The following is a 243793-nucleotide window of genomic DNA, read 5'->3' on the forward strand; positions in this document are numbered from 1 at the left end:
ATGGATATATATTTTAATCAGTGCCTCTGCGAGAAATATTTATTCGGTATTTCAAATAAAATATTAAATCACATTTTTATGGAAAAAAGGGGATTAATTAGTTTATTGAATTAAATTTTGTTGTTCATGTTTTTTCCCTTCTCAATCAAATAATATTAAATAAATATAACAAAGAAAAAACCACTGTTAAAAATTAAACTTTATTATTTCTTTCCTTGTTTCCACCGTGCTCCTAAAATCTCATAAAATTCCAATATTTTCTAGAACATACCATAATGGAAATGTATATTCAACAAAACAAATTAAAGAACCAAAATTTCAAACATGGATTTCGAATTTAATCTTCTTATGCTTGTTTCTTCTCCTACGACAAAAATTTCCCATCCTTTGGGATTATGAAAACTTTCATTCGCACGCTTGTGATAATTCATAATGAATTTCGTATCTTCACATTCCGGGCTCTTAAGCCACATTGGATATAAGCTTTAATATATACACTTTCGATACTGAATAAGACCGAAGCGAACACACGCTCACATACACAAATTATAAAGAGCTTGCTTATTATACAGAGACACGGTTCCGCCATACATGGGACCCATTTCCTCTTCATATCATTGTACTTAATTTATTTTTCGCAATTCTCGTAATTACTGAGGCGTGGGGATTACGGGCATCTCGAGTAATTCGCTCTTTTCTCGAATATCCACACGTACTTTTGGTGATTAGAATTCTAATGCCAAAAGGTATATCTACGAATTCATCTCGGGGAAGGTTAAATATGCGTGAATTGGCGTTGGCGGGAAAGTTTCTATTTAGATACGAAATTCGTTCCTCTCCAATAGGATAAATCCTGCTAAAGTTGAAATAAAGGTAGAAGAATAGATATAATTTAAGATAAACATTATTCGGCTTTTATATGACCACAACATATGTTGCTTAATTTTCTACCGTCTGGGTTGAAACAAGCCAAAGAGCATGTAATATTGGGAAACAGAAAACACGTGATATATATCTCTTATTGAAATATGGAAGGTAAAACGTAAAATTGTGTAACTAAATGTGCATTTGATGATTTCGAGTACATATATACAGGGTGGTTATAAATAAACACACTACTCAGACGCATGTAGTGCCCATTCTGATGGAGGTATTTTGATGAAACTTGGTATATAGAATATACGGACCAATGGGGGGAAAGAAAGATTCAATATAAGATAGTTAAATTTTTGTCCACCAGGTGAAAAAGTGGCCCATCCTTCATAGCAGTTATCTTTTTCCCATGGTTCAAATAACGTATATACCCACCAAGTTTCAATGAAATACATCCACCACAATGAGCGCTACATAGGTCCGAGTGGTGTCAGTATAGTTGAACTGTTATACTGATGCTACTCCGATGTAGTAGTATCAGTACCCGCGGAAGTATAGCAGTTCAACTATACTCACACTACTGGCAAGAATTTAGTTTTGATTGAATTCAACTCAATAAGTAGAAAGGGTTTCGCTTGATGGTAGGGGGGGGGGCCCTGGATAAGACAAGAAGGCCACGAGAAGAACATACGATTCAAAGGGGGCCATGGACTGAAAAAGTTTGAGAAACCCTGCTATATATGACACCCTGTTGAATAAGACGTTTTTCAATCGCATACCTTTAGTAACAATTGGAATCATCCAAGAAACTGTGGGGATATTCCAAATAACATGCGTTGAGACAGTTTAACATGTGTTACTGCGTCCTCGAAAATCATACGCAGCCTTTAACGCACTTTATCAAATGTTTTGTAGATATTCAAACATAATTTCGTTTTCTTACGTGCTGCTCTTTCAATTCTCATCCTCTCTGTACCCTAAAACATAAAAACAAAGTTTGTGGTCCTAAGTCGCTATACATGATTCCTTGTATTTACACCCCTACCCATTTAGAATTTTGTACATGTATTTCTGAAATTCCTGTGTAATTCTCCAAGAAGAAAATATGACATCCATAAAACAATGAAGTTTTCCATCGGGTACTTAGAATAAATGCCTTTAGTGTTCATCAGGAGACAAGGTTTTACTTTCATTCATTATAGCGTTCTAATACGGTATTGTGAATATAGTATTTCCCCGAAGGAAAAGGAAATAGTTATTAATTAGGAAAGTCCTCCTTCAACTTTATAAGTAATCTTTGGGCTTATCTAACTTTGTGAAATTCTATTCGCAATAATAGTGGTTACAAATCTCTCTAAAACTCCTCGTCAAAACGAGTGCTTACTCAGGGGCTTTGGATAATTGCTATGGCTGTAGTTAGTGATATTCCTTCGAGTAACTTGCATCGAGCTCTTAACAACAAACTAAACTAAATGATGCAGCATAAATACATCGGTAATAATCTCGCTTTAAACGCTGGGTTGAATTTTTATGGCCTATTTTCCTATGTTCAACGAAATATCCGAGAGCTAATCAACAGTTTTATCATCAAACACTAGGTTCAAAAGACATTATTGCACCAGAAATGGCGATGCCATGTTGAGCCTTACGGTTTAATATTTTGGTTTATGTTTCTCACTGTTTATTTTCTTATGGTCATTCCATCCAAAGTAAAATTATATCTGAGATAAACGAGGATGTTATATAATACACTGAAGTGCCACGAAATTCAAGATAGGCGAAACAGTATGCAAATCCCGCAGTGCTACTTACTCACGCCTTTTGCGTATGGGGCCCTATAATAAATATACTACACGACGAGTAAAATGGTTGCCTTAAACCAGATGGACTATTTTACGGTACAGAACCATTATTTTCCATATTATTTTTTACTCCCCAGCTCTTTCGAGGTGCCATCGCCATCTTCTGGATCCACACATGTCCTGGCTCAAGGAGCATTCTGTGAACTTCTCGGTAATAAATTGTCCGCCTATATGCCCAGACACGAATCTCATTAATTTCGTTTTGGACACTGCATCGAAAGGACTATAGTCCATCTTCTAACACCAGCGATTATGCTTGAATAATTCTCACACGCTGATTACACGGCAATCCATGCCTCGTCGTGTGGCAGCCGTTACCCAAACTAGAGTTGACCCACACTCGTTACTATACAAAGGCCACCACAGGCAAAATGCCAAATGACGTGGCAGAAAAAAGATGCTCATAAAAAATATGGATGTAAAATATAACAAAAATACAATCCAAAATGAGAGCAATTATCAAGAAAAAAACGAAATCACACTAAAATAAAATTAATAAAAACTAATGATTATGATAAAATAAAAAATACACTGCCCATAAAAATTTTGGTTGCCGTATTTCTAAGTATGAATAGCTTCTCGATTCATACCATTATAAATACCGTATTTTTTTTAAACGTATCAATTTTGGTAGAATTAATAACAGTAATAAATAATAATAATAACAGTAATAAATAATAATAATAACAGTAATAAATAATAATAATAACAGTAATAAATAATAATAATAACAGTAATAAATAATAATAATAACAGTAATAAATAATAATAATAACAGTAATAAATTCCTAAAGGTGTGGAACTTCAACATATACCAGGGCCGTAACTAGGCTGTGGCGACCGGGGCCCCGAGCCGAATAATGTACGTTTACTTTGCATATTTTTCCCCTTTTATGGAGCCCCCAAGAAAATGTCTGCCCCGGGGCCCCGAGAAGGAACGCTACGGCCCTGGCATATACTATTACAAAACAGTGAGAAACAAACCAGCAAATTTTCAGTGACAAACGAGTAGCATTAATGCTGAAGAATAATAAAAACCCAATTGTGATGCATTTTCTTGAATCATGTTTAGAAACCCCACTATTATATTGGACTGTTGATAATGTCAGTATTTTGTTCAGCGTAATTTCTGGAAGAAGTGCTACGGTGACATTTACGTATTTAAAAATTTATTTCGAGGCACGCAGCACTTTTTCGTTTCGTTAATTTAAAACTTTTAGCAGTTATTTCTTTATCTGACAATGGTTATAAACTTTTGAAAAATCGGTGCCCCATTAATTTTAGCTTTGTGGTGAGCGCAGTTCCAAGAAATTCACATCTTCAGACCGGGTTTTAATTGACTTCATTAAAAATTGAAAACCATGTCATTTGACCTGAAAGATTTATATATTGTAATATGTAGCAGCAACTTATATATGTGGCCACAAAATATTCGTAGAATTTGAATGAAAAAACATATGAAAATTTTCAGGTTTCTTTTCATGACTGCTCAAGGCCTGTTACTAGGTCACAGCCCGGAGGATGAAAAACACAGGATTAGAATATTCCCTCTATTAGAGAGATATAGATGGCTTTTTTTTCTCAGCCAGAGATATCAAGGAAACAGTTATTTTCCGGATATTATGCTGAGGTGAGCTCGGAAAGAAAAATCATCACGTCTCGGCCTGGGTTCGTGTCCCGGCGGAGACGTGATGACTTTTCTTTCCGAGCTCACCTCAGCATAATATCCGGAAAATAATTGTTTCCTTGATTCCCTCTATTGTCCACATGCAACTTTAAGGTGAAATGAAAAGATCAAAAACTTTTTCACACCAATAAATTGATCAGTTTCAGATTTTATCAGAACATCTTTCACAGAGGCGACGTTGCATGTGCTGACGTTTCTGACCAGTTTCTGGTGCTAGTAGGCAATTTTTTTTGCAAGTGCGGCGCTCACAACAATGCAACATTTTTTATCCAGAATTTTTTTTTCTCAGTTCTTATTTGCTGTATGCAGTTATATATTCTTTAATACATAAAAATTGATTGAATGGGTAGTGAGAGTTAACTTTATCCAATAATGCGTAAAATCGAGTGCTCCATCATTGAACTTTTTTTATTTTTACGTTCGAATTCTCAAAGTACCCTCTTCGTCCTCCAGTAGGAGCACTAACTTCTTCGTGACTGTATACATATATATATATGTTCGCTTCCAGCTCAACAACCAACCAACCAAAATTCTTAAAGAACACGTCAAGGAGAGAACGTTGTTGTGTAGATAGATAGAGAGAGAGAGAGCGAGATGGTTACAGCAAGAGTGAGTGGGATGCGAAGTACTGTATGTGTTGCAAGAATGGAGGGTGGCTACACCGAATGCGAAAAATCACAATCATTTCTTTCTCCCTCGCTTGATCTCGAATCTTCTTTTTCGTCCAATTTCACCCTCGGCAAATTTAATGCATGTCCTCTCGACCCATTTTCGATTTGTTAGCCCTCCAAAACAAATTTCTTCTTAGTATGGGGTGGTAAAGGGTCGAAGAAGCAGTTGGTTGGATAGTTGGTACATGTGCGCTTGCAATTCCCCTTACGAATGATGTTCTATTTCTTTCCACATTTCCAACTTGCCCACTTTGCCTTCCTTGTCATCTCATCTACCTTTCTTCTCACCCTCGGGCGCATTAAAAAAAAGAAATAGAAAATGCGAAGAACATCTAGTGTATGCATGGTTGTGCTCATTCCTCTCTTTTTTTTCACCCACTCACTCAATTCTTACCTTTTCCAAAGGATTATGCTTCTTTCCTTCATCTTTATCTGCTCTCTCAGCTTCTTTCCGTACGCTTTTCATTTTCTTCTTTCCGAAAAAAATGTTTCTGCTTCATCTTATGTTAATCATACTCAAACTGCTTCCGGGACGAGACCACGTGTACTTTTTTTCCCCCCGATGAAATATACAAAATCACTGAAATTCAAATATCGACCTGAACTACAAAAATAATTCTATTTTGGAATAATGTCTTTTGTTTCGTATTTCAAAACTGTATTGACTATTAATAAAGTTTTGTCTTGTTCTTGTCATGGGCGTACTCGGGATCGATCTCTGGAGCGGTCACAAAATATTTGGTGGCCTTAAGGAATTTTTCCAAAGAAATTTTGAGTTTTGATTTTTTTAATTACTTGCAACAATATTTAGAATTTTTATTTTTTAATTTTTGTTGTCTTGGGGGCTTCACAATGGTATCGTGCTGAACCGAAGTTACTGGTGTGTATATAGAAACTAAACTTCACTTGACGACTATATTTCAATAACTGTTACTGACATGTGAGTGTGGGCCTTTAGAGAGCATATATACATATACTCAACCCGTGGCCTTCGGAGTCACTTATGTGGACCGCGGAACATTCTTAAATAACCTCAGTGACCCGCGAAACATTCTTAGATCACTTTAGTGACCCGCAGAACATTTACAGATCACATAAATGACCCGTGGCATGTTTCCGGATCACTTAAGTGACCTGGGGCATTGTTCCAAATCACTTTAGTAGCCCGCGGTACATTTCCACTTCAATTAAGTGGTTCGCGGCACATTTTCAGATCACACTTAGATGACCCGCGGCTCATTTTCAGATCACTTAAATGAACTGTGGCACAGTTTTAGATCACCTTAGCGACCTGCGTCAAAGTTTCAAGTCACTCAAGTGGCCCGCGAAACGTTTCAAGCCAACAAAGTGGACCGAGCTCTCCAAAAAGGTGAGTACCCTTGCTTTGGAGCAAGAAAGCCGTAAGTGAACGATGGCTATAATATTACCAACCTGTCATGTCAAACTGACACTCCTTAGGTGATGCCACTCCCAGCACACGGTAGTAGCACGGACGAGAGTATGTGATGTCGATAAAGATGAGACAAGAAACAGTCAATTAATGTCCGAGCTGCGGTCCTGACACAGTGCGACAATATGTAGCTCGCTCTTAACCCTTTATTTGGCCGTGTTGCTCTCAAGCACAACACGTGAGTTTCTTATATTTTCCTAATAAAGGAATTGTATATTTTGAGCTGCTTTGGGCATTGATGCTTTTGAGCAACTCCTAAGCATTCTCAGTTTTTACTTGTGAGCTATTCATGAAGTTTCTATAATAACCACCAGAATGGCTTAAAAGTACACATGTCGCCTATTTCTTGACAAGACAAAGCAAGAACGATTTTTTACCCTTGCATTCTGGTAGAAAATAGCATGTGTGGAGAAGACATCGCTGTGCATTCTTCAATAATGATAGAGAAGTAGGTTGACAAACAATAAATGGCATTTTTATACTATTCAAATCTATGTAAATCATATGATATGAATACAGTGTGTTGTCTGGAGTGAAGTACCCCATATTTTTTCAAATGATGACAATAATTTTTTTTATTCGATGTAATAGCATTTAGCTATTACATGGATATTAAGCAAATATCATTCCCCATTTGCTTAATACAATACCTCAAGTATTTTCTCTAAATATTTCGATGCTTGTCAATTAAAGGGTTAATGAGAAATAGACATTAAAGAAATGGAAAAACAGTAATTACCTCTTTTGATTAAATAATGATCTATAACATTATAATCAACATTTTTTTTTGTCCTAATTTATTTTCAGCTACTTTTTTACCACTAGGGGCACTCACTTTTATCTTTTCTCTCAAATCGAACACAATTCTGGTCTATCGCCATGGGCAATTTGCCACCAAATGAGTTGTGCCGGAAGTGTGTGCGTGCCTAAGAGTTTGAGTGCGTATCTACTATTGTGTGTGACTGTTCAGTGCTGCCATCTATATTTCAAATTATGAGCGAAGCGTAATGGTTAACGTTTCGTACCGTTGTGTGTCTGTTGCCTCTCTAGAAGGCACTGCAATTTTTTTGAACGGATTGGTCATGTTCTTTTTTTCTTCACAAGGTGTTGAAAAGTGGCCAAAATGAATAAAAGTTATACGGTTCATTTTCAAATTCAAACAAATATGAAAAATGATCAACAAATAAAGCAAAATTGTTTTGTAATATTTCAACCCCCAAAAAATGATTATCAGAGGAAATACAAAAATTAAAATGGTTATACGGCCTTAATCAAAACAAAATTTCAATTAAGTAAATTTAAAAGAAATTTCTTTTGAGACTTGGTTATTTCCAACACTTAAAAAGTCGCAGAAATCAAGGATTTCAATTACCAATATCTCAGAAAGTTTTTATTTGATTGTAACGGGTAAATTCTCTTATAACCGAGAAAGCCGAAAATTTTGCTACTTGACATTTTCCTGATTAGTGGATTGATAGAACTTTTAATGCATGATTTTCCCTGATAATAATTTTTCTTCGGAGGGGTGGGGGGGGGGTTAAACTATCACAGAAAAATTTTCACGTTTTCTCTGATATTTTTCATATTTTCTCTGAACTTTTAAAATGAACCGTAGAGTTTATATTCCTTTCGGACACTTTTGATGAAACGCTCCGTACGCATAGAATTACGTTTATAGTCGAGGACTTCTTCCTTAACAGTAAAAGGGTCCACTTACGGACTTTACTTCTCGGATCCTGTATATATATATATTTGAGCCGGACATTCAGTTCCGTTATAACACAAGTATTATTTATTTATTTATTCCGTTTGATATTGTTTTTTCACGGTGAACTGCTTCCCGTTTCTAGGAAATCTTCTAAATCGCCTACTCTTCTTGGAATTCGATTTATGACTTCTAGGAATAAAATGTTTTTCTGTTATGCACTTTATTTCTGACGATCATTGTTTCCGAAAGAATAACAGTTAAACAGTTTATTGTCGGAGACACGGACGTTCTGTTTGCCTTTTATGTATGCCATTCGCGTAGAAAATTTCGAACCATTAACTCAAATCACGTAGATTTCCACGTAAACATTATCATTTTTCTGGGAAAATTAGTCGAGTTGTTATCTTATAAATATAAATACTTTATCAATTACAAACTTAACAAAGTAACATTTTAACTTTTATATTTCCAGGAAAAACTTACTTGGTACCGGTTGAGTTTCTTTTGTCAATTCTCTAGAATGCTATTCTATAAAACGTGTTTCATGTAAATAAGTTAGATACCATAGCTGTATGAATATTTTATCTCGTTAACTATCTTCTCGTCTAGACTGTGTAAATTATGAAAGCGATAGAAACGTCGCATGCTAATGTCGAGACTCTAAATCACGTCATTTTCACGATAATTTATTTCAGTGTTTAGTTCGCTTTTATCTCTATTTTTTTTTGGGGGGGGGGGGGAAGGTGTTAAATAATTGTCACTATGTTAAAACGGAAAACTTCAAATTGAGCTGATTAAGAGAAGGCAGCTAACATACGGAGTTGATAATTGTTAAAAGAAATTTAAATTTTTTAAGAAAGAGATATCAGCTTTGAGGAGAATCTATACAAAATATTTCATGAAATGTGTGTGTCCGAAAGCGATGAAAATTTTTCGGTAGATTCTAGAATTGAAATAAAATATGAAAAATAATTGCAAGAAAAGGGGAATTCATCTGTGATACATAAAATACATGAAGTGGTACGTCAGTAAAATTGAGGAAATATAAAAATTTAAATTTTAATATTGTTACGCTTAAAAAATGACAAATGGTATATGGAATTTGTGCTTCTCTTTAAAGAGTGAAGAAAATTCAATCTGTGGAATTTGAATAAACATGCGCAGAGATATCAGTGATTAAATTTCTTGATTTCTGTCACTTTTTATGAGCTAATCAAAAGCTTTCAAGACTTCGAAAAAATACAAAAAGTAGCGAGAATCAATAATTTCAATCACCGATATCACAGCGATTGTCACGAAGGGAATTTTTTTCGATATAACAGAAAAAGACACAAATTTTAATAATTGACACAATTGTTTCAAGTTGAATAAAGTTGAATTGAATCGAAAAAAACAATATAGCCATGTTGAAAATTAAAATTAATTTTTTCTGTATTTCTTTCCCTAGACATGAAATTCCTTTTTTTTGTTCTATTTTTATTTCTGTACCACGCACCAGCTCGGCTTTCTTACAATTATAGGGTTGAGAGTAAATATGATTTACAGGCGCATGTTGGTTTTTTTTTTTTCTCCCCTTTCTAATGAAATTGAGTAAAAATTAAAAGACTAACGAATTTTTAAAAAACGCTTGAAAATTAAATATATTTCATTGTCAGATAAAAACTAGTGTTTTTAATGATTATTTGAATGTTGAATGAGATTAAACTCGCAAAAAAACTAAATTTTGACGTTTCCTTCTCCTCATGATACATTTTACGGCAGTGAAAAATTTTTACAGGCGAATAGCTTTTCGTGTTTTCGCCGTTACACAAATACAAGCGATCCCGCTTATAACGTTTTTCTGTTTACTACGACCTATTTTCATGATCTCAACTATCTATAATTCTCATTAATATTTCCCGTTTGAAGCATTTTCCTGCTTAAAATATTTTTTCATGATTGTTTTTTGCAAAACACTGTAAGCAGGATCCACTGTGTAAGGTCGGCCGTCTCCGCAAATACAGGGTGATTCAAAAAAGATGGGAAAGACTTTAAGAGGTGATAGTACACACCAATACAAACAATTGTCATCAAAGAATGTATGGTTTAACATGAAACTCAAACGCGCTAGCGCGCTTCGAAGCGGCAGCTGCGCAAACGTTAAAACGCCATTTCTGTTGAAATTTATCGGGAGAAAAAGATCACCATGCATGCAAATGTAACCTGGGGAAGAAGAAGAAACCGTATGCTAATCTGCATCACAGTAAATAAAATGCGTGGACGCCACCCCCGTGAAGTTATTCCAGCGCGCAACCGTTCTAACAGTTGTAACGTACGGGATAATGGTGCACTTTAGTAATACTGAAAAAGCAGATATGCATGAATGAAATGCATATCTGCGTAATGAATGCGTAAATGAAATGAAAACTCATTCAAATATCTCGTCTGCCAGGTCGCTTTCTCCCTGAAGAGTCAGCTTCAGAAGCACGTCGACGAGCAACACTCAAGGAGTCACTCCATATCCACAGTCACCAGTTTCAAACAGCAGCGAGGTCATATCCACCATTTGCTCGCTTTCTGCTTACGCTTGCGGAATCTGCCAGTTCATATTTGGTTGGAAGTTGCAGACGATGAAGTCGGAAGTTTGATACGCCGAGGAAACGAAGGTGTCGTCATTGCCATCACCAGAGCCATTCATTCCATCACCAGAGTCGTGGCAGCCCATTCGCGTCCGGGTGATCGTCTGTTAATACTGTGAGATAACCTTTGAGGATGAATCCGTCTCCCAGTAGCATGTAGAGTTTCACAAGACAAAGGAAGACGAAAACTGTAGGTGCTCATCGCCGAGGCTCCAAAAGGCTGAGATTTTCCAGAAATCCCCATGTAGATATTTACAACCATATTTTTATGGGCATCTTTTTATCAGCCACCTCGTTGGGCATTTTGCCTGTTGTGGCGTTGTATTTGTATTTGTATTTGTATTTGTATTTGTATTTGGTGGCCAATACATCTCCGCCTGAAGTACCACTTCTTATGCACCGAATTGACTACGTACCGCACTTTGTACCGTACTTGTTTATGCTGAATTGTTTATGTAACGCATTTTTTGATGATTGTTTATGCTCCGAATTGTTTATGTACCTACAAGATTGTTCCTGGTTTCATACCTGGACGGTATTATGAAACCAGAGGGGAAGTCTGTAACGGTCAAAGTCGACCGTCTCCGCAAATATAGGTGGCACCTGAGGCCCACTCTCGTGGCCAGGAAAGTTCGAGATTTTTTCGAACACAGAAGATGTGATGGTGTGCATGCCGTGTGTTGTGTTGTAGGCGCGGTTTTTTTCTCAGCAATGTAAACTTTACATTATGATGTTATTTCTTTTCGTGTAAATAAATTTACGTTATCCAACAGCATATGCCTACAACTATAGTTACCCTATCAAAAATAACGAATGGTAAATCATATCTCATTAAAATGTTTAAACAAAATGTGTAAAGAAAAATTGAATCAAAATAGTTCACGATATCATTTCACAACATGTATAATGTAAAACCAGCTAGTTCAAACTAAATTAACTGTTACTTAACAGTTCGTTGTTTTAATAATAAAACTCTTTCAGTGAGAGACTATCGAGAAATATGATTAGTTAGTGGGAATATATCATTCTTTGATATAATCCACTTATTTTCGTCTTATTTATGATTTATTTTCCTTTTCTTAGTTTAGCATTTTCAAAATTCTAGGCAACGAGCGAAATAAAAAATGTTCCCATTTTGGTGAGATTAATCATACTTTTCTAATGTTATTTTGTTGCCGTCGTCTCGTTCATGTTCTTTCATTTCCATCTCTTGAGCAAAACAACGTTTTTTCATGTTGAAGACGGGAAAATCAGATGAAGAATAAATAGCTTTTGCGTTCATGTAACTAAAGAAATGAGAGAGAGTACAGACCTCTCTCAAGGAATACAAAGATAAGCCCCATAGAAAAAAAAAGGAAATATGAGAGCTACAAAAATATGCCTTCGATGAATAATTTTATTAATCTCATTTAAAACTGAAACGATGTAACATTATTGAAAAATACGAAGTAAGCATAAAATTAAGTTGACCTGTTTAGTACATTCTACAGTTGCAATAATATTCAGATCCATACCAAAATGTTTCCGCATACAATTCAAATGATATTCTATGATATACTATGCATCAACGATTCTGCATTGAAAACATTATCTGAAATAACCCGATAGATGACACTTCCATAGACACTAGCTCATATAACAGAAACAAAATACTAAAAATTACATTTGTTTCCCATTGCAGTATCACACATTTTAGCTCGACGTGTGATGTCAATATGTTATCTTTTCCAAATATGCGTCATTTGAATGTAATCAACCACAACTGATCACCAGTGAGTTTGACTCATTTAGTGTGGTAGTCTTTTAGTTCAGCTGATACTGCAATTACTCCACAATACACCACATTTCTTGAAAAATCAACACAATCAGAAATAGCATGAATTTACATATGGAGAATATCATCAACATGTCAGTAATTACTCTCGATAATTGATCAATTTTCGGTCACACAAAATTTCCCAACATTAGGAGGAGTGCCATCCTCTTCAGAATAACTATTATCAAGACCGTCTTGGTTACGGCTTGTTAATGCTTCTTCTGGAGCATTTCACAATATTCAGATATAAAAATTAAAATTTCCTTTCAATGATTTTTATTTATGGAAATCAGTAACCATTAACAGTAACTAAATTTCGATGCAATAAAAGTAATAAAATTTTCGCTATAGAATCAATTTATTAAAAATTTTAATTCTTTACTTTTATGGGAAATTAAATTAATAAATAATTACTCTGTATAATGCTTTCATGGGAACTGTATCTAAGGTTAAAGGTATCTTGAGAAATAAACTTGCTATTTCCGTAAACACGATCGATCCGATCGGAAAATTATATCGTTCAGCTTATCCATATTTCGTTCGCTTCCAGTAGGATCCGTAAGAAAACGAATGGTACAGAACAACACATGGACGCTACCTGTTCGCATCCTGACGGCACTATAAATTCCAACTCGAGCATTTGCTTGTCTTGTGCACCGTTTTCCGCATGTGAAAACATTAGCGGTGTTCCACAGGGAGAGGGGAGGAGGTTTACAATACAAACCCCGGCTGCGTCCATTGTGGAAGCACAAACACTAATTCTGGGAATCTGGATGATGGAGAACTGTCTGCGTTTGCTCAAATCATTACTCGAACCCCCCACTGTTTGGCCAAGTAATTACTGACTGCCACTGACAGGAAGGTGCCCAAAGGTTGGGGTGGTGTATAGGGAGGATTTTGATGCCTCTTCGAATCAAATGCTACTGTACACAGTCCTTTCCTCCTACACTACATACATATATATCCCCCGTCCAACATCATCATCTCTTTTTCCGTTTCATTAGCCAGGACTGATTCTGTTGGAGATGGCTGGTTGTAGGTGGTGGTCGTTCTATGTTCGGTGCTTGAGCTGTTCCCTGCGCGTTTTGCCCAAGGGTCGCTCCGAGGCTACCGAGAGTAATGATGAGGACGATCGTCATAGCAACGGATAGACTACAAAAGATGGATAAGGGCGATACACCTGCTCTTCCCCTTAAACTTTCAAGTATATTCCGTTGGCTTTCTTGTTAGAGAGAGCGTGCCTAATTGGCAGCAGTTTTCACTCGCCCGTTAAGACTCTCGCCCAGCAACACGTGCTACTACACGCAGTCTTTACTTCTTGTACGTGCTCTGCTACGAGGAATACTCCTAAACTTTCAATGCTCAGTTTCCCGCATTTCCTTTTCTATAGCAGTTTGTATCTGAAGCGGAAAACCTGAGAAAGTTCAAGTAGCATATATCATAGTCTAGCTGTTAAAAGTCTAACGGAGGAAAAACAAATGGATATGAGCAACTAGAATGAATATTTGTTTCATAAAATTTTTAAATACCCGAATTTAAAAATTAAAATTAATTCATAACCTACTTCGAAATAGTCTTTTACATTTGCTATTAGGCAAGAAATAATAATTTCACAAAATATATAAGCCTAGGAGATACAAAACAATATCAATCGCTCCAGACTGTTCTTAGTATCATCTTCTCGAGATATGCTTTGTAATTCTGATGAGATTTTCATCTGTAGAAACAAGAATCAAAGCAATGTGACGCATTGTTCTTTCTCTACGTTCATAACCAGAGCAGCATATGTATCGGCAGCATCTTGTGTGATAGAGAAGTGTCCGTCTTCAGAAAATCCCAACATTTTTAGTACCTAAAATAAATTACGCGGGACCAAATCTAAGCTGTAGGGTGGATGTTCAATAACATTTGTTCGTGATGGACAAATCTAGGATAATGCAGACTGCAAACGCTTAAATTACAGCTACTTCGACAAAACAGGTGCTCGCGTAAAAGTTGTATTGTTATCCAGAAAAAAATATGCGAAGCTACCAGTATCAGAAAAAAGTTTCTTTTTGAAAGAAATGTTTGTATGATGACGCTTTTGGGCAAATACTCACACAAAAATAGATTGATTAATTAAATTCAACATTAGGTTACACCAGAAGTTGCAGTATTATTACATTGCAAAACTTTCAGAATGACCGACGTAGAGATACGTATTGTGCCTACTGACATTCAGGTGTAAAGGATTCTGTTGCAATTTTCCTGATAATAGTGCATCAAGTTAAAGTACATGCAGAGTGTTCTTGAAAGGGACTAATTGTTTTTTTAAAGGCAGGACTAATTGATTTTGACAGTAGATTTATAGGACACGTCACAAAGTATATTTAAAAAGTTGTCATACTATTGGTGCAAAATTTCACCGGCAAGCAGTGCTAAGATACTTCTGTCAGTGAACTAGAAAATGTAAATACTAATATCAGAATATTCTTGCAATATGCCCACCGTCAGCCGAAATCATATATCGTAATCATAGAATGAAGTTGGCCGACATTTTCTGTATACTGCCAACAGAAATATTCGACGAACTGGGAAGAAAAATCAGCAGAAAGTCTCACAGTGCCATATGTGGATCGCTAAAATATATACACCTCCCTAAATTAATCTTACGGCTTGTGTCCCACAAGTTTTTTCTCAGAATTACTTTTTTTTAACACCAACCTTTTTTTTTATATACATTTCCTTAAAAAAACATAATCATTACATTTTTCATACCGCTCTGTATTTTGAGCTGGCCACCCCACTCTTGTTTGCAACATATTTACTTCCAATGATATAGAACTTCTATCTAATACTTTTCCAAATGACATTCCATGACAAACTCCTTACATCATTGTTTCAGCTACTATTTGTAGCGTTATTATTAATATCAATGGTCTTTTTTTTTTATCAATGGTCGTTTTTTTCCTATTAATGCAATCTCCTCGCTTTGTAGGCCTTTATCTCTGTCGGTGGTCACCCGTTGAGCAACATTGAGAATACATATATGTACGTTTCAGAGATATATAATAGAAAGTGGGCAAAAAAGAAGGTAAAGGAGGTGGGCAACAAAAAACACAACTCTGGTCATCTTGGAGATTTACACTGCAGGGACTCTACAGGAAGATCCTAGTTTATCCTGTGTCGTAGGGGGTTTGTTCTGTCAATAGGCGGCTGGGGGATATTCAGCAATATCTACATACATCACGTCCTGCAGAATCAGCGAACTATTCTCGTGAACGCCGATATTTTTCCTCTTCACCTACTACGACGACTACAACAACCACCGCCGGGATCACACATTTCCTCATCCATCCTTACACACGCTACGACTCTTTGTTCCTCTCGAAACTCGTTCGCCACCTCATCCTCACGTCCGCTGAGCAACGCAGCTCACTCTCTCTTGCTGTGAGGCCCACCAATTCCCCGTTTTCGATCCCTGTGCAGTCTTTTCCTATATACTCCAAGGTTCAAGGGAGGGGGGGGGGGAAGGGCTGCTCGTGAGCCTCGGCAGCTGATCTCACGGGATTACGACTTTTATTAGGTTATGTGCCTCGAATGAACACTGAGAACTTACCCGTACCCACGTAATATAATCGAAGAATAAGCAGAATACCCCGTCATGAGAGGAAGAGGCATCTTTAGTGGAAAAATAGCGTGTGTTAAAACATTTTTTTTTAATACCATAAAAAAATGATAATTGGTAACAGACAAATCAACCTTCTTAAACCAATAAGTTAATCTTATACATAAATTTAATTCACAACGTTACGTGAATTGAAATATATTCCTACTTTTGCTGTTATCGTAATATAATCGAAGAATAAGCAGAATGCCCCATCATATGAGAGAAAGAGGCATCTTTAGTGGAAAAAGAATGTGTTGAAACATTTTTTTTGTCAAAAAAAAATTCCACAAAAAAATTAATAATTGATATTTGCCAAATCAACCTTCTTAAACCAATAAGGTAATCGTACACATCGATTTAATCCACAATGGGATGCGAATTTGAAATATATTTCTACTTATATGTTATTATCAATCGAGTCTCGATATTCCATGGTGATCACGAGCAGTCAACATTATCAGCTTAATTACCCGTTCTGTTCATTAAATTCTGAAAATATATCTTATCATACGAAAAAATATTTATACCTAATTTTATTAATTATGGGCAAATAGAATATATTTGCATTTTCTTAAATCATTTATGAACAAAAAAATTGTTTGCATAGAATCCTTTTAATGCCACCGAGGACTCATTTAATTTGCCTGCTTGAATTTTTTGCCTTGGGAATTCCATTTTTTATGTATTTCAGAACCATTTATTTGACTTTCTTTATTAAATCGTATTCATTTTATTTTTTTCTCCTTTCAGATGATTTATTTTTTTTATATCAGTCACTCTTTTCTCCTTATTGCCCGAAAAAAATTGTTTTTTCATATCAATGCTATGGGTCAATCATTATTCATCAGCTTAATTCTATTTATATCTTATTTTGAATACATTCGATAAAAAAAAAAACATGCAGTATTTATTTATTTAACAGCATTCTTGGAATTTTCAATGGCTCTTTTCCCATAATAATAATATTCCAAGAAATCAGTAAGAGATGAATTCTGATTATTATTCTCCTTGAAAACTTATATGATATTTCAAAATACTATGAATATGTGATGCAAATGATTAAAACTTCTAATTGGTTTTATTACGGGATATTCTTTAATTAGAGCTCTCTCTTCTATATGCATTCATATCGCTTTGTATTTCGAATCATTCAATACAGTGCTTTCACGTCATTATTCCACGAGTGCTTCGTATTTTACTAATTATTATTAACTTGTACTGACTAAATTTTGTGAAAATTAAATAATGTTCAGAGTATTATGAGAATTCATTATGAAAGGAAAGCTTATTTCAAAATTTTCCCTATTAAACGCATATAATGGAATAGTACCAGTAGATTTTTCCAGAATCCATTCAAGCAATAATACTTATATATATATATAGTTCTTGCGAAATATCTTGAGGCATCCATTTCTTCTCCGTGATATCTCATTTAATTGAAGCACGCGTTCTATTACTCCGTGTAGTAAAGCAAAACCTAAGACAATCATCAAAGGAATGTGTATAATTAAAACAGAAACTTCTTCCGTTATCAAACATCACCGCTCCAAGCCAAAACCGTATTGAAATCTAGAACAAAAGAATAAAAATAAAATAATATAAAAAGAAACTTACCATTATCTTTTTAGTCTTAGTACAACATACCATGAGTGTCAGACAAGATTTGATGGATGACCTGACTGTTTTCATCATGCGAATCGATCACCTGTGGTTTCCCACATTCGTATCAATCATTCCTACACGCAAACCGTGACAGTATAAATTGTGTTCTTGTTTTCAATTCCTCTGCTTCTGATACTCATCTGATTCACCCTCCGTTTTGTATCTCGTTCACGACAAATAAATGTTATTTGCTTATACAGAGAACTCTAATATTCCTTTCCCCCAAAACAATTTATTCAGAATCAGAATTCCATTGTTTCAGTGAATATCACTCGCTTATGTTTGCACCTCAGATAACAATCCATCCTCAAAGAGAAACCATATATCTTGTCTATGTTTTGAGAACGATAAACCAAAATGGAAAACTATTAGTATTATACTGGGTAAAAACTCGTGTCCGTTTCAACTCATATAGCTCCTGAATCGTTGATTACAGGAACATAATTTTTAACTAGAAAAGTATTCAAATAATGTTCCCCTTTTTACTATATGTCATTTATTTCACTGGGGGGTCGTATATGTACTGAGATACACGACATTTAATATTGTATCTCTCCTGTCCTATAACATACAATTAAAAAGTTGTTGCGCTTACTCTACAGAGAGCCCAAAAAAAAAAAATTCATGTTTCCTTGTGTAATATTCGCAGAGATATTGCTCACTGAAAGTTAAGAGAATTATTTCATACTATACAGTAAGACATCAGCATTACGTCGTCACTTTGTCATCACATCGTCCAGCCTATAATGTCACTTTTTATTGGTATTTATCAGCATAATTAATGAATTGGGATTACTCATTATTTTAGATATATATATATATATTCATGTTGCAAAGGGTTGTATAGTTATTAAAATATGAAACATAACTCCCTATACGGACACACTGTCCTCAAAAACCCAATTAGAAAATTGTTGACCTGCTTTATCCTGAGGCCAACAAAAAAACTTCCACGTTTCTAAGTGATTCTAATACTATTCACTGAGACATTTTAATTCAGAAAATGTGGAGAAAAATTGGGGGAAAAAAACATAATAAACACTAACGGAAAATGGTATTTCTTCTTATTTATGCTGTTTTTTCTCCAAATTCTTCTCTATTATTTGAATTAAAATATCTCAGCGAGTATTACATTTAGGAAAGTGGAATTTTTTTGGCTTCAGGAGCGACAGGGTAGAAACTTTTTAATTAAGTTTTTGAGCACAGGGTGTTCGTATAAAAAGTTATTTTTTAATTTTAATAACTGTACAAAACCCTTTGTAATATGACTAACGTATCTGGGGTCCACACGTTATTCGGATACGTTTTCTAATTAGAAGTATGCCTCTAGGATCAATGATTCGCCAGTAATTTGCGGTTCGAAGAGTTAGCTATGCACCCTGAAAATTTTTAATTTTTTTTTAAAAAGGAAACATTGCGTTTTGAGAATTCAGAAACGATGGTTATTTGAATCTTACCCCCGACAGAAAATTTTGGATACAACAAGCAGTCGAAATGGGAAAAAAATAAATAAATAACAGTACTTTTCTTATCTATCGTTTTTCGAATGCTCGTAGATAAAAAAAGAGGGAAATATATATAGTGTACATACATATAAAGCTTACATCTATATATTCGCAAACAGTAGAAAGGATCTAGATTCTCCAGGGAGACATCAACATGTCAAACCTCCTACCCGCCTTACCCTCATAATCCTCGTAGAGCAGCGATAGGCTCTGCAAGTAATTTGGGCCTTGCAGAGGAAAGCAGTCGAATAGATAAGTCGACAGCGAAGGCCTGGAGAACCTCCCATGGGCTTGTTATCGCAAATGAGCTGGCCAAATGACAGGCCACTATTCGTGTTCCAGGGCCAGCTGCGTCATGGCTCACTCCCTGGATTTAACGAGGTTAAAGAGCCCTTGAAAAGACCAAGTATTCATGAGGAAAATTGGCAATGGCTTACTACGAATGAATTAAGGTTTTTATCAAAAATGTCTCTTTTTCCTCCCTCTTTGTTTCAGAAATATATACGTATATAGTATTGCTTTAAATTTCTAATAGTGTAACGAAAAGCTATTACAAATCGTCAAAAAGAAAAAGCTCCCGAGTTGTTTTTTATTCACTCAACGCAGAAAATTACCGATTCCTTCTTCCGTGAATGGATAATTATTGTTTGAAACGGTTATTACTGATTAATGTCACGTAATGTCCTTTATTTGTATGTAAAGTAAAAAGGAAAAACTCCGAAGCGGATCACCAGAAAGTAATTTATTGGTGTTTACAAACATTTTTAATTGGTATCAGTTCGTGGAATGAATAATTAATGAATGTTGAGCTTCTCACGTCCCTTCTTTGTTGATCCCCTTTTTTTAATAGTAAATCGATTCCTAGAATTTTTAGCAAAGAGATCCCATACACTAGTCAGAGTTTGTGATTCCACCATTACTAAAATATACAGGGTAATTCGATAATTCCCCTTACCGCTTTTTACTGGTGAACCGTTGATCCTAAAAGCATACTTCAAATTAGAAAATGTATCCAAATAATATGTAGATTTCAGATACGTCATTCATGTTGCAAGGGGTTGCATAGTTATTAAAATAAAAATGTCAACTTTTCATACGGACACCCTGTCCTGAAAAACTCAATTAGAAAGTAGTTGCCCTGTCTTTCCTTGGGCCAACAAAAAAAATTCTACGTTTTCGAGTGCAATATTCATTGAGATATTTGAATTCAAAAATTGGAGAAAAGTTGGGAAAGTACAAAATAAATGAGGGGAAGAAGTTCGTTAGTTTATGCTTTTCTCCCGCAACTTTTCTCCTATTTTTCTCTCACAGCAATATCGTGCAATATCTCAACAAATATTGCACTCGAAAACGTAGACTTTTTTGTTGGCCTAAGGAAAAACAGGGCAATTGCTTTCTAATTGAGATTTTTAGAACAGAGTATCCGTATAAAAAGTTAACATTTTTATTTTAATAACTAAGGTTTATAACTTTTTCTACTTAAATATGAAACGTTGTTCCTGATAGGTTAAAAAACCTGAATTTTAGATTTTTAAACCGACGTTTCATCGTTAGGTCACAAAAATCCTAGCCTTATTAATAACTATATAACACCTTGCAACATGAATGACGTATCTGAGGTCTACACGTTATTTGGATACTTTTTCTAATTGAAAGTATGCCTCTAGGATCAAGTTTGCCAGTAAAAAGCGACAAGGGAATTAGGAAATCACCCTGTATGAATATATTTCCCAGATGAATTTTTTTTTTTTACTTACTATATGAAAGCTTCATTTTTTTTTTTTTTTTTTCAAGATTTAGTTGAATTGCTATCATGTTATTGATACCAGTACGTCCCACCATTCAATGCCTGAAGGAAATACCAGGAGGTTTGCATACCTCCTACGATTGCGTTAGAGACTTGCGTACCATTTTGAATGCGTTGGATGCTTGTGTACTCCCTTGATATGGGGGAGGGGGGGCTTGCTTGCCCGTGATGTAGGCGTGCGTTTCCATAGAAATGCTTATGTGCGCTTACCCCCAAATATGTGTAGGAGACCATACCGCTGGAAATGCACTAGACTAGAGGTTTCGATTCCTAAAAATACGCAGGAAGTGTGCGTACTCTTAAAATGCGCAGAAGGTTGCCAGAGTCTTAGAAATGCGTAGAAGGTCGCCAAAGTCTTAGAAATGCACAGTAGGCTTTCGATCCTTCGAAATGCGGGAGAGTAAGTACGTATTCTTATGGACGCGGAGGAATCTTACATATTACTATCACATACATTATGCCATAACTGCTGTTTTGCACTATTTTATCAATTAAAAAGTTTTTCTCACCATTGCCGAGATTATTTTTCACAAAGCCCTAAATGACCATCACGTATTCCCATCGGTACACGTACCACATGTTGGAACTACTGAGAACCATACTAAAAATTTCCGTTTTTTTCTTAATTACGCATTGAGTATTGCGTATCTCAATGAATTCTCAGATCAGTGTTTCCCAAAGTAGGCAATGTTGCCCCCGAGGGATGACGGAGTAGTCCAAGGGGGAGGTAGAAACTATGAGTTTACTAAGATCCTATGGGCTGGCTTGAATTAGGAGGCGATGAGAACAAAAATTTTTTGAAGGAGACGATGGAACAAGAAGTTTGGGAAACTATGATAGTCATCTATTTCTAGTCTTAGATGAAAAAGGCTGTTAGTAGACAGCAGCGTCTTAACGGGTGGGCCAAGAGAGCCGAGGCTCCAGGCCCCGAGGCAAACAGTGGCTCCTAAATTATCGAAGATTTTTCATGCAGTCTGAATTTTCATGATTTTTTTTTTTTTCAGTGTGTGCATATTTTTGTATTTTTCAGTATTTCTGTAATCAAATTGTATTATGTTTTTTTCAAGCCGAATTTTTTCTCTCAAAATATATAAAATGGGTCTCAAAGAAAAGCGACCCAGAAAAATATTTAGTCTCCTGGCCTTCGAACTCACGAAATGGCTCTATATTTTGTTACTATCTTTTTTTATTATAAAAAATATATACGACTATATTATCCTATACCTTTTCTTTTTCACTGTGGAAACTGAAAGAAAAAGTTACTTTCGTTGTATTTTTGGATACAAATTTTTTTGTACTATTTATTCTATAGGGCTAAAAAAATGAAGAGATGTGAAAAGAATGAAACCTGCTGAAAAGGAAGGAAATTGCTCTAAAGAAACATGTATACGATAAAAATAAAAATAAACCTATCAATAACTTGTCAGGCTAACATCGAAATGTTCGGCTTAAGAGTAGTTCAGAGAGAAAGGGGAATATATATTTATCTACTTGAATATATACGTGTGTGTGTATGTGTACTGAGAGAAAAGTACTGCTATTCAGTTGCGAAGATAGTGAAACCTGGTTTATATATAAGGTATGAAAGGAACGATTTCTTTTTCTGTCGGACTTGCGAGTGGGAGTAACGCAACTTTGTTAATACACTTGCCAAAAGTGTGGAGTTGCGAGTGAAAAAGGTAAATCTTTCATTCCCACAATTGCTAAAAAGAGTTGAGGTGGCACCTGATATCTTTCTGATCTTTTCCACGGATGTTTGCCAACAAACTTTTTATCTAACAAATTGAACCACGAATAAAATGAAACGATGCCTCTCTTCAAAATGATAGTGGTTTCTTTGCATCCAGTGAATGTATGTTTTTGTATTATGTACCAGATAAGAAATTAATTTTTTTGCACCCGCGTCTAATTAAAAAATGTTACAATTACTTTTTTCTATCTTTTCCCAAACATTAGGCCTATTCGTACTGAGCGTTGATGAACTTTTATCGAAAAGCAGTGTCCGCAAATACGCATCTAGATGCGTGATTGAAGCATCAAAATTAAATTTTACTCTTCTAAATATAATTGAGGAGGGAAAATGCGCCTTCAAATTTAGGTAATTTTTTTTTTAAGTAGAGTTATTTTTCTGTTTTTCTTTAAAAAAAATACCCATCTTTTTAACAAAATCACCTGTTGAAATTTTGAGGATGAGTGAAATTACTCTTCAAAATTATTTTTTCGGATAACAATGTCAGTAGTAATCAAGACAGAAGAATGTCACCAGTTGAAGATTATAACTTCACTGATATGTTTTCGGTATGGAAACGTGTCTCGAAGTTTTTTCTGCATTTGCGGTAAAAGCAGAGGGAAATTGATCTTGTGTTTCTTGTTATTTATTGTTTGCCAACTTACTTTTCTATTATTGCTTCCACAATGATAGAATAATGCCCAACAATATGTCTCTACCACACATGGTATTTTCCTCCAAGATGCAAGAGTTAAAAATCATTCTTGCTTGGCTTGTCAATTCAATTTTTCAATTTCAATTTTATTCATAAACACAGATAATACAAAACAATACAAGTGGGAAAAAGTTACTAAGAATCCGCGACGTGGCTTTCCATACATCTAATGCCTAAAAAAAATCACTTTTTTTAAACATTAGATGTATAGATTTTGATTCAGAATTAGATAAAATAGTAATAAATGAGAGAAAAATACAAAAAAACAAGAGAAATGAAAAAGAAAATAAAACTCGAAAATGACAAAATGTAAAAATAGTTGACAGTCAAGGAGCAAGAAACGTGTACCTATGAGCCATTCTGCTGGTAATAACCGAAACTTTATAAACAGCTCACAAGTGAAAATCGAATGTTTAGGACGTGCTTTGGCCGGGATTACACTATAAAAGTTTGATAAAAATTCTTTTAAGAAACTTGAAATATCCAACCAATAAGCATATCGGTTACATTCGAGCAAATGCAACTGATGATCTTATTGGTTGTATTTTCAAGTTTTATAAAAGAACTTTTCTCAAACTTTTATAGTGTAATCCCGGCCTTGCAAGTATCAATGCCGAAACGAACTTAAAATATACAATGCCTTTATTTGAAAAAATAATAAGAAGAAGAAACTTATGTTGCTTTAGAGAATGACGTGGCCAAATAAAAGGTTAATGACCATTTATTAGTGTTATATCGAAAACTCAGTGTTAATTATTTGGATAACGGTATAAAATTAAATTGGCATTTTCTTCACCGTAAGCAAATACACATCATCATCACCATACGCTCTCTTACAAAATAGATCGGATTAAGCTCGAGGAATATCCGAACACTCATCAGTTACGTCACGCGATGAGCACTATCATCATCAACACTTCACTCTGAGAATTAACTTTGGGTGAATTCGCGGCTGTTCCTCTCGAGTAGATCAAACTACTCACACGGGCGGACACGCAGCATGCGCGTGTGTGTGTATGCAATCTTTGCCCGAGTTCAATAATAAGGTATGGGAGAAACGGGATTGCGTAGAGGGTTTGCCTAGAGAGAAAGAGAATAGCAAGGTTGTGGGGGATATAGGAAAGGAGATGTCCCTATTAATTACTGTGCCATGCCATCGCCCAATTGATAGCAATGTACAAAGCACGTCAGGATCAACCAAGACAGAAACGTCGAAATGGGGAAGGAGCACCCCTTTACCCCCCCCCCCAGCCCTTAATCTCCTCTTCTTTAGAAACTAAAATGAAGAGAGTCCCGTGAGGTGGGAGTTAGAACCCCAAAAGCGACGAGAAGGATATTCGAAACGTTGAACAAGAATTTTGATTAGGCATCAGCTTTACCAACTTAAGCTGCTAACGGCCGCGTCCCATCAAATAAATCTATAATCTTTTCTAACTTTATTTAACTTTAATAGAGATTTTCTTTTGCGATTTAACTTAGTGCACATTTAAAATGCGTGTAGCTTAAATTTATTATACTCCTTTTTAAATTTTAGCATATGGATGAGAAATAATGTAATTTGGTTTAAAACTATTAATTAAATGTAATTAAATAAAACAGTGACGAGAGCTGCAGAAAAAACACAGCACATAGTGAAAAAGTCGAATGAGATGTTTTTGCACCGTGAATTGTGGGTGATGTTATGAACGTGTATGACATTGCACGTTCGGAGAATAGAATCCTTACTAAGAAGCAGTAGGAGTAGGCTGGCCCTGCAGCTGGCCCTGCAGTTCATAGTCAAACCTTCAGCTTAGTCATCTCCTTTAATGACCAAAGAAGTCAACCAGAAGAGATCTGTCCAACAGTTAGGTTTATTATAAGGCATTGCAACACCAGCGTCGTGCCTTGAAGAACAAATGTTCTGGAATGTCGGCTGTGGATGTTGTGTTTTTGCACAAGGACGCCCACCCACGTGTGTACCAGCAAACAACAAATCTTCTCACCAAATTTCGCTCTGAAGTACTGTAACACCCTCTCCACAGAAAGGACCGTGTTACGCTGTCACTTTCACTTGTTTGCCTCCTCCTCAAAAAACATATGAAAGAACATAAATTAACTTCAAGGGCAGAAAGATCGGTTGCTGTCACAGCACAAGAGAATTTCTTTGGACATACACAACAGTATGAGAAATTATAGGACTTGTACCAAGTGGTATCTCTGGTATGTTGGGCCGTCTTAACACATAAGTCCACTCTAAACCAAAACGGGGTTCCCAGCTTCATAGTGGATGGAACAAGAACTTGAAGAAAAAAAATGTTCAATTTCAACAGCATACAAGGCTCTAAATTAGAGATGCTAGTACTTTTATAGTCTGGATGAGAGCTCAGAGCATTTCTTAGACCGGAGAGCCCATGATTTTGTTAAGATATTCCTGCTGGTACATATATTTTATCATCACGGACTGTCGTCATCTTTTCATCTGAACAATCCCAATAAAAAATGATTAACAATGAAGTTTCATCTATGCCTTGAACAAAGATTCTAATAGTATTAAAAAAAAGACATGAAATAAATCGATGTTACACTTTTCTAGAATAATCCAAGTAAGCAGTATTTTCCTCCCGGAAAGTACAACAAAATAAATAGAGGAACACAACTTGGCACAATAAATAATATGTTTTTGTCATGGAAGATGGGTGGTCGCATTCGAAGTAGCTGGACATAATTTACATTATTAAGAATATGATAAAGTTTTTTTAAGACTAAAAGTAATTTCAAACTAAATCAAATTGTATGTAAAATCTTAGTAGGTATGGCAAGGTATTATTATGTTCTCGCCGTATCCATTATAATTTGTTTTTTCAACTTGGATTGTCCTAAAATTTATGGAACGTTCTTCGTTTCCTCATCCAGCGTTGAGACTACTACTATAACAGTGCACGCAAAAACGGCTACATATTTCATATATTCGAGGCAGGTCTCATAATGAAGTAGAGACGTATACTTAGTTTTTGAAGTTGTTTTTATATAACATATCTTTTTTTCCTCTCCATAAGTCGTTAAAGTATTTCCACAAAATTTATTATTTTTTATTATTTCCTTTTTTTATAAAATCTGCAATTGTTTGAATAAATGAGTGGCCGTCTGGATATTTTCTGTCATCTCTCGAAATCTTGGCTATCCATCACAAAGAAATCACACATTCCCTGAGATCATCGATTCAGCCCACTAAATACTTATTTGCATCGGTCCATTTCATTTCTGTCATTGTTGTTCTCGAATATGACGTCCATTTCGATAAAGAACTATCTAATCAGGATAAGAAAGCGCCATCTCATTTTGACCTAACAAATGGCAGTCGAAAGAGTTTGAAAGCAACAATTACAGGGGATAGGCGGCAGTCCTCTGAGCGTGTGTGTGTCCCTATTTCATGAGAGGTGCACCAGATGGTTCTCGACGATGGAAGTTCAACTTTAATCAAGCACTACGAAACAAATCGCTATTGTCTCTCTAACAGACAATGCGAGCAAGTCGAGATAATTAGAAAGTTTACGCTGAGTATGCTATTTCTCGAACTTTTCTTCATTTCCATGTTCGAAACAGCTTGAAAACTTTGCAATGAGAGAGGGGGGGGACCGGTGACCAAAGAATAGGAAAGATTTGTTTTAGTGATAGATAGACTTTCGCGTCGTGTCACATTGTCGTTAAATCTCCAGTGTTTCAAATTCAAGGTATCCTCGTTTTCAAAAGAGAAAGTACATTAAAAGTTCTTTTAGAAAAGTTGCCGGCGATGTAAATTAAAATTTTGAATTTCAACGTTCCCATGCGTCAAATTACTATCGTGATTTCTCGAAATTACTATCTATTGGTTTCATTGCTTTCCAGTTTTACCATCGGAAATCTAATTTTACGTTCGTGAATTTCCATAAATGAAAGAAAAAACATGATATCCTTATCTACCATAGCTCGAAAAATTATTCGAATACTTTTATTTTTATTATATAAGGTATCTAATTTAAATATATCGATAGGTGAAAGAAAACGATTCGTTACATTTATCTCTCTCGACAAGAAATAAATTTCTCACGAGAAAGAGAGACAAGCAATTTTCTCGCCATTTCTAATAATTCGCTAGCGGTTCTATCTCTTAATAGTCAGAGACGTTTTTCCCACAAATTCATTGCTAGTAATTAAAATATACGAATCTACTTTTATTTAGTCTCAAATAATTACACAAATGCTGTTACTATTTTTTAAAAATAATAATAATTTAGGAAGCGAGTGAAGCGGTATTAATCGGAGATATATTTAATTAGTGCGAATTTCAATTACTGTTTAATTATTTTGATAGTGTTTGCTTAATGAAGGAATTCAAAGGAATTACTATTGGAGTTTTCATAGGCGGTTTATGTTGTACTTTCAAGATGTTTCAAAAAAATTTTACAGGATTGGAAATTAAATTTTCGATCCGTTTCAAAGTGGTGTCTATGAAAATTTTAAAACGTGATTAATTTCGAATATGATAATAATTAATCGGATATTTGATAACGATCCCCTTGTTACGTTTATAAAATTAATTCTTTGAGAGGAAATAAATTGAAAGGCTTATATACAGTAAAAGAGTACGCCTAATAACAAAAATTTGCAAATGATTGTCAAAGTGTCGATATCAAAGTTACAAAAAATATACGTTTTCATAGCGAAAGTTGAAAATTATGGAACTTTCATATAAGGTAAACAATTTTCTCTCATCAAACAAAATACGGATTAGTATCACTTACCATCGCACATGCTCCTTGTAAAAATTATTCTGAGGTACTTCTAACACAAAGCATGGACACTGAGAAATCACATTTATTTTTACCCGTCTTTTTATTCTTAGGCTTTACCAATACATACACGGAACATATGATTTTTTTAATTTTGTTGCTTCCAGTTACTGATGGACCATGGTCATTTTTCACTACCTGGGCTTATTTGATTTGAACTAGACAAACAATGGTTCCGATTAGCGACACGATATTAATGAATCCATAAAGCCATGGAATCGAGAAGTGAAATAATAATTGGGAACTTTAATTGGTCGATCATTCGGCTATAAATCGTTTTGAGTGTACGAAATTCAGTGCAAGTTTCAACGAATCAATAATTCTAAAAGACTTTTTTTTAATATAAATATTCTATTCTATTTCTAAAAATCAATTTAATAATTAGAATCCTGTTCCTCCGCTAATATCAGATCGAAACAATCTAAAAGAAATTTTTAATGAGTGTAAAGAATAGAAAATTACTAAAACTGCTTCTGGTCCTCATTTGTTTTCGTTTCTGAACTTGAACGCGAACTTTTAATCTCTCCATCCTCTCACTCTCCGACTTACTTCTCGATTAACCATACTTTATAATATGCATGCTTAACCCATGGCCAAATGTGCTGCTCCTTGGAGTCATCTGATGTGGCTTGCGACCCCAAACCTAATTTAGTAAAAATGAACTAAACAGCACATTTTCCAGATCACTCAAGGGACCATCAGCATGTTCACAAATCAATTGAGTGACCTACGGCACAGTTCCAAATCATTGAAGGGAATTGAAATACATTTTGGCATCACTTTAGTTACCCGCGACACAATTACAAAGGAATAATGCGACCCGTGGTGCAGTTCTACGTCACTCGAGTGACTCACGACCTATTTACAAATCAGTTAAGTGACCTGCGGCACAGTTTCCGAGCATTTACGACGCCCTCGGAGCAGTTCCACATTACTTATGTTGCCCGCGGCACATTTCCAGATCATTCAAGTGATCTTCGCCACATTTACAGATCACCTAAGTGACCTGCGGTACTGTTCAGGACCACTTAAGCAGCGGCCCGTTACACATTTTCAAACCAATGAAGTGGAACGCGACACGTTTCGAAATTAATGAATTGTCCAGCATTCTTTTGAAGGTTGAGCACCCTTGCTTTATATGATTCTCCGTCGCTATCTTAAACTTTGATACAGCTGGAATTCTAGCTAAGCCATCCTACTTCTCCAATAGGCTTGACCATCCCCAAAAACAATTTTTCCTTCTACGGGCTGCTTCAAATACACAGCTTCTTTCCTCATACCATTGTTGACTGAAACAAACTCCACCTCCAGTATTGTTGATTCTCCATATAATCACTGAATTTCCATACAATGCATATTTACAAAATATACAGGGTGATTACTTAATTCCCCTCACCGCATTTTATTGGTGAACCACTGGTTCTAGAGAGGAATACTTCCAGTTAGAAAAATTATACAAATAACGTGTAGAACTCAAATACGTCATTTATGTTGTAAGGGTTGTATATAGTTATTAAAATAAAAAAAATTAAATTTTCATACGGACACCCTGTATTCAAAAACGCCAATTAAAAAGTTGTTTCCCTGTCTCTCCTGAAGTTGATAAAGAAAATTCCACATTTTTAAGTGCAATATTCACTGAGATATTTATTTCAAAAACCGGAGGAAAGTTGGGACGGCCAAACACTTCTTCTCATTATTTATGCTGTTCTTTCCCAACTTTACTCCGATTTTTGAATTCAAATGTCTCAGTGAATTTCTCTTAGAAATGTGGAATTTCTTTGTTGGTCTCAGGAGAGACCGGGCAACAACTTTCTAATTGGATTTTTAAGAACGGGGTGTTCGTATAAAAATGTAATTTTTTATTTTGATAACTATACATAATCCCTTGCAACACAATGACGTATCTGAGTTGTACGCATTATTTCGATAAGTTTTTTAATTGGAAGTATGCCTCTACGATCAACGGTTCGAAAGTAAAATGCGTCAAGGGTAATTAAGTAAATACCCTTTATGTATCACAGTCGAACGCATTTTCTTGTCCTCCTCGGCAAACTATATTATTGAAATAAATGAATAAAGTTCTATTTGTTGCAGAGCAAAAGATTTAGGTCCTACATAACAACGTGTCTATATAACGACATTTTTTCCGTGATTGTAAACTCCCGTTATAACGTAATTTTATTTAATTTTGCTGGTTGGACTCTCATTCGTATCAAAGACCATTGACGCATGCTCGTAATGTTCCAGTTTTTTGGGGAGTTTTTTTTCTGATTAGAGGGAGAGGGAAAAAAATGGATGGGAGGAAATAAAAGTCCATGGCTCTCTACACGTTTTATATAATGTGTATTATGTTTCTTTTCTGTTATTATATATCGCGCGTGGCTACTACCTATGGCCAAGACTGGCTCTCTTTCGGGCGTGAATGGGTGTTTCCTACGAGAGCCCAGGTGGGATCCGTCATTCCCAGACGGATCGTTAGATCTTCTGGTACCTCACACCACCTGCGGCCTTGTTGGATCACCCTAGATTTGGACGGTAATCCCTCCTTTGCGCAACCTCCTCCCGATCTTCACGAGATGCTTCCCGGTTCATGACGGTAGTTTTTCTGCTATTGTATGCTCTTTCTTTGTATCCTTCTCTTGTTAACAATAAAAATAGTAATACTACAAAACAAAAAAAAACCATAAGGATAACATGTATTCGTGTAATGAAAGCAATAGAAGACTGAAATCGAAAGAACACATCGAGAAACAGATGAAAATAGTATCTGCATAAGATTTTTTTTTTTCATCTGTTTTATTGTTCTTTATTGGATAGTTAAGAAAATGAAACTATGTCGTGTATCATAAAAAAAACTAGTAATGACCATAATATAGGAGAAAATATATATTTTTTTAAAGTATATAAAGACAAATATATAGATTTTGATATGATTGTTTCTATTAATGTCTTATATGGGTAAAAAAAATAATAGTAGGGGATGAGTGTTATACTGATTTGCTGCCGGTAATGTGATATTGCTGATCCAATTTGTTTCATTTTCATCGCGTATCGAAAAAGCTTAACTGTTCAGAATAAATATACAAGAAATAGCTCATGAAATTTGCCTGTTTGTGTAGCAACAAGAATCGTAATTTAATCACGCGCTGGTCTGAGTACCCCTTGATAAAATCTAAGATAATCATTTAATCGCGTAATTCCATTTATTCCGTTTCAAGAGAGAAAATGATAGTTCGTCCCTTTAATTCTCAATACAGGTTTGTCCAAATGTCTTGGACAAACTTTAAGGAGTAAGTCAGTCATACAGAAGCGAGTCGTTTTTAGACAGGAGCATGGGGTGTCGCAAAAAGCGAAGGAAGATTGCTAGAGAACGTTGTTTGCCAAGATATCTGCTGTGCGTTGCCGTGTATTGCTACGCGGATGGCAAGAAAACCTTTTCTAATATGGTAGGTAACTACGGTATATTACAGTATACACAGTTATCGACTCATATTAATATGGTCGCCTTACACTTTTGAGGTCAGCATGAAATAACCAATGAAATACGGCATGTATTGGTACGGCAGCAGATTTGGTAAGTAGATTTTAGACATCCGGCAGACTTTTCTTTGTTGTTGTCCTTATTAAACGGGTCGATTTATCAGACTTGGAAAAGGAATGATTATTGGCTTTTGGGACAAGGGTAGCAGCATTTCAGAAACAGCGGATGTTGCTAACTGTTCACGTGCTGCTATGGTGAAAGTAGTGAACTAGGAATGGCAAAATGGCACTGCAAAAAATAAGCAGCGTGGAAATTGTGTGCGTGCGTGCGTGCGTGTGTGTGTGTGTCACACCACGAGCCATAGATGAAAGAAGTAAATGGTGGCTGCGGCAATACGTTCAAAGTCGATCGGCATGCTACAATATAGCAACTGACTGCCCGAGTGAACCGAGGGGTAGCCTATCGCAAGTGTTTCCAAAAACAGTTCGGCAAACCTTGCTGCATATGGGACGGATAGTGACAGCAACTATGCTAACGAAGGTTCGTCTATGACAGAGGCTGGAATTCACACGACAGTGCCAACTGTAAACAAACAGTGATTTGCAAAAGGTAGCCTGAATCATCACGTTTTTTGCTTTTCGGACGGATAAAAGTTGACGCATACTGAGAGAAACAGCCATAAAAAATTTATGGACAAAAACAAGCTGGCGCGGAGGCTGCGTTATGGTCTGAAAAATCATCCCGTGGCATTTTCTGGGCTCACTCACCAATGTGCATAGCAATATGGATATAGTTAAGCAGCATCGGTCCTTGCAGACCACGTACACCCATACGAAATAAAAAATCGAAAGGTTATGCATTGTGCACATAAGAACATGCAATTAAATTCTGACATTATAAGAAATTCCAATCTGACGTTATTAGGGACGGCATTTCAACTTTTTCCGGGGGGGACAAAGAACATGTACTGAATGTATGTATGTATGTATATATATACCATTTTTAGTGCATTTTCAAAAGCCAGGGGGGCCAACGGCTCCCCTGACCCCCCAAATGACGGGCCTGCGTGTTGTCTAAAATTGTACATCGTGAAGAAAAAAACCTCGCTCACCACTTTTACTTTTGTTATAGATTTGTGCAAAAAAATTTCCTACGATTAAAAAATTTATAATATATTTATAATATTTCTCGGAACAAAAAAAAAAAACCTTAAAAAATGTCTTTTAACTGAAGTGCTTTTAGCTACTTGCTAACAGAAGCAAAAAATAAAATAAAAAATATATAAGATGATAAAATCTATGGCAGAGATAGAGAGACGGACGTGTTTTCTGGACCGTGGGGGATTGGCATTCACATGCATAATTCACGTATGATTTGGGGTGCGTCTTGCAGAATTGCCCACTTTGCTCCTTATTGAATTTTGAAGAAGCATTTCGACGTCTTGTAACGAAGCACTGAGATCGTGATTCTTGCTATTTTTCTTTGTTTTATGTGTGTTTTCTGCCTGCGTAGTTTTTCTTTCCTTTTTCAACTGAAGGTAAAACAAATATTGCGCTTATCCAAGACTATTGAATCTGCAAACATGCGCTTTCAAAGCACGTCTTTTCCCGTTCCATTTTTTCAGCTAAAACTACGCTTTATTCTTGCTGTAGATGCCAAGTTTCCTTGTAGCTTACTGCACATAAATGTCGTAAAAAATGTATTTGTTCAGAATGTAATCACTTATACGCATAAAGATGTGAAATTGAGTGATATTCTAATTTGCGACGGTTTTTATCGTGGTAACTTATTACCCAAAAGCCTTTGTCCTCTACTGAGAGGTTTAAAAAATTCCGAAAATAAACTCCAATTCTCTAGATCTGGAATATTTATAAGGTCTAGGATATATCTAGAAAGCACATGATCTAACATAAATAAAGCAGTTATTGAAAAAAATATATGTTTTCAATAACACAGGCCTATAAAATGTAGGGTCTCTAAAAGTGATAAGACTAAATTCAGGATTTTATTTTAAAAATATACAAATACACAACAGGCAAAATGCCATATGTAAGCATATTATTTGACATATAATCACAAAATTTTATTATCACATAGATTGTAATCTGGCGCTGAGCAATTTGTAAAAATTATGGGTAAAATAAGGTGGAGCGCCATCTTGTTGGTAGATGAGGATTTCACTGTTTTACTTCAACTGCGGTATCAACCAATAGGCCAATATGCCTAGATTCACATGTTGTGTTGGTCTAATCGCAGAAAAAAAAAAAGAAAACTCTTTCTCGCTGTGTTACGCCATCTTTCCAAACTACAAGACAACCATGGTTCTCTTGTGGACACTAGCGAAAACAAAACTTTGAGGATACTTGTAACATTAAACTCGATCATCATATTTCTAATATTGCAGTCAAAAAATAACGAAACCACGCCGATCCTTTGTTGATAGGTATCCTGTATAGTGAAAAGCAAAACATAGTGGTGCGCGCACAGAGTGTTGATATTGAAAATAACGATCGTCGATAATTTTAAGTCTGGGACTGAGTGCGAATGAAATGAAAATGTTACGTTTTTCATACTTCCTTCTATGAAAGAAAAGATAAAAACTCATATTTTGGGAGACTGTATATGCAAATTACAATTTTATAGAGAAATATGTTGAAACACATTTTCATTTCATATAACATGGATATCACAATAATAATAGAAAATGTGGTTTAATACGTAGGAAATTCCATGCATACTTGCTCATACGTGATTTGTGGCTTGAAATGGATTTCAAATATTCCAAAGTATGGAATATAGATTCCTCTTAGCTAATGTTACGGCACAATTTATGAATAAATTCGGAACTTGAAGTTCTCTAGAAAACTGATGCAAGTGGTTTGTTTGGTGTGTGCCCTCGAGACTTTACAAGTAATTGCACGTACCGTGAATGTCGGTGTGGCGTGAAATACCTGAACTAGATTTAGGCTTAGCCGCTCTCCTAATTAATTGTCCCGTAACATTAGTTTCACACTCAAACTGACCGTTCGTATTTATAAATATTGAGAATTTCTCAAGTTGTTGTTTGGATACTTCGGAAGGTTGAAGGCAGTATATCGAAAATCAATTATAGAGTTAATGGAGGCCAACGGAAGATAAACCACTTCATTTAACTAACTCGCTCGAGATCTTTACGAATATCTCTCTCTGCGTGTACATCTAAAATGTTTACCAACTCATGTTCTGTGTTAATTAACGAAAGTGGAATGATAATTATGTCTGAAAACACGGAATTGCATATACATCAGCGGAATAAATTGTAAGAGAAATATTATTCATTACGTGTACTGTATATTAAACCTATTTATTGAAATATTATAACGCATATAAGATATATAATATTATAAACATGTTACATTACAAGTATGTATAAGATATTTTTTTATTACACTTTGTTCATATAGTTGTACTTCGACTTGCGAGTATCCAAGTTACGAACAAAAATACTCCGATCTGCGAGTGAATATTCAACTTACGACCACGAAACGCACAAGAAACATTCATCATTCACATACGGAAGCTCGCTGTGAACGTGTCAAAACTTTATAGGGGAGATATATAATTCCTTTATTTCTCCTCTAACGTTGAGACCGACAGTGATAAAGAATTGTCATATAAATTATATTTTGTATCAATATAGTTTTCTACCCCTATAGCAATTATACAATCTCCAATAACTTTAAAATCAAACATTTAATTATTCGAAAAATAATAAAAAAAATTTAACGGGAAGCCAAGCTCACAGCAACAAAGTTTTCAATTGATATTTTGTGTATGATTCGATTATAAAAGGTATAAAACTTTAAAATATGTACCTACTTATATTTTTCGTCTGAATGCAATTCATTGCTGATTTAAGCTAAATGGATCATATATTTTGAAAAAAAAATATGAAATTTGAAACCCAGATTTTGGCATTAAAAAGCTATGATAAAAGAAAACCAGCTGAAACCAAACCAGTAACCATTGTTGAAACAATGCTTGAGTGTTGTTAATTTGATCATTTTGTCGCGCCACTGTCATTTTCTGCACACGAGGGGTAATTAGACCGGGACCTACAATTTATCGCGATTCCGAACGACAGGCTCGTTTTTATACTCATCGAGAGGTTGGTGCACTAACCCCTTGACGTAGGACTCTGCGGTGGCAATCTTTTCTGTGGTCATGGGTCATATGTCACCGTTTCTGTTATACCCCTGTGTCAGGAAAGTTTTCTGACATGGACGAACCGAGTATCGAACTCGTGAGACCTCTAAACATCCTTTGGTACTTTAAGCGAGTATCTTATCGACCTCGGCTACCGCTCCCATGATTGAGTGTAACTTTATAATAATAATATTAAATTTGATAAGTTTTTTAATATAACCTATGCATCTCGGTTTCATTATTACCTACTCATGCCATTGGCCTGTGATTAGGGACACCTTAGGCGTAAATATAAGTGGTAAATTAGGGTGTAATACATGTGCGGCCGCTCCAGCCCATGCGCTAGGCGGGTGTTCCACTCTTACGATACGCTGATATGAATGAAAAAAATGAATAAAAGATGTAAACCTGGCAGCTGAAAGGAGTTGAGTAAGCAAAATATGAGGACCGCATTTTGTCAATTGATATAATCTCAGAAGAGCTCAAATATTAATATTCTGGATGTCGCCGGTCCATTTTATGGTCGAAATTCTTTTTTATCCCCTCCCCCTTTAGGTATCAAAGAAATCCATTGGGTACATGCTATATAGTCATTTTAAAGATTAATTTAATGACGATAGTAGTTTTTCCTGATGATAAAATTAATGATAGGTTGTTAAATGAAATAAAAATGAAAATTATTCATCAAAATATTATTATATATATAAATACATAAAAATTTAAATTATTATAGTGCAGGAGCCGAAAAAGTTGAGTATGCAAAATATGAGGACCGGCAACTATGCTCGGATTCTTAATCCTGAGACCCTAAATAATGAGGAAAATCATGTGGATTTTCCACATGAGCAGCTCGGATGGTCCATTTGAATCCCCTCTTATCCCCTCCCCCGCTTCCTATTGCGAGCATGCGCGCCTAGCCGTTCTGTGTGCTTATAGGTCAGTGGACATGTAGTGTCTCCCCAGCACATAAAAATATAATGTTTAACAAATACAGCTGTCAAATATGTCTTCAAGAGATAAGGGAAGTTAAAGAAGATAAAGATCATTCAGGTTTGGTCGGCAAATATAGCCAACATGAAAGTATAATTTCTGATTTTATGACGAATTTTTCAAATTTCTTACGCCTCATGAGCACTGAAAATCAAATGTATGAATATTTAAATAATTACTGTGAAATGTTAGAAATTCTTTTGAATTCAATTATAGTTAACAGAAGTAATGATTATGACTTACATTTAGTAACTGCTAGACAGTGTTACCTTACTTTTTCTCCTCAGTCACATTAATTTTATCCGCGGAGTGACGCTTTATTTACAAGACACGTTAAAAATACCTTCGGAAGTCATACATAAAATGAAGAGAGGGATGCTGCCCGTCAAACAAACCGAAGATAAATTCAATGCAGTGGGTTGCGACTTTGCACAAGAACAGTCGCGGAACCGATCTTCAGCAGTGACTGGAGGCTTGATTGGCATCACTAAAAACGAAGAAGCACTGCACACAAAAATGACTGCTTCTATATCCATTTAAAAACAGTGTTCACTTGACTCTCTCTTCATATCTTGGAATACAATCTGACGCTACAGGTGACATTGATTGTAATTTCCATAGTGAATGGACACAATCTGGGATTAATAAAGACGAAAAGGATATTCAAAACATAATCAAGTGTCTAAATGTTTGTAATCCATTCAAGGACAATGGGGAGTGCGTGCTTCTCAACATTTACACCGTTGCACTAGCTGAAGAATCTAGTTCCCGATGCTTACTTAATATTAAAGACAATGGGGAGTCTCTATTAAGTGCATACAAAAACGACCGATTTTTTTTTTTTTTTTGAAAAGTAAAAAGTTATCCGATCCTATAAAAAAACGATATTTCACAACTTTGAAGATACCCTGCAAAAAAAGAATCCTTCCAACAAGAAATTGCAAGATATAACACAGACGTAAATATTTTACAAAAATCATTTACGTTGGCTTCTCAACGTGGATTTGACACAAAAACATTACCATCCTATGAAATATTGGACTATTGCGAATATCTTTTTGATAAAGAATTATTTCACAGAAAATCTCCAAAATCACTAGCCCTTGACATTCAAAACAATCATGAGTATGATACGAACCTCTCAGCAAGACATTATAGCTTCAAGTACTTCAAAAATTTATATTGTTGATGGTATGGCACTCGTCCATCAAATCCAATTAAAAAAGTATATTACATTTGGTAATTTTGCTTCAAAAAGATCACGCTACTTTTCTTGCAGTCTAATGTGAAAAAAATAGATATAGTGTTTATGGATATGATGATATTTCAATAAAATTTTTGGAGTCAAACTTACGGAGTAAAAGCCAAAATATTTAAAAAATCATAATTTCAAGTCATTCGACAAAAATTCCAATAGATTATAAAGCTTTCTTTTCAAGCACTGAAAATAAATTACGACTTGTTCGATTTCTTTGCGCCACTGCTCTCGAATATGCAGAAGTAAAAGACTTCCAGATGCACATTTGTGGAGGATTCGATGATCCAACAAAATGTTTCAAACCAAAAGGTTCTTCATTTTCTGAGGTACCTGAATTAACATCGAACCACTTAGAAGCAGATTCAAGAATGTTTTCTCACATATTTCACGCAGTAAGAATTAAATCTGCCCACGTTATTATCTTCAGTGCTGATATAGATGTATTCATCTTGGCAATTTATTTCTGGCAACAACTAGCTAGTATTGGTTGTCAAGATCTATGATTCGACGGTTCTCATAAAAAAAATAAACATATTCTAGGATGTCATTTGGCTGCTCAATCCCTTGGCGAAAACATTTGTAGTATTTTGCCAGCATTACATTCCGTGAGTAGTTGCGATACAACTAATAGGTTAGGCAGTAAAAAACAGTGTTTAAAAGCTGCATCGTTGGATTTTGGTAACACAAGATGGTAACTTACGCCCACAAGAAATGACAAAGCGATATTTGCCGGAGTCTTTGATTCAGCCCTGTAAATGTACATCGAATTGTCGAACAATGTCTTGTAATTGCAAAAAATCAGGATTAACTTGTATTCCGATGTACAAGCGTGTAGGCAATGATTGTCAAAATAAAAATGATTGATTATTTGTCTTTATTTCGCATGTTTCTGTTTGAATTTGCCCTTTCTAATTGAGTTATTTTTTATTGACAATAAATATTTTTTATTAATAATTTTCATTTTTATTTCACTTTATAACCTGTTATTAATTTTATCATCAGGAAAAACTACCTATCGTCATTAAATTAATCTTTAAAATGACTCTATAGCATGTGCTCAATAGATTTCTTTGATACCTAAAGGCGGGGAATAAAAAATAAATTCGACCATAAAATGAACCGGCAACATCCATAATATTAATATTCGCGCTGTTGTGAGCTTATATCAATTGACGAAATGCGGTCCTCATATTTTGCATACTTAAGTACCTTTGGCGCATGCACTAATGGAACAGCTTTAAGAATTCAAATGCTATAATGTGATTTAGTGAAAATTATTCATCACGGGAACGTCTCCACAATTGTTTTCACACTGGGCCACTCGTCTGGTAAAAGGGCTCCTGTTGTGGTCAGAAGACATCAATTAGTCTACTGAAGCAAGATGAGACTAAAACTTCACGTATTACATGGAAAAACTATTTGCACTGAACTTTCGATTGGCCGAACCGATGCATATATATAGAGGCGATTGAAAACAGTTTATTGTATGTGGGAAGTTCGTATAAATTCTAGAGTTGTTGGCTCTGTTGCTTCGACTATTCATTGCGATGAGCATCGATAGTCTCAATAGTTGCGAAAGATAAAATAAAGGAGCGACGTGACAAGTGCATCTGGTGGAATCAGTTGAAAAATGCCGACTTCCATGTGCAAAAGATTCAGAGCATCGTCAAGAGTTGGGTAAAGGGCGTAGCCTGGTGAGCATCTTTTGCAATTTCTCCATGCGTCCAATCATATGGGAGGAATAACGCCGTCCCTCCCCCACTGCGGAAGCATATCGGCCAATTGGAAAAGGGTCTCCATAGAAACCGAGACGGAGAAAAGACATTCCTAATCAATCAGGCTCTAAGAAAACCTTTCCTTTAGAACCATTTGAAGATTTTCAATCGATACCTCGAAATCTTATCGAAAAATTTCTATCAATTACTTTTTTGCCTGCTGCTGCTGCTACTACTTTTTTTTTGTGTATCTCCCTTGAATCCAAGGCTACCTTTTGAAGGCCTTGTTTCTTTTGTCTTTTGATTGTTCACCTTCAACTATCTTCCTCATGCAAGGTTATGGGAATGTATGTATGATATGTCCGATGATGAGAAAAGCAACACTTCTTGTATCAAGATAAGAAATAACACTACTTTTCTCTCAGAACATACGTACGCAGACCTCGTCTATTATATGTTTCCTCTCAACGGTTCCTAGATATTGCACGGAATAAAATACCATCTCGTTTCTTGACTACTCTTTCAAAAGTTTCAAGAAAGCCTACTTGCATAGACCTCGGTACTTATGATATATTTTTCAAAAGAATAAAACATAGAACATAGTATCAGTGTGTATAACTAGTTTTGATACAGATCTTGCACATGCAAGAGTTGCACATGCTCAGATCTTTCTGAGCTATCGTATAGCGGAAACCTTTTGTAAGTTATGGTAATATACATCAATACTTCTTGATAAAATGCAATATCTGAAAATATATATACATGAACGAATAGTTTCGATATATATAATGCTCAATCCATCATCTCTTATCTTCTATTTTTTAAACTATGAAGACTTATCACTAAAATATTTTAGCAAAAACTGCAGTAACTGAAGAATTAATAGCAGGCCTACCCTATATGGGTTGCATTGTGTCAGTTTTGTCTCATTTCGCTATATTTTTTTTATTTCACGCTAATAAGTCTAATAAAATTAAAAAAAGGGCTCTTTCTAATAATTACTCTTTGATTGATACTTTGGCTATTTCACTTCATTTTTGTAAAAAATGATGGTCTTTAAATACGCATATTATATTGTTTTAAAACAGATATCTAAACTGTACGTTTAAATTCTTGCGAAACTTCATATACAGATACAGTCAGACCTTTCAAAGAATGCTGTTGGGGCTGCACTTCTGCTATATGATATTGCTTTATTTTGTTTATTTATTATGTATTTTATTTAGAATCTATACAAATATATAACTTTTTATGTGTAAATTTCTGCTACACACTTTCTGCACATGTTCTATGTGCAAACAGTTGGACAGGAAATTAATAGGAAAATTCAGTATCAACTCTGGAAGCGGTATTTACATTGTGCTTTTGAACCGAAAATAAGCAATCATTTGAGTGGTTTTACTCATTAAAATTTTATTCTCTTATTCGAAATTTGTTCAATTAATGTATGGAAAACTGAATGTGTGTGTGGGACTACAAAAAATTATCCGCCGTTTATCCTCTTAAGGATAATTCCACTGATAGATATACCACTATAACAAAGATCCATTTACAGATTAATCACAATATAAAAATACAAAATCTCTCAATACATAGATGATAATACATCGATCATACTTTGAGTTTTTCTTTTTCTATAATTCTAACGTACTGATAGCCTCTCCTATATAGAGCGGTTCGTTAGCGACAACGTGGCATAGAACCACAATTTCTGGTGAAGGTCTCTAAAGCTATATGCTTCGTTCTCCAGAGTCTCCTAATGAAATTTTGTGGCAGTTTGATAATGCAAACATGTCCATTTGTTGACTTTCGAGGAATGTCGCTCCTATCTGCTCATATCGAGAACTTGTAATCAAATCATCGATCGCAACAGATTCTATCGATTTCTCAAAGCTCAAATGTTGTTATTCACTGTTGGATGGTAGAAGAGGGGGATATTGTGAAACCCCCAATCGGAACTCGTGCAGACTTGCAGCACGCGGGATGAACTAACGCGTCCGCATGGGTTTTCCCACGCTCCATGTGTCGTAAATGATGCCCGAATGCCTCATAGGCACGCTACCCGAATCACGTGATTCACCACCACTCTCCTGACTGTCCAACAGCAAAATTTCTCTTATCCATTAAAGGTGAAGCAATTGTAGAAAATATTTGTAGTGAGAAAATCCATACGCAACCGATGAAAGAATATTGATTTCTATCATTATGATAGAAAAAAAGAGTGATTGCTTATTTCAAAAAAATCTTCTATTCCAAAAATAAAAAATTATTTAGGAATATCTCTAAAAACGAGTAACATCAACATTTATATGATAGTTTAGGAATGTGAATTGTGTCGTTGGAAATCCAACAAATGCCCGAAGAACTTTCGCAGTTTTACCGAAGCCGAGATGATTCAGACTCACTTTTGAATTTATTTGATATAAAATTATTTCTCTCCCCTTTCATGTAGATATTGAATATCATAGAGAGAGATATCTTATTTACTTTTAGAGAACTTTCGATGGAGGAGGGTTTATGTACCTTTAAGAGCTCGGAATTGTTTTCTCGAAACTAGGCGAAGACGCTTATACGGGAGAAATTCGACCTTGAGGAACAGAATGAGATAACTTTATAGCTTTTCATCCCGAACATCGACAGTGCGAGAGATTCCCTCGGGTCACGTAGGTAAGGAAAACTTCAATTTGTCTCACACTTAACTTGTGTGGGCGGGAGGAACTAGAGACCCTTGGATAATTGGATGGTGGGGTATCCCAAGGGTAAAGAGCGGGGAGAAGCACGGGGCGTATACGTGGCAAGAATCGCTAACGGTATGAATAATGTCGAAGGTTATTTGTTTTCTGTTGATCAATTCACTAGCCTTTGCCGTTGTTCTGAAATTCACATTTATCGCGCGAAAATTGGGCCTTCTGCTGATACGCGCTACGTACAGCTTTCCCAGCGAAATGACTCAAATATGGAAATAATCGGGTCTCCGAGTTTTTCTAACAATGAGAGAATATGGGTTTTCCCTCTCTGCTAGAGAAGAGTATTTTTATTCAATGATATAACCATAAAAATGAAACCCTTTTGCGTTTCTAGATATCGACCATCATCCTGACCTCAAAATAATTCTTTTATAACAGTTTTTTCATATATACAGGGTGATTCTATAATTTCCCTTGCCACATATTTCTGGTGAACCGTTGATCCTAGAGGCATACTTCCAATTAGAAAAAGTATCCAAGTAACCTGTAGAACTGAGATACCTCATTCACACATGTTGTATAATTATTATACAACAATAAAACATAAAAATTAATTTTTTTATACGGACACGCTGTCCTCAAAAACCAAATTACAATGGTTTTGCCATGTCTCTCCTGAGGTCATCAAAAAAATAAAATACCTCAGTGAATAATGCACTTAGAAACGTGTGTATTTTTTTTTTTTTTTTTTTTTTTGCCTCAAGAGAAACAGGTCAGTAGTGGGAAAAGGGGGTTACTGGAACAAAGGACTTAGTACAGTCAAGGCTAGGACCGGAAAAAGGCGCAAAAGGCGTTCGATGTACGCATGCGCGTCAGGTGCTTCTTGGGGGGGATTATTCATAGGGTCCTTGAACTTCGGGAATATATTCTACAGGACTTTTTTTCATACGAAAATTATAATTGATCCGTTATAAAAGAATACCCAATATGATGTTCTCAAAAAAATCGCACCTGTCCCCTACTTTCACTTTCGGAGAAGATCGTTATGCACCTGTTCACCCGGGGGACGTTCTCAAGAAGGTGCACCTTGCTCGACCTACTTTTACTTTCGATATTGAACACCTGTTAACCTGTGGGAATATGGGATATACTTTTTTTCAAGGGGGGCGTTCTCAGAAGATGCACCTTGCTCGACCTACTTTTGCTGGCCTTTCCTTTGGATATAGAACACCTGTTAACCTGTGGGAATATAGCATATACTTTTTTTCCAAGAAAACTTTCACCGCTGACAAAAAGCCACTTTTACTTTCGGTCCGAACACCTGCTAACGCACTAGCATTCTCATATTAAATCACTGCATTTTCTTCCGCAAGCGGATAACGCCAACTACCTATTTATACAGGTGCTACCCTCATTTTCAGTTGCTTCATCTGCTGCTCCTGAAGTAGTTCCACGTCTTCACGAACTCTCGTGTAAGTAAAAATTTAATATTTCTTATATTCTATTTTATTTTCGTTTTAAATAATTATAGATAGACGATAAAATATTTTTCATTATATTTTCAGTTATCTGCCATGGAAACAACATCCAGCAAGGATACTATGAACGCCGTAAAACGTGTTCAGAAGGAAGATGAGACCAACTCGATGAAACGTCCGAAAATAGCACCCAGCGAAGTGAGCATGTTTCCCGTATGTGATGGCGTACACCTATCGGTAGTCATCTTCAAAAATACTTTAAAAGTTCACTTACGAATGTTTGAATCTGGTGGAGATGGATCCCTTATCCCTACAAAGAAAGGGATATCGATGACGCCCTACGTATTTGAGACCTTACGGGAGATGATGTCGAATGAACCCCGAAAAGTATTCTTTTTTGTGGTATGCGAAGATCTGTTGGTGAAGTCAGACGGAGAAAAGGTGTTGCTTCAACCGATTTACAAAAAAGAAGACGGTACATTCAATACGGCTAAGAACTATATAACAATCTACCGCGATTGTTTCATGAAGTTAGCTGATCCGGCAGCGAAGTGCTCGTCGTATTTAAGACGTGTGAAGTGCATCGACTTCATGCAGGATTGCATGAAGAAAAACGGATCATTTTCAGAGACCGCGGATCCTGAAATTGTATATGCTGAAAAACTCAGTGACATGCTCGAGGAATGTATCAACGACATCTTCCAGTGTGATGGATGCGATCTTGATGCTCCGGGTCAGAGTTCTCATGATTGTTTAAGCCAATCTTTTGACATACGACTCGTGCGATATTTCAACCGGGCGTTCGCTAAAATTAACATGAAGAGTATTGCTAGGGATTTGAATGTTCATCCGAACTTTTTAAACAAGTTAGATTTTGAAAACTTTATTTTACGCGTGAAGGACCTCTATTCACGTAAAGATCCCCTACCCTGTTGGATGCTATGAGGGAAATAGCCCCATCAACTTTCTTCTTCCCCCCCCCCTTAGGTGAATAAAAACCCCATCCGCTTGATGAACTCTCCTCACTTGAAAGATGTCGGATCTTAACGAAGATTTTCTGGACTTTGGCATACCTCTTGACGAACTGAACGCGTTGTGCGACTTCTACGAAATCGAAGAACATTTTAGCGAAGTGCAACCAGACTTCTTCGATACACCGTCTTCTCCGAAAAAGCAGAAAGTTACTGTAAGTACTTTTGATATTATTACTTCAAATTTATTTTACAATTAATTCTAATTAGTATTACTTATTAGTATATGTTATGTTTGGGTTTGAAGAAAGACTTGATTTTGAAATGTTTAAATTTTCCGGTTCAAATACAGGGATTTTTCTCTAATACTGGATTACACGTTACCCATATGGAAGACTGGTTGAACTCTAAACATTAGATCCAACCCAGTAACATTTTAACTTTCACAAATCAGAGTTCAAATAATAGGAAGAAAAAAAAATTTTCGTAGAATTTATGAAATTCTGTCATTGTGCATTTGAATCAAAATATTTTAATAGACAATGAATTCCCAAGTTTCTAGAACATTGCAAAGCATTGACGGTTACTATATTATGTATCCAACTGAGTATAAATTCTCTTATATTTTATTGAACAATAAATATTTATCAACACCGAAAAAAGGGTTTTATAATGGGGAGGGGGCTAGTTTGATTCAAAATAATCATACTTTGGTCACATGAGATCTGAAGTATTTGGGGGGATATCATTATATATAAATTGATTTTGTGTGTGTATATATTCTCTATGGAAATCTACAATTTTAGATCGATCGTCGTCAAATTTTGCATATGTACCAAATGGGACCCGACTTAAACAATAGGCTACTTTTGTCAGACCTGGGTAAATGGGTGAAAAACTGTCTGGCAACAAATGGGTTTTGGGTCTCAACAATTACTTTCAGAACGTTTGCTTTGGTTACCGTGGTTCCCTAACAATACGTTTCAGATATGCCTTTATTAATGGTTTGTCACTTCTGTCAGTGTATGTATAATAGTTTATGCCTTTATAATGGTTTGCTACATTTTCAATACTCCCAGTAATGAGGCTTTTCGAATAGACGTTATAATCATCATCGCTTTGAGGACCTGGAAAATGGTGATCCTCATTGAAATCAGTGTTAAAATTGCTGATTTTACTATAGAAATGCAGAAATTTAGTGGGGTTTTACACCACATAATTCATTTAAAAAATTGTATTGAATTCTCAAGTTTTGAAATATTGAGTCCGTTTAGAGATACGAAGCCCAAAAAAAATTAAATACGAAGTAATTAGTCGGGACTATTTTCGAGTTGGATATTCATGCAATAACATTGCTTTCAACTTTTCATTTATATCTTCTCAAGCATGAAAATTAATGTCTCCGTTAATATTCAACTGCATAAATTCATATAGTTTAAGTTGTTTTTAAAATTAATTATGGACCCATAAAGTGCATCGAAGAAATTCCACAGCTTTAACCAAGCATTTGCGGAAGCTGAAATAGGCAGATGGATAACTTGAAGGGTCGAAATACCTAGCTCTCTTTAAGAAAGGAAAAAAAAATATATACATTTCTACGTTTCTGAGTCATCATATTGGTTAACTTAGACACGGTTTGCATGTCCCTCAAAGAAAGAGGGAGATATCAAGTGATCCAAAAAGCTTCATTGAAGAAAACCCGGGCAACGTCGGGTATTATAGCTAGTATTTTATGAAGCGCAAAACTTTTCCGGATTGACGTTTGTTAGCGTTAGATTTTTCTACTCGTTTAATCAAATCTATTAGACATATTTTCAAAATTCGTATTTACCCATTAACGGAGAATAACAAAAATAATGAGGATACCACTTCAGCCATTTATTGACAAAGGAAAAAATTAAAATTTCGAATGGCAAATTTCCATACCAACCGGCGTTAATGGGTTAAGAAACGAAGTAAAAGTTTTATAAAAAAGGACCGGTATTTTCTGGTAAACCAAGATCTGATCTTGGAGAATGAACTCCAATGTTTCCCTAAGAGTTTTCCTGTGAATATTACTTCAAAGTCGCTTATATACTCAGTGACTCAAATCGATGTGCTATATGAGAGATGTGAACAACTTAAGAGTTACATTAATTGAGAACAGGTCAGAAATATTTTTTTCCCAGAAGAGAAAAAACTTAAAAACCATAAATCAAAATTCCACATTTTTATGCATATTAAACAGATAATAATTAACCATGTCTGCACAAGGCAACTTCAGTATGGATAGTCAATGATATGTCTGACATAAGAATCGATTGAGATAAAAATCACATAACGATAAAATTAATGTCTTTCTCCCATATCGTCAACCATGACCGTTTCTTTCATTATAGTGTTTGATGTTGCCATTTAATCTTATGGGTACCTGATGTTTACGTATTTTGTTTTTCCATAAGACAACTATTTTTATTTATATGAATAGTGTATTATTTTAGATAAAATGAATAGATTTTTTGTACCCACTTCGTCAGGTATTTTATCTGTTTGTATTATTATTTCTCAGACGTTGTTGCATTTCTACTTTCAGGATGCGCAATCGAACTCTCATGAACAAGATGGTTGCTTGCCAGGCACATCGAAACAGACGGTAAGTAATCAAATTTATAGATTACTGAGGAAAAAACTTAAACACATGAAAGGATTCGAGAATTTTATTATTATTTCTCAGACGTTGTTGCATTTCTGCTTTCAGGATGCGCAACCGAACTCTTGCAAGACTTGTGGTAAGGTGTTTAAAAGGCTACATGATTTACGTCGACATACAAGAATCCACTCAAAAGAAAAAATTTTTACTTGTAGAAAATGCAGCAGACGCTTTTCCCGAGGCGATAACAGACGAAATCACGAGCGGCAATGCTTTCATGGGGCGGGTGCTCCCCCAAACCAACAGGAAGATGCGTTGAACACTTTCACAGTTATAGTGATAGAACCAACTTCCGATAACGCATATGACCCCATTCTTTTCTTTAACGAGGTTCGAGTCGAAATACAAAACATCATACTCCGGGAAGTAGGTGTGAAAAAGGCTCTTAAATTTTATATTGTGCTGAACGTTCTCTTCTCAAGAAGAACAGAATCCAATGAAATTGAATTTATACAACCTTTTTTCCGCTCGAGAGTGGAACTCATACATTCTGAGGATGAACTCGGTGATAAGATAGATTCAGCTATCAAAAAAATTCTGTCTTCGCTCGACGAGTTTACAAGAATGGGCAGCGGGTGGGTCTTTGATAAGGTTTTAAAATTAGACCTGAATATAGCTGCCTACAACCCATTAGCAGCAGCTTCTTACTTACCCATACCTCCATCAATCGTGAACAGAAAAGCGATTATAAACATCTCAAACACGGATAATAAATGTTTTATTTGGAGTGTATTAGCAGCCCTTCACCCCCAAGACGAGAATCCGCAACGAGTATCAAAATATCTACAGTTCGAGCATGAGTTGAACATGGGTGGGATAGAGCTCCCAGTCAAAATAACCCAAATAAATCGCTTTGAAGAACAGAACCCACACATTTCTGTCAATGTCTATGGGTTAGCGGATAATGAAATCTTCACGATGAGGGTGACAGAGGCAACCCAACGTCTTCACCACGTTGACTTGCTATACATATGTAACGAAAATACCAGTCATTACAGTCTAATAAAAAACATGAGTAGGTTGTTATCCCCTCTAACTAAGCATAAAGGTGCTCGGTTCTATTGTCCTTACTGTCTACACAGGTTTTCTAGAGAAAATTTGTTGGTCGAACATAAAGAGTATTGCAAACCTCACGGTCTACAACGAATATGTATGCCTAATGAAGATGAAAAATGGCTTAGATTCACTCAGCACCAGTATCAGCTACGTGTTCCTTTCACGATTTACGCTGACTTTGAGTGTATCTTAGAGAAAATTTCTTGCTGTACTCCGAACCCAACACACTCATCCACTACCCACACAGAAAAACATGTACCAAGTGGTTTCAGTTATATTATAGTAGGCCCTGACACCACACTTTATAAACCCCCAGTGGTGTATAGAGGAGAAGATTGTGTGCAGGTATTCCTTCACATGCTGGTGAAGGAGAACGCTAGCATTCAAAACATTCTTAACACCGTGAAGCCCCTTAACATATCCCAAGAAGACGAGAAAAAATTTCAGGATGCTGTTGTATGTATGACGTGTGAGAAACCGTTGGGTGGTGATAGAGTTCGACACCATGACCACATATCGGGTGAGTTCGTTGCAGCGTTGCATAACGCGTGCAATTTACAGCTGAAATATTCTAACCATGTACCTGTAATAATACATAATTTGAGAGGGTATGACAGTCATCTAGTCATGCAGGCGGCAGGGCTCTTCAAAGATCAGGATATCTCAGTCATCCCTAATAATTTGGAGAAATACATTTCTTTCTCGATTGGGGATTTACGTTTCTTAGACTCATTTCAATTCCTACCGGCTTCTTTAGATAAGTTGGTTGGCAATCTTACCCGTTCAGATTTTCGATTCACTGACAGCATTTTCGAAGATGCTGACCTACTTGTGAGGAAAGGGGTGTACCCGTACGAGTACATCGACTCGTTCTCTCGATTTTCAGAGACTGAATTACCACCCCGCGAAGCTTTCTTCAGCAGTCTAACTGGAACCGATATAAGTGTGGATGATTACACTCATGCACAACTCGTATGGGAAAAATTCGGCATTCAACATCTCGGTGATTATCATGACCTTTACGTAAAATCAGACGTGCTTTTACTAGCAGACGTGTTCGAACGTTTCAGGAACCTTAGCATGAGCTATTACAAAATTGACCCTGCGCATATGTATACAGGCCCTGGTTTGGCTTTTTCGGCATGTCTGAGGATGACCGATATTAATTTGGAACTTCTCACAGACATAGACATGCATTTGTTTTTTGAATCCGGTATTAGAGGAGGTGTTTCTATGATCACCCATCGTTACGCTGAGGCTAACAGCCGATACAGCGAACAGTTTGAACCCAATCAACCGACCAAAGAAATAGTGTATTGGGATGCAAATAACCTTTATGGTTACGCTATGTCCCAATACCTACCATATTCAGGTTTCCGATGGTTGAGCACAGAGGAAATATCTAACATAGACATCGCAAACGTTCCCGAGGACTCTCCGAAAGGATATGTCTTGGAAGTCGGGCTAGAATACCCCAAAGAACTTCACAATGACCATAACGATTATCCGCTAGCACCTGAAAACATGGTGATAACAGAAAAGTTGTTTTCAAACCATATGAAGAGCGTGTGGGGGAAAATTAACCCGGAGGGGAAACCGTCCGAATGCACAAAGCTAGTTCCCAATTTATACGACAAAGAAAACTATGTAGTACATTATCGCAACCTCCAACTCTACCTCACCCTCGGTCTCAAAATAAAATATATAAAAAGGGTTATAGAGTTCAATCAAAAACCGTGGCTGAAACCGTACATTGACTTTAATACCGAACGCCGTCAATCAGCTTCGAACGATTTCGAAAAATCGTTCTTCAAACTGATGAACAATGCAGTATTCGGGAAAACCATGGAAAACCAGCGGAAGCATGTTAACGTAAAAATTGTGCATAAGGAGAAAAAAGCTAAAAAATTAATTGCATCCCCAGCCTTTGAAGCCTTCAGAATTTTTAGCAATGGATTGGTTGCCATAAAAATGAAAAGGTTAAAACTGAAATTAGTTCGTCCTATGTATGTGGGTTTCGTAGTTCTGGACGTGAGTAAAATCAAAATTTATGATTTTCACTATCGGTGGGTTAAATCACGGTTCGGAGAAAAAGCGCAACTTCTCTTCACCGACACAGATTCGCTAACGTATGCAATCGAAACCCAAAATCTACACCGCGTGATAAAATCCAACATGGACGAATTCGACACTTCAAATTTTCCTCCAAATCACACCCTTTACAACCCTCATAACAAAGCAGTGCTCGGGTTGATGAAGGACGAATGCCCCGGTGACCCCATTCTATCGTTTGTCGGTCTTCGTTCAAAAATGTACAGCATTGTTACGGCTAAGGAAAACAAGAAAACGGCCAAGGGAGTCAGCAAAACCGTTTCCCGCAATCAACTGCATCATGAGCTGTACAAGTCTTCGCTTTTCGATCAAGTGCGGTACAGACATACGATGGTAAAAATCACGAACACTAAGCACCAACTCCACACAACCATGGTACGAAAAGTAAGTCTTTGTCCCCTTGATGACAAACGCTATATATTAGATGATGGGGTCTCAACATTAGCTTATGGACACCACGCGATTAATCCCCACGGAGAAGAAGAAAGTTGATGTAACCAACAGAAAAATAAATGCTTATTGTACATGTTTCTAAACGATTGTGTGTGTGTGTTTTTTTTTTAACAACAGGAGACACAATTCAGAGAAGAAAATCTTTATTTCCAGTACGTTTTTTACAACTCAAGCCATCTTTTCATATATTTTTTATTTCTTATGTAATAATGCGGTAAACTTATCTCGTATAAACCTTGAAGAAACTCTTTCTCACCCGGAACAGGTTTCTTTTTTTGAATGCTCACGACACTGGATAACAGTTCGGAAATATTTGTATTATCTATCTCCACCCCTTTATACACAAGCTGACCGCTCGGTGACCATTTGATAACATTTGGGTAATCTTTAAGGTGACTTATAATTTTTCCCGATATTTCACGGTGAGATTTCGGTAAATTTAACAATATATCAGATGATGCACTTTTCTTCAACGGCGGTTTACTGAGATCGCGCATTTTAGGTTCTTCTTCTTCTTCATCGAAACGGTCGAGTGGCGAATTGTTTCCTAAGGCAGTATTCCTCTTGTTCAAAATCTGTTGATAAAACTTTATTTTAACCTCGTTCGGTAATTCACTGTTCAGTATCTTCGCCATTTCAGTATCTAGTTCCGTAAGCTGCGGCTCTTTAATAACATGGCGGTTCATTCTATCTTCTGGAACAAGTACCATAACTTTTTTAGCGAATTCCATGTCCTATCAGACTTGAAATCAAACCGATTGCAGCGGGTAAAAGAACTTGAAGGAAACCACCTTTTTGTATGAGGATCTTTCTCTTTTTATAAAGAGGTGTTTTCCTCTTTGCTAACGTACGGAGCAAACCTTTATACTTTTGAAGTTTAGCTTTTTGGAGGGTGGATATTGGGATATTACCATGCAGTAAATTCAATGCACATTCACAAACGGTTTTGATGTCAGAATTTGGTAACCGCTTCAATAATTCTTTACGTTGTCTTTGAGGACATCCGCTTAACAATCTCAGCACTTGTTGCTTCCTCGCGGACATATCGTTGAATAAATAGTGTCGCTGACGTACCCAGTCTTTTAACGTCTCGGTTGATAGACATACTGCGTTTGCGTGGGTAACACGTTGGTGCGTAAACGCATTTTTTCATCCGTTTCTTGCCTAAGATCGATCGATAAATATGAATACGGAGATTTCGTTGCATCTGCGTAACTTTCTTCGAAAAAATTTAATTTCGTAGGATACAACTGTCTCCCCAAATGGGTGATTTGGTTCAAATCCCTCCGGTTTTTAAACAGGAAAATATAATGCGCGTTTAGCGTTATTTCCCGCAGTTTCTTATGAAAGAAATTCTGAGTTACAAAGATAACCGATAAATTTCGATGGTGGCTATACTTAGTAAATAGCTTAACCATTTTCTCTTCTCCCGATAACTCTGACATAAAATCATCGAAAATCAGTAAGGCATTGGAGACTCCCTCGAAATTACAATCGTCTCGGAATTCAACATCTCTAATTTCCTCGTGCAGTGGCTGAGATTCTCCGTAAAACCATATCACGCGTTTCGGTAAAGGTTTGATAAGCCTTTCACGATGTTCGAGCAGACCCTTTAAAAAATATGTTTTCCCGCTACCGCTTGCACCTGCACAGACGGCAGTGAATGGATGGTGTAACGTTAACGGTTCCATCGTGAAAAATGATGAGACATGAGTTGTGCAAATCAATTTTATTAAAAAGAAAAGTATTTTCTTACAAAGTTAAACACACGTAAATCGTTGTTCACATTGAAGCGAGATACAATAGAATTCATACTTTCACCCATACATTTACAGTACACGTAATAAATAACATAATAGCCACAAACTTGGGTATCAGCTGACTGCAGCGCCACGTCATTGTAGGTGAGTCGTTGATATCTTCTCAGGAATTTCGTGATATTACCTTTCTGAAAGTTTGAAGGATGTCTTCCGAATGAGTCAAAAAACTCCGCGGTCAAATTGTCATGAAGATATATAGCCAACCAATGTGTTCCAGACTCTGCACTGGTATCTGTGTTAACGATCAGAGCTGTAGGATAATTTCGTATTCTCGAAGGCAACGCGTCACTAGCGTAAACGTTCCTGAAAACTTTTTTCGTTTTCGGGTCTCTGCGGAGTGCTCGACGAATCTGTTCGGAATCCATCAGCCAGAGAAATCGCACAATACACTTCTCGATTTTGTTATCTCTATAAGGTTCTGAAACTCACCATATATGATTACCGAGATGGTTTTAGGTAGTGCTTTCGCAAACTTTAGTTCCACACGTAGATTACTATGTTTCACCAAGTGTAAGTGTCCGCAGTCGCTCTGGTCGGGGAGTAGGGAGAAACAAAATAGAGTGTAACCACTATGAAATTCTTCTCTGGTTATGTCTATGCCACGATCTTCCTCGACTCGAAACAGGTTATTGTAGGCTCTTACGGTGTTTCCGGTCTCAAAGTTAGGCTCTAGGGGTTTGTGGGGGACTGGTCGACCATCAACATATACGGAGACGAAGTTGAGATCGTAATGCTTGAAATCGAACGGGTTGCTTCTAAATGTACCGTTGAAAGATTCATTGTCAACTAGGCCGATGATAACTCGTTGAGGCATTGCACCCAGATACACATTGTCTTGGACGAATGACATGCTTCCCTGTGCCACAGAGTAAACCTTACAAAGTACTCTATTGATAGGGTATTTCGCAGTGGTCTTCTCCAATGCTTTAGCATGCCCGATGGCAACAGCTGGGTTAACTCTCACCTTCCTTACAAAGAGGCTGGCATGATCTATGTGCACGTTATAATCAGCTGTCGAGGATATTAGAAAAAACGATGGTTTCGAACGCACTAATCTAAGTTTAACATCTACCAAGTTGAGTAACAGTCTTTGTTGAAAAAAAAGTGAACAGTGTACTCTTCCCAATAGGTCGTAAGATCTGCTGTTTGCAATGTGTTTTGACCGCTCTTTCATACCTTCGTTATTTTCGTGGTCGGCCATGGAACCTGCAGTGTCCTTGTGAAAACCTTCCATAGTGAGGGGACCCATCTTCGCATCTCGACCATAGTTCAGCAAAGTTTCGATATAGGCTCTGTAAGGGTAGGTGTGAGACGAATTCGTGATATTCCTACCATTGAGAGAGACGTCCACTTGGGAGAAGAGGGAATGTAGCGGTAGATTCGCAGGAGAAACTAGGTCGGTATCAAGAAGTGGTTTACCGTCCTTCTTTGTGACCCTCAACTTGACGTGTAGTTGTGTGGAAGATAGGTCTATGTAATCTTCGGTGCTACCTGTAATGTTGAACTCAATCGGACCGTCTTTAATACTGGAAAGTGGGAGAAATTCAATCCATTCTCCACCTTCTATGGCGGTTTGAGTAGGGGGTAAAGCGAACAAATCTACTTCGCTTTTGAGACACTCGGGTGAGTTTGTCATGATGAGAGCCATCTTCTCATTCGAAAATATCGGGTGCTGTTGCCTTCCTAGCTTTCTTACGAATGACGTTTTTTCTCGCTAAGCGTTTCCTTTTATGTCCTCCGAGCATTGTTTTAACTTTCGTAGAAGCTTTATCACTCAGCAAGCGACCAGCCTCTTTTGCTCTTTCCACCGCAGCTGTTTTCAAATCTCTACCTTGTACGACGTCATTGGCAAAATCTACACCTGACCTGAGAACCTGACGGCCAAGAGCCTTCGCTCCTTTTTTGAACAAAGGCATAGCCGATCGGAAAAGGGAGCTGAATATTGAACCGAAACCGTAACCCCGTTGCAGTGGTATACCCTGATAATATCCAAGACCTTGACCCGCTTGGTTGACGTAATAATCAGTTACGCTGTCTATACAACAGCGATACGGGCGGTAAGACATCATAAATGTTTCAGTCGGAAGTGGAGTTTAACTATCACCTTCCCACGTTCAAATGACACGAGATGACCTGTGTGCGTCCTTATATGAATGTGAACTGTTTCAAAACTCCTTCGGGCTAGAGGGATGTAGTGACCCCTCTCGAAGGCTGCGTTGACGATGTCGCCATCGTGTCCTTCGGTTTTTACGATTCTTAATAACGGGGCAAAGGTGTTGCCGACAATCTGCGGTTCGACTATATCACAATAAACGTACAACAGATGAAAGTCTAGTTTCGGATCAGCCGTGAAAGGCCCCTCTATCATCATTCCTTTTATCTCACCGGGTTCAAAACCTAGATTCTCTGCTATTCCTGTATGTAGAATTAACTTAGCACCTTTCCTCGTAGCCACCTTCACTTTTTTCGTGGTTTTGTTGAAAATCAAATCAATATCTTCCTTTCTAAAATTTCTCGTCATCACCTTAATCAGGTCTGTGGTACTCTCGTAGAAACCACAAGGGATGACACCTTTTTTTATCACTCCATCTCCAGAATTAAATTCAAAGCTGTTAGACCGTTCCGTTATGTTGTGGAAAGAATGGGGAAATATCAGCTCTGATAGAGCTACTTCCATATCCGAATCAAACTCTAACGCGCTGGGGAGTTTTGTGACGAAGTTGGAAAGGGTGTTATCAGGAAAGAAATTCATGCTCGAATCGCTTGGGAGCGTTAAGTAGAACGAAGCCATCTTGTTGAAATGAGTAAAGATGGATTGAGTCGCTGTATTTATATCCATGATATAAACTTTTCTGGATAATGCATCCACTTTACGAGTAGCTCTGTTTTACCTTGCCTCTTCCTTTTTCTTAGAATTTTTTCTATAGGAAAGGTGTCTTCTAGTGTGGTCTTCGTCATTTCATGTTCGTAAAATGTCCCTTTAATTTTTTCACCCATCAAATCTTTTAGTCTGTAGACGGGTATCTCCCTCGGTATGTATTCATCCACCACGAAAACTTCATGTGTAAAATTAGACTCGTATCCCTTTTCAAAAGGGTGTTTCGTACGAGAAATACGAACCTGGTCACCGATAAAAAACCTTTGTTTTACTTTTTTAACCTTTTTCTTCCCATAGAGGTTGTCCCACACCCTCTTTTCGTTTTCTTTATTAACTTCGGTAGGACTCATCATTATACTCCTGTGAAACTTATTATTATACCCAAAAACCAGATCTTGTAACACGTCTATGTATCTATGCGTGTTATTTTCTGTGAAGTATCGCCACATCCTCGATTTCAGCGTTTTATTGAACCTTTCTGCTATCGCAGCCTTTGTGACGTCATCCTCTGTCGTAAAGAACTTGACCCCTTTTTCCTTCAGAAACTTTTGGAAGACCTTATTCTTGAATTCGGTGCCTTTATCCGTTTGCAGAACATGTGGTTGCCTTTCGACAAATATTTGATCAAACGCTTTCACCACGCTCCGCCCCGTTTTGTCTTTGAGCGGGATGGCCCAAGCATATTTAGACAACACATCAATACACGTTAAGATATACTGATAACCGTCGTTGTATTTTACCAGGTTTCTCATGTCAACTAAATCAGCCTGGAATTGTTGATTCATTGCACCAACTATAATACGGTTCCTGGGGAACTTTTTTCTTCTTTCACGATGGAGTGTGTAAGATTTTTCCCCTTCTAACCACTTTCTTATTTTTGTTCGAGAAAATTCCCCTTTTAGAGCTCGATATAATGGTTCGACACCACCATAACTACCCTCACTCTTCGGATTTCGGTATACATCTTCCATTTTTTTTTTTTTAATCGGAGTGAAAGTGGAACACGGGTTCATTCCTCTTTTATAATGGGGGGGGGGGGATAAAACCGGGACCTCCTGACGCGCATGCGTACATCGAACGCCTTTTGCGCCTTTTTCCGGTCCTAGCCTTGACTGTACTAAGTCCTTTGTTCCAGTAACCCCCTTTTCCCACTACTCAGGTCAACAACCTTCTAATTGGGTTTTTGACGACAGGGTGTCCGTATAAAAAGTTAATTTTTATATATCTATAGAACCCTTTGCAATATGATTGGCATATCTGAGGTCTACACATTATTTGGATGCTTCTTGTAATTGAAAGTATGCCTCTAGGATTAACGGTTCACCGAGAAATGTGGCAAGGGGAATTAAGGAATTATATATGGTTTTTTCTCGATATTACGCTTATCGCCCCATACTACAGAATAAAAAATTTAAATGGTACTGAAATTTAGATACGTCATTCTCAAATACAAATACAAAAGTCACAACAGACAAATTGCCCATGTGAACATCTCTTTTTGCACTTTTAGTCTAACAAACATGATGACCTATAATACCTAAATTATATGCTTTCTTTTTTCTTTCAAACCGAGCACAACTCAGGTCTATCACCATCTATGGGTGATTTACTACCTAGTGAGATGTACCGGAAGTGTAACTGTATGTGTACCTAACAGTCTGAGTGCGTATGTAGTGTTGTGTTTGATGTTTCAGTGCTGCCGAAGTATATTTCCGAAGTGAAGTGAGTGATGTGTTATGATTGAATTACATTTGTAGTGTTTAGGTCTGTTGCTCTCTGTGGCGAGACTTTTTAAAGGGGAGATCAGCTCTCATTCGCGCCTTGAAGTTGGGAACCACAGAAAACAAACTTCAGCTGACCACCACTGTGGTGACGGTGGACCACCACAGCGGCTTAAATTATATGCTGTGCTTGTTATGATTTTCACTGATCTGTTTAAACTTGAGTGTTAATTCATATGACAATTGCTCGTAGAAATTATTCAAAACAGACATAACCACTGACTGCTTAGAGAGGCCATCTGGTTTATGCTCTCCCCAAAGTGGGTGGGTGGCCTTGATTTCGAAAGATTCGTTGCAATTATAAATATTCATTGAAATAATTTGTATATTTTCATTTTTTTATAACTATACATGTTACAGATAATATATAGGCTGTCCCAAATTGTTTGCACAACGAATATCTCTTCAACCGTTGACTTTCGGAACATACTTTCAATCACAAAAAGTTTTCAAATGACGTGCAGTCGTGACTTAAAATCTCAAAATTCGTATTAACTTTTTATACACTCCCCGTCTGATCAAAAACCCAGTTAAAAAATTGTTGCTCTATCTTTTCTGAGGCCAACAAAAAAAAACCCCACGTTTCTAAGTGCAATACTCATTGAGATATTCGAATTCGAAAAACTAAGGATATTTGGGGGAAAAAAGCTCCAAAAATGTGAAAAAATCGTTATACCGTTTCGATTTTTTGTTGTTTTTTTTTTTTTTTTGGCTTCGGAAGGGACAGAGCAACAACTTTCTAATGGGTATCCGAGCACTGGGACTGTATAAAAAACTAATTTCTTTATCGACCCCTCAAACAAAATTTGAGATTTTAAGTAACTGCACGTCATATTTGAATATTTTTTGTAATTGAAAGTATGTTCCGAAGTCAACAGTTACAAAGATAGCTGTGCAAAACAGCTGTGTAAACAATTTGGGACAGCCTGTGTATAGCTTCTCAAACTCTAAACTTTTTCATCAGTTTTTCATTAAGAAATCATACCATAGAACTTTAATACAAGTTTCTTCGAACACTTTTGAGGTAGCATCGAAACTATTAGAAAAAAACATTTTACGGATTTCAAGCAGCAGTATCAAAGCTATTTTGGGTCTCACCATTATAATGAATAAATTTATACTTTTATAATGAATTAAATTATAAGATTATAAGAGCTTGCTTTAGCAGGTAAGTAAAACCTTACTAAGAAATAATCAACAAATAATGAAAATACAGAAATCAGGAGTTTTTGTATATTTTTTCCGTATATTTGCCTTATTCGTTGGTGATTTCTTATTATTCTTGGGCAAAGTTTTTATATGTACTCTTCCATAAGTAAAAACTTAATTTTATTTGTGGCTTTTCGTGAAGTTGAAACTAAAATCAAAATATTTCCCATAATTATTTTAAATTGACGTTTCTAAATTTATACTTTTGGTTGCGTCATAAACAATACCTGAATGTCACTTGCATTTTAAAGCAAATTTCACAATATAAAAAAATAGAAACCCCATTTATTTGTTCCACTCTTCCGAAATGACAATACAGGAATATTAACATCCTATTAGCCTTCTTTTTTAATGCGAACTTTGCAAAATGCAAGTGAGATTCAGGAATGAACTAAGCTCGTAAGTCGAGTTATCACTGTGTAAATCTACTAAGACGGTACTATGTTAAATGACGGTCCTTTCCCGCACATTTCGTGCTCGTAAATCGGAGCATTTCTATCGAATTTTTACTAATACCCTGGATTATCTGCACAAGTAGTAGTAGCAAGCAACATATGGCACAAGCAACATAGTCAAGGTTAGCACTATATATTGCGAAATCCCTAGCTTTCTTTTAATTGTAATCGTTGTTTGTTTCCAGTTCGATTTCATCATCGTGACTTCAATTTCCTTGAAGTTTCTTAAACGCTACATAAAAACTACCTTAGACGAAAGAAATGAATTTTCTCATCTGCTATTTTTCCCCCTCTTTACTTCTAGACGGAATAAAAAGTATGCCCAAGTACCACCGTTGCTGTGACAACAAGATTTTTTCATGGAAATTTCCCGAAATCAATGGATATAAAGATACGAACGTATTTTTTTATTTGTCATTTTTGTATTTTTATATGATATATTCTACCGACCGAATACTAGGAAACGAGTAGGCAGACTTATACCTTGGCACGGTTTTTTTTCAATCTTTTTTTCTCGGTCAATTTTTACCGTAAAATTTCACCAAATTCATGTTTAGTATCTTTATACCGTATGAAACATCATGTGGAATTTAGATTATTTTTCTTTCTCACTGTATTCATGAAATATGGGTTTTTGAAAAAGGAAAAAATGCTCCAAGGGGTATACAACATTGGGTCCTGTACCTTGAATCACGTAACGTTGTCCTTGAAAGAGATAAAAAATACAAATGTAACTGGAAAAATAATATAACGCGAGTATATATTTTTTAACTTTTTCATATATTGGAATAAAAGATATAAAAATCATGATACACAAATATGATTATTGATTATCGACTCAATCGTAACAATTTTGAACGATGGGATAATTGGCGTGTCCTCAAACCAGCTTTTTCATGGGCCCCAGTGTGGTTAATTTACAGTGTGAAAAATCTAAGAGATTAGAATCGTTCCGGCCCCTGTCAGCCCTGCCCTTTTGGGGGACCATGCCGAGAGGTATGTGTATGTATAATATACATATATCACCAGTGCTCTCAACACACAGGATCGGGTTACGTGGGGCATTGCACATATACCTTCACGGGGAAATTAAAAGGTTTCATTTCCAGGGGCCATTCATGGATCTCATTGTTTTCTTGCTGCTTTAACATTCAAAAATTTGCAATAGCGGAAGCTCCAGTCTGGGGCCCCATAAAAATCTGCGAATTGGGTCCCGGATCCTTGGTTGGGCGGCCCTGAGTTTTATTCGTTGTTAAAATAAATACAAATGAAAATTTTTCGTGGCGCTCACGAGGGATATGTCCGACAAACTTCCAGGTCAGGGCCCCACGGAAAAGTTGACAGGTATCATTTCGGGAGCCCCTGGATAAATCTCATTGATTTTTGTTGTTTAACATTGTAGAATTTGCAACAGCGGTAGCCTGAGATAAATCCAGTCTGGGTCCCCCACTAAAAATCTTCGTATTGGGTCCCCTCTACTGGATGTGGGGCCCTGGATTTTATTCGTTGTGAAATTAATAAAAATGAAAAATTTTCGTGGCCCTCACAGTGAGGATGCCTGACAAAAGCCTTCAGGTCGGGGCCCCATGTAAAAGTTGGCAGGTTCCATTTCGGGGGCCATCAATGAGATGAATCTCATTGATGTTTGTTGTTTAACTTTGTAAAATGTGCAACATCGGTAGCCCGAGATAAAGCCAGTCTAGAGCCAAACTAAAACTATGCGAATCGGGTCCCGGGTAACTGGTTGAGGACCCTGGATATTACTCGCTGATAAAGAAAAGTACAAATGAAAATTCGTCGTGGCCCTCACAGGGGGATGTCCAACAAGCTTCCAGCCGAGGGCCCATGTAATAGTTGACAGGTTTCATTCTGGGATCCCTAGATGAATCGCTGTGTTTTTTGGTTGACTGTAAAATTTGCAACAGTGGAAGTCCGAGATAAATCCAGTCTGGACCCCCGCCAAAATTCTGCGAATTGGGTCCCGGGTCCTTGATTGGGGCCCTGGAATTTATTTGTTGGTAAAATGAACACAAGTGAAAAATTTTCAACAGGGCTGCTCATGGGGAAGTTTTCTGGGGGTACTTGATGAATCACATTTGTTTTTTGTTGCTTTATTTTTGTAAAATTTATCAGTAAGCTATTTCTGTCACATGTCACTTTTCATAGCACTATGATGAAGTGGGACGAAATAAACAAGAATTGTTGTGCAGAGAAAATGGGCGGAGTTGGAGGGTTGACTGCCAAAGGTGGCAGGGGGCAGAGTCCCCCCCCCCCCAGTATATATGTATATAGATACACACAAAAGTAACAATAATGGTGGTGAGAACGTATTTTTAAATCTTTAGTTCTATCAGTTTCTTTCATGCTAAGTGATTGCATTTAGAAAATTCTAACATTCTACATGATTTATACATCATCCACGATATCAACACTTGCTATAATATGGCATTGATAAGCTATAAAATATTTATTTCATCAACTCTCTCCTCCTGAAGAAATTCACTTGGTAATAAAGTTTTTGTTGGACGTATCCCACACTGTAAACTTTGTTTTTATCAACAAATTTGACCAGGAAATAACTAAAGGTAGATGAAAGAGAAGAAATGGGGTATTTGACGTTTTTGAAAGCGAGATGAATGAACTAAAATTTAAAATATAATTTGTTTTAAACGCAAAAGATGTCTTAAAAATTAGTGTAAGTGGAGTATTCTAAGGTTAACTACGAAAATTTCAAGTTTTATACTGTTTCAAGGTACCCGATCTTTTTTGTTTCAAGGTACATGATGCCTCACCATTTTTGAAAAATATTAATAAATTTATTCATAATGCTTGGTAAAATCGAGCACTTGGTATGGTTCATCAGGTGATTGTATTGATTATAATTATACTAAATATAGTTCACTAAACTTGTAATATTTAGAAGAAACACTGCAAAAACAAGCACACAATTTTTTTACTAAAATGTGCCTACTTCCGAAATCTCTGTCAAGGTCACAGACAAAGATTTAAAACCACACTCAGTTTCAAGCTTATGTATTTCTAATCCTTTGCACTCTAAAACATATCGACTAGAAAATGTAATGCTATTAAAAAATTTTCAAGTGTTTCAACGTCAAACAGATCGAAAATGTGCAATTTGCATAAATTCACGTACAGTGTTTTGATAACAATAAGTAATACGTTCCTGATTCTTGCAAAAAAAATAGTAGACAAATAAACGTAAATTATATATCTTCTATATAAGAAGCTACTCTCTATTTCATTAACTTCAAATTATCCAAGTTCTGACCACTTTAAACAGAAATCAGGAAAGCGTCTGTAACAATTTAACAACGGCTTTGAATTTCTTGCAATATCCCCAGTGCCGCAACTGCTGTTGAAATCCCGAGTTGCTGACTCTACTACGGTTATTTAAGCAGATTACTTAGATGTATGTGGTTATTCCGTCTTTATTATACCAACGTGTAAAGCATATATACATACAATTATCCTTTTATGATGTTCGCGGAATAAACTCGGGATATTTCTTATTCCTCTAAGCCAAGCACTATTATGATCCAGAGAGTGACGTTTATTACCCTTTCTGAAATACTATACAGGTACGCGTAAACCTTTGTTCTGAAACTGTAAATATCAACTAATTTTCGATACATGCCCTCGGTCATAAATATTTACTCCTGGTTATACCTTTTGAAATACTTATGGTGTATGTTTCCTTTTAGCAGTGAAATAGGGTTACATCCACCCTACATGTATTTTAATAGCTCCCTAAAAATTATGAGTTCAGCTGAAATCTTCGAAAGAAAAATAACAAAACTTACTATTTTTTATGGCATGTTAGTTAAACTCATGCAACATTGAAAAGATCTATTACAGTATTAAGTTTTTTCTTCTGAATTATTTTGAAGGACTAATTTACTACAACTCATACTGTGAAGACAAAAGTAAAATTTGTGTTTTTCAAATGAGTAAATTATGTATCTAATCTGAAATCTTGGGAATTGCCATTTACTCTTATATTCAACGAAAAGCATTAGATAAATGAATGAAGTACGCATTTTTTATAATAGTTTTCTGATATCTAATACTAATAAACAATATAATTCACCTTGTATAAATACACGGTAAGCGAGAAATAAGTTCTCACTTTAGAGAGGTCTGGAGTGTGTTCTACTGCTCCAAATGAGGCGAAATTTTTACAACGTATTATTCAAATTATACGCTTGTCATTTGCTTAAAAAGTACAAAAATCTATCGATAGGTGGCACTGGATCACACATATGAATATTGAATATGCTTACACATATAAATGTTTAATATTGCGCACTCTCAATATGTCTCCCTTCATTTTGAACAATGTGCTTTAATCTCAAACCATATTTTTAACAGCTGAACGTATGAACGTAGTGAGTCTGCCAGAATATCCATAACCTGGTGCCGAATGCTGTCCTTGAGATCTGGTACAGATGCAGGTCTTCTACGGTAGACGGTGTCCTTCAGGAAACCCCATAACCAGAAGTCGCGTGGAGTGCTATCCGGTGAGCGAGGAGGCCACGCGGTAGTAAAATGCCGGCTGATCACCCATGCATCTGTGGAATGCTTTTTTAGCGATCGCTTTACAGGCCCAATTATGTAACGAGATGTGTCATCCTGAATAAAAATGATGTCCTGAAGGCATCCACGCTGTTGAAGTTGTGGGATTGCAAAATACTTCAGCATATTATGGCACCGTTACCCTGTGACGGAACAGGTTTTTAATTCCATTTGCTGTTTATTTCTTCAAAAAATACTATCCAATGATTAAAATGGCACACCCTACTGCCTTTTTTTCAGGATGCCGGAATTGTTTCTGGATAGCGTGAGAGTTTTCCGCTGCCCAAAATCAACAATTCTGGGTATTAACTTGGCCATTGAGGTAAAAGTGGGCTTCGTCATTCCACAAAATCTTCCATGACTAAGTGACGTCAACTACCATTCGAGCAAGGAACAGAAATGCAAAGATTATACGAATCTCCGAGTTCCCTTTCATACAATAGGTGCACATGCTTGATTTTGTAGCAATAAAAATGCAAAATCCATGGCATGATGGTTCTCACAGTGGGATACGGCATATCCACAGTATGGGAAATAGCTGACACACTCACACCACAGCCACCCGTAGGAGTGTGCTACAGGTACGGTCACACAGGGCCCCGCACTCACCGTAAATAATTGGACGCTTTTACCAATTCTGAAATTATTTATTCTGTAAGTATGCATTTTTATCAATTCTAAAGTGACGTGCGTATTAGTGAGAGAGATTACTGTATTTTTCTTTCGTTAATTTCTTTTTTCCTGAATTTTCATCAATTCTGAATTTCCATCAATTCTGAATTTCCATCAATTCTAAAAATTTTTCTACCGTTAGTTCTGAATTTTCGTTTACGCTGGAATTATTTTTTCAATTATTTTTAATTCATTAAGCTAAAATTTTTCATTATTTTCGAATGTTTCTCTCGTGGGTGTGGCAACACGACAACAGGGAGAACACACGCATTTTATTATGCTCCGAAATTTATTCAATTTCCCATTTATTTATTAATCATTTTTTAAAAATATGTTTTTGCATGTGTGATTGGAAAGTATTTTATTTCTAAGTATGTCGATGAATAAAATTTATTTATTCAATATATTGTTTGGCCGAGGCCTATAGAAAGGGCCATACATTCATAGAGATGTGTGATTTCTTTGCGAGTGACGTCCATCGAGTATTTGATATTTATGTCAATATATCTATTTTGATCAATCGTAACAACAGTGGATACATGTTCAATTTGTGAAGGTGAAGTATTGGAATTGAAAAGAAGGTATTTTCATGTTCTGGTTGTGAATCATTTACTCATTCAAAATGTGTTGGAACCACTGACTCAAATTTCAAAAAATGGAACAAAAATGGCTGTGTACCGACTGTAGAATGTCAGCAAATATCGAAAAACGGGACAAATTCAAGCTTGACAAAAATGCATGATATTATTCGTGAAGAATGCCAAATTATATAAGACTAAGAGATAGAAAAAAAAATTCTCTGAAGAATACGCGGTGTATTGAAATCCGAAATGATGGAATTGAGAAAATCAATCGAGTTTGATGATGAAACACTCAAGGATATGAAAGCTAAACTATCGAAGATGAAGAAAGAATTACAGACAAAGAAAAGATCGAATGAAAAGTTGTGAAATGAAAATAATGTTTTGAAGGAAAAAATCAAGAACATTTACGATGAACTGGATAAAATTGAGTTACGATTTTCGAAGTCAAGTAATATAGAGATACAGAGAATGCCGGAGGAAAAGGGGGAGGATGTGATGAAAATGGTGACTGAAATTGGTAAAACTTTAAACATGTTTAAACCGAATGATATAATGAAGCTACATAGGGTAAATTCAATACACGAAAATAAGATTAGGCCAGTTATTGTCTGATTTAGAGACTTCTGGATGCGAGATGAATGGATCGAAGCCATCCGAAGCAAGAAAGGACTAAATGCAAGTGAAATCGATGAACGTTATAGTGATTCAGTTATTCATAAATGAACATCTTACAAAGACTCTCACAGACCTATTTTATCACGTTCGGAAGTTCAAAAAAAATAACGATTTGACTTTGCGTAGGTAAGAGACAGTAAGATCTTGCTGAGGAAAAGGCAGAGTGAAAAGGCAGAGAGTCATATTCGTAATAAACTGAAGAGCTAAAAAAACTGGCACAGGCATGCGTATGCAATTAAAGAGATATGGGACCAATCAGAGTACGGCGCTGCGGTCGGCAACGCCTAAATAACACAACAAGTGTCTGGCATAGTTGTTAGATCGGTTACTGCTGCTACAATGGCAGGTTATCGAGATTTAAGTGAGTTTGAACGTGGTGTTATAGTCGGCGCACGAGAGATGGGAGATAGCGATGAAATTTGGATTTTCACGTACAACCATTTCACGAGTGTACCGTGAATATCGGGAATCCGGTAAAAAATTAAATCTACGACATCGCTGCGGCCGGAAAAAGATCATGCAAGAACGGGACTGACGAGAATCATTAAACGTGGCAGACGTGCAACCCTTCCGCAAATTGCTGCAGATTTCAATGCTGGGTCATCAACAAGTGTCAGCGTACGAACCATTCAACGAAACATCATCGATATGGGCTTTCGAAGCCGAAGGCCCACTCGTGTATCCTTGATGACTGCACGACACAAAGCTTTACGCCTCGCCTGGGCCCAACAACACCGACATTGGACTGTTGAGGACTGGAAACACGTTGCCTGGTCTGACGAGTCTCGGTTCCAATTGCTTCGACCTGATGGACGTGTACGGGTATGGAGACAACCTCATGAATCCATGGGCCCTACATGTCAACAGGGGACTGTTCAAGGTGGTGGAGGCTCTGTGATGGTATGGGACGTGTGCAGTTGGCGTGATATGGGACCCCTGATACGTCTAGATAAGACTCTGACAGGTGACAGGTACGTAAGCATCCTGTCTGATCACCTGCACCCATTCATGTCCATAGTGCATTCCGACGGACTTGGACAATTTCAGCAGAACAATGCGACACCCCACACGTCCAGAATTGCTACAAAGTGGCTCCAGGAACACTCTTCTGACTTTAGACACTTCCGCTGACCATCAAAATCCCCAAACATGAACATTATTGAACATATCTGGGATGCCTTGCAACGTGCTGTTCAGAAGAGATCTCCACCCCCTCTTACTCCTATGGATTTATGGACAGCCCTGCAGGATTCATGGTGTCAATTACCTCCAGCACTACTTCAGACATTAGTCGAGTCCATGCCACGTCGTGTTGCGGCACGTCTGCGTGCTCGCGGGGGCCCTACACGATATTAGGCAGGTGGACCAGCTTTTTTGGCTCTTCAGTGTATAAGCGACCTGGATAAAATTAATCAGCAGCAGAATTCCCAGGAATAAATAATGTAAGTATCAATTCACCTTGCTTTGAAACATTTGATGATTTAGTTAGTTTTTCAAACAGTCCTGAAACTTTCAAAATTTTGTACGTAAATATTAGAAGCGCCCACGAAAATTTTAACAATTTATTGTTGCATTTAAAAAATTTAGTAGTTGCATTTGATGTTATATCATTGTCTGTGAGATTTGGATCAAAGATCACAAAATTGATTTGTAAAATATTCTTGGTAATAACAGTTTTTTTAAATGTCAAAATAAAAATAGACTAGGAGACGTTATTGCATACGCAAATAACAAATATTCATTTTTAAGTACCACCCCTTGAATATGAATACAGCTGAAGACTTATACAGGCTGAATCCGACCTATTCTGCTAAACGAAAGGGGGGGGGGGATAGACGAGCCCAAGCCCAAGTGGATCATGAAACACCCCACCAACCCTGTCCTATTTCGAACCGTTTTCGAGTTATGGTGGGTAATCAATAATGGAAAAAAAGTGCATGAAAAAACCCGGATTTGCGAAGTTTCTGACAGATTTACACGCAAACTAAACACATATTTGGAAAGCGCAATATACATCCTATAAGGTCACGCCAATTTCATTGAAATATCTAAATTTAATGGCAAGCTACAGACGCTGAGAGATTGGCGAAGTTCAAAATCGAATTGTCGCCAACATTTATAATTGCCAATTCCGCAAACACCCTTCTAGCTACAATCGATCAAATTTGCCAAAAACGTGTCCATTCTACCAGCTTTCGAAAGAGCCTAGAATAAACCAAATTGGTCATCTAGTTTAGAATAAATTTAGTCGTTTGTTTGCAATACATCACTGAAACCTCCGTTCGTCGAAGTAATTTTGGTAAGTTTTGGCGACAATCCGATTTTTCACTTCACCGATCTCTCAGCGCTTGTAGTTCGCCATTAAATACGGATATCCGGTAGATAGAGGAAGCGTAGGGGTACCTTAGAGTGGTTCCCAACTTCAAGGCGCGAATGCGAGCTGATCTCTCCTTTAAAAAGTCTCGCCACAGTGAGCAACAGACCTACAAACAGTACAAATTGTAATTCAATCATAACACATCACTCACTTTACTTCTGAAATATAGATGGCGGCACTAAAAAATCAAACACAACACTACATACGCACTCAGACTGTTAGCTACACACAGATACACTTCCGGCACAGCTCACTAGGTAGTAAATTACCCATAGATGGTGATAACCTGAGTTGTGCTCGGTTTGAAAGCAAGAAAGAAAGAAAGAGGTACCTTAGAGTAGGCCTATCGTATAGCGGTACTTTATAGGATTTTTGTGCAAAATCAAATCATCGCCAAAATCTGTAACCGCCAATTCCGAATTTTCGTCGAATATCTACTTCGACAAACGCTAATTTCAGTGATGTGATGCAAACAAAAGATTAAATTTCTCCTGAACCAGAAAACCGATATGGTTTATTGTAAGCTTTTTCGGAAGCTGGTGGAATGGACAAGTTTTTGGCAAATTTTACCGATCGTACCCAGCGTTGTACCCAGGTATTTGTCAGCGGGGGAGCGAAATATAACTAGGCACCTATTCTGTTCCTCATTTAGGCGCAATTAAAATAAATTTTAAGTATACAAAGAAACTTCTTGCGAAAATATTAACCTCGATGGTTACTTCGTCGAGCAAAATTTCCCTTTCGATTCAACTTACTCCCCCCCCCCACACACGTTTCGAAAATGTGCTGCCATCTACCGGGGAAATACGTAGTCAAGTATTTTACAATAGAAAAGTATTGCACTACACATTTTTTTATTTTTTCAAAAAGTTCTTTTGTTTGATGAACTCTCAAAATTTCTCCCAAATGCTAAGAAATTTCCCACTTGAACAAATTTTGGCCAATTTTTCCCATGAGTTACCATCACTGCACGTGCAATGTGCGCGGATCTATATGACCTTGAATTTTCTACACGTCCTCAAAAGGGCAGCACCTTGTCCTCAGTGCCAACGCAATAACCCCGTTTACATGGGAAATTGAAAAATAAGAGAGAAAATCGTCACGAACACACCGTTGGAAAAAACCGCCAAAGCCAAAAAATTTCTCGCCGAACCTTTTTCAAACAAGCCCAATTTGGCGGGAAAACTGCCAACCTGGCAACTCCTTCACTCTACAATAGGGAAAAATCGCAAAGAATTATGGGAAACGGGTACGCACCGCAAAAATCCCCAAGAGAGAGAGAGAGAGAAGATGTAAATACAAGTATTTCTTCCTCTTTTTTTTCTTTACTCTTCTTTCCCCGTGAGGGAAAAAAGTCGTCAAGTCAGTGGCGGAACTCTCAATGTTACCGCAATATTGTACATATAAATCGGGCTAATATGAACTGAACACGAATCGCCCTTCCCTCATACTTGTCGCAATTTTTTAAGAATTCGTTAGTTATTTTTAGAAAGATAGGCGCCAATGTTGGCAGAATTTTGATTGGGGGAGCATTCGCGCTGCCCCACTCCCCCCCCCCTCCTGGGTACGCCACTGATCGTACTTAGAAGGGTGTTTACAGAATGGGATTAAAAATTTTTTGGTGACAATTCAATTTTTTACTTTGCCAATCTTTTCAGCGCTTCTAGCTCGCCATTAAAACCAGATATTTAAATGAAATTGGTGTCACCTCTAATAGAATTTCTTGTGCTCTTTCCAAATGTGTGCTTAGTTTTTGTATAGGTTTTCAGAAACTTCGCAAATTCTGGTTTTTTCAGACTTGACGCAGATTTTTCCACAATCTATTATCCACCATAACTCAAACGGTTTGAGATAGGACAGTGTTGGTGGGGTGTTTCATGATCCACTTGGGCTCGTATATCACCCCCTTTAGTTTGGCAGAATAGGTCGGATTCACCCTGTATTTGTACAGTGAAATGTTAGATCTATATATGCATAATTTTAATTTACACATCTCACACATGATTTTTCTCTAATGGATTATTAAAATGAGTTAACGACAATTATTAGTAATTTAAGGTCGAAAAATATTATCTATGCTCTCTGGAGATATTAACGTACAGTAGATATATTGAAGTCGGATATGGGCAGTGATGAGTGCATGAGTCTCATGTCTGAATTTAGTTTTTCATCATACATAAATACACCAACAAGAAAGTCGACGTGTTTAGATCACGTTTTCATTCGAAACGCGAAGCTAAATTATAGATATGAAACAGCAGTTTTAAAATTAGAGATAATGGATCATCTACCACTGGTTATTAAATGTAATTTCGTAATTAATACACATCTTTTAAATAATGATCAAAAAAATAGTAATCGTTTTTGTCAAAACGAGGATTATGACAAGTTTGAAATAGGTATAAAAAGTTGTGAATTTGATGAAAACATTGTTAATGAGACCAATGCAAATGTAAAATTTTACTAAATTTGTCAATTTCCAAATTGCCATCTCGTATTCTTATTTTCAAGAAAACCGAACCGATTTCTCGAAAAATGTGAAAATTTGGAAATTGACAAATACAGTATGACAAATTTCTTGATATTGTGTTCAGGCATTGTAATTTCTGGACAAAATAGTCTAAATGCAAAAAAGCAAATAACTTGAAAAATAAATGGATTACATATGAATTGAAATGCATAAGTCGATACTAAAGAAAGATTTTAGTCGATGAAATGAATGAAGTTTTTAAACGAAATCCTTCAGATCGTGATAAAGAAAATGATTACAAAAGCTATAATAAACAGTAAAAAAAGAAACTAAAAGCAGCAAAGGATGCTTTTTACTATAACAGATTTATAGTAACAACGTCAAAAAAATGGAAAGTTACTAATGATATCATAAATCGAAAAATAAATAAAATTGTACTTCCAGTAAACATTGACTCCAAAACATTAGTGGATGAAATGAAAATGAACTTTTTATTAATTCTGCGATGACTGAAGATTCTGAGTTAATAGATGTGAAATAGAGCTTTTAGTACCCAACCAGTATATAGTTCTTTAGTCGTTACTGAGATAGAGGAAAGGAAGGTAAAGAAAATTTAATAAATAAACTTCAAAATAATAAAGCAGTTGGTTATGATGGAATCACATCAAAAATGTTAAAAACTGTCAAAGTTCATAACCCAACACATTATAAACTCTTCAGTTCTCAGTGGAGTTTTCATTGATAAATTAAAATATGCTCTTGTCATACCAATTCATAAATCAGCTAATGTTACCGATTTCAAAAATTATCGTCCGATCCCTATTTTGAATGTTTTTTCGAAAATTTTGAAAAAAATAATGAAGCACAAATTATAAATTTTCTAAATCAATTTCATTTTTTTTTTTTGAGAAATCGGTTCAGTTTTCTTCAATATAAGAATACGAGATGGCAATTTGGAAGTTTTCAGAAAAAGTATGTGAAAGCATTAATGACAGCAATGCAGTTGCTATATTTTTAGAATTAAAAAAGCCTCTGATAGTGTCGATCATCCAATTCTTATGCATAAGCTATGTTGTTCAGGTCTAAGAGTCCACTTATCAGGTCCACTTATCACTGGTTTAAAATTATCTGTCAAATAGAACCCATGCAGTTAAAATAGATGATACAATAGGTACAAATGGGATTATTAAAAATGGCATCCCACATGGTTCTGTACTTGGACCAATTTTATTTCTAATCTTTGTTAATGATGTCAATAATCTGAATCTACATGTTGATTTGATTATCTATGTCGATGACACAGCTATTTTTTTGTTAGAACAAACATAGGCCATGCTGAAATCTGATACTGAAGATGATTCAACAAAAATTAACTCTTGGTTGAAGCATAACAAGTTAACCTTCTTGAATCTTAGCAAAACTAAATATATAAATTTTGAATTATATAATAAAAATATTAAAACACTTATATGATGCCATGAGTTGGGATGTTCTGGTGACCAATGTTTCTTCACGTTTCCGAGAATTTACATATTTGGGAGTCACTATAAACCAAAAATTTGAAATGGAACTCTCATGCAACTGCACTTAGTAACAAAATGAAATACATGAATGTTCGTTTATATTGCTTGAAAAATATATCTCCTCAATTTATTCATGCGCTTTATTTTGCTTGGTTCTACTCGCTTGTTCAATATGCTATATGTGTTTGGGGACGTGATTATGAGTCCAATTTGAATATCTTAATAAGTGCCCTGAAAAAAAACTATATCATATGTCATACAGAAGTCTAATGTTTATTTATAAAAATCCTACGTAGTTTGAAATCAGGCAATGCCCAACAAACACACGTGACCGTCGAGTTTTCAATATAATATTATACAAGGATGACGTCACTCTTCACTACCATATGAAGGTTGTTTTTTTTAAACAACTGGCTGTTGCGAAGATATATTTTGGAAAGAGAGAAGAATATATTTCCAAAATATATCTTCGCAAGAGCCAGTTGTTAAAAAAAAAAAAAAAAAAAACCCTTCGTATGGTAGCGGAGAGTGACGTTATCCTTCTATAAGTCGCCATCTGGTGGCAGCGTCAACAGTTGTGAGCTTGGCCTGAGTCTGGTCCGGCCGTCCATGTACGGAAAGTGAAAGGACGTGGGTTCGATTCCCCGCAGGGGCAGTTGAATTTTCTCTCTTTCCAAAATATATCTTCGCAACAGCCAGTTGTTAAAAAGAAAAACCTTCTTAATATTATACAACCTAAAAAAACATTAACCCAACGTTAACCCAAAAGCAGTTCATATATTTTGCTCCATTATATTTTAATAACCTGTCAAATGAAATTAAATATGAAAATGAATTAAGCGTTTACATCGAACTTAAAAAAACCTCGCACCTTCTCAGTCACGTTAATATTTTGTATAATTCAATCTACAAATTTAAGAAACAAATAGAATTAAAAACTTAAATAAAATTCGAAGGAATAATGTGATGTAACGCAAGTGAAACAATAGTTATTTCCATCAGTTGAGACACAGTAAATTAATGCGGACACCAGTACATCGCTTAAAATGAACATATTATAACCTTTTTCAGATGCAATTCAAATACCACACGTAAATATATCGATATGTATAATTGGGGCTCGGTCGATTGCGCCGAAAATGGGAGTGTTTGTATTCCCCCAACAGGTCGATTGCGCCGAGTCTGGAAATCGGGTTGTTTGGAAATCGGGGTGAGCGCAATCGACCTATAAACAGTTTACTTCGGCGCAATCGACCTACACCCGTATAATTCAAACCTTTCCATATATATATGGAGGGGTGAGAAGTGGTCTAAGTCACTGTAGCGAACTTTCTTTCCTTAAAATGATTTTTTGCTTTGTGAGACACTTTAGAGAGAGACTCTGGAGGTTCTTATATAAGGAAAAAAAACATTTCAAGAACAAAACTTATTTTTTGGGAGCTTTCAGGAAAGAACGCTTTGTTATGAAAAATTACACCCTAGTGACTTTAATCCTCAAATTCTCATATATATATGTATATAGGAGACGAGATTTCCCTAAATTGAGGCAACAATTCTATTAAAAAAAATTCGGACAATAGTAAAATCCAAAATGTTCTCATTTGCTTTTTTTTCTTAAAATAATCATAGAAAGAAAAAAATTCACATTCAAATTTTCCTCACTATTTCACAATAACAAATTAAAAGACAAATTTTTATTCAGTTCCATCTTTTATCAAAATTAAAAAACCTTTCACATATATATTTTTTGCTTTTTCAAGTGGCAATGGACGCTTAATGCTGTATATATCAACAAAAAAAAAAGGAATTACAGTATTTTTTTAATTAAAAAATAACATTAATTTCGAGACATGAATACGTAGCGCGCGTCTGTAAAAAAACTTCTGTACCCGGTATTAAATTATACTCATATAAGTATATACAAAACCCAAGTAATTGTTTGCCACTAAAACAGAGGTAGTCGTGAGTCAAATAGGCAGAAAATCTCACCATTTATTTTTTTATAAAAAAAACTAAAAAAAACTAAAAAGAATTTTTTTTTTTATGTATAAAGAAGTTAACGTCTTGTTGAAGAAAAATAAATAAAAATTGAAAGTGGAATCGGGATCATGGGAAAATTAACGAACACTGCACGTGTGTACCAAAGACGTTTTTCTCTAAAAGAATTTCTGAATCTTTCTTCAAAATACTTTTAAAAAAACGGGAAAAATACAGTACAGTCTTAAGCTCATACATTGAATCAATACGTAAAAAAAAATACATTGAAAGATTTTTTTAAATTTTCTCTTTATAAATATAAAAACAAAACTTATTCCCTTTTTATTTTCAGAAATTTTCCTATAATCCATACCGCAATGTTGCTATATGAAATGAAAAAATATATATATGAGATTGATTTTTTTCGAGGGGAAAAAGTCTATTTTGTTTTGTGCTTCTGGATCATCTATTTTATATTTCTTTAAAAGAAAATATTTAATACATTTTTTTTGTTTCCTTGAATTTGATTAATAAGGAAAAATAAGTTTTATAAGAGGGTTTTTTCCCTTTAAAGTTTTCTATATTTCATTTCAGTTTTTCATCCTGTTTAGTTAAAGTTAATCCTTGGAAACACAAAATGCCTACATGTTATATATATATATGTCTACCCTAATCTGAATATATTTTTAATAATTTATTTAAGACATTTCCAAAAAATTTCATTTAAAAAAATATTTTCAAATTATATAAAAAAATTTCAATATTAAACTGTTTTTAAACAATGAGTGACGTTATTAAAACACCGAACTTGAAAAAAAGTCGATTATTTCGTTGAGTTTTTATACAAATATTTGAAGTAAAAAAGTTTTTTTTTATTATTATATTATAAATTTCATATTTATATGCATATAGGGTGATTTAATTCAGTTGAAAATTGTGTATCAATTGAGTTTTAAAATATGAAAATTAGTATCTGATTCATATAAATGTATGTGATATTTTGGATTCCTTTAAAATTCCGAAAATTACTGAAAACATGTATTTATGGTTTTTTTTCAGTTCTGTTGCACCTCGTTGGACAAGTTCACCTGTTGGACCTTGCAATTAGCCTTTGTATTTGCATAAAGTTCATGTCTTTATTACAGTTTGAATTACAGCTTACAACTATTTTCATATTACGTATTTCCGATTCCTTTATTTAAAAAAAATTTTAAATCCCTTAATGCATCGATACATATTCAAATTGTTCACTTTTTTGTTACATTATTTTGGTAAAACTTAAATGTACGGATATTTAGTTATGTAATGTTTATATTTATCTACATACTGTATTCTTTTATGTGTGTGTATACATTATATACAAATGCTGCCATTGTATTAGCCTGTATGGAAAATCGGCGTCAAAATTTATTCAATTGGATTTGCGAAATCCTGGGATCCATTGTTAATAAATCTTTTTTCCCGTTTATATGCGTTGCAATAAATAGCTCTTCGGTTGCAAGAAGCTGGGGGGAAGGAGAGACACGTACATTTATTTCTCTTCATTTTTCAGAAGCACTTGTGTAATTCTCCATCTCTCCTTAATCCTGCTAGTATCTATTAATCTATTTGTAGGATTCGATTTTTATATTTTGTTTTCGCTGAAAATATCTAGACGTGAAATTCTCCGATATGATTAACGTTCTTTTTCAAGGAATTCAAAAGAAAAAAGAGATGTACGTATATATAAAAACCCATGCAGTTTATTTATTATTCTATCATCAACGTGCTATGTCGATAACTTCTCCATAAGCAAAAAAATAGAGGCAGAAACTTCAGCAATTACATTGCATAAAAAAAACAATACTTTCAGCCTATTAAAATTTAATATTAACCGAAATGAAAAATTCTTTAATGAGACTCTTGATGGTGGTCGATGGCAAAAAATAAAAATCAATCATTTTTGTCGGAGAAACTAATGAATCGAAAGAGAGAAAGAGATCAATATTTAATTTTCAAGTGTTGAAAAATAAATATAAATCATCATTAGATAAAAATAAAATATTAGAATTCGAAATATAGTGTTTTCATTTATTTTAAAAAATATATCTTGAGAGGAAAAGGAAAATATATATTATTTAATCAATAAGAATCCATTTTCCTTTTCGTTAGTGAGTTTTATGTTTAGTTCTTTTCTATTTTGTTTATGTTTGCTCTCTTTCGTTGTAATAGCAAATCTGACAGTTTTCTGATGAAAACTGGGAATACTTGAAATTTCCCCATAAATTCATGCTGTATATGAGAAGTCTCAGTACAATGAGACTTCTCATATACAGCAGACGCTCGACACCTACAGAAGCCGCTGTGGTGGTCGAGTGGTTATAGTGACAGACTCGCGATGCGAGGATCCGGGTTCGAACCCCACAGTGGCGGTCGGCTGAAGTTGGTTTTCTGTGGTTCCCAACTTCAAGGCGCAAATGCGAGCCGATCTCCCCGTTAAAAAGTCTCGCCACAGAGAGCAACAGTCCTACAACGATAAATCATTCAATCATAACACTTCACTCATAGTTAGAAAAACTGATGGCAGGTGGCAGCACCACACATAACAAGCATTACACAGAAACAAAAAAAACTTTATGTCAGGTTGCACTACACGTACACGCACATTCCCGCATGTACCGATTCATTGGGGGTTCCGGGGGGGGGGGGGGGGAATGGCTCGGGGATCTATGAGGGTCTTAAGTCAGCCACCTCGTTGGGCAATTTGCCTGTTGTGGCGTTGTACTTGTACTTGTAATATATGTCTTGTCCGGCTCAAAGACGCATTCATAGTTTTGCCGACTGTGAGCTACACGAATTTTGCCGCCCTTCTCCCATTCTAGTCTAATTTTCTTGACCACTCTCTCCTCGAATTCGCCACCCTATGCTATAACCCTTGGCCTGCTCCTCCCCCACTCCTGCAAGTACTGGGCCATTGTGACTCTAAAGTCACTTTTTTTTTAGTCATTCACATGCTTGCACACTCTCTAAGGCAGTGTTTCTCAACCGCTGTGCCGCGGCCCAGTACTGAGCACTGGCATCAGTCAAATCGGGCCGTGAATGATTCATTATTATATTTTCCCCATTAGTCGTGTTTATGACTGGGCCTTTCCCCTAAAAAAGAATTCTACCGGGCCGCGGGCTTCCAAAGGTTGAGAACCACTGCTCTAAGGTCTCTCAGTAACCTTGTCCCTCATGCTGTATGTCATTCGTCTGGTCACGCACGTTTGTTGACGCTCTGTAGGTCACTCGTTTGGTCATTCACATGCTTGCTCACGCTGTGTCACTCGTTTGCTCTTTCACGTGCTTGCTAACTTACTAGGTCACTCTTTTGGCCACTTCCTAACGTTGTCCTTTCTTGTCCAGGAAGAGGATTTATTGAGGGTTATACAAATTTCGCCGCCCTTTTCCCATTCTACTAATTTTTTTGGCCCCTCTTATATTGCCGCCCTGGGCTATAGCCCACTAAGTCTCCCCCCCCCCCCGTAAATACACCACTGGTCTGGTGTCCGAGGTCTGTCCAGTTCATGAAAAAAAAGCCCAGCTTTTCTATACTATTTCCAATTTAAGTGTACCATAGTCAGGAGGGTACGTTGGATAGTTCTTTGGAAGGATACAAAAGGCTTGGGGGGGCACAAAAATTTTCTTCCCAAGAAATTTTGAATTATATACCACCCTTCAAAAAGAATTTATATTACGAGAAATTGGTTAAAAAAAATAGCCTATAAAAGGTATTTTCTTTCGATATATTAATTTTTATACATAAATATTAAATTTTTACCTTATTTTTAGTCGGCTTTGGGGGGAACCGGCCCCTATGCCCTCCTCCTGCGTACACCTCTGCAAACAGTGTATTTCTGATATTGATATGCATAATGTGATATTATCCTTGAAGTACTCAATTCCTTTCTGAATTCTGGAAGAATCATTCCAATAACGTTAGATTGCATCTATTCATCCGTTGAGGTTACGGCATTTGTAACGTCCGTAACCCTAGTCTGTCACCATTGCTACTGTTTTACCCCCAAAAGATGATCTGTGTTATAACCTAGTAGTTTTTGTATCTTCAAGACCGACCATGGGCCCCGCTCTGTCGGCAAAGGAGATAAAAGCGATGTATCTTGAGACATGGGCCATGGTGGGATAGTAGTTTTTGTATGGGTAATGTGTTGTGCATATTATGGATTAAGAAAATGCTGCCATCTATTTAAAAAAAAGTAAGTGAACACTTTACGTGGTTCCGCGTATATTTGAAAATGCACGCCAAATACTTAGTCAAAAAAACTTATTATATTAATTTCTTTTCTGAACTTTTTTGGTATTTTAAAGAGTACACTAGAATCCCCCTAATCCGGACAGATTGGGACCGGTACCTCGTACCTGTTTGCATTAGCGAAAAGTTGGAATTACCAGGCTCTTCTTTTAAACATGTCCTTTTTTAAAACTGTAGCAATAGTGAGTATCCCTAAAAAATTATTCCGCTGTTGATCGTTCAGGCTAGAGCTCTTAGAAACGACTTTTTTTTGGCACCTTAGTTCTGAGGACCAAACACTCGTTCTGTTGTGAAGTGGCTCCCTAGAGCTTCGTCTAAGGCACCTATTGAAACTGGTTGTTTTTATGTAATTGCATTTTTAATTGAGTTGCTGTATTTTTGAAATATATGACATCCATATTTGTTATGGGTATCTTTTTCTCAGCCACCTCATTGTGCATTTTGCCTGTTGTGGCATTGTATTCGTATTTGTATTTGAAAAAATTAAGTATGATATGGGAAACCTATCATGGAAAGAACACCGAGCCTAGGAAGTAATGACGAGTTTGAGTTCCTAAAAATACCAAATTGCCTACAGACACCTAAGATAGAGTTTGATCTCCAAGAAATACTACCTCTCAGAATCACCTGTTTTTGTACGTTGTGTTTAATCTCAATGAACTGTTTGTTTCATGCAGTAGAGAGCAGTGAGTTAGAGAAATTATCCCTGAAATAAGTTATGGCTGATGCCTCTGTGATCTTTTTGTTATCTTGTATAGCACCTACATCCCTCTTCCCATTAATTAGTTGAAAATTTTCAAAATAATATAAACGCATTACTCATTTCTCTTTCCTCAAGCAGACTCTCAATTCAAAATGAACGCCATGGCTTACTGTCTGGTGAAATTCTGCTGTTTCAGGCCAAATGCGAAAAAAAAGCCGCCATACCATGGTCTCTACATCCTGCAGCAGGACCCCTAGGCTGGACTTTTGTTGGGCCCTATATAGCTAATTTCTAGTGTGAAAAGACAAAAACATTAAGAATTTTGTCCCGAGCCCCAAGGTCAGGGCCTTGTCAGTCCCACCCTTGTGTGGATCATGTCCCATACTGCTGCTCTAATGAAATGTTTTCTCCACCAAGAATGTGATCAAACATTTTCCCTAATACAGCTCAGAGGCAGAACCGAGAGCCTCTGTGCGATTACTGTGTCTTTTTTGCTTTTGCAAAAGTTCCTCTCCGGCAAGCGTTTCCTAACGGATAAAGAATTGAAAAAAAGAATGTCAAAGAATGGGTCTCTCTACCCACATCAGGTTACATAATACTACTTTGACACAACAATTGGGTCTTTGATTTAGCGGATCATAGATCAGATGAGATTTTCGAAATTTGACAGCCTTATTTTTGTAACATGTCCATAATGTCTGCAAGCGTTGGAATAGGAAACTGTTTCTTCCTTAGATTAGTTTTCGACCTCTTCATGAGAAAATTCAATGATGAATGACTTTTTATTCTCTACTTTTCACCAATGTCAACATCCGTAAGTTACACACAATTTTTTTAAAAATTGAACAAGCATATGAACCTCTTTTAGACATGGTGAAAAATGTTACATTGATATACCAAAATAAACAAACAATAAGGGGTCATTCAAGTAATGCGACAGCAAATTTTTCGCCATTTTTGACCCCCCCCCCCCTTCCCCCCCGTCAGCAAAAGTCAGAAAAACACTGACCACCATCCCCGCCCCCATCAGCAAAGTTTCGTCAGCAGCTTAGAATATTTCATATCTTCAAAAAAAAGGTGGTTGATGACGTAAGAAACCTTCTAACCCCCCTCCCCCTTGTCATCAAAAGTCAGCAAATCAGAAACCCATCCCCCCCTCGGTGCTGGCGCAATACTTGAATGACCCCTAATGCTAGAGAGACATGGATCTTCAACATGTTTTTCCAGAGAAGTTACTGGGATTTCAGCACTCCAGCTTTTAAAATTTATCTGAGGAGAAAATTACCCCAGACACATCTTCTTTCTTTTCTTTTACAACTCAAACATACATCCTGAGTAGTAGCATTTGCCATCTGCAATGGGCAGATGCTAATGAAGTCACCCGAAATTCGTTAAAACATCAGCTGCAACGAGAAGACAAAAGCCAGTGCGTCGAACTGATAACAAAATCATTGCTTTTTAGAACAAAAACAAAAAGTTCAGATTTCTTTTATTGCAGTTTTTTTAATGTTTGAATATTAGCTATATGTCAAGTCCTAGCAAAAATCAGTAAACCATGCCATACGGAAAAGGATAACTAAAAGTTAGCTAGGAATACTGAGAAAAGGGACATTTTACAAATGACATACCTGAATCAAACTTCAAGTTATGCAAGACATTACAGAAAAAAACCAAATTAAACAAGTGATTTCAACATTAATTAATTGAATTAGTTACTCATGGAGAGTTCTCAATATTCGAATTAACCACTTTACGATCAAGGACGTAGTATTGCGTCCAAACGAAGTGGAATTAACTCAAACAAGTGTGTTCTCTCTGTTTTTTTCCCTCTCTACTCATCATCGTGAAGCTTTGTTGTAACCCTATATTTTTTCTTCGTTTTTTTTCTATACCCCGATAGTGATTTTTTTCCTTGTATGGTACATCTTTCCACTATATGTAAGAGTGAAAGAGAACAGGTAGGGTGAGAATGAAAAGAGAAGTCTTTGTACCTACTTTTTTATCTATTATACTGTTTGACTCTTCCATTTTTTATTATTCCTTTTCCCTTCTATTTCCTTCTCCTTCTTTTCCTTTTTTCTAACGTGTTAGGACAATGTTACCCTATTTATCACCGATTCGTCATCCGAATTTGTTGCCAGTCGCTTGTAAGCGAAAAGGTTAATCATGATCGAATCCGCCAAGTTCGCCAGCATTTAGTTGTGGCCCTGTGTAAATAGACTGTTTTGGTGGAGAGACCAGCTAGGGCACTTAGTTTAACGGTTTTCGAGACCGTTATTACAAGCAAATGAAATAATATTTCGCTTTGGCCTCGGCTAAAATTGTAAAAATATAAATATTACTGTCTCTTCTAAGTAATTGATGCAATGCAATAAGATTCGGATATACGTATAAAGTTCGTGAAGTAATTATCGTGTTCTATTTAATAAAATTTGTTCAAAATTTTATCAAAACATATATTGACTGGAGAAATCGCAGTTTTAGGCAGTTAAGTACGGTAAAACCTCGGTAAGTCGTCACCCTAATAAGTCGCCACATCGGTCAAGTCGTCATTTTTGTTTGACCTCATCTGGATTCCGTAGATAGGAGTTTTATTAAACCCTCGATTACCCGTCGCTAATTTCGGAAAAGTTTGAGAGAGGAACAGATGATTTCCATGGCTTCCTTCGAAGAAAAAGCTCGATAACAACACTGCTATGTGTTCCAAAATGACCATAAAAGCCTTATATACCAAAACGGAACTGCTCAAATAAAGTGACACCCAGGAAGTTCATTTTCCGACTAAAAACACAGAAGTTCTTGAATCGTTAGAGATTGTTCGAGCTGGACCTAATTCTTGTATGGCCCCCATTAATTTGGGGCTTCAAATTTAAACAAAATATCTTTGTTGATAAACTAGACATTTTCCCCACAGATGAGAAGGCTCTCTAATGTTTGTTTTGCTCTGCCCAGGGATCCCTCAAGTCAAAATTTGGCCCCATTGTTCGAGATTACTTCATATTTTCACCATGAACTACTGATAAGAAATTCAAATCACTAAAAATTAAATTTGTCATGTACATATAAAAATTTTTTTTTTATATAAAATATTACTGCTAATCAACTGAAAAATACATGTGTGATTGTATGACCATACGTGAATTCGGTGTATGCCAACTGAGTAATTTTTTGTTTGTATTTACACACACACACATATGTACAACATATATGTGTTTCCTTTGTTCAGCTAAAAAAAAAACTGAAAATATATATACGACTTTATAAAATATTTAACCAATTAGTGCATTAACAAGGCTGTTGCATAATCCGATTAACCCTTTAATCTAATTTGTATTGATCCACTGGAAAGACTTGTAGTCCTTTGAGGTCACGAGTGTCTGTGTCATTGTAATGTCATTTTTTTGTGTTTTTTTTTTAATCTTTCTCGGTTTGTTTTGATTGTATGTTTTATGTGTTGTGCTCAGTCCAATTAAAAAAAATTGTGTTGTAGAGAAATACTAACTATGCTATATAAAATTTGCTCTGATTAGTGTAAATTAAAAAAATACTGGTATAAATCATAAGTTTACTAGTGTATTTAATCATAGGGCAGTAAGTTGAATACTAAATGCTTAAAAGTTCAAGAATTCATTTATGAATTTTCATTTATAGTTACTTATTTACTTATAGATATAATTAAATCATTTTTAATTATCTATAAATTTTATTAATACTGAGTTTTTATTCATATTTTGATAAATCTTGTATTATTTTAAATTTATAATAATATTTTAAATTTATAAACATTGAAACTGACGGCATTTCATTTAAGTCGTCACTCAACTTATGCTGTCATAATTTCTGGATAACTTGAGTGACGACTTATCGAGGTGTTACTGTATATTACAATATGCGCTTACGGAATACATCAGAAGAAAGATGGAAGATTATAATTGGAGATCTTTAAAAAAAGTACAACATGTGTATCTTGTTAAGTATTATGACAGTCCTCACAACCAATCAATCAAGAACTGAATGCTCATTACTTTGTCGCATAACGAAAAGAACGAAAAAAACCTCACCATCATCCACAATTTGTGCAACAAGTCTTGAAAATAATTACGTATTACAAAAATGGCAAAATTTGGTCGATTATAAGTTCGCCGAAACAATTGACATTTTCTTGATTGGATTTGTAATTTAATGTCTCAAGAATACGTTAGACGTCAAACCGTCAAAAAGCACCGACATTCCATGAATCATAATCTTTGATTCCCTGTTCAAAGATTATATCTAAAGTAAAGAAGTGAGTGTCGTGGAAGGAAAAACAAAGTGTTTAGTAAAACAAGGCATTATCTAGATAATTAGTGGATGGTAAAATTAAAAAAGAATAACAATCTCCAAGAAAAACAGCTCTAGTAATTGATAATTCCTACGAGACAACTAACTCTTTAGAAGTTTGGGCTTGCATGAAAATTCTTGAGACTTGCAAATTCATTATTCAAAAACGCTATTTATTCTCTAGAATAAATAAGGTTTTCTTTTTAAAAAAATAAAAATTAAAGTGGAAAGGAATTCTTAAAGAATGGCTTGTTAAAGCACGGCCTCGAGGAAGTTGCATTAACCCGCCCTAATTAGAAATAAAAAACAAGAAAAAAACCCGCTTCCGTTTCTCTTATATATGTATATATATACATAACCCGACTTCTAATTTGTATAAAAATTTTTTTACTTTCTACTGTTTGCTTTTTTCATGCAGTTTTTTGCTATTTTTTTATGTTACTTAATTGAAGCCTTGTGTATATGTGTGATTCTACCCTTCACTACCCTCCAGTTCTACGCTTAGACTTTGGGAGTCTGGTCATTACGCACCGAGAGCAACTTACAGTTACACGGAAGTCATAAGCGGTGCTGATATGCAAATTAGGAACGCCTTCAACGGTTTGTACGTAATTGGGTTTATGAAAGATACACGGATTGGGCAGGGAATGCCTCGGTTGAAATGGATAACGATGAGTGAGTGTATTGGACGTTGGTTTTGGATGAGGTTGATCACAACGTTCAACAATATTCTTAAATGCGTAACTGTCAGTTAAAGAGATTCGGATTAAATTCTAATGCTCTTGATATGCGCTGCCGCCGTGGATGTGCGTTCCATCGCATAAAATGGAATGTAATTCAAAAAATTTACTCTCTTTTTATACTAATTTAGAGCGTAAGTTACCGAGTGAATTTTTTTTTTTCACTCACTTGCTTTTTTTGCGCCGTTTTCTTTTCCTACGTGAACGAAGGTTGATTTCGTTTTTCGTATTTTCTTTTACATCATATTTGCAGCTAAATTTTTCTCAGGTTTTTTTTTATAGCATTCCCATGGAAACATCAATGCACATTTATATATTTAACTGAAATGATTTAATTATTTTGAAAAAAAAAAAATTCACTCGAAGCAGAAAACTTTATGAGATTTTTTACGTATTTAAATAATCAGAGAGAGAGTATCTTCCGCCGACATTACAATCATCTCATTTTTTTTATCTGGTAAATCGGATTATATTAATAGTTGTATGCATATTGAAATAACACTTTATCGATGGATGATTTTTTTTCTATTCTGTTGCATTTACTATGAGTTAATTTGAGTTTAGAATTACCTTCAACTCTACAGGTATGCTGTCTATCTAACATCTGCGAAACTCGAAAAGAATGCTGACATATTCAACAATGGCCAATACAGTAAGAAATTTTCTCCGATTTTTTTATTATTATTATTATCTATCAGCTAGCAGAGGAACATGCTTTTGCGCCACTCCTTTTTCCTGTTTTATGTTTTCTTATTGATTCAGAAAATCTTATTCAACTGAATCCGTGCACTTTTGATTTGGATAAGAAGATGTACTATGTATATTCTTCAGAAGCCGAGTCTTCTACTAAAAGATGTTTGCAGTGGCTACTCGATATCGTTTTCAAAGCGAGTGATATCACATAAAGTTGTTTAAAAAAGGATACACAGAGAATTAGAATATTCTCTTATACAAATTCTAGGTATTTCCAACGCTTCAATTCGTTCTGTAATCAAAGCATTCGATACTGTGGTTTGTTTCTCGTTTTTTTTTTTTTTGTTTTTTTTTTTTCGTAAAACAGGAAAAAGCAACATCCATATTCAAAAGAAAGTACTTCAAAACTTCTCTTCAAAAACGATCAAAGTAAAACAAGCCAACAATAGAATTGTTCATGCGACAAAATTATTTCGAACGATTCCTTGCATCGATCAGGATCGTCTCAAGAACATCATAGACCCCCCCCCCGGGCAAAGTGATTTTTGTGAGGCCCCCACTTCTCTAAAAATATCGGTGACTACTATTTCATAAACTTACTCTGAAAATTCAGATCTCATTATCATGAGGCCCCCTATGCAGTCGAGGCTCCCGGGCCGGGGCCGGTTTAGCCCATGCGTTAAGACCACTGGCATCGCATCGATACCTATTTCCCCAAAATATTTGTGCAAATAAATTTAAAAGAAGTTTTCTCGTGACTTTGAAGTCAGATTGCCACATTCTAAAAAGCAGGACATGTAGCAAACAAATGGGAAACATACAACCGGTTAACTCTGAAATTACGTTTTTTGTGTGAGGGTGATATTAAAAAATTAGGGCTTTTAATCGATTGAAATTTTTAACTGGTTAATCAGAAAGTTTTAATCAATTATACTCGAAATCTCGTCGGCTTTTTTTTTTTAGAAAATCGATTATTTTAGGTTAGTCACTGATTTCGAAACAACTTTCGATCTTCGTACTGTTGCTTGTTTCCTTTAGAAACTGTAGGAAATATCTAAGAAGGGTTTCGCTCCCAAATGGTACAGTAGCCACCGCTTATAAGAACCACTGGTTATAAGAATCAACCGCTTACAAGAATCAAATCACAAAACGAAAAAACAAACGCTATTTTAACGAAGGAAAATCAGCGATTATAAGAATCAAATTTCTGCTTATAAGATTTAAAAAAAGTTCTCTAACTACCGCTGTTTACCTCAATAGTGAGAACTTGTAAAATATTTTTGTTATTCACAAGATTATTTTTGACTACCGCTTATTGACACTTTTACCTTTGTAATAACCAAGGCACGGATGTGGTTGCCCTAAAAAATCTTGAAAAATGACTTTAAGAAATGCCCTAAAAATGAAAAAGTTATCATCAAAATTATAAAGCAAAGTTCGCTTGAAAATCCGGTTATGTTTGAATGTCGAAAGAAAAAGTTTTGGTAGCATCAAAATCATATGTAAATTTTTTTCTCTCTCGTTCAGATTCATCAAAAATAACAATTTTTCTAATAAACTAGTTATAATTCATGAATCGATTAGGAACACTGGTGCTACGTCCCCCACAAGTATGGGACTGACAAGGCTCCGGCTTGGGGCCTGAGACGATTCTTATCATTTCTTGTTTTTTCACAAGAAATTCACTATTGAAAGGTCCATGAAGAGTCTGACTGGAGTGCCCTGTTGCTAGATGTAGAGGTCATGACTGGAGTACTGAGGGAGGGGGAATACGGTTTTTTGCAGTAAAAAATGAACCTCCCCACCCCCGAGAAAATCCTGTGTATGCCTATGGTTAGGAAGCCAAAAAAACATCTTTTACTTTATTTTCCAAGAAATTCAAACATGTTTTCATAAGTGCTCAATGCAATTAGTATTCATATTTTTTCAATCCTTTCCATAGTCAAAAAATTTAAAAAGTGAAAAAATATTGCGAAAATGCCAAATAAATGCCTTAAAACTCAAAAAATGCCCTAACAGGGAAAAAAAGGAGAAAAATGCAAAGATGCAAGGAACTGCAAATGTCAACAACATCAGGGCCTTGGTAATAACTAGAGCCCGGACGTTTTGGCACTAAAAATGGTCGAAATAGGCAGGCAAAAAGGCACTAAAAATGCCTAAAATGGGCACTAAAAAAGCATTTATAATTTTTGGAAGGAAGAAAAAAATTTATAATTTTTGGAAGGAAGAAATTAAGTGTCCAAAAACTAGCTGAAAAATCTATTGCACTTAATCCGTCTATTGTTTTAATTACAGTGTATAATAACTGCATTGTTATCCAAGTTAAATAGATTTCAAGTCCAAAATAAAATGTTACTAGACCCTCAGGATTAGGCCAATTCCAAGGCCGCCATTACTGGACGCGGAGTCGGTAGGGATAATGATCTCTGTGGGACTCTCTCGAGTTGCGAATGATTTTCGTTTATTTGTTGTATCATTTTGAATCATCATTATCATTTCTGTAGTTGAAACATTGCTATCTTGTTCTATTTTTATAAAAAGAAAAAAATACTTTTTTTTATATTACCACGCATGCGGGACTCCTTCAAGCGTGGGGCCCTGCGTGACCGCATCTGTCACACACCCCTGAGGGGGAAATCTTGTTAATTTAATCTAATACTAAATATGTATGTTTAATAAATAGCCATGGTTGTTTGCAGTGCATTTATGGTGCAAAAAAAAAAAATTAAACTAAAACAACATGGGCCCCAGAGAGCCCTGTCTGCTCCTACTCCGACTTCTATGAGCCATGACGTCAATTCAAGACCTTGGGACAATTATCGGTCCGCTGTAAACATACAACGCAGTCCAATGTCTGAGCGAGACATATTACGTGAAGCCTGGGGAAACTATATAATTTCCAACTTTCCTCTGCTTTTCTAACACGGACTGCGTTCATCTGAAACAAAATCATTCCTGTCTAACACCATCTGGTCAAAGCAAAATTAATGCATGTCAACACCAATCTCTCAGATGACTTAGTTGCGTTTAAATGAGGCTGGACGGGTGGTTTCTGATGATAATTAATACTAAGAGTTGGAAAATTTTAAAAAGTGATTCTTTTGAAGTTTCCAATGCCCAAAATATCTAAATTTAACAGATTATGACCTCTGAAATTTACTAATAATTTTAAAACTAAGTTAAAACAGGCATTTATGGCACAAAAATTTCGTAAAGGCATTTTTACCGAAAATTTTGTAAATAGGCAAAAAAAGCATTTATGGCATTTTGCCTGAGCTTCCGGATTCTAGTGTGATAACCGTTCAATATATTGACTGCCCATCCTCTCCCCAAATAGTGAAGATTACAGCTTTGTAGTCAAGTGAGCTTCCATGAATGGCAGAATTTATCAGCAAGATGTTTACGGCAGAAAAAAAAAATAACAGACGCCCCCCCCCCCGACCATTATTACTAACTTTGGGAAACATTGATGAGCTAATAGTATAGTAGTAGTACAGTTACTGCATAACATTTTCGTGAGTCTACATTGTCAACGAACGATGTCTCTAAGGATAACGATAAGCTATGGGTATTTGAACCGATTTAAAATTTTAAGAACTAAAATTTTAAATTAGGAATTGAAGTTTTAATTCTTAAAATTTTATATTAAAAAGAAATTAATAAGGTTTTTTTTTTTACTTCAAAATCAACATAATCTTGGCTTAAAGCTCTCCCCCCTACTCCTTGCCTACTCTAGTGGTATAGAGAAGCAACAGAAAAAAAAATCGCCGGATATATAAGAATCAACCGCTTATAAAAATCAAAATGGCTAAACCAAACGTGGTTTGCAGCGGCTTCTGTACTTGGGGGACATGTTTTTCGAACGCCAAAGCCGATGTTCACAGTGGAGACTATATATTTTGAACTTGTCTTTTAAAACCCCAGTAACATTCAATTTGGAACTGAAATCCTCTCCCGTTTTCGTTGGATCGACTTGTATTTCCCAATACCAAAACATTTGATGAAATTATTGATTCAAGAATATTTAAATATGGTCACTTATCTAAAATGGTATGAAGAGGAACATCATTTAAGACATCTAATCCGTTTCGTCAGGTAAATAAAGTTAATTTACATACTTTTAATGAAAATTTTAATTGGATTTTAATCGGATTGATCGAGTCAACTAAAATTTTTAACTGCGATCAACAATTGATCGATCAATCGGACCAGCCCTAAGAAATATCTGCAATGCTCAAAAATTTAAAAGTTTTCTTGTGTCTACGCATATGCTGTATAACTCCGTTACCCATACGACGGCTTTTAACAGCTGCTGATGCGAAGATGAGTTTAGGAAAGAGAGAAAATTTAATTACCCTTGAAGGGAATATCGGGCCCACGTCCTCTCACTTGTCGGGTGAGCGCCCTAGACTACAAAGGCAACGAGTATCTCAATCTTTCCTTAGAACTCGTGTGCACTGAACGGGACCGTACATGGACGGTCGAACCTAATTCAGGCCAAAGCTCACAATTGCTGACGCTGCCATCGGATGGTGACTTATCCGAGGATGATGTCACTCTCCGCTAGGGTTACCAGCCGTTCTCCTTTTTGATGTCATTTCATGCGTCCTCCTACGTTTCAGAAAATTAACCTTTTTGTCCTCCCCTTTTCAGATTTAAAGAATTATTTTTCTGGAGAAAATTTTGTTTTCTCCACTTTGAAACATATATTTCTTCATTGACTTCATTGATATGAGTGTTTTTGTGGTTTTGTTTCCCACACGCATGCACCAATAGAAGTCGAATTTCTAAGAGTTTTTTGTGTTTCTGCTTTTTTTATCGGTTCTGTTTTAGAATTGGACAAAATATTGTTGCGGCCGGTTTTATTGGTCGGAATAGTGGTGCCATCTATTGGGTAAATTTGGATAAGTGACGTCACTAAGGGTGTGTGTAAGACGCCTTCATATACGTGTATTAAGGAGTTCTAGGTGTGTGCGCAGACGACCTCCTTTCTCGGTTTTACGATCTGGTAACCCTACTCTCCGCTATCCATGCTGAAGGTTTCTAACAGGTAGCTGATGCTAAGATGAATTTAGGAAAAAGACAAAATTGAACTGCCCTTGCGGCGAATCGAACCCACGTCAGTCTCACTTGCCAGGTGAGCGCCCTAGACCACTAGACTACAAAGCATGCCCCCCCCCAAAGGTGGGGCTGGCAGAGCTCTAGCCCTGGGTCTCGAGTGGAGTGGTGGTAAGATGCTCGTCCACCACCGTGAAGGTTGCTGTCACGGTCCCGATTCGAACCCGAGGTAGGATATAGATAAGATATTTTCCCTAACAAACTTCAGGCGACCACTAATAGACAGCGCCTTCATTTTCAACCCACCTCATTAATGGCAGTAAATTGCAATATAGCAATATGGCCAAAGTTGGTGTTTGGTGAAGTAGCCCTGTCGGGCAAGGGAAAATTATCATCATTTTTTGTTTTTCATGCTATAAATTCACTATAAAAGGGCAAGTGAAAAGTCTGTCTTGGGGGCCCGACAAAGATCCCAGCCTAAAGGCTCTGCTCCATTATGTGGGGGCCATGCTACAAAGGCAACGAATATCGCAATCTTTCCAAAGAGCTCGTGTGCATTGAACGGGACCGTACATGGACGGTCGGACCTAATTAAGGCCAAAGCTCACGATTGCTGACACTGCCACCAGATGGCGACTTATCCGAGGATGATGTTACTCCCCGCTTTCCATACGAAGGTTTTTAACAGCTGGCTGATGTAAAGATTCTATAGTCATCTTCGTATACCAAAGCCGCCTGAAAGCAACTCCTAATGCAGCTTTGTCGTATACTGTATAATGTTTGGGTTTCTTTCATTGCTTGATGCCACATGTACACTACACTGTGATCTGAGTCAAAAGGTCAAGAAGAAATAGGCTAATTGTGCAAAGATAAAATTTATATCGTTAGCTGTCACTTCGGTAAAGAAAACTTTTTTTTTTCGTTATTACGAAGAAATAATGTGGTAGAGACAGAAATATGTATATACGTAAAGTGCGTATGATTTAAAAATAAATAAAAAGTAATTAATAGGCCTATACAGAGCAACACAATCTTCACACTCTGATTCTATTGACTAATAAATTTCCCAATTATGACAGTTATAAGTGGTTGTTTGAATTTAAATATACTGTATTTTCGATCGAGACCATAGTTATTTGTTTATTATATATTCATTTTTTGTTTTTCTATTAGCACAAACCACTCCATGGTAAAGAATTTGTACAGTTATAGGACGTAAGGTCGAACTTTCGTAAATTTATTTCGTTTATTCTTTCTTCAAAATGTATACAAGAATAGGCGTCTCAATAAATTATTCAATACCCGTGACATTTTTGAAAATTATACATGAGGCATCTGGTAACCTACTATGTGGGGAAAAATTTAATATATTCTCAGTTTAAATTCTTCCATTATTTTTTTCAGTAAAGTCAAAAATATTGGGTTTCACTAAGCAATCAAATGTTAACAAGTAGAACTTGCAAGGAGAAACAAATGCTTCAAAAAACTCGTTTTCTATGAAGTACTCTCAACTCGGTACAAAGCTAACAAAATACTGGTGCAAATTCATCATTCAAACACAAATACAACGCCACAACAGGCAAAATTGTATTTTTGAAATATATGACATCCATATTTTTATGGGCATCTTTTTCTCAGCCACCTCGTTGGGCATTTTGCCTGTTGTGGCGTTGTATTTGTATAAAATGCCCAACGATCGGAACTGTGTGAAGTTCAAGGAAACATTTATTTTCTGGATATTATGCTGAGGTGAACTCGGAAAGAAAAGTCATCTTGTCTCCGCCGGGACTCGAACCCAGGCCCTCTTGCATACCGGGCACAAGTATGCTACCATCTACACCACTGGAGACACGACCCTGCCTTTCTTATTTCACGCACTGTGGCGTGAAGCACTGAAGTAGAGAGTAGTAGCCTCTCTTAACTTCAGAAAATGGCTCCCAGGTGGGACAGTTTGGAGAGAGATAGATGGCTTTTTCTCAACCCAAGATATCAAGGAAACATTTATTTTCTGGATATTATGCTGAGGTGAACTCGGAAAGAAAAGTCATCTTGTCTCCACCGGGACTCTCGAACCCAGACCCTCTTGCATACCGGGCAAAGAATGAAGTTCCTTCTTCGGTAGCAGAGAAAAATGAAAAGAAAGCGAAAAAGGAATTACTCCATATAGTGGGAGTTCTTTGTTATGAGGTTTGTCGCTGTTTTTCATTTTGGGTCTACCGAAGTTGGTTTCCCTAGTATACCTACTGTCTCACCCAAAATTTAATTTTTTCTATTTCATCATTCATTTTCATACGGTTACCCACAAGATAGAAAAAACTGAAATTTGTAGACAAAAATTTTTGAAAGTGTTTCTCATTTTCATGTCTTCTACTCTCATTCATTGCTGTTTTTAGTTATTGTGAATATTTCACAAATGTCAGTTAACTCTTTAAAGAGCCATTTTTTTAGTAATGGGGCCGTTCAAATATTACGTCAGCATCGACAGGGGGAGGGGGTTTCCGATTTGCTGACTTTTGATGAGAAGGGGGGGAGGGGGGGTTGGATAATGCTTACGTCATCAACCACCCTTTATGAAAATATGAGTTAGGGTTCAGAGGGGCAGAGCTGATGACGAAATTTTGCTGACAAGGGGGGGAGGGGGTCAAAAATGGCTAAAAATTTGCTTACGTAATACTTGAACGGCCCCAATGGTATATTGAAATATTTTTGGGATTGATTTAAGAAAGGAAATTCATTATCCGAGGAGAGAGAGAGAGATGATGTCAATCTCCTCTATCCATACGAAGATGTTTAACAGCTGGCTGATGCGAAGATATATTTTGAAAAGAGAGAAAATTCAACTGCCCTGTGGGGAATCCAACCCACATCCTTTCACTTTCCGGGTGAACGCCCTAGACTACAAAGGCAACGAATATCTCAATCTTTCCTTGGAGCTCGTGTGCTCGAAGCTCACAATTGCTGCGGCATTGTGAATTTGTGAGCTTTGGCCCGAGTTAGTTCCGACCGTCCATGTACGGTCCCGTTCAGTACACACGATTCATTTAGCTTGTTCGATGAAATTAATTTTAAGAAATTAATTAAACAATTAATTAATCAATTAGTTGTTTTTAAGTTATATAGATAAATTAATTTTTTTTCTGAAGTTATTAATAGATAGTAGTTCTAATGAGAGGTGGTAAAACAACTTACCGTGGACATTTAAAAATTGAAGAATTTCGTGGGAACTTCCCACGGCTTTAGAAAAGGTTAAGCTATTAGTCACTTTTTTCTAACTATGTTTTCATAACTACGTTCAAAATCTGTGTGAGTATACGTATAATAGTTTGGATATAGGGGAGAGCGGGGTTATACCGAACACCGTCGTTCTCGGTCACTGTTTGAATCTAGAGGGGTCTGGTTAGTGTTGCAGCCTAACGGCGTCCACCGTATACTCATTGAGTGGGCGAATGCCTTTCTAGTTATGTTATTGCGAGTGGTGTGTAAAAAAAGTTTTTTTCGGAACTTTCGTTAGTAAATTGGTGCTAATTTGGATAAGAGATAAGTAAAATACGTTCGCGTTTAGAGTAGTGAGCTTGGTATCATTTAGATTCTACGTTTCTTTAGCTATTTATTAAGTAGGAAGAAAGTTTGGTTGCTGTGTACATTTTGAGGTTAGATTGAGAAATTGCCACGAGGTGTCGTTTGGAGCAATTCCGAACACTTTGTTCGGTGGATGCACTCAGAGTGCAGTGGTGCAGAGACTGCAGAAAATTTTATTTGAGATTTTTGTAGGCAGCGTTAGGTTTTAAGCCTAAGCCAGTTTCAACTCTGCTGTTGATGTTATTTTTGCTATTTTTAAGAACATAGATGCAAATGTTACTATGTAGCGGAACAGGGGCGTAGCCAGAAATTTCGTTCGGGGGGGGGACCAAAGTGACAGAACAATGGATTTGGCCATCTTTTTCCCTTTTTTCGGTCATTTTCTCACATTTCGGGGGGGGACCAGACCCCCAAGTCCCCCCCCCCGGCTACGCCCTTGTAGCGGAAGCTACATTCCTTACTTATCTGACCCCGTTCGGTATTACCCCGACCCACGGGGTGATTCCGAACAGTGTAAGCTCTTACAAAAAAAAAAGAATTCAATGAAAACTTTAACTGTAAAGTCAAATGTTTTGTGGTTTTTTAGTAGGTGATGAAATAATGTATTTACCTATAGTAAATTTTTTCATGAACTGTTACAAATAATTGAATAATTAGAGATTTCCCCTAATTGTTCGGCATTACCCGCTTTCCCCTACGTTTATACTCTCACACCCAGTATATAATATTCATTTTATTGAAATAAAATACGGTATTCATTTGATCATTTTTGTCGCACCACGGTCATTTTCTGCACACGAGGGCTAATTAGACCGGGAACTACAATTTATCGCCGATTCCGAACCTGGCTTGTTTTTTTTACACTCTTCGAGAAGTTGGTGCACTAACCCCTCGAGGGGGAACTCCCTGCGGTAGCAATTTTTTCTGTGGTCATGTCAGCGTTTCTGTTGTACCCCTGTGTCAGGAAAGTTTTCTGACCAGGACGAACCGGGTATCGAACTCACGACACCTCTAAACATCCTTTGGAACTTTAGGCGAGTATCTTATCGACCTTTGCTACCGAGCCTAAAAATACGGTATTCCAAGTATCCACTGTTACAATTGATCTATTCTATCCGTCTCATTCTTCCAGCAATCGGTCATGCCAATACAAAAGCTGTGTCCTCTCCGGCTAGCGTAATTGCAAATTACTCTTTACGTTACACGTAATTTAGATAGAAGTGAATTTGAATAACAGGAGTGTATGTTACACACACTGAGGGAAGATGCTATCAGTATCTTAGTCGTATTCGACTTAAGTAATGATAATTGAGCAATCCTTATGAGGGAGGGATGGTCAGAACTCACATGAGTTGTTAACTCAACCCCCATTCATCTTGACTGAGGCGCAGATTGAATGTACAAGGGATCGTCAACTAATTTACTAACCCTATCGAAAATGCCTTTAATTTCTGGAAATTCAAACATTTTGTGGTTCTACTGTAGTCAAAGCTTCTTATTATCTTCACTGTCACTAGGACTGTATTCAGAATCTCGAGGAATCAATACGACATGCCCCCATCCAATTATAACGACGTACTTACTCATTCGCATTTGCCTGTTTACCGGCATGCAATTTACATGGACACAAATTTCATTACGATTCATGAAAGGTCTTGACGTGACCGATTGCCATATCGTATATTTCTCGGAGTTGTTCACTATTCAACACCTAATTAACCTGTTTAAGACAGCGTTCTGGTTCATGAGCATTGTTAGTTACATGTAAACACCATTCTGGGCGGTCAGAAATGCAGTCATTAAATGAAAGTACCATATTTCAGCGAAACAAAACGTGCACATTAGGTTTTTTCTTTTTTGTGATGCGAAATGAAAGAATTTTTATTATGGCCACTCTCACTTTTGACGTAAACGCCGTGTAGCCAATGAAATAAGGCAAATGTCACAAGTTGAATTTATGAGTGCTCGTACAATAGGGCAAAATGTAAACATTTTAATCGTTGGTTTCATGGGTAAAACCGGACTATTTACCAAATTTGGGAACAGGGTTGTTTTCGGGTTCCGTGACCACGTATGAAACAGGCCGAAATGCCTCAGTCGGTGATTATCTAATCAAATAGAAGTAAAATGGTTTCCGATCGATTCGGTGATTTCAATTAAACTAAAAATTATGGATTCTTTGGAGAAGATACTGTTCACTATGCCCACGCGAAACGCAGAAGAAAGGATTATATGAAGTTCTTCAATTCCCACAAAACTCCTTTCCTCAGGAATAAAAAACGGTGGAATATCGCTTTATATATATAGTGTCTATACATTGTCTAGCAGTCAGGTCCCCTCACCCTTCAATCTTACAGGAAACTGCCAATTACAAAAAAACGTTTCAAGCGGGGTCACACATCATGCCAGAAGCCATCACAATAAATTTCTTAAAATGTTGCAATTTAAAATTTTTGATATGGTCCCTGTCCTTCAATCGCTATAGCAAAATAATCCTAAAAAAATTATATATATATAATTTTCGGCCAATTTTTACGATCAACATTGGCCGAGTTATGGAATTGGAATTTTTTATGAATTTAAAGGCATGTTCCTCCTCAAAATATCCATTAAATAAATATAATTTTCCTAGATTTCTTTCAATGACATAACATTGGGAGTTTGTAGGTTAATCCCAATGAACAAATTAAATTAGTAAAAACTTTGTCTTAGGAGTAATTTTGTATATGATCCCCATTCTCATGAAAAAAGCTGCTTCAACTTCGATTAGCTCCGTTAAAACTCGACCAATTTCGGTAGTAAATTTATGTTGTATAGACTTTTTAAAATAAATATACCATATCGAGATGGAGACAGTGTATAACTAAAATATTAAGTTTCGTTCAGAGGTGGGTAAAGGGAGCCAAAAATAGGACCCTCACGGGTGGCGATATTGTCTCGAGCCGTTCCTGAGCAAGCACATACTCACTGTATCAATACCGCCAGCTAAGGCCGTAGTTTGCCTTCAAGGAGCCCCGGGGCAGACTTTTTCCTTGGGCCCTTCTTGAAAAGATTATGCAAAACAAATATAAACTTTTGTGGGGCCCCAGCTTACTTACGGCCCTCCTATAGCCACTGGATCTCTATTCCAATCATCTGTCAGCTATAGCTACGAAACTTGCTTTGAGGACCACTGTTCTAGAGCAATGGTTCTCAACCGGGAGAAACGAAAAAGTTTGTGAAATTAAATTTTTTTCAGTCACTCTGACTAAAAAAATTAATTTTAAACTAAATGCATAGAATATCTTTTTCCCCCATTCAAGTAACATTAACTCTGGGGTATTTTTTTATGAATTTTGAGGGCGGGGTGAATCTGTTGAAAAGAAATAAAGTCGAATCCAGTTATTACGAACTCCAAGAGGCCAAATCATAAATGAGGAAAAATACCCGTGAAATTTAATTTTTTAGAACTACATTGGTGTATCACTTAAGAAACTGTAATTGCATAAAATTACGGTTGTTTCAATTGCAATTGTTCATATGCCATTCCTTTCAATTTTACGGGAAGCAATTTTAAACGTATTTAAGACGTCTTAACGTCATTTGGCTTCCATATGCAATTCCAAGCAGATAAAGTATTGGGACTTCCTCTAAGATTGACACCACACCGTTTTTTGACAGAAACTGTAATGCTCCCTATTAACTGGCCTACTACTAGCCTACAAAATCCCAAATAATTTCAATGCACTTTTCCTATCCTGCAACAATGTTGTGGACATTTTTGTGGACATTAGAAAAAATTCTAAAAGGGCGTATATGACCACATTTAAAGCAATCTAAATCCATTGATTTGATACTCACTGCGCCTGCTTTCTCAGAAAAGTGCAATAAATTCTCACGTAAGTCTTCACTTTGAAATGTCCATAACCGACTCAATGCGTCTCTTTGTATCTGTTAACCTAACACACAATCTGCCGTTTTCACAATCTGCGTGGATTTGATAGTTGGAAATGTCTAAATTCCAGAGATTTGGAGTTATAGTCAAAATGAAAATGCCAAATAATTGAAATTGTGCTTCGTATAAATGAAATATTTTAATATTGAAAGTTATACATAGAGATTAATCGTGACCGTAGTCAAACGTCTCATAAATGTGAGTTTCTCAAAACTGAGACTTATTCACTGAGGCGCGAATTGCACATTAGTGGAATTTCGAGACATTACGTACAACCGAGCTCTTCTTGTCCATTTTTCTTTTTTTCCCACACCCTTTGTTTCTATTCTTTCCTTCCTAACTTCATAAAAGTAAAAAGGACTGTTTTCAGATCAAAAATTGCTGAAGTTCAATTACTTAGTGCAAAAATGTCAGATTTTTTTGGGGAATACAGTCAAACCCCATTATAATGAACTCCAAGAGACTGGAGCGATAACGAAATTTCGTTACAAAGGAATTCCAGATTTTTATATTGTTCCTATGTAAACTTATCCGGGAGATTAGAAAAGTTTTCGTTAAAACAAGATTTTTTTCGTTACAACGAGAGTCGACTGTATTTATTTCATCTCAAACTATTTTTTTACGTGTATATATACAGTAGGGTGGGCCACCGTTCCATGTAAAATTTTTTAAAAAAAAATTTCTATCCGGCACAGCACGAAAAAGGCGCCAAATGATGTCTTTAGCTCACATATCAATTTTTTTATGAATGGGTTATCTTCTGCCTCCGGATTGACTTTGCAGAATGCATATTTTGAAAAAAAAACCCACTTTTTTTTGATAATTTGTCAAAGTAAGGTTTTAAAATAAATTTTTAATGTGTGTGTCTATAAAACAAATACAAACCGCATGGGTAACATTTATTTATTACAAGAAAAAGGTTAAAAGTGGCATTTATATTATTATCATCATATTTCAAATAGCGCAAAAATCCTTCTTACTACTGAATTTCGGCAAAGCGTTTCGAGACTTACTAACCGAAACGGCGACCCGGTCCATATTCCGAAGAATTTCTAACCGATAGGTCACCGCCGAGGTAAAAGAGAGTATGACAGTGGATTAGATATATTCTACTTCTGCCAGTCAATGAGATCGATGCAAGATGATACATCAAATTGTACAATAGGAAGTTGAAACAGTCGGAGTCTATTTTTCTGAATGCGGCGGGCTGCTGGTTCACGGATGTGCTGTTCAGAGTCGGTCACCATTCAGGGTGTGCGAAGTACGCGTTTCTTTGAGAATTACGGGACATATTTTGCCTTTTAGTTCTGCGGGCAAATACCTAGTTGCAGCGATGAGCTTGAACAGGTGCTGTGTTCTATCTTTACAGGAAGGGTGAGTTTTCGTAGCAAACCACTAGTTGGAGCATAAAACTTGACGACATATACGTTGCTAGAATTATTAAATTTTCAAGAGATTCCATCAAAACGTATAAATGTAGAATTCGATTAGCACGAGTTAGCTATAGGGCACGAGACATTTTGTCTGACGATTTGTTGATCATTTTTGTCGCACCATGGTCATTTTTCTGCACACGATGGCTAAATAGACTGGGACCTACAATTTATTGCAGATTCCGAATGGCAGACTTGTTTTTTATACTCATCGACAGGTTGGTGCGCTAACCCCTCGATGGAGGACTCCCTGCGGTAGCAATCTTTTTCTGCGGTCATATCGCCGTTTTTGTTGTACCCGTGTCAGGAAAGTTTTCTGACAAGGACGAACCGGGTATCGAACTCGTGACACCAATAAGCATTCTTTGGTTTTTAGGCGAGTATCTTATCGACCTGGGTTACTGCGCCCCCTGGCGATTTGTTTGCTAAATCCTTAGGCCTTTTGAAACTGCTGAGACTATTCTGTACAAATATGTTTGGTCTGTGCTAATAACTTGAATAGAAAACTTGGATAACTCTGTTGAAATAATTTGAACCGAAGCACATTTTTTTTTTTTTCACATATCTCTATATCTTTGCCGATTCTCCCTGAAAATGTTTTGGGTCCCGATGTGCTGCCGTCAATATGTAGAAATAAGTGTCGGAAGGGTAATTCGTTCATATGCAGTAAACAGATAATCCACCACCTTATCTAACCTTTTTCAAACAGACGTATGACACCTCCATACTTACCAATTGTTCACATTAGTTACACGTCACACCCAACTGCCACTAAAGACTCCATAGATATTTATGATTCCAAGGAGTCGAAAATTGCTTGTTCTATGCATTCAGATGTCCCAGAAGCTGGTGCTTCGACGATGGTTCCATTATCTGTGGAATATTCTCTTCAAGAATGCTCTGTCTATACATTTTTCTGTCCTTTTCTGATATAATTAGTTTTATCCCTCCGTCTGTCGAAGTATAAAGCAGTAATTTGTAGAATTTTGGTCGCTCGTTTGTCGATTAGGAAGCTTTTCTCTCTCTCTGACAGGTACATTTTGTATTTGAAGCAAATGCACTCTTTGATGTTCTTACACTTGCAGGATGAAATAAATGCCAATCAATAATTTACAACGAAACTCTTCTAATTGCTTCTTCGGTATTTTAGGGTGTGATTTTAAAAGATTTTTGTATTTCATACATGATAGGCATTTAACATCGCTTTCACTCGTTTATGTTGGACAGAAGAAATTGACGCTCTTGACCATATTTCTTCAATTTTCGCTCCAACAATGTCCTCTAGTTCTTTATACGTGGACTCTTTATTAGTTTCCTTATCACGTTTTATCTAATGACGGTTCCACTCATAGAACTTCATAACATCTTCGTAGGTTGGTATGCAATTTATGAAATATTGCAATTTAATGTCACACTTGAATCATGAAATAACAGACATTTCCACTTTGAACTAGTATGATTCATGATGAAAATGGCTCAAGCAAGCTCAACACAACCTTGTCTTATTTCAGACAGAGTTATACTGGGAAACATAGGCGTCGCATGAGCACGCGTAGGGTCTTCCTAGACTCTCCCCCACTCTACCCATGGCCCCCACATAGGGGGGGGGCTGACAAGGCTCTAGCCGTGGGGCACGGGAATGTTATCATGTTTTTACTTTTCACGCTATAAATTAACTACAGAAGGGGCCCGCAAAAGATCCCAGCCTAGGGGCCACGCTACAGGATGTGGGGGCCATGACTCTACCCACCCATCCACCCCTCACAACTACAACGTGACGAATTGTCTATGTTTGTAGAAAGTTGGTCAAAACCCTAACTGAAACCTACTTCGAAAAAACAAATTGAAAAATATCGAAAAAAATCAATATCAATCCGGAGGTAGTTACACTAATCAAAATGTAAAAAAAATATCATGTGTTATTTTGAGACCATTTAGCACCTTTTTATCGCTGTGCCCCTTGAAAAATACGAATTTTATTTTTTTTACCCACCCTAATATACAGGCTGCATAAGTAACAGAGCGTATGACACTTTACTGGCGAGCCATCAGTCCTAGAGACACACACTTTCCAACTAGAAAAAATATCCAAATCACGTGTCCAACTCTGATATATCATTCATGTTGCAAGGGGTATAGTAATCAAAATAAAAAAAACAACTTTTTATACCTTGCCAAAGAACCCAATTAAAAAGTTGTTGCTCTGTCTTTCCCGATGCCAAATAAAATAATTTTACGTTTCTAAGTGCAATATTCACCGAGATTTTTGAATTTGAAAAATTGAGAAAATTTGGGAAAAAACAGTGTTAAATGCGGGTAAAATGGTTTTTCCGCATTTAATGCTGGTTTTTTTTTTTTCCAACTTTCTTCAATCTCAGTGTGAATACTGTACTTAGAAACATTGAATTTTTTTGTTGGAGAAAGAGAAACAACTTCTAATTGGGTATTGGGGCACAGGGTGTCCATATAAAAAGTTAACATTTTTATTTTAATAACAATGCAACCCCTGGCAACATGAATCAAATATCTGAGTACTACACATTATTCGATTACTTTTTTCAACTGGAAGTATGCCTCTAGAACCAATGGTTCGCCAGTAAAATGCCATATGCCCCATTACCTATGCACCCTGTATATTATAGTGTGGACTGTTATGTGAAATATTGCGCTGTGTTCAAGTCAACTCGCACGTTGCTTCGTTCACCTGCGAGAGAGCGGCCACATTGTGAACCAAAAAGCCACTAGAAAGTAGCTTGTCATCCAATGAAATATCAGATTTTCACCATATCGAAATTGAAGTCAACAAACTGATAATTTTCTTATTTGAGAATGAGATTTATATTTTCCGATGGGCTTGAGAAATCTTGAATAATGAATCATATGTTCACATGAACAGTTTTGTCACTGCATACATGATTTCTCTGGAATGAATGGTTCAAACAAATATTTAAATATTTTTCACACGTATTTTAGTTCATTTTTTTTCATTCATAATAGGGCTACAACATGAACCTATATCCTTGATACATGTATTATTGTTGAAATGATGTGAAAGGTTGAACTTTTCAATTGTGATTCATTTGTTTGGCTACTCACTCATAACTACTTTTATCCGCATGAAGAGAATAAAATTAATAAAACTGCTTGCTACCACTTTTTGCGATTTTTATTACTACAAGGATGCATATTTTGAAAGCTACAACTGACATTTCTCAATGAAATCATAATCATTTACGCAAAAAAAAAAACTAATTTGGAAATAATACAAATTTCATCCAGTACAGTAACTTGATTACATTGTGCCGTCTTCAAGCGCAGAGTTTACATTGATTGAAAATAGTGTATTCTATTGTTTTACCGTATTCTATGGTGTTTATTTTGCTTTTTCGTTATTTTCATAAATTAAAAATTAATCAAATTAAATTCAAACATATTTATACTTCAGACAATTTTTGAATAACTATCTTCTAATGGGAAAACGGGGGGAAGGAAGAGGGAGAGTAAAAAATCAGTCATGTTTGCAAGGGGGCCACAGGAATGAGAAATGGGCCATGGACAAAAAAGGTTGAGAACCACTTCTCTAGAGAATCCCAAACGTGTTCGAATTGAGTAGGCCATGAATTGTTTGCTGTTAAAGATACTCTTCCATGATTCATTTGCGGGTATTCAAGAGTTGCCTTGTGGGTAAGCACGGTTCCAGGAAAGTGTGACTCATACAGCTGCACAAGATGCTATGGGTGGGCGGTGGAGTGCCAAATCAGGGTTAAGGAAAAAAATTATTGTAGAAAAATTTTGTAAATCTCTTTTGTCTGTGAATGTATTGCGTGAAATATTTGCAGAGAAAGCTAATTGTTTTTGAAGTCATATTATACCTGTGAGTTTTCCATTCGTTTCACTGATGCGGCTTATCTACCAAAGGGGCACCGTAAAGATCTTTTGCTCGGGTGAAAATTTCGCTTCGAGCCAGGCCCGTCATTTGGGAGGGGTCAGGGGGCAGTTGCCTTCCCCCCAGCTTCTGAAAATACACTAAAAATGGTATATATATATATATACAAATATATATATGCATACATTGAGTACATGTTTTTTGACCCCCCCCCCCCCAGAAAAAGTTGAAATGATGGCCCTGCCTCGAGGCGCCAGTTTGTGGGATTGGAGCGAAATTTTCACCTATTGCACTAGCATGAGGGTATTGAATTATTCAATAAGCATGAATGATATCGTCTATATACAGGTTTTCCCTTAAATCCGTAAATAGTATAAAAATTGAAGGAATTGGTTTTTTTTTTTGTGAATGCGATTTTTCTGTATCTTATGAAGATTTTTTTGATACAGAAAAAAATTAAATTTTTGTCGATAGAGACTGCTGACAAAAGAAAATCAGGAGTGATTGGACCTGAACCTTTCTTCAATCTCTTTTGTGTTTGAAATGCCCGTAAAGCTTCAGCTGAATATTCATGGCTGAGGTAAAACAACTCTACCAATAGTGCTTTATCCATGAATAACATCAAATGAAAACCTTATGTGAGCGCCAGTGACAGGAAAGTTCAGAAAAAAATGAGCTGTTAATAGTACAAATTGCATTTTATAGAATTTGATTCATATAGGGTTATCAGATTCGAGAACTGAGAAAGGCGCACTCTTGGTGATGTCACTTTTTCTGATTTCAAAAATAGATGGCATCTCTATACTGACAAAAAACGCCACCACAATAATTTTCCTAACTAAAACAGAATCACGAAAAAGCAAAAAGAAAGAATTACGAGATCCATCTCCCCTCGCTTATAATTGCTTGTTCACACAGTCTGGTCAGTTTTATTGCTTTGAATGGAGCAGGACGAGAGGTTTTCTTTCTCTAGCCTCAGAAGTTTTTTTTTCTTTTGGGAGCATCGCACACCCCTCCACACAAACACTTCAGCGCACATTATCATCTGTTGGTAAGCAAACAATGGCATTCTTGAAATGGATGTTTTTTGACTTTCATATTATCCTGCAGCAAGCTGGGCCGTGATTAGAATATAGCATCTGCCCTGCTTAGATGCAACTTTGGTTCTCATATTCTGGTATTGATCAAAGAATATAAAAATGCTTGGAAAAAAAACAAGCGATATATGTCAGTGAAAAAAATTATCTCCAGGAAAAAAAATGAAAATAATTCCTGAAACCTGAAAAAGAACCTAACAAACCTGAACAAAACCTGACAAAAGGGCAAATTTTCTAAAACGTAGAACGACGCTCGAAATGGAATCAAAAAAGACGTCTGTTAGCAATAGATTTGTAGATTCCAGTGGTTTGCTTTCTTGCAGCACCCTCTTTCGACCAAAAAATTGGAACTAATTTTTTTTTTCTGTACTGAAAAAAAAATCCCCCTTAATGAGAATAACTTTTTCGCAAACCACATTCAAATCAAATTCTTTCAATTTTTAAACTATTTATGAATTTATTTATGGGACATCCTGTAACATCTGCCATTTACGGTTATATATGAAAATGAATGTTCACGTGCTTACACTGAAGATACCACCTTAAATAAACATGTTGCATCCTCAGAATGAATCTTTCCAAGTATATTTGATTTATGGTAGTGGATTCCAAGTTCTCTCCAGATGATGCTGGCTATAGATAGACATAAAGGTGCATATTGCTACTACTAAATCACACATGCATCACATGAACATTTCTCCAAGTACTTTCTAACAAATTACTGCATGGCAGAAAGTATGTATTCAATATATTTGTATCCTTATTGCACATTTTATGAGTGTTATCTTTCAAAGTGTAAAAGGTGTGCAGCAAAAAGACATTGCTAATATAAAAATATGTTCACAAAAATTAGAACATGAAAAAATATCTGCAATTACAAACTTAATTTTATTTATACTGGTTTATTTACATTATTTAGTATATCTTATTATACTGCTGACTATTCATGGCTGAGGTAAAACAACTCTACCAATAGTGCTTTATCCATGAATAACATCAAATGAAAACCTTATGTGAGCGCCAGTGACAGGAAAGTTCAGAAAAAAATGAGCTGTTAATAGTACAAATTGCATTTTATAGGGTTATCAGATTTGAGAACTGAGAAAGGCGCACTCTTAGTTATGTCACTTTTTCTGATTTCAAAAATAGATGGCATCTCTATACTGACAAAAAACGGCACCACAATAATTTTCCTAACTAAAACAGAATCACGAAAGAGCAAAAAAGAAAGAATTATGAGATCCATCTCCCCTCGCTTATAATTGCTTGTTCACACAGTCTGGTCATTTTATTGCTTTGAATGGAGCAAGGTGATGCTGTCAGCTACGTATTAAAAACACTCAAAAAAAGTTATTGATGTTCTTTCTTCAGGTGAGACAGGACTTTGACTGGCTGAAAAATATAGGGGAAAAAGATAATTACAGTTGAGCAAAATTCATTCAATTCAAACTGACTAGTGCAATACTTGGTTTTTAATCAATAAATTAACACGTTCTTGACCTTATACTGCAAAACAAACTGATTATTAGTTCCTGTACAATTTTGGTGTATGTGTGAAATACAAGCAGACCCAGACATAAACTCAATGAATTTTTCGATTTAACAAATTTTTTCTGAAATTCTGATGAAAATAAAGGTCAAACCCCTATTTAACCAATAAAAACCCTCGATATAACAAATTTTCATCTTAAACTGTCCTTATTTTTATTTTTTCTTATTTCTCATAGCCCAAAACCACAACCCGAAGATTTGATTCCCCAGAATTTGATCTTCAGCTCTTTTTAAGGGAAACAAAAAAAGAAGATGGAATCTATTCCTTTTTGAGTAAAGAAAACAATGAACATTTAGAATGTGCATGAGAAGATTTCAGTGGCCAATTGATGTACACCAATACCATAAAACATTGTGTTGTCCGCATGTTTAGATTTCAGTAAAGAAATAAAGTTACTTCATGTTTGTGCTCTGTTTTGACAAGCAAAGAATAGTGGGTTATCAAAAGAGGAAGTATTTTTCGGTTAATGAAAGAATGACAATTTCGATAGAATTTGATAAAAATGTTGGATGTACCAAACAATCAAGCAATTTTTTCATGCATCAGGATTTTATTTATACGTTTATGCATTTTTTTTTTTCAATTATTGTCAGAAATAAGTTGTAACGGCAAACTCAACGTAAATAGCTTCACAAATTTGTTGTTTCGAATGTATGTTGATACACCTGATCAATTTGACCTTGATTTAATGATTTAACGAATAAACTTAGATTTATTCCGATTCGTTAAATCGGGGTTCAACTGTATGAATGCACGTATTCAAAGCAAAGCAAATATTTTACTTAACAAAATTTATTAAAAATTATACACAAAAATCCCCTAAATAAATATACATTTTCTATGCACAAGATGTGTGAGAAAACCTACAATATGATACATGGCCATATTTCCCACTCTGAGATACTTTGCAAACCATCATCAAATGGCTTATTCACTGACAGTGTTCTTCCCCAAATGCTTTGTCACTGTTTTTAATAGCAACTTTCGCAGATTGGCCTGGTTTAATTCATAAAAGAAGATAACTATCTGGTCAAATTTTTTCTTTTTTACTTTGCAAGCTCTATACATTTGAAAAAAAAAATCATGCCTGAAACTTGAATATTTCATATTTATTGATGAGTAACAAGTATTCTAAAAAAATGCTAAACACTTACAGAGCCAAACCAGAATGTGTTAGGTGAAAAGATTATTCTAGCAACATATCCCATCTCAGTGACAGGGTAGATGATATGCATATGAAGATGGTTCACTGAATAGAATGGTGGTATATGAAACCCGGTGCTAAAAAAAAACCAAATACATTTTTTTCAATTTTCAAAAGTACTAAAGCATTATCAAACTATACAGGGTAGTAAGGAAAGTCCCTTGGCTGCATTCAACTGGCAAACTATTGATCCTAGAGGCCTACTTCCAATCAGAAAAAGTTCCAAAAACAGTAAAATCTTGATAAGGCAAATGTGTGTAGCAGCTGACAAAAAACTTCGAGTTATCATTAGTTTGACTTATTGAAAATTTTGATTTCAAAGTGGGAAAAAGAAAAATTTGTTAAATAACAGCACTATTATTGCATTAGTATAAAACATGTCATACTACTAGAGATAGAGTAACTTATGTTTTCAAATTTCTTTAATTTAATCATATATAATTGTTGAATGAAAATGTTTGGAAATAAACTAGACGTACATACTGTATTATGGAAATGGGCGCATTCATGATACTCGTATAAATGTATAACTATATAAAGAAAGTATACACAAGATTATTTTGTCAAAAAATGCAGTGACTGCCTGAGTTTGGCTAAGGACAAGTTACAGGAGTTTCTTGAGCATCATATACAAGCTAGAATTGCCAAATTAAATGACATTTTAGTCCTACAATTTAGTATTTTGATCGCTAGATATATTTCAATGTTATGCACAATAAGAGTATTGTTTTAAGTATCAGTGATTATCTAGATAATTTAATAATAACAGAAATCAACATTACATATATGATGTAATAAACTTTTTTAAACACTTTTCTGTTGTAAAAAGGGTACAGTAGGTGGTTTATATCAATGCACATATATAAGCAGTTGAAGAAATTTTGGAAGGTCAAGAATCATCTTGAATCAGAGATTGTCAAATCATTCCATAGTTTTCCTTTAGTGTTTACGCTATGCTTTATTCAAATAGTATATTTTATAAGAAAAAAAACATATATGTTGTCCAAAATAATTCTGTAGAGAGTAGAAAATTATTTTACAACCATATTAAATATTTATTTGTTGCATAACAGTCACTTTAAACATTATATGCATCTAACGTGTTTCCAATGAGAATTTTTACATTGAAAAGTGGTTGTTTAAACTGTCAAAAACTGTCATGTGTCAAAAACCTGCCAACCCTGATAACAATTATCTGAAAAAATTTAACAAGGCAATGTTAAAAACTTACCGAACCTCTACTTTGTTCATATTTTGCATACACGATATATCATCTGCAACAGCAATCATTCTCTCCACTGCAGAAAAAAGAAAAATAATGTATAATAATACAGTCGAATACCGTTATAGCAAAAATCTCATTGTAATGAAAAATTTTCCAATCCTTCAAATCAATTTACATAGGAACAATGTATTGTGCAATTCCTGTATAATGAAATGAAAAATCCATTATAACAAACTTGAAAACACGTGTCCGAAAAACAAATGAATCAATCTCCATCTACTCTTTCAATGTTTTTGAAAAAATTGGCCGAAATTGAAATTGCACGTTCAAACAGTAGTTATAGGACCTTCTAGGAAAAAGATCTAACTTTCGAATTTACAAGATGTGGATGCAGCTGTCTTTATCTGGTTACAGGACATTCGTTCCCGAAATGTGCCAGTTACCGGTCCACTTATAGGAGAAAAAGTTTTCGAATTCGCACTTGTGCTTTTTGATGCGAAAACTTTCAAGCAAATGTCAGCTGGCTGAATCCTTTCAAAGAACGGTATAGTGTGGTAGCAAAACAGATTTGCGGGGAAGCAAATTCAGTTGATATGAAAAATGTGAATGAATGGAAAGCTGGTAAAATAGCGAAAGTGAGTAAGTCATAATATCCTTCCAACACAGACAAAGCCGGAATCTTTTCTTAACTGTTGCCTAACAAAACTTTGACATTTAAAAAAGACAAGTGCATCGGTGGCAAAACTCCAAGCAACCCTTAACTGCTTTGTTTTGCTACAGCATGAACAGAATAGAAAAAAACAAAAGTTATGGTGATTGGAAAATTTGAGAATCCATGGTGCCTGAAAAATGTGAAATCACTGCCTTGTAATTACAAATCAAGTCGAAGGCCTTGGATGACTACAAGAATTTTTAATGAGGGGCTAGTTAGGTTTTATGGTAAAATGAAGTGAAAAAATAGAAAGATATCATACTTCTTATAGCCAATTGCATGGCACACATTGAATCTTCAAAAGTAGAGTGCATTCACATCAAATACATGCCTTCTAACTACATGTCTGTTTTACAACCATTTGACCGATGCATAAATAAGGTGGTGAAAGGAAAGTACCGTACACAACTGCTGAGATGTATTCAACAACTAGATAATAAAGAAATCATAGTGAGGCCTGACATCAAGCAAGCTATGGATATGATAGCTGGAGCCTGGAAGGATATCGCTCAAAAAGTCATTTGTAATGGGTAGAAGAAAGCAAATTTAATCGCAGCAGAATTCTGTGAAAAACTAAATAAAGCTGATGAAAGTGCACCCACCAATTTGCAGTCTTCGTGGGAACACATCGCAAACGAAACCATTTGTCCTGAATGGACGCTGGATGATTTCTTTTCTCTGATGAAGTCTTCACTTCCGAACCGTTAACGGACAACGATATCGTTCGTATGATACAAGAAAACAATAAACAATCGCTTGCGGACAGCAGTGATGAAAAAGAGCTTTCACTAGAGTATGCTTTGGTACCTACAACATCTGAAGCCTTAGCTAGTTTGGAACTCTAAGGCCGAACACATACTCGGGAGTCGAACAAAGAGAGCGATTTCAAAAGAGAAAATACATAAAGATCAGCATCGATGTCCCCTAACATACTGAGGAGGCGGAGGAGAGCGAAAATGACCACAGGCGTTCTGAAGGGTAAAGAAGAAAAGCCTTTGAGCAGGAAACGTGACATCTCGCCAACTAGTAACCCTACCAGCCTGTTCACGCCAAATCAATCAGTTTGGCAATATTGGAGGATTCCGATAAACCAGCAGTTCTCAACCAGTGCCCCGCAGATCCCTTAGAGCTCAATGTAAACTCCCAGGGGCTCCGCGGCCACTCGAGGAAAATAAATAAATAAAAACAGTAAATTTGAAAAAAATAATTAATATTTTTGAATAATAAAAATAAGTCAAAAACTTTGATGAATAAATAAAAAAAATAGGCGTCTGGGCTCCGCCATAGAAATTACATACCGGAAAAGGGCTCTGTGGGTCAAAAAAGGTTGAGAAGCGCTGCAATAAACGCGTTAATCCTCAAAAGACTACAAGTCCTGTTTACATATGTTTTTAATGACTTCTTGTATCAAACCGTTATACTTCAATCAAGATAGAGAGACAATACAATTAGTTATACACCGAATAAAAATACATGCCTACAATCCGCAGAAGCTAATTTCGATACTTTCAAAAGAAAATATCACAGTTAATGAGATGAAGTGAGAAGTTATCCATACACCTCGATGATGAAACCGTAATTTTTTTATGGCCAGCATATCATTATGAAAATGATTGTTATTAGCGATAAATGTATACATGGTTGTTAAATTACCAGTGTGGATCCATTATTTATGAAATCCCAGAATTACAGATTCCTCCTATATGCAGGGCCGTCTTAAGAGCATCATGGGCCCAAGGGCCAAATGATTTTTCTGAGGCCCTACCAGGCAAATTCCCAAAAATCCCAACCACATCTCACTTTTGTGAAGCCTTTTTTTATCTTGAGGTCCCACAGTCCTTGCCCATGCCTTACGACGGCACTGCTTATAACTGCCATGTTCTGTGCATAACCAATTTCAATGAACGCACTGATGCTGCAATCAACTGGTTTCGATTTTTTAAGAAATACAGAAATATGTATTGTGTGTGAGATGTTAATTATTTGCATCAGAAAAAAATCGCGTGCCTCTTTCATAACACACGGCATTCCAATTCAAATCCACGGAAATAATGGATATTCAGTACAATAAAATAAAAGAGAAAAAACAGAAACCATGTTTCGACAATGTTAGTAAGCGATGAGCAATCCTCACGGTGTTCATCCGTTTTCCTAAAAAACGGGATGTCAAACATTTTCCACCCACGCCACCCATTTCCCTTATGAAGAGCCATTGGCGTACGCAAAGGGGGATTTGGGGTTCTAACCCCCCTCCCCCTCTTAAGCCAAGATTATAGTGTTATTTTTCCGGAAAAAACGTAACCCCCTCCCCAGAAGGAAAAACAAATTTGAACCCCCCTCCCCGAGAAAATTCTGCCGTACGCCTATGTGAAGAGCAGTTAAGTAAGCAAAGCATTTCTTTGAAAAACCTTTGTCAGGACCACTGCGAAGCTGCACCTCTGACGAAGGTTGGCGCGCACAGTTTGAGAACCCCTGCTAATCCATCAACGCGTTGACAAATCCAGGGCTGTCATTCAAGGGAGGGGAGCTTTTGAAAATACACTAAAAATGGTATATATACATACAAATATATATACTAGGGGCTCTGAGCCCCTGCAGCCTTTGGCAGCCAACCCCCCCCCCTTCTCATCACAACATGTCTTGTTTATTTCGTCCCACTTCATCAGCGTTATGGAAAGGGACATGTGAAAGCATCAGCTTACTGAAGAAGCAAATTTTACAATAATAAAACAACATAAAACAAATGTGATTCATGAAGTACCCCCAGAAAACTTGCCCATGGGGTCCCCAGACTCCAATTCGCTGAATTTTAGCGGGGCCCAGGCTGGATTTATCTCGGGCTACCGATGTGCTGCAAATTTTACAATGTTAAACAACAGAAAAGAATGAGATTCATCCAGGGCCCCCCAAAAATGAAACCTGTAAACATGGGGCCCCAACTTGGAAGCTTGTTGGTCATTCCCCGCTGCAAGTGCCATGAAAAATTTTCATTTGTATTCATTTTACCAACGAATAAAGTCCAAGGCCCCCAACCAATTACCTGGGACACCAGTTCGCATACTTTTAGTGGGGCCCCCAGATTGGCTTTATCTCGGGCTTTCGCTGTTGCAAATTCTAAAATGCTAAATAACAGAAAAGAATGAGATTCATCCAGGCCCCCAAAATGAAATGGTCCTCTGACTCGGAGCTTATCATACATCCCCCCCTGTGAGTGCCACGGCAAATGTTCATTTGTATTCATTTTACCAATGAATAAATTCCAGGCCCCCTCCCCCCAGTTACCCGTGACCGAATTTGCAAATTTTATGGGGTCCCCAGACTGGATATATCTTGGGCTTCCGCTATCTCAAATTTTTCAATGTTAAAGCAGCAAGAAAACAACGAGATCCATCAAGGGCCCTGGAAATCAAACCTTTTAATTTCCCCATTAAGGTACACGTGCAATCCCCCGGGTACCCCGACCCTGTGTGTTGGGAGCACTGGTGTTATATATATATTATACCTCTCGACATGACCCCCCCCCCCCCACAAGGGCAGGGCTGACAGGGACCGGAACGATTATCACTTTTTGATTATAGAGTAGATATACATACATTGAGTTCATGTGTGTTTTCTCTCTTTGCCTTCCCCCCTACCCTGGAAAACATTGAAATGACGTTCCTAGAAAAATTTCTACAAATTTTTTTGTTGAAATTCTAAGAACATGCTCAGTATTGAGTAGAAAATTAGTGTCGACCAGCAATTCTCAACCTTTTTCTGAGTCACGGAGCCCTTTTTAGTATATAATTTCTACGACGGAGCCCTTTTTAGTATATAATTTCTACGACGGAGCCCTTTTTAATATATAATTTCTACGACGGAGCCCCGTACGCTACGTTTTTTTTTTCATTTGGTCATAAAATTTACTGATTCACTTTACTTTCATCGAGTGAATGCGGAGCTCCCTCAACCAGTGCACGCACTGGTTGAGAACCGCTGGTATAGACAGTACATAGATAGTTTTCTTTCTAAAAGATTTTTGATGTCTTTGTGGGGAAGAAATGATTTTTCCGCCCCTGCGACTGCATAATGATTTATAGTGGTATATAACTTATGATTTTTTAGTGGTTTTCCAGTTTCAGACAAAAATTTGCCACCCTCTACATTTTGCAGCCCAGGGCAAAGGCGTGGGCATGAAAAACATTGAGAGGACTGAAAGTTGCCAGTCGTTCCGTGGTGAGCCTTGAGCCCATATGTAGAAGGGTGCAGTGCCCCGCATTATTTATTCATTAATTGGGGAAGGGGGTTCTCAGCCCCCCTAACACAAAATTTATTGGGGGGGTTGAAATAGCCCCCCCCCCCCGTCATGTTCTGGTGCCTATGTCCCATGGCAGTATGTTTGTTATTACAAGCTATTCAGGGACAATTGAAAAGATGAAATTTAAGGGATGGAATTTGCGCCCATTATGATACTATGCCCGGGAAACCACACCCCCCCCCCGCTCCCTTCCTAGTTGCAGCACTGTTCGTTCGTCAGAAGGAAGTTCTCGTGCACATAGTGTAGTTTTCCATGCAAAAAGCGCAGTGGCAGGGGCGTAGCCAGAAATTTCGTTCGGGGGGGGGACCACTTTCATTTCGGGGGGGGACCAAAGTGACAGAACAATAGATTTGGCCATCTTTTTCCCTTTTTTCGGTCATTTTTTCACATTTCGGGGGGGGGGGACCAGACCCCCCAAGTCCTCCCCCCTGGCTACGCCCTTGCGCAGTGGGATGGACGGAAATTTGCGAAATGTCTATCTCGTAGTCCCAGTAAAATTTTGAAAAATATTCACGGCTAAAAAAATAATGGGGGGAATTAATCCGTAAAATGCTACCACAACAATCGTCAAACTTTTAAATTAGGATAGAATGGGTTAAGCACAATGGGAATCGAAAAGAAGAGAGAGCACCAAAAGTGGAAAAACATCCGAAGCTCTCCCTCCAAACCAAATGGGTGTGATGATGATGATCCCCCCTCAGAAGTTCTCTTTTTTTTTTCCAAGAGAGCGAGGAGAAAAAAAAAGGGGAGAAAACTGACCAATACCCAAATAGCGTCTGATTTTACCTCGCGATGAAAACAAACCGGCTTGAAAGAGTCGCATACCTCTTGGAGCTGCCTCTTTCTCCTCGTTGTCTCGCTGCCCGAGTATGTGAGGCGCAGAACAAAACAGTACATTTGTTTTCGACGCTATTTCGTACCTCTCTGCTCACATCCCCAGTATGTGTTCGGCCTAATACGATATTTATCAGATCCTTCCGGACCATTTATTTGAGCATGCATATACTTTACAGGAATTTGCTTTCCTTGACTTCCGCAATACTTGTGTAAAAAATATATAATTACAGATTATTTGCCTCTAAAATGTTAAGTAAAATGTATACAAAAAACTTCAATGTTTAATTGATTTGAGTTGCTTTGTGTTATTTTTAAAATTCAACTTCATTCTTTTTATTATCTAGAACATAAATAAGTATTTTTTTCCTTAGAATCAAATTCTGCTACAACGAATTTTTTGTTTTTGTTTGAGCATGTTAAAAATTGGAAATTCCTGTATAACAAAATTTCGTTATAATGAAGTGATTTCTTCAGTCTCTTGGAGTGCATTATAATGGGATTCGACTGCAATTCAAAATTCTAATCTCATTCCCATGGAAACTGCTAACAGGAAATTTGGGAATCATGGCATTAGTCATTACCACCAATTCTGATATCCACCCAAATTAGCAAGTTTGATCTCAGAAGAAATTATGTATTAGATTTGCATAGATACAGCAATCATCATACTATTGCAGATGTTTTGAGTGAATTTAATTACATTTCAATAAATATTCCAATGTAATAAAAGTAAGTTTGTTACCCAGGGATGCATCTATGTTGTACAAGCTTGCCTGTTCTATGTGCAATTTTGGGATGAGTAGACCATGATATGAAGCTGCCGCTTTAATATCTCGTATTACAACAAACTCCTCATCCTGAAATGAATAAAACACTGAAAATATAATTTTCAATGAAATCACACATAAGGGAGCTAACAGTAAGTACATTAAACATTCAGAAGCAAAACTAGAAAACCACGGGTGGCAATACAGGAGGAGTGTCCAATATCAAAGATATGTGCGGTAACCTAATCATATATATGTACATATTTATTGACACACACAACACATTCCCCTCCCGCCACAAATCTATGTTCACTTATGTATAGAGAACTAAAAGTTCCTCATAAATATTACACTCAAATATTGAATTACAGTTTAATAGTATGTGTTAGCGCTCAGGCTATACTAGATATAATACTGGATGAAAAGGTATGGTGACGCGAGTGCTGGTGGATGTCTCATTATTTTGGAAACATACTGAGTCATGTGACTCTTTTTTCTTAGAGTTATTTATTACATAAAAATAGAAGCAAGATTTTAGTAAATGTTCAGTCAACAGTTGGAGCCAGACAGAATTCCAGAGCAAGAAGACACGATAATGCCTAGCTAATGGGTGGCATAAAAAACAATAAAAATATAAAAATTGCACAAGACAAGCAACACCACAGTACTCCCCCCGTGAGTCTGAAGGACAACACATGGTACAATGCAAAAAAATATGGCATTATAGTTACAATGAATGAACGCCAGAACTTTGCCACTGGACTTATCCCGTTGTCGAGATCGCTTCCAGCCCAGCTTCGTGGCAGAGTCTGAAACACATTTTGTGTCAAAAAAGAAAAGGAAAAAAAACATATACAAGATTTTTACAGCATATTTTTCCCAGGCAATTGGGTACTGTCGTGATTAACAAATTTTGTGGTGATTACCGACGAGATGGGGTTGGGAGTTGGAGAAAAGTTTCGGGGTTTCGTTAAGATGGATTAATGTACACATATTAGGATGAAGGCATGTTTTAAAAGCAATTGGGGGCCATGCCATCTCATGTTATCTTACACTTGCCATATTATATACACAGGATAAAAAAAAAAAAGTGGGAATCTTATTGTGAAATATAAAATATCCATCGGAGCGAGTCATCTCATTTAACACCTTATTGGTGAGCAAATGAGTTTGATAACTTGCAGACTAGAAGCCAGCATCAGTTTTATTGGGTTGAGTTCACTCGCTCCGGTGGATTTGATGAAAAAAATACAAAATAGCAATATTGTGTGGGAGAATATATATCTGGTCATGTCTGGTCTGTCTGGGAATATATACAATTAGGGATCGCCCATGCCATATCGCTTAGCACCTTACTCAGTGAGCAACATGAGTACAACAATAGGCAATATAGTTACAGCAGCAAATATAGCATTAATGACATGTGCACAAAATATTTATTTTTCAAGAATAGCAAAGAATACGCAATACGAAAATTTTTCAAAAGTAATGAAATATTCATATACACAAATTAATATACTAGCAAAAAATAAACTGCAAATGGCAAAAATTAATAAATGTACATACAGCAAAACGTTTAACCATCACCATCCGGACCAGGACTGTGTGACGGATAACCAAATAGAGTTAACAGAAATATCTTAATACATATGTACAGTAACGTGATTTCACTGCAGGTTAGGGAAGAAAATGAAAATAAAATCCTTTTAAAGTGAATAATACATGCATATTGTATGTAATTTAACACACACACAAAACGATCAATATAAACTTCAATATAAGGCCAGTCCAGGCAGTGGTGACATTGAAAATAGTGTCTTTTATGTTGTATCTCTTCCAAGCAAGCCTTCGATAAAAGATTTTCTGTAACGTCGCTTTATATTTTCAATTATGCCCTAGTCCATAGGCTACAGCTCATGGACCAGGGCTAAGTGGAGTTGTATTTGCTGGGAGAAAGAGGCATGCTATTTTGCCATCACTTTTGAGTTCACAAGAGAGTTGTGTCAGGGCACTATCCATCAACAGCAGTGCTTCCTGCAGCAATTGCTTTTCGGCCATATGAACTTTAACTTGAGGCACAAAAAGGCTGTGGAACCATTCTGAAAAAATTGTTTGGTCCATCCAAGTACTATTTTAGGCATAATAGTTCGCAGGCAATGTGTTCATATTTAAATTTTTGAAAGCACATGTATTTTGGATTCACCAATTACAAGCAGAGGCAATCTATGATTGAAGGTGGCATTTGCACAGACCATAGCAGTGATCTGATCTGTTTGGACTTCAAAACCTGGACAGTCTCGAAAAAACATCTGCAACAATATTTTGCTCACCCTGTATGTAACGAATGTCTCTTGAAAATTGAGATACATATTCTAAATGGTGTCATTGTCTGGGAGAGCTGTTATCACTGACTTTTTGAAAGGCAAAGGTTAGAGGCCTATAATCACTCGTAAATAGATCGTAAAAGGTCTGCTTTCTAACATGCGTCTGAAACGTTTAATAGAACTATAAACAGCAAGCAACTCACAATTGTAAGTTGTAGTTAACTTTTGAGAAAAAAATGAGAGTGGTTTGAAAATACCATCGGAAGATCTGAGAGCAAAATCTGATGCATCTACTGACAATGAAAGATGAACATCATGTTTAGGATGAGCCAATAGTGTGGCGCTGATGATAACATGTTTATACGTTTCGAAAGTAGCAACTAGTTTCCCATGACCAAGTGATGAGGCATTTTTTCTTTCCTTTCTTTGCACAAATCGTGTAAGGGAGCCTGGTTAGATGCATTTTTCAAGAAACAGTGATAAAAGTTGAGCAATCGTTTTCTGTTGTGGATGATTACAAAGAATATCAACTTTCTTTTTCTGGCAAAGGAGAAATGCCATTGCCATTAACCAAAAATCCTAAGAACTATCTCAGATATCCCAAACATGCATTTATCAAAATTAAGAATTATATCAAAAACCTTTTTGTCCAACTTTTTTTGTCCCCACACACACTCATCGCCCCCTTCTCCAGAAATTTTTTTCTCCCATCACCCCCAACGCAATCTAACCCATAGGATCCTGTTATACCCATAGCTTCTACTGCTCCCTGGAACATTCCATCGCTCCCAGGGGGGGCGTTAATGCCCAAGTTAGGAATCACTGCTTTAAATGTTCAAAAACTAATTTTTTAAATCTTTAAGATGTTCTTCCTCTGTTGTTGAAGCAACAAGTCATCTAAATATGCAAAACAGTTCAAGTCTCTTAATACAATATCTATGAACTGTTGAAATGATTGTGCGACACTAGACAATCCAAAACACATGTAGAAGTACTTAAAAAGTCCAAATGAGGTAATAATGGCAGTTTTTCAACAGACTCAGGATCTAAAGTTATCTGATAAGCCTTAACCAAGTCCAATTTAGAAAAAATGCCTTTAACATAACTGAAATCATGAACATGTGGTATAGGATATCTGTCTGGACACGTTATAGAATTAAGGTTTCTGTAATCTCTGCATAAACGGTATTCTTCATTACGTTTAGGAACAATGTGTATTGAACTTGGTAAGATAGAAGAACCTTTAGTAGTAATTGTAATGTGTAATGCAATGTTTTTTAGAAGTAGCCGCAAGCATAGATAGAAGGATTCGTCAGATTAGGAAATTTAGATAAAATGTTCCAGTAAGGGGAGTCTCCACAAATGGTCTTTAAGCCTAATGTAGTACAACCGGCATTGATACATTTGATCGAAAGTGAAGTCAATCTGTCAATCAAATGAGAATTTTGTCAATTAATAGACCGTAATGTTCTAAACATTCAGCACCTAATATCGGGCAATTAACATAAGCAATAAAAGGGCCATCTAAACAGTCTACATAATTCTAAATCCATTGCCAAAGATTTGCCACCATACGTAGGAATTTTAGTATCGTTAGCTGCGTATAGCAAAAAGTTTGTATCTGCTGCTTTATGTACCCATGTATCTCGTGGAAAGACTGAAATGTTTTAATGTCACTAAAAAACCAGCACCAGATTTTCGATTACGAACAAAAAGGCAAACTAAACGCCAGCCATCACCTGCTGCCGCCAAAGCAGTTGTGCCAGTTATTTTTTCGGCCAAACATAGGGTTTTATGCATTTTGATGCTTTTCTACCAAATTTGAAATGGTGCCAACAATAAGGTTCATGTTTCGATGTCCCATCACCTCTAGACCGATAATACAAATACAACGCCACAACAGGCAAATTGCCCAACGAGGTGGCTGACTTAAGAACATCATGGATCCCCGAACCATTTTTTGGAGGCCCTACCTACTATTTGTTTGTATTATTGTATTACTGCTACACCTCACATGCACCCCGCGCCCCCCGAATGCACCGCCCCCGGAACCCCCAACGAATCGGTACATGTGGGAATGTGCGTGTACGTGTAGTGAAACCTGACGTGAAGTTTTTTTTGTTTCTCTGTAATGCTTGTTATGTGTAGTGCTGCCATCTGCCACCAGTTTTTCTAACTATGAGTGAAGTGTTATGATTGAATGATTTATCGTTGTAGGACTGTTGCTCTCTGTGGCGAGACTTTTTAACGGGGAGATCGGCTCGCATTTGCGCCTTGAAGTTGGGAACCACAGAAAACCAACTTCAGCCGACCACCACTGTGGGGTTCGAACCCGGATCCTCGCATCGCGAGTCCGTCACTATAACCACTCGACCACCACAGCGGCATTATACACAAAAAGAGCTAATGTTCTTTGGCAATCAATTTTGAACAACTAGCAATAGTGAGATTCTCATTATAAACCATGCTCGTTATAATGGGCTTTTACTGTACACAACAATAAATTAGAGCACTATTATGAATGCAGCTGACTTTCTCTATCTCTATTTTCCGATTGTAGAAGTTCAAAACTGATTTTTCACCAATATGAAGCTGCATCGGATTTCAGTGGTTTTGTATTCGATTGAGTTGTTAGATGCTATATATATAAGCTAACCTATACCAAAGATTTGCATCTACTACCACCCATTAGACATGAGATATTAATCTGTATCAGCCACAACAACGTGGGGGTTCGACCCACCATATAAAGATGCGAGGTGAGAATATTCTCCTGGATGTAAAAATTGGAGAATAATCAAGAATATTCATTTTTCTTTTAAATTAAATTTTTTTTACTAATTTTGTTTATATTATGAAATATAAATCAGTTTTCATTGCCTGAAACATTTACAACAAAACAATTTTTGACATATTCACCCCCCAATGACAACTTTTAGTTCGAGAATATTCTCTGGGTCACGATGAGAGGTTTTAAAAGTTTGGTTATGAAGATTTTAGAAACCTTCAGATTAAAATCTTAAAAAGTTATTTAAAATTAGGTAAATTTTCAGAAATAAGTTCAAGGCAAAGCATAAAAGTTGAAGTTAATTGACAAAAAGGAAGCTATTCTTTTTTTTACATTTACATAACATTTCTTTGCAAGTTATGCAATTCAGCCCCATGTTGGTTTCATTTTCTCGCTTTTAAACTTTAATATTGTGGACTACAAACTTCAATATTCCGTCTTCTTCACGGGAAGAGAGATGGGAGACAGAGAATATTCTCTCGAAGGACAACTATTATAAATTACCAGAGAATATTCTTATCATAAAATAAAAATTATTCTGAAATTATTTGTAGATTTATTATAATGCATGTTATTACAAATATTCTTGAGAATAATCTCTGGAAGGACTACACTATTATAAATAACTGAAGAATATTCTCAGAGGAGAATATTCTCTGGAGGGACTATTATTAATAATTTGAGAATAATTCTTATTATTTTCGATAAGAATATTCCCTGGTAATTTGTAAAAGTACTCCTTCCAGAGAATATTTTCAAGGATATTATATATATTTATATTATAAATAACAGGAGAATATTCTCATCATGAATAAGAATATTCTCATCATGAATAAGAATATTCTCATCATGAATAAGAATATTCTCATCATGAATAAGAATATTCTCCAGTTATTTATAATGGCCCTTCCAGAGATTATCAAGAATATTCTCCTAAAAATTATTCTCAAGAATTTTACATGTCTACACCATGTTCCTATAATTAATTCATTCACAAAAATTTCCTTCCAAAAACTCCCCTCACCCTATTTTATCCAAGCTGAATTCAACTCATTTTGCATGATTATATTATGGAACCAATTAATTGGGCCAAGCAAAAAGCATATCTATAAGTAATACAAATAAGTTTCTAAATAAATGATGAAATAAAAATTTATATCTGTACTTTGTATGGTTCTGAGGTACAAAAAAATACAGTATATAATCTTTCTTTCTTTTTAACAATTGTGCACCTACAGCTTCCAAATCCAATTCAATTTTTAATAGAGATTTTTAGTAGAAAAAATTTATTCTGTACTATTCATAAACTTGATTTTATGTATCACAGAATACAAATAAAGAATATTAAACACATTTTTTACCTCATATAAGAAATTTTCTTTTTTGGTTATTAAGCCACAGAACACACAGTCTGCAGCCATTGTTAAGCAGTTTGTCTAGCTGCAAAAGAAATAGAAAGGTCAGAAAAAAAAGAAAAACATAAAACTGAGATAGTTGTAACCAATATAGAATTTTATTTTGTTGAAAATAGCTTCCACGAACATAGGTATTATTTTTAATAAACAAAATGAAAACAAATTGTATATTATTACAACACTTTTATTGATAAACAAAAGTTTATCGCTATTTTCATTTAATGTTTTGTGTGTGTGTGATTTGCAGCTCTTATAAATCCTATTTAAGTTTCTCTAGTTTGATAAAGTTGAAGCACTTTTAACAAGTTTTGGATCTTCAATCTCAATGGAATATAATGGAAAATTATGAGGTTGCAGAATTGATGCCAACAAAAAATTCAGTGTATCCAAATGCAATATTCAATGAGATATTCAAATTCAAGAAAAAACGGAGAAAAACTCAGAAAAAACAGCTTCTGAATGCAAAAAAATATTTTACCTGCATTTAGTGGTTTCCCCTCCATTTTTTGAATTTGAATATCTTAGTGAATATTGCACTTGGAAACATGGAATTTTTTTTCGTTGGCATCAAGAGAGACAGGGCAATAACTTTCTAATTGGGTTTTCGGGCACACGGGGAGTGTATAAAAAGCTAATTTTTTCATTTTAATTACTGCACAAACCCTTGAAACATGAATGACATGTATATCTGAGTACTGCACGTTATTTGGAAACTTTTTTCTAATTGAAAGTATACCTCTAGAATCAACAATTTACCAGTAAAATGTCATACCCTCTGTTTGCTATGTACCCTGTATACATCCCTTCCTTTGCTAAAAAAGGCACACTGTCATTAAATCAAAAACTTTGTGTCATTCATAGACTTCAATTGAACAATTATATAAAGAAAATTTTAGATGTTAATGCAGATTTTCTGATGGCCTGGTGCCTAGGAGCTCTGCTTTATGGCAAGAAAATTTATAACAAAATGATAAAATAAGCATATGTGGTATTTAAAAAAGAAATGCGTAGTGTATTTATATCAAGATATAGACACGTAGACACTCAGCAGAGCAATTCCATAACATCAAGAATAATGAGAATTTATTTAAAGTGGTGAGAGCAGATGAGAGCTGCTGCCACCCTTTGCAAAAGACAAACCTCAACTGATGCGAGTACATGGGCTTCTTCTATACACTCCCACGCAGACAGCGTGACCCCCAGACAGCATGACCTATATTTACATTACCATTCTCAAGCACATTCCAAGAATCCGAAAACATGGGGGGTACACCAGCACCTAGTACATGAGGGAACGTTTCTTTCTACGTAGAAATACAACATATACTCCCCCAATAACAAGAGTGAAACTCTGCACTTAAAGGGAGGGTGGCTGGGAATACATAATAATAATATAAAAATATATAAGAGCCACATATGAGAATGGCATTGCAAAACTAAGAAAAATATCACAAAAATACAAAATCATAATTTCTAGAGTAAAATAAAAACAATACACGATTGAATGTGCTTTTGGTTATGTACAAGTCTTCTGACATGACTGGCTTGAGAGTTTATCAGCATATTCAGTAACATTGACGAAACATGATTTCACATCAATATTAATAATTGAAGATATTTTCTCGATGATTGTAACATTCTCTATATGACACAAAACCATAAATTTTACATACAGCATTACGCACATATATGAAATAGGAAGAAATAACAATAGCAATAATAAGAAATGAAATGGAATTTTCCGAATACAAAATATTAATAATTTTATGCAAGCGTTACCAATATCTGAAAATGAACATTCTGAATTACTAACAGCATAGACATGTTGATTTTCAACAGATTTGTGCTCAATCGATGAACTGCTCGAAGAATTTGACGGTATAAATTCTGGAGCGAATGGAGATAAATCAGATTGAATTTGTTCTAATTTAAGAGTTCGCTCATTATCAAAAAATGGTAATTCACTAAAATAACATGATTTTTCAACAATGCTATCATCGTTTTCATTTTGAACATCACAATAATATGGTTTTAACTTATTCACGTGTATAACTTCACTATTCCTTCGTGTGGGTTGGTTCGGTCTGTCTATTTCAACATTTTGTGGACTTAATATTGATATTATAGTGTAAGGTCCAGTGTAAGCTGGACACAACTTTCCGTTATCTGGATGAGGAAACACCTTAACCATGACCTTATCACCTGGTTGAAAATTATGTGGTGGATGTTTCTTATCGTGGAGAGCAGCGCTCTTTTCATGTTGTTTTTGAGATTTAGAATATGCTAAACGTCTAGCTTCTTCCAGAGGTGGATATGGGTTTACATGCTCTGTCAAATCGGAAGAAAGATCTCCAAATATGAGATACTGAGGTGGGAATCCTGTAATTGTATGAGGAGTTGAATTGTATTGCTCCAAGACCGTTTTTATATGCTTTATCCAAGAGTTTTTTTTATTCTCAAAATACAATATTCTCAACCTTTCAGTTAAAGTTCTATTTAACTTTTCATTTAAACCATTTGTAGATGGGTTGGCGCTTGATGTCAAAATATGTTTTATCCCTTGTTTACTTAAATACTTCCGAAATCTGGGACTCGTAAATGAAGGTGCTCTGTCTGTTAATAATAATTTTGGTTTTCCAGTTTCAAAAATCTTATTAAGGCATTGGATATACGCATTGATGGAAGTAGATTTGGAAGGAAAACCCCATGCAAATCTAGAATGATGATCCACAACCACGTGAAGATAAGATTTCGTACTTCCGTACTTGGTCAAACCTCCAATTGTATCCATAGCAAGTAAATCAAAGGGTACTTTGGCTTCCGGTAAATTTCCTAAAACCCCTAATGTTGGTCCTACAGGTTTTTTTACAGTCTGACAAGTTGTACAAGACTTAATGAAATTTTTTATGTCTCTAATTATGTAGGGCCAATAATATTGAGGAGAAAGCAATTTAATAGTTTGAGTAATACCAGTATGGCCATGTTTTGTATGCGCTCTGAGAATGAGTTCTTTTCTTAAGGATTCCGGTACGAAAACCTTTCGAATGCCTTTTCTCTGAATATAAATGACATCATCTTTATCTTTGAAATATCTTTTGTCAGACAGAATTGTATCGTCTTGTGAATTAATAATTTCTGTAGGTGACAAAAATTGAACCATGGGAAGACGTGATAACATGTCTGCTTCAACATTGGAATTTCCCTTGATATGCTTTACAGTGAAGTCGTATTGTGAAAGACGTAATGACCATCGGAATAACCTACCCGTGGGATTTTTTATGTTTTGAAGATATTGAAGAGCTGAGTGATCAGTATAGACAGTAAAATGACGTCCGTGAAGATACACATGAAATTTTTGGATTGCATCTAAAATTGCAATGCATTCTTTTTCACTAATAGTCCAATTGAGCTCATATTTTCTAAGTGCACGACTGAAATATCCAACCGGATGCATTTCACCATTTGGATATTGCTGTTTGAGAACCGCACCAATTCCTGTGGAACTCGCATCACAATACAGATAACAAGGTAATTGAGGGTTATACATCCTCAAAATGGGTTTTGACAGTATCGCATTTTTTAACTGTTCAAATGCCTGTTGACAATCATCATTCCATATAAAGGGAACCCCTTTCTTCAAAAGTTGATTTAACGGATGTCTAATATTCGCGAAATTCGGTATAAACCTTTGATATACAGTTACACTTCCTAAAAATGATTGTAAATGCTTAACATTTTTTGGGACTGACAACGATTTAATCACTTCGATGTTTGATATAGATGGAGAATAATGCCCTGGGGTTATATCAAATCCCAAATAATTGATTTTCTCCTTGAGAAATTGACATTTTGAGTATTTAATTTTGAGTCCCTCTTTTTGACAAATTTCAAAAAACTTTCGGATATGTGATATATGGTCATCAACATTGTTTGAAAAAATAATTATGTCATCAAAGTAGTGGACCAAGAAAGGAAGTTCATATTTTTGCAAGATTGTATTTAATACTCTCTCAAATATTGAGGGGGAATTTGCTAAACCAAAGGGCAACCTTTTCCATTTGTACTGCCCTTCTTGGGTGACAATAGATACTATTTCTTGATCTTTAGGATGGAGAGGGATATGCCAAAAAGCCGAAGCGATATCAATTGATGAAAATATTTTTGCACATACCAATTTATCTAATACATCGTCTATTCTAGGGATTGGATGATGTTCAGATCTCATGACGATATTAAGTTTTCTAAAATCACATACTAATCTTGTTTTAGACGTAGTTTCATCATCTTTTTTCTTTACCAGAGAAACTGGAAAAGCCCACGGGGATGCACAAGGCTCAATGATTTGATTTTTCACCAAGTCCGAAATTTGTTTCCTAATTTCTGATGAATCAGAAAAGGTCGGTCTATAAGGGTGAAGGTGAATCGGTGCTTTGTCTTTCAAAATTAATCTAGGGGGATCAATATTTAAAGGTGGAACATCATATTTTGATTTTGCAAAGATATTATGATATTGTTTAACCAATGACTCAATGTGTTGTTCCTTTGCTTCTAATTTAGAGCAGTCCTTCTTTTCAACTCTAGTAGAAATAGGAATCATAGGAGATATATAGAAACTTCTATCGATACCGATATTATGATTACTATTTGAAATAGAAATAACCTTATCAAACTGCAAAACACAGAAATTTACAAAATCAATTTTTAAGAAAAATTTCCGAAATTCCTTTAAAGATAATAACGCAAAATTTTGAGGAACGTCTAAGACAAAAAATTTCAGATACCTTGAAATAGTTCCAATTCTGATCAGCAAATTGACGGAACCGATACTATTAATGTCGCCACCGAATGTAGAAACAGTTATATTGTCCTTGCCGTTGATATCGGGACGGTTGTGAAAGTTCGCTAGTAAGTGCAGAGGAATGACATTTATGCTGGCACCTGTGTCTGGAAAAATTGGTATAGTCTCTTGATCCCTTGATATACCTTCGATCAATAGCTGTCAGAATCCTTGCTTTGGTTTCGTGCTCTCTCCACTGTCGCAGTTGCACTTATTCGGTTGGATTGGCTGACATCCATGGGTAGCTTGTGATGAGCAAGGCCATATTATTGTTATGTGGATTATTCTTGCGATACTGGTCCCTTGGAAGATGGCAATCGGACAGCCAATGATAATGACGCTGATTTTTCTGCTGGAGATGTCTTGGACAAGGTTCTTTAGGCATTTTTGATGAAATTAACATTTGCCGCTCAGGAGAAGGTACATGAAAAGGCATCTTGACTCTCGTTTGAATTCCGGGTTTTGGATCTGATGTGTGTGATGGAGACGAGTGCATCTTTTCCGCAACATTTATCAATTTGTATACAATTTGATACCACTCTTCGGTTGTATTTGGCTCATTAACTATAATTAGTCGTTGAATATTAGGAGGTAATCCATGGGTGAGTCCTTCTATGATTTGCTTATCTTCTAGTTTCGCGAGTTTTCCGTATTTGCACTTGGTAGCATAATAGTTATCAAGTCCATCAGGAAGATCAGACACTTTGGTTTCATTGAAGAGTGTGAAATACTTCAACGGTTTTGTGGGAATGATGCTCTTCAAAATTTCAGATGCTGTGGACCATGACATATGAACGTCATATTGAGTCAAGAAAGAATCCAGCACGCGGCCTCCAAGAAACTGAGGAAGAAGAATTACCAGTGCCGCATCTTCAAGTCCGATAATCTTACCCATTGATGAGTAGAGTTTCAAATAATCCTCCACTGCCATGGTCGAGTTTTCATCGAATATAGGTGGTTTGAATTTCAGCGATGGTGGTAGATTTGATACAGGAACGGATGGCATAGGGAATAAAAATGATGATGACGATGGAAGAGGTTGAGATCTTCTTCTTCTTGGCATCTTTTTCCTTGATATCTTGCCTTGACAATTCCACTGAGTTAATATCCTGCCGACTTATTTGTGGTATTTAAAAAAGAAATGCGTAGTGTATTTATATCAAGATATAGACACGTAGACACTCAGCAGAGCAATTCCATAACATCAAGAATAATGAGAATTTATTTAAAGTGGTGAGAGCAGATGAGAGCTGCTGCCACCCTTTGCAAAAGACAAACCTCAACTGATGCGAGTACATGGGCTTCTTCTATACACTCCCACGCAGACAGCGTGACCCCCAGACAGCATGACCTATATTTACATTACCATTCTCAAGCACATTCCAAGAATCCGAAAACATGGGGGGTACACCAGCACCTAGTACATGAGGGAACGTTTCTTTCTACGTAGAAATACAACACATATATTTACATGCTAATAAGAACAATAATTTTAGTGTTCTGTATTTGCACAGCATTGTATCAGAATTATGCATTTTTAAGTGAAAAAAGTAGATAATTTTTTTTAAAATAGTGGCAGAAAGTCATTTTTTTCTCTAAAGTTGGTAAAAACCATGAGTTTTTCTCTGTATGGGAAAAACCATCAACGGTAAATACCATGCCAACTCTAATCAAAATTATTTGCTTAGCGCACTAATGTTTTTGTATCTGCATAGAAATGATGAAGAGACTGAGCTCACGCTCAGTAAGGACCCTTGTACCACCATTCAAGGTTTCAAAAATTCAAATCTCCTGCGTAAAGCTGAAGGCAAGCACCCTCTGGTCGAAAATATTTTTTATGCTTGTGGTAGTGCATAGAACAGACACAAAGAAAACAAGAATTGCACAACTTTTATCTGCTTACCTTCTAAATATGAAAGTTGGCTACCACTCTGGGATCACAAACTGGTGTACTTAGTGTTGTGTGGATCGACATTTTTAGTACATACTATTTGTGCAGGCCAAAAATTGTGTACCCTCGCATATAAAATGACACAAAATGCATGATTATCCAGTTCAGGGGTTCTTAACCCGACATCCATTGACCCCCCTTGGAGAAGTTACATAAGCTTTGTGAGTTTGTGTGAGAAGACAATCAACTTGTTTTACATCATTATATGCTGAATATTTTTCTCTAACAGGATCCATGTTACTAGCAAAAAGGGGCAAAAGCCTTCATCTTACTGACATAAAGGGTCTGAACCCCTTTATATTACAAAACGTTAATAACCCTGGATCCACTACTTTCTATGATCATTAGGGTGCTGCCATCTTCTTTCCAATTGGAAGTGAGAAATTATCAATATATGTGAACGAATAATGAAAGTACAGTAAAACCTTCATAAATCGTCAACCTAATTAGTCACTCCGTTTATAAGTCATTCCTCTTCGGTCCCGTTCAGCTTTCATATACAACACAATGTTATTAAAAAATTGTTTACTTGTTGCTAATTTTGGTTCACTCGTCACTATGGAAAAGTTTGAGAGAAAAATAGATTAGGAGATTATAGAGGAATTAGAATGATTTTGATGGCTCCCTTTAAAGAAAGAGCTTGATAACAGCATCATCATATGTTCAAAAGTGACCATAAAAGCCTTGTGTATCAAAACGGAATTGCTCAAGCGACAAAAGTGACACTGAGGAAGTTCATTTGCTAACTAAAACAAAAAAGTTCTTGAAGTGTTAGGCACTGTTCAGGCTGGACCCGATTTTGTTAAGGGCAAGTGGGATATTTGCGATGAGCCCTCCAATTTGGGGCTTCAAATTTGAGCAAAATATATTTGCTGAGACACACACAAATCAGATTTTTTCTCAAAACAAGGAGGAGGCTTTATAAACTCAGCTTTGTTCTGCCCATTGCCCCTTTAAGTCAAAATTAAGCCCTGTAATCATGATTACCTTATGTTTGTACCGTGAACTACTGCTGCAGAATATAAAGCACTAAAATTAAATGTGTTGTAAAAAATTAATGTGCTGGAGAAAAAATCCACTATTTTAACAGTTTATTCCAACTCTCATCAGTCTGAATTAAAACAAAATTGGCAAAAATAGTGTACCCGTGAATTCAATCATAGCAAGTTAATGTTAATTCTGTAAAACTCAATAGAAGGTTAAAATTCTGTTTTTTTTTGTAAGTTTTTCCTCAGATTCCCCCCAATTATTAACGGGTTAAAAACATGGTTCTCAAACTTCTGTGCCCTCGCTATGACATTTACCTGTCTCCCTAGAATAGTTCAATAAGAAATAGTAATATTATAAAAAAAAACACTGCAAAGCACTGAGCAGGCACTCATCAATCACTCGCACCCCAACACCCTTGACAAAGGTTGGCAAAACCCCAAGTGGTTAACTGTTACACGTGCTGGCTTACCACAACAGTGCTAATTTCCGTCATCCGCAGCGCATGATCCTATCCCAGCGCTTGCGTTTTCTGATGCTGCTTACGTCAGATATGGTGAGCGAACCCACGAATGCATTCAGCAATTCAGAATTCAACTGACATCCACCTTTCGTCTCCTCTGGACTCGGAGCCTGCATGTGTTTTTTGAAATTTTCACCCTCTCAACATGGTTTGCGACACCATGTTCCATTGCAACTTTTGCTCCTCTTGATGCCTACTAACAACCCTGAGTTTGTCAGTCCATTAACTGAACACTCTGTATAATAGAAGAATTAATTCTGAGAAAGATACATGTGGGGTGGAATGCGATGGAGAATGAGGAAAGCTTAGGAGAACGGGGGACGGACACACACAACTTTGTTTTATAGGGTTAAAATAAAGCTTTGAGATCAAGAAAAAAAGAGGTTGAAGAAACAGTCAGCTCGATTGAATTTATTACACTGCCATTTGGACACAATATTATGTCCCTAATCGTATAAAAGAGTTAAAACACTCTAGTCTTATTTTGTACTTATTTTTAACTGTACCTGAATGTAATATGTTTCAATCTTCTACATGGTTCATACTCTTCCAACGAAAAAAAATTCAAGGACTATTCAAGCACTTTTCAAGGTAAAACTTAAAAATTCAAGGACCTTTTTTTACAAACGCATATTTTTCACATGAATAGGCGCATATTTAATTTTGATTAAAACTTTCAGAGATTACATTTCTACCTACTTTATTTCACATTATCCGTAATGAATAAAGGAGGCCACATACACATATATATCATACAAAACATATGACACATAGAATAACACAGTTCGTGCCTGTCAGTTTCCTCATTGAAACGTAGTTTAGTCTCTAAATATTGCAATTAATTTTCTTTTAAAGACTAAAAAAAAAACTCTTCTAAAGATAATGAAAGACATAATTTAATGTTTTTCTAATTCTGAATTTATTTATTCCATCAATGCTGAAAAAATTTCTTTCATTAATTCTGGAAATTTTTCCATCAATTCTGGAATTATTTCTCTCATCAATTCTGGAATTATTTCTTTCATCAATTCTGGAATTATTTCTTTCATCAATTCTGGAATTATTTCTTTCATCAATTCTGGAATTATTTCTTTCATCAATTCTGGAATTATTTCTTTCATTACTTTTGGAATAATTGCTTTCATTATTTTTGGAATAATTGCTTTCATCAATTCTGGATTTGTTTCTTTTGCTAATGCTGAAATTCTTTCTTTCATTAATGCTGAATTCTTTTATTGATTCTAAAATTATTTCATTAATTCTGGAATTATTGCTTTATTAATTTTGGAATTCTCTTTTATCAATGCTGAAATTGTCTTTCATTAAGTTTGGAATTATCTCTCATTAATTTTGGAATTATCTCTCATTAATTTTGGAATTATCTCTCATTAATTTTGGATTTATCTTTCATTAATTCTGTAATTTTTTCTTTCATTAATTCTGTAATTTTTTCTTTCATTAATTCTGTAATTTTTTCTTTCATTAATTCTGTAATTTTTTCTTTCATTAATTCTGTAATTTTTTTTCATTAATTCTGGAACTATCTCTTTCATTAATTTTGGAATTATATCATCGATACTGAAATTATTTCTTTCATTTATTGTTTTAAACTCTAACAACTATGGATGCCATTAGAAAATAACGGAGAAGCGCCAACATTCAACGCGTCACGTGATCTTCCAAGGAATGATGTAGACCATTGACGTCATACCAGCGCCGGTAATAGAGGGCGCGGGGGGGGGGCAACTGCCACGGGTGGCAATTTTTAGGTGAACACCGTTATAAAATTATCGAATTCCGAATTGGTGGGGGCGGCAAGACAATACAAAAATCCTAGTTATGGCCCTGCGTCATACTCCCTCCAGTAATATAATTTCAATTTATTTGAGCGCCGAGTCACCCATTGGAGCACAGCTTGCATTTGGCGACATTTTTGTCTGGCACACTCAGTAACCAATCTTGATAGAAGGGATTTTTTAGACACAAGTAATTAAAAGTACACACACATGCTACTCATTTTTTTTCTTTCTTTCTTTAAAGAACCTTGTACAAGCGCGGAGATACGGGGGGGAGGGGGCAGCGTGAAAGGTGAAGTTGACTGATCTAATGTATATATGCATATATGAATTGGCATCATCATCGTGCCCCCCCCCCCAGACTTCCAAGTCAATCTCCGCCTATGGTTGACAGTAATCAGAGGAAGCTTCGCTCACTTACGGACCGAAAGGCTGAAATTATTTCGGCAAAAATTATGAAACTTTTTTTTTCTAAGATATTGATTTCTCAAGTCATCCAGAAAAAATACCTAGTACAAAAGTTTAATGACTTTCAACGACTCCAAATACGTCTACATACGATCACAGGATACATGCTACCATAAAGCCAGGTTTTCCTAGAAGTGGGTTATTGCAATAGATTCTAGAGCAGAAGGACTTCTACTCTAGGAGGAGGAATTGGTTGTTGGGGGCCAGAGCGTGCCGACTGAGCTGAAAAAAAAAACAACGATCGGAAGTTCATTTTGAACTCTAGCTTTTATTCCATAAAAAGTTGCAAGGAAAAAAAAACAAGATCATTTACACGATCATAAAAAAATAAATAAAACGACAAATAACAACCCGCAATCTCAGGGAGAAAAAAAAACAATCCCGACATACAAACGCGCGGGAAAAAAAACCAGCCTACAGTATAAAGTCGAGCTCCCGTGAGGGTGAGAGCACGTCGCCAGCGATTTACATATTGCGTCGGGCCGAGCGGTTCCACGTGCACAGAGAATAAAAAGGGAAAAAACATTACAACATAGATTTTTAGCGCTGCAGGAGCCGAACTGGATCGGATCATTTCGCGTCGACAGAAACGTGTTACATAATCACACTACGCGTTTGTGTATTCCTACCGTGGTGCATCAGCTCTCTCACGGCTACTATGTACTATGACTATCAACTACTATGTCATCTGCATGCTCCGGTTTGAAGGGAAGCATCGAGCTCGATGAAGGGAAGTGAAAGAAAACCAAAATGAAGATCGGTAAAATGAGTGGCGCATAACGCATTTGACTCCTCCAGAAGCAGTCGGCCAATCACGCCCGACGTAAAACACTGTCGTGAGGCTTGTTGCACTCTCTAGGAAAACAGTCAAACTTGTTTTCTTATTATTGGTGAGTGGACGGCGTGTCACGCTGGGCGATTCACTTTGAACGCGGCACAGAAAACCTGCTCCTACGAAAACCCGGCTTAAGAATAATGGGAAAAAACGTGCTTTAAATTCAATTATCCAGGGTTAGTGGCTGCTAAGGCTTTTGCCCTATGCTTTGCACTTTTTTAAGGACGTCACTTGCGGAGTAAATAAAAAGGTGGCGAAAACTATTTCGGAAAACACAAATTTTTCAAGGACTCTCACAGAATTTTTAAAAAAAAATTCTTTTTCAAGGCCTTGAAAATGAACTTTTTTTTTTCAAGGTTTTCAAGGACCGTACGAACCATGTTCTAATACAAACTTGATTATAACATCATCAAAGATTCCACAAACATTTTTCATTATAACCGAGATGTTGTTATAACCATGGTTGATGTTTCCAAGCCCTTTTTGACGAAAAATATATTCAGGGACAATCAAATACTGTGCATAAAGTTTTAATTTCCTTGTAATTAGGGTGTTCATATTTGATCGAGAAAAATATAGGAAATTAGGATGATTAATGCGTGAGAGATATCAATTCCCACCAAGCATCTTATATATAAATGTGAAAGTATTATGTATGTTTGTTCTTTATACAAATCTACAATTTTAAACCGATTGTCCTCAAATTTTGCACATATACCAAACAGGACCGGGATTGAACCATAGGCTACTTTAAAAGTTGAGTCAGAGCAGGACAAATGCCAAAAATAGGCAAAAAACTGTCAGGCAACAATGGTTCTTGGGCACCAACAGTCACTTTCAGAATGTTTACTTTGGTTGTCATGGTTCCCTAACAATGCGTTCAGTTGTTAGGGACAAGATTTGTCACTTCTTTAATGCTGCCAGTATAACAGTTTATTCCTTTATAATGGTTTGTCACTTTTTCAATCCTCCCATTAATTGAAGAAAACCTGGGAAGCACTGGGTATTTTTGCTAGTTGCTTATAAATAACCCTTGGCGAGTAATACAGCGCTACAGCAAGTTTGCTAAAATGTATTTCACAGAAAAAAATGAACTTGGAATTGTGTGTGATAAATATTCATAGTTATATTCATTATAACACAATTTATAAATTATACAAATTACCTGCATTTCTGGTTCTCGTAAAAATTAGAAATTAAAGCAAACTTTTGCAGAAAAAACTGGATGTTTCATAAGAAAAATGTGGGAATGGCAAAATAAAGAAATTTTACATATGGTGATCATGTCAATGAGCAAGTCAGAACATCAAACATGCAATAAATCTTTGTTTTCAATGTTAAGCATGAATAGAACAGAATAGCATTCCCTGGATGCGATCAGTCACTGAAATAGAAACAAAAAATTTGTTGTTATATACAAGGTGGTTGCTTTTCATCACCTTTATAAGCAAGGTTCATTAAAGTTGTTCTCTATGGGTAAGTTGGCAGTTTGAACTGCCAATTATTGACATTATAGCTAAGGTGTGGTTACAACCAAAGTTGTTATAACTACGTTTGATTGTACTTATTCTTTGTATTGTGATTTAACAGGTAATTTTTGCTGGTGTTTCTAAATTTTTACTTCAAAGAGAGAGATGACCCCCCAAGAGATTCCAACCCCTTTTTTCCAGAATATGCACAACTGCTATCCATTTTTGTAGGATAATTTATTACAAGTCTGAGTTGCATAGAAATGTATTTGTAGCATCCCTAGCAGTAAATGTGTCTTGTGGAAGTTACATGTTTAGTTGGTGCTGTCATCTATTTTCCAAATTGACAATAAATTTAATGCTGTGGTACTACCAATTTTTATAACATGGTTTTTCAAAGGAGAAGCAGGCTGAGATAGAATTACCACCACCAGACATAGGATGGCATGATGCACAATGGCCACATGCACAACAACTTAAAGACTAGTTCAGAGAGAATCAACTCTCTGGTTTTCACTTTAGTAAATGGCAAATTTTCCACAAAATTGAAGTTTAATAGAAAGAGGGACCTATTCCAAAGTGTTGAGAAAAAATCTAAACCATTACAGCATAGAAAATATACATGTAAAACACCTTGTAATACACTGAAGAGCCAAAAAAACTGGTTACCTGCCTACTATTGTCTAGGGTCCCCGCGAGCACGCAGAAGTGTCACAACACGACGTGGCATGGACTCGACTAATGTCTGAAGTAGTGCTGGGGGTAATTGACACCATGAATCCTGCAGGGCTGTCCATAAATCCGTAGGAGTAAGAGGGGGTGGAGATCTCTTCTAAAGTCAGAAGAGTGTTCCTGGAGCCACTTTGTAGCAATTCTGGACGTGTGGGGTGTCGATTTGTCCTGCTGTAATTGTCCAAGTCCGTCGGAATGCACAATGGACATGAATGGGTGCAGGTGATCAGACAGGATGCTTACGTACCTGTCACCTGTCAGAGTCGCATCTAGACGTATCAGGGGTCCCATATCACGCCAACTGCACACGCCCCATACCATCACAGAGCCTCCACCAGCTTGAACAGTCCCCTGTTGACATGTAGGGTCCATGGATTCATGAGGTTGTCTCCATACCCGTACACATCCATCAGGTCGAAGCAATTGGAACCGAGACTCGTCAGACCAGGCAACGTGGTTCCAGTCCTCAACAGTCCAATGTTGGTGTTGTTGGGCCCAGGCGAGGCGTAAAGCTTTGTGTCATGCAGTCATCAAGGATACACGAGTGGGCCTTCGGCTCTGAAAGCCCATATCGATGATGTTTCAGTGAATGGTTCACACGCTGACACTTGTTGATGGCCCAGCATTGAAATCTGCCACAATTTGCAGAAGGGTTGCACATCTGTCACGCTTAATGATTCTCGTCAGTCGTCGTTGGTCCCGTTCTTGCATGATCTTTTTCCGGCCGCAGCGATGTCGTAGATTTAATTTTTTACCGGATTCCCGATATTCACGGTACACTCGTGAAATGGCCGTACGTGAAAATCCAAATTTCATCGCTACCTCAGAGATGCTATGTCCCATCTCTCCAACTATGCCAGACACTTGTTGTTATATAGGCGTTGTCCGACCGCAGCGCCATACTCTGATTGGTTCCATATCTCTTTATTTGCATACGCATGCCTGGACCAGTTTTTTTGGCTCTTCAGTTTACATTCACCGAATGTTTACACTAGAAAGAAATGCACACATATTGGTATTAGAACGGTTTATAAGTAAAAACTATTAATCAGGAGTTTCCTCTAACAGCTTGGTATTACTCATGTTTCCTGATTTCTTTTCAGCAAAATTATTAAAAGCTCACAATTCAATTATAGTTTATTAGATTCGTGGTCTTTATTGATCATATAACAAAGTAGGAAAAAAGGCAAGATTTAGATAATTGAACTGATCATTAGAATGAATAAATTTGGCTTTACCAACATATTAAAGGAATTTGCTAGAGCTCTTTGAGGAGACTCTCCAGCACTCACAACCATAACGAGCAAAACGAGGAGCCTACTACAGTGGAACCTTATTTATACATTGCTCAGTTATACGACTTTCACTCTTATATTCCGCTCGGCTTCTGCCACAGTTGGTTCCTATACACATTCGATTGTTTTTTAAAAATTCATTTATTCGAGGTTTTCACTTCGACTTGAACTCTGAATCTGTTGAAAAAACTAATGATATCCATCAAATGTTCACAATTTTTGTTTACAGTGAAAACGCATTGCTGCAACAGTTCTTACATATTGTCACCGCAAAAGCCATAAATTTTAAGGTGATTGCTGACATATACGAAAATAGCCTGATCACCATTTAAAGTGCACACTTAAGTAGTTTGTTCATTGTTTGCTTCTGAGAGTACGCAGATGCTGTGAACCCCAAACAAACGGATTCCAATTGTTTTGATGGTCATATGTCCTTTCAGAATTTTTTCCCCCAAATGTTTTCATCGTTATCCCCAGAGAGTGATTAAGTATATTGTAAGCATTTGGAGAGGTCTGCTGATAAGAGACACATACGGTACACATACACAGTAAGTTCTTTTGATCATTTCCTGTAGAATTTTTGTTCGTCGTAGTGCTGGCTGTGTCAAATCTGCATTCGTAATGTTAAAATAACAAAAAGCACAATCTCTAAAAAAACTAAATTGTTGAAGATTGACAATTTTAAATTAATGATGAAAGTATATCTTGCAAAAAAACTGAATATCTCTGTATCAACATCGTTAAATGATTATAAAGCAGAGAAACAAAATCAAAGACCAAACACCAGGTTGCAAATAATCTACTGCCAAAAAATGAGAGTGCAAGGTGGGCAATTTTCCCAAGTTGAGAATATTTTTTTGTAAGTTTTTACCCAATGTCATGCCCCAAAGGTAATGTTCTGATAAATTTTATTTAAGTGATTTGAAATGTGATTTTTTTCCCCTCAAGTACGATTGAAATATTTTTTATAACAGAATTAGAGATGTCATTAAAACACATTGAATTTTAGAATATTTTATGTCTGCAGGGGTCTCTTTTTTTTAATCTCAGTTATTCGACTTACACATATATATGACGTTTTGACTCGACCTCTTGAACATTGTATAAACAAGGTTCCACTGCACTAGCATGTCTAAGATGTTTGTGGAGGTGGTGAAAGGAAAAAATTAAGATCAGAAACCTTACAGCCTTGATAGCAAATAGAGGTAAAACACTTGATGAACTTAAAACGTCCCACAACCCCATCAGGTCCACTGTCAATATTACGGACCATAGGGAGACCAAAAAGGAGTGGTCTTTGTTGAGACCTTGGAGAAAGGGGAGGCAAAGATGATTCAGGATTTTGCAAAATCCTCTATTGAGAACTATGAAGCAAATTCTTGGTAGAAGTAATTTGCAGAATGGATTCCAAGGTTATTGTGTATGGTGTGGACAAAGAGGTGGAAGGAGAGTTGCTGGAAGTGATCCACTGATGTCTGAGGGACGTAGGCTGCAAATAAAGGCAAAATCTGACACAAGATCATACTGATCCCAAGTCATTCAAAGAACTTATGTAAATTGCATGAGGTACAGCATATTTACAGTTAAAATTAATACTGTAAACTGTAATTTAAATGTTTACTAACAAATTCTAAAATTTAAATAAAGATGATAGTCAAGAGAACGAATTAATAGAGAGCAAGGGTGGGAGAAACGGAACATATGCAGTAATCTCACTTTAGTGATTGTACCACCACCTTTCCAAAGTACCTTGAACACTTCCCAATCATCTGGCCATTGTGAACACAAATGAGTAGGATTTTAATGACAAATTTGGTGCACAGAAGCACTTATTAAACTTAACTAATCAACTTTTGTATGAAGAATTGGAGAGATTTGCATCTTTTATTTGGAATATGATTGATGCTAATTACATCAATTTGGAACACAATTGGAAGACTTACTATCCCAATCTAAGTCCAATCTTCAGAAATTGCTGTATACCATATGGCAGTGGTTCTCAACATGGCCCCCTAGTGGTACTGGGATACTCCAAGGGGTCCACAGAAGAAAATGGAGAAAGGGGCCATGACAGGTGGTTTGGAGGGCTGCAGAGAGCTGAGAAATAAAACTTTTATATTAGTGACTATATACTTACAGAATCCAACAAAAAACCACCCATAAAACCAGGGCCGTCTCAGACTACCACAGCATCACTTTGCCTACAGCGCCCATGATGTTCAGACGGCCCTGAATAGAACTCGGACTAGCGGGGAGCTCAATAAATTCTAGGCCAGTGGTCTGAAGGCCAATGTTATTCGCAAAATTTTTGTTCTGTATAAATTCACTGAAAAAATCATTTCAATACGTATAAAGGATCTTGCTTCTAGATGAGGGTCGAAAACTCTAGGTAAGACGGGGAGCCACGAGAAAAAAATATGGTTCAAAGGGGGCCACAGGCAAAAAAAGATAAAGAAACAATGCCCTATGGGGTAGGTTGAGGCTATTTCAAGCTTATCAACATATTTCATTTTTAGTTGAGTGACAACTTTAATTCCCAACAAATAATCCAGCAATAAGCATAATTTATAAATATATAAAAATAAGCACACAGGCCAAAAATTTCATATATGAAGAAAAAATATTGACATCAAGAAATTGTTCATGTATATTATACATGACTGCTCTAAATATCAATGGCCTACTAATGAAACTCAATGAATTGGAATTAACTAGAAACCATGTTAAACAAGAGTTATACTTTATTCATACAAAATCAGACACAAAGATTATGTATCAACTATGCCAAAATAAATATATCATCACTAAATATCAACTATACATATATTATCAAGCAGTCCATTTCAGACATCTTGTATCTCTATGTGCATTCAAGCATTTTACGGAACAATAACGGCTGCCACATTGAATACAAGTATAACTGGACAGGAAGCCACACACAGAGCAGAAGTGACGATCAGGGAACTTTGACGGAGGTACACAATTAGCTAAATATGAACCACCTTTAGAATAAGGTGGAAGTGGTTCTTCAACAAGCATCGAAATTGTCTTTCGAGACCGTTGTTTGTACAATTCTTTTTTCCCTTTTGACTTCCGTTTCTTTTTATCCAAAGTCTCTTCAAATTTAGGCACCTTTTTATGCATAGTCAGATCAGCATGAGGGTCTTCCTGAAAATTATCTTGCTCCAGTGCCTCTAAAGCCTTCCTCTTTCGTCTATTACGTACAGCTTCATCTAGAATCTTCTTTTGGTTCAATTCATGCACTCGTGCAGACTCTCTTTTCTCAGCCATAGATAATTCTTACCATGAAAAAAAATTACGGAGATGAGAATTCAAATGAAAAATGGGATTATCTATTGAAATTTATAGTTTTAAACATGTTACTTTTACATAGCTGCCAACTTTTGAAAACGAAAATTAGGGAGATTTTCGCGTGGACACGTATTTTATACTAAAACCACTACCTAATAAATACGAAAGGGATTTTCTCACATAAAATAAGGATTTTCCACACATAAAAGTTGAAGTGTAGGGAATAAAATCCCTACTTAAAAATTAAAGTCAAATAAAATAGGGATTTTACACACATGGAAGTTAAACCCTTAGGAATAAAATCCCTACACAAAAAACAAGTGAAATTGGAGGCAAAACTTCCACGGTGATCTAAAAAAAAATATAGTGTTCAATCATAAACGATGTGAACAAACATTCTGCGCAAATGACCCCAAAATTATCAGAAGATGAAGGAAAAAAGTGGCAAGTTTTGAAGAATACTGACTTTTTGTGACACTTACTTAATGTTTTTTTGATTTCACATGGGTGATGATGTCAGTCTTTCCACTATGACCGATGTTTATGTCCTTAACACAACTTGTACAAAAAGAAAAAGTTGGCGTTTTTCTGGAACATTTGATGAAAGGAAATTCATCGGGAAATAAGTATATTTAAAATTGATTTTTCTTTTTTTTTTTTTGCTCATCAGTATTCATGTTTTGTTATCGCACATATGCAACTTCAACAAAACCGGAAGTTTTGACCACATGCGCGTCACTATAATCTTCAATTATTATCCAGGCCTATTGGCTGCTAAGCTATTTTCCTGCACGATAAGACAAACAACTTTTCTTGTTACCACATCAGAGGGTTTGTAAAATTTCCTTAAAAAAAAAAAATTTCCCACTATTCCTCCCATTTACAACGTGTGACGTCATTTCGAAAGGGGAAAAAACTTTTTGCCTCACAAGAAATTACATTTTCAGAAGCAGGGATTGTGAAGTAGGAAATGTTTAGGGACAGTTAGTGATTTTTGTAAAAATTCGGGAGATTGAAGAACTTTTCGGGAGGTCGAGAAATGAAGCTAAAATTCGAAAGACTTTTGGCAGCTATGCTTTTAAAACCAACAGCTAATTAGATATATTTTTCATGCATTCTTTTTCAATCTGCATTTTTTTTTCCAATCAGGAAATTTAAATGGCAAAAGAAATAAAAACAATTCTTTTTGACAAACAAAAATAAAAGAAATGCCCATTTCTTCCCGCACCCATCAAAGGCTTCAGTAGATAGCGAATCCGATATCCAGTGGAACTTCAGTTAATGAGCATTTTACATAACAAGCAGAAATTTTAAATACATTTTGGCTCAATAACGAATGATGATTCACGGTACAAGTAAAATGTAGGATTGTGGATAATCTTCTCCTGCGCAGTCTCCAGTCAGATTGCCAGATGATAAAAATCTACGCAGTAGCCCAAACATGCCACTGCTAAATTGTGAACAATAAATCAGTCTCCCCTCGTGTATATTACTCTCCCGAAATTATCAAAGTTTTTCCAAGAAATAGGAGTATTTTCTAACAAAAGTCACAATTTCCATCATAAATGAAATGCTAGACAAGTGTTTACTAAATTTTAAATAGTAAATCCTCTTCCTCTCAAACCCAACCCCCAGGACCATTTCAGATAGATAATAAGCATTCATCGTTTTTCCAAGAAGTGAAAGAGTTCGCTTAACAAAAATGGGATCATAACGACTTAACTTTCCTCCCATCCAAAGAACAAAAACATGCTCTTGGCCAAAAGTTCTTTCCATTTTAGCAGGTGTTGTATCTACAAATAGACTAAATATGCCTTCCGTTTCCACGTTAGACAGTTTCCATCTTAAAGAAGTTTCCTATATGATTGAACAAACATTAATTATTCACAAGACTATACATTTGTTCTATTTAAGACTGGTTTCTGTCTCATATAGTGTCCGTCTTAGGCTGGGATTACACTGGAAAAGTTTGATAAAATTCTTTCATATATTTTTTTTACTTTAAAAATGCAGCCAATAAGACTATCGGTTGCATTTGCGTGAATATAGAGGTACGATTATTGGTTGCATTTTTCAAGTTGTAAAAAAGAAACTATCAAACTTTTATAGTGTAATCCTGGCCTTATAGACAGGTTTCGCTATATTTGATTCACGATTATGCCAGTGAATGATTGTGGAAGGGGGGGGGGACAATTTTTTTCAAAAGGGACCCACTTTCATTTTGCCAATAGCTTGGGTCCCCAGGGAAATTAGAGTACAGAGGCACCTATCTCGTCTGCAACCCAGCAAATCGCTTTTTTGTCTATAATACCAATGTGTTCCAGTCTATAGGCCTGGTCAAGTCAGCATAATTCTTCATCCGTCACCCAGGTGACTCATCGCTTTAGCCAAGTTTAGTTTATACGCTGCAAATGGTAAATTATCCCAAAAGGCGATACACAAGTTTTCTGAACCTGTGCCTTTGTAGAAACTCAAGCTGCCGTTCATCCTCATCAAAGTGCGCTCTTTCTAAATTGTGCAGAAAACACCATGTCATGATGGACGCTGTCACCACACTATCAATGTGTTGCGGTCACTTTATCAACATTTCTGTTGTATTTTCACATCAGGAATGATTCTGACAAGAGTAAGTTGGGTATCAAACTGGTGACACTTTTGAACATCTTACAGTGCAATATGTACTCATGTATAAATCAAATTTTTTTGTTGAAAAATGTTTTTTTATGAGGGGGGGGGGAAGAGACTCATACATGAGTATATATGGTACTTCATCTACCTGGGATACCACACCGTTGATGGTAAATGCACCGTTGAGTGCGGTGGATGCTAAACAAGATTTTCTGATCCACAGAAAATCTTGTTGGGTAGGATGCATAAAAATTTTGTTCACACATTCTACGGGACATGTTCTTTCCTAGTTCTAAGAAGAAAAAATAGAAAGAGAAACCTCCCTAATTTTTGTTCTTTTTACCATCAATCATGATCGCACAACCTTGAAAGAGTGGTTTTACTACTTTGTATACTACTGTATTGGTATACATGCGGGTTAATGAAAGATAAGATGAGGGACATCTCTCTATTCGCTTTCCTGAATGAGGGACCATATAATTGTCAAATTTTTACGTTTTCATTCCTCTGCAGATTTTCTCCCTTCTGGTCACATACCGGAAATTACAGTGCTTTCGCAGCTATCTGCTGGCATTCAAAGACAACATCTATATGGCGTAAATTCGCCTTGTTCCTACAATATTGTGAATACACATTTTTTTGTTTTTTTTTAAATCATAAAGGATTGGAATGCCCGTTGAAATTGTAAAACTTTCTTGAGATTGTGGAAAAAAACCGAATCTGTAAAGAATATCCGCAGTTTTGTCATCTAGCTGCTATGTGGTAGTCACCCTTTCTCATCTCGAAAATCACGGGTGTGTACACAGAATTGCTTTTGGAAGGGCACAATGATCTAATTCTTCACAGAAAGTTTGGGTCACTAACACTGGAAAACAATTTTAAATTAACAGATAGTATAAATGAAATTTTATTCCAATATTTTAATTCTCTACAAAAATATTTTCAATTTTTGATCCTCTGGGACCCTTATAACACACGCCCCTGAGAATTACTTATTGTTAGGACCACGAAAATAAGTTGTACTAACTGGAAAAAGTACTAAATGGGAGAAACGGGATCAACTGTATATTTGTTTCATCTATTACATGTGTGGAATTCTATACGTTAAATTCTCAGTGCTAATGAGCTTCTTTGCAAGCTTTTCCTACTAGTAGGCAATGAAAGTAAATGAACCTTTAGATAGAACACGTTTTTAGAAATGAATTATATTTGATTCTCTCTCTCTCACAGATACCTCCTTCTCTTACCCAGAACATGGCCCACCGCTCAGTCTCAACGAAGAAATATAAGCAGGTGATCAAAGACCTGGGGCATGCCGGAAGAAAATTCAGAGATACCAGTGAATTACGGGGGGAAGCATAATTTTTTTTCAAGATAAATTTTTTTTGAGAGGGACCCACTTCCACTCAAAACGGACCCAGATTTTTCAAATGAGGCCCAGGTAAATTAGAGTACAATGGGACATCTCCACCTACATGAGTGAATTCAGGGGCAAAATCATTATTTTACATTGTAAATAAAATCAGTAATTGCCTGACTATCGATAGCAGTGATAATAGAAAATTTTGTTGCACAATTTATACATCACCGTTCCAAACCCAGATAATTGTACACTTAGTCTAGAACGCTGTTGCCTTTTTTTTAATTTTTTGTCTTTGGCAATTTATCATAATCTTAATTTTCTCGCCAAAAGATTATAACGCTAAGCTGTTCAATATCTAATAAAGCTGTTATGTACCTTCCCTCAAACATTAACTGTGAAAAAGAACAAAAAAATTGAAAGTTGCTTATTTTACCCTACTTAGCATCATAAGAAATTTCAATCCTTTAAATCGACATATTTTGGCATCTACATATATTCATCAATACATTGACATTTTGTCCCACTGTTCTCATGAAATACAGGTTTTAAATTTCATACAAGCTTTTTTTTGTACTCAGTAAAAATTTCAACATTATTTTTGCAGGAAAGCTGCAATTTTTCATATTTGAAAAGACGTAAATATTTAAAAATTACTTTACCGGGAGTGACAAGGATTTTCTAGAAACTTCTATCTCTGAATAACGATTTTGCACATTTGCTCCCCAGCTTTTTACCGGGTTGAAGATCAACTCTAACAGTAGATGATGATGATGATGTTGTTTATTATGGTTCAGATTGGTTGATTGTATGACTAAATTGATGAAAAAATTTGTTTTGATCACAAAAATTTTGAAAACAATACATGTTGAAAAATATATATTTTCGCATAGACAAAATTTTGCATATTTTTTACAAAAGAGAACAAAACAATAAAAACAACAGCAGACTACATTTTGGTTCATTCTTTTTCTTCAATTATACAGAGCTTTATACCTGAGGGCCATCCCCTGTTTGAGAAAGAAAAAATACCAAACGCACAATAATGTCTTCTAGAACATTATACTTGCAGAAAGCGAACATATACATGGAGGAAAGAATAAAGAATAAGTTATTCTTTCCTCCATGGAACATATACAAGCAAAAGATTTTAGGTCCAAGACATTAAGCTCGATGGTCCAAGACCTTTAAAGATAAAATTCCTTATTCGAAATTTTTTATCGAGTTTTTTTTCTCCTCATCACATCGAGCTTATATTACTATGTTTCAGATGGTTTTTAAAACAAATTTGATGTTAAAAACGATTTTTATTAATAAAAATCAAAGCATACGTAAACTGAGAATTTTCTATTAGCAAAGTTTAGAGAGCTTCAAATAAAAGGAAATGAAACAATAAAAACGGCTATAGACGATAGTTTCGGATTCAAGGTCTTTGGAAATAAAGTTCCTTATTCGAAATTTATTGTCATGTTTTTACCCTATCAAAAGCAGACGTATTGTCGTAATCATAATTTTCTTAAGAGAAGCCGGCAAACGTTTATTTTCTTTCAATCCTTTATTGATAAATCTATTAATTGAAATTTATATATTCTATTCAATTAAGTTTTGCAGACGATACGAAAGTAAGTGATAATTTCTTGAAACCAAAAGTGTAATATATTCCATAATTTTTAACATTTTCTGTTGAATTTGTAATATGTTATAGGTAAAATATTTTAAGGAAACTGAAAATTTCCTATGGTTTTAAGTTTTATGAAGTAGATTTGTTTTACATTTCAAATTTGTTATGGAACACGAGTGCACATATCATGAGACGTGTTGTAGTTAGCAGAATTTTGTGTACTTTAGAGAAGGCAATTTTTGTGATGAAATGTGAAATTCAGAATCCTTTAAAGTTAAAGAGAAATTGTACATAAAGGCCCGCTTACACGTGTTAACTAGTTTAAGTTGTCAAGTACTTAAAATGTATGCAAACGACAAGGGTCGTTTACACTGTGTGTTCCCACAATTTCTTTGGTAAGTGATTTATTAAAATAGACTGCGATTTTTGGCGACTTTTTTTCCGTCGCCAAATATGTCCGACGGTTCGAGAAAAAGTCGCCAGACACTACGTGCGCCAGAAAAAAAAAAAATAGCCAGCATAGAAAACAGTAAAAACAAATGGTATAAACAAAAATAAACTCTGGATTGTTTAAAAAATAAAACTGTGGATAAAAAAATCAATCAGGGTTTAAATAAAACCCGGACCGTTGTAAATAATAAATCGATCAGGGTTTAAATAAAACCCGGACCGTTGTTTAAATAATAAATTGATCTGGGTTTAAATAAAGCCTGGACCGTTGTTTAAATAATAAATCGATCAGGGTTTAAATAAAGCCAGACCGTTGTTTAAATAATAAATCGATCAGGGGTTAAATAAAATATGGGCACTGTTTAAATAAAGGAAAAAAAAGGGAACAATACAACCTGACCAGATGACGAAAATGTAATCCAAACACTCGGAACAGACACAAACGACAAAATGGCTGTACGGCTGTTTGAAAAGATGCGCTACAACAACTAACACCACCTCTTAAAATTTAGTTAAACTTAACACGTGTAAACGAGCCTTAAAATGTTGGAACACTCACATACTAGTGGTACCACTCACACTAACAGCTGTGATTTCGCTTCATATAAATTGGGGGGCAGGCAACATACTAAAGCAGTACCTTCTAAGCCAATGTTTTCCACAGCCTTTTCTTAACCCCTCAAGTCCGAAGAAAATTTAAATGAATCCTATCTCGTAGGTCGAAGGAGATTTAAATGAAATCGCCAGCTTTTGCAGATGTTTAGTAAAATAACTTTTAAACTAATCATTGAATTAATTTGAAATTATAAAGTAACATCTATAATATTATATATCACTTGTATTACCTAAAAAATGTATATAATTTCTTTGTGGTAAAATTGCTTTTCCTCTTCTATTGCAGCCAAAACTTGGATTTATAACTCAGCCTTGTGGCTGCAACAAAGAACTACTAACTTAATTATACAGGTCATATTAGCTCAACAGATTAAAACAGTTTCTCAACCGCGGCGCTGTGACATCAATCGTACCGGGCCGGGAGAATATATTTATTACTCTTTCATTCCTCAAAGCATTTCCACACGAATAACTAATTGGTTTATTTCACCACTATGAGAAATATTATTCAAATTTTTTAGGCTAAAAATCATACAAGGGTAAAGATGAAAAACCTTCTTATAGTTCCAGAACAAAGCTTCTAGCTGTAACTGTAAATTATAGCAATTTGGGGGGATCCCTCTTTGTCTATCGTACTGAAAATCACTCGTTTTGTTGCAACGCCCTAAGGAAGGGAAACATGTGTCTCTGGTCGCTGCCGTATTTTTGATTGTTTTTTTTTTCTTTTCAAAATTTTGTGTACCCATGGTCATCAAACCAGAACAATACAGCAGGGGAAAAAATTGTTTTTTCATATTCTCGGCCCCTCTTTCCTGAAAGTATTCTACTGCTTCAGGGCTTTCTGTTGACAACTAGAGGATCCTGTTGTTTGTATGTTCACTATTTGCCATACCACAGAAAATGTCCTGAAGCCAATAATGCTATGAGAACTCATTATCTGTAGAATTCCTTGGAGACTGGAAAAACATTTGTGTTATTTGCCAGTGACCAAGCCGCGTAAGGAGTATAATTATGAGTGATTGGGAATTTCCGGGCAATAGAAAACCACTTTCGATCATTGAACCCGCTATTTATGACCAGAGGTAAAAACCTCTGGCAGTCCTACTATAATAATGGAGTATGTATTCACCTGTTCTCAGAAATGAACGAAGTAGTTTACATATGCATGACAAATGTCGGTGAAGCACCTTCTGTATATAGGAAATATTGTGTTTTGAATCTGTCATCAAGGTGCACATAACTAGGGGTGTTGATAAAGAATACTGATTTCTTTGCAAAAACACAGTTGTTGCATGTTGAACGACATTATAGATGTTGCAGGTTTTAAATGATACCACATGTCGAAGAATGACCTTTTGTTACTTTAGCCATGACGTAAAATTATATTCAAATTAAATGTAAATATAATTGAATGATGATGCGTCATAATGATATTCAAATTAAAATTACTGCCAGACATAGTACAGATTCCTTTTCACACTACGAGGAGTTTATTAACTAGACAAACATGTTACATCAAAAATATTAATTTGATTAACACACAACATTTTAAGATACTGGCACTTAGCACTCACACAACTGAATATACAACTAATCTCACCCATCTTGCTCCATCGAAGCTTGGCCCTTTCCCATTCCAAGAGAGTTCAAAACCTGATTGTCCCATGGAAAATCTTTACCCTCTCTGCCGAAAAGCCTAGTGTGTTTTCACACAAAGTCGATGAAGACTTCTACTATTCAGACGAAAGCAATCGCCTGATATCTGTAAGGGGTTATCATTGGCTCAAATGCACAATGTCTCTCTCATGTGACGTGAGAGATTGTGTTGTGTAAGTACATATTCAGTACTCAAGTGCTTCTTGGAATTCCAGGCAAGGGAAAAGTGAGCACATGTGTTGCTTCCAATGTATTGATATGCGTTTTGTGGTTTCTCTATGGGAAGGAGGAGGGGGAAATTGAGTGTTGGTGTACTCGTGACACAGTGAATTGTTTTAAGGAAGTTTTCGTTTCCATTTTTTTCCAGTGTAGTATTTTTCATTTTTGTTCAAATGATAAGTTCACAGATTTAAATTTTCATTAAAAAATAGAGAACAGTTTTCAAATTTTAGAGTAGAAAAATCATGTGCTCAAGGTTTTGAAATTTATTAAGTTACATAATTTATACCATAAGCCTCCATATCGTTAATATACCAAAACGAGTGTTTTGCCCAAAATTTAACAATTTTCTGCTTTTCAGCTGACTTTTATGGTGAGTTACAATATACACAATTTTTTTTATATCATTATCTTCTTTCTAGCTAAGATTAAATACAAAATTTGATCGTAAAATATATTTTACACTGAATTATTAAGAGTGCTAATTAATAAGTGTTGCATCTATGTCAGCACAAATAAATTTAATTGCCCACTGTGAATGAAAACTTCGCATTTTGAAAGCTTCGTATCATGCAAACTATGTGAAATTATTCTATAAAATTAGATATTAAGACGTTTCAATCAATTGCATTGCGAGGTCTGAAAGTTTCCATTTGTCCTGTATATACGGGTTCAAGCCCTTATGCATGAGGGGAAGTGGTGTGATGCATTGTATGTTCATTAATTATTCGGAAGCTCAGCCCCCTTGTAAATTTTATTGGGGCGCTCAAACAGTCTCAGTACCCAGGTTTCGGTGCCTATGCAATAAGGATGTTTACTGCAGTTGCTGATATAACGCTTCGTTTATGTGTTGACTTCTGCACATTATTAATACAGTGCCAAAAAGAAAAAAAAATGTTACATCAGTTCGTAAGATAATGGATTCAATTCATTAAAATAATTTTAACAATTAAAAGGGTTTAATTAATTAATCAAATAAAGGGGTTTTAAATAATTAATCAAATAATTAGCTTGTAAGTAAAAGGTAATTGGTTGTTTATCAATTATTATCTTATGAATGAGTAAACTATTCCAGACCAGGTCGTAGACTCATGAGTCCATCATGATGTCTGCTCGATCGCACAGTGGCTATCACAAAATTGTCATATGTGTCCATAATACATTCAAGTATGTCTGAAGTGTATTTGAAATGCCACTCCTCATCTTCCAAATCGAAGTGAAAGTGGCAGGGGTGTGAATCAATTGAAATAATTTTTGTTTGATGGTCTACCGGCTTTCTTTGGAGAAACTGTTTAAACAGGGAGTTCTGCTTGAAGTTTAAAAACTTAAGCAGGCATTGTGCACAGCCCCAAAGCAGAATGTGCCAAAATGTGTGACGTGCGTTGCAGAACAACCAGTGCTGTTGCAGAACAATCTGGAAGAATTTTAAGAATAGTGTAGAAAAACGCTAGGCCTATTATGTACATGCAAATTTTTACCGCAGAACATTTTCAGTCAGCTGAGGGCTCGTTGCAGAACATCGCAAAACATTCTGCTTTGGGGGTGCACAGTATATTTATAGGGCATATTTATTTCTAGTGAAATAAATTCATGGGGTGTTTCATAACAAATCAGAGAAGAATGAAAATATATCAAGTGATGAAATGCTACAGACTAGTGCAGGGGTTCTCAAACTTTTTCCATGCGCAGTGCCCCCTTACTTTAATCAATGCTTATCCGTGGCTCCCCAGAGCAGTTTAACAACAGATTTTTTCGAAAGACCTTTGTTGGCGGCGCACAATATGAGAATCTCTGTTTTAAGCTTTGTTTCTCTATCTTTAACAGCTTTTTTATGATTTTTTTTTTTTTCAAAACAGGTCCAAGCTTTTTTGGATTACAGAGAATCTCTTTGATAATTCTTTGAGTTGCTTCGTGGTGCCCCTGAAAAGGTTGGCGGCGCACAGTTTGAGAACCTCTGGACTAGGGAGTTCTTGGTTTTTTTCCCTCGTTGTTTGACCTGAGGGCCTTCGGGTAAGTGCCAGCAAACCACACAACTACAAAGTCCATATTAGTAAGCGTCGTAAGCCCTCTGATAAGTGCTAATTTAAAAACACTAGATAATAATACTTTTAAGGGTAGATTCAACATTTCGTGGGCATTTTTTCTTGAAATAGTATACATATGTGATCTTCAGTACTTTTAAACTTTTCACGTAATACATGAGCAATTCCTGGCCCGGTGTCCAGGTGGCTCATCATCTTTGGTGTCCCATGTAGGAAAAGCTTAGGCAATTTTGCCCATTACTCTAGCACCAGGTAGGTGAATCTGCATAGCCACAGAGTTATGTAGATGTTTCGCTAGGTTAGCATGACCAGTGATGATCTGTATAACGTGTCGAATCTGTTTTCTATTCAGTGAAATAAGTTTATTGGCAGTATTCGGTTGGGTTTCCAAGGCCAGCTTGGCTTGTCTGCAGTCCTGCCTTGAGTTCCATTGCCGAAATTTTTTATTTTCTATCCATTGTTTGACATCTCCTTTTATGGTTTACATGGAAATAGGATAGAAGGGTTCAGGTCCAGATAGTTTCAGGTTCACTGCCTCTTTGGTTATCTGGTCTGCAAGTTTGTTTCCCTGGAAATTTTCATGTCCAGGAACCCAGTAAAGATTGATGATGCCAAATAATACCAGTTTATTCATCATATCAGTGCAGTATTTGACTCAAGTTGGAACTTGAAGTTGTTAGCTATCCGAGAAGATAACAATTTGTTTGTCACGATACCCTTTAGAAATCAGGCTTTCAGCCAGTGTGACTATTGCAAGTACTTCAGCTTGGAAGACTAGTCGTTTTACCAAGATACAAATGTATGTAATGGTAGTCATGATCCACTCCAGAGATGCGGAAGATAGCTCCAGTTTCGGTTATCCTGGAGTCATCAGTGTAACATTTGATAACTCCCGTTGAGATGTTATCAGTTATGTTGGTAATTTCATTTCTCCCAAGTATGTGGACAGTGCATTTTTTTGTGATTTTTTTTTTTTTTTTTGTTTTGGAACAGGATTCTGGACATTAGTAGGGAAGGAATTTCCACTTCACCCAGTAAACAGCTGTCAAAATGATTTTTAAAAGAGTGTTTGTACCCCATATAAGGGGTCAGTTGCACCAAGTACCATTACTTTCCAGCCTGTACATGGTCTTAAAAGCTTCTCCTTGTAGATACCCTTGGTGGCAGCTTGAGAGCCGTTTCAAGGGCGATAGAGGGGGAGCTGGGTAAAGCTCCCGTGATAAGAATGCATGCTAATCTTTGCACTTTTTGTAAGACAGTCTCATAAAAGATCTTTGCTAATGCCTGATGTCATACCACACATTCGTAGCTCAGCGTTGGGTGTGCAATAGCGGCATAAATCCACTGGGTGGTTTTAGGATTTAAACCCCATGTTTTTTACCAATAATTCTTTCTCATAGCATAAGTATATTAGTTGCCCGTTTAACTCTTTCTTGAATATGGAATTTCCAAGAGCTTAGAATTCAAGTGATATCTAAGGTATTTCACTTTGTCACCGATGGTAAGATCCTGTCCCTTGAGGGTTAAGTTTCCAAGTTCCCCCTTTCTGTTCCATGCAAAGACCACTATTTTGGTTTTTTTCCATGGAAAATACTAGTTGGTGCTTATCACCCTATCTGTTGACAATGTAAAGTTTGTTGAGCAGAAACCTCAATGTGGATATATGCCCTTGAATGAGCACGACTAGATCGTCTGCATCAGGGCTGAATTAACCCATATGAAGGCCCTAAGCACTCAAGCGATTTTGGTGCCCATCCCCTTTACTCTTAACCTTAACCCATGGCTCTTCATGACTATTAAATCTGTTTGCAATTTTCGAGTGTAAGTAGGCAGGGCAGATTTCCACATGGGAAGCATGGGCATTAGCTCCCCTGTTCTAGGGAGTTCCCTTAATTTGTAATAGTATATATTTTACTCAAATTTATTTAAATTCTATTTGGTGAAGAAAATCAAAGAATTTTCCCTTTTTCTTCCAAAGTGTCCATTATTAGCAAATCCTATTAAATATGAATTTTAATATTATACCAATCAATAATAGACTTTACACAACAGAATGAATTGTGGTCAAAATGAAGCTGTGAGCCTGCATGAGATGGGGGGGGGGACACATCCATGATTTAGTGGGCACATCCATGGTTGTTAGATTAAACTTTTTAAGAATCGGTTTGATCTTCAGTGAGAGTATTGGATCGTAGGGTATGACTACACTTTCTCTGAGTGGTTTCTCGTGCCGGTTTCAAGAATTTTCTACTTAATTCGTCAACGATTTTGGTGTTGAACCCCCTGTCTATCGCCATTGCTCTGATGGTTTCAAGTTCATGGTCTAATGTGTTCCGATCTCAACAGATGTTAAATGCTCTCGCTACATAGGTGCGAAAAGCCGAAAGTTTCTGTTGCATAGGATGGCAAGATCTGAAATCAGGTGGTAGTACCAGTTGTCTAGAAAGACGACTTAAAACCCACAATTTTTCACAGCCTGAAGTAGAAGAAATTTGCAATCTCACCTTCACATGTATCTCACAAACAGCCTTCAGTTTCGATGACAAGTTTTACACCCAGACAGATGGTCTAGCAATGGGCAATCCCATCTTGCCGATTTTGTGTGATATATATATGGACGACTTTGAGAGTAAGCTATTGAACGTTGTGCCCTTCTCATTTTATCGAAGATACGTGGACGATTCTTTTGTGCTTTGGGATGGCTCTAAAGATGACTTGGAACAATTGTTACTCGTTATGAATGACATAGACCCTCATGTTCAGTTCAAGCCGAATTTGAAACTAACAATGAACTCTCTTTCTTGGACGTATTAGTAACAAAACAGAAATCAGTTCTAAACCTTGGTCTATCGTAAGCCGTTCGCGGTCTCATTACCACCTCATTTCAGATCTTGCCATCCCATGCAACAGAAACTTTCGGCTTTTCGCACCTATGTAGCAAGAGCATTTAACATCTGTTGAGATCGGAACACATTAGACCATGAACTTGAAACCATCAGAGCAATTGCGATAGACGGGGGTTCAATACCAAGATCATTGATGAATTAAGTAGAAAATTCTTGAAACCGGCACGAGGAACCACTCTAGAAAATATTACAGAAAGACCACTCAGAGAAAGTGTAGTCATACCCTACGATCCAATACTCTCACTGAAGATCAAACCGATTCTTAAAAAGTTTAATCTAACAACCATGGATGTTCCCACTAAAAATAAACTTTGGTTTCATGCCCCTTAAAAATACTATACCGCAGAATAAACAATGGGGCATTTATTACATTCTATGTGGTGATTGCTCTCTTGGTTATATAGGACAGACAAGGAGACCCATAAAAGCAAGATTAAATGAACACGCTCGCTGTGTTAAGAATCAGGAATGTGAAAAATCGACCATCGCCGCTCACTGTTGGCAAGAAGGCCATAAATTCAAATTTCAAGAAGCGAGAGTTTTTCACAAAGTCAAGTCCACAGTTGATCTAGATTTCTACGAAGGCACATATATTCGGGCCTTCAAAAATATAGTAGTGAACGATAATAAATCTACACCCCGAGCGCAGCACCATGGCTTAAATTCATTTCGAGCGGGAATTACAAGAAAATTCGAATGGACCAATCGGATAGCACTATTCCGCAAATGTCCAATCAGGACGCTGCATTAGTATCTCACGCAGGCTCACAGCTTCATTCTGACCACGACGTTTGAAGTGAACAGACGTACTTCTTCCGCTGAGCAACCGAGCGTGAAGATTTGGTATTCAACCCAAGTGGGAAACTCGGTCAGCGAGACTAGTGGTTAAATTTTTCCTCTGAAGACGGCACCCATTGGTGTTGAAATGCATTAGGACTTTTATTATTTTTTGTGTATTTGCCTTATTCGTTGGTGTCTTCTCAATACTCTAAATCTAGCCAAGTCTTCTATACATAAGATGGTATTTCTAGGAGCTCAAACTCTACCTAAGGCACCCAAAGAAAAGACTATACTTCTTGGAGGTTGAATCGTAGCCATTACTTCATAGGTTGAGTGGTCTCTGCACAATAGGTTCCCGTGCCTAATTTCTTCAAAAGGCACCTTAATCAAACCTCTTGGTGGCCCCTCAGAACAGAATGAGTATTTCGTGAGCTCTATCTTCAGAACTGAGGCACCTATGAAAGTTATATTTCTAGGAGCTCTACCAAGAACGACCAATAATGGGGGGAGTTGCAGCAAGAAGTGAGCAAGATTCTGTCCTTTAATAAAGGCGGAAAGAGAGGCTGATCTGAACCTGCTTCCAGATGAGTTTGAGAGTAATTTTCAAAAATGGTAATGAAAATCTCCACTTTTTTTTCTTCTATTAAAGGACTGTAATAAACCCAATCACTGTAAAACTGCAAGAGATGCATACATAAATGGAGATTTTTTTTTCTCACTTATCATTGTAGTTAACGAAGGTAGAAAATGAAAAATTCAATTTTTTTTCAAGTTTTTTTAAAGATCAAAAGTCATATAGGGGAATAAGGGGGTGCCCTAGCCATACCCCCCCCCCCCCGGCTACACCATTGTCCTTATCCCTATGTGCAGATCTTAAGCCAGGGCTTCACAAGTCCCAGGTGACCACAATAACTAAAAAAACAAAGGAAGGGATGTAAAGTCTGGAAAAATATTTAAAAACAATTATATAGGGCCATTTTTCTTGAACAAAATCATTTTTGGTTTATAAGAAATTTGGCTGGCACCTAATTTTTTTTATCGATTCATCAACTCATCTCAAGCAAAGTTGGGTTTTCCCAGCATTTTTTTTTCTGAGCCTAATTTGAACAAGCCTATGTTCCTTCAATATTTGCAATATAATTTGTATTCCCAAAATAACTTGTGGAATCATCAGGGTTATCTTAAGAGCAACCTTGTCCCTGATGATGCTACAAATTATTTTGGCAAAAGTGATTTTCCTGAGGCCGCGCACGGGTGAGCCCATGCATTTAAATGACACTGGGCATCTTATCACCCAGGATACATTGACACTCTTTGAGAATCACTGTTCTACTTTTCTTAATTGATTTTAATCTCTTAGAAACTGCTGCAGAAATCTTTATGTAATCAGTATATGTATTGAAATTGAAATGATTTGAAAACTGAAAATAAAAATATCATTTATATAACATGTACTTACAAAATGTTTTCAATAATTTTTTTTAAATATATATAGATGTCAAATCTCAAGCTTGTGGCAGCAATCATGAATTTTTTGAAAGAAGAATGCAACAGGACAGATATGAGTGATGACACAAAAGAAAGTTTGGAAGGTGATAATTTTTGCTTTAATTTGTATGCAGGTCTTTAATTTATGAGATGAAAAAATTATTTTCAATATTTTCATGAAGTTTTTATTTTTATTCTGCATATTTACATTAGTTAGTGGGTCCTGTCCAGTCAAGGGTTCACAGGTGGGCAGGGCCAGATTAAGATGTTTGAAGGTCCTAAGCACTTGAATGGTTTTGGTGCCCCAAGTCCCTGAAAGTATATTTTACTCCATGTATTGAATCTATAAATGAAAAAAAACCACATTAAATGAATTTTTATATTTCAGAAGTAACTAATCTATGGCAAAATTATGATTTGAATATTTTTGAGCATGGACATTGAAAGTCTCTCCTCCCCTTTTTTTTTCTACTTGCAAAGTCTTTGATAATATCTCTTAGATTTTTTTTTTTGAACATCTTTACAAGTTATTGGAGTTTTTCTTTCATATTTTCAAAAAAGACACTTTATTTTTTTTTCAAAATCTTTTAAAAACATTTAAAGGTGTTTTCTCCCATCGACTGCTTGTTCGGATTTCACAAAGGGCTTCAAAAGCAGCCTCTGAATCTTAGCATGGCCAATATTATACACAGGTACCCTATTTTTGGTGAACCACAGTCACTGGGTACATGTTTTTTCTGATACATTTGTGAGTTGTGATATTGTACCTCAGAACCATGCTCTCGCATGTCCATTTAAGTTATTTTACAGTATGAAGAGAAAACAATAATCTGTCTCATTATTCTGTTAATTCCTCAATGATTATATTGGGATAGTGTATTTTTGGCTACTTCATTTAAAAATTATTTTAGCTAAAATATATAATACCATGGCCCTAAACTAAAATACCACCTGAAACTACACAAATACCAGGCCACAACAGGCAACATGCCCAATGTGGTGGCTGAAAAGCCATTGTATGCTGTTGATCTGCTGATGACGCATAAAAATTAGCGCATTTCTAAGTTCACATCCTTATTCTGTTAAACTTGCTCTTAATGCATGGGTCTCACCCGGACACAACCTTCGTGACAGTTAGATCTGTTTACTATTTGTGACAGTTAGTATGCAAATTGGTAGACAGGTTGTAGCTGGTAGAGGGAAAAGGGTCTCAGAAAATTAAGTCAAAGGGCCCTATGATGCTGTAAAAAAAACAAGCTAACTTTACAGAAATTGCACAAAATCTCATTCCAAAAACTCAGCATTAACGTGATCTCTAGTTTGCAGTATTATCTTCGTTTGTGCCATCCTTTTGTTGAAGGTTTTCAACTATAAAATCAATTGAAAATTCTAGGATTTTCCCCGTATGCTTGATGCTGGAAAAATATTGTACTAAAAAAAATATAAATATAACAGTTTGATAACTTTTTGTGGTACCCTTTTTCTCCTCATGCCTTAAGCGCATTTTCATTTTGCTTAATGGTTAATCCAACTGTGCAGGTGGGGAAAAAGTGATTAAGTCGACCAACTGATTAATTAAAAATTCTCTATTATATCACTGTTTACTTCCATGGCTTATCAGTATTCTTCTGCTAATTGGGGAAACAAATTTATCATTTTTTCAGTTATTTGGAAATAACTCTAAAGCAGGGTTGAGTTTTTTCTGGGACAGGGATAAAAAGTGAAAAAAAAAAAGCCAGGTAAAAATTGGTAAAAATGCAAAAAAGAAAAAAACTTTTAAAACAATATACATTAAGGATTAAGAGTAATTCTGTGCTCAGATGGCAAAATGTAATAAGTCACTTCTTCAAAATTTCACGAGGGCAAATTTGTAAACAATGTTTTGCAAAAATGCAGACCTTGCAGCGCTCCTATTTTTCCTACTTTTCCTATTTTTTAGAAATGTCCTCCTATTTTCCTACTTTTGTCGCAGTTGCCCTATTTTATTCCAATTCTCTCCTACTATTCCTATTTTATCCCTTCCTTCCTTTTATTTACGGCCAATATCTCACTATGAAAATTCCGAGAAACCGCGAAATGTCACTGCTTTCCGTCCCTTTTTGACGTGCTTTATTCACAACTCGCTACTGAAAAAGAGGGGAAAAAAGAAAATTTTTTTCAGTTCCACGGGAGCAGGAGATGACGATAACTGTATCTTTTCGCCCCCGCGCTGTATAGTGAAAGTGCTAAAAACTGAAGTCCAGTAGGGAAAGCCAATCTGTTTGGGAGATCGGTTGCCGTAAATATCGGTTGGCCAATCACGCCCGACGTAAAGCGTTGTCGTGAGCCGTATTGCGCTCTGTAGGAAACAGTGCTTTTCTTATTGGTGAGTGGACGGCGTGTCGCGCTAGGTGATTCACGTTGCGCGCGGCATAGAAAACCTGCTCCTAAGAAAACCCGGCTTTACGGGACAGAGCCCGAGCCCCATCTGGCTTTACGGGTGGGGGGGGGGACGATCCGATTAGCCGCAAACTAGACCCAGCTTTTTTTAGCCTTCAGAAAAAACGTTCAGGTTTCTTTATCTTCGGAGTAAGTATTACGTCAGCATCGATGGTGGGGGAGGGGGGGAAGGTGTTCCGATTTGCTGACTGATGATGGAGAGGGGTGTTGGGATGATGTTTACTTCAGCGCCCACCCTCTATACAAATATGAAATATTCTTAATGGCACCTTACTCGGCGAGCCCAAAAACGAATAGAACTTTTCGCTAGTTTGTGGGCACCTGAACTAACATCCTCCCTATTGAGTCTTCTACAGAGCCACTTTAGTGATCTCTAAATACTTCGTGGATCCAAGTGCTCTGGTCCTGCGCCGCGCGTCATACAAGTGATCCGTGATTATGCCGCGGATCACTTAAGTAATGTGGGAATGCGCCGCGGATAACTTGAGTGTTATAGAACAACACTTGTGACCGCGCCAGTGCTCTAAAACTGTGCCACATGTCACTCAAGGGATCTATAAATGTGCCATGGATCGCTTAAATTGTCTGGAATTATGTCGCGGGTCACTTAAGCGATCTGTGAATGTGCCGCTTGGTTCATTTTTACAAAATTAGGTTTGAAAGGGACAGGCCACATTTGGGCCGTACAGGCCAAGTGTTTACTGCGGGTCAAGGGTTACCTATGGGTTTATAGGTAGGGTCGCAATGAATTTCTTAAAAAATTTGAGTTTTTGGCCTTCAAATAACATTGAAATTCATTGTAATAAGATATTTTCTTTCGAAATTTTAATTATTAAAAAATATATATTTTTGATCATTTAGGGGGGGGGGAATACCACGAGCCCCACGTACATCTCTGATCCACCACTATGCGTTAGGAGGTGGGGGCAGAGCGCTGACGAAATTTTGCTGAAAGGGGGAGGATCAGAGTTTTGCTGACTTTTTCTAACACGGGGAGAAGGGGTCAAAAATCGCTAAAAATTTGCTGACGTAATGCTTGAACATCCCCTTTTTTTAAGCATGTGCTCAACCCATGGCCTAAATATGGCGTGCCTCAAGTGGCCTCGGTACACTTGCAGATAAATTAAGTGGCTCGCGGTGCATTCCTACCTCATTTAAATGACCCGCGGCATATTTCCAGATCACTCAAGTGGCCCGTGGAGCATTTCCAGATTACTTGAGTGACCCGCGGCACATTTACAGATCGCAAATAATCTGCGGCGTTGTTCTAGATCTTTTAAGTGGCCCGCGACACGTTTTCAAATCAATGAAGTGGCCCACACTGTTCACAAAAGGTTGAGTTAAGTTGTAATGTGCCGCGTGCCGCTTGAGTCATTTGGAAATGTGCCACAAGTCACTTGGATGATCTGAAAGTGTGCAGCGGGCCACTTGAGTGGTCTAAAAATGTGTCAAGAGTGCCACTAAAATAATCTATAAAAAATGCATCGAGCCACTTAAAGTGTTAATGTATTGCAGACCATTAGGTGATATGTGTGTTGCGAGCCACTCAAATGATCTTGAAGCGTGCCGCGGGCCACTCAAATGATATGTAAATGTGCCTCCAGACATTTACAGTAATCTGCAACTGAACTACGAGCCACTTAAGTGAACTGGGGGTTTGCCGCGTGTCGCTCAAGTGATTTGGAAATGTGCTTGGGGTCACTTAGGTGATCTGTATATATGCCGTTGGCAGCGTAAATGATCTGGAAATGTGGCACTGGCCACTGAAGTAATCTGGAAATGAGTCCTACTTGAATGATTTGATGGTCGTTCGTGAGCCACTTGTGTGGTTTTGTTATTCGTAATGGGCCACATAAGATAACTCCGAGGTGCCATTAGTTAGCATGTCTTTTTTAAGGCATAACTAGGTTCATGTGTATGCTATTGACGACTGCCGTTGTCTATGAAAAAAAATTCATGAACATAATATGCAGGCCATTCTAATCGTTGTATCCTTCGGGTGTAATGTAACTCCAGGAGGTGTTACATCAGCGGTGTTCAACATTCAGTAGAGTGTTGGCCATTTCATTGATTTCGAAATGTGTTGCGGGTCACTTAAGCTGACCTGTAAATATGTCTGGGTCAGTTGAGTACTCTGGAACTGTGCCGCGGTGATCTGTAAATTTTCCGCGGGTCACCTAAATGATCTGGGAATGTGCTGCAGTATACTTAAAGAACTGGTGGCAGATGACAGCACTACACATATAACAAGCATTACACAGAAACGAAACTTCACGCCAGGTTTCACTACACGTACACTCCAACATGTACCAATCGTTAGGGGTTCCGCAGAGGAATACGGACGATTTACATGTCTGGTTTAGTACTAGTAGTATACTTAGGGCCGTATTCACCGACATGGTTTAAACTGTAGTCACAATTTTTTGATAAGAGATCAATATAGATTGGTTAAAAACCTGAATTTAATCCGTGTCGATCTCTTATCAAAAAATTGTGACTACAGTTTAAACCATGTTGGTGAATACGGCCCTTAGAGAATGTGAAACCGTGATGCAGGTTACTTGAACTTTTATAAGTTCCATGGGTCAATTGAGTGCTCTGGAACTGTGCTGCGGTTATCTGTAAATATCCTGCGACATATTTACTGATCAAGGAATGTGCCGCGGGTACTTGAGTGGTCTGGAACTCTGCTGTGAGTCACTTAAGTGATCTAGGAATGTGCCACAGGTTATTTAAGTGAAGTGGAACAGCAGCTGGGGTAACTTGGGTAATCTGGAACTGTGCCGCGGTGATCTGCGAATGTAACGCAAGCCACTTGAATGACATAAATCTGTGCCGCAGGGTCTCTTGAACGATATGGAAGTGTCGCTTCGTTCATTTTTACAAAATAAGATTTGAAGTTGTGAGCCACAACAGATGACTCCGGGCCACATTCGGCCCGTGGACAATGGGTTAAGCATGCATGGGTTACATTTTTATGGCACCTAGACAGGTTTTTTTCCTTTCTTCGAAAAGAACGGGGGGTCGATCACGATCAATGGTTGGACTTTTCAAGTAACAGTAGCAATTTGATTAATTTCTTTTTAGTTTTGCTATTTACATTGTTTTCGATACCACATTCTGTGGAAATGAAAGATTTTTAAATTCATTAGAACTTGAGTTTCCTAAAATATCTATAGATAATACTATAATTAAAGTACATAAGGTGTGAATCTTAATGGCACAACATTTTTAAATGTCACGATAATTCGGGAATTCCATTTTTTCCCTCCTATTTTTTTTCTATTTTTTTCTCAATGGTGTTCTTATTTTTCCTATTTTTTTTTCAAATTTTCACTTCGAGGCCTGAAAAATGTAATACTGTGGCTTTTTGACTTATTGCAATTTTCCTTCGTTGGTTCCTCAAACCCAAAGAGATGGACGAAATTTTGTCACCTAAAATTTTGATGAACGAGACTCCAGAATGCAAACAAATCAATTTTTTGGGAAAAGTGACTTGTGTGACATTTTGCCATCTTACCACAGAATTATCAATTAGGGATGGAGCAAATAGTGATTTGGTGAAATAGCCAGATACAGAATATCCAGCTAATGTTTTGGCCGAATACCGAATATTTGGTGGCTGATTATCAATTTTCTTAAAATTCATCACAATTATGACTAAAATTGGTGTTTTTAATTGAAAATAAAATTATTGGTAATTTTAAATGATTGATATTGAATTTTAATTATTCAATTGATTATTTAAATATTAAAAACTGGTAATTGAAATATTATTGCCTCCATACTACTACTAAACCACACATGTACCTCATCCATATTCCTCTGCAGAACTTCTAACGAATTAGTACATGCTGGAATGGGAGTGTGTGTGATGTGAAGCTTGTTTCTGTGTAATGTTTGTTATAGTGCTGCCATCTATGACATATTTTTTGAACTATGATTGAAGTGTAATGTTTTTGATAATTTTACCGTTGTAGGCCTGTTCCTCTCTGCGGCGAGACTTTTTAATGGGGAGATCGGCTTGCATTCGCACCTCAAAGTTGGGAACCACAGAAAACCAACTTCAGCTGACCGCCACTGTGGCGATGGTGGGATTTGAACCCGGGACCTCGCAATGAGAGTTCGTCACTATGACCACTCAACCACCACAGCAGCACATTGCCTCCATACTGATAATCAAATTTAATGATATATTCAATCAATCAAGTTTACTGTTTGGTTTAACAATTGGTGGCCAAAAAAAGATATTACAAAACACTAAATTATATATGAAACAAAGTAAAATAACTATGGGGGAAAAAAGCAAAAATAATATGAACATGAAATGGGGAGAAAAATATTTTTAAAAAACGTATAAGAAATTGATTACAGTTAGGAGTTATTCACAAAGTTTTTAATTTCATTGCAGATTCACTAAATTTATATGTATTAAAGCACATAGTGTAGTCATTGAAATGTTGAAATGCAAGATATTTTCACGGTTGAGAGGAATAGAACCGCCAAAGACAGTGCTTTGTATTGCAGTATATTTATCGCAGGTTATTATTTGATATTTATATTTTTCATGGGAATTATTTTTCCACTGCCTTGTTTTACAGGTTGCCTATTGTGGCCTTTGTATTTTTTTTTCGAAACATTTGATTAATACTAAGGTTTAACCCATACCTCTGTGGTGGTCGAGTGGTTATAGTGACGGACTCGCGATGCAAGGATCCGGGTTCGAACCCCACAGTGGTGGTCGGCTGAAGTTGGTTTTCTGTGGTTCCCAACTTCAAGGCGCAAATGCGAGCCGATCTCCCCGTTAAAAAGTCTCGCCACAGAGAGCAACAGTCCTACAACGATAAATCATTCAATCATAACACTTCACTCATAGTTAGAAAAATTGGTGGCAGATGGCAGCACTACACATAACAAGCATTACAGAGAAACAAAAAAAAACTTCACGTCAGGTTTCACTACACGTACATGCACATTCCCGCATGTACCGATTCGTTGGGGGTTCCGCGGAGGGGGGCGGTGCATGTGTGGTGTAGCAGTAGTGGTTTAAACCAAAGGACCCTGGGTTGGTTTGTTTGTGTGTGTGTGTGTGTGTGTGTGCTAAAAATTTATTTAAAATTTTTACTTTAAACTATCAAGTTTTGTTATTGAAGTTATGATTACCAGGTCTTGACAGTACAAAATAAATTTTTGATGCCAAGTCAAGTGGTCATAGTGACAGACAGACATGACCACTGTCCGCCCAGAGAGCATCTTGGGACGTGTCATAGTGATAGACTCGCTTCTCAAGGGCCTGGGTTAAAACCCACTGTTGCCACAGTGGTAGTTGACTGAAGTTAGTTTTCTATGGTTCCCAACTTTGAGATTTATTAAATATTAAAACATATTTTTTTACTATTTCCTGCTAATTTCCTTATTCAGTGATTTTTTGAATAATAACGGTGAGATTTGTGAATTTGAAGTTTGAATTTCCTCACTTTTTTTTCCCCCCCCCCCCCTTAGTTAAAGCACTCTTCACACTTATTTTTTTTCTGTTGTTCATTTGGTCTTTATCAGGTTCTGCATACATAAGCATGTGACTAATCACTTTTTTTTATATTTCAGTTGCTATTCAGTGCTTGCAATCTGCATATGATTTGAAATCGGAAGATGTTGAAGCGTACACTTCAAGCACTTCCTCATTATGTGATATATATCAAAAAGCACTTGTGAGTTGAAAAAGTTCTGAAATCTCCAATATGATCAATATCGATTACTCAATAATTTATTTTTTGACTAAAAAGGTTTCTTTGAGCATAGGCAATCTTAACTATTTTCAAAAATCCCTTAAATAAAGACATTTATTCCCCATTTTTTTTACTCTTATCTATGTTTAAATCTTATTTCTTATCTAATGTCGATAAAGCGAGAAGCGGTTCACTATGGACGCGCCCTTGGGTCAGGTTGTATAAATCCAGAGTTTTAAAGAGTATTTTCAATCAAAGCAGAGCTAGCTGGACTTGATACCCCAAAGTATTGTTTTGCATTTGGCTTCAATTAGAAAACCATTGCATTATATATGTTGGTAAATATACAAATCTTACTCAAACTTATTCTTACTTTTGTATTAAAAATAAGTTTCAGGAGTTTCTTAAGCATTATTTACAATCCAGCACTGCCAAATTAAAGGAGATTTTAGTCCTGCAATTTAGTATTTTGATTGCTAGATATATTTTAATGTTATGCACAATAAGGGTATTGTTTTAATTATTGGTGATTATCTAGATAATTTAAAATACCAGAAATCAGTACATTACATATTATGGTGTAAAATAACTTTATTTTTATGGTGTGAGAACTGGTATAAAAAGAGTATAGATGATGTTCATATCTATATACAGTATATTATATTTATATCTATAAGCAGTTTGAGAAATTTTGGAGAGTCACGGATCATCTTGAATTGAAGAATATGAAATAGTTCTAAAATTCGTCCTTCAGCTTTTATGCTATGCTTTATTCAAATTGCATATTTTATAAGGGGGGAAAACAAATATATTGTACGAAATAATTCTGTAGAGAGTACAAAATTATTTTGTGATCATTTAGTGTATGTATTCTTTGTCATTATAAACATTATATTTTCGTAGTCACTGTAATGATTATATGCAATTAACGTGTGCATTTCCAATGGAAAATTTTATATTGGAAAGCAATATTTTAATTTTTTGTGGAGGGTTTTTGACATGATAGTTTGAGCTGTCAAAAACTGTCAACCCTGTCTGTAATGTATGCCAGCAAACTAGCAGCCAAGGAGATATGCTAAGTGATATTTCAGAAAGTCTGGGTTTTGCATCAATCTCATAACTTCCACTTGTGTTGTCATGTGACAAGAATACGTGTTGTATCTGCCTCTGTAATTATGTGCATAAATTTTCTGCTTTAAATAAATAAATTGTTATGCACAGTATTTTTATTAATTGTTGTTCAGTGAAAGAAAATATATAATCTATATTTTGTTTCTCCGTTGTATCATTAAGTTTTGTAAAATTCTCTTGTAAGAGTTTTTTTTTTTAATTTCAGGGTCACTCTTCTATCAATAAAATTTCTGCTGAAATGATTGCAGATGCTGAAAAATATAAAACTCTTGGTAATGAAATTTTTCCCTTATTTCAAGCATAAACAAAAAATTGTTTTCCTTCATGTTCAGAGGTGTAAATTTCAATGAATGTTTCCAATATAGTCTACTGGTTTCTATAGTCCACCAGTGGGCTATATCAAGTGTGTAGGTGGTTATTAGGTGGTCATTATGGTTTACGAAAAATTTGCCCCTGTACATTTCACCTGCCCTAACCACATGAGTAACAAAGTGAATGACCATGTGAGTGAAAAAGTGAGTGAGTGACCATATGAGTGAATGACGGTATGCAACCATATGAGAGACCAAGTGAGTGTGTGAGTGAATGTATGAGTGAGTTGGTCACTCACTTGAACACTACGTTCACTTGTACAGTCATCAGGGCTCGGCACGGGTCACTTTTTTCACTAAAAGTCACTTTTTTAGAAACTAGTCACTTTTATTATGTATTTTCAGGCCCAGGTCACTTTTTCCACTTTTTTTAGCAAAAAAACCTCGGTCTCGCGCGTTTTTCTACTGTCAGTGTTTTTCTTTTCTTCAAGGAAGAACTTTAAAGGTTCAAGGTCGCTAATTTTCTCCCTCCCTTCATTGAACTACGATCGTTAGCTCCCTTCCCGTAGAACCAAAGCCTCCTAGAAGTACCTAGAAAAGTAGTATCTAGGAGGCTTTGGTAGAACCCCTGTACATGAAGGCGTCTTATCTTCCCGGGAGCATACCATGTGACGTCAGCATAACTTGATTTCAAGGCGCTTGGAAAGAAAGCTCCTTGGTTAAAGTCATTTTATGGAAAAGTCCGTTGGAAAAAAATAGCGTAAAAGGCGTACTTACAATAAAGAATCCCCCCCCCCACTACCATTCTTTCTTATTTCCCCACGCGTGCTCACTCGTTTTTTCATTTTCATCTTATTTTAAAATTGATCTTTTATTTTATTTGTTTTAAAAAATTTTAGTCCTAAGGGCCGAATTCCTTTCTTGGAGCATCGAGCAAGTTACATTTGTTGTTTGTTCTATCGTTACTTTTGTTAATTTTTTTTTAATATTTGAAATGACGATTTAGCCTGTGCAGAAACTAACTTACAGCGGGAGAATACCAAAGCGCGTGTATTAAAGATGCGTACTGTAACAATAGTTGGGAACCTTTGGGGAATTTGCCAAACCTGCCTCTATCTCTTATTTTTGAAACATGTTTATATAGTTGTAATTGTATAATCTTTAATAGAATTTGTTATCTTACCTTTTATAACCGTGCACGGTTGATTCAATTTGTCTGTGATATTTTCATCATTCATAGTCCGGTAAAATGTGCAATCTTGATCACATCGCCATTTTTTAATTTGTTGCCATTCTTATTTTTGCAAAAGTTCCTATAAAAAAATCGATTGTCATTTATTTATGTAAATTAAATGTTGTATTTTCCTATTGGCTGTGCTCTGATGTGTATTTTTCTGAGGTGGTCGGTCCCAGGAGTTGGATCGTTCCGTATTTCCTTTTATAGGTATAAATTCCCACCGCCACTTCGCATTAACTCGCATTCGTTCTCGCCTTTCAACTCAACATACATCACTTTAGGTGAAGGTGGTCGCCTTTGGGTGAGTCATCTGAAGTATGAAATAGTTCGTCTCTCTGTTGCTATTACATCGCCGGCTGGTTCCGGACCCATCATGCCACATCTCTAGTCAATCGTTGTCGTTCCCGGTTCCTGTCATCGTTCATCCGTCCGTCTTATGATTCCGCATCGCTTCCGATCGTCATTTCCGGCCGTCGAGTTTGCAGCTCTTCCCGCTTCGGGTCGTGACCTTCCGACAAGGCCGATGAATAGTTCCGCATCGATCATTGCTTCCGATCGTCATCTCGGCCGTTGTTTGCAGCTCTTCCTGCCACGTGAGGTTTCATCTCGGATCGTGACCTTCCTCCAAGGTCGATGACGTCACGGCACGTTTGATCCGATAAAGATCGCCTAACTCCTGCAGTCGGACTAGATTGATGAGACAACGGACTTGCATTGGTGTACGGTATGAAAATTGAGAAATAATTCTGTTATTCCTAACTTATTTAATTGTTAAAGAATTAATAAATTTACTTTTGTTAAAACTAGAAATTTCTTTGAAATCATTTGTCTCTCTCCTTTGTGTATCGATTGCACCGATTTCGCCAGACCAGAATCCTGGGTAGTTATGCTGGGTTGTCGCATATAATTTTGGGGGCTCGACCTCGGATCTGGTAATTGATATTTGTGTGCAATTTGGTACATTTTTGGAGATCGACGAATTTTTTCAAAAAAAAAAAAAAATTTTTTTTTTAAGTAACTAAAAAATCAAATTTCAAAAATAAGAGATAGTGGCAGGTTTGGCAAATTCCCCAAAGGTTCCCAACTATTGTTACAGTACTATTAATATGTATTAAGCGTATTATTAATACGCTTTGGAGAATACTCTTGTAGGTGGCCAAGGTTAAAGAAGCTCGCAAGTATTTTGAATTTACTTACAATAAAAAAAATCATCCGACTGAAAATCGCGATCTATCTAGAAATAAAATTTGTACTATTTTTCTAACTGGATTTAAATCTCAGCAAGAAACTGTATCCCCAGGTATAATCGAAAGGAGAACTGTTTATGAAAAGATCACAGAATCCTGCAATTCAACATTTAGTTTAACACAAGGGTTTCCAAATCAGATGAAAATTGGTCATCAGGCTGATAAAAACTCTTAACGTGCATGCGAGCCGTAAATAGAGGCGGATTTAACAGTGGGCACACCGAGCACGCCTCTGAGCCCTACTTTACACTTTTTTCATAATTTAAGGGGCCTAATATTAATTTTTTTTTTAATGCCCGGGGCCGTCAACAACCGACCTTTATCTGCTTCTGGCCGTTACTTAATTTAGAGCATCTTCACGATACCGATTGTTGACTTAATATCGGTGTTGTGTAAAACAATCCCCTTTTTAGACCTCGAAAGTTATTAAAACGTTTTTGTCTCGAGTCGCTGTTATGACAGCACTAGGAGAGGGCGGGGTCTGGTTCCACGGGTATTGAACGAGGAAGGGTGCCAGGGTGCCGAGTTTACTCTTTTTCCGTTAAAAAAAATGGATACCGGCCCCGGGCGATAGTAAATTTTCGTTCGTGCTTGCGGCCCGGGTTGCTACATACCGTGATCAGATCCAAAACTGGGGCGGGGGGGGGGGGGGGGGCAATGCCTCGAACAGCATTTTTGATGGAATGGTATATTTAAGAAAAGGCAATTAAATTTATTTGCAAAATTATCGAATTTCACAGTCAAGGGGCAGTAAAATTACGTTTCCCCTCCAGAAAAAAATATCGTATTACGGCCATGGTAAATCGGGAGCCTCGGGTGGGGGGGGGCAAATTCACTGTTTTTGTTCGTTGAAAATTACGGGAGGAGTCGGAGCTAACGTGGCACTAAAATAGGTAATCCTGACAGCAGCATTCATAAACTCTGTATCAACCGTATTTATAAACCCCGTATGTCATTGACAGGGCCGTCTTAAGAGTATCATGGGCCCCCGGGCCAATTGATTTTTCGGAGGCCCTACCAAACATTCTAGAAAATTTCAACCAGATCTCATTTTTGTGAGGTCCCTCTTCGCTTGAGGCCCCCGGGCCGTGCCTTAAGACGGCACTGGTCGTTGATTCGATTTTTGTGTTCATTTTATCCTAATTTTCCATATTTCCCGATATATTTCTATCGATTTTCGCATATTATGTTGATTCATATTATAAATTATATATTTTTTTGTAATTTTATGTGCCCTTTGTCAGCCATCTTGAATTGACCGCCGCAAAACGGCGATTGATTGGCGGGGAAATTGGTGATTACAAGGTTCATGGGAAATTTACCGGGGAAGGCCGCGGAGTCTTTTTCTGTTAAAAATTACGGGTGGAGGGACCAAAATTATACTGTTTCTGGGTAAAGGAGTAAATGTTTTTTTTGCAGGGGTGCATGTTGTGTGCAAAAAAAAGAAAAATATATATTTACAAAGTTTTCTCTCGAACCAAACAATTTCAAAACTGGTTTATTTTCTCCCTCACAAAAGGCCTTATTATTTTGGTGCCCCACCCTTCCCAGTCCAGCCATAGACTTGAAGGTCTTAGGGGTGCAGCAGATGACAATGCATCAGTAGGCTCTGCCATTGACGCTGGGGGGGGGGGGTGTGGATTGTCCTCCCTCAACGTATAACAATTAAAATAATTTAGTTAATTTAATAATTAAAATCTAGTTAATTTAATGATTAAAATCTAGTTAATCTAATAATTTGAATAATTTAGTTAATTTAATAATTTAAATACTTTATTCAATTTAATAATTTATTTAATTCAGTAATTTAAGTAATATTTTTTAATTTAATAATTTAAGTAATATTTTAATTTAATAATTTAAAATAATATTGTAAAAATGTAATTTTATAGGTTTTTTTTAAAAATCATTATAGTAAATTTCTTAAAATTTGTTGGAATACAAACCTAGGTATGTAAATAAAATTTGTACTAGTTAAAAAAAGTTTGAGTACATTTTGTATACTGTCATTCATAGCATAACATGAATGAAAAATCCACTTGAATGTAGATTGGACAAATTCTCTCATCAAATTTTGTGTTATTTCATTTTTTTTTCCTCCTTTGGATGTGAACATTTTTTCCCATTTTTGAAGTTTTTCCTGCTTAAATTGATTTTAAGATGGGTTGTGGAAAGCAACATGGGGGAAAGGCATTGTTATTGTTACTTAAAAAGGATGTAATGTTACTCTCTCTCACATAGTTGTTGATAAATTTGATAAGTTATTCAAAACTTTTCTGGTTAGCAGAATGCGTTTGAGTTCACACTACTATGTAAAAAAACCCCAATTTCAATGAGTTCCATTGAAATACAAAGTTTAGTAAAAACTAAATTCAATTTCAATTCATTCAATTTGGTAATAATCAAAATTCAATGTCCATTTGGTCTCTGTCTAAAATTATTTTGGTCACTATTTGGTCACTTTTTAAACAATTTGGTCACTATTTGGTCTCTTTTTTGAACATTTTGATCACTATTTTCACTAGTTTTGAAGCCATGATCCGTGCTGAGCCCTGAGTCATTGACCTCAACATAAAAATGATCACTCAAACACCCAGGTACTTGAATATTGATATGGTCATTCATTCAACCATACCGTCACTCTCACTCACTTGATCACCCATGGTCATTTCTATGGTCACTCACTCCCTCATACACTTAATGGCACAATCACTTGGGCACTTTTTTTTTTCTCCAAGCACACAACTCGGGACTATAGTCATTGACAATTTACTATCTAATGAGTTGTGCTGGAAGTGTGCTTGTGTACCTAACAGTCTGAGTGTGTATCTAATGTTGAGTCTAATTTTTCAGTGCTGCCATCTATATTTAGAAGTTAAGTGTAATGACTGAATATTTATACTTTGTTCTCTGTGCCGAGACTTTTTAATGGGGAGATTGGCCCGTATTCATGCCTCAAAGTTTGGAACCACAAAAAATCAACTTCAGCCAATAAACTATGGCGACGGTGGGGTTCTGACCCGGGATCACATGATGCAAGTCTGCCACTCGACTGGCTTGGTCACTCACATAGTCACTTACTCACTCATTGAAACTGTCACACAACCAATCACGGTCACTCATATGGAAAGGGTAGGCAAAATGTACCGGGGCGAAATGTCAGGGATGAAACATTGGGGGCGAAATTTCTGAGCCCTGCCTGTTGTAATGAATTGACCTTGCAATAAATTGCCTTTTACGTCGATTCTCAGTCATCATATTGAGAATATGTTGCGATACCACTGTAAATTATGTAATCACAGTAGTGTTTAGGTAATTTTGTTGACTGGGTGGCTCAAATGATTAACCTTCTATTGTTTATAAAGTCTTTGGTATGTGTAATTGATGCTAGTATTTTGTAAGATGTACAGTTGATGCTAGTTGTGACGACCCCATGTTATAGCAATGTTCCATTACAACAACCAGTAGGATAAGTCCCAAATCCTTTCATGTAAGAAATACCCTATATGCATACCATTCGATAGAACAACCACCCAATATAACGTCTGTTTTCGACAGAACGATCAGGGTCGTTATAACAAGCATCTACTGTATTATGATTCATAGTTTCTGATTCAATGGGTTTAAGGTTGGCCATTTTGCCTGTAAAATCATTTTTACAGTTATGGTATTGTATAAACTGTAATGATACTTTTGTGACATAAAGATAGTGATACTTCAGCTAAGGGGCCGTTCAAGTATTACGTAAGCAAATTTTTAGCCATTTTTGACTCCCCCCCCTTCCCCCCCCTTGTCAGCAAAATTTGGTCATCAGCTCTGCCCCTCTGGATCTTAACTCATATTTTCATAAAGGGTGGTTGACGATGTAAGCACTATCCAAACCTCCCTCCTCCCCCCCCTTGTCATCAAAAGTCAGCAAATCGGAAACCCCCCTTCCCCCCATCGATGATGATTTAATACTTGAACAGCAGCCCTAAAAAAGATGGTTCGTTCTGGAATCACGTTGTTTAGACGAAATTGATGATCATTTCATTCATTCCAGGTTCAGCCCAAAAGTTAGATAAGTTTTTAAAACATTGAAAAAAAACTGGCTGGAGGCTAAAATAGACATCTTCAACATTGGATAAATGAGAATCTACCAGAAGAGCAGATGTGTATTCAAATTCTGTATCGTATCAATTTTGCTATTAGCTATATCCAGTGTTGGGTTTTTGACATGACAAGCGTCAAAAACTGGTTTAAACCATCAAAAAACCCAAATCAATGTTTTTGGATAATGTTTTGAACACTATAGTTACATGGACCATGAATTAATATGCTGTCAATCGACTGCTTTGACAAGGAGACACCAGTATCATTTGGTAAGGGATAATTCTAGGTTGTGGTGTCTCAGAATTTCTGGGAATTTTTCTCTGATAGAGTTGTTCATAAATTTAATAGTTTACCACCGGGGGTAGTAAATTTTAACACAATTGACAAGTTTAAAAAGAAATACGATAAAAATGTTGGGGTAAATACAGGGTAATTCAGAAAAGATGGGAAACTTTAAGAGGTGATAGTACACTGCAATACAATTGTCATCAAAGAAAGCATGGTCTAACATGAAACACAAATGCGCTAGCGTGTTTCGAAGTGACCACTCTGCAAATGTTAAAATGGCATTCCTGTTGAAATTTATTGGGAGAAAAAGAACACCATGCATGCAATTGTAACCTGGGGAAGAAGAAACTGTATGCAAATCTGCATCACAGTGAATAAAAGGCATGGATGCCAGCCTTGTGAAGTTATTACAATGTGCAACCGTTCTAACAGTTGTAACATATGGGATAGTCGCACTTTAGTAATACTGAAAAAGCAGACATGCATTTCATTTGCGGAGCTGCAAGCGAAAGTACCACAGAGGCAGCACGAATGTATGGTGAGCGTTTTCCCTATATGGGGTTGCCCAATCCGAAAACATTTCTGCACTTGCATCGGCAGCTGTGCGAAACAGGATCCTTTCTTGCTTCCCAGTCTGATGCAGGTTGTACAAAGACTTCCAGAACAGCAGGTATAGAAGACAAGATATTGGAGATGATGGCAGATCAGTCAACTACAAGCACACAACTTTTGCATTATGACCGATGATGTTGATTTGTTATCATTTACAAAAAAATTTTTGAAGGCCCGAATATATGTCCTCATTGAAGTCTAAATCAGCCGTGGACTTGTTTGGAAGGTACTCTAAGTTTTGAAATTTGTATCTATGGCCCTCTGGCCAGCAACTATGGTCAATTTTTCACACTCTTGATTCTTAACACTGTAAGTTCATTTAATCTTGTTCTTATGGGTCTCCTTGTGTCTGTCCTATATAACCAAGAAGGCAATCACCACATGGAATGTAATAAATGCCCCATTGTTTATTCCGTGCTATAGCATCTTTAGGGGGCTAGAAAGTTTTTAGTAAGCACATCTATTGTAGTTAGGTTACCCTTTTTGAGAATTGGTTTGATTTTCAGTGAGACTATTGGATCATAGGGCATACTTTCTTTCTTTGAGTGGCTTTGTACTGGTTTCATGAATTGTCTATTTTTTTCATCAACAATATTGGTATTGAACCTCCTGTCTTTAGCAATTGCTGTGATAGTTTCTCAAGCTCACGATCTAATGTGTTCCTATCTAAACAGATGTTAAATGTGCCCATTATATAACTACTATCTGAGTACAAACGGCTGAGAATTTCTGTTGCGTGGTATGGCAAGATCTAAAATGAGGTGGTAGTGAGACAAAAAAAGTCTTACGATAGACAAAGGTTTGGAAATGGGATTTGTTTAGTTACTAATACATCCAAGAAAGATCATTATTTGTTTCGAATTTGGCTGTGAACTGAACATGAAGGTTCATATCATTCATAATGAGCAACAATTGTTCCAAGTCCCATTGCTAGATCATCTGTCTGGGTGTCAATGTTATCAAAACTGAAGACTGAAACACATGGGAATGTGAGATTGTATATTTCTTCTACTTCAGGCTGTGGAAAATTATGTGTTTTAAGTCATTTTTCCCATCTAATACTGCCACAGTTATGAGAATGTTAGTGAACATTGAGACTGTCAAAAGACACCATGATTGGTGTCTCTTGATGTATATATTGTTATGAAAAATATTGGTAATGTAATTTTTTAATAACCCCTCGAGATAATAATCTCCTGTTGCCAAACTGGAAACGTCAAGATATGCTCAAAGCTTCTAGATTTATCTAGGTCTCCGTACGGTGGAACCACCAACTTGGAAACTGTAAAATAGAATTTTGTGGAATATTCTTTTTCTCAAAGTTTCGACCGTACCTATAAATAGTGAGGCGATCACAAGAAAAGAGATATTTGTTGGACTTTTATGCTCAATAAGATAACCGATCTGGGAGTGTACCACCTTCTGATTCTTAATAACCAATCATCCATACGTAAGAATCGGTTCATAAGAATCACGTTAAGAATCGAGCTCCGAATGCAACCACGGTGTGATTGTTAAAAGTTATTCTTAAGGTCACTTGACGATGGACAGGCCGATAAATTTCCCTTTTGGGGAATTTCGCCATCGGCCAATCAGCGCCCAGCTAAAAATTAACAACTTGTTGTTGACAAGATGGAGAGGGAAAAGAAATTTTAGAGCGATGCTAGCTGGAGCCTGAAAAAATGGCGGAGATTATTTCAGCAAATGTGAATATGGTTGAGAAGAAATGATAAATACATAAATTTTTTAACATGTTGCAGTAAAAAACAAACATATCCATACTTAATCATTCGATATGATTCGAATCCCAAAGATTCATCCCACGTTCACTGGGATGGATCCCTGCCACCCTCCATGAAGAGGGGCTATATGCTATATATGTTATGGTGACAGTGATAAAGAGCTGTTATTATATGAATAATCACCTGCCATTTCGGTAAGTTTGATAAATTTTGCTCATATACTGTGAATCTATCACATTTGTGGGTCATTATGCATAATTGTCAAACCATGGTTAATGCGATAAATGAGTCATCGTTGTGTTTACATTAAGTATGTAAGTGAAGCTAACATAACAAGAGACAATAATTTTTATAATATGCTTCACGTTTCTTTAAATTAATTGTCATGGTGAATTGAACGTGGTGATGTACATGTATTGCATAGCTGCTTCGTGGTCAAATAACAATAATATAGTGATCAGATAATACATCAATATTAAAAATGGTCATTGCTTCTGTAATGTTGGCTTTTTCACGTACACCGAAGCATGTGAAAAAAACGCAGCAGCAGGTTAATGATGATTTTTAATTTATGTACAATTATATTTTGGCCGATTAGAGCTTTATCTCACATATTTTGTGGGAGAAATTCAATTTTCTCTGAAGTTTTAAACTAATAAAAAATTTCAAATCATACAAGTTCCCGTAATATGAAAAAAAATTGTATTTACGACTCATCGATCATACAAATACAATACAAATACAACACTACAACAGGCAAAATGCCCTGCGAGGTGGTTAAAATCATGATATATATGGATTGAAAATTTGAAAAATATGTATAATCACTGATAAATGTAGTAAAATTTATCAAACTTTATTGAAATAATCCGATATTTTATCACTATTATCAACATATATGTGCTGTATATAGACTCTAACACTGTTTTCAACTCTCCCACACAACCTTCAGATAACTTTTCGCTAACTTAAAAAGTCTGACGAATTCCTTATTTGGAAATAAAACTGCACTGTTAATTTTTTTTCCCATTTTTTAAAATATGAATCATAAAAAAACTTATATTAAAGAAAGAATTTAAGTTATCTCGTATAGAAGAAAAAAATTGTTTACTAAGAATTAAGCTAAGAAGTGGGTAGCCTTGGTTCTTGACTCGATTCTTAACTATGGAACAAAAACAATTCTTAGTTAAGAATGTGGTAGTAAAGTTCTCTCTCGATTCTTAACTAAAGATCAAATCCATAGTTAAGAAGCGGATTCTTATTAAGAATCAGAAGGTGGTACATCCCCTGGTTAGCTTATATCACTGCTTGTAAATACATGTAAAAATTGCTGTTCTGTAAATAAATTTGTAACATCCTGTTATCCTCAGAGTATTTCATCCTCTGTTTATTTCAAGGACTTGTGAAAAATTATCCGTAACAATATGATTTGACCCATGTACATATGATTTTAGCAAAGCTTGATGAGAATTTCTAACTGTTAATTTGATTTAGTGAGTGGGGAGAGAATCGATACAACAAATTTTGCGAGGCTATATGAAGTTGCACCTATGTTAGAGACTATGGGATGGAGAAATAATGTAGGTTTCTGCACTTTGAGTAAGCCGTAGATATGTAAGGAAAGGGCACTTGATGGAATTGCGCTCTGCTTATGATCGGAAAGAGACACTTGTTTTTACCGCCTCTTTCAATTTTCTCAAGTAGGAATTGGATGGATCTTACTTTAATTATTTATAAAAACTATTTCAAATATGTGACAACATTGCCTTGGAGTATTGCTCTTTGAGCATTGCCATAATTTGTCACACAATTTTTTAAGGAAATTTGAACGGACAAATTGGGTAGCTCCATTTTGTATGTGGCCAATCAGTGTGGTGCAGTAGACTCACATTCAGGTTCTCAGCTTTATTCTGACCATGGCGTTTAAAATTAACATATTTCTTTAGCTGAGCAACCGAGAGTTTAAATTTGATATTCAACCCAAGTGGGATCCTCATTCAGCGTGATTAAGTTATATATTTTTCCTCTGAAGACAGCACCCTCTTTGTGTCAAAATGCATTAGGAGTTTTGTATTTTCTATATATCTGCCTTATTCGTTGGTTAATTCTGAGTATATTGTTATTGATAGTCAAGGACTTTTTGGTTTTTGTCCTCTTTGATGAATGAAAAAATATTTAAAATATTTTTCTGTGCATTAAAAACTTTCCTTGCATCACTTTCATACTTTCTAGTCCTGCGTGCTACAAATGGAAAATCTGAATTTTATGGAATTTAATTTTTTCTGTGCTCTAGTTTTTTTTTATTTACCCCACGCATACATTGTACTTTTCTACTATATTTATATTTAAAGTGAATCCCACTTACATTTTTCAAAAAAACTGGCGGGAAAAAGCATTGTAAGCAGGAACCGCTCTGAGAAATCTCAATGAGCATTAGAGTTAGGACCATGAAAATAAGTCGTACCAAGGGCGTAGTGAGGGGAGGGGACTTGGGGGTCTGGTCGTCCTTCCCCCCCCCCCCGAAATGTGAGAAAATGACCAAAAAAGGGGAAAAAGATGGCCAAATCTAGTGTTCTTTCACTTTGCCCCCCCCCCCCAACAAAATTTCTGGCTACGTCCCCAAGTCGTACTTAGCGGGAAAATGTTCCAAGTGTAAACTTTGTCATATCCACTGTTTATATATGTATATGTTCATTTATTTTATTATATAGGTAATGATCTAATGAAATCTGAAAGAAATGCTGAAGCTGTAGTTGCCTACACACAAGCCATAAGTCTCAATGGATCTAATGCTGTATATTTTTGCAACAGGTAAAAACGTAGTGAAATTCATATAAAAATATATATGTTGATATTCCAAAACATGCACTTAAAAATTTTGAGTTTATTCAAAAAATACTTTATTTGGAGCAGCTTGTCTAGATCTTCCTTCTTTCTGTTCTATGATTAAAAATCCACTTGGGGCTGCTTCCATTCCAATTGTATTGTCAAAATCCTCCATTAACAATACTTTCTAGATATAATGGTAATTGCCTATGTAATATTACTCAATAAATGTTTTGTTGTGATACTTGCATATTTTTGTTTTGTAAAAAGCAGCAACAAACCTATTTGGTAGATGGTCCAAAAGTCAAAATACCAGATGTCCCCTTGAAGGATAAAAATAGATAGTTTGCATAAAATAGGAATTTTCGTTTTAGTTTTCAGTTCAAATTATTAAATAAAGTAGATTGTGGTGAAAATTCTGTTGTATTGAAATTTTTTTAAAATAAAAGTTTGTTGTACAGTAGACTTGATAATCTGAAGTAAACGGGACCAAGACCTTCTTGGATTAACAAAAACTAGCTTTCTCTGACTTATTGGATAATCCAACTTGTTAAGCAAGTGGGGGGTGAACCTACTTTTACATGTTTTGTCCTTAATTCATTACACAACTGCCAAGAGTCAGTTTCTTGATAAGTGAGACTGACAGAAGCTGAAGGCCAAAATATGAATGCTTTCTTTTCTTTAACTATACATTTACTAAGGGGGCGCAGTGAAAAGTTCTGACCTGAAAGTTCATCCATGAACCCAGTCTAGGAATCAGTACCCCCCCCCTTCCTCCATAAGACTGAAATTACTCTTATTTTGTAAGAAAAATTAAAGAAAATGAAGGAAAACAAAGAGGCTTTAAAAAGAATTTTGAATAATCGGAATGCCTCAAAGTTTTGAGACACTACTTTATGCCATAATTATCTAATGGTTGTTTCTTCAAATGCAGAAACAAAATTTATGTAAAGACGAGTGAGTGTAATGTAAAATTATCCAAATACCAGGGTTGGTAAAAAAAAGTTTTTTTTTTTTTTTTTGAAAAAACCAAAAACTGGGTTTTTGGTTTAAACCGGTTTTTTGTTTTAAGTAGTATTAACATTAAAAACAATAAAATTTCTGAAAAATCATTCGAACTTCTAACAATTAAATTAAAATAAAATGTTTATTAATGTAATTAACACTATTCCCATATTAATTAATCAATAAATATTTCTTGCATTTTAACAAAAACCAACTTTTACAATTTAATTATTTTTTGCTTAACTCAATGGATTACTTTGTTTGAAAAAATTCTTTTAATGTTATTATTGATTATACAATATAAATGTGTTTTCTCCAGTTACTTTCAGTATGCTTAATTAGAAAGCTATTTTGCAAAAACTGTAATAAAAATTAGGTGAATATAATGCATTTAATGAAGCATAAATAATGCAGATTAATTAGCAATTATTTACGATATACAGGGTGATTATAACTAAGGTTCTGGTTTCAAAACACTAAAAAAAAGAATGATTGGCAGAATGACTTGAAAATTGACATGAATATTCCTGAAGAAATGGAATTTTAAGTAAAGGGGAAAAAATACTTATAAAAATGTAAAATTAATGACATCCAACACGTAGGAAATTTGCTCACAGAATGGAAACAATAGGCAGTCATGGCAAAATGATAACTTAAATTAGCAGCACACAATTACATAATTCATGAAAACATCACGAAAAAGTGAAGTAATCAAACAAATAACTTACTCAAGAAATGTTAAATATGTTGTCCACCGTGTTCTGCCTATAAGGTGAAAGCACAAAAATTCTTGTTCAACAACAGATCATAGTATGCCATGGTCATGATGTGGATGTGCTTGCAATTCACCTTTATTAAACCAAACGTGCCCCACATTAATATTCCTGAGGAACTTATAACATATAGGGGGGGATACGCTGAAGCTTGCAATTCACCAAAGTTTGCAATTCGACCACTGTTCATAACATTTTGAGGTACCCCCACAACCAGAAGTTGCTAGGGTTAAGGTCAAGTGAACTGACGGCCAGCCAGGTGTCGTGCTATCCTGTTATTGTCGAAATGGGTCTTCAGCAGCTGCTTTGCTGGTATAGCAATGTGCATTAGGGCGTATCACGAAAAACTTTTTTTCAAAATTCAAAATTTCAAGTCGATAAAAAGTTGTCACTATGGTCACATATTTACCAAAAAAAATTTCAGTGTAATTGAAAAATATTTAGGTCTCCCGGCATGGACCTAAAGTTTAATTTTTTTGTCAAAAATGCAGATTTTAAATTTTTTTTAGAAACATAAATATAAAGCAAATTTCTCTTTTCAAGTACAAAAATGTAAAGCTAAGAATATTAGTTAACAGTAAAGAAAATGTCTGTCATGTAACATTTAGGTCTCCCACATTAGCAGTAAAATTATCAGTTTTTCGCAAAATTAAGGTCTATTGTTCACAGTTTCAATTACTTCTAGTCTTTTTTCATTAATAAATTTCTCGTAACCATACGGGTAAAAAGTATTTCAAAACTTTATATGTATTTACTAGACCCAACTTAGGCTTAATTTCATAAAATAAAAATTATTTTTGGAGTACAAGAAATAAAACTAAATATAACTGATAATTAAAAATAATTATTTTCTACAGAAAAAAAAAATTATAAATATCAAAATGTTAACTTTTAAAAAGTAATTCAAAATGGATCTTGATAATTGATAAAAATTTCAGAATGTTATATTTGTCGGTTCAGAATAGGTTTATTTCATATGTACGTGGCATCAAAGTTATAAGCAGCTCTCTCAACCTGCAACCAAAGTTTTTTAGACTGGTTGTAAAGGACAATTTATAGCGACTAAATTAAAATATGCCTGTAAAAAACAAAAATATTAGATTTAGTTCATTGTTTCAAAAATATATTTTATAGTTATAGAAAAAATGAAGTCTTAATTGAATGTTTATTCCTGGACTACTGTTATTACAGAAATTTAGCACTGTTCTGCAACGAGCCCTCCTGACTGGAAATGTTCTGCGATAAAAACTCCTATACATGTAATATTGTTTTTTTGCAGTTTTTCTTAAATTCTTCCAAATTGCCCAGCTCTTGACAGACAAGCTGTTTTTTTTCTACTGCCTAGCGAGCTCCTTCATGAAAATTAGAGCTTGACTGACAACTGGTTGTGCATTCGCCCATTTTTGGCATACGATGATAATCGCATTCGTCTGGCATCAGCCTAACCAAGTTTTGTTTTTCCCCTGCTTTCATAAGCGATGTTTCAGAAAACCATTCACCATCTCATTGAACGCTACATTCAGCATATGTGTAGATTTCCCCTGCCCCTATTTCATTAGTTCTGTCACGCCATCAAAATCGCCAGCGCTGTCCTCAGCCATGCTTCCAAATTATTTTTTTGTTCGGTTTGATGTGCCACTGTGCAGTCGGTCTGGATTCTGCTTTACACTAGCTACTGCGATTGCTGTAGGTTAAGACAGTTGCTTTGATCTATGAGAGCACTGCTGTGTGCCAACTGTGTGGAAACAGCTTGAACGATATTGTATTGAAAATAAAACTAGGGATATTCCGGATAATTGAGCTGCAAATGTTTTTTATTATATTCTGCTCAGCTGAGTATGCAGAACCTACCTGGGGAGGGGGGCACTTTTCTTAAATTGATGTTAAAATTTTATCATAAAAATTAATAAAAAATTTTTGGGGGGCTTTAGTGTGACTTGTGGGGAAGTCCCCCATTCGGAGAGAATTTCTTTCTGGACTCCTAAAGTTGGCATGTCAGTATAGAGATGCTGCTAGTACACAACAGATCAAATACCTAAAATTTTGGAATAAGGTGCATAAAAAATTTAGTTCATGCATCCCATAGGATGCACTCTTTCCTAGTTCCAAGAAGTAGAAAAAAGTATAGAGAAAAAACCCTCCCCAACTTTTTTTTCTGCCTTTTTTTACTATCTATCATGGTCGTGTAACTTTGAAATGAATAGTGAATAGTGAAAATAGTTTTCACTACTTTGAAGTACAGATGAAGCATTTTGCTGTACTGTATAGTTATAATCTGCGGTTGTTGAAGAATAAGATGATGTGGTATCCCCCCAGTTATATTTCTGAATGAGGGGCTGTGTAAAGAATTTTCTAATTTCTGAGTTTTTTTACACCCTGTGGGTTACATACTGGAAATTGAACTTTCGTGGCTATCTACCGGCATTCAAAGACTGCATCTATATGGTGTAAAATTGTTTTGCACCTATGCAAATGCACATTTTCCGAAAAATCTTAAAGTTTTTGAATGTTGCATAGGGGTGCACTTTGCAAAAATCGTGGCTAAAACTCCCAAAAAAAAATTCTGTTCAACCCTGATTTTTTTCATAGATGAAGAGTGAATAAACCCCGGCTTTCTCGATGCATGTTTTTTCGTTCATCACCTCTTAGTTTTGCCCCAGAAGGAGCTCTGGGGTGGCGATTCATGTAGCAGTATACCCAGTGGCGGATTAATGTCGGTCGAGGCCCAGGGCACAAAAGAAAATATTAGGCCCTTAAATTAGAAAAAGGTATGAAGTTTGGGTTTTTGGTGGTGTAGAAGACAGAGCCCCAGTGCACCCGCCATTAAAAAAAATCTGCCTCTGGGTATACCTCATATCAATCTAAACCTTTTACAAAACTGCTCTCGTTCAGAAATTTTGTAGCTCTCCAGGGAATTTTAAGTAGTCGTTTCTTTTCCTTCAAGTGTATTAGCAATTTAGAAAAGCATTTTGAATTTTGTTTTTGGTATTTTTATTTAAAAAATTGTTTCAACCAAGACATTTTTAAAAGTTCATTTTTGTGAGTGGTGGTAGAAAAAACGTCTTGATGCGTCTCATCCAGAAATTCATTTCTCAACATACTTTGCTGATAAATGCATGCTCGTTTATTTTGGTTCAAAAACCCATGTTTCATTTAAAAGATGAATGATATTAGTATCCCAGATGTAACTAGGGTCACCGATTTGGGAATTCTCATTGACAAGCGGTTTAGGTTTTCTGAATATTGTTCAGGGGTGGCCGAAAAAGGGGAATAGCATGCTCGGTTTCATTTTCAAAAGGTCTGTTTGCATTCTTCTTAAGTCATTTCTCCGCTTTTCTGGGGTTTAGTTTGTCCTGGACTGCAGTATGCTGTAAAGTTCTGGAGACCATACCTACAGAGGGTTATAGACTTGGTTGAAGGGGTGCAGAGAAGAGATATGCATGTGCTTGTTGTCATACAAGGCTTGAGTTATGAAGAGAGAGATCATTTCTTCAATATGTTTACATTATAGAAGAATATATTAGAAAAACGCAAGTGTAGGCGGATATGATTGAAGGGTTAAAAATTTTGAATGGGATTTATAGAGTGGACCATGAATTATTAATACGCCGTCAATCGACTGCTTTGACAAGGGGGGACACCAGTATCAATTAGTAAGGGACAATTCTAGGTTGTGGGGTTGCTGGGAATTTTTCACTAATAGGGTTAAATATAAGGTTCTCTAATAAATGGAATGGCTTACTCTTAGGGGTAGTAAATTTTAACACAACATTGACATGTTTAAAAAAGAAGTATGATAAACATGTTGAGGTGAATTGCGAAGTTATCCATATTTAGATAAGACAACCATAAATATTGTTTATGAGTATTGTATTTCATCATATGTATAGTTTTTATAATTGAATTTTTAATTGGGATGCTGTATTTTAGAAATATGTAACATCCATATTTTTTTTTTAGCCACTTTGTTGGGCATTATGCCTATTGTGGCCTTGTATTTGAACACAAAACATGCCAAATGCTGGAGACATGCAAACATACTGTTAAGTTTCACCAACAGAAATCTGACATAGCTCCCCATATTCAGGTGTGAAAATATGTTGCAGTTAAGTGGGTGGTAGATCAGAGTTGTAGACTATCAAGGAGGGAAAAACATCATTCCAGAAGGAAATCACTTCACAAAGATGCATATGAATAGGGAATCGTAAGATAAACATCAAAATCTCATTTGCTTCAAATTTAATATTATTGAAAGAGCTAAGGTTTTTTTCAAATTGAAAAATCAATCAGAAGAGAATTTATAGATTGAAGCCGAAACCGCTGCAGCTATATTCATAAAATTTGGTCAGTACTTTTATTTCATGACGTAAAGACTCACTAAGAAGGGGTTTTCTGAATTTTTGACCCCCAAGGGGGATCAAAGATTACATAGAAAAATCGTGCAGAGTCGAATCTGCTGAAGTAAAAACTATGAAATTTGGTCAGTATTTCTATTTTGCAATGTAGGGACTCACTGAAAAGGGATTTTTCAAAATTTAACCCCTAAGGGCGGTTCAAAGGTTATATGGAGCAATCGCATAGCTGAGCTGAAACCGCTGAAGCTATAAATATGAAATTTGGTCAGTATTATGTTTCATAATTTAGATACCAACCAAGACGGGATTTCTAAAAATTCAGCACCCAAGGGGGATCATGATAGGTTCAGATGATTTATGGGTGAACCCGGGGCCGTCTCAAGAGCATCATGGGGCACCGGGCCAATTGGTTTTCCTGAGGCCCTACCTCGTAAATTCTAGAAAATATCAACCGAATCTCATTTTTGTGAGGCCCCTCTTCTCCTGAGGCCCCCGGGCCGTGCCCGGGTGGGCCCATGCGTTAAGACGGCACTGGGTGAACCATCGCCGATTAATTTAAAATTATCAATCCACTCAAGCAAAGTCGCGGGTAACAGCTAGTTTAATTATATTTGTTTCAGATTTATTGCATTTCCATGTGTTAAGTTCTCATTAATGGGTTTCTTTGCAAGCTTTCTCTACTAGTAGACAATGAATGTTAAAGAACCTAGTGTTATAAGTTGCTAAATTAAACTTTTTTCCAATGAGCCTTTGAATTAAACATGTTTTTAGAAACAATATATTTGATTCACAGGGATAAGTGCGTGATGGGGGGGGGGGGAAGGGGTGAAGACCATAATTTAATTTTTTTTCAAGAGGGACCGGACCCACTTTCACTCTGAAAAAACCCAGATTTTGCCAACAACTTAGGTCCTAGAGTGGTAATAAATTGTAGAACAGTGGCATCTCTGTGTACATGTCTGTATCTCTCATTTTGTTATGATAATTTGTTTTATTGCAAGTGATTCTTTTACATTTTATTCAGAGCTGCTGCCTACAGTCGACTGGGTGATTATCATGCTGCAATTAAAGATTGTGAAGAAGCTATTCGTCTTGACCCTACATATGGAAAAGCTTATGGGCGAATGGGGTAAGTGTTTGGATTTTTCTTTCCTAATAAGTTTAAATAAACAAAACAGTTAATAATGAATGAAATAACTGGTGATCAGCTAGTCTGGTATCAGTCTTAGTATAATGTTATTGGCAATGCCAGTTTAGTCTTTATTCTCCCTCTTCTACCTTCATATACCTTGAAAACATTGAAAAGTCCTTGAAAAAAAAAGTTCATTTTCAAGGCCTTGAAAGTCCTTGAAAAAGACATTTTTTTTAAGAATTCTGTGAGTCCTTGAAAAATTTGTTTTCCGAAATAGTTGTCGCCACTTTTTTTTTTACTCTGCTAGTGACATCCTTAAAAAAGTGCAAAGCACATGGAAAAAGCCTTAGCAGCCAATAACCCTGGATAATTGGGTTTAAAGCACATTTCTTCCCATTATTCTTAAGCCGGGTTTTTGTAGGAGCAGGTTTTCTGTGCCGTGTGCAAAGTGAATCCCCCAGCGTGACACGCCGTCCACTCGCCAATAATAAGAAAACAAGTTCGACTGTTTTCCTAGAGAGCGCAACAAGCCTCACGGCAGTGTTTTACGCCAGGCGTGATTGGCCGACTGCTTCTGGAGGAGTCAAATGCGTTGTGCACCACTTGTTTCACCGATCTTCTCTGCATTTTTGTTTTCTTTCACTTCCCTTCATCGAGCTTGTGCTTCCCTTCCAATCGTAGCATGCAGGCTGTGAGCTGATGCGCCATGGTAGGAAAACACAAACGCGTTGTGTGATTATGTAATACGTTTCTGTCCACGTGAAATGATCCAGTTCAGTTTATGCGGCGCCAAAAACCTATGTTGGAATGTTTTTCTTTTTTTTATTCTCTGTGCACGTGGAACCGCTCAGTCCGACGCAATATGTCAATCGCCAGCGGCGTGCTCTCGCCCTCACGGGAGCTCGGCTTTATACTGTAGGCTGGTTTTTTTCTGCATGTATGTCGGGATTGTTTATTTTCTCCCTGAGATTGCCGGGTGTTATTTGTGTGCCGTTTTATTTATTTTTTTATGATCGTAAATGATCTTGTTTTTTTTCCTTGCAACTTTTATGGAGTAAAAGCTAGAGTTCAAAATGAAGTTCCGACCTTTGTTTTTTTTCTTCAGCTCAGTCGGCACGCTCTGGCCCCCAACAACCAATACCTTCTAGAGTAGAAGACCTTCTAGAGCAGAAGGACTTCTACTGTAGGGTTCGTTTTCAATGAATAATTGCCACACACAATCACAAGCACTCTCTGCCACTTTTATATATAATATTTGGTTTAATCATACTTTTTCACAATAAACATGATACTATTAACACGTCCTCCTCGCTTACAGCGAGCCTTTGAAATTACCTCCTGAGTCCACAGGAGCCACTCTCTAACTAACCGAAAACACACCAAGCTTCTTTTCTCTTCGTCGAGGGCCTTTCTCCCCCACCCACGCTTTCCACTCCCATCATGCTCCTTCCCAATGGGGGAAAACCTTACATTACCCCCTTCCTAAGCGTGAAATATGCATAACATATTTTACAAGACAATCTGATTACATGCATAGTATCAATGCATTAACATAATAGAAACAAGGATATGATCAAATAACACGATACTGATAACAATAAATATTTACATAATTTGCAATAAAACGCAAGTAAACATTAATGTTCATTATTTCAGTTCACACAATTCATTCTGTTCGTAAACGTGATATCACGTCTGCACTTACGTTGTCTGTCCCTGGCGTGTCCGCTTCCAGGTGTTGTGATGATGGTCGGACAGTGTGAGTTTTTGTTCTGCCCCTACTGATGGAGTAATTGAAGCTCTGCCTGAGACTTCGTTCTTTCCTCTCAACTGGCAAGCCTCACATGCACACACAAAATTCCTTCGTATCCTTGACAATCCCCTCCCAATAAAATGAGTACTAGATTCTGTCATTTGTTTCTTAGCACTCTTGTACATGTCCCTCAAAAGGAGCGGGCCCTTCGCAAAAAAAACTTTTCTTTTCTTTGGTAAAACCAACCCCTTTGTTGAAGGGCACAGCCCGCCCTATCCTCACTTACCCTTCGCTGCTGACTCCCATTCAGCAACCAGTGGGTCGCTTCTTCGAAATTCTTCTTGTGGGGTGAGGGTGTGCTCTGTTTATGTTTTTTCCTCTCATCCACTCCATTTCTCCCACCCTGCTTTGCCTGCATTTCGTTGTTCGTTATATCCTTCTTGTTCACAGCTGCGATCTTTTGATCCTTCACTTCCCCTTTGAGTAAGTTGATAATTTGTGGATGTAATATGGCCTCCTCACTTATGTGGGGTGTAATAGCGCTCAAGATGGCTCTGTGGTGGACTACACTTGTTTTGTCCGTTACGGGAATGGCCAGATTGATGTGTCTCAAACCTGCCAAAATAGGCTTTCCGAACGCAGGTTTCAAATATGTCTTTGCTTTAGACTCTGTCTTGTGGCGAGGGACCAAATCTTCTCTTAAGACAGAAATTTGGCAACCTGAATCAATCAATGCATTCACAATTTTTCCCTCAATGCTAACTTTCGTTCTCTTCAATGCGGTGATAGATTGGATATATCCGGAATCCTGTCTGATATCGTCACTGATACCGATTCCTGTTACTGAAAACGCTTCTGTATCTTGTGGTACACTTTCCGTTTCTATCTGGTTGACTCTAGTATCCAAATTACCTGCTCTTCTATTACTCATGCTGACTCTGTTCTTATTTTCGGGACAGTTTCTTTTTACATGGAATCTTGACGAACAAATGAAACAACCTTCCTCTCGAAGTGGCTTCTGATCAGAATATTTCTTTCCATGGTCACGAAAATATCTATTCTGTTGGTTATCATAACATCCCATGTCAGAAAAATTTTCTGAATGTGAACCGCTATTATTTGTCGCACTCGTGTAATTATCTACTTCTTTCGCGAGTTTGACTGCATCTAACCAACCGTCTGTTTCTTTCAACTGTATATAGGTTCTGATGTTTGGGGACAGGCTTTCTTTAATTTTATCAACGATGACCAATTGTTTCAAATCCTCAAATGTGCTAACTTCCCTCGACTTGAGGTATAAATCTACAGTTGTTTCCACCCTGACCGCATATTGACAACACGTTTCTTCCGCTTTCCTTTTCATCGTATCTAGATTCTTTTTATGTTCAATGGGAGTGATTTGAAATTCCTTCAAAATCATCTCTTTGATTCTGTTGTAATCATCAAAATCGGGTTCTGCCTGCCTCATACTTATGCATCCAGCCTTCCCCTTCAAAATGCATAGTATAATTTTCCCATGGTATTCCTCCGGGACCTCATACAACTTGAATATAGTCTCTGCTTGATGAAAGAAAAAAGGCCAATCCTCTATGTTTTCCGTCACCTCTGGTATTACACCTTTCATTAAATTCAAATACCCAATAAAATCATTATTGCCACGTGTTCCCCGTCTTTCATTATGTTTTATTCTCTCTACCTCTAATTCGTGGTTTCTTGCTTCTCGCTCTGTTCTTTCATCGATAATACTATTTACTAATTCTTTCACAAATTCTGGTTCATAATGAGGGCTTTTCATGATTAGCTCTTTCAAATCCACAACCTTTGCGTCTTTGGGGACTTCCACCCGTAACTCATCTGCTAAAATCAGCAGGTCCTCTTTTCGTCCCCTGGCAAAGACGGCCATTTTTAATATTTTTTTTTTTTTTAAATGAATATCGAATGAAATTACTGTACGAAATAGTTCGGTTTCGCCTAATAACAAAAAAATGTGACCGCTCACCTCGGTATAGGCGAAAGTCTTGATGCTCGTTCGTTTCTGCCGATGGTCGAGCTTTCACATGAATATTCCGATGTCTTGAGACACTGGTGACCACCCAATGTGTGATCAGCTACGCCAAGTGATCAGTCCTGATCCTTCTATTTTGTCAACCGCTTAACGATGATTTATTCCTGCGATCACCTTCGCACAAAATAGCCAGTTTCCATTCAGTATAGTTCTACTGACCGCACTGCTGACACCACTATGTAGGGTTCGTTTTCAATGAATAATTGCCACACACAATCACAAGCACTCTCTGCCACTTTTATATATAATATTTGGTTTAATCATACTTTTTCACAATAAACATGATACTATTAACACGTCCTCCTCGCTTACAGCGAGCCTTTGAAATTACCTCCTGAGTCCACAGGAGCCACTCTCTAACTAACCGAAAACACACCAAGCTTCTTTTCTCTTCGTCGAGGGCCTTTCTCCCCCACCCACGCTTTCCACTCCCATCATGCTCCTTCCCAATGGGGGAAAACCTTACATCTACTCTAGAAGGTATTGCAACAACCCACTTCTAGGAAAACCCGGCTTTATGGTAGCATGTATCCTGTGATCGTATGTAGACGTATTTGGAGTCGTTGGAAGTCATTAAACTTTTGTACTAGGTATTTTTTCTGGAGGACTTGAGAAATCAATATCTTAGAAAAAAAAGTTTCATAATTTTTGCCGAAATAATTTCAGCCTTTCGGTCCGTAAGTGAGCGAAGCTTCCTCTGATTACTGTCAACCATAGGTGGAGATAGACTTGGAAGTCTGGGGGGGGGCACGATGATGTCAATTCATATATGCATATATACATTAGATCAGTCAACTTCACCTTTCACGCTGCCCCCCCCCCCCGTATTTCTGCCCATGCTGTCAACAAAATATATATTTAGGAGTGATGTGAAACGCTTGTACAAGGTTCTTTAAAGAAAGAAAACAAAAAATGAGTAGCAAGTGTGTGTACTTTTAATTACTTGTGGCTGAAAAATCTCTTCTATCAAGATTGGTTGCTGAGTGTGCCAGACAAAAATGCCACCAAATGGGGGAATCGGTACTGAAATCCATTGAGCTTATGTTACTGGAGGGAGTATGACACAGGGCCATGGCTAAGGATTTTTGTATTGTCTTGCGGCCCCCACCAATTCGGAATTCAATAATTTTATGACGGTGTTCACCTAAAAATTGCCACCCGGTTCAGTTGCCCTGCGCCCTCTAGTACCGGCACTGGTATGATATCAGTGGTCTGCATCATTCCTTGGAAGATCGCGTGCCGCGTTGAATGTCAGCGCATCTGTTATTTTCTAATGGCATCCATAGTTGTTTAAAGGAGTTTAAAACAATAAATGAAAGAAATAATTTCAGTATTGATTATATGATTCTAAAATTTATGAGAGATAGTTCCAGAAAAAATTAGAATTAATGAGAGATAGTTCCAGAAAAAATTAGAATTAATGAGAGATAATTCCAGAATTAATGAAAGAATTTCAGCATTGATAAAAGAGAATTCCAAAATTAATAAATAATTCCAGAATTAATGAAATAATTTTAGAATCAATAAAAGAAAGAATTTCAGCATTAATGAAAGAAAGAATTTCAGCATTAATGAAAGAAAGAATTTCAGCGTTAATGAAAGAAAGAATTTCAGCATTAATGAAAGAAAGAATTTCAGCATTAGCAAAAGAAGCAAATCCAGAATTGAAGGAATTATTCCAAAAGTAATGAAAGAAATAATTCCAGAATTGATGAAAAAATTCCAGAATTAATGAAAAAAATTATTCCAGCATTAAAAAAAGAAATTTTTTCAGCATTAATGAAAAAATTAAATTCAGAATTAATGAAAGAAATAATTTAATCTTTTTCTATCTTTAGAAAAGTTTTTCTTTTTTTAGTCTTTAAAAGAAAATTAATTGCAATATTTAGAGACTAAACTACATTACAATGAGGAAATTGACAGGCATGAACTGTGTTATTCAATGTGTCATGTTTTCCTTGCATTCGTTGTTGCTGCCGCCACTGCAGCTCCATGCTCCCTCCTGTAATAAAAGCTTGATGCTGAAATCCTGTATGAAAAGTGAAAAGCATTGCGATTTGGTGAAAATCTGGCTTTATCTTCAAATTTATTGCTCAAGAAACTTCCTGCTGTGAATGATTCCATCAAGCCTGAAAGTGACACTGTTGAAAACAATATAAATGTTTCATTGGAGGTCATTTATTGAAAAATGAAGTTGTGAATGCAGAAATTATATGAACACTACAATGTATTAAAAAAAATCATCATTCGTACAAATCAATATAAACAACCTGGGGGGGGGCACTGTACTGTAGATAATATGCAGTGGCCTATAAATCATTCTGAGAAATGTATTAGAGCATGAATTATTATAAATATTCTGTGTTTTTAGTTTGTTTCTTGAATTATCAGCAAGAAATTAGAGTAATTTGTACTTCTGATTTGTTTGTAGTGGAAACATTTTCCATGGGAGAAATTTGTTATAAAGCTCAGTGATTTCTTAATGATTCACACAGTGGATTTTTTTTTCTATGATAAAAGTATGCACCTTGTTTGTCTGAAATTTTTTTTTTTAATATTTCAATGTTGATGTGAAAATTTGAAGATGCATAAGTATGCAATGAATTCACTGTATGATATACATTACAGATGATGTGAAATAAAGTATGTAGAAATGTAATCTTTGAAAGTTTTAATCAAAATTAAATATGCGCCTATTCATGTGAAAAATATGCGTTTGTAAAAAGAGTCCTTGAATTTTTAAGTTTTACCTTGAAAAGTGCTTGAATAGTCCCTGAATTTTTTTTTTGTTGGAAGAGTACGAACCATGTTAATATTTCATTTTAAAAATGTCATTGAATTAGATTGGCGTGTAGTAGTCTTGGTGACAATAAAAAAGCTATGGAATGTTACAAAAAGGCCATTGAGTTGGACCCATCTAATGAAAGTTACCACACCAATCTGAAATTAGCAGAGGAGAATGCTAGCAAAGAAGGAAATAATGTGAGTATGCATAGTCTGTTTGCAGCCAAGTTTGCTCTGAAGGGAAAGCTACAACGAAACCGTATCACTCATTTCTATGGCAACAAAAGCCTTTTATGAACGAGTAAATAAACCTTTGCCCAAAATACTATCAGAAAGAACACAATGAAAAGGGAAATACAAAGAAAAACATGTGAAATTTCTAATGCATTTTTACACAGTATGGGTGCCATCTTCAGAGGATAAATATAACCATGTACTATCAAGCTGACCAGAGATCCCACCTGGGTTTGTTACCAAGTCTTGATTTCCAGTTCCTCAACAGAAAAAATACCCCCATTCAAGTCGCATGTCATGGTAAAAAAAAAAACCATCAGATGTCGTTTCTGACGTTGGCATCTGACTCAAATGGGCGTATTTTTTTCTGAGCAACCATGGGTGAATATTTGGTTACCAACCCAAGTGGGAATCCCTGATTAGTGTGATAGTACATGATTTTATTTATTCTATGAAGGTGGTACCCATAGTGTGTTGATATGCATTAGGTATTAGTTGTTACTATCGATCAGGATTGGCAAGTTTTTGCCATAGTAAACGATGAAAATAAACCACCCCAGCAAAAATAGTTTTGCCATATATTTGCCAGTAGCAAAAATTGATAGATTTTGAAATTGTTTTGAACTTGCACTTTTATGAAACAAGCTGAGAGAATCTCAACTTACAAAAGTGCAATATTTTGAATTAAAATTTTTTTTTTTTGAACAGACATAAGGGTTAGAGATAAATATTCATAGAAACATTTCTGCCAAGCAGGTTGTCTTTACACAATTTCTTAATCAATCATGTTTTTTCTAAATGAAACCCACCAACATGAATGATAATACAGGAGTGCAATGAATATTAAACAGTGTTTTCTACCTAGCATTTACCTGAACACTCCCGTGGTCAAACAGAGGTGACCAAGAATCCAGCTATGCCACAGTTGCTTATATTTTAATTTCTGCTTTATACTAAAACTCATCCCTTGAACAACCTTTTAAAAACTACTAATCTAGGAGATGTGTAGAAAAAAGAAATGTGAGCAGAAGAAAGTGGAAAATTCCAGCTCATTCTCTTAGTACTGATAAGGGTCAGCCAAGTTGGTGCTGCTTGTATTCTAAACATCTAAAGTACTAACCACTATCAGTAACTAAGCTCACAGTGAGTTTTTAATTTAGACGCTAACTCTTTTTGTTTGGAATATCTTAAACTTGAAGCAAACATTATAATATCTTGCTTCTTTTTAACTGAGTCAAAATCCTGGCAAATCAAATTACCATAAAGTTATTCATACGCAGGGTGACAAAGCTATCACAGCCACGATGAAAGAATAGAAAAATATAGAAGGCTTGTATTCCTGTGTTATTATTTTTAATATAATCTTTTCTTTATTGCTCAAGTTGATAATTGTGACAACAAAAAATTTGAATTTCCCACCTCAAGAAATACAGTAGAATCTCATTAAAGACTTCACTTATAATGGACAGTTCAAAAAATTTTTAATAAAAAATGCTTGTTTTTATCTGACTAGTTTAAAACTCGTTTTAAGCATTTAAAAATGTATCCACTCATTTCCAAGCAAGTGATTAAACATTGATTGCTGTGTTTTGTATAAACATGGTGTGCTGCATGACACATACTGCTCACCAGTTTGAAAAATTAAGATAATGCAGTGTATATGTACACATCTTCAATCAGCCTATGTTGAAGGATATTTTGTTATATTTGATATATAATACACTTTTAATAGCTAACTACTGTTTGTTTCTTGATGTACACCCTATAAGAGTTATTTGTTATAAACAACTTTCATTAAAACGGCCAACCTTCAGTCCCTATTAACCCATTATGAGGTTCTACTGTATTATGTTTAAGAAACTTTGAATATGTTATGCACAAAAGGACAACTGAGAATGATAAGCGTAGTTCTTATTTGGGGGTGGGGGGGTAACATTTTATTCATCCAAAACTGGTTCTAACAACTGATAATTGCATAATACCCATGATGTAATAAAGTCCAACTCTATTATAAGGATCTTGATTATAATGACACTGCAACTATAGTCCGTTTCAGGTTAACTTTGCAATGAAGAGGAAGCTACGAGGGAACCGCATCACTCGTTGCTATGACAACGAAAGCCTCTTAACCTATGTATCGATGGGCAGCTCGGTAAGGTATGGCTGATTCTCGCCAATCTCACAGAAAAAAATATTTTTTACGTGTAACGTAATGCGTGTAGAAAAAATTGCAGTCGGTTAGTAACAAAAAATTGGCTAATGAAAAAAAAAAACCATTGTCGATACTTTCAGAAATTAAAGTACGGTTTTTGAAATCATTTTTTTTATTGAAAAGTATCTTAGTAACTCCTATTAACCCAGTTTTCACGTTTGAATTTGGAAATAGCCCCAAATAATAATAAAAATGATACGGAAAAATTTAGAATTCTTTTACTCCCTTTTCTTGCCGAAATTTCCGTCGCTCACCCACCCGAATGCATATACGTCGATGCCACTTGTTATCACTACAGTTTGTCATTTTTTATGGATTCCCATTCTATGGAATCCTCACTTGAAGTTGTAGAACTATCGGATTCTCTATTACTTATTAATTGTTGCTCCAACATGTGTTCCATCAGGCCATCTGCAATCCAAAATTCCTCTTCTTTTTCAATTATTGCCAAAAACTGAGAATGTTTTAGCGTGTCTATCTCTGGTGAAAAGAAAGATACAACTGTCACAGAAAGAAAAAATACACTGCAAGCCTAAACCATTGTGGGTCTCTCTCTCTCTCTTGCTTATATATATTTATCTAGAGAGACACTGAAGGGGGGCATCTGGAGGAACAGCCTCTGCTGTGGGGGTGAAAAAGAGACATTACTTATGTCAACACCCTCCACTATCGGCTATTGGAATTCAGAAACCACCCCTATCCTACGAACAGAGCAAGAAATAGATATAAAAAAGGGAGGGTGCCTGGAACCATAACCTACACCCATAAAGAGAGCCTCTTACAATGGTATCGGTGCTGTCGTGAAAGAGGAACACTTCCTGTGATCTGTGAGTGAATATCTGAATTCATTGGAGGTATTTTCGGGAGAAAATAAAAACTAATTGAATATTCGTCTGGGTGTGTAGGCCTATAACTACATGCAAAACTGAATGAAAAATTGTATCGGAAAATTCAACAAAATGACGATATAATATATATATATATATAACTGTGCAACCAAAAAAACGCACGATAGTAATATTGGCGGGGAAAATTTCTTGGAAATCACGCCAAAATGTTCTTGAGCTTGCCATGGATTTTTGATAATGATAACCAATATTTTTTCTAATTTAAAAATTTTAAACGAATATATATTGGTTCAAAACTGTATTTTTTCAGTTTCTTTTTCAAAATCATAAAAAAATTTGAAATATCCTATATAAATGATCGTCATAAACCTTCGATGTATGGGAACTATATTTTGCGGCGAAGGAATACACTCTCTACCTTTCTCTTCACTGCAAAGTTAACCTGAAACAAACTACAATAAGTGACATCAATAATATTGGCAATGTCTGAGGTAATTCCTATAAAGAATAATGTTAATGAACCGTGCTTATAACGCTTATGGATAATCACCTCAGATATAATAACTAATTTTTCATTACTTTTGTTCCCATTTCAATGATTTTAAATTCCTAAGATTAGAGCTGATCACATGAAGGGAGAATATTTGTTTATTTATACCTAATGTTGAAAAAAAAAATTTATTTCATGTTATTATAACTTGACATTATAACTTGAGGATTGTTAAAACACTATACAAATCATTTCCATATTTTACCTGACTGCTTTTATAAAATTTTCAGTTTATTTATTTTTTAATGAAGCTGGCTTTAGTTCCCAATCTTTACTGGGGAATCACAGGAATGAAAGTAATTTGCGCAATTAAAATAAATTGTGTTATAATAAATATGAATATAAATATTTTCATCTTGCATATTTGCCAAATTCTTTTTTTCTCTCATGAAATACATTTTAGCAAACTTGCTGTCACATTTTTTTTTTCTCTCCAAAGGTTATTTATAAACAATATTTGGTGATTTCATCGACATTTGGTAAAAATCATGATGTTCCGTATCAATTATCCTAATTTCCTATATTTTTCTCAATCAAATTGGTCACCCTAATCATAAAGAAATAGAAACTTCATGCAAAGAATTTCATTGCCTCTCTCTGATTATATCTTTCGTCAAAAAAAGGCTTGAAAACATCAACGTTGGTTGTAATGACACCTCAGTTACGACAAAAACGTTTCATAAATTTCATGGAATCTTAAGTGTTGTTATAACTCAGTTTGACTATGTATTTCAAGTTTATTTGTTTTTCCTATTTTCGCTGTATTTTACAATTTTGCCACTGTCTGGCAAAAACCCAACCCTGCCATTGATATGCATAGCAACTTGTTTGTCATTTCTGGGCATAATTGTGCAGTGAGCACTGCATTGGGTATCACCACTATGACAAGAGTCTAGCAAAGCTAATTTGGTTAGACAAGCAAGTCAATGTTAGTATAAAAAAGTCAGAATTTTTCTTCGAATCTGTGGTTCACTCCCGAAATGTTCTGAACAGTGATGATTGAAATAAAGAATAGTTATTTTGACACTATATTGTAAAGATAGTTTTATTTTTACAATAGATTTTTTCACTTTTATCAGAATTTTTGTTAACGTGTTATGCAACTGTTATTTTGACAGCAATCGCAACCTGGTTCTAATACTTTTGTGGACATGTCAGGAATGATGAGCAACCCTGTATTACAAAATATAGTGAGTAGACAATAGCTTACTGTTATGTACTATAATTTGTTATCACCTGTGTAAACCTCTGAAAATTCAACTGATGTAAAATTTCATGTTTGATAGAAAAATATATGGGTGGACTACTTGAAAAGATCTTTATCGAACTCTATTGCAGGAGTGGTTCCAGACACACACGCACACCCTAGTCTACACATGCCCCTGCATGTGGAATGCGAAGGTTATCCTCACAAACATCTGAAAATAGAACATTTTTTGCAAACTGTACTCTGTAAAAAAAAGTCTGAACAGATCCCTTAGAGCAGCGGTTCTCAACCAGTGTTCCACGGAACCCCAAGGGTTCCGTGTGCACCTCCCAGGGGCTCTGCGGCGACTCGAAGAAAATAAAATGAATCAGTAAATTTGATAGATAAGTAAATAAGAGAGGCCTACAATGTTCTGCCATAAAAATTACGTACAAAAAAAGGCTTCTCGAGTCAAACAGGGTTCCGCCATACAAATTATGTGCTGAAAAGGGCTCTGCGAGTCAAGAAATGTTGAGAACCGCTGCCTTAGAGCAATGGTTCTCAATTGGTACTCTTTAGCCCCTTGAAGAAAATAAATCAGTAAATTTTATAAATATATAAAAAATGAGGCCTACTGACTCCAGCATAAAATTATGTACTAAAAAAAGGCTTCCAATTCAAAAAAAAAGAAAGTTGAGAGAACCACTGCCTTAGAGTGAGTCAGGAGCCTCATCAAAAATAAACAGCAAGCATTGCTATTGTAGATGATATAACATTTAAAAAATTAACTAGTAGCAATTGATTCATGTTAGAACTTCCTAAGATTTTTAAAAAAAAATCGTACTAATAAATGAAGCATTTTTGTTTCCCTCGCTACGCCCTTGTGTAGAACAGAACCCTATTCAGCACTATTCAAATAACTTAATATTGCATACGAGTATACATTAAAAGGTAAATATAAGCTTAGTGGGAGTGGTGAAGCTATCTGTATTAAAATGAATGACAACCATATTTTTTTGGTGATTTGTTATCTCTTTAAATTATTTTAGTTTATATGTTTGAATTCCAAACTGGTTGCTGTATTTAGGCCTATGACAACCTTATTTTTTATGGGCTTTCTTTCTCAATGTTATTATATATGTGTATATCATATTTAGAGCCCAGATTATATGCACTTGAAAAGTGGTAAAATATGCACTTAGAAATGCTAAAATATATACTATCTTTACACATCCATCTCTTTTATGGGTATATTTTTTCAAACACCTTGTTAGACAATTTGCCTGTTGTGGCCTTTGTATTTAAAAAATCCTAAAAAAATTTTAATTCCAAAATATGTACCAAAAATGAGAAAATATGCATTAAAAAAATCACTATACAATAAAAGCAGATATGTTTTTAAAATGCATATTTTCTATTTGTTAGTGCATATTCATTTACAAAAAAATATCCCCACATATGCATATGCAAAGAACTTCTAAATATTTTTTATTTAAGCATTTTTAATTTCCAGTTAGTTGTGGTTGTTCAATAACAAAATACCAGTGAAAAAGAATTTCAAGGCTATTTCTAAAAGAAATGAACATTTTTGACTATTTCTAGAAATAGCGTTACAACGAAACAGAGTGGATATTTGGAAAAAAAACTGATATGAAAATATTATGAGCAATATTCATTTGAAAAACTATGAAAAAGTGATTGAGTATCAATAAACCTTCACAAATATGCACTTATTCTAAAAATTTGATTTTATGCATTTATATGCATTAATGCTGGAAAAAGCCAAAATATCCAAGTGCACATGCATTTGCATATAATCCGGGCTCTAATCATATTTATGGGACGGCCTAACTGGAATAACAAGAAAGATTAACTGTATCCAACACTGCACCATTCTCAGCAAATTCAATACAGGAAGAGACCATTGACTGATTGGATGTAAAAGAATGCTAAACACTAAAATGGAAATGGCAAAACTTAATACAAAACTTAATGACTAAAACAATAATATAAAAACTTTCATCAGTATGACAAATCTTCAAGAACATGTGTATAAATTTCAGTTAGAGGTGAAGAACCAATTTCTTTTGTGTTAAATATCACTTAAGAAAGACAAGATATCACCATGATGAACATGAATTCAACCACCACCCTAAAAAAGGTAACACAGGAAGTTGCTGGGGAAAAGAAATCAAGCTGGTGAAGAAAATAATAGAAGAAACAAAGAAGCCCAAGAAAGATTAGAGACCAGATAAAAAAGAATGGCCCCCTAAATCAAAAGTGGAATATGTAGAACTTTATAAGATGGTGCAAAAGCAGATTACAGAAAGTTCAATTGTAATATTGTAAAGAAAGCACTGGAAGATAAATAGGAGTTTGAAATCAGCAAAACTAACACTATATGTTGGAAGAAAGAAAATAATTGCTTTGAAAAAGGAAGATGGGACCATCACAAAGGATGGAAATGAAATTTTGGAATTGTAGAAAAATTTTATATTAAATTTCCTTGCTTTAGCAGCCATACCATAAAAAATTAAGAGAGACTGGCTTCTTTAATGTTTGAGTCTGCTTCATGCCAGGAAAGGCGAGGTTCCATGAGAATCACATAATACATTAAGAAAAGACATAAATCTATATCAAATATGCAGATCTGTTTGCATCTCTAGTCACTACATCATGTATACCTTTGAATACAGCTCAGACAAAATAAGTTTAAGTATATTTTCTCTAAAACTCTTTCTACTTAGAGGTGATGAATAGTATTTAGAGGTCAGAAAAGAGATGATGAAAGAAAATGATTATGAAAAAGGGGACTGGGATTTTTTTAAAGAGTTTAACACAGACTGTAAAAAGACGGCACTTACAAAACTGATCCGATATCCAGATGATGAGAAGTTTGGTGCCACTATCTTGGTGTTGGTTACAGCCAGTTATAAAATGGTTGTCTTCAAGTCATCAACTACAGTTATTGAATAAGCTAAGTCATGTCCCAAAACATTTTATTCTACTTTGAATCTTCTTTGCCCCTTCCCTTTTACATCTTTCACTCCCACTAATAGCTCATAATAACCAATACTACTAAACCATACATGTACCCCCGTTCATATCCCTCTGTGGAACCTCTAACGATTGGTACATGTTGAAATGTGCATGTACGTGTAGTGAAACCTGACATGAAGTTTGTTTCTGTGTACTGCTTGTTATGTGTAGTACTGCCATCTGCCACCAGTTTTTTCTAACTATACTAGTTTTTCTAACTTAAGCTCGTAATGAATTCAGAATGTTTAAGGTTTTCATCAGTTGCTTAAAAAATAAATAATGCATTTCTGCAACATTCACGGAAATAATGGAAATGTAACATTCAGAAGAAAATGTGAGTGATATGTACAGGAAAAATTTTTGTTGTACACCCATATAAAATAGATTTAATTGATTTGCCTACAATATCTTGGAACTATAATTTTTGTATTATAATAATTTCATGCTTTCTTTCTACTTATTCTAGGTTAGTAGTATAAGGCAAGATCCAAATATGGCTAATATGTAAGTATAAATTTATGAACCGTAAATTAAAATAGTAAAAGGTATTGTTTCAATGGGCCATGACCAAAGATAAGAAACACACTGCTTATAAACTCAGTGTTTCTCTCTGATTTTTCTTACTGCCGGTCATTGTTTCTTCCGGTGCCTCTTTCGTGCCACATACCTTTCATGTGTCCCATTTCCTGTCATAGGAAAGAAAAATCTGAGTAGGCCATATTAGTAGACCACAGTGCCACAAGTTTGAAAGTTGATATTGTATGCATCTTGGACCTTAGCAAAAAAACCACTTGCCCTTTCCCAGTTTCTGCCCTGGGAACCTTAGAGTAGGTATTTTGTATATCTTAGTCTACACAGGGTGATTTAAATTGTTTGTTCTAGTCCAGGCAATTTGTGGATGAACCCTGGCAAAATTGCAATAGAAGCATTGTAAATTATTTCTTAATCAAAAATCATTACTGAACAACATATCCAAAATCGGACTTTGAAATCCTGTTTACATGAGCATGATTAGGGATACCAAAACTGCTTTTTTCTCTCCATAGGAGAAAAAATAAAGATTTACACCCTATTGTAATATATTGACATAATTTTGAAATTGTGTTTTATAAATTCTGAATATTATTAGATATGGAACTATTTTTCTCATTAGTTTTTGATTGTTTTGTTAATCATTTTTGATTTATTTTACTGCCTGATTCTAATTTTTTTTATCAATATTGAATTTTTAATGAAATTTAAATTCTTAATTTCAATCAGCCATAATATTGTTAGTTCTGAAGCTATTTCATAAAATAATATTCGTTTTTCATTTCTTTTAATGAAATTTTTTTTTATTTAGATATTCATGTGCATATAGAATTTATGAAAGATATAATTTCAGAATTTGAAAGTTTTCAATACTTTTCGGGGGCCCTGGGCCAAATACAGTGACATCAGATCTTGGGGTACAGTGGGTGCACAAGCACCCGCAGAGAATCTAGTTTGAGTAGCATTTTTTATGTAGATATTAGTTTGCGCATATGAGACTACCTAGTCTTTTGAAGTAGTGAAAATTGAACAAAAACCTCATCCTGTAGTAAATAAAGTAAGCAAACACTTTTCCTTGGTATTTTTTCTTGGCTAGCCTTCCGTTTTAATTTCAATGCTTTTTTTTATCTGTACATGTCTTCCAACATAAAGTATGAACACGTATTCCAGCAGTTGCAACTACATCATTCTTACTGTTCCGACTGGCTTCATTTATACCATCTCCTTCATTCTTTGAAACTTTACGTCGGCTTCATTGCCTAATCTTTGTTCACAAATCACAAAAATATCAGTATTGTTTATTTTATGCAGGAAATTAGTTGTATAAATGCACAAAAAATCTCAGAAGTAACTCAAGAGTATTGAAAATCTTAACACAAAAAAATTGGTTTTTCATTTTTTAATAGGGAAAAATAATTTTCTTTCACTTTGCAATGGGGAAAATAGGTTTCTATTTTCTTGGTAATAGGAAAAAATAAACAAAGGATTATGGGAAAGGGGCAAAAAACTGCACAAATCCACCAATATGGTGTAATCTTTAGTTTTCCCTATGGAGGGGAAAAATTGGTTTTGGTATGTGTAATTTAACTGGACTATTCAACAATTATACTATCATTAACTAATGCACATACTGTTCCCAACGTTTCTCCCAATTTTCGAATCCAGCTATCTCAACGAATATTTCACTTTGGAATTTTTTGTTGACCTCAGAAGAGACAGGGCAACAAAACTTTTTGATTAGGTTTTTTTAGCACACTGGGACTGTGTAAAAAGTTAATTTCTTCATTTTTTATGTATACAAATCCCTCAAAGAAATTTCAATATTTTAAGCAACTGCATTGTCCTTTGAAAACATTTTGTAACTGAAGCCCCATTCACATGGGAAATAAAAAAAAATGGGTTTAAAACCCCCTTCAAGAATTTTCACCAATGAACCAATGACTGCTCTCCATTTCTTTCCTTACGAAGGAAAAAAGTCAAGCGGGTGCTAGCACTTCCAATGTTACCGCAATATTTTGCACATGCGAACAGGGCTTGAAAGTATACTTTTAGAGTCAATGGTTGCAAAGGCAGTCCTATAGACAGCAATTTGAATCACCATGTATAACTCCCTCTAAGCTGGAAACTGGTAGGAATAACTTATTTGCCAATTAAAAAAAATTATGAATTTGTTGATATTGGCAATATGAACATATTGCATATATTATATTCCCCAGCTGCTGGAAAACTCGAGGGACACCGGTGTTTTGAATGTTGGAGTTTGGACCATTCCTGGTATGCCTGAAAAAAGTGGTTTAATAAAAATCACAAAGCACCCATATTAATTTATATCAAGTATTGAATAAATATGCGAATCAAAATGAAATGGTTTTTTTTCACTGTAGCAAACAAGTTTTGTGCAAGAATTTGATAACGACAATTAAAAATCAAGCCTTTACTTATAGATCTAATTTAATTATCAGCCAAATATGAAATGCTGATGCTTCTATTTTGCACATTTTTCTGCATGTTGGAAGACTCAAGAAATATGTTGTTGCTTTTGTATCGCAATATCATGTTTTTTAGTGCAACTCTTTAATTTTTTACACTACATATTCCAATTTTACACACATGATCAAGTAATACAAAAATGTTTCTCTACTTACATCTCCATTTAACACTAGAATGACAGAATCTGTCTTTTTTTTTTTTACCCACGAAGCTACTTTGACATGCGATTACACCCAAATGGTTTATCTCAGTTTGTTGAAATTTTATGAATTTCTTTATATTGTTAAGTTCCTAAAATATAAATGTTCTGGGTTTCTTAGTTTAGTGGTAACATGAAGTTCTACCTAGAATGACAGTAGTAGTCATTTCGACAGCTATAGGGATACTGAACTAATATGATTGCAAAACGTTGAAATATAGTCTTAAGCGAACACTTATATTGGGGGAAATGGATGTTCTATCACTGTTTGCTTTTCTCCATTACCCATTTTGTACCATTGAAAGCACACCTTTTGAAGAAGCTTGTTGTGTGTTATTCTATTAGTATGTGTTATAGTGTTTCTATGGATCTTTTTGCTTTTACTGCATTGCATTCATTGGTACAATGTTGCACAACAAAAAAAATCTTCATTTTGCACTCTTTTACCTATGAATGATAGGTTTCGTAAAATAATCTGCAAGGTTACATTTGCTATTGATATATTTCATTTTAAAAAGTTCTTTTTTTTTCCACAATGTTTCTTAGAAAATAATGCTTTACATCAATGTGTTTTGAGCGGTTGTTCTTAATGGATGAGAATGAAAAATCAGTTACGGCCTGGTTGTCACAATATACAACAAAATAATCTAGATCAATTTATATTTGTTTGCATTCAAATAATATATTTTGCACCCAAATAATCGGTTAATGATGTATATTCTGCCTCCATATTTGATAAACTGACACGTTTATGTTTGAATGCTTACCATAATATAGGAAGCATTATCTAATATATAACATAACACTGTGCAACACTGATTTTGGTGTCTGATTTTTAAACTTACTGTAAGTGTATTTCGTGTGCTGAAAACGAATGGCATTAGTTTTCGCCCTTCAGCTCTTGTTTGTGAGATATGAAAATAGCGTTATTCACACACACATTAACACATTAAATTAGGCTTAAGGTATAGGCATTAAATTGAGGGAAAAAAATTGTTTAATTAATTATTATTTCAATTGATTGAAAAAAACAACACTCCTGTAAATCTACAATGGCTTAATTAAAAATCAGAAATGAAAAGAATCAGATGAGCACAACAGGAAAAGTTATTTTTTCCATTCCGAAAGCTTCTTTTGTTTGGAATTTTTGAGTGAACTTTGTTTACACTGTCTCTTTTTACAGATTCCAACAGTAATCTATCATATGAGTATCCCATCTACCCTGGTATCAGTCTTCCATTGCTTTTATGTGCTGGTGAAATCGTTCACCTTGTTCCTCACTAGTATCACCTAGATTTTCAGGAAAACTGTGTAAGTGGTTGTGCAAGTAATGAACCTTTATGCTCATATTACAACCAAGGTCTATAAAGTTGTTGGGAATACTGCTAACTATTTCAACATAGTTTCCAGCCTTGTGGTTGCAAAGAAATTTCTTGACGGCAAGGACAAATGAGATCCACACTGTCTCATTCATGGAATCTATGAAATCGGGATCATGTATGAGCTGTCTGATTTGAGGACCATCAAAAATTCCAGCTTTAAATTTTTCTGCATTTATTCCACGTATTTTTTTCCTATGTATGCCTGATCCAGAGCTTTCATGAACTGTTTCATTAACCTTAGCTTTATATACAGCGGAGGCAAGATGATACTGTCTCGTCTGTCTAAGGGTTCAAGAACGACATTTCTTTCTCCAACAACTATGTTGTCTCTCGTAGGCCACTCTTTTCCTATCCAGTGGTATTGTTAGGCCCTGCTATCACATAGGCACACAAAGCAATGACATTTCATGTACCCCCCCCCCCTTTGCTGACCAAGAAAGAAGTTAAAGAGTAATTTGTGTGCACTTGCAAATGATTGAAATTTGTGAAACTATCTTCTCTATGACCAAAAGTGATAGTATCATATTCCTTTTTCATTTTGGGTGAGTTAGCAATGAGTATTGACCCCATTTAGACCCCTTTTCCCATTAGTCCACTGTCATAGATGTTATGTACAAGTTTTACACACTGTGGGTAGAGTCCAAACTTTATCTTGGTCACCAAGCCTAACGCCAAAATACCCAAGGTAAGCTCTTTTAACAAAATCAGAAAAATGGCTTTACCATTCTCTTTCAGGATGTACTCACCACATCTGTAGCAAAATGCATCATGATGATCATTACAACTTCGACTGGATGTCATTTTTTCTTTTATTCAGCCCTCAAAACAAAGAACTTTATAAGTTGTGTAGTTGTTTGTGATTTGCGGAATAAAAACCCTGGAACAAATTATATTTGTTTTGGATTGTTCCACGACCATGTGTTACGAAAGCCGTACAATGCACATTTAACTTAGAAAAGGAGTAGGAAGAAAAAAGCAGAGGAAAACACATCCACATAAAAAAACTTGAAATAATTTAAATCCACATAAAAAAAATACTATTCAATGTTAAAATATTGCATAATTGAGCTATGCTGAATCTCAAAAACTAAAGCTGATAGAGAAAAACTGTTTTCATATTTGAAATCGGCGCACCAAATATAGTCAAAATCAGTTTAAAAAATTCCAGGCACAAAAAATTTTTTTCCGTAATGCCATATAATCCTTTTCCTCCCCCATGGAAATTCTGCCATCCCTATTACAGGCAAAGCCTGAATCAGAAAAAGAATGATTTCAAATTTTTGACATTTGATAAGTTCAACATTAAATGTTTAGAATCGTTCACATGTTCCAATAATTTTAACAAAATATTCTTGTGCTTCAGACTTGGATTTTTCGAAATTCTGCTAATACATTGACAGCATAACAAATATCTGGACGTGTACAATTTGCAATGAATGCTACACAACCTAATACATTTCTGTAAGGAAAATTGCTCATTTGATTTACTTGATTGGCAGTAGCTGTACTATGAAGTTTTGTGTACAACCTTTAGCAATAGCTAAAGAACAATGAGGATATCAATATTTAGAATACATATCACAAATTTTATTTATATATTGGTATTGATGAACAAATAATTTACCGTCCTTATCAGCAAACTCAACATGTAAGTTTTTTAGTTGGACCTAAATCCTTTAAGTCAAATTTGCTATTCAACAGACATTTAGTGTGATTCAAATCATTTTCTGATTTTCCAAAAACAATATCATTGACATAAAATAATACACTTGTTCCAAATACAGGGTGGGCAAAAAGTCTGTAGAAACTTCAAAAATGAATAAAAATGGAAAAAATAACAAATAAAAATGGTTTGCAGAGTTAGCATCGCTTGGTCGCTGAAATTTTTTCAGACAGGAAAAAAAACTCAGAGCTGATAGGAGGCGCTGGTATGAGAAACTTTGGTGGAAATATGCAAATGAGATTGTAATACTGCTGTAATAAACGATTTGGAGGCATTCTGATCATTGAGACGGTAATACTGCTGTAATAAACGATTTGGAGACATTCTGTTTGTTATTTGCGTATCTTTTCTTTGACACATGTACATCAGTTCCATCTATCAGCTGTTTTGAGTTGTTTTTTTCCTATCTTAAATTCCTGTCACCTAGCGATGCTAACCTTGCAAACAGTTTTTATTTTTTATTTTTTTTCCGGTTTTTATAAATTTTTAAAGAGTTTCTATATACTGACTTTTTTCCCACCCTGTATATACACACAATTGTGGTATTTCATTTTCTTAAATTGTAAAGATTTAACAACAGAATGAAATTGTAAAAACCATTCACGTCCACTCTGACGTAGACCATGAAGTGCTTTCTTGAAACGACAGACATAATAAGGTTTGTTAGAGTCAATGAAACCGAATGGTTGTCACGTGTACACTTCAAGATTCAATTTTGCATAAAGATACGCACATTTGAGGCATCCAATTCACAATGAAGCCATCCAACACAACTTACTAATAAAGTGAAAAATAATCTCACAAGTGTAAAGTTGACCACAGGGTAAATACTTCTTCACAAGAGTTACTTTTGATTTGATTTTAGCCTTTAGCTTTATAGCATTCAATGTTCCCTTTCTCATTCTTTTTCACTATGTAAACCCATCTATTTTCCAAGATTTTTGTATTCTCTACCTCAGGAACCGAAGTCCACACTTCATGTTCATTCATAACATCCATAGCCTTCTGCCATTCAGATGAATCGAAAGGTTTCATAGCTTTGTGAAAGTTTCACAGAATTTTTTCATCAACATGATTAACTTTGAGTTTAGTGAATTTCACTTTCCCTGAAAATTCGTTTTTACCACTCAAATCGAAAACATTGTTATAATTAATCTTGTTTTTTTCTCTATTTCTTGACATCTTAACCTTATATTCTATATTCGTTCCAGATATTCTGTAATGAATGCCAACATGTGATCCATCAGGTTCAGGAACAGCTTTACGTATCCAATATTAGCGTCTCTACAGTGGGTAATGTCAGATGCTGTTGGAATTTTAATTTGTGATCCATCTGCCAGTTTTGAAATTCAAATTTGCAGTTCATCATCCAACCTTGAAATTTGAATTTGCATTTCATCCTCTGATCTTGAAATTAGAGTTCACGATTCATCCGTCGATTTTGAACTTTTGAATCTATCGTCACTCAATGATCGAACTTCAGAATTTTCGTCCGCGGAACTGGAATAGTATTGATCATCGAAAGTATTCATTTTGAAACAATAATAATTTTCTCTGTTACAATCGGGATCCGGTATCGCTTCCATACCAGTAATATTTTCATCAAAACAATCATTTGATGTTCCAACCAATTAATTGGATTTAGGCATCAAAATCCTATATTCCTGCATTTGTTGAGTATACCAACTATAATACCCATTGGTGCTTTTGAATCAAATTTTTTGTTTTTGTTTTGGAATACTTACAAAGGTTTTACATCTAAATACTCTGAAATGTTTGACTGAAGGCTTATTTCCGCAGTACAGTTCAAAAGGGGTTTTATTTTGACCTTTCAGACAAATTCTGTTTCTAATGCAAGTTAAATAAAGTAATGCTGCTGCCCAAAACTCATTTTTCAATCCACTTTGTTTCAATAGAGAATTAATTCCATCGATAACAGTTTGATTATACCATTGTCCATTCTGTTGAGGCTGTAATCATTTGTACATTCAGCTCCGATACCTTGATTTTCAAGAAATTTGTTAAAGTCATTGCAAAATTCCATTCCAATTTCGGTTCTTATGTTTAATATTTTTAAGTTTAGAAATCATTCTGCTCTTCTCTGGAAATGATGAAAACAGTCAAATACATCGGATTTTTTCTTGATAAGAAAAACTAACCGTTCTTGAATAATTGTTGATTATGGTTAGAAAATATTTGGAACAAGAAATTGATTGCTTGGAAATTGGACCACAAACATCCAAGTGTAAAAGTTCTAAGGGCTTCTTAAATCAGGTTTTTCTGAGAGATCTATGAGAAACTAATTTGGATTTACATAATTTGCAAATATCGCAGGACTCTTGCAGGATTTGCAAATATCTTTTTTCACTCGGGAGAATAAACTTGTATTTTACCATTGGAACAAACAAAATGACAACCAGCTTTATCGATTTTCGAACTGAAAATTAGATCTTGGCAAATTTTTGGGGAATAAAGAATATTATGAAAATATAACTCGTTCTTATATATATAACACTGCTCATGAAAACATGAAATTTAATCGTCCTGATACCTTTTATCTGACTTTTTACATCATTTATGGATAGACATCATTGCATTTTCGATAGGTTTATATTCGATGAAAAGATTGCGATTATTACGAATACGACCTGTGTGGCGGTTGTATCTATTAGCCAATTAAAATTATCTACAGGATCATTTTAATCTGAGTTGCAAAAACTTCACTTAGATATGCATTATGCTCTTCAAAAGTTACATTTGACAAATTAGTATTGTCACCAGAATGATACGTTGGAGCATTTACATCATGTTTAACAGCATTTTTATACGTATTATTTTGAGAAAAGTTTGTTTTACTTCTCATGAATTTAGCATTCTTGAAATGGTTACCTTCAGCATCATTCTTTGACAAAATGAGTGGCTGAGTTTACATTATAGGCTCTAACTTCAGAATGTTCGTCTAAATTTTTCTTGGCTTGCTGTAACCTGTTCTCTTCCAATAGGAGTTCTTGTATGATGTTAGTGAACACAAAATTCTTGTCTTCCCACCGGTAAATTAGCTACACAATGCCTTGAAAATGTTGAGGCAGGAATCATGAGTTGAAGGTTTTGATATAAGTTCTCTAGTGGGTGGCCTACTTTGTTTATTGCTTGCACAGCTTTCTTCAGTCAGTCACTAAAAACACAGATGCTCGTATCCACGTCTTCATGGTAACGAAGCGAGAACTCGTCCAATAGTTGTATCACTCTTGTTCTGGTCTGGTCTTGGGTTCAAAGTGGCTGTTGTAGCACTGATGAAATTATGATATTGTGGTTCCACAATATAATATATTGTAGAGTATGCATGACCTTTTCTCAAGTTAGTCTTATTTCATGGTCAGACATTTCTTCAGCAATACATGGTTTTGCATTCTCAATGAAGGACCAACAACCTGTCTATCAGGTAGACTTTGATATCGTACTTCCATGAAGAATAATTTCCCGGACTGAGCAGAGTGAACTTTAAGTCTGATTCTATCTCTGGAAACAATAGGCAAAAATCTTGTGTAAATATTTTGGTGGCTGCCCCTTTTGGCAAATACGGGAAGTGCACTTGGAAAATTTGTTTCCACTGAGTTATACAAGCATAACACTGTGCATATCATCGGAGCGCTTCCCATAACCTTGTTGGCACAGTTTGCAGTGTCTCTCAATAAAAATCCAAAGTGAATGAAAAAGTTCATTTTATTGCGCATCAGACTTGACGTGGAAAAATAACAATAATGAGAAACAAAAACGAACATTTGAAACAACTGAACCATACTGAACTAAAACTTTATTGAATTCAGATCGAGAACAAACATCTTTTATAGACATGGAAATTCTTTCCCCATCATGGAAGCCGATGTGTTGCCAACGAGTGTAATCCATCATTTTGCATAATTCATGAAGAAATTTTTTCCCCAAACAATATCGATCTAACAACAACAGGCAAGTGCACTCACTATATCGGCGATATCCATGTAACATTGTGCTAACACATTCATTATATCAGCATCATCATTTCAATTCTGACATTGTTGCATCAGATTCCACCAATATTAGACATCAGAATTAATGGTACATTGCTGTGTTGAAAATCTTGAAATTGGGATATCGATGGGGCCTTACATCAGTGATTTATTATAAGTCGGCGCATCGCCCAGTCCTACCATGTGCGCACACACGAAATCACAGAAAAAGGGAATTTCTGCAAGAAATTATGGAATTTTATCTCTTTAATAATGAGTGTCATCGATATTTTCAACAAGATGAATTAATTTAGCACACAATGTGATCGACGTCAAAAAGGTGCCGTACACATGTATTTTACATTACTCAGAATTTGGTGGCTATTCAGTCTTTTCATTCCACACAAGCAATGTCTTTGCAAATTCATCAAGCATATTATACTTCAAGCCTTGTCAGAATGGACTGCCAAATGAAGATGAAGCAGTGAATTACAAGAGTTTATAACAGTTAAGTTACAATAACAATGAGTTTATAACAGTTAAGTTACAATAACAATGAGTTTATAACAGTTAAGTTACAATAACAATGAGTTTATAACAGTTAAGTTACAATAACAATGAGTTTATAACAGTTAAGTTACAATAACAATGAGTTATTGTAACTTAACTGTTATAAACTCATTGTTATTGTAACTTAACTGTTATAAAGAGTTTACAACAATTATTTCAACCATAATATTCTTTATGGGCATTGTATAATATTTTATCATGTGTATATATTGTTTATAACTTTTGTGATAGTGTTATTAATTGGGTTGCTGTATTTTTGAAATATATAACATCCATATTTGTTATGGGCATCTTTTTCTTAGCCACCTTGTTGGGCATTTTGCCTGTTGTGGCATTGTTTTTGTATAAGAGCTGAAAAAATCAGTCAAACCTCTTTTTAAAGTAACATAACATGGCATTTTTGTTTTAAAAAGCCCTTTTATCCAAAATTTTAAAAATGGCAGATGAACAAAGGTTTATTGAAATATAAGTCTGACTGAATACTGTTTTAAGAAGCTGTAGTAAAGAATAATAATTTGTGTTTTTTTTTTTTTTCCTATTGCGGTCAAAACGACTGCTATCTGTCATTCTAGGTAACTCAAAAATCCTGTCATTCTAGTCTTAACTCGTCTAATCTATGTGAACAAATATGCTTAATATCCTACATTTGCAATGAACCAAGATTTGTGGTGACAAAATATGTACTTATATGCACTGTATGTTGGGCATAGGCGCTCTGTACACAGTACACTTCCCCCTAGTTCCATCTATAGAGGAGGTCCAGTAACACTAGGGCTCCACTCAAAGTTTTCTTTATGTTGGTTTCAGCAGTTGAGAATTTTTAAGATAAGAAATGAAACACTTGTAAATATGTTGCTATCAAATTTTCAAATAATCAGTTTTTTGTTTTGTTTTTGTTTTTTTTTTCATTTCAAGAATGTCGAACATGATGTCTGCTTCATTAAATGAAAGTGGAAATGTGGGAGCCATAGAGTCTTTATTTAATGAGTGAATATATTTTTTTACTTGTTATAACCTTTCACTCTATAACTGTGCATAAGTTAATGGAAATACTGTATTTACTCACATGTTTGACAAGGTATGATTTTAGAGATCAAAATAAAGAAAAATTGATTTATTAACCCTTTTATAGGCATTGGCAAGATATCTCGTCCCTTTAAAGGCTTGATACAAAACATTATATTAAAACTCTTATTTCAACATTAAAAAACCAACTTTACAAAATATGTGCAATTGTTAATGAGATATGTTTTTCTATACCCTCTTACTCACCTGGCTCTCACCTGCTGAAAATTGGAAGAATGCCTACCCAATTTAAAAAGATGTGGCATTTTAAAGTGGTTTAGTGATTTCTGCTGTGTCGCTCAAAGCGTTTATGATTCCTTATTTTGTTTATTCACAGATAAAGGTCTATGTGCACACTCCAGTCACTGCTGGTCTCCGGCTTGTGTCAGTTCGAAAAAATAATCCTCCTTCCCTCTACTGCTAATAAGTGTAGTGGAGAAGAATATATATATTTTTTTTTCAAACTAGTACAAGACAGTGATGAGCCTTAATGGATGTGAGTGAATATACCTTAACAGCATAAGATACACGTCTTAAATCAAACAACCATGTTTTCTTAAGAGTCATCTTTCATCTACTCAGACTCTTCCTCTGAAATTTTGCTACAACTCTCTTGGACTGACAACCTTACTTGGATGACTTCTCGATTGACAGTAAATCAGGGCAAATTCAAATGTGTGCTAATAAATGGTAGGAGCTTGGGTAATAGATTTTTTTAGAAACTATGATAGCTGTGGAGGGCCTGGATGTTAGCCATTACAGAATCGTGGGAAAATGATGGGGATGAATTCTTCTTGCGCATCACAGGGACAATAAATTTTTCAAAAATAGATCTGGCTGAAAAGGAGGTGAGATCTTGATTTACGTGAGATCATGTTTGTGTGTAGGCTCGAGGATATTATATATAGACTAGGTATAATGAAACTACATGGGTTGAGCTTGAAAACAGAAAGTGTCATAAGTTTATGGTAGGAGTGTGTTATAATCCACTGAATAAGGGTCCGAACTACATCTTAAAAAAACTTCATGAGGTAATTCTCTACATGTATAAGCATAACAAGGTTGTCATATTAGAAGATTTCAGTTACGTGTGTATCAATTGATTGGGAGAACTTATTGGCTTGAGATCAATATGAGAAAGACTTTCCCAAGTTGGTACTTAATGTTTTGTATCAAGCCATCAGGGGCGCTTCTATTTCAGATTTGGTTCTCACTAGTTCCAAGGATGTTGTTGAACATGTTTTGGTGGGGGGAGGGGTGAGTTTTCTTCTATGATGATCGTGTCAATAGTTTTCTTTAACTTTTCTATGAGTAAAGCAGATAACAGAAGAATGGTTCCTTGTTTTTGAAGAACCAGCTTTGATCTTTTGAGAGAGGTTAGCAAGAGTTCTCAGACTGGTTGGAATCAGTTGGTTAGTGCAGGGCTCGGCACAAATCACTTTTTTCACTAAAACTCACTTTTTTAGAAACTGCTCACTTTTATTACATATTTTCAGGCTCAGGTCACTTTTTCCATTTTTTTTTAGCAAAAAACCTCGGTCTCACACGCTTTTCTGCTGTCTGTTTTTTTTTTTTTCTCTTCAAGGAGGAACTTTACCAGTTCAAGGTTGTTAATTTTCTCCCTCTCTTCATTGAACTATGATCGTTAGCTCCCTTCCCGTAGAACCTCTATATACAAGGAACCCCTATATATGAAGGTATCTTATCTTCCTGGAAGCATACCATGTGACGTCAGCGCAACTTGATTTCAAGGCGCTTGGAAAGAAAGCTCCTTGGTTAAAAAGTCGTCATTTTATGGAAAAGCTGGTCAGAAAAAAACTAGCATAAAAGGCGTACTTACAACAAAGAATTTTTTCCCCTCTACTACCTTTCTTTCTTATTTCTCCTCGTGCTCACTCGTTCTTTCATTTTCATCTTATTTTAAAATTGATCCTTTATTTTATTTGTTTCAAAAAGTTTTGAAAAACTTAGAAAAGCGTAGAAAGGCATGGCTACGATGTAATGTAGTTATTCTCTCACACATAGTTGTTGATGAATTTCATAAGTTCAAAACTTTTCTGGTTAGCAGAATGCTAACTAGCTTTAATTATTTCACACTATTATGTAAAAAAAAGCAATTTCGATATGTTCCATTGAAATGCAAAGTTTAGTAAAAACTAAATTCAATTTCAATTCATTCAATTTGATAATAATCAAAATTCATTGTCCCCATTTGGTCTTTCTAAAAATATTTTGGTCACTTTAACATTTTGGAGTCACTATTTTCACTCCATGATCCCTGCTGAGCCCTGTTAGTGGGAAGAATTTGAGGCGAAACTATCCTCTGTTTTGCATGGCATTACCCTTTGTTTGTAAAATGAATGTTGCACCCACTCTTGTTCACGAAGCAAGTGCTTAATCTTGAAAAGAAAATGGCATTCACAAAGTATAAAAGTAGAATCTGGAAACTGTTGATATGTACTGAGAAAAAGAAGGGCGTTGAAGACAGTGATTAGGGAAAGTGAAAAGAAAGTTGAATCTAGACTGGCAGTTAAAAGTGGCGCTGACTTAAAAGCAGTTTTTCCAGTATGTAAACAATGGATGTAAGGGGCATTTGGCCCCCCTCAATAGAAGGATCTGGGGTAGAGAGCAGTGTAGGCATGTGTAATGCTTTTAACGTCCGTTTTTAATAAAGATATCCAAAGTACACGTGTGTCATGGGGTGATAGAGCCCTCAGTGATATTCAGGTGGAAGATGTGGAAATCCTAAAACTTCTAAAAAATTTATGTGCAAGCAGATCACCAGGACTGGATCATATTTATCCTACGGTCTTTAAAGAATATGCTAATGAACTGTTGGAGCCAGTTGCAGATTTACAGAATTAGTGTTGCTGAGGGTATTGTCGCAGGGGTTTGGAAGCTTACTAATGTAGTTCCGATATTTAAAAAAGGTGGTAGAGAAACCATGTCAAATTATCCAGTGAGCTTGACGTGCTCAGTCTCAAATTCTGGAAATTATCATCAAAAGGCAATTTGTGAAATGGATAGACGAGAATAAGGTGTTAGAAAACCAGCATAGGTTTAGGAAGGGTGTACTATATTTATTTAATAGTATATTCCCAGTTTGCTTTAATGTTTCCCAACATTGAAATCTATTTGCGAATGACAACAATGAAAGACAATTTTTTCCACTAATATTATTTATTAACAACATTAAATCTGTACCAGGATGGACGTAAGCACGTCCAGAAGTCTGTCAGCAATATTCCATCACCAACAAGAGAGCGTCCCCTCTTGGTTTCACATGCAGACCACTGAAACGGGTAGAGAGACATCCAACGAGAGGAGAAGCGAAGTTACTCCTGCAGCATCACAACTGGAAACTGTTTTGTCAACTCATGACAATGAAAGAAGAACCCTTCGCACAGAGCCAGGCCGGACAACTCGGCAATGAACCTCTACATAATTGAATATATAACTCAAGCGTGTGAATGTGTGTCGATACCTAGCACACTGCTGATATATGTTGCAACGTTTTCATTGCATTAAGGGTTTTTGTATGCATATCTGCAAGTGACCAGGCAAAGACACATTGACAATGAACAAATAATTTATTAAGTTTCCTAACAACAAAGAATTCTGAACTGAAAAGTTAATCATCTTCACGAGTCGGAGATTTCAAAGGGGTCAAGGTAAGTCCACAAACAGTCCTCTTGACGACAAGTAGTAACAAGTCTGTAGGGTCTGGTCGATGGAGATGAGTGAGAGGGATCCACTCCGTGGAGAAGACGGGTAGTTGACAGTGAGTCTCTAGGTCTGGTCGGTGGTGACGAGGTTGTAGCGTCTGATAGGCAGCGGTGAAGATCAGTGACAAGGTTGTAAGGCCCTATAGGCAGCAATGAATGATCGGTACCAAGATCGTAGAATCCAGTTGGCAGGGAAGAATGATCGGCGATGAGTCCGTAGGTTCCAGTCGGTGGCAATGAATGACTGGCAGCGACAAATCTGTAGGTTCCAGTCGGTGGCAATGAATGACTGGCGGCGACGAATCTGTAGGTTCCAGTCGGTGGCAATGAATGATTGGCGGCGATGAGTCCATAGGTTCCAGTTGGTGGCAATGGATGCGTAGGCTCCCGATATTGGATTTAGTCCATCTGATGACAAAGCAAGAGCATTCAAGAATGGTAGGTTAGTCCAGCGTAGCAGATCGAGAAGAGTATCTGACAACTCGGCATAGGCAACTTCTGGTGGAGGTGACCCTCAGTGAAGGGGGAAGTTTACTCAATTATTTCTTGGCAATAGCTTGGCAGATGATTCCAAAGATGGAGAACTCTTAGCACACCAGCAGTGCTCACGCGTTAACAAATCAAAAAAGATGCGAGTAAGAAGGAACTACACCTTCTTATTTGAGTTAAAGTGCTCCAAGCGCCATCTAGGCTTATTTCCATACTAGGAAGAAATTCTCTCCACACTAGTGCAGTGACATAGCAAAAAAATGTATGTCTACGTGAGGAAGATTATGTCGCTCCTCGGGAGACGTACAATCTAGGATCGTTGCGCGATCTCGGATCACAGATCGTCACAATATGGAGGAAACCCTTCATCTCATCAGCTATCAGAGAACGAATCATGTCTGTGAATGGACGGTACTGAAATTATCATAAATCTTTTAACAAATAATATCTCATTTGCATATTTATACAAAATAAAATACTTACGAAACTTTGACATATTGGCAACATGCAGAATGTAAACTTTCAAACTGAGCACAACTCAGGTCTATCGCCATCTATGGGCAATTTACTACCTAGTGAGTTGTGCCGGACGGTATGCCTAACAGTCTGAGTGCATATGTAGTGTTTGATTTTTTTCAGTGCTGCCATCTATATTTCAGAAGTGAATGATGTTTTATTATTGAATTACATACATTTATACTGTTTGTAGGTCAGTTGCTCTCTGTGGCGAGACTTTTTAAATGGTTGATCGGCTCACATTCGGGCCTTGAAGTTGGGAACCACACTAAGGTACCTCTACGCTATCTCAATCTTCGGGATATCCATATTTATCGATTGGTAAGGGACAATTCTAGGTTGTGGTGTTGCAAGGAGTTTCTCATTAATGAGGTTGTTAATAATATTGAAATTAATTAAATAATTAGAGCGCAGGGGTTCTCAAATTTTCCACCCGCAGCACCCCCTTTCCTTAATGCATATCCGTGGCTTCTGAGAGCAGTTTTACAAAGAACAGGGTTCGCACATCCTTACTAACTCCTTAAAAACTCCTAACTTTTCATTTCCCTCTGGAAGGGCCCTTATAACTCCTTACTTTTTGCAGCCACGCCTGAAAAGGTCCTTTTTTTTTTCTCTGAAGGGATGATCTTTCTTAGAATAGGCATTCCCCATGGTGATGAATAGCATTGCCTAGAAAAATAAGAGGAAGCTTCCCCCGAATGTAAAGAGGAAGAAAAGAGAAAAAAAAACGCTCTCTCCTTTTGTAATAGGAAATGTGAAAGCAGGGGATGGGATTAAAACATCCAATGGTTGTGCATACCTGCCAACCGTTACGATTTTGTCGTATTTAGTAAATTAATACGATTATACGCTTTTGCTTTTAAAAATGTGATTTTTTACCGAATCGAGAGTTTTGACGTGTTTTCCTGCCTATGTCGTGAACTGGTCAGCGTTGGAAATCGATTGTCTGTAGAACGACATCACTCCGCTGAACCAGTAGCCCAAAATTCCCCCATGCCCAGTGGTGAGAAAGTTTTTTTAAGTTTTTACTTTATGCGGCGAAACAATGTCTCGAACCTCCTATATTACGCAGTATACTGAGTGCTAACCTCGCAGCTTTCTTATTTTTCCTACTATTTTCCTACTTTCGCCGCAATCGTCTTTTTTTTACTCTGCAATTCTCTCCTACTATTCCTATTTTATCCCTCCTTCCCATTTGCTTACTCACTACGAAACTACAATAACTCACTACGAAAATTCCGAGAAACCGCAAAATGTCACTGCTTTCCGCAGTTTTTTGGACGTGTTTTATTCACATTACATTGAAAAAGAAGAAAGGAAAAAAAATTCAGTTCCACTGTAGTAAGGGACGACGACAAGCGTATCTTTTCGCCGCCGCGCCTAAAAACTGAAGTCCAGTGGGGAAAGCGAATCTGTTTCGCAGATTGGTTGCCGTAAATAAAAAGGCAAAAAAAAAGAGGAACAGGCTCTATCCACACACAAGAGATTCTATGTGAGACAATGGGTTTATCTCTCCTGGGATCCCGTAACGAGCGTTCATCCCTGAAGCCAGGTTTTCCTAGGAGTAGGCTTTTTGCGCCACGTGAACCTACCTGGATCATTTCGTGTCGGCAGAAATGAGTTACATAATGACGTTACGCATTTGCGTTTTCCAAGCGTGGCGCATCGGCTCAGAACGGCTATATAGTATATGACCCTGGCGTTATATACTCTATCGGCTGCATACTCCGGTTTAAAGAGAAGAGACACAACACGAAAATGAAGGGAAGATTGCTGTGAAACGCGCGGCACACGACGCTTAACTCTTCCAGAAGCAGTCTGCCAATCACGCCCGACGTAAAGGGCTGTAGTGAGCCGTATTGTGCTCTGTAGGAAAACAGTCGTACTGCTTTTCATATTGACTGCGTGTCGCGCTGGTTGATTCATGTTGCGCGCCATCGAAAACCCGGCTTTTAAAAGTGACAGCCCGTGCCACGTCTGGTTTTACAGGAGGGGGGGGGAAGGACGAGCCGATCAGCCGCTATAGCTGAACCCACTTTTTTTAACCATCAGAAAATAACTTTCGGGTATCTTTATGTTAGGGGTCATTCAAGTGTTACGTCAGCATGGATGGGGGATTTTCGATTTGCTGACTTGATGACGTGGAGGGGGGGGGGTGGATGATTCTTACGTCATCAACCACCCTTTATAAAAAAATATGAAGTATTCTTAATGGCGTCTTACTCGGTGCGCGAAAAACGAGTAAAACTTTTCACTAGTTTGTGGGCACCTGAACTAACATTCTCCCTATTGAGTCCCCTGCAGAGTCACTCTAGTGATCTTCAAATACTTAGCGGATCCAAATGCTCTGGAGCTGTGCCACACGTCATATAAGTGATCCGTGATTATGCCGCAGATCACTTAAGTAATCTGGGAATGTGCTGCGGATAACTTGAGTGATGTAGAACCGCATTGGGGGCAGGACCAATACTCTAAAACTTTGTCACATGTCATTCAAGGGATCGCTTAATGTGCCACAGATCGCTTAAATGGTCTGGAATTGTGCCACGAGTCACTTAAGCGATCTGTAAATGTGTCACTTGGTTCATTGTTACAAAAATAGATTTAGGGACAGGCCACATCATAACGCCAGGGCCACATTTGGTCCGCACAGGTTGAATGTTTACCGCGGGTCAAGGGTTACCAAGGGCTTAGAGAGGTAGGGTCGCAATGAATTTCTTGAGCAATTTCGGGTTCTTAGCCTTCAAATAGCATTGAAATTAACAAAAATATATTATAATAACATATAAAGATATTTGTTTCGAAATTGTAAAAGATATTTTTACAATTCTTTTAAAAAATATTTTGTGGATTGAAGAAATAAATTTTTGATCATCTGGGGGGAAGCCCCCCAATTCAGATTCAGATTCCACCAATAAGCGTTAGGAGGAAGGGGGCAGAGCGCTGACGGGGAGGGTGAGAGTTTTGCTGACTTTTTCTGACAAGAGGGGTGAGTTAAAAATTGCTGAAAATTTGCTGACGTAATGCTTGAACAGCCCCTTATTTTAAAGCATACATGTGCTCAACACATGGCCTAAATGTGGCCTGCCTCAAGTGGCTTGTGGCAAATTCATACTTCAATTGAGCGGCCCGCAGCACATTCCCAGATTGTTTGAGTGAGTGATTTCCGGGGGGGAAATCACTCACTCTTTCTTTCTTTCAAACCAAGCACAACTCAGGTCTATTACCATCTATGGGTAATTTACTATCTAGGAAGTTGTGCTGGAAGTGTGTGTGTGCGTGCGTGCCTAGAGTTGCTGCAAATATAAATAATTTTGTAAGAAAAATGTTTGTCGGCTGTGGTTTTTATTTTGAATAATTGGAGGGGGAATGAATATCACTTTTAGAATTTTTATAATTTATGTGATGCTGTTATGAGTTATATTTTTGACTAATACTTGAAGGTTTTAGAATGCTTTGGTGACAACAGAAAGCATGTATGTGGATTGATTATTTTATGAATTCTTATGATGCTGAGTAACAAATCAAAACTTGTAATTTTTGAACCACTTCTACATCTATATTTTTGAGAAGAGGGAAAGTTTGTTTGCAAATTAAAAATAAATTTGCATATGTGCCCCGCCCCTTTTTTTGCTGTAAAACTTGTAAGTTATGAAGTTTGCCATGACTCCTTAAAAACAGCTTGAAACTCCTTAAAAAGTCCTTAAAAACTCCTTGCTTTTCATTTTGAAAATTTTGTATGAACCCTGAAGAATCTCTGAAGAACCTTTGTCAGGGCTGCTTCGCCTCAGCATCCTATTTAAGGTTGATGGCTCACCAGGGCCCGGGGTGCACAGTTTGAGAACCCCCCTTGCTATAGCCATCTTCCAACACATTTTTTCTGTTCTTCAAATTGGCCTTCCATCTTTGCTAACCTTTACCAGTTTACTTGCCTTTTTAAGTTGCATTCCTCTGCCAGCTTAAACTACTTGTTCTTCTCAGATCTTTACTTCCAACTTCTTCCCAGAATTCGAATAGGTGTTTTTTCCACAAGCCGTCTGTGCTTTAGATTTTCAGCTATAACATGTCTTCTCTGTCTTAAATTACCCTTCTTAACACCTTTTTCTGTATTTTATCTTGATAACTTTTATATCCCAGAGATATCGGCTCCTGACAGGTGCTAATGTGAGTCAATCTCCCCATTGAAAAAAAAGTCTCGCCACAGAGAGCAACAGGCCAACAAATATTCAATCATCACACTTTACTTCTGAAGTATATATGGCAGCACTGAAAAATCAACCACAACACTAGATATGCACTTGGACTGTTAAGTACACACACTTATACTTCCAGCACAACTCACTAGGTAGTAAATTGCCCATGGTGATAGACCTTAAAGTTAAAGGGGGCATTCAGTGTCTTCCCAAAAAAGAAATTTGAGAAAATATATTTTGAAGTAGTTTTTTGAACCAATGAAGTGAAGGTGGGGAGTTTGAGTTTTGATTCTTAATTGTAGGAGCTTTGGCTTGATGGACTAAGTGGGGAAGGACAAGGTATGAGGCTTATTATTTGTGTTTTGATCATTTTCTTAATTATTTCACTCCTTAGAAAATCATTTATACCCTTCCCATTTAATTCTAAATTGTCTTAATATTTAATAAAAACTATAGTCATCCTAAATGCCTGGGTTTTTGTTCACAACAGTATTTGTTTCATCGAAGAGGGCAAGCAGTGAGTAAATACAGTACTTATTGAATTATGGTTTCTTCTTTTGCTATTTAAAAAGCATTTCCTTACAATAATCAAATTTTAATGAATTTCATATTTTTGACTTTTTTTATAAGCTGTATCAGTCAGATATTTACCTGCACCAACCAAAACGTATGTTATGTGTAAATTCTCAGTATTGCAAAGCTTCCCCTGTTTATTGAAAAGATTGGTATGAATTCTGATATTTCTTACATTTTTATTATAGGGGTTTACGATTGGCTCAGCAGATGCAGGCATCAAATCCCCAATTTATTGAACAGCTTCGAGAGCAGTTGGCATCGGGAGTTCAGCGTACACAAAATGATAATGGAGGTAATATTAATTTTTCTTAATTCTATTGAAAAATAGTATGTCTTCCTGTTTAACTGAGTAAGAAGGGTGAAATTCCAAGTCTACCCAAAAAAAGAAATTTGAGAGAAAGTTTCTTAAAGTTTGAGTTTCGATTCTTGTGGGAGCTGTGGCTCAACGGTCCAGATAGGGAAGGGCAAGATATTATTAATTATGATTACAATGATACACGTCATTATAATACCTGTTCACATAAATCCATCAAAGATGGTTTAAATCTTCCATCTTATTTCCCTCCTAGTGAAAGTTTCCAAGCAAGTTTATATTCACCAAACCAATCCCCATTCAACCTTAATCTTACACATGCAATGGTGGGAACTCTGTGCCAATTGCGCTGCACTGCGCCAAAATTAACATCTTGTGCCATCCTGCTCCAATAGGGTATTTTCATATTTTTCTGTGCCAAATAGCAAATTTTGCTTCAGTATGCCCGGAATTTCGGAAAGGAGGTCAAAAAATTTTTGTTCTTGCTTGCCGCGAAACAATTTTTTCCAAAAAGATAGTGTTTTATTCCACTGTACTTCAACTATCGCCTTATTTAAACTATCAGCCTATCATCGGGCTTTCCATCGCGAAACCCCAATAATATCCGTGATCGTGCAACTGAAGATGGTTTGCAATGGTCTTTCAGCTTTAAAGCGCAAATGCGAGTCAGGGGGTGAACTATCTCTGCAGTCCTTAGTAACTACTAGTCCTAATGAACTACCGGTCGGAGGACTGCAGCTAAGGACCACGTCAACTACTAGTAGTTAAGAGGTACTATGAACTACCAGTCCTTAAGGTCACGTGACGTGAAACAGTAGTTAGAGGGAGAGAAAATTTTTGGTTTCGAGAGTAACAGATCGCCAACCAATCGGGATGCCGTTTGAAGCCTACAACTACTACTAATTATTTAACAATCGTTTTTCCGCAGAGGGTGGTGGCAGCGATTTCATGTTTACACCTGATTGTAAACAAACTTTTTTTTCCGAGGGACTCGCCACACATTTTTGTCACCCGTGCTTTGCAATTTTTTTTACTCGAACATCGCCAGCTAGTTTAATTATTTTGTAAACGTATGAGACGTTGCATTTTTCATCTTGCGACTTTTTTTAGAATAAGATTCGGTATTTTTCTTGTCCGAGCTCATGGATCCCACTTTTGGATACTTGAAAAATCGAGTATCTGGGACCCCTGCTGCATATAAGCGGGTCGCATACTGATGAAATCCAAATTTGAAAAAAAGAAAATTCTTACAACAAAATGCTAAATTTTAAATTAAGGTTACCGGCACTAGTTGAGCCTATGGTCATAGTGTGCCTTTCCGGGCAGACTTTCCCTTTTTTTTTGGGGGGGGGGGCTTTTCTTGAAAGGGTTATTATGCAAAATAATTGTAGATTTTTGGGCCCCCTATTCGCCTCGGGGGCCCTACTCGAGGCCCCAGCTGAATACTATTTTTAATATTGAATGCCACTTTTTTTTAAGACCAATTTGTTAAAAATGATTTTTTATTATCCATTTTTATTCCTTTTAAATTCATTGAAACAATGAATTGCAAATTATTTTCGGAGCAACTAAAATATTAAATTATTGATAATTTATAATTAAAAGAATTAACTGCCTTGCTGCGTATTATAGTTCTATATTTTAAACTATAGGTTTCTCCTCGGTATTAAAAAATATCAGAACACGATTTTCTATGAATGAGCACTTACCTGTTAATGGAAGTTTATACTTCAATATTTAAAATATATATACGTCAATATTAAAGATCTTTCATCAATTTATCTGTTTCATATTTAGCTTCCAACAAACAATTTCACCTGATAACTTTCATTTTGACAATATATTTCATTTGAGTTGATTAGAAGATGATTGATTGAAATTGATTAATAGAAACATGAATTAAATAACAACTTGCACATATGATTTGTCATACAAAAACATTTTATTTCAAACATATGTTCATAGAGAGTTATCATAATCACAATTTATTGGTTGTACTTTTCTTAGAAATCGCATCTTTCGAGAATATAATTTTTTGAGATTCATTAATTTTCATTTGCATCTTCAAATGTTGATTTACCTGAAATTAGAAAGAGGAAGAAAAAAACACCTTTATTATGCTTATCAATATTTAAATGTACTGTATATTTTATTTCAAATTATAACACAGTCTTTAGTTGTATAAGTAGAGATAATTCGTGCACAATAGCACTTAGTTGACATTGAGTCGACTCGCCACCATTCTATCACAGTAGGATCCAAAATGTATAAACTGTGTTTTGCAAGGGAGGCCTGGCGTTCCACATAGATGCACATGTTCATGTCTAGATGTATTTACCTAGGGCTTGGCAAATCTTAAGAGCCAACATTGCAAAAAAAAATTCATACTGACACCTAAAATTTTCTATGCAGATCATAAAATATTTGGAGTTTATGTCTGAATCTTCCAACATGTGAAGATCATCACTAAGTGCTGAAAAAGTTGAATATAATTTTTTTTTACTTCGGATTATTTCTTCTAAAAATATGCTTGGCTGCCAAAAAATTTAGCCCGCGCCTTTTTCAACTTTTCGAGCCATGTTTCTACCCTAAAATTTTGGTCAGACAGATGAAGTGCAAAAACCTATTGGCGCGAAGCTTACTATATATTTTCACTCTACTCTTTCAGCTTTGCTCTAAAACACATCCTTAGCAACCTCTTGTGGATCGGGGAACCCCTATTTAAATTAACATAGAAATTTTGCAGTGTTGTATGGTCTCACTAGTTAAAAAGTATGATATTATTTGTCGTCAAGTATATTGTTTTAATATTTCCATTCACAAAATTTGCTCATCAGTAAATATAACACGTTTTTCAAAGAATTAAGATTGCTTTTCAGTTAGTAAAGCTTCTAAAAGTTTTTTTTTTAATGTCCTCCCTCTCATTTATATAGCGAAGACAAGTTTTTCAACAGTACATGTTTTTACTTGCACTGGTCAAATTTTGAGTGGTATAGGTAGCCATTAAGAAATCGTCTATCTTAATTTCCTCAATTCAATTATGTCAAAAACAGTTGTTCTTTCAATAGTATATGAAAAAATTATTATAAAGATAATTACTCATAGCAAGATATTTCTCGAGAGAAACCAATATGGTATGGACTAAAAACAATGCCACCTTTCCCCCTTGCTTATTTTGTTTTTGCACATATAAAATGTGTCGCTGAAATTACAATAATTTCAGAGGGAAGTATGTTTCTGTTGAGTTTTATATTGAGAAATATTCAAGTGATTGTACAGTTTACAATTTTTATGAATTTTCTCAACTTAAAATTGAATGTGTATAAATAGGTTATTTTATTCATGGTGCAATATAAATAAGACACTGAAATACAACATTTCTTAATAAACATGTGAATTTATGTAATACAGCCTCTCCAAAACGCTATTATGATTATGATCTGATACAACGTCAAAATTCTGTGGGTGGGATGGTGGTGTTAAATCGGGTTCGACTGTATTTGTTCCACTAGGGTTGTTGATACAAATGAAATCAGTGAAAATGATGATTGTTAAAATTTATGTCATTAAATCATGCATGGAAATATTTCATTTTACATGAAAATAATAATGGAAACTGTTGCTCAAAGTCAAATACAAAGAATTAAAATTACCTTTGTTTGCTCTGGGAGATTTGTTTGGTAACCTTGAAAACCTTCACATAACTTCGTAGCTACCTACAGCCAAGTTCCTGGGAAACAAAATTTTTCGGAGTTAGAAAAGTCTCACAAATGTATATACACTAATATATATATATAATCTCTCAGCTGTTTACTAACAACATTGTTAAAAAATAAATGCTTGTTAAAAGTTTCACTTCCATAACATCTCAAAATGTTATATTTTAAAGTTCTTAAATATTCGACATGGAAATTTGTTTTCTGTGTTTACCCATACACAAAAAAACAAAAACAATTTTTGACAAAAAATTAAATTTGAACACACACAGCAAGGTCATAACCAAAATACTGAAGTAGTAATACGTTTCGAACACTAATCTGCTTCCTCTAGTTATAATGTATATACCTCAATAAAAAACTGTGCCTGAAATTCCAACTTTGTTTTTTAGTTCCATTGTACGAATTTCATTTTTCATATCAACAAAACAATATAATGATTCCTTATTAAATATTCCTCATCTCAGAGCGAGTTACAGAGTGCAATTTTTCAGGAAGTGGCACATGATTTTTTCTCAAAATTTAACTTCCACTAAGTATTACAATATTGTTCATTTGAACAGTTCAAAATATCAAATCTATATTTTAATCCTTTAGTGCACAAGTTTTACAAAAATTAATATTTAACATTACTGCCAATTTTTACCATGCTTTATTTCAATTTCACCATTACTCATCACAAAAAAATAATTAAATTTTTTGTCATTTAGGTGCTGTAATTTATTATCAATGAATTGTAGCTTATTAGTTACTTTGTGCATTGAAGGGAGGTTGATCTAAAACACAAATTTTCAATTTCCTTATTTATAGGCGATTATTCATAGCATAGTCATCCAAGCACAATTTTTATTGTGCCAACAATATTCAAATTATTTATTTACACACATGCTCAATTTATTTAGACATAATTTTTCATTGAAAAAAAATAATACGGCAGAAAACATAGAATGTAAAATTTCAATCTGATATTATCGTAATTGCAGATTTATGTTTCATTTGCCATGTAAATATTTTCAATACAATCCAAAGTATACATGGGCTATTTGATATTTTTCAGCATTACCAAGTGGGATCCACTGCCCTATTGATTGCGTGACATTGCCCATTTATATTTTTAAATAACGCATTTACCGAGCAAAAAAATATTAAGAATATTTCTAAACACTCTTCTTATATAGTTCGATAGCAATAAAATAATTCTTACCTCAGTAATGAACATGCTAGCACTTCGTCGTGGCTTCGATCGCCGATGTCAACATCTGGTTTTGCAGGATATAACGATGAATTACTTCAACTTTGATGACATCGAAGATATAATCTAAGTTATGTCTGTCATTATTATCGTAAAAAATTGTTTAATTCGAAAAAAAAACAGCATATTTCATCACTAAATATCACAGCGAGAACTCGCGGCCAGAGACGAAATTTCCTCTTTTCCAAGATGGCCGCCGTGAACTACTTTTCTTGCTGCTTTAGGACTGGTGCTAGGCAGTCCTTAGCAGCGGTCCTAAGTAACTACTAAAAAAAAGTCCTTAGCTTAGAGATAGTACCGAAAAGTCGAACTACTGGCCATCTAAGGACAAATCGGGGCTTAACTACTTTTTTTCGGCTAAGGACGCAGAGATAGTTCATCCCCAGTTTCCGTTTTTAAAAAAAAGTCGCCACTGGAAGCAGCAGAAATTATTGTAGAGTCATTGCATCAAATCCTGATGTTTTGTGAAAAAAATTTCATTCCAGGAGTAAAAAGAGCATGTCAGCCGAATTACGATTGCTAATTTAGAAACTTTGCCGAATAAGGCAAAATTAATAAGGCCATTAAATCGCCAATGTTGCAGAATAATGAGTGTTAAATTGCCAAATAATGAGTAAGATCGCCAATCTAGCCAAACAATGAGTGTCAGATCGCCAATCTCGCCAAACAATGAGTGTCAGATTGCCAATCTCGCCTAACAATGAGTGTCAGATTGCCAATCTCGCCAAACAATGAGTGCTGAATTGCCAACCATCGTGTTGACTCTTCCGAAATTCTCTCCCATTTTGCAACAATTTCTTTCTGACTATAAAAAAATTGAAAACTTCATATAGAAAATTTATAATATCTATATAAAGACTAGGAGAGAGAATTTTTACCCCATTTGAAGGGCGGCTGTTCCAGACACCAAATAGTGCCCTCAGTAAGCAAAAATCATCTTAAATAGACTGGTGCAAAAAGTTTTATGACAGCCGCTTTTTCAACAAGGTGTCAAAAGCCTGAAACACAGAAAACAAAATGATGAAAAGATGTTTGATAACAAAAGACAGTGCAGTTGTTTTATTTTGAAAAGGGGTGAGGGTTAACGAAAATATTGTTAATTTCACTGCTCTTATAAATATCTGCTCCCAATCCTATATTTTGCTGCTCCGAAATGGACTTTGTCACTTCCCACCCCTGCACATGCAAAGGAGGCTTATACAGTCAGTCACAAAAGTCTACATACACCCTTAAAAATAGCATTATTGAAGAAAAAAAAAAGAATCAAGATTTCACCCTATTTTTATTCGAACATTGAGCAATTCAAACATGTTTTTGATAGAAATGAATAACATCAAATTGATATTTATTTAAAAAAACCAATTTGAGTGAAAATAGCATGTCACAAAAGTCTACATACATGGGTGAAAAGTTTATTAATATGCACGACTTTTGCATTTGAATTGAAAATTAATATTTTGTAGGACCTTCATTCGATTCAATAACGGCATCCAACCTCCTGCTCATGGACTGAACTAGGTTTTCTGTTATATCCACTGTGATTTTGGACCACTCTTTCAACAATGTCTGTTTCAAACATGCTTTGTTGGTAACACTATACTTGCGAACTCTTCTCTTGAGTTCATCCCATAAGTGTTCAATGGGATTCAAGTGAGGTGAATGAAGCTGTCTAGGTACCTTGTAAAGGAGCCATTCCTTCACAATCTTTGCAGTATGCTTTGGATCATTATCCTGTTGGAAGATCCATTGGCTTCCGAGACCTAATTTGTCGAAAGATGCTTGCAAATTATCTTGCAGTATCGGAGACGGTTCATCTTACCTTCAATGAATACTAATTTCCCTACTCCAGACGCTGACATGCATCCCCAAACCATCACACTGCCTCCACCATGCTGGACTGTTGGAGTCAGATTTTCAGGTTTCATTTCCTCAGTTTTCCTTCTCCAAATTTTTCCGTGACTGTCACTACCGAAAATATTATATTTGCTTTCATCTGTAATTAAGACACTTTTCCAAAAATCCATCCTTTTGATGATACTGTTTAGCAAAATCGAGCCTTTCCTTCTGATTTATGGTGGAGATCAGAGGTTTTCGTCTTGGAACTCATCCATGAAATCCTTTCGATCGGAGAATTCGTCTGACAGTTTCAGGATGCACAGTGTTGTTGGTCGTTGATGCAATATGCTGCATCAATTTGGGAGCGGATAATTTCGGATTCGACTTGACTTTATTAACAATCGATCGTACATCTCGATGGTTTATTAAACACATTTCCGGCTGATTCGTAATTTCTGACAATGGTTTGGACACTGGAACGGCTTTTTCCAATAATTTTTGAAATCTCGCCATAAGATTTTCCTTCTGTTCGCAACTTAATCACCACATTTCTTATTTCAACAGAAATCTCTCTCCATGGAGCCATTTCAACATCAGAACAAAGGCAATATGAGCCTAGTACAAGTACAGAGTTGCTTTTCCGTGTTTGAAGCAGTATTTCTTCTTGCCTCTCAAATACTACAACAATTTCACTTCACGCAACAGAAATGTGCTTGCTGTATGTAGATTTTTGTGACATGGTTGTCTATGAAATTTGCATATTCTTGCGAATTTATTTCATATTTGTCATTTACAGTAATAAAATTTTGTTACACTTTTGATACACGAAGTTCTGAAAATAATAGGTTAACCCCAAAATGTATGATTCCTTCAGATGTACCATTTTCAGAGGTGTATGTAGACTTTAGTGACTGACGGTATGTGTTCTAAAGGGTGGGCAAAAAGTCCATAGAAACTTTAAAAATTCATAAAAACCAGAAAAATAACTGAAAAAACTGTTGGCAGGGTTAGCATCGCTAGGTCAATGGAATTTTTTTAAGACAAGAAAAACATTGAAAACATCGGATAGGTTGCGCTGAGGTACACAGGTCAAAGAAAAGATGCTCAAATAACGACAGAATGCCTCCAATCTTGTATTACAGCAGTATGTGTTCCACATGACCACCACAGGGAATAACACATTTCAGGCAAGTCACAAATCTAGCAACAGCAGAGCGCAGCAGGTCTGGATGTATACATGGCACCCCTTGGCAGATTGCTTCTTTCAGTTCCGACAGATTGAATGGACCAGATCGATACACCCAGGATTTCAAATATCCCTATAACCAGAAGTCTGTCTGTGTCAAATCTGGAGACCGAGGAGGCCATGGGAACCGGCAACACCTGCTAATGATTTTGTTTTCTTCAAACGTCTGTATCAGGAATGCCTTGGCCAGAATAGCAGTGTGACTAGTTGCTTCATCTTGCATAAATGTGAAGATAGAAAGCGCATCTCTTCCACAAAAACAAAATGTTGCTGGATTTGTGACTCGCCTGCAATGTGTTATCCCCTGTAATGGTGACTAGTTCAGTCATGTGGAACACATACTGCTGTAATAAACGATTTGGAGGCATTCTGTTCGTTATTTGCGTATCTTTTTTTTGACTTGTGTATGAGCCTATCAGCTGTTTTTTTGAGTTTTTCTTTTTTTTCTGTTTTAAAAACATTGCTGTGACCTAGTGATGCTAACCCTGCAAACCATTTTTTATTTCGGTTATTTTTCCTGTTATTCATTTTTAAAGTTTGACTTTTTGCCCACCCTGTATTAAGTTTCATTGAAAAAGTCTGACATAAATAAAGGTAATTTTTTTATATTCAAAATTTTTGTTGTATTTAGGTGTTAGTTGATAGGCTGTCACTTTGACCAGGTCTGATCTTTTTATTGTGTTTGTGTAAACTTTTCCACTACTACAGTAAATTTTATACATTCCAGCAGAGTTATATGCCTCTTTATATTTTGTGGTTTGCAAATAGGATCAGTTCTAGACATTTTGCTGCTCTGAGGAGAGTATTATTTGTATCGCCCTTTCTACAACCTCAGATAAGACCACAGTATTTTTAGATCTGCCTATATCAGTACAGTGTGTAAGATGGTGCCTTCCTAAGAAATTTAAGTTACTGAATTACTTTTTTTTTAGATGAATTTGATAAAATCAAAAGAAATATTTTTGAAAGTGCTAATAAAAAAAATTTAATTTGTCCTGTAAAATATGGGTTATATGGTCAGCCCATATTCAGAACTGAAACTTAATCTCACCAGATCAGTAATGAGTTTCAGCGTGCAAGGGTCAAGCACTGAAAGTGCGAGGCTTGGTGGTTAAGAAGAGGAAGAGGAACGGGTTGGTCTTGTAGGTTCTCTTATACGAGGTGCATAAGTGGGGGTATCCCATAAATAGAGATACAAACTTTAAGGGGAGGTAGAGAACATCAAAAGGATTTAGAATTGCATAAGAACCCATGACTGGAAATGTCATTGTATATCACTAGTCAGCGCTGGAGGTTAAATACATGATTTTTTCCCCTTCAAGCTGTAGTTGCCATAGGAGGAGCATGCAACTGTATATGAACAAAAAGCTGGCAGGAAAAATCACATCCCCCCCTCCAGCACTGTCATGAAAAGTGCCGACTCACTGAGTATGATAACGTTTCCGTCAGTATTGGATTTTTAACATGACAAACATCAAAAACTTGAATGAATGCTTTTGGGTAATGTTTTGAACACAATAGGTATATAACATGATGAAAAACTTACTTTTTTGGCATATTACAATAATTAAAACAAAATAATTTCCAATTTTGAATTTTTCAACAGTCTAGAACAGGTGATATGTAATTTTATGGTCCATTTTATCTAAAGTGCTGATTACCTGTGTTCGATTTACTATTGAAATGGAGCAGTTTATTCAAAATATGACCAGGATTAGGTTTTTGACTTCAGGAACAAACTGTATCAAAAAGTCAAACTTACTGTTGATGCTTTCAAATATTTTTTTTTAACCCGATAGATATGTTAAATAACAAAACACTTTTATGTAGTTTAAAGTGTTTTATATTTTAAATTTTATAATTACCGAGAAAAATATCTATTTTGATATTTTAAATTTTCTGATCTTCCTAAAATTTTATTCCATTTAAAAATTCTCACACAGCGTCTGTTATTATTAAACTTAATTTTACCTAAACATTTCTTAGCTCGGGTTGTTTAAATCCAGAGTTTTAAAGAGTATTTTCAATCAAGGCAGAGCTGGCAGGATTTGATACCCAACACATTTGTTTTGCTTGTTTAAATACAGCTTCTATTATAAAACCATTGCATAATGAATGCTAGTAAATATACCATATCATAGTCACAGTAAGTCATTCTTTCTTGTACAGTAAGTTATAGGAGTTTCTTATACATCATATATGCACAACAAGGGTATTGTTTTAAGTATTGGTGATTATCTAGATAATTTAATATAAACAGAAATCAACATCACATATTACATAAAAGATCTTTTTGTACACCTATGTTATAAAGAGTACAGCTGATGTTTATACACACATATATATAGTAAACAATCTTGAATTGAAGAATATCAAATCATTCCATAGTTTTTCCTTCAGCTATGCTCTATTTAAATTTATATTTTACAGAAAAAAAACATTGTCCAAATTTGTGTAGAGTGGAAAATTATTTTAATCATATTAAGTAATCTGTTCTTTGTATAACATAGTCACCTTAAACATTGCATGCAATTAACATGTATATTTCCAATGGGAATTTTTATACTGAAAAGCAATATTTATGGTTTTTGATGTGACATTTAAACCATGGTTTAAAGTAGTGTTTCACAAAGTGGGCAATATCATCCCACCTGGTGGGAGATGGAATGGTTCGATAGAAGCTATGGATTTAACATAGGATCCTGTGGGTTCACTTGAATTGGAGGTGTTGAGAAAAAAAATTTCTGAAGAAGGGGGTGATGGAATGAAAAGTTTAGGAAACTGGTTTAAACCGTCAAACTGCCATGCATCAAAAATTTGCCAACCCTGGTTTTCGTTCATGGGTTCCTTGCAATTCTCAATCCTTTTGATGTTCATTCTTTTCATTCAAAACTTGACTTAGATCCAGTTTTATCAATTCTCCTGATGCTATTGGGGAAACATTGAGAACTAACTCAAACGGACGATGGTCTTGGAACACGAACAAACAGTTTTGGAGCCAATCTGTTTTGTCTGTGCGCGGAAGGCAATCTATAAATCTTCGTCTAAACTCACTGTTCTACTTGATGTCCAAATGTGTAAAAACTTGTTTTCCGTTAAAACCGCCCCCATGCTGTGGGTTAAAAACAGGTTTTTGAGTGGTTCAAGATGGAGTGGACAGGTTTTTCTTGGCAGGTCTGGACCCAGCTTGATTTGCATAGTGCATGGTCGAGCTCGCAGAACTTGTGTCAGAAAGAATGTTTCATCATAGGTGCTGTAAGCTCTGATACAAAGAAAGCAGGAATGGGGAACTGGGTCTAGGGTTGCATGACGTTCGTATATGCAGGTTGGGATTGCATTGAATATTCATGAATTATCAAGGGACTCTGAGACTTCAAAAAGTTGCTTCAGGAGATGGGGAGGCTCATGTGGTCTGAGCCTTCTAAGTTCCAGTGCTAGTGAGGTGCTGTATTTAATGAACTTTCAATTAAAATTTAAAAAATTAAATTTTTGAGTTATTTTTTATTGTAATATGATTATGTTGTCCTAGGAGGGGGTACTCCGATGACAGCGCATTCAGCACTACTGACAAGCTTTAAGCCAATGTTGGCATGTCTGTATATTCATGAGTTTTTGGGGTGCTTGAAATAGCTTCAGCCCCCAGGTTCCACTGCCCATGCAGTGCAGTATATATTCACATTGGGGGAGGGTCTATGATCATTAACACACGACCTGGTGTCTTGTAAGGACAACCCTGATATGAAAAAAAAAAGGAGAGGAAATATCATACTACAACTGCACTGAGGTACTTATCTCATAGTCAACTCAAGGTTCCAGGTTTTAAAAAGTTACTCAAAAATCTAAGTAATACAAAAATTCAGCAGATATTATACAGTAACGCAGAGGTACCAACAGGAAGAAAACATTTAGGGGGGCTGAAAATTTGTCATTCGTCCCATATGTACAGGACTCAAGCCCGAGTGCAGGAGGTGGAATGATACATTTCAATGTATAATTGTATATTCATTAAGCCACTAGCAAGTTTTAATTCTTTCTGATTAAAATTTGGAAAAAAAACTTATTGAATTAAATAACTTCATTCCACTAACATCCAAAGTGAAATTTATTACTAAAATTTTGCTTACTGAACTTCAGAAATTGTCATAAATTTTTCAGCCCATAAATACAAATTTTACTTAATGGCATCTAGAACCAATCAAAATGCCGTCTATCGAATACATTTCTCAGAGGCAGCCACCAGAAGCATATGCGCGGGGCATAGGGAGCTTGTGCCTCTTCCCCCAGCCAACCAAAAGTTTTATTTTTTTTAAATATTTTTTATTTAAAAAATTAAAATACCTAAAATTACCTTTTATATGCTATTTTTATCAATTTCTGTTAATTTAAATGCTGTTTGAAGGTTGGTAACTCAAATTTTCTGGGAAAATTTTTTTTGCTTCCCCCCCTCCCAAAAAAAAAAAAAAAAAACTCAATTTTGTGTAGGCTACTGGTGGCTACCTTGTTGCCTTATGCGTGGGACGGCCCTGTTGACACATTTGTGATACAAGATGAGAAATAAGAACTTCAAGGAATTCTTTGTTCATAAAAAAAGTGGACCCTCTCTCTTCTATATATATATATATATATATATATATATATATATATAAATTTTTTTTACAAGGGACGAAAATGATCTGGATTATATTTAATATTCCATGCATACAGAATGATCCTGATTGTTATCTAGTCAAAAAAGTGAAAAATGGAAAGAGCATGAAGATTAAATTGCGTGAAACTTTTTCTTATTAATTTTTTGTACCTTTGACATAACTTGTGAAAAGCTATTATTTTTATTATTTATTTTGTTTCATCAAAATGTAAGTGAATTTCAGTTTCATATGAAAATTTGTGTTAGTTGTAGTTTTATTTAAATTAATAATTACAATGTGTGTGTTGTAGACATCAACGTAATAGAGCTGCTTGTTTCTTTTCAGACCAGGAAGCACCAAACTAGGTCTGATGTAAAGGATTAGAACTCACATTTTTATTATGATATGAAATACAGGATGATGTATTTATTGGCATTATAACACCGTGTGAAAACAATTCCAACTTGGATAAATAAGTTAGCACATGTATTGAACATTATATATAACCACACAAAGAAATGCTATACCATCAAATAATGCTCAAAATTAGATGAAATTTGAGAGCATCTGGAAAATTCAAATTCTGGCAGTTACACCCTATATTGTTGACTATGATAAGCAGGAAGATTCTCCTATTCCCCCTCCCATCTCAATACATAAGTTTTCATGTTGATTTTTAAGAAATTAATATTCATAATTTTTTTTTGTACAAACCCTAAAACTTCATAATGCAGCAAATTTTCCATGTTACGGTATTTAATGTGAGGTAGTATACCTTTCCTGTGCATAGTGTGTCCAGGTTCTGGTAGGACTGTGCTATTAACAAATATGGGATGTGAAATATTTACAGAGGTTTGTTTGCTTATTCAAATTAGCCTTTTCTGAATAAAAATCAATCTATGAAAAATTCATAATGGTCATTCTATTCCTTATGTGGGATCACATTAAAAACTGCTCTAAATTTTTATTAGGTGGCCTAAGAGTGTCGTGAAAATAACCTTCATTGTGCCAATTTCTGGAATTGTAAGTTTGCTGAAGCCAAAGCTGGCCAATACAGAAGATGAGCAGATACCTTTCTGTGAAAAAAAATCACATGCAAACTTTGATTTGTTTGTGGCAGAATAAAGCTTGTTCTTGCCTTATGGCACATGTGCAAGGACCCTGCATATGACACAGGTTTCTATCTGGACAATGGTGCAGTGATACAAATGTGGGAGAGACAAATTCCACAGATTTCCATGAACAATAACAATTTAAATTCTAACATGATTATTAACTTTCTTCTACTTAAACTCAGAAACAAGGTAATAAACATTTTAACATTCATACCAATGGCAAGTTTGCTTGCATGGCCATAGTCACAAGAAGTTATCCAATAGTGCACCAGTGTGTGTGTGTTGTGGAACGATGACAAAGTTTCAGCAATCAGTCTATCGCATTGGTGAGGTGGGTCACCTTTAAAGGAGAGAGGTGGACACTATGGAGGAGGCATCACCGATTAGGCACGGCATCAATATGGCAGGTGGGCGTGGTCATGGGACAAAACCAGTTGAACTGATGAACATCATGGCAGCGGCCAGCACCAGGAGACTCGAATAGCTAATGACTTGAGCTATGTGAACCAGCATGAGAAAATAAAATGGTCTTGCCCAACTGGTATTGTACAAGTGGAACGGAAAGAATACTATTTCAACAACATACCTCATCCCCCTAACCAGATCATGGCCCGCCGCTTTGTTTCAACCAAGAGATTTAGCAGGTGGTCAGAGACCTGGGCCATGCTGAGAAATGTGTATGTATGTGTTTGAACTTTACATGAAAGATTTTAGTGTAATGATCGAATAATTTTGGCTTGTTGCTCTCTGTGGTAAGACTTCTTTAATGGAGAGATCGGCTCGCATTCTTGCCTCGAGTTGGGAGGAACAACAGAAAACCAACTTCGGCCTGGTTGTTGGCAGTGGTAAGGTATGGCATCATACCAACTGAATATGCCCAGAAAACAGTCAGGCAGCTCCCCAGGAGCTGTTTAGTGAGTCATACCTGGAACAGGAGTAGATGAACAAGTGAGCAGATTGAGCATCTGTGTGGATCTCAGATATTTATACCTGAAATAATAAGAGTGGTATGGTCCAACTCAGAGGACCAACTATTTCATAAAAGTATTTTATGAAAACAACCAACAAAAAATAAATTCAAGTTTGCATATTCAAACGAGGTTGAATTTCTTGAATTCTCACAAAAATGTAATTTTTACTATGAGAACAAAATTGTGATTTGATCAGGATTGCTCATTCTTAAATGTGGGCTATAGATAATGTAGATATTAATTACAATTGCATATAATCTAAAAAGGTAAAAATTTAACATTTTTCACCTTATTTACTAAACAAATTCTCTACTAACACTAGAACTACTGAGCTGGTATTTTGATCGCTTTTCAAACTTTAATCACCATTTGCAACTCCATTTTACAAAATTTGAAAATTTCCCTCCATGACTTTCCCAATTTGTCAAAAGGAATCTGTTGGAGCAAAAAACATTTGAAGTCATTCCTTTGATTTTGAAAAACTACAGTAGCCGCCGCTTATAAGAATCATGTTTGGTTCACTCATTTTGATTCTTATATCCAGAGATTTTTTTTCTGTTGCTCCTATATAGGGACCACAAGAGTATGCAGGGGGGATCCTTAAGCCAAGATTATGATGTTTTAGAAATAAAAAAAAACCTTATATTAATTTCTTGGTAATATAAAATTTTAAATCAGTTTGAATATCCATAGCATATCTTCATTCTTAGACACCTTTTTTCCTTTCAAACAGCACAACTCAGGTGTATCACCATCTACAGGCAATTTACCACCTAGTGAGTTGTGCCGGAAGTGTAACTGTTTGTGTACCTAAGTCTGAGTGCATATGTAGTTTCTTTTTTCAGTGCTGCCATCTATATTTCAGAAGTGAAGTGAGTGATGTGTTATGGTTGAATTATATTTGTACTGTTTGTAGGTATGTTGCTCTCTGTGGCGAGACTTTTTAAAGGGGAGATCTGCTTGCATTCGCTCCTTAAAGTTGGGAACCACAGAAAACCAAAATCGTAGACACCGTTCATTGTCAATGTAGACTGACGAAAATGTTACACAGTAACTGTACTACTACTTTACTATTGTCATCAGATGAGGTGCCTGCAAAATCGGGACAAATCCTGGAAATTGTTGTTAAAAACCAGAAGAAAACTGAAATTTTCACAAAAATCATTTGGTGGGCATTACAGTGTGAAATTCCAAACTAACAATATATTGTAAATAGTTGATAAGGTTTTCACAGCCATCATTTGATGAAAATTGTTTGTTCTGGAACGACAACCACTGTGTACAATTCAGCAAATCACAGGTAATAGCTAATGTTGACCACTTCTTTCAACAAGAACTGTTTTCAATTTACTGCCAGCCATAGGATCAACTGACTAATCGCAAAACAATAGTGTATGTCAAGCCACTCATGTACGTAAATACAACCTGAGACTCCAGAAATCTTGACTTTCGATCCAGTTTTATCAATTCTCCTGATGATGCCAACCACTAGTATTGGGGAAACGTTGAGAACTAACTCAAACAGACGATGGTCTTCAAATCGTAACAATTTCCATCTAACAATATATTACAAAAGTATTATCACACTACTTGTACAGGGTGCAAAAACGAGTTGCAACCATGGCTCCCATCCAAGGGCGTAGCGAGGGGGGACTTGGGAGTCTGGTCCCCCCGAAATGTGAGAAAATGACTGAAAAAAGAGAAAAAGATGGCCAAATATATTGTTCTATCACCTTGGTTCCCCCCAATGAAATTTCTGGCTACGACCCTGCTCCTATCCATGCCAATATGTGTGATTAAAGGGTGTATGCCATGAAGGGTGAAGATGCGTTGCGTTATATACTCACAAATTACTAGGAAGAGGGGGGACTTTAGTACTCTTAGTCTCATATTATAACGCCTATGCTTCTACGAACAGTCCGCCCTTGGTTCACAAACTTACTAATGTAATAGTAACTTACTAGTTATAATTAGTTAATCAACAACTTACTATTACATTACTTAATCAAACTTACTAGTGTAATTCATTCCAGAAGTCTGTTTTTAAACCAAATTATTCAGAAATCGAACTATTTTCCCCTCCGTAGGAATAATGTAAAGTTGATTCATTTCAAGAACTCCAAATATTTTTAGTGTGAATTTTCACGGCAGTGCATAACATAAAACTGATTGAAATCATTAGATTAACACTGAAAATGCTTTTCCCTAGAAGATATAAGCCCATTATTTCGTAAGATTGAGATTGCATCTCGTATCGGAGCAAAGGTGGGGGCCTATGTTTCATTGCATTTCAGGTGGTAGAATGCATTTAAATAACCTATTTTAGTCTTATAATACTTCATGAAAAATAGGATACGGGCAACTATGAGGATATCTTGATTATTTGTGACCACATAATTGAAATTAAAGATATTAGGCATTTTAAAAAATAGGTAGGCTGTGCTAATGTGTATTTTTGGTTACCCCTTCAGGAATAATTCCCATATTCTCAACCAAAATTATTAATGCTAGTGATTCTGCTTTCACTTTTTAATATACTCATTTATGAATTATAAAGCACATATTCCAACATCAACAGTCATAAACAGTGTTTTTTCTGAATTTTATATATGTGTGACCGCGCGCACACACACAACCCAAAATGCTGAATACAAAATTTCTATGAAACACCAGCCATATTGAGAATTCTTTATTTAATAGAACCTTTTTATAAACATACGCTTAAAGAACATAACTGAAGATAGTCTGTGCACATATTGGCAAGTCTTTACCGACCTCTGTGGTGGTCGAATGGTCATAGTGACTGACTTGCATCATGAGGACCTGGGTTCGCACCCCACCGTCACCACAGTGGTGGTCAGCCAAAGTTGGTTTTCTGTGGTTTCCAACTTCAAGGTGCGAATGTGAGCTGATCTCCCCATTAAAAAGTCTTGCCACAGAGCAACAGCCCTACAAACAGTACAAGTATTCAGTCATTACACTTCACTCATGATTTGAAATATAGCTGGCGGCACTAATTCACGCGCAACACCATATATGCACTCAGACTTCCTGCACAACTCAATCGGTAGTAAGTTGCCCTTGGCGATAGACCAGAGTTGTGCTCTGGTAGGAAAGAAAGAATGCATGTCTTCACGTGTATACAATGCAACTATTTGGACATCATTTTGCAATTATAGTGAAACCTCACTTCAATGATACTCGACATAACAATAAATTTCTATAAAACTATATTTCTTCAAGGCTTGTTTGGAAATCAAATGTTAAGCTATCACCTCTCAATAAAACGATAATCCCTCTACAGCAAAATATTTTCTTGGCCAGCAGAGTATTGTTATATCAAGATTTCACTGTGTACAAGAAGTGATAAATTGGGTTACCTGTTAAAACAACTTGAAAACAAATGTGAAAAAATTGCAATGAGAACACCGATAGTGCACCAGTTGCGGAACGATGACAAAGTTTCAATCTAAATAAAATGCAATATAAATTCGAAAAATATGAACATTTTTTTCACAGGATGGAGCCTGTGTCCCCAAGAAGTCCAATACAACAGTATTTCAAGTCCCTGACAACTTAGTTCTCGTGGCACTTTTTTCTAATCACTGCTCCAGTACTACTACTAAACCATACATGCACCTTGTCCGTATTCTTCTGCGGAACATCAAATGAATTGGTACATGTTAGAATGTGTGTGTCAGTGTTGTGAACCTAATGTGAAGCTTGTTTCTATGTAATGCTTGTTATAGTGCCGCCATCTACCTCCTATTTTTCGTACTATGAGTGAAGTATAATGATTGAAGATATTACTGTTGTGGGCCTGTTGCTCTCTGCGGTGAGACTTTTTAACAGGGAGATAGGCATGCATTCGCACCTTGAAGTTGGGAACTACAGAAAACCAACTTCAGCCGACCACCTCTGTGGTGACTGTGGGTCATGCCAGTACTAGGAAGGGTGGAAATATTCCAGTAGTTCTATTGTTAAAAACATATTTGATCATTACAATTCACTCACAGTTTGCAATATAGATGGCAGCACTGAAAAATCAGATATAGCACTAGATATGCACTCAGGCTGTTAGGCACACACACTTTGTTCCAGACTCTGCCACAAAGCTGGGCTGGAAGCAATGGGATAAGTCTAGTGGAAAGTCCAAGCATTCATTCAGTGTTGAAGAAAAGCAAATTCAGTTATATAGACAGATGCTGACAAGGTATAGAGGGGAGCCGGGCCTCGTAACAGTCTTATTCCTCCTACTTTTTGTATTTTTTAGAAATGTCCTCTTATTTTCCTACTTTCACTACAATCATCTTTTTTTACCCTAATTCCCTCTTACTATTCGTATTTTATCTCCCTCTTTTGTTTACAGCCAACATCTTGCTGCAAAAATTCTGAGAAACTGCAAAATATCACTACCTTCTCACTCCCTCTCTCCCTTTTTGGTGTTTTATTTACAGCTCACACTACTGGAAGAGAATTTTTTTCAGTTCTTCTAAAGTTGGAAAGGATAACAATCATATCTTTTTGCCGCCGTGCCCGTCAGTGCTTAAAATAAGTCAAGTCCAGTGGAGAAAGTGCATCAGTTTCGCAGATTGTTTCCCATAAAATAAGGAAGGTAAAAAAGAGGGGATAGGGGGGGAGGGACAGATTGCTACAAGAGTGGTTTAAGGAGAGTGACTAGGGTCTCTCTCTCTCCTGTGATCCCGTAATGAGCATTCATCTCATCCCTAATGGACAGAGCCCGGGCTACATCTGGTTTTGCCGAGGGGGCAGAGAATAAACCGATTAGTCGCTAATCGAACCAAGTTTTTCTTACCTTCAGAAAACAATTTTCTGGTGGCTGTTATTTTTAAAGCATACATGTATGCTCAACCCATAGCCTGCGGGCCAAGTGTGGCCTGCCTTAAGTGCCACTGGCACATTTACAGATAACATATACATGGTTTGTGACACATTCTTACCTTATTTAAGTGACCCGGGGAATATTTCCAGATCACTCAAGTCACCTAGGACATTGTTCAGTGTTGTTCTCAACCTTTTAAAGCCTGCAGCCTGGTATGGATGATATTGGGGGCAGGTACTGGACCGTGGCCTGGTGGTTGAGAAACACTGTTCTAGATCACTCATGTGACCCAAGGAAAGTTTCCAGATTTTAGTGAAGTGGCCCATGACACAATCCCAGATCACCTCAAGTGACCCAGGAATCATTTACAGATCACACAAATAACCTGTGGTGCTCTTTTAGATCAAATTAAGTGACCCACAACACATTTTCAAATGAATGATATGGCCTCACACTCTTGGTTGAGCACCCTTGTTTTCAGGCAAGCAAGCTCCACCTTTTGGTGAGTGTGGGCCACTTCATTGTTTTAGAAACATGTCGCAGGCCACTTGAGTTGACCGGAAATGTGTCATAGGCGGGCGGAGATAGACTTGGAGATCTGGGGGGCACAGTCATTATTGCTGAGGGGAGGCACGATGATGTCAATTCATATATACATTTATACATTAGATCAGTCGACTCCACCTTTGACGCTGGGGGGGGGGGCAATGCCCCCCGCGCCCTCCCTCCCCCCGTATCTCCGCCCATGAAATGTGCTGTGAGTCAACATGGATGATCTGAAAGTGTGCAGCGGGCCACTTGAGTAGTCTGGAAATGTGTCAAGAGTGCCAGTAAAATTATCTATAAAAATGCAGCAGGCAGCTTTATTTAAACTAAATGTATCATGGATCATTTAGGTGATCTGTAAATGTGCTGTGGGCAACTCAAATGATCTGTAAGTGTGCCTCCAGACACTTAAAGTAAACTGCAACTAACAGATGCCATTGATGTGCTGTAACGCTTCAAATACCCGAAATTTCAGGAAACGACGCATAAAAATTTGGTTCACGTGTCCTCCGGGACGCGTTCTTTCCTAGTTCCAAGATGAAAAGGTAGAGAGAAAAAACTCCAACATTTTTTTCCTTTTCAGTCTTATCGCGATCTTGAAAAAGTGGTTTTACTACTTCGTATACTGTATTGATATACACGCATGTTGTTGAAGATATTTAGTTTCTTTTAATGAGGGGCCATGTACACAGAATTTTTAAGGAGAATTTCTGAGTTTTTACTTCTATGGATTTTCTCCCCTCCGGTTATATATCGGAAATTACGGTACTTTCACGGCTATCTACCGGCATTCAAAGACAGTGGTCTATGTGGCATAAACTCACCTTTTTCTTACAAGGTTGCAAATGCGCATTTTCGAAAAATCGTAAAGGATTTGGAGTGCCTGTTCAGAGTGTAAAACATTTTCCTAGATCGTTCAAAAAAAGTGAATCTAAAAACTCTACCTTGGATATTCAGTTTTGTCATCTAGCTGCTGTGTGGTAGTCACCGTTTCGCATCGCGAAAATCACTGGTGTGTATGTAGAATTGGCTTTAGGAGGGGGCAGAAGGATTTCTTCCACAGAAATTGTGGATCATTAACGCTCAAAAAGAATTTTAAATTAACATAGTATAAAAGACATTTTTGTAGAAAATTAAAATATTGGAGAAAATTTTTAACTTTTCATTTTCTTGGGGGCCCCCCCCCCCCTCCCCCTAATTTTGCTTTGGTGAAAATCCGGTGTTGGAACCTGCGATTGCTTAGTGGTAATCGGCTAAAAATACGATTTTCTAAGGTTTACAATTTTGAGTTGGCTACTCTTTTGAAAAAAGCTCTGGTCCCCACGAAAATCAGACCTACAACACATCTACAGCACTTTCCATGTTTGTTGTACTGGTTTCATTGGGTATTTCTGTTGAACTGTAATAGGTAATTATTGCCTTCTGTGATACATTTACGCAAGTGTTTTTTTTTTTTTTCATTTCTATTGCTTCAAAAAAATTTTAATAGAACATTTTTTTTCTCTCGTGATACAGATTGTATACTTCAACCATTTGCTGTCCAGATATTTTCTCGGCACTTTGTTGGTACAGTTCATTTAAAATTAAAATTTTAAGACGTGAATTACAGTCAAGAAATACAAATTGGTTAAATCTGCAACTCTCAATTTTATACCAAAATAAATTCTTCCCATAACATTTGAAAATGCCTCTCCGCAATGAGGAAGGCTCCTAGATGTTTGACCATTTGGGATTTTTGTATAATTTATGAGTTTCACCAAAAAGCCAAATTCACAGGGGCCTTACTATTATCGTTAAGTGCTGTTGTAATAATGCAGTACCGTTGTTTCCTGATGCGGTCTTTAGCAACTCCACCTCGACATAGAACTGCAAAAGGTTAATACGGTAAAACCCCTCTTGACGGACACCCCTCAGTTGCGGTCTTTTCTCTTTTTTGGACAAATAATAATTTCCCATTGTGTAATAAAAGTAAGCATTCAAAACCCCTGGTTAATGGTCACCCCTCTTTTACGGACGAATTCTTTCCTCCCATCAGTGACCGCAAAAAGAGATTTTACTGTACTTATGCAGGAAAAACAATGTGCCCATTTTTCTTGAGATACTTGGATATGAATTTTCGGGCTGCAACTAGATTGGGGGAGAGGAGGCGGGTCTAGTTTCTCCCCCCCCCCCATAACTCTGGACTAGAGGGAGTGCTGAATTCACCCTTTATGAAAAACTGCTTCTATATTACGCTGGGTGCTGAAATGTGTGCTTGCTCCATTTGAGAAAGTATCTAGTTGCAGCCCTGGATAGATGGATGGCACCACCTACTGAACACAAAACATGCTGAATGGTGGGGGCACACTCGAGTTTCACCAACACAAATCTGACATAGCTCCCATATTCAGGTCTGAAAATATGTGGCAGTTAAATGGCGACAGATCAGAGTGGTGGACCGACAGGGTGGGAAAGTAAAATCATTCTACCAGGAAATCGCTTCGCAAGGATTGGTGTGAAATCCTTGCTCTTATGAATAGAGAGAATTGGAAGATAAGTGTCTGAGAGAGAGAAAATCTCATTTTCTTTTTAAAAAATATAAGATATTCAAAGAGCTAAGATTTTTTTAAAGAAATGAAAAATCAATCAAAAGGGAATTTATAAATTGATTTATTAGTAAATATGTAAATGTGTGCCTGTAACTTTTAATTACAGTGGATCCTGCTTATAATGCTTTTCAAAAAACTGGCATAAAAAACTTAAGCAGGAAAACACTAAACGGGAAATCTTAAGAATTACTTAACCATGAAAATCAGTTGTACTAATCGGAAAAATG

The 243793-nt window shown here is 36.1% G+C and overlaps 4 protein-coding genes across 8 annotated transcripts; 2 read left to right on the top strand and 2 right to left on the bottom strand.

Annotated features, from left to right (window-relative positions):
- The first annotated feature begins 43902 nt into the window (after positions 1–43902).
- LOC149085117 (uncharacterized) lies at positions 43903–51740 on the top strand. 2 transcript variants are annotated; one of them, XM_089232926.1, is made up of 4 exons: positions 43903–44351; positions 44445–45543; positions 47901–47960; positions 48066–51740. In XM_089232926.1, exons 2-4 carry the CDS (start codon positions 45391–45393, stop codon positions 51675–51677), a joined length of 3825 nt encoding a protein of 1274 aa, XP_089089052.1. In that variant the 5' UTR covers positions 43903–44351; positions 44445–45390; the 3' UTR covers positions 51678–51740. The 2 variants fall into 2 exon arrangements, with proteins under 2 accessions (XP_089089052.1, XP_089089053.1); XM_089232927.1 differs by having other exon boundaries at positions 43903–45543.
- A 2082-nt stretch (positions 51741–53822) lies between these two features.
- On the bottom strand, positions 53823–55106 carry LOC149085118 (uncharacterized protein F54H12.2-like). The gene has a single exon (XM_089233882.1). It carries the CDS (start codon positions 55104–55106, stop codon positions 53823–53825), a length of 1284 nt encoding a protein of 427 aa, XP_089090008.1.
- Positions 55107–105255: 50149 nt separating this feature from the next.
- LOC149085119 (zinc finger HIT domain-containing protein 1-like) lies at positions 105256–144466 on the bottom strand. Of its 2 annotated transcripts, XM_089232930.1 has the most exons (6): positions 144363–144462; positions 121454–121532; positions 114956–115070; positions 108374–108440; positions 107093–107219; positions 105256–105778 (listed from the first exon to the last, which is right to left on the bottom strand). In XM_089232930.1, the coding sequence occupies exons 2-6, from the start codon at positions 121511–121513 to the stop codon at positions 105737–105739; spliced, it is 411 nt and encodes a 136-aa protein (XP_089089056.1). In that variant the 5' UTR covers positions 121514–121532; positions 144363–144462; the 3' UTR covers positions 105256–105736. The 2 variants fall into 2 exon arrangements, with proteins under 2 accessions (XP_089089056.1, XP_089089055.1); XM_089232929.1 differs by lacking the exons at positions 105256–105778; positions 107093–107219; positions 108374–108440; positions 114956–115070; positions 121454–121532 and adding an exon at positions 139145–139699 and having other exon boundaries at positions 144363–144466.
- A 470-nt stretch (positions 144467–144936) lies between these two features.
- Positions 144937–233992, top strand: LOC149085120 (small glutamine-rich tetratricopeptide repeat-containing protein alpha-like). 3 transcript variants are annotated; one of them, XM_089232931.1, is made up of 12 exons: positions 144937–145322; positions 155485–155581; positions 163521–163624; positions 164979–165045; positions 177014–177113; positions 184286–184390; positions 191055–191193; positions 195958–196029; positions 199531–199568; positions 210864–210935; positions 220698–220804; positions 233849–233992. In XM_089232931.1, the coding sequence occupies exons 2-12, from the start codon at positions 155485–155487 to the stop codon at positions 233866–233868; spliced, it is 921 nt and encodes a 306-aa protein (XP_089089057.1). In that variant the 5' UTR covers positions 144937–145322; the 3' UTR covers positions 233869–233992. The 3 variants fall into 3 exon arrangements, with proteins under 3 accessions (XP_089089057.1, XP_089089059.1, XP_089089058.1); XM_089232932.1 differs by lacking the exon at positions 144937–145322 and adding an exon at positions 150118–150271; XM_089232933.1 differs by lacking the exon at positions 210864–210935 and having other exon boundaries at positions 145165–145322.
- The last annotated feature ends 9801 nt before the right edge of the window (positions 233993–243793 follow it).

This window comes from Pholcus phalangioides, unplaced genomic scaffold (genome assembly GCF_987345545.1).
Source record: "Pholcus phalangioides strain wild (caught in Gottingen) unplaced genomic scaffold, Ppha-v1.0 ptg000007l_1, whole genome shotgun sequence".
Classification (NCBI taxonomy): Eukaryota; Metazoa; Arthropoda; class Arachnida; order Araneae; family Pholcidae; genus Pholcus; species Pholcus phalangioides.

Bases quoted from the DNA above. Each gene is read 5' to 3' on its own strand.
- LOC149085117 (XM_089232927.1), top strand. From the start codon at position 45,391: ATGTCGGATCTTAACGAAGATTTTCTGGACTTTGGCATACCTCTTGAC. The intron at 45,544-47,900 runs GTAAGTACTTTT...TTCTACTTTCAG, and splicing joins CGAAAAAGCAGAAAGTTACT to GATGCGCAATCGAACTCTCA. The intron at 47,961-48,065 runs GTAAGTAATCAA...TTCTGCTTTCAG, and splicing joins CAGGCACATCGAAACAGACG to GATGCGCAACCGAACTCTTG.
- LOC149085119 (XM_089232929.1), bottom strand. From the start codon at position 139,691: ATGGCTGAGAAAAGAGAGTCTGCACGAGTGCATGAATTGAACCAAAAG.
- LOC149085120 (XM_089232931.1), top strand. From the start codon at position 155,485: ATGTCAAATCTCAAGCTTGTGGCAGCAATCATGAATTTTTTGAAAGAA. The intron at 210,936-220,697 runs GTGAATATATTT...TTTTTATTATAG, and splicing joins ATAGAGTCTTTATTTAATGA to GGGTTTACGATTGGCTCAGC. The intron at 220,805-233,848 runs GTAATATTAATT...GTTTCTTTTCAG, and splicing joins TACACAAAATGATAATGGAG to ACCAGGAAGCACCAAACTAG.
- LOC149085118 (XM_089233882.1), bottom strand. From the start codon at position 55,106: ATGGCTCTCATCATGACAAACTCACCCGAGTGTCTCAAAAGCGAAGTA.